Raw genomic sequence first — 216,935 nt, 5'->3', positions numbered from 1 at the left:
ATAAACGAGAGCAGCCTCCCTTCGACCACACGGCCCGGAAAAATCTCTACTGCCCCCGAAAAAAATAAAATAAAACGGAGGGCGAGAGCCAAAGAGGCGCTGGGACAGACGGGCACGGCGAGCAGCTGCAGGTCGCGGGAGTTATCGGGTCTGGCGTGTGCAGCTTCGCGCGTTTGTGCGTCGCACACGCTAAACTCAGCCGGCCTCGGCGCGGATTTGCTTCCTCTCCCCACCTCGCGCGCTGCCGTCCCTCCCCGAAGCACTACAATAAATCGGGCAGGGAAAAACGCGCCCTCGGATGACGTTAGCGCCGAAGCGGTTGATTTACTCAAGCACAGAAAGGCTTTTTACGGCTCTGTTGCTGGGGGCTCTCGGCCGGGTTCGCCGCTTGGCTTCAGCACCTCCCTAGAAACCGCGATAAATGGCTTTTTTTTTCCCTTCTCTGCGTTACTCAAGTACATTAAGAAGAAAAAAAAAAAATCCTTGAAACGTCCGGCAACGAAGGAAACGTTTTCACACCTAAGAACTACTTTTCCCCGTAATTAAACGGGAGGGAAAACAGCTCGTGGCGCAGTAGCGTTCGCTGGAGGTAAGCCCTGGCGGTGCCGCGCTTATGGCGCGGAGTGAGGAAGAATATAAGGAGACTCCTGTAACTCCAGCGGGGAGTTGGGTCTCCTGAGACCTGCGGCCTCTCAGCCCTCCCCGGGCACCAAGAGGGGAGCGGGCAGGAACTCTTCCCTTTTAGAGCACTGCCCCGGTTTCGGGTGCTTTCTGGGTCGTCTCACCCCGCCTCGGCAGAGCGCGGCCGCGGGAGGCGGTGGTGGGCTCAGCCATGCCCCCGGGGAAAGGAAAAGCGCAGGTAGGCGTTTTTCTCACCAAGCGATTCCCCGTTCCCCCTCCCCAGCCCAGCTGCCCCCCAAGAAATCCAGAGCACCCGGGCTTTCCTGTGATGCCAGTGACACAGATACTCCGTTAACGCGCCGGGAGGGGACCGGCGAGGCGGCACGGCTTGGATCTTCTGAAAGACGCCGTGCTGGGTATCCATAGCATCGCCTCCTCGCTAAGCCGCAGGCAGCGGTCGCGCGTCCCGAGGCCAGCTTCGCAATAGCAAAACGCCGTTCAAAATTTGCGTTTAGAGGCACCTTTGGCTGTTGAGTGAGGATTCAGGTTTTTGCTTTAAAATCACCGCCCTTTTGTAGCCAGACCCTTCCCGCTGCGCCATCGCAGCATCCCTCCGCCTGGGCAGCCTTGGCTCACGTATGGCTGGTTACGGGGATTTTATCGCCTCCCGTTCCCCTGCATGGAGGAAATCCTCCTGCTACGTCACCTCGCTTGTCCCTCTCAGGCTATTATTGCTCCTTCTTAAACAATTCAGAATATTATTCCCTTGCGTCACCTTAATTTCTAATAATTAGTATTCGGGACAATGCTAGAGAAGACGTCAGTTGTTAATGAATATTATAATAAGCACTAAATAATAATTTATTGCTTGAGAAATTGGTTTTGAAAGGCAGCCCGTTTCAGAAAAAACAAGGGGGAGCAGCTGTCAAGCCATTAAACCAGCCCAGCTAAAACCCAACTCGAGGCCCGAGTGAAACATTAACAGGGACGTTTACGCGGTGACGCCGCGCGAGGGAGCGGGCTGGGCTATTCCTGCGCCCGAGGTGGGAGCAAGCAATGTCATTAACCCAGCTCGACTGCTTGGGCGTTAATTAGGTGTCTCGATTGCCCCGTTTTATACCTACGGCTGCTTTCCCACCGCCGCCCGGCTCGCGCCGCTCGGTTGAGTATTTTTCCTTTCCCCTTCGGTGTGTCGCTGGCGGCGCGGTCGCATCTGTGGCTACAGCACTGAGGCACATCTGGGGCACGGGGTTTTTTTGGATCTTATCCTGCAAATCACTTACCCGATAACGCAACCAAACACCGTAGATGTGTTGCTTGCTGAGGCTTGACCTGGGCTGGCCCAGCCTGAGAGCAGGAGGGCGACGGCTCCCGCGCGGCGAATCCTGGCCCGAGCGATACGTCTCCAAAGGATGGTTTGAGCTGTCGAGCCCACTAACTTTGGCTTTGGAGCATGGGAACTGAGCTAGAAAAATCCAACTGGAAAAAAGTCGGGGTAAAAGTTTAAAGTCACGTTCAGCAGCTGCCTCGAACCTGCAGGAGCCAGTGATAAAGTAACTTCGTCCCCCTTTCCAACGCCAACGCGTCCCCCCCTTTCCAATGCCAAGCACAAATCCTGTCCCCCTGTCCGACACCAAATGAATCTGCCCTCCCTTTCCAATGCCAACCCCAGTGCCTCTGCCAGCAAGGCGCCCCTGCGACCAGAGCATCAGCTTCCCCCGGCACGACCCCCCCAGCGAAACCCGCCCGAGGACACCATGCCTTCGGGTTTCTTCTTCTCCCCTGCAGCGACGGTGTCCGACACCGCTGAGGACCCCGTAACCACCCGGAGCCTGCAAACACTTTCCAGTCCAGACCGAGCGGTAGCACAAAGCACTGCCGGGGCCGGACCCCGCGGTCCCTCGGCCCGCGAGCCTGCAGGCAGCAGCCGGTGTCTCCTTCGCTGGTGTCTTCCCTGGGAAGAGACGGTCCCTAGCTCATAAGGTTTTGGTCTCCTCGTTTCTGTGAAGCAAGAGGTGAATCAGCTCGTAGAAATGGGAAGCCCATCCCGGTTTGCTGAACGGAAGGGACTTTATACTGTGAAATGCAAGCAATGAGGCATTTCAGGTAACGCACAATACATCGTTTTTCTTGTATTCAGATATGGATTACAAAAAGACTTGGTTCCTCCTAGGTGGCAACAGAGTAACTTGCTCTGATTTATAGTAAAAGGCTGTAAAGGTGTTAAGAAAACAAAAAAAAAAGCCTGGTACATCCAGATGTATAGACACGAGTCTCTAAAAGCTGCTTGAGTCAATCTGTTGAAACCATTTTGTAATGCATCTCCTTTGAAATTCCTGCTCAGAGGGTGCTAAAAAGTTACGTACCAAGGTGGCATAGGGCTACTGGGCAAACTAACACGTGTCCAGAGCTAGAGCTGATGGCGCCTTGCCTAGCCACCCAAACTGGACCCAAATTGTTTGCTGTAATTAAGAAACCGCTATAAGAAACCAAGTGGGCAACTGGACTATTTAAAAATCTTAATAGATAAAGAGAAAAAAAAAAGCAAAACTTCCAGAAGAACAAATTTATTTTTCTTGCTTTCCGAGATTTGCTCCCTCAGCTTTGAATCCAGCCAGCAAGTAAGGTGAAAAGGTCTTAGGCAAAATAACAAAAGCTTCACCCCATTTTCCCATCAACAGCTTATTTTCTCTGTAAACATCTCTTGTTCATCTTTGTTCTCCAGCTCCAACTTAAAGTTCAGAGGTCGCAACAACACCCGGTCTCCAGGCCAGGGACCTGGACTCCCTAAATACCTGTAAATCACCAAACACAACGCTAAGTGCAACCTGTTACATGAAGAGCCAGGTTTAATGCAGATCCCAGAGAATTACCTTGGAGGACGTTGCGGCCCTTTCAACGTGCCCCGCTGAAGTGGGTGCTGCTGCGCGGGGAGAGGTGCAGCGCTGCCGCCCCGAGCCGCGGAGAGCCGCGGAGCTCCTGAGGGCCGCGCTGGGCGCCTCGCCTCCGCGCCCCACCGGGCAGCAGGGAGACGACTCTTCCCTGGAGCAGCTAAAAGCGATCAGAAAAGAAAGCCAAGGTCCTTGCAACGTCTGCTAGAGGCTTTACGGCTGCAGAACCGGGGGTGCGGCCAGGCAAGAAACCTTGCTGCTCTGCTCCTGGGCCTGGATGGGACTCGCTCATGGCAGCTGGGGACAACGTGTGGCAACAGCCCCTCCATGCTACACGTCTCTGTACAGCCATCCAGTTTAAAAACAGGGACCTTTGTCCTCCTAGGAATCTGCCACAGGGGCTGGTCCAGACCCAGCTGCTTCAGCAGCTGGGCACCGACCGCCCCCTTCCAGCTCGGGACAAAGCCCCGTGGCCTTTCCGAGCACAGGAACACACCCGTGGGAGATAAAACCCCCAGAAACGCTGAAGGCGCCCTGAATAATATCAGCTAAGGCCTGGGGGCAAAGCCAAGGAAGCTGTGTTCTAGGACATGCACGCTCACGGGGATAAACCACCGTATGCTCGGCCCATCCACAAACGGTTTTGGGGCTGCAGACAAGTCCTCCTCTGCTGGAAGCCTTGCCTGCCGGGAAAGCAAGCTGCTGCGGCCATCAGCGACGCGACGTCTAAGCGCGGCAGGCCCTTGACGCTCCCAGGACAGAGAAAAGCCCAACAGGAAGGGTACAATTTGGAAAGGAAGACACCAAGCACCTCTTCGGCACAGGTAGCAGAGAGCGTGCGAGAGGAACTCCACTCACGCCAAGCGTCATTTCTGTGGACTTTATTGTCATTTTCTTTTCGGTTCTGGAGTACAAAAGCATGCAAAAAATAGCCTCTCTATTAATGGTACATATTTACAGGGTAACGGCGCCGTGCCATTACGGTGCTTGAGCGCCTATACGTCATGCTCGAATCCTAGCAGAGTACGTACAGATGGAGAGATTCAACATCAAGTAGAACAGGAGACTTAAAATACAAACAGAACAGGCATATACATCACATACACAGCAGCAAAATTAGGGCCCGGCGGATCGGGGCAACATCCGGAAAAGTTGCAGCTTGTTTTTCCTTGAGTTTACACCTTCTCACACTCCGAGCGCCACCAAAGCCTTGCGGTTGCTGAGCGAGCGACTGTGCCGTGCCTCTGCCCGCAGCAGCTCGGGGCATAAACGACTTTCACGCAGGGGAAGGAAGGTTGACGCCCGTGGGAAACGCAACCACCAACTCCCCGGCTCCTTCCTTTCCCTCGCCCTGCAGAAAGCTGCATTTAGAGTAACGGGGGGCTGCTCTGGTGATAGGATAGCGCAGGTTAATTCGGGTCGGAAGGGCCCTCCCCAGCTAGGGCAAGGTCCCGCTCCAAGCGCCGGCTGCTGGAGGACGCTCTGGGCTGGAACAGAAATGGTTTCCACTGCTTCGTTCAGCAAGCGATACCGTAAACGTGCCCCAATAACATGGAGATGTTTGGTACCCAAACTATGTTTTATATATATATATATATGCATCTATTTTATATATATATATGCACACATACATATAAATATATATATATATATAGATCAACAAAGCAGCAGATGCTTTGCAGCGGTGCAAAGTTTGGTGTGAAACTGCCGCGTTGGCCGTGACCTCAGAGGATAACTCGTGCTCACGCAGCGCACCCTCTCCCACCCACGCGATTTGCTGCCGACTTTGCTGAAGGCCGGGGCTCGCCGCAGCCGCGGGGGACGAAAGGGCCCCCCCGGACCTGGGAGCGCGGAGGAAATCCCCGCCGAGAGCTGGAGCCACGCACGCATATTTGGCCCCGGGTGCTCGGTGCCACCTTGCCGCCGCTTGCTGCTGCCAGGCGGCACCAGCATCGAGCTCATCCGTGGGCAGGCCTGGCTTTGCTAGTCTGCCACCGACCCCCCCCCCCCCCCCCCCCCGCCCCGAGTCGATTTGCTGCATTGTTTCTAATCGGAGAATCGTTCACAGACGGCGCGGCAAAACCACCGGGCTGCAGGCGCCGTCCCGGCGCTCCTTCGGGACACCTCCCCGCTCCTCGAAGGTTTGCGGTGGCGACACGTTGCAATTAGCATCGCGCCCGGCCAACGAAACAGGCAAATTTATTCACGGTGCCGGCGGCGGGGACGGGCCCGGGGCCCGGTTGCGGCTCTCCCCGTGGCTGCTCAGAGCCGCCCCGGAGCGGCTCGGCGTCTGCTGCCGCCGCGCCAGCCGCCACGCTGCCTTCAGGCCAAGCGGAGTTAGTATCTCGGCCGGGACAGCGGCGGTTGCACCCAGCCCACGCACTCCAACCAAGCTCACCGCTTCCTCGGCCCAAACTCATCACTTCTGAGACCCAACGATCTCTCTAACCTCTGACTTGCAAGACGCAGCGAGTAAAACACCGACCAGACCGGCGGTGTTGGCCCCAGGTCAGCCAAAAAGACGCCTAACTGATGCCACCGCTGCTGTGAGAGGCAAGGGACAGGCCTGACTTGCCCGCTCTCAAAACGATGGTCAAGAAGGCTTTCCAGAGACAGCTTTGGCACTCCGTCTTTCAAAGCTCCGCACGTTATTTCGCTCTGCAGTTTGCCTCCTGTATCTCGAGGCAAAAACCCGAACCGGCCTCGCCGACGGTCACGCTCGCTGCTGCAGGCCGTCCCGGGTCGCTCGAACGAACGGCGAAGGCGACGCTGCGGGGCGACCTCCCGCCCTGACGCGGGGTCCCCCAGCAGCGCGGACACCGCGCGGCGGCGTCTCCCCACGGGCTGACGGCAGACAGGCTCCGGCACGCGCTCTCTGCGGACGTCCTCCTGCTGCACGCAGATGCGCCAGGGCCACCCGGGCTGCTGTTCTGCACCGAGGCGTTGCTAGAAAGCCGCGGCACCGCAGCAGATAGGGGACGCGCGCGCAGCTGGCCAGGGCAGCATTGCGAACGCCATGAATTAATACCCAGGCATCCGCTCACGCACTTTCATTAGTCACCAAACACCCGAAAAACTCATCTGCTTGCAAATGTGACGTTCGTGCTGCAGTATTCCTGCCCCAAACGCTAAAGACGCGCGCTACAGAATTACTCGGTACCAGGCAGGAGATTTTAACCCGAGGTAAAAAAAATCCTGCTTAAATTCCCAAACTGAAGACCTAAATCTATTTATGTGACTTGAGAAAGAGAGAAATCTACCTCCTGGAGATCAAGAGACGTGTGCTTTCTCCAAAAGGGAGATTTCTTGCAAGTTTTCTCAAACCGGGCACCCCCTAAATTGGGGGGGGACGCCACGAGCCGGTGGTCGGGGAGCTCCTCCCGAGCCGCCGAAGGCCCCGCGGGGTGGGCCGGGGTCGGGCTGCGCGGGACGGCCGCGCCGCGGGAACCGCTCGGCCGAGCGAGGACTTGGAGGGCAGCTGTACGGGGCAGAGCGACATGCAGACGTCCAGGCAAAGGCGCCGGCTCTCTCCAGCGGCTGAAAGGGCCGCCTGGCTGGCGGTGAAAACCGACTTTTTATTTTTAAACAAACACTCCTTTCTTAGCAGCAAGGCAGCGTTGCCCCGAGCTGCCCTAACACGCGCTAGCACAAGCGAGAATTTCATGTCAGTAGAGCAGATTTTGGCAGCGGTCGTACCGAGCCTGCGAATAGAGCTGAGCGTTTCTCTTGATGCCAGCGTGACTTCTGCCTTTCTCATCTGTGGACACTTCAAGATTGCTTTCTGTGATGCAGTTAGGACGGTTTCCTGAGCACTGAAGGAAAAAGGGAAAAATATATATATATATCCCCAAGGCTGGCAGATTTGCTGGAGAAACAAGGTACGACAAAATCTCTCCTTTCGTTCTGCAACTCTTTTTGTTTTCTCCATCTGTGGAAACAGATCTGAAAGTATTTCTTTTGGCACGGAGCGCGTTCTCTCTGCGTCGATTTTGGAAGAACGACACAAATAGCCATTCGCCCCCCTCCTATCTCCAGCCAAAATCAAGGACGCGCTCTAGCTATCATTAAAAAGCACATGCCATAAAGCTAATTCTCCCTTGCAAATCAGCATGTGATTGGTTTCATTAATTGAGGTCGAGATTTGCAAAGGCTCCCTAAAAGGAGGAGAGACCGAAACCCTATTGAAAATAGAAGTCCTTTGAGCAGGTTCATCCCTAATTTCAGCTACGACCGCTGGCACCGTGTGATTTACGGTTAACCCCAGACGGCGCTCTTCGCTGGCACCGAGGTTACAGGAGGAGGCTCCCGCGCTGTAAGGGAGGCGGGCCGCCAGCCGCATTAACCCCTTGAAATCAGAATAACCCCAACGGGTATATATACCCTATACTAAATTTGCAATAAATAAAACCACGTTTGCAACCTTCAGAAGAGCTCTTGGAGCACTGCCCAAATATCGTTTCGACCTCAGATGCCTGGTGCTGGGGGGGGGCTCAGCCTTCCTCCCCACCGGCCTCACCTCCTCGCCGCCGGCCGCTCGCCCCGGCCCCGATGGGCCCCCGACGCCGCGGTGCCCACGCAGCCGATCAGCCGCCAGCATCATTCCCCGCGCGCAGGGACCGCGGCGGGAAGCACGTTCCTCCAGCCCGGCCCCCTCCTCATGTTTAAAACCTCGGTCACATCTAAAACCAGGATATAATCCCTCTGCCTGACGCATTTAAAAATTAAAGGTCTCCTTAATAAGATGCATCGATTACACCACCAGCTCCCAAGCCACGAGGCTCGGCTCATACTTCCAGCGAGACACGGGGCAGAGCCCAGGCTGGCAACCTCGTCCAAGCCTCCCGCACCGCCGCGGGAGCCCGGAGACGCCCGCGGAGCAGGACAAGGAGGTGGCGGCGAGGGCAGCCGAAGGCACCGGCAGCAAAGCCGAGCTACAAAAACGCTGGGAACCGAACTAGATTAGAACAGATACAGTGGGAAAAGGAGTATACCCACTGCCACCGACGCTCCTCCTACACATCTGCCCTTGCACAAAAAATAAGGGGACTGGAAGTCCCAAGCCCTCCAGATTAACCTAAGAGAAGACAGTAAGATGGTTATGTAGGAACCAAGTTTAATCATGTCCTTTATTGACGTGCTATAAAATAAGGATTCAATCCCATTCCCTTTGGCTTCTCAGGGACATGCTCAGACCCCATAAAGCTTAAGGGAAAATATTGACATGTATTTTGACTGACTGGTATCACTGATTTTTACCGAGTGCAAGAGTCGCATTCCCAATTTACATACAGTCCATATAGTCATCAGTCGTTGTAAGGATTGTATGGGCCCTTTGAGCGCAATCTCTCACCTGTTGTCAAGATGTAGAGATGAAGCTTCTAATCCCAGGTTTAGAAGCAGTCTACAGATAAAATAGCAGCATCAGCAAGTGCAAAAAAAATTAACATCTTAAAATAAAATTAAAAATCAAAGCATTAAAAAACAAAACATCAAGTTTTGATTCAACCTCATTCGTGTTCTGTAGTTTTCCGAAGTCTAAAAACCCTCCACCAGCTTTCTCCATACTAGGGAGCTCTCCCAGTTTGAGCCGTTTCATCAGTAAACTGCAATTTACCAGCATCAGGTACCTCCTTTTCAAGGAGCTAAGAGATGAGCGAGGGAAAGGAAACCTTTTTTTAAACGAAATAAACCCCAAGCCTGCCACTTCTTTTCAGCGTTGAGTCCAGCATCCGGGCGCGCAGGACCGCGTCCAGCTGATGGGGTCGGATCCCGGCTTTTGGGGTCCAGCACGTTGCATCAGCAAACGTCTTCAGTGCACTAAGCCCCTGCGGCAACAGCGGATGGCAACGGTTGGCACCTCGGGGACGCTCGGAGGCTCACCGCGCTCTGCGGGGAGTATCGCCCATCATCTGTGCCATTTCACGATGCTGCCCTGAATAAAGCCGTCGATGCCAGCTGGCTTCACGCTGTGCACAACCGGTGATGAAAAGAGAAGGGGGGGGGGGAAAGAGAGAGAAAACCACAGAGAGCGACACAGTTAACTCCAAGGGGAAGATCCCGTCCTCGTTTAACCAACGGAAACGTTGCCATCGACTCCGCCACGGACAGGACCGCGTCCTGGTCCCTCGAAGCGCTCTACCCGGGCATTAGAGACAGCAGTCCCCCACCAACCGATAGGAGACCTGGCTCGGCCCTAATTTCTTCCTGATGCTTGAAAGAGCGAACACAAAAAGCAAGGAATAAAAAAAAAAAAAAGGTCTCTGGGGCAAACGACCCACGAGATGGCGTTGGGTTTGCCGCGTCGCAAGCGGGAACGCGTGCACCGGTCCGGACGCCCGGCTGCGAAGCCCGGGCTGAAGCGCAGCGGGGGGACAAGGCACGGCCGGAGGAGCACCCGGGCGGCCGCGCCGCTCGCTCTTCTCCCTGCTGCTGCTCCTTGCCCGTTTCCCCGGGGTCGGTCCGCTCTGTTTGGGCTTCGCAGGCCCCAGGCGACGAGGGCAGACACGCGCTAGACAACACCACGACGGTCACGACAGCAGCGGCACGGGAGCGGCCGGCCGGGGACGGCCCCGCGGCCTCAGGAAGCGGCTTCGTCCTCGCACACGTCCGGCAGCTCCGGGTCCCTGGCGCCGTCTCTGCTCCCGTCTTTTCTACAGCAACGAACGGAGGGAAAGAAAGAGATTACAGGGCACGCACGGCTGCTGCAAGGCTCTCAGAGACAGTCTCGCAGAGCAGCGGCAATGTTCCCCAGTTATCTAGCTTGCATTCGGGCAGCTCTGCTTTGCTTTGAATTTTTTTTTGGGGGGGAGTTTTTTCTAAACGCACTTTGAACAGCTCGAAACCGCAGCCGGTCCTCCAAAGGCCAGCCGCCATCTCTGCCGCATGCCCTTCGCGGCCACGCGTGCAGGAAAGGCGCCCGCGCCCCCGTTCTGACGGAGCGCTCCGGCTTTTATTAGGCGCTCCTCAACACCTGGATTTTGCCTGGACCCTTCTAGCCCACCGCTAAGCCTGCAGCAGGCGCGGCGGGAGGAAACGCCGCTCCTCCCCGCCAGAGGAGCATTCCTCCCCCCCCATCTTTTCCCTCTTTTTAAACACGTCCTCGACGGCACGCGAGTTTTCGAACGTGGAGCCTGCTCAGCTATTCGCAGGCGAAACGGTCCGCGGTTCGAGGAGCCCCCAAACGAACTACGTCCACCGAAACGTAAAAGAAGGGCTGACCGCTCTGCCGGCAGCAGCTCGGCTCCCGCTTCGACGCGCTGGCCTGGCCCCGGGCCCAAGCAGCGGGGCAGGCGAGGGCGGCCGCCCCCGCGGCACCCCCCCTCCGCGCCTTCAGCCTCCTCCCGCTGCTCCCGACTGGAGACATCAGCGCTGGAGCGTCGCCGCGCCAGCCAGGCGGAGACGGGACGGGGGCCCCCCCGCGCTCCCAGGCCGAGCCGAGACCTTCGGCTGCCGGGGTTTTCCCGCGCCGCCGCTCCAGCCGGCTGGTCCGGCAAAGCCGGGGGCTGGCAGAGCCGGCGGCCGGGCGCGGGGGCAGCCCGCGCGCTTCGAGCCCAGGTTTAGAGCCCCGGCTGGTACCCTCTGCCTTGCAACTACGCTAAAAGAGCGTTTACCGTTTTTCCCAAGAAAACAGAAAGGACCAAAAGCACGTCCGCGCGGCGACAAGCCTCGCCGCCGGCGCGGAGCGCGCGCCTCTTCCCGGGGCGCCTGCCAGCCCGGGTGCGGGACGCTCGGCTTCGTGCCCGTCCGTCCTCGCCTGCTTTAAGTGACTGATCACCCCGAGCAGGCTCCAGTAGGAGCAGCCTACCATCACAGCCGCTTCGCGTCTCCGCGGCGCTCGGAGGCCAGCAAGGAAGGAGCCTCACGGCACTTCTAGCCTAAAAACGGGGAGCGCGGGAGAGGAAAGGAAGGAGAGGACCTGCAGAGAGCCGAATCGCAGCACTCGCACGCACGCACCCTCTCCCGGGAGCTGGTTCATCCCTGAACTGCTCATTCAATACCAAAAAAACCTGTCCCCTTCGTCTTCACTGAGAAGGTAGGGAAAAGGGAGCAGTGCAAACGCCGAGAGCCCAAACGTGCTAAATCCCAGCCCTGCGCCCGGGCCGGGGCTGCGGGGGAGCCCAGGCGCGCCGGGGCAGCTCCGCACCTCCACCTCTCCCCACCTTCTGCGGCCGCACCAGGGGTTTCCCGGGGTGTTTCGTGACCACCCATTTTAATTCCTTGTAATCGGAGCCTGATCCATCAGGCCACCTCAGATGCCAAGGTCCCACTGCCTGCAGCAGGGCTGTGCGTTAGCTCCCAGAACAGGCGTTGAAAGAAAGAGGACGGAAACGCTCTACGAAAAATTGAGAGGCAGCTGTACCGGCTGCCAGTAAGAGCGCTGTGTCCACCCCGCCCCTGCTCCGCCGTCCTTCTCCTGCCTGTTCTGGAGAACCCCTGCACCACCTGCTTTGACTCCTCTGTCTGTCCCACAGGGATAAATCAGCTCCCGGCAAACCCCGCTCTCCAGCGGACTGGAGTGAGGAATGGAAAGATGCACAGTGAATCCCCAAACTCTCATCCGAGACCAGATCTCCCCAATTCGGGCAGAAGACAGTCTCCGAATGAAGCAGTAGATGCCGGGACTTAACACTGAGATTTGTTAAGCAGTTTGTAACAGTTCGTTATATGTTATTGCAGTATTTAACGGAATTAATTGGACAGATTGCTCCCTAGGAACATCTGCGCGACTTGCAACTGAACCGACACGTGCCCGTGGTTTGGGGAAGTCCTGAGCGAGGTGGCCGGTCAGGCGGAGCAGACGATTTTGGTCAGCTCAGAGCTGCCCCAGCGTGCCGTCCGAGGCCAGAAGCCAAGGAGCGGTTGGAGTGGAGATGGCCCTAGCTCTAGCTACTTCTTGTTCATTACCCCCAAATTTTAAAACTCAGCCCAAACTACTAAGTTCAAGTCTTGGCCTTTCTCCAATCCTGCAGCTATTCCTCCGCGAGCGTGGGACTGAACAGCTTTTCCTGCTAAAACCCGGCCGGCTTCTGTTACCCATCCCTCCCGAAAGCAGGCTGGCCCAAAGAGCGTTAAATAATAATAAAGTACACAAACGTTAGCACCACACACACACAATCACTGCTGTAAACTCGCTCCTAGAGGAAGGAAGGATGGACCTAAGGCGCTCAGCAGCACACAAATCACGGAGGCCAAGGAGAGGACACACACTGCTACAGCGCCCGGGGGAAACACAAACACCGAATTACCTTAAAGATGGATGCAAACATACGGATGTGTTTAAGAGGAATCTGTCCCTGAGAGCAAAACAATGAGACAAAGGAAGAAAATGATTGTGAAGATGCCGGCAGCAGGCAAACGAGTTGTATTTCTGCTTCTAACAAGCCTCGCGAGCCGAACGGAACGGCGGAGGGAGCATCGGCCGAGGTCGCGTGCAGCCCGCGGGAGAGACGAGGACGGGCACGGGCCGGGCTGGCACAAACCCGCTCCTGCGGCCACCGCGGCTGAAAGCTGCTGCTCGCGTCCAGTCCGCTGCTGACAGCCGTCAGGGCTTACCTGGGCCAGGTAATTTGGCTCCTTCGGGTGCCGGAGTCCGTGGCGTGGTCGCCAGTCGGACAACGAGGGTACCTACCCGCCCCGCGGGGACACGGCTCTTCCCGCCAGACACGCACGTCTCCCTTTGCAATGGAAACACGCGTGGCGTTTGGTTGGAGTTGTCTCTGTTCTGGCAATATCTAAGCGTTACCCACTTGAAATCTTCCTGGGACCGCAGAGACGGACACCGAGCGCCAGCAGTGTCCAAGGGAGCCTCTGGAGTGCAAACGTCCGCGTTCCACCCTACCCGCAGCCGTTGCGCAGATTTAAAGCCTTTCTTACTGAATTGCCCTGACCAAGCAAACGACCTCTCTCTCCCTCCTGGCTTGCTTGTTCCTCCCCTGCCTGGACAGTAAGGCCTTCGGGGCAGTGCCGGCTGCTCCGCTCTCTTTTGGGGAAGGGTGGAAGCAGGCGGAGGCTTTCTAAACCCCGAGCGATTCCCCTGGAACGGGAGCTGACAACCACATTTCATCAATAGCAACAGCAGCCATAACGGGAAAGTAAATTGGGTCTGTCAAAACACAGCAATTAATTTGATAGGTAGTACTCGCAGTAGATGAGAGTAATAAAATGTGGTGAAGCCAGGGCTGACTCAATTAGAAATCTGGAGCAGGCAGAGGAAATGTAGAAATGCTCCGAATAGAAAGCCAGCACTTAGCTGCAAACACTGAACAGCTGGGTTTAAAGAATACCCTGCTTTCTGCAACTGGGAAAATTAAAAGCGATTGGTTGCGCTGTTAATAGCAGTCCCAGTCTGCAGGATCTGCAAGACTCGGCGAATCCCTGCCTCTTCGGGGAGATCCTGCACAAAAGGCAGCGGCTGGAGGCGACCTTGCCCCAGCCCAGCGCTCCCCTGGCCAGCACGGCCCACGGGGCAGAGCGATGGCCGGCAGCACCTCCCCCGGCACGTAGGGATGCTCTTAGAGGAGAGGCAGGTGCTGCACAAACAAGAGCTGCTAAGAGGGAACATCTTTATTTTAGTTCCTTCTGATTTACTCTCTGGCAAACATGCCTACTGTTTCCATAGCTGGCTTTTTCACTTTTCAGCACTATCAAATAAAGCATTAAATAGCACCTAGGAGAGAACAACTACTTCTGGGTCTTAATAGTGCTTAAAAAACCCCTCTCTCTTTCCAGTGCAAATTTTAGAACTATTTCAAATCAGTGATGTCCTCCAAGGGAACAAAGGCTGCAATGAACCTGAAAGGCCTCCTGCTATTGCAAAGACTTCCGCCCATGCAGCTTCTGCACTAAGTATTTCCAAGAACAGAGCCTGGCAGGTTGTGGACAGGCAATGCAAGGAGCAGGCAGAAATTGAGAACAATTCAACCAAGTGGTTTCCAGCCGCCTCCTCCCAAAATCCCAGAGAGGGAGCTGGCTCCTTTCTCTTCCTATTTTCTTAAAGGACAGATCCATTTTAAGAAACATCAATTAGGCATGAAACGGCAAAAAGCAGACTCAGCTGTCAGAGGATTTCCTGCAAAATATATTCTCAGTACGGGCACAGCCAGAAGATGTTTGAAAAAGGAGCAAGTGGGGCTCCGGCAACGTTACGTGCAGCCTAATTAAATTGAACGTGAAACTGGAAAAGTTTTCTAATTGCTTTTCTTTTTCCTTCTACAGGAACACAAAAAGTCATTTTCCACCTATAAGTGGAAAGAGAAGCAATGTTACAAGAGCTGATTTACCACTCTCTGAAGACATTGCCACCAGGGAGGAGAAGCTCTGCAGGGGAGAGCTTGTGTTTTTGGGCTGGTGCCCTTGGTGTAACATCCCTTCGCACGACAGGCAGCATTGGCTCCATTTTGCTCCCAACACCATTCCTGCGTGCAGCCCAAAGTGCTCCGGCTCCGTGGACATAAACGGGCCCAGTCCTGATGTCCTCCAGGTTGACCTTGCAGTCTTTTAGTTTAAATGCCCTAGAACCAGGTCCTCATGAAGCAGGAGCTCACAGCGGCTCTTTTTTCCCTTCTCTCCTGGTGGGCAGCCACCAGCAGCTTAATATCTAGTTCAGTTTGCCCTTGTGGAAGTAGACATTGTAATCAAAAAATAACTCACAGAGCAACAAACAATCCCATTTCAACCTGGGAGAGAAAATCACTCAAAGAGCTCTGCCTTCCGGTATTAAGTGCACTGAAGCAAGATGCATGGGAAGTTTCACAAGTTTAAATCGCTTTCGTTAGATTTAACTAGTCTAGCATTTTTCAGAGTCTGAAATAATAAGCTACATTCCCTAAAAAAATATCCCTGCTGTAGTGCTTAATATATGAACTTTGTAGATGAGACCTAGCTTATGTATTTCTTTTGAACAGAGGGGTTTTAATACAGGTTCTCAAAAATCCAGTTGTGCATGAATTAATTTATGAGAAGTGTCCTGCTCCAGGCAGGAACCAGCCACAATGTGTCACAGTCAAGGACAAATTTTCTCACTGGCTGGTTAGTAGCGACTGATCAGCCAGAGCTTTCCTTCCACCTTCATCTGAGATACTTGAAACAGGTCCCTTTGGGAAACGAGCTCAAAGCACCAGAACAAGAGACCACCTTGAAATAACAATTCAGGCAGGGTTTGAAAAGGAGAAACCCTGGCGCGTTCAGAGTTGGCTCTCCTGGACAGTGCAAGGTGCACTCTGCTTTTTTTCTTCAGACTTGATAAAACGTTCCCCATCTTAGAGCAACGCAATGCACTGGCCAGGAATGGCAGTGAATTCATGGGCCTGGACATGTGTCAAATTAGTGACAGCTAATTAGAAGGGCAGTGGGCCAAGAGAAACTCAATGGAGACAAACTCCTTGTGTGAAGCTGGCAAAGGAGCTGCAACTGCAGTGCTCCTCAGACACATCCCCACAGCAGCACACGAGGTACGGGGTGTTTGCTGGAGCGCACATTGGCTGACATCTCACTTGCCTGCCTGGACTGAAAACTGCCACTTTTAGTTGCTGAAAAACCAAAATCGTGCAACTGTCAGGAGGAGTCGGAGCTGACACCCTTGCCTCTGCGTGCGTGCAAGGCTGCATCCTTGGGGTGCAAGGCACATGCAGTAAAGCATGCTCAAAAACCCCGAGGGAAGTATCTGGCCCCCAAACTAGGAAAAAAAATCACAGAGCTGAAAAATGCTTCAGCTAGCCAGCATCCCTCCACGCTACGCTCATGGGCACCTTCCTCCCTGGAGCAGAGGGTTGAAGGGGGACAAGCTGAAGGCAAAGTCATACCGGGTAGCAGGTCTTTGAACTCTCCCACTATAGCAGAGGCAGCTCAGGAGGAGAGAAGCCATTAACGTTTTTTACGTTAAGGTCATGGGCAAGCAGGCACGGCCTGGCCCATTGCAGGAAGGGTGTGTGTCACTAGCTATCCAGAGACCGCTAAAGGGACGGGTACCAAACTGTCCTCAAACTTTGCATGAGGAATGAACTCAAGTATTAATCAAATTCTCCTCATTATGTGACTTCTCCTTTAGGCTAGCAAAGCTCCTCCAGCTTTCTATGTTCTGCTGTTTTTTCTACATCCTCCCATTCTCATTTCTGGCAGGGTTCAACATCTCATCAAGTTGCTGAGGATCTGCACATTAACTGGCAAAGCCTTTACTGTAGTCTCTGGTACACAGTTGGGCCCTAAATCATTGTTATCTCTATTTGAGCTGAGCTCCTAAATCCCCACACACCAGTGAGAGGAAAAAAACTCCTCCACTTGCCCTGTCAAAGGTGTAGTGACACTGTTTAATACACCCTCCTGGGACCTGCTAGGCACGGTACTGCAATTTTGGGTGGAAGAGGGTGATTCTGGGGCAACATCACCTCATCTCTAGCTTATAAAACATGCAGACTGCTCATCTGATGCCTTTTCCATTGTCCGTAAAAAGGAGAGAAGAGTTAAACAATCCAACACATGCACAGGCTATGCTGTAATTAATCTTAAATTAGTTAACGAATCTTTGATCACAGTTTATGATAAACTTAACACATTAGAAGCCAGATCCAAGCTGAGGACCTTACATGTGTTTTGACCAAATTCAGCTTACAGAGAGAGCTGCATCTATAAAATCTGTCTTACTGCATTGTGTTTTAACCCTAGAGGATTTGAGGTAGGATTCAGCATCAGCATTTAATTTAGAAGCTTTGTCCTTAAACGCTAAGGAAAATATTTGCAAACGCTTTCCCTTATTCTTCCCATACACCTTTATTCCTTACATTTGGGCAGAGCCAGGCAAGGCTGTATATACCTACATCAGCAAGTTTCCTGGAGCAGACATGGACCTCTCCTCCCGTCTGGTCTGAACCTCAAATGGATTTCCAAAGGAGCGTTTTCTTAGCATGGCCTTCACTAGGATCTTTGAGGAACAAAAATAGACCAGTGAGGACAGCAGGACTGACATATCACCTCCTCGAAACCAGTTCAAAGGAGTCGAACAGCTCTTTAATAATTTAACAAGACGTTTAACAGCATTGCAGGTAAAGCGTGAACTAGAGACATCCCTGGAACAACTATTTGACTTGCAGGCAGGGTCAGCATCACTCCTGTGGGCAGTGCGCTCAGCCCCTGGGGGCAGGCTGGTCCTGGTAAGAGCTGGAGTGGGTGCTGCCGACAGCTGCCTGCCTCTCACAGTGGTCCAAGCCCCCGAGGAGGAGTCATCAGTGCCCTCCTGGGCCGTCTTCCACAGGGGCAGCATGGGAAGAGCCCCCCAGCTCCTGTGTGTTGGAAGTCAAAGGGCCTGCTATTGAGGGGAAAGGATGGGTTTTGCTCTCCCAGACTAGCTGTTGGGGCAAGAGTCTACGTTAACATCACACCACAAGAGCTGCACAAACGGGTGCTCTGCACCCAATATGAGGAACTCCGGCCCTTGGCACAAAAGGCACCCGCTTTGTAGTAATTCCCTCTAACAGCCCTGCAGCTGACTGCACACAAACTGCTGAGACAGGCTTGACCACCCACTGGTGGTCCCCAAGGCTAGCAGGCAAGGTCCAGCTACACAGTCCGCTGGCAGCTGCCCTCTCCCTGCCTCTCTGGCCAGGTCTCCTCCAGGTTTGGAGCCTACATTGTTAGCATCCAAATGAGCTGTCTTGCTCCTTTCAGTTAACACAGCTGCTTTGCAATCTCTAGGTTAATGAGACAAAATACATCTGGGATACTCCTGATGTGTTCTGGGATATCTGATACTGGACACTTCGGGTGTGCCACTGTACAGCTCTTACCAGAGCAGTCAGCCTTAGAAAGGACTGCTTGCATGGTCAGGCTGCTGCAGTACTCAAGGACAAAACATTCAACTAGGTTAAAAGGCCAAGTTTCTCATGCCCTAAGCTCACATGTACCTTCCAAACCTCCTTTGCCAATCAAGGGCTTCAGGGAAGTACCATACCTCTTGATAAGAGTAGAGGAAGGGGCTGAGGTTTACACGTACCACAGCTGGCAAACTTGGGATCGTCTTGACTGAGTTCTTCACCTCCTCCTCTGTCACCTCCACCACGGTGCAGTGCTCTTCTTCCAGTGGCAGGGGCTCCTCGCCACTCTTGGTTAGCCACGGATGCAGCTACATGGAGAAGGAGCAGAAAAAAAACTATAGGTCTCCCTTCTATAGCAGATAGCAGTGATGTTGGTAAAGAGAGGCTCCATATTTCACTTATAGCAGCACACCTCAACCAGCTCCCTCAGGAACTGCTGCAACCCGGCGCTTAGACAGGCAGCACGCTGTAAAGCAAGGTGCTGCAGGCACCCGTGGCCACTGGCCAGTTTCTTGGAGGGATCCAGCACCCTCTGAATCAAGTGTGAAATGCTTTGAAAGTCTGAGTCATCCATGGCCTTTCCCATGTGCTCTCCACCTTTCTTCTCTCATATACAGACACATTTCAACTCAGTTTATTCACACTCACTACCAGGAAGAATCATGATCATTTAAGCATCTGCATAAAAAAGGATTCAAACACACTGTGGGGCAGCAACAGGAGAAAGTGAGGAAGGGAGGCCACGTCTCCAGAGAGCAGGAAGCTCCTTGCTAAGAAATGAGGTTTCTAGCCCAAATTCTCCCAGCTCCTGCTCTGCACCTGAGCACGACCTTTGGAGCCTCCACCAGTAGCTCCTTCCTCCATCCTGAGATACGAGGAGCACTCAGAGAGGCAATTAATACTGCTCCTGCCTTCCAGTGCAGGAAGCAGGCAGCTTATTAGATGAGAGCTCACAGTTAATCAGTGCTGCTGCACAATGACATGCAAATGAGCACCAGGAGGCTCTTGGTGGTATAATCAGCTGCAGAGGGGAGCTGATGCCAGGATGGGGCTAAGCTCTCTATCACCCACACCCCTGGCCAGCTTGGCAAGGAGAACGTCCTCCAGCATTGCTGCAGAAAAAGCCTGCCTCACCTCCTGAGATCAGGAGTTTAATCTGGATGGATGCTCAGTGCCTACTGCCATTCAAATGAGTTTGATGCAGACGTCCAGAGCATTCTCCAAGGGCTTCCAAGCTCATTGCTGAGCTTCTTTATGGCACCTAATTAAGCTGCATTTTCCAAAGATCATTAATTGTGCTTAAATAACTCTTTTCAAAGGCAAAACTCCACATTCAGCCTTAAGGGAGACCATGACACTAAACCTACAGTATACCTAGGGTCTGCAAGCATTTCAGTTAAGGAGAGAAGAGTACTCTATCCAGCAGTATGATCGAAGCAGGAGGAGGAGGAGAAGGCACATCAGGCTCTCCTGTACTCTCTGGGGCTGGATTCCCCTGCCAGGGCGTTCGGTGGCCATGGCAGTCCTGCGGCTGTGCCACTGTTGGGTGGCCTGCCTGCACGCTGCTGCACAGCTGTGTTACATGGCCTGGGCCCCCAGCCACGGAAACCATCTCTAGCTGGGGTCTGTTATGTAAATGGGAAAGGAGAGGGCAAATGTTCCCCTATAAAAGTCCAGACCAGGCACACAGGCAGTATGGTTTTGTTTTGTTTTTTTTTTTTTAAAGAACAAAGTGCCTTCCCAAGTCATCACAGAAACCACTTCTTTCCATCTTCCCCTAGCTCTACTGCAAGCTTCCCCCTGCTCCTTGCCAAGGAGCTGCTTGGTCATCATCTTACATGGAGCAAGGACACAGGAAAGCTGTCCCTTTTCTCTGGCCTCTCACTGGATGACTTCCTTGGCTGCAAACATGAGAAATGCAGTGATCCAGGCCTTGGTCTTAGTGCAGTGCCAGACTTGGCACTAGGGACACATACTTTCAGCGTCCAACGTGAGTTCTCAAGCACATTGAGCATCTTTGACATAGCTGGGGATCAGATCCCACACTCTGCTTTGCTCTTCTCCCCAGGGGTTCCTATGGGGCCCACGTCTCCCATGAAGAGGGAAGCAAGAGCTGCAATCATACAACTCTGAAGTACTTCCCATCACTGGCTGTGGCCTCCTGGGCATGGGGGGAAGGGACCTCATATTTCTTCTCAAAGCCCAACCTCATATTTCTTCTCAAGCTCAGCAGCTTGAGTGGAAAACGGGCTGGTCTTGGCCTGGGATTGAGAGAAGAGTTTTGACAGGAGAACAGAAAGCCCGTGCGAAAGAAGACTGAAGCAAAGCCCTGCGAAGGCTTCTGCTCCATTAGGTCTATTTGTTTCTCCGTGTCACCCAACTAATGCTGATAGAAATAAACGTGATGCCCTGAGGCTGCTACCACACACCACCGGAGCAGGAACACACTTCCAGCCCTCTTACCACAGCTGTCACGCACAAATGGGCTGGGTCTTGCAGCCAGCAGTCCCCATAACAGTGTCTGTCCTCCAGGGGATTCACTGAGGATCAGCCTGACTTGGAGTAATCTTTATTTAAACAAGTCAGCAAAAAAGCCTTTGTCAATATTCCCCAAGCAAGCAGCAGCGTCAGAAGAGTTCATGTTGCAAAACGAGCATTCTCCCTCCTGGAGTCGGCTTGCTGGAGAAAGCTCCCAAAACAAGAACTAGAAACAGCTGTGCCTCACTAGAGGGTACCAAAGAAACAACAAAATCAGCCAAGACCATGACTATAGCATCAGTGTTCAATTTACCTTAATTTCAGGGACTGTTATCCTCGTTTCTGGATTTTTATCAAGCATACGTAGGATCAGTTCCTTAAGCTCTTCGCTTCTCTGGGGTCTGAGTATAGAAAAGAGCAGCATACAGTTAACCAGGGAATCATAAGTGATGAAGGCATGCATAACCCTTGCTGCGGTTAGTGACCTCCACTCAGGTCAGAAGATATCTTCTCTTGAAACCCGGCTTCAGAAAGGAAGGTCTAGTTGGCTTGGTGCCTTCTTAGGCATCATGGTCCCTGCTGAGGAGTTCCCTCCTCCTGGACTGCCTGCTAACAGCACCGCACTCTCCAAAGGCAAGGCAGGGGATCAGGCAGACAGGTCTAAGGACATATTTGAAGACAGTACATTTTATGGGAATCCCGGGGGACAGACTCTGTAACAACAAAGTCTTATTGAGGGCAGAACCTGCTCCGGGGGCTATAGATGTGATAAAAGAAGGGCATAACTTGATTTGCAGGATCTGTATCATAAGCAAGCATGTGCTGGAAAGAAATATCCCCTTTCAGCATTCAGGTTCCCACTTCGGCTTGCAGATTGCGTTAATCAAATTGTCTCTATGAACGCTGACGGCAGTCAGTTTGTTAACCCAGTGTTTGCTACCTGACAGCTCAGCCTCGGGATAACAAAAGGAGGCAACAACTTATTAAGAAAAAGAGAAGTGCTTCTGATTTTTTAAATGCTATTTCCAAGATAAAATAATAGAGTGCCCGAGCACAGAAGCCACCGTATTCACACAGAGCCCTCAGTCCTGCTGCCCCTCCTGAAGTCTGTCCTCCAAGCCCAAAGGCTTCAAGGATTTCTGCTGCTAATGATGAAGGCAAGATCTTTTCAAAAGCGCTTGATCTGTGTGTGCAAAGCACTACCAAAATAAAATGCCAACGTATGACAGAATCATGTTAGGCAGTTGAAAGTCTGTGTCACAAACGACTCTCAATGAGGTGCATACCCGCCCGGAGATGGGATCTGGCAGCAGACAATGTCATTCCCCAGCAGGGTTGGATTTCAGCACTAACAACTGATTCAAAACACTGATGAGAACCATGTGCTGTGCCCACCCCTGCTGGTCCCTCCCCAGGAACAGGGAGCAATAAACCATCACACAGCTAAATGAAGCTCATATTGCAGTAAGGGACATTTCTGTCTGATTAAATTAGAGCTGCTGTTTAATAATTTCTAAATACTTTATGTGAACCTGGTTGTGGGATGTTTTGACACAAGCAGTCACAGGGAAACGTTGCTCGCTCAGTGGGAAGGGGCAGAAAGTGGGCGCAGCTTAAAGCCTCTGAACACTTTCAGTTGTGCCAAGGGTCTACAGTACTGAATTTGGGCTGGGCAAAGGGAATGGCAGGTTGAGTCCTCAGAGACCTCCCACTGCCTCAGCTGCACTTCAGGGACATCATAGGCAGGAATGAGGAGAACCGCACTCTCTTGAGACGCGCTCTAGGCGCAGAGGAACAGCTATGGGGAGCTGCTGTGTCTTTGGCAGGTCAGAGTAAGCAGTCTCCTAAAGGAGGACCTCACTGAGATAAGGGTGAGGCGGTGTTTCCCAAAATACCTAACATCAGAGCTGTGCAAAAGCAGCAACAGTGGAACTTAAAATTAAAAAAAAAAAAAAAATACTATCACATAATATTTCTGGGAACCAAACCGATATCTAAGCAACACAGAATTAACCTCACAAGGGAAAAAACCCTGTAAGCAGGTTCACAAATTTTTAGGTGAGTTATAGCTAGGTAACAAATTGAATCACCCTGTCTCTGTTTTTCCTTCTCTCCCTTTTGCCCGGGTGCATGCGGTACCTGAAAACATGTTTCATCTGAAAAGTCTGCGCTATCTGGAACGTCTCAGTCGTGGATCTGCAGCAGCTTTCAGGGAAACACAAAGCATCGCCCAGCTCAGAATCAAGCTGGGAGGGCTGCCAACACCATAGAGCATCTTACTGGGTGCCCGCATGCAAAGTCAGAAAACAACATCCCGAGCTTCAGCCCTTCACCAGGAGATGAAGAGCTTCACGTAGAGCTTCTGGCTCTCCTGATGTGGGCCCGGGCAGAAAGCTTTCCCAGCGTGCTTTTTAGTCATGCCATAAGATCATCAGGGTGTGAGCTGCAGTTTTGGCTAACTCCATTTATTTCATGCCACGGCCAGGATTCACTGACATGAATGAGAGCTTCAGAGGGATAGTAAATATTTCTTGCAGCGTCTCTAAGGGAAGGTAAGGCAAGGCGACGTGAGTACAGGCCGCTCCATCTCTGTTCTAGAGGTTGTCAGGAAACAGGCAATGAGTTTCCATGGACTGTCTGCAAATAAGAGTATGTGCCTTTTGTAGCCATGGTAAAGTAAATTGAAACCAAAATATTCCTGACTACAGTGAGATGCTAATTCTGTGGGAGGTCGGGGTGGATCCAGTCCAGGGAGTTCCAACTTCATGTGTGTCTTTGTTGGTGCCTTTTCCTAATTAATAAATAGATGTAGTTTAGACAGCAATCAACACCCAGCAACTCTCTGCTTCTCAACAATCTAATTAGAGGTGCTGCTTTTTTTAGATTGAGAGAGTAGGTCACCAAGAAATCCAAATAAATCACGCAGCTCGAACTATTGCTGAAGGAAATGTCTGAATGAAGAAAAGATCCTTTGCACAACCCAGTTATCCCATTAAACATTAATAACTTTGTGCAGAGACAGATGGGAACAGTCACTTATGCGCTGACTGCTAACCCAAATATACAACGGCTGAGCGATGACAGGCGTTTTGCCAGGACCCAAGCAAGCAGAGACACGACTGCCAGGGAAACATAAACAATTTTTTTTGCTGCAGTTCTGTTAAAAGAAAGCCCTGCCCCGACCGCCCAGCAACCGGTGGGAATACAGCAGTTTGGCATGACCAGCCTCCACGCTCTGAAGCCTGGTTACCTGGAAAACCTCCCCAACAGCACAGGACTACCTTGCCAGAATTGCTCCATACCCATGACCGGGGCCCCGCGTCTGCCACCATCCTCGTGGCCCTACGTCCTGTGGAGCAGAGACGTGCCCCATCTCCCAGACATGGTCCTCAGCTCCACCAGCCCGAGCGGAGGCAGCTCCGCTGAAGCCGTCTGCGGTGGCTGCGCTTACAGTCGATGGAGATGTAATTAATGCAGCCAGCAGAGTCTGGGCCATGAGTCATCCCATCCAAAGCAGATGGATAAAATAGGACAGCCTAAGTACCCATTTCTCGTCACAGACTCTAGAGGAAGCCTGGGACTGCTGCGGCAGAGGCCCAGCCCTTCAGCGTAGGTGAAAAATTCAGTGAGCATTGCGCAAATAATTCATGTAATAGTGATCCAAACACTTATCTGGGGCTGCCTGACATCCCTGTCTCCCTCTCTATTACCAAACGTGCCTTTCATTAGAGTTTTAATTTTTTCATGCTTGTTTAAAATCAAATCAAATCTCTAGATTTTTCATTAGAATGAAGGATTAGGTCAAACAGGTCAAAAATTGTTTGCTTGGCTACTGTGCTGATTTGGGAAAGAAGGGAAAAAAAAAGCCCAGCTTTGGCTACTTCGTCTGAATGCAAAAAGGAGAAAAAAAATTATTGCCAGCAGAAAGGCACCAGAGGCCTGAAGGTGAAGGAAATGCCAAGGAGCATCCAATATGTTAAGAGAAAGACACGGTCTCACGGCGATACAGATGGAGCACAAATCGGGTAGAGCCATCCCCTGCCAGGCTCAGCTGCCAAGACCCGGCTGGTCCACCTGCACAGCCACGTGCTGGAGGCACGTCACGGGCTGGAGGACATGCTGTGATGACACGCTGTGATGACACAGCCCAGCAGTTCCCAGCACACAGCTCTTGCTGGGGATGGGGTCTGTCCTCGGCACGCCGGGGCCGCTTGGGAGCGACGAGCCGCTGCTTTATCCAGCCTCAGCTCTCAGGGCCGAGGGCAGGGTTTCTCAGATGGTGCCAGGCCCGACAGCACAAGAACAAATCAATGGCCAATGTGGGTTGCCTTTGCTGACCAAGGGGTTGGAGAAACAGCCTCTCAATATGAAATGGGAAACTATACGGTTGGGCTAAAAGCACAAAGACAAATAGCTTATGTTTTTTGGGAACTTGGAAGCAATGGAGGGGACCATGAAGAGTGGTAACAGCAGCCCAAGTTTGCCTGTATGCAGGATTAACCCACATTTTTCCTGAAAGTGCTGGAACAGCCAGAGGAGTGCAGATGCAGCAGTCTTTAGGCAGTGGTTATATCTCTTGGGGCAATATCCTCCTATTGGACATTTCACCCAGCTCCAAGGGAAGCCCATGGAAGAAGCACGCCCTTACTTAGACACTGAGATCTGTAAATCACATTGCTTTTACAAACTAACACAGTGAGCCAATTGGGGGGGTCAGGCACCAAAACCTCAACCAACCCCTGCTTCCAGCATCTCCAGCATCAGGTAGCTGAGGCAGAACTTGCTAGACCCATATTCACATCCCTCCACTTTCACCAAAGATGCCAAGCACAATATGCTCCCATCCCCATCTGCACAACGCGGACAGACACAGGAGCACCAGAGGCAGCTGGAATACTCCGACAGCAACATCGGCACAAAGCCCACGTGAAGGGCACAAAAAAAAGGCAAAACACCTCACCTGCGTTCACCTGTCCCTCTGTGGTGACCTATCGGTATTTATGCTGCTCAGTGATCAACACTGAAGACTAAACTTCATTTTACAGTAGCTCAGTAAAGTTTACTTACTCTTCGGGGAACTCCACGGGCTTGTTCTTGATCCTGTTATGAAGACCCAGAATGTATTCATCTATAAAAGGGCACTGTAAAACAAACCAAGGTTTTCCAGCTGTCAGAGAGCTCAACACTGGTTAGCATTTCTCATTCATTTAACTGAGGTGGTGCATTTGATGTGGAGATGTTAAAAAAAAAAAAAAAAACACAACACATCCAATCTCCTCCCACACATTGCAGGGCTGACAGACATTTAACTGAGCCATGTGAATACTGCAGGGGAAAAGAGAACAGTATATGGCAGGTCCTACAAACACCTGCATCGAAATGGAAGGAGCAGCTTCTTCCATTGTAGCGGGATGTGGGCTGCTGCCTGGCTCTGTCCCAGCCTGCCTGGCCCAGGGAAAGCATGAAACACAAAATAGGTACAAAATGTACAAGGTTTACTGTATAGAGAGTCAGGGGGAACAGAAGAACATATCCTTGGGCTTGGTTTTATATTTCCTCTTTCTTCCCTCCCAGGTTTACCCCCACAGGGAAGTAACACAAGGTTATACCAGAATTTGGGATTTGGCCTGAACAAGACTTTCTAGACACAGCTGAGAGCACATTTTCCATCCTGGCTTAGCTCAGTGATATCATGTTGGTGATGGGGACAGTTCTGCCTCTGCGTCTCTCCCAGGCACTTCTTACCCCTTAGCTAAATGCCTTGTGTGTGTGTGTGGTGCCACCTGCGGTAGTCCTGGCTTGGACAGGAGGTTCAGGTGAGGTACCAGCGTACAGAGACCGTATGTGCCTGCTGAACCACTCATTGTGAGACAACGGGCCTTCTGACCCCAGCTTGTATACATCTGCCCCAGGAGGGGCAAAAGCAATGACAGGACAAAGAGCTTGCTGGAGGCAACTCTGAACAGGCAGCTCTGCCCAAATGAACTGAATCTGGCCCAGCACAGCTCCGGCACACAGGGCTTTCCAAAATCTGGTTTGCTAAAGCCCTCTGCAGGGCTTGGGATCCAACCTATGCTTCTTTCCACACGCACCATCTGGCTTGTTTCTAAATATAGGCAACAGAGACACCCCTCCAACAAGCTGTTGTTGGTGCTGCTGATGCCCCTTTGGGCTGGTAGCACTAAAAGCTGGTCTGAGTGCAGAGGCCAACCCCAAAAACCATCCCTTGCACAAATCACACTATTGTCACTTTCCCACCCATGGGTTGATCTGGGAAAAGAGGAGCTTGCAGCAGGTGGTTCTCTTTTTCTAATATTTTCCTTTTTTTTTTGGAAAGGAGTGAGTCAAAAGGCAGGCGAGTAGACACTCCCATGCAAGGCTCCAGCGTCTGAAAGCAGCTTACCTTCCCGTAAACAAAGCAGTACAGAGTAATCCCCATGGCCCATACATCAAGTGCCTGAAAGAAAGCAAATGCAGGCAGTAAATTAGATGCAACTCCAGGATGGTCTAAATTAGCAAGATTTTCCTACTGACTCACAGAATGCTATTTGCAAGTATTTAATATTTTCCCTATTTAATTTTATTGTGCAGAGTCTCTCTGAAGCTGGGCTCCTAAAAGCATCCGCAGCACACCTGGGGAATGCAGACGGCGCTAGGCCAAGTGCTCCCAACGCCATCCCTGCTGCCAATGGAGGAGGGTACCAGCAAGCAGCCAATTCTCATGGGAGGTGACACCCTCCAAGCCTGCAGCGATGGAGGAGCTGGCCCTTGAGCACCGAATCAGAGCTTCAGTTTTAAATAAAAACCCTCATGTGCATAATGGTCCTGGGTTGGGCAAACCTCCAAGGAGGCAGGGGTGGTGCTGCCCCTTGTGCCTGGCCTGCAGGTCCCCGGAGATTGATCAGCTGTGAGCAAAGACCTACCTTTCCACTGAAACTTTTGCCAGTGTCCGAAATGGCCTCCGGTGCCATGAAAGCTGGCGTTCCTGCCGTGCTGGAAAGCTGGGCGTCATTCCCTTCAAACTGATTGCTGACTCCAAAATCAGCTATTTTGACGTGCCCGTCATCTCCTAAGAGCAAGTTGGAAGGCTTGATGTCCCGGTGAATGATCTTCTGGTAGTGCACTAAAGAAAAAAAGAAAAAAAGAAAAAGGAAAAAGAAAAGGAGCATGAGCATGGTCCGCAACGGCAGTGACCCACCCAGAGGAAACCCCTAGAAATCCTTCCAGGAGGATGCAAGGAGCAGTGTCAGCACATGCATCCCACCTTGATAGATTGGTGAATACAATGTGGAAAAAAGCCATTCCCTACAGCTCGTCCATTGTGGTGCCTCACTGGGGAGTACACCAGGGCACAACACTTCACTCAGAGAAAAATACAACCGTCACCAGTAATTACACAAAGAATGGGCAGGAACCCAGAAACAGCCCAACCTGTGGGACAGAGCAGAGCTGTTAGAGAGAGAAATCGTTCAAGTCTTGTAGATTGGCTTGGCCTCATCGGACCAGCTGAGTCACTGGGCAGCTGGTGGTATTAAAGGTTTGTGGGATCCAAATAGAGAAGTTAATTTTACATTGGCTTATTTTAAAACGGCAGTACCATAAAGCTAATCAAAATGGGTAGAACCACATGCAGAATGAAACAGGCCAGGAGAGACATTTAGGCAAAATAAGAGAAGTAGCAGATGAGTGCCAAGGCCAGACAACTGCTCAGAAATTGGCAGATATTTCCAACCTGAAAGATGCCTCTCTGGCCATCACTAGCTAGCTGACGCCACAGCTCCAAAAAAGGTAATCTCTTTCTAGCCTTGCCTGGCAAAAGGGCCTACAAATAGAGAAATGACCTTACCTTTCATGAGTTAACCCAAATTCCCCCACCACAAAGCTACACCAGCCACTTGGGCAGCTTTCACACGTGGAGCCGTGGCCAAACCTCTGCCATGGAGCCCTTTCAGAGCAAAGTCTGCTCCAACATGGGCCCTTCGCTCTGCGAGGCTGCAGCTAGGACCTCCCGCTCTGTCCTAACTCCATGGGGCCATCTCTGGGAACTGGCTGAATTGTTTGTACAGCAAAAACCAAAGAAACCCTTGGGAGAGCAAGAGCTCGGATGCACAGAGGCATAATGAAAACACTAAAAATCCTTTTCTTCTGCAAGCTATCTGGGAAGTAATAATGCATCGGCAAGAAAGCCATTTCAGGGCCACTGGGGGAAGCAGGAGGAGGAAGTTATAGGACAGTGGCTGACTTCTGGGTAACTTTGCCAACAAACTTAAGCTAAAAACATTAACTTTCAAAACATGACATGGCAGCAAAAGCTGAATTGTAACAATCCCAAGAGACTTTACTGAATGGGAGAGGAAATCCTCTTGCCTTCCCTGCCCGTCCCAGGAGAATATGACCACCCAGCCCTAATTATCATCTTCCCTTGTCCTACAAACAGAGCACGTTCCTTCGCATGCCTCCCCACAAGCACTTTGCATTATCTCCTAGGAAGCACACAGTGGGGTAGGGGAAAACGCTGGCCTAACCCCTTCCTGCTTCACAAACCTGGTCAACACAGTCACTGCCAGGTCACCACAGAAGTGGCGTGCCCCAAGGAGCACACCAGCCTGGGCTTTGCCCAGAAAGAGCAAACTTCATGTAAATGCTATTTTTAAGGTCAACTTTCCAGCATGCCATGCTCGGGGCAGGGCAGTTGCCCTTACAGATAGTTTCTGGGCAAGGACCTCTCCTTAGTTTAAGGCTCTGCTGGTGCATGCACATTAAAGAGAGCCCTAACCACATGCGGAGCTCTAGGATCACCTTCATATAACCCATCATGCAATCGCTGGTGGGAAAGAGGTTTCAAACGACCTGTTGTAAGTGGTCTGACACAGATAGCTTACTCACTACCATCACACATGTCTGCAGGTTAAGCAAGCTGATCCACTCCCGTGAGAGCTGATCTAGACACACAGCAGACAAAAGCGCACTGGAGAGCATCAGCTAAAAGCCTTGGCAGTTACAGCCTCTTCCAGATGTGCACAACCGCGCGGCCACGCTGCGATGTGAACCAGCTAACGCTGTAACAGCCTGGCTAGACAGCCAGGGTAAACACTGGAAGCCCTGCAGCAACAGAAATTATGCACAGACATCTGCTCCATGGCAAAGGTGGTGGCAAGCTGACATTTCATTATGGTAATAGAGGGAGAGCAAAAAGAGAGGTGGGGGGGACAAGTTTCCCTTCAGGAAACGATCAGCTCTCTGCATGAGGGCTGCTGGAGAACGTGCCTGATGCTATCGGGCTACGTTTCCCAACATTTCCCCCTCACCAATTACAGGTCACACAAATACGTGGGCCCTACAAATTCATCCCTGGAGTTGGGTCTGTGAAAACCAGAGGAGTTACACTAGAGAAGCAGGTATCCTGGGCTTTTTATTAATTCTTCTGTACAGGAAAGGAAAACACGATTCCCATCTCAAATGACTATTTATCTTTTAAAACATATTCCCTGCCTTTGCACAATCAAACAACAGCAGAGACGCAGCCAGGCTGCTCGCCCACGCTTGGTGCTTGCTCAGAGCCCATCTTCGCCTGGTGCCCAGCAGGTCCGGCCACCGTGGGGCGTTAGGCACAAGAGCAATATGAACGTTGAACAAAGAAATTGGAAACGCATCCATTGCAAAATCAAAGTAATCAAACCCCGGGGTCAGTGAACATTTGTGTCTCCCAGATCACAAAATCCACGTGCTTGACCTGAGCATTAGGACCAGTGACCACAGTCCTGACCTCGCTGGCTCAGAGGAGAAATTAGCACCAGTGCATCTGGGGCAAAAAAGCACTGGTTACTCTTTCAAAAAGGTTTGAAAGACTTATGCTGGCTGCAAATCCTCTCCCCTCTCCAGCATCTCTGGAGCAGAGGCAACCGCCAAGATGGCAGGAGGAGGGAGCACAAAAACAAGCAGCCACCGGCATGCACGAACGAGGCCCTCTTACAGCTACCCAGGCTGCAAGAGCGAGAGATCGCATTGGCCAAGCAGCAGCTCGGTGCGGAGCTGGCCCTGGGGATTTTGGATGCTTGCTCAGTGCCAGCTCGAGTGCTGGGTGCCTGCCAGCCTCCGGACAGACCCTCGCATCAGTGCTCCCCGCCAGTCCCCACGTGCAAGGAGGGCATCAACAGCCAAGAAACACCCGGGTCCCACGTAAACCTAACTGCCTTAATCCTTCACAGCGTTGAAACCAATGGCTAAAGCAGAGTGGTTGACTCAAGCTGCCTTGGCAGATTTCCAAGTAATTGTTCCACTTGTTGCTTTTGCCTGGAAGTGATTTGCCTCTTCCACACAGGGGTCAGCAGCTCGCTCTAACCGCTTTTGCGGTTTCTGGGCCAACAGACCTGATTCAGAAAATAAATCAGTCCTGCTTCATAATGAAAATGAAACACTGCACGATGTTACAGAGCTCTTCGGAGAAAGTCTGATCCTGGAGCGCTCAGTTAAATTCACTTTTATTAGAATAATCCTTCACCCCTGCAGAAGGGTAACAGCATTTCAGGCCTATTTGCATCTAAATAACAATCCCTGGGATTTCTAGAGCATCTCCTAGGCAAAGGTCCCAAAGTGCCTTAGAAATACCTCAGTCTCACAGGCACTCCAAGAAAGGTGCAGGCATGAGCTGAGGGTGCAGGTACAGTGTTTCCGGCACAGCTTGCTACACTGCAAAGCCTGAACTGACACATCCAAAGCTCGATTTCATATTAGTGGCACAGATGTAGCAGTTTGGGCATTCCCACACGAAAGGGAAGTTCTCAGAGCAGTGAGGACACGGGGCCTGCCGTGCTTCTGCTTTCATGCCTGTCCAGCAGGAGCAGAGAAAAGCACCTGCTGCCTCCCCAAAAGGTGCCTGTGACCTTGTAGCTGGTCATCACAGGAGAACTTGTCCCCGGGAGGGATTCCTGGAGAGCTTCACCTGCCAGATACTTGAGTTATTCATCCGTAGCTGGAATTTCATAGCTTTGCAATGGTCTCGGCCAGTCTGCGTCTGCTTCTCCTTTAACTGCATGAGCACCACCAACATAGCATGCCATCACCTGAGGAGACAGTGCACCAGCAATGCAGAGAGATGGTCATAGCTGTGGAGTCGCACTCTGCTGCCGGACCCCTCCAAACCTGCAACGCTCTTGGTGTTGCCCTTCCAAGAGATGAGCAGCCAGTTGGCACTTCCAAGGTCTCAGTGAAGCAAAATTTGCTCATTTAGGGCACCATTTTAGCACAGGCTGAACATCATCTCCCTGAAAAGCCAGCGGGCGATGTGGGAATGGTATTAAAGAAAAGCAGAGGCTTATGTGCCACTGCACTGCGGAATCAAGCTCAAACTAATCAGAGCTCAAAATTCAATAACTTCAAAATTAAAAACTCACAGAGATCCAGTACTACAAACATCACTGCTAATAAGCACATCGCCCCCGAGGGGCTCTTGGCATCCAGCAGGTCCCCAGCTGCTCAAGGAGGTGTGGGTGCAGGCTGAGGTCCTGGAGCACCCTCACTCTGAATGGCACCACGCCACGGGGATTGGAGATCCTGCAGCATTTCGCACAGCAAAGCTCAGGCAGGGACGGGTCTCAGTGGCTGCGATGCAGTAGACGAGGCTGGAGAAAGGGGCAGATCTGAGGGAGGACCTTGGCTGGGGGGTTCCCAGCAGTTCTGCACAGTACACGACCCTGCCTGGGGCCTCTGCAGGTCTCTCCCACCGCTCCGCTTCCCTGCTCCCTAAGGGCTAGGTAGCAAACTCCCGCCGAGCATACCATTTAGGCTGGTTCAGCCCCTTTGCTGACTTCAGTGGGACAAATCAGCTTTTCCCACAACTCATCTCACAACTGCTCCTGGTTTCCAGACACTTCTGGCTATTCAGAGACTAAGTGGGCTTTCCCTGCCACTCAGAAGCAGGCGTCTGGGAAGTGTCTGCCTAGATTAACAGCCGGGGAAGACCAAGGGGGAGCAGAGAGGAGTGCTGGGAGAAGAGAAATGAGATCATTCTCTGGCCCTTTTGGAAAAGGCTCCTCTCACTGCATTCCCTAAATGCTAGAGCTCCAGTAGGTTATTACCAGTGTGCTAAAACCCCCTTCTAAAATTATACGTGCAGCGCTTTGCAATGCCTTGCCACGCCATGCTATTTACTGAGGCTGACGCTGAATTATATCTGATCAAAAACAGAAACCCGTTCCCATTCAAAGGCAAAAGCAATCCATACAGCGCTACCGCAGAGTCTGCTTAGTATTACTCTCACGTTACCTCCGTAGCAGAGATGATTTAACATCCTCCCCAGGAAACCGCTGCACCACCAGCCAGCAGGCTGCTCTTTGGAACGAGCTCCTGCACTTGCTCGCGCTGCTCCACCGAGAGCGAGCCAGAGGAGACGGCTGCTGCAGGCTGAGCAAGAGCAACGCCTTCCTCCTTGCACTCCCCTGTGGCCTGGGGTTAGGCTAGGGGCTGGGGAAGGATCCTGAGATCCCTGGACAGGGATCAGGGTGCCCAAAGAGCAGTCAGCCTCCTGCCCGGGCCCTTCGGCGTGAGATGGGTGCAGTCTCTTGGCATTATGAGGTGCTTCGGGTGCCTCAGGGTGCACCAGAGAAAACCAGCCCAGAGCTCAGGACAAAGGCAGGTCATCCGAAAACTGGCTTGACCACTAGAGCTTTCAGAAGAGCCCAGTGAAGCCCTGGTGAGCCAGGTAGGGTCTAACTTGCTCACTGGTTTAAAGCAGAGATGTCCGGCCTCCCCAGCAGGGACACCACATTATGGAGTCACTAACAGGTCAACAGCTCCCTGTTGTGCACCTGCCCTCGGACTGGCCACGCGGTCCAGCCCGCACGAGCATCCCCCATTGTGTCACCCATCAAAGCCGGGGCATGCACCCCACCATCGGCTGGGGCACACAGCTCCCTCCACGGCTACGCACGTGCCAACGTTTAGGGGAACGCTGGGAAAAGGGAGAAAAGGGGTAGGCACAGCAGGCACTGCTAAAATAACCTCTGCCGCTTCCAGCATAAGGGCTTCCGTTAAAAAAAAGTTTTAAAAAGACAAAACAAATCGAACTGCTTGACATTTCTTAAAAGGCTCAACCACATCTGTCTGATCTGCTCCACCAGCTAATTACTCTCACCCTTAATGGACAGCACTGTATGCATGGTCCTCATCATGCATGTACCAGCAACACTCACCTCTATGTGAAAGCTTTTTTTTTTTTTTTTTTTAAATGCCTCAACAGCCAACTTAAGGGCCAACAGAGCTCCTCAGCAGGTGAGGAAACCCAAGCCAGTCCCTCTTCTCCTGGTGGTGCCATTTCCATCACCTGGCCTTGAGAGACCCCAGCCCCGGATAACAGCACCATCGATGGTCTTCAGAAGAGATGAGCCTGTTTTGACTTGGCTGTTGATTTATTTGCTTAACTCTCCTTTTAAGATAATGGAAATTATACTCTCATATCAATGGTTGAGTAGATTTAAGTCTTATCTCAAGAAAGCCAGCTTTGATCAGCACACCAGGCAGTTAGTTACTGCTCCCAGCTTAGTGTGCAGGAGCACCGCAGGCATCTGCGGAGACGGGCTGCTGAGAGCTGCGGGTGCACAGGGGGCTCCCAAGGGCCGTGGCTGCATGTCACAACCCTCCCTCCAACCCAGCCGCGCAGGCAGACAGGATGAACATTGTTCTGCAGAGGGGACCAGAAGAACTGCCACCTTTGCTTTCCCTAGACGTAGTCACAGGAGGGAAATTGTGCATTTTTCATGGAGAACACAGGAAAAAAATATTGTCTTCCTTTCAGCCACGCTGACAGAAATTATGCCTTACTTAGGCTTTACTAAATGAAGGTACTTGTGTCCCAATCCTCAGTCAGAGTGGGACACCCTGCTGGCACACCCCCTCTGCGTTTTGATGGAACAAGCTTCTCCCTCACACCTCTCCTGCAGCTCCCACGTACATCCCCCAACACTGGGGGAGAGTTTAAGGTTTCTGCTCCTTTTGTTGAGCCAAATGTCTGCTCGCAATAGGGAAAAAATTTCTCTTGCCAGCAGACAGCAGCCTAACATTGTAGAAGAAAATCCTCCCGTTACATGCTTCACCTGCTACCGGTTGCCACTGCTCAGCTGCCAAAGCACGCTGGCATGATGCCAAGCTCATCTTCCCAGCAAATCAATTTTCTGTTCAGTTATTAAATATTAGTCACCACTGAATCAATCCAGAAGGAAATTTTAGTGTCTTCAAGAAGTCAAATCCGTATTCAGGATGTCACCACATCCAAGATATCAGAAGTTAAACAGTAAGCAAAACACACCAGAATATCTGCCTTATTCCAGTAAACTTGTAGGCCTTTTTGAGGGAAGGGAATCATCAAATCCTGTAGTAAATCCTTTCAGCCAAGCTTAACATAGAAGAAAGCTTAACTCTGAAATACTGTGTGCCCTCATTGATAAGACTTGTGGGCTCCAGGACTGCTAGCTGTTTCTAATGGATGGTCAAAGGGACGGAAGGACACTTGCAACGACTGCACTGACAAGGACTCTGCAGCCTGGAGAAGACACCTTTGCAGGGAGAAGTGATGGAGGGTTGTTAAAATCGGGGAGGCATGGGGAGGGAGAAGAGGGAACGACTGCTCAGAGTCGCTCCTGGCATCAGTTGAAACCTGCAGGACCCTTTTCCCACAACATGCAAACAGGATGCAGCAGATGCAAAAGATATACACAAGTTTAAAAAGGGATTGGACAAATTAATGGAAAGGAGAGCAAAGGCTATTAAATACAAAGACAGAACCCTCTGGCACGGGAAGTGCCTGAGCCACTGCTGTCCGGGTGCGAGAACAAGCCGCGCAGCAGCAGCACTGTGCGCCTGCCTGGCCGGACGCTGCCGGCTGCCTCGGGAGACGGCCCTTCAGGCTGGTGCTGCTGCCTTGCTCCGTGGGAAAGCATCATATGCCACTGCCAGGTTTTAGGCGTCACCCTGGCCACCGCTGCTAACTCTTTTTCTGACGCTATATCTGCTTCCTGAAACATTTCCAGGGAGGACGACCGAGAGAGCAATGTCAGTCTTATCCACAGGGGGACTGTGAAGCTTAAAAAGCCTCAGAGAAGCTTAAATTCCCACTTCAATGCTACTTACAACCTATGCGCAAAAGCCTTCTTCCCCAGTTCACGCAGGTGTGTTCGATGCCCATAGCGTTGGAAGATTCACACAAGCAGAGGGAAAAGGTGCTTTCCTGCTCAGGGCCCATTTCACCAGGATGGGAATTACAGTTTGTACATGCTTAACGTCTTCTGAAGTTGTCCACACAGCAGAGCTGAGGTATTAAACTTACTAAAAATAGAAAGGCAATCAAAAGCAGCCAATAAAACCAGGTGGTAGCACGTCCTGCTCCCTGGACAAGGTGGGCTCTCCTGTCCGGGACATCTTTCCCAGCCTCCTTGTCGCTGTATCTAAGTTGGACTTTCTACTTGGCACAGAAAGTTTCTGCTGCCACCACCTTGGCGGCAGTGTCCCTCCAAATGCCTCTTGCAGGAGGTGCCCCCCCGGCAAGCGTCATGAGCAAGCGTCAAGCGAAGCCCAGTCACCATGGACACTAAGCAACCAGGGAGCGGGTGCCACCACCGCTAAAAGGTCAGCCCACATTCCCCATCTGTTTGGCTACAGCAGCTACTTCCCATTTCACACGTACCTTCTGCACAGAGGGCAGCACGCTGCCCTGGATTAACACCTTCCAGCCTCCTATTTCTAACTTCTAATTTAATAAAACTCAACCAGCAAGGATGCATTTATGGCTGTGACCACTGTGAGCTTAGAAGCAGCTGCACGGTTATCGAGTCTCCCAAATTACATAACAATTATGTATGCTTACATTAAAACTACCTTGCAATCTGCAGATTGCCTGGCAACACTTTTCCTTCAGCGTGCACAAACGGTGCACTTTTCCTCTATAATTACATAGTAATTGCCAGGCATTTACCCAGCAGTTCTGAGAGAACACCATTTTTAACTTTCATTTGCTAATAAAATAAGTGGTTACTCAATAGCCCAAAATAAAGCATCCTATTGTTCCTGTTGTTGTGAGTGCTAGGGCACCCTCTCATTTATTGCTCGGTTTCATTCCCCCTGCCTGGGACTACCTCCCTCCCTTTTTTTTCTTTTTTTTTTGGACTATCTTCAAACTAAAAGTTTCTTCTGAGCCAGAACTGTTAGGCAGGTGCCAGCGGCATCCAGCACAACTGAGCTTGGATCCCTTGGCTAAGGCACGCAGGGTCTGCTATAATATGAACACTAATGAGAATATAAAAAGCCACAGTTTTTGTGGCCTTCAGTCTACTGAAAAAAAAAAAAAGTCTTGCGCTTCCCATTCTTATTTGTACATACATTGCTCCTGACTTTCTGGGACGATCTGAAGGATTTTGGCAGCTTTCAGCACTGTCACAGATTTGCAAATATTGATTTCATTCCTACCCAGAGGCTGGTACTTCCCCACTGATTTTAGACCAAAAAAAAGCTAACATTGCAGTTCAATGTTGAGACAGACTACGGCGCTGCAAGCCACATCCCCTGTCTCGGCAAAGTCCATCGGGCCCAGCAGACTTGTTCTCCACGAGTGTTCAAAAGCGGGCAAACGTTTTCAGCAAAAGCCTGGCCAAACTGAGAGCTTGCTCCAGCTATGAGGAGCCGTGGAGCCGGTGGGACCGTCGGAGATTCAGCGAAATGAAGGCAGACATGGCCCAAGGCCCTCCGGCAGCACGACACGTCCCTTTGAGCAGGACACAGCTGCACGCTGGCTTTTTGAAAGCACATTTGAAACAATTTCCTCTGGTTTGGGAGAGAAACAGATATTGCCTACTGTTGAAACAACTGAAAGCTCCCATCTTGGGCTAAACAGGGATGGTGACCCCAGCTTGCTGTCTCCTAAACGTCCCTGTTTGTTGACCAGGGATGCCAGCTCTACATCAAGCATCCCTGTCCCTCCCCGCTCGCTGCCCTGCCTTCAGATTTGCCACCATAACTGCGTGCCTGGATATGTCAAAATAAGCCAGCTATAACTGATGTTTATAAATAAAGGTTACGGTACATAAGAGATGTTAAGCTGATCGAGGCTAGCTTTGCAGAATCAGGCAACGCACAGTCACCTCTCCTGTCCGAGCTGCGCAGCCACGGCCTCGCGGGTCACCTGGACAAGGAGCTGGAACAGCGCCGCGGACGTAAGAGGAGCTACACGCTTGGCTGCTCTCATCCATCTATCCGGTCTGGCACTCCATCTCTTGCCGGAGTCAATAGCTTTGGGAAAAGCATCAAGCTGAGCAGATGCAACACCCATAGTACACCCATTCCCTGCTTTAGACTGCCTGATGGGAAACTCTGCCTGTACATTCGTATTTAATAGTCCTCGATGCTCCTTTCTTCCACAGATTTGTCTAATCACTTCTGAGCTCATTTAGTTCTGGCATTCGCTATCTGCTCTGGTAATGAATGCCATAGTTTAATTACATGTTACACAAAAGAGTAATTCCTTCTGTTTTAAGGGTGCTACCTGATTATTTTGCTTGCTACCCCTCAGCTCTTGCGTTGTTAGAGTTGGAGAAGATCAGTTCCCTGTTCACCTTTTCCACGAGGCTCAGGATTTTAAAAGCCACTGTCATACCACTCCTTCCCATAATAATTTTCCAAATTGAAAAGTTTCAGTCTAATTCTTCTGTACAGAAGATACTCCAGCACCAACCTCATCATCTTTCTCTGGACTTTTTAGTTCTAAGGGGTGGTTTCTGGGACAGGAGAAGCAGAGTTGCATACAGGATTCAAGAAATTCCCTTCCTGCATCTAGAGAGCACACCACAGACTCAAACAAGAGCGTAATGACATTTTCTGTTTTAGCCTCTGTTCCGTTCCCAGTCGTTCCCCAAATCCTGTTAGCCTTGTTGACTGTCACTAAGCAATGAGCTGGCATTTTCAGGAGAACTATCCAGAACAAAGCCTGAGCGAGAATAGCTAATTTAGGGCTTGTCACGATGTATGTATTTTTGGTGTTGTTTCTCCCCCTTGTGCATTACCCTGCGTTCAGCAACATGGAATTGTACCTGCCATTTTATTATGCCACCACTCACTACCGTGGGATCTTTGTGTCAATCTTTGCAGTCAGTTCTAATGATGGCTATCCCAAATAATCAAATGTCATCAATCTCTCTCATTTTATTCCATTCTTCTTCTGGTCACTTAGGAATATATTGAGCAACGCAGGCCCCATTATGGATTCCTGATTAACTTGTGACCTTTCTCCATTGCAAACCCGTATTCTTACTTTTCTGATTGTCCATCTAGTTGCTAAACCACAAGAGGGGCACACTTCCAAAAAGGCTTTGTTTCTTTAACAGCTCCTGCTAACAGATCTAATCAAAAGCTGTTTGCAACCTAGGTATGCTGTAGGAACTGGGTCACCTTCTCTGTGTGTTTGCCGACTCCTCTGGAAAACCAGATGTGCGAGACATGAATCCCTTCTTCAAGGGTTGTAATGACTCTTCCTCCTCATATTCAGCCATCCTGCCACGGTCAATTCTTCAGCATACCAATGTCCAGTGAGACCAGTCAATGGTGAGAGCACCCATCACTAACCATCATGAGCGGCTGTCTACAGTGAGGGCAATCGAACCAAGCAGGTAGAGGCAAAAATACAGCTCACAAGCAGCTCATCTGCTACAACGCGTGCAGCTGGTACACAAGCTGCTACTGCATACCAGCCAACTCACAGCTACCTCTCTTGTACGAGACCATGTGACGGGGGCCCCCGGCAGCAGCCTGTGCATGAACTGACCCAGTGCTCCAGTGCAAGGAGCAGCACTGAGGGTAAAGGCAGGGGCCTTCTACTGGAAACAGGAAAGAGCCTCAGGCTAACATGCGTGAGCAACAGAGAACATGAGTCGTGCCTTCTGACCAGACGAAGATGCTGGTATGAGACTCAGGAGCGCTGGGGACGTGCAGTATGGTACAGCAGATGCAGCATGGGGTTAACACCAGCTAACAGTGTCACACCTCATCGAAGCACCAGGCCCTCTGCCCCATGCACTGCTACAGATGTGCCCCGTGCCCACCAGTGCCCAGCTGCACTGCACTTGCTATTTTCAGAGATCTTTCACATCAAAAAGCAAGTAATTGGCAACTTCATGGGCATCCTCCCATGCAGGCGCAAGTCATAACAGAAGCCCAGCCATAAAGACAAGGTTTGCAGATCTGCAATGAGTAAAGGGCACCATCTGACAGCCTCAGATGTCCCGCTGTGGAGAGCAGAGCTCACTGGATGCCAGCACACAGACAGCTCTGCCTTGTATCGTCAGCTCAAGGACCTCTCTCCTTCCTCTCCTGCTCCTCTTGGCAAAGGTGAGGCTGGGGCAAGCCAGGTTCACACCAGCAGGGATGTGTCAACTGCACTGGGGCCAAAAAATTCCCTGTTGCCATTTACAGACCTATTGTGAGCTCCCTGTACTGTTCAGGACAGGCGCTCAGCAAAGATTTTGGCCTCAGCCACATGGGAGCCAGGCGTGGGAAAAGACTTGTTAGAAACAACGATGCTAACGAAACAGCCCAAATGGGAGAGCTCTGTCACTGGCTTTGCAGGATGGAGCCCGGGAAGGCGCTCGCGTTGCCACCTCCCCGGGAGGGCGCAGCAGTGCCAGGCTCTTGCCATGCCACAGCCAAGTGATGATGACGATGAGCGATGCTGCAGAGGGAGCAGACGAGGACAGACATCCTCCCAGCACTGCTCCGCAGCTGGAGCCGACGATTTGTTCCTGCTGAAGCTACCTGACTCGGCCTGTGTCTGCAAATACCTGTTTCCCTGCCATTGCCTTCTAAGATACCCTCCAGAAAGAGTCAAAAAGGCAAGGAAAACAGCCAGCCGTTGTTTTCCTAATATCCTTCCCAAGGAATGCTTGCCACTGGCACCCACGATACAGCCTGGATAAACCTGAGCTGGAAGAGGCCACCAGCAGCTGCAAATGCTGTCACACATGGTTAGCGGGGACCCTCTGACAGCCCTCCAGCCTTGGGAGGCTTCCCGGTACTCACAGTACTCGATGCCCAAGACGATATCTCTGAAGTACAGCCGTGCCTGCTCCTCATCGAAGGGCTGCTCGCAGGGCACCTCCATGACAGGCCTGCAAGGAAAGAGGGAGAGTAAGCAAGTACTTTGCAGCATGGCAGCAACACTCATTCCCAGGGGAGTTTTGAGCTCCTCGAGTCATCCTGCACCATCATGGCCCCGTCTCTGAGGGCCAGGCTCCTGGAAGGACCCAGATCAAGCAACGCTTGATCAGATTCCTGAGCCAAGACCTGCCTTCCCGAGACCTCGCTCCCCTCCAGACCCTACCACAGCACCAGGGCTGTTCTGGGACGTCAGTGGGCTTTGCCCCCCGCTGCGCTCCTGTGGGACCCACCTCCAACAGCGCCAAGTGCTCAGGCCTCAGTCTCCAGGGGATGCAGTTCGTAGCAAGCCCCACTTCCCACTGATGGCACTGGGACCAGTGCGACCTCAGCTGCCCCGACAGCAGGGCTTCCCCCTGGACCGGAGCGGGGCCAGCTTTTCCAGACACAGCAGCACCTGGGCTAGCGGTGAGCTGGGCTAGCCCCCAGGTTAGCCTCTAAATGCCCTCTTCTGCCTGTGCCTGCTGACAGCTGAGGGCAGAGAGGCCATAGGGGCTAGTCAGCACGTCCTGTTCACAGGATGACGACATGCAGGAGCTAAGGACTGCACCGGAGCGGGGGTTAATCTTGCCTTCGATTTGGCAGCTTAGCCCTGACCTTGCATTTGGATATAGCTCAGTGGCTCAGGCTGGATTTAAGTGAGACACTGTCCTTGCAAGCTGAGCCCCGACCGAGAAGAGCACGTTGCCAAAACCAGGTGCTGCAGCCCCTCGACACCCAGGAGCAAACCCTCCCCGGTGTATTTCTCTCTCCTCTCTCGCTGAAATTTGAGAGAAGACTTTTGTTTCCCATTTGCATTTTTCTGCCACTGCCCTCCCTCCCTCTTCACACAGGTTTTCTACTGCTGAAACCAGGTGAGCAGCAGGACTGGCAGAACTGCTAATGGAGGCTAATTGCCTTCAGCTGGAGCAGGTAGGCTGCGTTCAGCCAAACAGTACAGTCCCTGGCCCCCGCTGATTACAGGGGCTTTTTCCTCCCCTCTCCTACAGGATAGCCATCAAGTCAGTCCCCAGGGAGATTGGGGAGCCCGTCATCAGCAGCCCGCTGAAGCTGCAGCCTGGAGCCCACTGAGATCTGCATCGTTGCAGGCTGTAACAGCGCAATGACAACCTCCACTGGGGGCTGTCTCCTCCGTGCTTGCCTGTAGACAGCAGTCTGTCCCGCTGTACACAGCGCACCTCCTTCTCACACAGCAGGCTAATGAGGAACACCAAAAATTTCAACACAAGAGATCCCAGGAGGGCTACTTACCCTTTCCTCAGGAGGTCAAACACTGCAAGAAAAGGAAATCAAAGCATGAATGAATCAGAGGAGAGAGAACTGGCCTTACAGCACTTTTAGCACCTACAAAAAAACATCCATTCCTAAACCTGCAAAATCAATCCCTCTCCACTTGCCTCTTTCCCTCCCCCGTGATAAAGACATCAGGAGACGCAAAATGAAAATATTCCTCTCTTTAGTAAAGACAAAAATCCCTGCCTCCCACCAGCTCCAAGCAAGGAGACAGCGGGTGCTAACTCACCAACTGCTCCCAGCGGCAGCCCTCGCCAACGTGAGGGCTGTCCAATTCGGTACATTCAGGAAGGAGGCTTGGTATGATACTTCTGCTAAATTGCTAATACTGAAAGAGTTGCTGGAAGAACACGTCGTGCCATTTCCGCTGGGTCAATCAGCGGCACAGCGGCATGGCTATCAAAGCAGTAAATGTTCCTCAGCAGGTGCTATCAGGGAGGATTTACTGACACGAGTTTGGGTTTGTGGAACACGTAGAGCTCCTGTGCATGATTAGGGGTTAGATGGGTTCATCCTGAGCCTGCGTTAGCAGCAATGTGTTGCTTTGCTCCTCCACAGAAGTTGGTGGTCTCTCACGCTGGGGTTTTAGGATACAGTGTTTGGCAGCAATGCGGGCTCCGCCACAGCAGCGTGTGCTGACAAGAACCACACTTGCGGAGTCTGTTGCAGGCCTGCCTCTGACTCGCTCTGCAAAAGCAAACGGTCACTGAACGTCACTCAGCCTCTGCTCAAGGGAAGACTAAAACACCTAGCAAGAGCACCCAGGGCCAGGTGGGCCTGGGTTGGGGTCCAGGCTCTGGAGGGGGTGTCCACATCCATGTCCCAGAGAAGTACAACATGCTCCTGCTAAAGATCCTGCCATCAGACGCGTACGTTGCAACCAGCATCGGTTTTAAAAGAAAGATCTGCCATCCAGGAGAAGGCTTCTTTCCTCGTGAATTAAGCAAGTCCTTGCACCTCCCAGGAAATCCTAGTGGAAACCCCTGAGCAGTGCTGAGCGCACACAGCTCCTCTTGCTGCAGAGGCAACTGCAGGCAGGAGCTTGGTTTTCCTGCGTCTCACTGCCTGAACGGTATCCCAGGCAGAGCGCAGAGAAGCAGAGGAGGCAGAGAGGGGACAGGGCACAGATGACGCAGCCACAGCCGGCCGCTCAGTGCCAGGCACCAGTGCCACCACCCCAGTACTCCCAATGAGACTGAGAGTTCTGCTACTGCTGCCATTTCTGGGACTGTTACCTTGTTCCACAGGGACAGCTCATGTTTCTCTTTTCTCCAGCTTTTTGAATTGCCTCATGTGTTTATTTGCATTCAATAACAGCATGCATTTCCTCATTTCTCTCAGCTGCCCTCCCCACCACACATGCTCCCACCTTGGCAGCTGCACTGCTCATGCTACTAGCACGCTGTCAGGGCTTTGGCTGAAAAGGAGAAGTGGCCTTTCAAAGGCAAAAGGATTCATTTGCAAGGCAGAGCCCCCTTTCGCAGGCAGCTTCCAAAGCATCCTATAACTATTGCATGAGAAGCAGCCTTTGAGCCCATCTCAACAGGAAACATTAGGGGGAGCAGAGAGGTAAGGGGGTTGGACATCCCCCTCCTCTGGCCCATCTCAGTGCTCTCAGGCCTGAATCTCCAAGGCTGTGCTCATATCTGGAGTTAGACCATGGCTGACGCTTCAAGGTTTGTGCAGGAGGAAGATGAGCTGGAACGGAAATTCCCCACCCTTTGTATGAATGTGCGAGTCAGCTGCAACCTCCAGGCTGGACACCCAGCAGTAGGTCTGGGCCAAGAGGCCCAAGGCAGGGGTGCAGCTGTCTTAGGTGGCCCCAAGGCTTAGGGAGGCAAGCGCAACTGGAGACATCACTGGGAGCACCTCTAGACTAGATGACTTTGAGTCACCACATGTATTCATACGAGGAGTCCAGCGATCAGCCTCATACCAGGAGGAGGACAAACCCTCCGGTACTGTTAGTATATGACTACTCACTTACCCATGTACAAGTTGTCCTCTGCAGGATCATCAAGGACCTTTAAGTGATAACAGAGATAGGGGGAGAGAGAGAGAACAGGAAGGAAAAGAGACATTTTTAATCAAATAACATTTTACAGCTCCCTGTACACTGTGTTGAGCTGCAGAGCATGAAGGATGACTTAGGCTAATATTGAGAGACTCCTGCAGAGAAGGAGGTTTTTGAAAGACAGATTTTCCTGTCTCCAGAAGGAGCTGGGCTTCTGCCTATATTTGGAGAAACTGCTTACAAATAACGGCACTTCTTGTCCTAGTCTGACCCCAGCCAATACTGAAAACAGCACTGCAGGCTAGTATCTGTGCACCTTCCCAGACCTTGTCTATGCAAAAGTTTCACTGATCAAAGCTTGCTGCCACCACCAGCACACCCAGCTGCTACCTTCTCACAGGTCCACCACCCCAAGGACCAGGACAAGTACATCAGTTTGTCGCATGTGATTTGTGTCCCTGCTTGGGGTCACCAGCCTCAACTCTGAATCACTGTTTTAAACCAATTTTGGCTGAAGCGGGGCAGTCGAGGAACGACAAACAAGATTTACTTCAGCGTAGCTTGAGGTGCAGAGATTCATGGACACACCTGGATCAACTCTACTTCTCACCCGCACACCCTCCTGCGCAGAGCAGGGGAAGAGTGACAGCCTCAGAGCAAACACTTGGGCCAGGATTTTTAAAGATCTCTAAGATCTGAGTCTTCCAACCCCTATCACCTTTTTTCCCCACTGGTACAGTACCTGACTGCTTCCCCTCCCCTCATTCACGCCCTTAGACACAGCCTTTGCCTCACCTCTATCAGTTTAACGATGTTGACGTGGTCCAGCTTCTTTAAGATGGCTATCTCCTGATAGACTCTGTCTAGCGGTGCCATTGGCTTTGGCTGCTCTCCAGAGGCTGCTCTTGACCCTCTAGGAGGAGGCCGACCTGCAATTGCAACAACATGGGGTGGGGGAGAGCTTGCTTCTCAGCAGCACCCAGCACGCAGGAACAGACGGCCACCAGCCAGGTGCTGAGCAAGCCCAGAGCCTGTGGTGCCTAACCCCCAGGTGCAGGGCCGAGCAGGGACAGAGGCACCCTGGAGATGGCACCCTAATCTTCTCTGTCCACATAGCACTTTTTAACATCTGACTGCTTGGGGATTTCACTAACTCCCAAACTGATAACATCAGTTATCAGTAACTCCAAGAAATGGGCAGCAGACTCAGACCCCCTGCAAGATGCCCCAGCCATTCTGGAAGATGTCATCACGTCCTCCCCATGCCAGTGTTCAAGGCTCCACCTTGAGCAGGGCTTTCCAAGCCCCCATCCAGGCCAGCTCCTGCTGGCTTCCAGTCTGACCATCTGCCACATCCCTTGGCCCTGCCAACGGAGCCAGGTGCCATTTGAGGGAGTAGAAATGCCCCCAGGAGGAGGGGGGTCTAACCTGCCTCGCTTCCAGCATTTAACTATGCTTCCTGGATGGTGGGCAGGAAAGAGCCAGCACTTCAAAGAGACTCAGAAAATCAAAGCCGGGAATCTAATTACCAAGTGCTTTGAATTTCCCTGTGTTCGTGCCTGTCCTTTCAATACCCACGGTGCTTTACCTCGCCCCCCAACTACACAGGCAGCTTCCAAATGAGGCCACGTGCTGCAGCCCTTACGCAGGCAACATTGCTATGGGGAGATTTGTCTGGCTGGAGGACAGCAGGCAGATCTCTAAGTATGAGATACCCACGCGGAAATCCATACTGCTTCAAGAGCTTCTTTTTGGAGAGGACTTTCATAGCCTGAAGGAAGAAGAAAAAAAAAAAAGTGTTAAAACTGAATGTGGGCTGAAGAATGCATTGCAGGCTGGGTGTCAGGGATCATCTCCGGTTTGCCCTTAACCTAGGGAAGAAGTCTTCTTGTTCATGATAGGTGCCACAGGCATAACAGACACACACACAACACCACAGACTTTCCTACAGGCAGTGCTAAGCACTCCTTTCATTCATCTCTTCACCAAAAAAATAAGCCTTTTTGATTTTTTTTAAAGTGGGCAAAGAAAGAGGAGCCCAAATCCTGCATTTGGGGCTGGGAGGTTCAGGGAAGAGATGGGTTCCTCCAGCTGACCTCTGCGGACCTGTTGCTTGGCTGATGCTCAGACCATGCCACAGGTTGGAGCAGCTTCAGGGCTGTTCCACCTTATGTTTTGCTTTGCCAAAGAAAGTAAAAGAGGTGGAGCATCGCAACCTTACTGCTAACGCTCTTTCTGCCCCGTAAAGCGTCTTTCATGCTGCCAGAGAGACCACATGACCTGCAACGCAAACCAGTACCATGCCCAAGACCATCAATGCGATGTTTTCAGGGCAGCATCAAAAGCTGAAGAGAGCTGAGGAGAGCAGCCTAGCACGGAGCACAGCTGCGGCATGAAGGGAAGCAGGTTCCTGCCCCTGGCTCCCTCCCTGCCTCCTGCACGGTCATATCCTGGTGGTGCCGTGAGCCCCAACAGCCAAGGCACAGGGTCAGGGTGATTTCTTTTGCCCTCCAACTAGCATTAACATAATAGCAAAAGGCAATCTGAATTTAATAAACAATCTCTGTGCCTCCATCTGCTCTGTGTGATAATAGCCTTTCTGAGGGCCACTCCAACGTCCCCGAGCAGCCCGGCACGTAAATATTTCATGAGCAACCAGCTCCTGGTACAATTTGCTTAGGAAAACAGTCTGCCCTCCCAGGGGTGGGGATAGTTGCTCTCTCCTTCCCCTGGAATGGGTCATTACTCCTGTTAATTAAACATCCTTACTTGCTATTCAAACCGCAGCAACCCCCATGAAATATTACTCAAGGACTTCTGCAAGATGCAGGCAAACACCAAGGCATTTTGCATTAACATCGCGGGGGCCGGCTCTGCTATCTGTTACTAATACATAGAGCAGGGACAGGTCACCGAAGCCATCTCATCAGGCTCCCTCTCCAGCTGCTTGCCCTGGCAGCAGGACTGCTGCGCACTCCCAGGATCCCACCACCCCACCCTCCTGCTCCAGCCAGGTTCACAGCTCCCCAGGATAACTGTTATTTTTGGTACCAATTCAGTGAAATCCTCTGGATTTGCACAGATGTAATTGAGAAGCAAACCTGGCTCGGCATGACACAACTCTCCGTTCTGCTTGACAGCTCCAGAGCCAACTGCTGAGAACGACGGTGTTGAGAGAGAAGACTCAGGAGCACTTAGCTTTCACTTAGCACAACGCTGTGCCCCATACGGACAGTCTGCTCCAAGGGGAACCAAGATGTGCACAACCACCTTCAAGAACAGCCAGGCCCAAGCCTGGAGGGCTTCCAACACTGCCCACTTATACCTCTCCACGCTGAAAATTTGAAAATTTGCTTTAGTTACAGCCAGCAGGGCAAGGCTCCCTCGCTCAGCTGTAGCTGCACACCATGGAGCAACGCAGGGGTGCTGCCACAAGCCTCTCCTTCCGGGCTCGCGGGCATCAGAGAGCCAAAGACGTGTCTCGTCACAGGCAGAGCTAATTACCCAGATCACATCTTTCGGAGAAAGAACCGTCTTGGAACTGTGCCGAGGGATCTTCCCATTGCACTGGCTGCGGTGCTTCAGCTTCCTCAGGAAAAGAGGGAGCCTGAGAGATTCCCTCTACGCTCGCCCTCGCGCCCACCTTCCTCACCTGCGGGCACGCGGACACGGTGTGCCGTTCTCCCTCGAGAGGCAACAGGGGATGCTGCCCTTTCCCTCGACGCACATACGTTATCCGCGCTTACCGCTTCCTTCCTGGCCGCCTGAAGCCACCGAAACCACAGGAAGTGGCTTCGTGACGACACCCAAGGGAAGGGGATCCCGGTTTATGGGAGAAGACGGATGCCTGGGACACAGCAGCTTTCACAGCAGCGAGTCCCTCAAGCTCATGTCCTCCTTCCAGTAACTACTGGAAGCGTCCCTTATTCCAAAACACCCATACATTTAGAATATCCTTTTACTTGCTAACAAAGGGACTTTGACCACGAGGGACCCAAAGCCAGGGAAGGGCAGAAAACCCGTGCGCAGTCCCACTCGCTGGGAACTCCCCCGGGAGCGGGCTATTGCTCAGCTAGGCGTGTAAGTTTCCCAGATAACAAAAACTGGATGGGACGCATCTCGCGCTTGGATTTGCTGGTTTTAAATGCGTTCAAGTGCCCCCTGAAGCTTTTTCTGCCACCGGGGCATTGGTGGCGGCACTCTGCCGTGTGGATTCTCCTAAAGCTTCTCCAGTAAGGTTTAGGCTTGCTGTTGCCACGTTTTCCACGCAGCAGCACTCCATCCAGCTGTCTCTTGTCATAAACTTGGAGGAACTTCTCCCCATCGTCAAGACTTGGTAGAAAGCAGCCCTCAGTGCAAAGGGTGTTAGGTGCAAACAAACAGGCAGCAGAGAGCAGAACCGTATAAATCTTGTTTCTCAGGAAACCAGATAAAAGAATGAAAAAAAAGCTTTGAAAAAAGCCCAAGCTTTGAAAAAACCTGCCGGCTCGGAGGCCGCAGAAGCGCCCTGCCGGAGGAGCCGCTCTCCCCCTGAGGTGGCTCTAAGGGTTTGTCTAGATTAGGGAAAGAAACGGAGATTAAGCGGGGATTAACGAACACACATCGGGCTAACCTGGACGTGAGCTTTCACTTCTGGCTTGGCTTTCACCGTTGCCCGTCCGCGGTGTTAACCGGCGCCCGGACCGGCAAGGCGGCCGCTCTCCCGCGTGGCCCGCCGGTGGCCCCACTTCCCTCCGCCCGAGGGCAGGCCGCAGCGGGGCTTCCAGGCGCCGTCCCGCCGGCGGACGCAGCGGGGGGCCGCGGCGCGGCCCCTTCCCAGCCAGGCCGGGCGGCCGGCTCCGCCGCCGGGGCGGGAGCGGCCTTCTCGGCAGACGGGCAACCACGGCCGCTTGCCTGCTGCCCCGGCTTCTCCTCGCTCCCCCCGCCCCAAGCCGCAGGGCAGGGAGGCGAACGCGCGCCGCCGGGGGGTCCGGCGGCAACCCCGGCCCCTCGCTGCTCGACCCCACCGCCTCGCTCCCCGGCCGAAGGCGTCTCGGAGTGCCGAACGGCGAAACGGGCCCACGGGGCGCCCCGAGGCGAGGGGGGACCTAGCTCTCCGGGGCGCGAGGCACTCACGTAGTGCTTGTCGTCGTCCTCGTTGTAGGCCAGCTTCACCACGCCGTAGGAGCCCTGGGAAGAGACGCAGGCCGCGGTCAGCTCGGCGGCTTCGCGGAAGAGAAAACCCACAAAAACATCCTTCCCCCCCCCCCCCCCCAGGCCATCGCCACCGGCCGCGAGGTCCCTCCTCCGGGACGGCGCGGGTGGCACGGCCGGGCAGCCCCGCCGGAGGCAGGGAGCCTTTGCGCAGGGTTCGTCCCGCCCGCAGGAGCTGCGCGTTAGCCCCTCGCCTACGTCCCCGCGTCTGCCCCGCGCGAGGAGAAGGTGCGGCCTCGGAGGGCTGGCCCCGCGTTTCGGCGCCTGCAGGCGGGTTACCTCCCGAAAAGAGGAAACGCGCCCCGCCAGCGACGTACCTTGCCTATTTCGCTCTGCAGCTTGTACTGGTTCAACTGCACGCAGTCCTGCGGAGCGAGGGGAGAGCGGAGTTAGAGCATCGCCAGGAGGAAACGACTGCAGCTTGAGTCGGTAGCGAGTCGAGGCAAAGCGCCAAACATAGACGTGCTAACCCTTATTTAAACTATTACCTGTTAAGCTCTAAGTACGGCATTTTTCTGCCAGCTCAGGACAAAGCAGCTGCAGGCTGACCCGCGGGTCTGGTTGCGCCGGTCTAACGGCAGAGACGCGTCGCCCCGATTCACCAGCTCCAGAGTCGGCCCCGACGGCAGCCCCCGGCCTTTTGGCATAGACAGAGCCGGGATTCAATACTAAGAGTATTAGCCCCACTCCGGGGGCTGCGGGCCAAGGCGCGAGGGCGGCAGGCGCACGGCCGCAGCGAGCTGCGACGCGCAGCCGGGGGCCTCCCGGGCGCAGGTCCTGCGACGGGCCGAGCGCCAGGCGGGACCGACGGCCGGGGCCCCGAGCGCCGCACGCAAGACGATGGAGAGGCCAGGTTCGTAAATCCGGATCCGCTTCCCTCAGTAGGCGACCAGGCTGCGCAACGAGCCTGCGCGCTCCCTTCCCGCTGCGCGGCGGCCAGGCAGGCATCGCATGCTGAACCTGCTCTTTGCTTTAGCGTTATGCTACGTGAAGAAAGCCGCAGCAAAATCACTGCTGCTTCATTTCACTTGGACCTGAGCCCTCCGCTTTCATTAATTAAGGAGAAAAAAAAATAAATAAATAAAAGCAAGCCCCAGATGCATCAGAAGCCCAGCGAGCCGCAGGCGGCGAGGACAGTGCACCGCCAACACCAACCCTGCCGCAGCTCCGCCGGCGCTGGGAGCAGCCGGGGACCTGCCTGGCTCGGCCACCGTGACGGGCTCCAGCGGGAGGACGCACCGCGAGGACGGCACGCGTCTCTCTGCAACGCGCATCTCCCAGCAAACGGCTCAGGTGCACGCGCTCCGATTCCTGCACAAGCTCACCCCAGCCTTTGATACCCGACATCAGTTTTGGGAGGAAGCCAGGGAAGCGCTTTTGCACGTGACGCCTGGTGAACGCGCGCAGCTCACTGCTGCGTGGCGCGTGGGGGCTAAAAGCGCAAATGGGTTAAAACACAACAGCGGCAAAAAGATTATTCATAGAAGAACAGCGTTTACACCAACCACAAAGGTGCAAAACCAGCTTCTGGCTTAGGAAATGATAAAGCCCAGCCTGCCACGTGCTGGGGGACATGCTCGACCAAGAGGTCGCTTCGTATTTGCCCCACTTCTATTCTTCTCCGAGCACCCCCTTTTGCTACCTGCTTGTTGTCAGCGGGGTTGGGCTTTGGCATCGTTTTGCCAAGTCCATGGGGCTGAATTCTGCGAATAAAAGGAGGAAAGTTGTGAGACATCGACTGGTAATACAGACTTGATTTCCAGAGCCAGTGGGCTGCCTCAGTGCTCTCTCACTTCACTGGGAACTGCTGGGTCTGAAGGTCAGGCCATCCTTTCACCAGCTTCCACCAAATGGATGATAAAAAGACAAAGAAGAGAACCATCTCCAGCACTAAAACGTCTCTGTGGCTCTGTTGGTCTTACGGAAAAGCAAACAAACCCTGCAGAGCGCATCTTACCCTGGCAGCACTCAACAAATTGAGGAGCGCTCCCACCTTGCCGGAGCTGAAGCTCTGCGTTTTCCCGAGCCTGCTCAGCGCAGACCCCGTTACGGTGCGGGGAGAGAAGGGCGCACCACCAGCTCGCAGCACCCAAGGGGGCTCACGAGCCGCAGTTCGAGGTGCGGGAACGACTCCCAAAACACTGAGAAGCTGGGATGCACCAGCTACCAGAAAGAACTAGGGTCGAATCTCCAAAACAGGAGCGTTTCGAGCTCTTCTGGAGCCCGAGTGGCGGCCCCCCCGGTGCCCTGCTCCCTGCGCCAGAGACTCCCAGGCTCCTCGCTCCTCGCCAAGTGATTCCCCCCAGCCCCACGACCCTTGCAGGACCCGGCGCAGGCGTCTGCAAACGGGATCCCTGCCCACCACAGCGGGCCTCCACCCAGACCCGGAGCACGGGAATCAATCACTGCAGCTAACCCTTCTCTTTTTGCAGGAAACCGCGATAAACCAGTCGGCCAGGTGGACGAAGCAGCACAGAGGAAAGGCGGCAGCTCCTTTCCCAATATCCACGGAGGCAGCGGGGACAGGAGGGGACAGATCTGCCAAGCCCTATCGCCACTGCACACCGGGCTGCTCCCTGTCCCGCCTTGCTCTTCCCATCCAGACCGAGACCCCGGCTCCTCTTCCAGGTGCTGGGGCTTCCGAGCCGAAAACCTCCTGCAAGGCCCCCAGTGGTCTCAGACCGGCCTCCTCCACCTGCGCTGCCCGCAGGCATCTTCTGTGTCCCCTGCCTGCTGTAGCGGGGGCTGCTAAGGAGAGAGAAAAATCCCAGCTGCAGCGCAGGATACCCAACGGTTCATCCCCAGAGATTTCTCTTCATCCCTTCCTCCGTATCGTATATAAAAACGAAAGCCCCGAGGCAAAGACACACGAAAGTCTCTGCAGAGCAGTAAAACCAGCTCTAAAAGGTCAGCACGACAGCCTGGAGCGCAAACATCCCGCTCGGAAGAAGCACGGGCAGCAGCCCCATCCTGCCGCGGGGACGGCGGTGCCCGGGAGGAGAACACCTAGGCACCAAAGCAAATCCCAGGTGGGCTGCAATTAACGGTCCCTGCTCACCCTTTCCCAAAAGAGGGGCTTCTTGGACACGCAGGCTCAGGTGCGGCGGACGCGGGAGCCTGCGCTGCACGCGGTCACTCAAGGACGGCCGCCGGGGTCTTTGCAGTCCCGGCAGCACGGCCTTTTTTCCTGCTTTGCTCCCGGTTTAGCAAACAGCATTTCTTTGCACGGCAGGAGAGGGCACAGCACCAAACTCGAGGGGATGAGGGAAGAGGGCAGCTCGCAGCCAGAGCCCAGGATGCAGACTCAGCCTCAGACAGGGCACGCTGTCCCCAACAGGGCTTTTTAAGCACAATATTTCTCCCCGGGACTGCCAAGCACTAGACTGGGCACTTTAGGAGCAAAGCTGATAGAAAACATCCAGATAGGTAGATGAGACTTTCCATAAATCCCAAAATACCACTGCAGGCAATAGCAACAGTGCCAGGACAGCTGAGAGGTGCCAAATGCATTCAATCCATTATTAAGAGCATTTTTAAGAGGGGTGTGAAAGCCTCAGTCTTTCACAGCATCCCCATTACAAGCAACGTTGCTGCGTTTCGGGGTATATTAGAGCCCCGGCACATGGGAGATGACTTTGACGCTTCCCTCCACCACCCACCACAAAACGCCTCCAACACAAGCGATCACAGTGAAGGAGAATAAAAGGAACAGGGGAATTTATGACTTCTCAAGCTTGCAAGCAATGGCTTGTCAGGAATACAAGGAATGACTTAAATCTTGATCTTGCTCCCAGCAAAGGAAGTTTTTTCCACTGCCCTGACAGGGAGAAAGAGCCAACTGTGAGTAACGTAGCCACAGAAGCATATGAACTCTGCCGCTAGCAAAGCGTATATCTTTCCAAAGGCAAAAATTAATCCATCAGCACTAAGCGCAACAGAAGGAAAGGCTGTGATGCAGCAAAAGACAACTGTAAAGCCCAAGACCAGCAAAACGTTTCGAGAAGAAAAAGCTAATCGAATTTTATAAAACAGGACTAGATTTTAATGCCTTATTTTTTGTTATCAAGAAAGCAAGTAAACATCTTAAATACGGCAAGATTCTAGTGTAATGAGCATGCACGTATATCAGCAACTATTCTTTGTTTCACCTTCAAACTGTGCAAATGTCACCAGGGGCACGGGGGTCTGGAAAGGTGCAGAGACCCTTTGGCTTCAAGCCCACAAAGTGCATACACGCAAGTTTAACTTCATGGTCAAGTGTGTCTTCAGATCTGTGGCATGAGGGGCATCGGGCTGCATCAGGAGCCCCAGGCAGCCTTGTGCAGCGCACAGCCCTGCTGGCTGTGCAAAATAGCAGAGAGCAAACAAGGAAAGGGGGGAAAAAAACTGCAATCCTCTCCGCAAAGGAGCGGGCAGCATGCAAGCGTAGGAGAACCCAGGTTAGGGACACAGGGGGACAAATCTCCTGTGCAAATGCTAAGTCAGCAGATTCACTTCCCCGCGCAGTAAATTCTGCGAATGAGGCAGGAACGGTTTCTGTCGCTGGCTGCTGTCCAGTTTCCACGGGCGCCTCTCCGGGCCCTGTGCAAACACAGCATCGTCCGCAGAGACGGGGAAACTCTGGGGAGAGCAGCCGAGAGGGGCACGAGCAAAGACAGCCGTTGGCGTGCGCCCGTCTGCTTTTCGGCAGGCTGGCATCCCTAAAGCGTGCTGCTAGCTGCTCCTCCTCGCACGCATTGTCCAGGGAGACACGCTGGCGTTTTTACCCTCCTCCTGCTGGAGCGCAGTCCTCCTGGTGGGACATAATCCACCCAGCTGGGCAAATCTGCTTAGAAAGCATTTATATCTAGAGTGATCGAGGAGGGCCTGGGCCTGTTCTGCGTGTCTGGGGCAGCGATACTTTTGAATGTTACCTTCGCATGGTGCCTCTTATCTCTGGCTAGAAAATTCCACCTTCTTCCAATGTTTTTTTTTCCAGGCTTTCCTTAATTAACGCACCAGGAGGTCTACGCAAGCCCTTCCATCCCTTCCAGGTCCAGCATGCTGCCAGGAGAAGAGCTGCTGCCCCACGATACTCACCCTTGCTTAGGTGAGAGCTTATCCCGCATCAAACCGCTCGCCTAAAAACATCCCTTCGAGTCCTTTCCCCTCTGCTGAATCTCAAACAAGAGATGTCAGGACACCAGCCTTTGGGGACAGTTTTTCCTTCCAACACCATCGTACTGCATTGCCAGGGAGGGCAGGGCACGGCCATAAGAAGGAAACGGATAAAATCCGGGATGGGGATGCCAAGGGCAGGCCCGAGGGAAGGTGATGCCAGGGCAAGGCTGCCCCACAGGCTCCAGGTCTACAGCGCAGCCTCAGTCAGGCCCGTTTTCTTTTTCAGATCTTAGTTTCCCCTACCTGATTCACATTGGCATTGCTCTCTGTTCAAACAGCTACAGGTGAAAAGCACGATGAGCTGAGATTTTGTGATGCTTCAAGCACTTGAATTCAACACAACAAAAATCAAACTAGACTCCATAGCCTTTTTATTTCCCTTTTTCTCTGCCCTCCTTGCAGAGAGACTGCATTTCACAGCCCAAGCAACCCCTGCCATGCATCACTGCAGACTTGTTACATTATTATTTGGTTCTCTGGCAGGAGAGTGGGATAATTATGCTATTGCTTTATCAGACAGAAGCACCTATCTCTGGGCTGAGTGTTTCTAAAAGATAACATTGTCGAATCCTCTCGATTTCATCGTGCAATGTATTTGCCGCTGCTGTTAAATGCGGAGTTGAGGACCTTAATGAGATCCTTCAATGAAAAGCTGTCCACAAATTAGACTGCCGGGTCCACTGCAGAGCACAGCAACTCTGCCAGCCTAGACATGAGATGCCCCGTTTCTCAGGGTGCATAAGGTGTTACTCAGAAGAAGCGGGGAGGAATATCCGTGCCACAGAAAACACAAAAACTGATCAGAAATTACAAAGCCATGGTATAATAAAGTCCAGATCCCAGGCCTAGCTCCATAAATCCACTGCTGATACCATTCTGCAATAGAAACCTTGAGGAACTGTGTCACCTCCCTATGACACCCAACTGGGGCACCAGGACTGGAAACGAGCTCTGGCTCCCTTAAGTAAGGCATTTCCAAAGTGTGTGTGTGTGTGTGTGTGTGTGTGTGTGTGTGTGTGTGTGTGTGTGTGTGTGTGTGTGTGTGTGTGTGTGTGTGTGTGTGTGTGTTGGGGGGGGCAGGTTTGAAAATCAGGCTGGCCACGTATATATTTATTGGAAGAATTCTGGCCCTTAAAGGGAGCCAGATTCACCAATCCAAAAATAAGCACGAGTCTTATCAATTTGGAGATACACTTTGAAGAACAAGATGTGAAAGAAAACTGGGAACTAAATGCCACTAATCAAGAAAGAGGTGGTTCAAAAATCAGCTCTAAAATAAATAAATGAAAATAGAAGGCATTAGGGGCAGCAAGGAATATAAATTTGGAGCCGTGGGCAGTAGAAAGTCACAGGAGAGAGGAGGACACACAGGGAGCTTGTAGAGGTAAGAAAAACAAACAGTTAAAAAAAATACAAAAACAAGTGCAAAATTAAAAGCCTAGTGGTACGGGTGGCTGCTGGCAGGAGCACTGGCCATCGCCATGCCCAACGACGAGTGAAATACCGAGGGTCGGCCCAACAGCGCAAGATCCCCCACCCCTAGCGTCGGCTCAGACAGGGACATTTCTTCCAGGTAATGATCACACAAGTCTCAAATTAGGGGGCTCTGCTACAAACGCAGCCCCTTTCCTTCCCCGCTGCAACTTTGGGCTTTCTCCTTCTCTCAACCCTAACCCTAGGCTGAGCCTCAGATGAGCTGAAAACACAACTTTTCTTTGAAGGAATGCTTTTCAAAGACAGCTTCTTTGATCTTTTCAGGAGAGCTCTGGTTTGAGCACCACTGAAGATCCCTAGAAAAAATGAGTGTGAGGGGGCTCCTCAGGCTGGAAAGGGAAGGACTCCCGCCAGCACCAGGCGGGAGACCTCGCTGCACGGCTGCCCTCGTCCCACTTGGTTTTTCCCTTGTGCATGGCAAGGGAATCAAGACTTCGTGAAGAAAACCAGGCGGCTCTGAGAGCCCTGAGGAGCATGAGACCTGGATCAGTCCAGCCCCAAGGCACTGCCTCTCCTAGCTGCAGACACTAGTCACTTCACATCAGCTGGGCAAACAAGCAAGAAGGGCCCCATGATAAAGATGTAGAAAGCAGGGAGCTGGAACAACATCACCGGTGATCCCAGAGGACAGAGAGACCATGCCGACAGCAGGGATGGAGGGATCGGGCTGCCAGGGAGTGCACGGACTCAGGAGAGAAGGGGAACACGCGGAAAACAAAGGACTATTCAGCCAGGAGAGCAGAGAAGAAAAAGTATAAAGTAGGTTAGTGTGCTGGCAGGTCTGGGGAGAAAGCCTGGAAAAAGATCTTTTATTCTCCTACCCACTCTCCAAATGATATTTTTCTTGGCTGCCTAAAGAGATTGGGGATTGCAGAATAAGAGACCAACACGGTTTTCAAAAGTGACATTTTAGCAAGCAGCACCTATACTCTTTCACAGGTGAAAGCCCTAACTTTGCAGGTGGGACAAGCTCCATCAAACATAGCAACAAGATCCCCAGTGTCAGAACATGCTCACGGACACCATCTCACCTTTCCCCCTCGTGCATGCGGACACCGGCGCATCACCTGTGCAGCAAAACAGAAGCTATTTGTAACTGAGGAAATTCGGACACGCAGCTGTGTCATCCGTCTTGGTTTCCGAGCGGTGCCACTGGCACGCGTACCACTGATAAGAGCATGAATGCTCATGAACTTCATTTTTCCAAAGACCGTCACTTACTCAGTGACTGCCAGCCGGAGTGACGGATGCGCTGCTGCTGGAGAGACACTGACTGATGGTCAGATAATGCAAGGAGAAAGGAGCAGTTTCAGAAGGGCTTTAAAAGATGAGGACTCGGACTCGAGTACAAATGGGTTGCTTGCCTAGAAAAGGTGCTTCAACGAGTCATTTGCAGAGAGATCTGGCACAGCCCCGTGACTGACGGGATGGATTTTGTCAGAGTGACTTACCAGCCTCCAGAAAACAGGGAAAACACAACAGCAGCTGCTGCTAAGTACACCATGACCGTATTCATCATCACAGGATTATTTTATCCCCTGTGGGACCAAAACTCTCACCATGGAGCCACCGTAACTCTTGCATACTTATTTATAAGATAAAGTAAGCCTTGTATTTTCGCAGTCCTTTTGCTATTTCTTACAGGATACCAACATTGGCCCTATGAGCCGTGATGAAAAAGCACCATTCTCAATCTCTCTCCTGCTGGGCAGGCACCACCTCCCACCGAGCACCATTCTTACCCAGCCTCTCCTCCTTCCTACCACAGCCATTCTCCATTAATATGAATGATGGTTTCCCACGAACACTGCTTTGGTAAGCACCTCTGCTGCAGTGGAGTAGGGCTCTAAAGAGGTATGGCAACCAAAATGCAACAGTGCACAAGAGCCTGCAGCAGGAGCAGGGGAGCAGAGGTGTCTGCATCCGTGTTTCGGGGCAAGCCTTTCCAGAGGCTCTCGAGTCTTGCATTTCCTTGCAGACTGGACCTTGCTACAATCACACGCTGCCGCAGCTACTGTGAAACAGATCCCGGACAAGCCCTGCTCCTGGCACAGTCGGAGCACTGCAGAGCCAGAGAAGCGGACACAAGTAATTTTCCAAAAATCAGCTCCTCTCTCTCCTTGTCTCTCTCATTAAAGCACACAGCTGCGGTCAAGGCAGCTATGATCTCTGTAGGTCGTTTTCTGCAGATCATCTCTATCAGTTGGGACTGCCACAACCGCGTCCCACAGCTAAAGGGACTTGCAAAAATTCCCAGAGGACAAGAGCTCACTTGCACAGCATCCTTTCTCTCACCTTTACAAGGGGGAAAAATACACACTTTTCAGGAGGGAAACACTAAGCCACACAGCTACTTGGGTCCAGGTCACCTGGACCCAGACTGGCGCAGGTCTAAATCCCAGTGATTTCAGTCCCTTACGACACTGGGCAGGATCCACGGTTGCTGCAGTGCCTGAATCCCACTAACATGACGATGCTCACAGTGATGCTCTGCTTAACAGCACCGGCAGAGCCCAGGTCAGCACCATGTCGCCCATCAGGTGGGTGAGCAGGAGCCAGGCGGGCACCACTCTGAACCCCCAGCTGAGCCGCAGCACCACGCAGAGCTGAACTCCTAGGGCCAACACCACTGCACCACCAGCTCGAGCCAAAGGCGCCTCCCGGCCCCGTAGAAAGAGCCCAGCCCTCGTCTTGCAGGAAGGGCCAGAGGCTTCCCAGGGCTCAGCGCCAGGAGGGGCTGCAGGCACCTTGCAGGGCAAGGCCAGGGGATGCACTTGGTCACCGCTGTCTCCACCACCCTCCTCCCCTGGGAGCCACCCCGAGGGATGGTCTAACTCCTTCTACAACACAGAAGGAGTGGCACACACAGACCCCCCCATACACCCTCCTCTGCCCCGTCCCAGGCCCCACAGGCAGAAACACAGGAGAGCTCGCATCACGGGTATGCACGTGGGCAGCTTTAGCTGGAAGAGCTGTGGTGGTGACAGCCTTCCTCCTCATCCTTCCCCAGGACGGACAGATGGGACGCATTTCCCCACAGTTGCACTTCTTCCCCGCTGGCAACTCAGGGAAACGCAGATCAGGGCCACATCCATGAACACGCTTGGCAACTAACAGCACGTGACAGCGCCGAAGCAGGTCTGAACCCAGGTCTGGTAGTGGGGCAGCAGCCCCAAGACAGGAACTCTTTCAGCCGTCCTGAAGAAACTCCTCTGAAGGGGGTGGGGAGTCAAGGACCTCAGTCACCGCTGCTTTTACAAACCCATACAAATGCTTTAAAGGAAGGGAAATAAAAAAGGCACTGACAAGAGCAGGAAACACCAGTGCATTAAGCTCTTTATAAAATTAAATCATGCTTTAATAATGGCAAAACACAATAGGAGATGCATAATCTCCAGAAGCTTAAATCCATAAAAAGCCAGCCGCAAAGCCACCATGGCTGATAAAACCCCGAAGGGCACATGCTGCAGGGACACAGAAAGCAAATCCACTTGTCCACAGCCCTTTCTCCAAACAGCCTTACACAGGCTATGCGTGTGCTACGGCTATACAAGAGGTCTAAGGAAACAGGGAGTCCCAGGCCCTTAACGGGCCGATGCCAGGCAGGCATGGGCTGAAGGAGCTGCAGGACCCAGGCTACACCCAGCAGAGGTTTCAGAGCTGGATGTAAAGGCATCCAGCTGCTCCAAGCTCATAATAAGCTTTTAAGAGCCTACTGTTTTCAGGAGTTTCCCCACCACCACCCTTAGAAAAACCTGTGCTTTCAGATTTACTAGCTTCAAAAGGCTGAAGGCTCCCACTACCAACAAAGACCTGCCTTACCTCAACATTGCAATTATAGCGGAGAACAAGCCTACCTCTGCATCCGAGATGGAGACCCGATTCGACTCTATCGTTGGTCGCCTCATTATACGTGGTGATGGCCCTGTGGCATATGGACCATAACCTGGAGCGTTGCTAGAAGCCAGATAACTTCCTGTTGGTCTTTCCTGAAGAGATAACTTCCTACTTGATAGGACAGGTCTAGTGGGAGGTCTCTTGGGAACATGCCTCCCCTGAGCATCTTCCGGCCCTTGGGAAGGCAGGCATTCATTCATTCCCACGTCACTGTTGACTCCATTTCTTTGGATGTCTTTCACGTTATCAGAAAAAACCATATCGTTTTCCTCAGTGGTGTCTTCACCATTTTGGTCACTTCTGTCTGGGCCAACAGCCACTTCTATGGCTGCCACCCGCTCTGCCAGCTCAGTCTGCGTGTCTTTGTATGTGTTTGTGCCTCCATCCACAGCATCGGTGGGAGAGTCCCCCATCACTGCGGACGGCTCCCACGGTCTCAGATGACACTGCAGCGAGCTGTGATACTAGCACTCACAGATGACACGTGGCTTGAAGGAAGCTCTCCATGGAATTTCTAAGAGGAAACACAAACAGATCACTGAGTGATGGCGTTGGCTTTGTACAAACGTAACCAAGGTGCTAGTCTAACTCCTTCTACAACACAGAAGGAAATGAAAGCAGGACACTGACAGGCTGTGAACAAGCTGCAAGCACCCAGAAGGAAAGGCAAAACCAACCTCCGAGCTAGATAGGAAACTTCTACAAGCGATAAGGATGAAGTTTTATCTGATAAGCAAGAAGTCACATGGATAAGAAGAACTTCTGCTTTCTGTAGCTAGACTGACAGTGAATCAGAGTTTACAGTAAAAGGGAGAAGTACAGTTTCTTAAAAAGAGGGAGGGTAAAAGGTCAAACTTTTGGCCTCTCTTGATCTCATTTATAGGGCATAACAGCTTCTGCTATGTATCCAAACCCAACACGTGTAACAAATCTACAGCCATTTAGGGCTCTGCAGTCATCTCTGTTGCCCTGCGCAATCCTGGAGAATATCATCACAATGGCCATAAAGCCAAGCCACAGCTCGTGCCTCACACACTGTCCATTAATTGCAATGTAGCCAACAGCACAGGCCAAATTTACAAGCAAATCTGTGGTTCCAGGGTCTCCCATGGTTGCAGCCTGTGTGCAAACACGCATTAACCTCGTGGTCCACCCCATTTTGAAAAAGCAGTGAAACCCAGAGTCCAACTGGACAGAAGATTTCGAGTTAATACAGATCTAAAGTGCCGTATGATAGTTTTAGCTATTTGCAACTAGCAAACGAATACTTTTAAGTTTAACAACGCCTAAGATAGGTCCAGAATGGGTTGAATAAAATAGCCCATGTAAAGCATGGCTTTTTAAATTAAGTGCATTTACTAAAGATTTAAAGCTAATTTTGGAACCACAGCAATGTAAGAATTAATTTATAAGAAGAGTTATACAGATAAAACAAATATTTGAAAAACACTTATTTGCTGGAAGATTGTTAAGAGACAAGTAAGCTGCTCAACGGCTGGAGGCATCAACCAGTCACGTCTGCTTGCACTGTGCCTCTTGGACGTCCCCCTTAATCTGGAGAGGCCAAGAATAGGAGTTTTCTGTTTTAGTTTATTCCAGTAGTTTCATTCAATGTCTAGTTCATTCCAAGCTAAGAAACCAGTTGGCTGCAGTAAAACTCATTTTCATCTGCCAATCTGTTGCCACTAACTAGGTGTAAGCACGCAAGCAACCTACTAATTTTGCAAACTTGAAGGACTTGGTGACCCAAGTGATTCAGTTCAACTCATAACAGCAACAAATGCTTCCTTGGTGGACTTCATCCTTTTAAATTCCTTTACATGAGGAAAAACTTCTTTACTGTGAGGGTGACAGAGCGCTGGAACAGGCTGCCAAGAGAGGCTGTGAAATCTCCTTACCTGGAGATATTCAAAACCTGCCTGGACGCGATCCTGGGAAATATGCTCTGGAGGACCCTGCTTGAGCAGGGGGGTTGGACTGGATGACCTCCACAGGTCCCTCCCAACCTCAACCAGTCTGGGATTCTGTGAAATGCTAAAAACAATTGGAAAAAAATTACTTTTTCCTTTAGTTATCCAGTATGTTTAAGGAGTTGTACTCTGTTAATGCAAAACAAAAATAAAAGCTAATGCATTTTATTGCATACCAAAAAAACCAAAACAATAACCATCCACTAAAAAAAGTATCGTTTGCTGTTTTCACTCATATAAAACAAATTAAAACCTTGTGTTTTTCAAAAGTCACGTAAATATTTAAATACACATGCATGAAGAGCGTGAAAGCTGCACTCAGTGGCAAATCTACACAGCATATAAGAATCAGCTTTTTCCTTGGAAAAGACCTACAAAACACAAAAATGCAACACGGAGCTAAAACTACCAATTTAAAACACTGCTTCCCACATGCTAATTCCAATCTTGATCAAAAACAGTGATTTAAATCGTCCCAGCGCGGTCCAAAACAGGAAAGGGTCACACACAACACGTGGCTGCCCTCCCGCAATCACCGCCGAAGCCCCAGTGCTGTGGGACACGGCGTCTAATCCCTCGACCCAGTTTCTTTGGGATACGGGGGAAACCTCGACGGCTTTAGCAAAAAACCCCCTGCACTACTTCCACCCAAATTCAACGCAGGCTTAACCCTGCGCCATCGCCACCTTCGGCTTTCCACGCGCACCTCCAACTGCCCCCCAGCAGCGCAGGGCCAAACTCGAGCAATCTTTGCCACCAGGCAGCACACCGGGGAAGGATCTGGACGGCAGGTTTAACCCTAGGTCGCAGGCCAGCCACGGAGGCTGCACTTTGCCTGCTAACTGTCACCGAAAGGCAACGTCCCCCTCCAGCGTGCTCTTCCCTGCAGGCTCGCTGCTCACCTCCTTCCTCCTTCTCCACTTCAGCATCATCTTCCCCCTTCTCCTGCCTTTTCCGCAGGCATGTTTTAAACCAAGTGACAGAAACGTCAATCACTCAAAACAGTAATGAAGTGCTGAGATCGGCTTTAAACGCATTTATTAAAAACTATATTTAAACCCTTCAATCCCAAACGTGCAAATCCCCGGCGGAGCAAGGATGCAGGCGGTGGGAGGGAAGCGCTCCCAGCGCGAAGGGATGGGGCGCGGGGTGGCCGCAGCGTGGGCTGCGCTTGCCCTGCAACCCCCAGCGCCGCCCGGCGAGAGCCTCCCCTCTGCTCTCCCAAACTCCAATCACCTACAAGTCACCTACGAGACCCGTTACTAGCGCGCCCAAGTGCTTTCGGCGATAACCCTGGCATCTTCATCCTGTGCATCTCCCTCAGCCTCGCTAGTCCCCATCCAGAAAACAAGGTGCCACCCGGGAAAACCGACCGCAGCCCGGAGCTGGCTCAGCAACGGTCCTGTCCTTCCAAACGTGTTCGCGTGACGTCTGTCCAGGCCTTGCTGCCTGCAACACGCTCCGGTGAGGTGCGCACAGGGGTTGCTCCCGACTCGGGAGCAGCCCCACCATCTCCAAAGCCACTCTACTCGCGGTCCTGAGCCTGCGGAGCAGATTTCCTGACCCCACACCTGCAAGGAATCCCGGAGGGAAGCTCGTGCACTGGGCTTTGGATCAAGGTCAGCGCCTCGGCTCCTTGGAGGCACAAACCAGCCTCTATCATCACTCCAGATTCCCAGGGGCTGTTTTGCATGGTGGTGAAAGCTCCAGGTCCACGTTTACTCTGCTGAGCGCTTGCCTTTAGCAGCCCCGGGGCCAGGCTGCAGCTCCCTGCAAGCACTCCAGCCTGCACGCTCACTTCAACCAGGTGAGTGATTGTAATCGAAGGGAGGAAGGGTATAAAATGATTTAACCATTTAACTTGCACAAGAGAGATGAGAAAAACATCTGATTGCATCCTCTGTTAAAGGTGAGCTTAGAGACAAAAGCCTGGCTTTGCTTTTCCTCCTATAGAGGAGCAAACCCAAGGTCCTTCTTTGCAGTGGCTTTAGCTTCTGACCAGTCCGGTTCACCTCGCTCCCTGGGGAGCATCAGTAGGAAAATACCCTTCCACCCCACCCCGACCAACCCAGGGCTGCAGTGAAGCCTGCAACTCCCCTGCCTGCTTCCTCCTTCCAGCTTCAACGATTTTCTCGCACGCGGGAGTGGGCAGAGGGACGTGTTTGCTCGTGTCCCTATGCAGCTGCCAGCCAAAGCCCACAAATCCTGCACCTGCAGCGAGCAGCTGGGTGCTGCAACGCCCACCCCTTCCCCTGCCAATAGAGGGGGAAGAAAGAAAGGAAAAAAAAAAAAAAAAGAAAAAGGGAAGCATTAGGAACAGCAGCCAACAGCATTGCAGCTGGCAACACTCCTGTTAGGTACATAGCTCCTTGCAGCCCAGAGCCAGCTCAGGATGCTCCCTGCGCTGGCACACGTTCAACCACAGCTCTAGCAACCTGCATTGCCTCCCCGGTTGCAATGCTGGAAAATAAGTCTGGAGGTAACTGCTAAACTTCAGATAAATGCCATAAACGAGGGGCTGAGAGGGGGTGTGGAAAAGAAGCAGCTCTGAGCAACTGCGGGGGGCAGAAAGGTCTTTCCCGCCAGGAGGGACTCCGGGATAAGCTTCCCATCACATCATCCAAGACACACACAGCCCACGCTACCGCTGAATCACAAGGGTTTTCATCTCTTTTTTGATGGCCTCCCTCCCGCCAACCTAGGATTATACTATTTCTTTCTTATTGGGTAGGGAAAATCAACAAAAGAATCATCTAGATACCAAAACCTCGCCTTTCTACAGGTATCGTCACAGACTAGCTACATAAGTAATTCACTAGATCAAAACAAATATGTTCCATCACAACAAACAGGGTGCAGCTAAAAGTATCCTTAAAAAAAAAATCCCGGCAGATCTGAAGAAAATAATTGTTTATCTGTTCATCAGGGATCATGGTGGGTTCTGCTGTTTTGAAGGGTTCCTGATCAATTAAACCCTCCAGAAGCATACCGAAAAGCAACGGTTTCTGAATAAGCAAATCAGTTATGCACAGGCTCAGCTTACTGTGTAGAAAACTCTGTACAAAAAGCAATTACTTATTTCTGCAAGAGAAAACCTATGGTAGATATGCACAATTTGCCAGGCTGTAACTAACTGCACCTTATTCTGATGGGAAATTGCAGAGAAACAAAGACACCGTAGCCACTTTCTGGTGCATCTATGGGCCTGATGCTCTCTCCACGGTCACCAGTCTGATCCCAAACACCACAAAACACCTGCCTTAGACCAGCAGATTATGCTACAGGCATGAACTAAAGCTGGAGACAAGCTTATACGAACAAAATTTACTTACACGCTTCTTATTCGCCGTTTTTCACATTCCTCTGCTGCAGGCAGACTGCCACTTAAGAGTGTTTTCCGCAACACATTTATCAAACGGCTGCACGTTTCCTGGACAGGCGCTGAACAGAGCACGGCACAAAACAGGCTTTTGAAAGGAATAAGACTCTGGAGAAAATCTCCGTATTGTATGTGGGAGCGGGAGGCGAGCAAACGTAATTAATTCTGCTGCTCGATAAAGTATTTCGATGCATTGTTTGAAAAATGAAAATTTGTAAATCTAGTTTACTGCCTTACCCTTCCATTCGGCCAACTAGAAACATTCTTAAGGAGGAGGTCAGGGAGGTTAGAAGACACTGGACCTGGGCACATTCCCGATTTTGCTACAGGCTACCCAAACAAATGACTTCATAGTCATTTGCTTGTCACAGTTCCCAGGTTAAGAGGAATAATACTCAGGCCACCTCGTTCTGCTTCCGCTCTCCATCTCCAAGAACGTATTTGCACTGTGTTTTGGAACTAAGCGTCTTTACAATAAAATAAATCACAATGAATAATCATTACAATAAGCATTTGCATGAAAAGCATCCAAGCAACCACCTTGCTCCTGCTCAGAGTTAGGAACTTACTTTACAAAATAACAAGCTTCCATTGCCTAAATCCAGCTATTTTAGGGCATCTCCAAGCTGAGCTCCCCCAAACCCGTGGCTGCTTTGGAAAACTCTCAGCACAATTTGAGCTGGCAGACGGCAGCCACCTACCACTGCTGAAAGCTCCTGCTGAGCACAGGGCAATACCGTGAGCGCTGCTCTCCCAATGCCCGCGGATCGCACCCACCGCTCAAGTCGAGGCGGCAGGGTCACCTGTCCCACACGTCACACCAAAGCTCAGCATAGGGCCACATCCATTAGGTGGCACCCAGACCCTACAGGCACGTTCACAGAAAGAGGCTCCAAAGACAGTTTTAGTCTGCTTCTTTAATGTATATTAGTGAGACCAGGAGTTGGACCAAGTTTTCTAAATAGTCCAGGTGCAGCCTGCCAACCACGGGGGTGGCATCTTCATCACGAGCGGCCTTGGATCAGGTAAGACACCCTGGCCAGCAACATCACCGTCCTGCATGGGGACACCAGCTGGGCAGACCCTTGCAGCTCCATCCAGCCCCATCTCCTATCATCCTCTGCTTGGGTGGTTCTTCCTTCAGATGCTGCCCCAAAGCAGTTGAGCAAAGATGAAGAATCTGTTCTGACTGCTGTCAACTGGAGCCAGAAATTCCCTTTACCGAGAAGGGCAGCAAGTCCAAGGTCGGGCTGCCAAGTCCTGAACAGCTCCTTGAGTGACATTTGAGACATTACGTGAGAGAGTCCCTTTCAGAGCCAGCGCTGTCTCCCTGCACCAAACAGCACAGAACGCAACTCTGTTGCCACCCCAGAGGCCCTTCTGCACTCGCTTCCCTGCAGCCAGATTTTCCCCACGCACTCAGCAGTAGCACAGCTCTGCTCCCCTAACCCGAGGGGACATTTGCTATCAAGCCTCCACAGACACCATCCTGATGCCACCAACATTTACACACGGGTGAAGCCCTTGCACAGAGCCCAACCAGCCTGTCCAGACACCTTCAGGCTCGAGAAACCGAAGGGGATGTTTCACCTCACACCCAGGCACTGGAGCAACACCTAGCCTGCCACAAGTCCAACGCGGTGTCAGATCTGAATGGCCAGCCGGTGACTTACGGTCCTCATGGCTGTAGCGAGAAACGGGGACAACAGTTTTTTCCTGCAGCAAAGCAGCTTTGGAGCACATTATCCCTTGCTGTAGCTCTGCCCACAGGTTGCCCACCGCCTATCTCCACCCCCAATGCCAATGTGAGGACTCGGGCCACGGAAAAGCTAATTTGCTTCTGGGCATCCATGAAAACTACCTCCTGATGTCCATCGGCTGAAAGGCAGCCAGAAGCGAGCAGTGAAGAGCCAGGAGGGGCTGCAGCTCTGCGCAGGCAAAAGGAAAGCAAACCTCGGCAGTGCTCAGGAGCTCATCGAGACAGAGGGACATCAGACAGGCTATTCGGACCGCGAGCTCGCCGGGCAAAGGATAATCGTTTTTGGTAGATGTTTCTGACTAGGACTGAGAGACGTTAACACAACCCAAATAATAAACAAAAATATAGTGTTTGTGCTTTTGCATACACCCCACACATTTGCTTTTTTGCTGCTGTGTTTTGCAAGGCTCTTGTTTCAGAGTGGAGACGATCATGTCTCACTCAGAAAGCACTTGATCCTGCTATAATAACTCTAATCTTTTTTCCTCATCTTTCCACAGCTCAAACTGCAAGCCTGACCTGTTGTACCACAGCTGAAAATTAGATCATAAAAGCAAGCTCTTTGATTACTTCTGCAAAGCTTCTAGAACAGCTTTAAAGGTAACTGGCAAATAACTAAGAGCCATATCTTTGCAATTCCAGTGCTGCACAAGGTATTTGGAGAGAGGGGTTCAAATACCTGCCCCTGCCAGATTTCTTGAATGACAACAAATATCTCCATGCCACAATTCATCTGAAAAATGCACCGTTTCTGCCTCCTTCTTTTAAGTCCTTAGGCGCCTTAACAAGACAGGGCGTTTCCATAAGGGAGTTTTGAGGCCAGCTGAGTCCCTGAGCCAAGACCTGGCGGAAGCTTGAGGAGCATCCTGAGGGCACATCCCTACGTGTTCGCCCTGTTCTTCCCTTCTTCCCCTCTTCCTCAAGTACCTGTTAGCAACCTTTGCTGAACACCTGGGGTTTGGACTGATGCAGGACAGCTGCTTTTGTGTTCCTGTGTATAAGGTATATATGCAGATGTGATTTAGTGGGAATGAGCTCAAGGGTGGGCTCCCGATGTTATTGTAGAAAAAATAAAAATACATGCACATAATAGACCGTTCAGATCATATAAGCACGGATGAGGGTAGTTAACAGCACGTTTTAAATATGTTTTGAAACTAGCCAGGATGCTGAACTCGACTTCAGTCTAACAGCCCACAGCATGACAGATAACTACCACCTTGTGCATAAAGTACTGAGTTTGGGAAGTTTTACAAAAGATTTCACAACTGCCTTATAGTTCATCACACCATGTTCTAATTATATGGTTAAATATATTTGCATAATCAGAGGCAATTACACTAATTGCATATATAAGCAATAATCAACCAAAAATTACTCTGAAGAAAAAGTTTCTACTTAAGGAAATTCCTATAACAAGAAAACATTGAGGAGTGCCAAATCTAAGTGCGAGCGATATTACCATTAAGCACTCCAGCTAACGTTGCTGAAACGGGAGCACTGCCAGAACGTTATTTGCCTGGGTGCAGTTCCGCCTTCAGATTTTAACCATGGCCTCAGCAGGGACAGCACTAACGAACCGCGGAGGAGTCTTGCCCATTTGTCCTCAAGCCCTGGTTACAAACTACCTTTGCACCGTGCACCGTGGCAGGTTTAGCTCACGTTTTATAGCAGATACACGTTCAGCTAGACTTCAGGTGCTGATGCTGGATTACAGCTGCTTCTGCTTAAATGATTTAAAGCTGTTTATCAGTGTATGAACATTTGAGATGGTTTTATCATGCAAGGAGGCCTGGGGAACAGTCAACAAGAGGGTATCACCTGCAGCGACACCAAGCGCTTGCACTCGCAGGAGATCACCCTGCACTGTCACGTCTAACCCATCACCACGACACCCCAGCAGCGACTCAACCCAGCACATCCCCAACTCCCAGCTCCTCACAGCCGTGTTGTCCCCAGCAGCAACCTGAGCTCCGATTAGAACAAATCCCATTTGCCCTTGGGACAAGGGACATCCAAGCCTCACAGGGGAAGGACCCCGGCTTCCTGCAGATGGCAGGACACCAACGATGAGCATGGTGGGCGCAGAATTGGGTCAGCGGAGGGGGCAGAGGCTCTTCAGGCTGAACCGGAGCAGGGAAGAAGAGGAGGAGGAAGATGAGGAAGCATCACAGCTACCATCGCTTGCTGCCTTGTGAGGCGGCACGACTCCCCGGAGAGGGGGCTGCAGCGGCAGGGAGCACAGCTTGCTGGGGGTGGTGTTTCAACAGTCGGCGAGGGGGCGCTTCAAAAAAATAACCGAGAGCACGTGAACTTTGAAAGGCTTAGGCTATTTTTAAAATATTAACGAGCAAGGCGGTAGCCAGACCCCATTGATTCACGAGCAAAATAACTTGCTGAGAGTTAGGGAGTCTTTAATACTTAGGGTCTTCATTCCAACAGTGATTTTTCAAATGTCTGCACCGCAGGAAGGTAAATGGCAGGTTAAAGCAAAAAAAAGCTTTTAAATTGTTCTAAGAGAAAGGGATTCATCTCGGATGAGCCCATCTTCTGCGGCAGTCCGTTACGATGCCTCAAAATTGTCCCGGAGAGGGATGCTGCAGCAAACAAGCTCAAACGAAGAATTTAAGAGCAGCTAAACAGCATCTCTGTTTCCAAAGGTGAGGGCAAACCCTCCACAACAGTAAAGCTCCCCCACCCCGATCCCACAGGGGCAAACTCGAGCCCCAGGGGCACCCAAATCAAATGCATCTCCAACACCACAATTGCCTTGCGGCCTTTGGGTAAACGCACCGTGAAACGGGACACATCTGCACCAAACCAGCCCAGGGCTCTAGCAAGCAGACTGCGGAAAAGCCCTTGCGCAGCACAGAAAGAAAGGAAGAGAAGAGAGATGCTGAGAACACACCAGGCTGCAGGAACGCGGCAGCACGTGCCCAGATTTGCATGAACAGATGCAGCACACAGCATCTGTCCTGTTTTTAGTGTGGGGCTTGTTTTCTAGCCTGCAGCAAAAGCTTGGGTGCCTGGCAGGCAGCTTTCCCCAACACTTGCCATGTTACGCCGTGACCCCGAGGAAGGAGGAACGAGCGCCCGAGATGCCTGGGGTTGCTCCCCGCCAGCAGTACGTGTTTTCTCCTGCATCAGGCGGTGCGGCTGGGAGCCAGCACTGCTTTGCAGGAGGGGCTAACACAGGTTAAACCACTTACCAGCATCCACAAGGACCACACACCATGTCACAGCTACACCCTTCTGCCACGCACCATCGGACAAGCGCCTCCCTGCTCCTTTGCAGGGCAAATCAGTGCCGGGCACAGCAGCCTCCACCCGGCTGCCCGTTGCAGAGTGCGTTGCAGTGCTGGTGGGAGCCGTCCCTCTCTGCAGCACGAGGAGGAGATCCTGCTCTCCCGCAGTCCCAGGCACCCTTTCCACTAGCACCTTCCCTGCCCTTCGCACCAGCGGACCTAAGGAGCAGGACTTGGGTTTCCCAGCGGTGCCAATTCCCTCTGGGAAGGAAACTGCAATTCTCAAAGTATTGTATGGCCACAGCAGTGGGCTTTCTTGCTGGACTACAAAATTTGTCACTTTGCTACCAGGAATTGCAATATCTGACCTCTTCTCCTGCACTCTCCAAAGGGTTAGGTTGGAGGGGGCCTCTGGAGAGCACCCAGTTCAACCCCTTGCTCACAGCAGGGTCTGCTACAGCAGGGCTATGCCCAGCTGGGTTTTAATATAACCAAGGACAGAGACTCCACAAGCTCTCTAGCTTCCAGTGTCCAGCCACCCTCATAGCGAGGAACTCCCCAGCAAAGACCCCTCTCCCTATGCCACCATGGGGGAGAGGGACAACTTGGGCAGAGCAGGGGACTCAGGTTTTCCTCTTACCAGGCTGAGCTTGCTCTTTTGGCCAGATTTCTTTTCAAGAGAAAAAGATGTGTAAACAAGGTGTTGTGCAAGTGCAGTAACCTCTTTGCCCGCAGGCTTTTGCCTCACCTTGATGGAGGCCAGCGGCAGGCAGCAGACGTGGCTGCAGCCCCTGGGTGGCTGGGGCAGCGCACGCCGGTGGGGACGAGGCTCCGCTGCTGCCTCCCTTCAGCCTTCCCCAAGTCTGTGCAAGCCTCAGATCTCTGAGGTCTCCTCCTCTAGCCAACCAGATCCCAAAGCTGCAGGGAGGAGGAAGAGGAAGCAAACCACCACCACCCTTCTCCAGCCAGGACAAGTTTGCAGAAGTCTGGATCTAAAAAACAGGTTAAGCGGCATTGCTTTCAGCACGCTGTATCCAAGGCGCTCAGCTTAGGAGTGAACCAAAGGGCTTCCCAATCGTGAACGCTGCCAGCTCAACCCCAGACCTGCAGCTCTTGACTCTCTTGAATTGCTGGGCCTGAATGTATTCTGCAGCAAGGCCCCACGAGCCTGAACAGCACCTGCAGCTGCAACAGATGCTGGGGAAATAATTTAGGGAGGAAGGAAGAAGCCACCCAAAAGCAGGCAGCATGGACCAGCTGCTTTTTCAGCAGCAGCGTCTCAGCCCACAGAGCATCAGCGCAGCATCCCATACCTTACCCAGCCTCACATCTCACTGCACAGACAAGGGCTGAAGTCAGCGTTATTTAAGAAGCAGCCCTGATAAACCCGACACGCCAGCAGACGCAACAAGTTCACGTTTATAAGCGTTAATCCTCAAGGTTTATCTGCCTCCCAGATAAGAAAAAAAGCTTTCAGTTGCCTTTGAGAGATCTGGAGGTATTTCGGGGAATATATCAAGTTGCTGAGCAATGTGAGCCAGCCGCAGTGAAAAGCCTTGCCAGCATTTTAAAAAACATTGTTTTCCAGCTGTTCTAAGATTGCCAATCTACAAGGAAAACGTACAGCACAGGAGCCAACAGGCTTTCTTCGTCCTAGGGCTTCAAGTATTACTGAAGATTTCCGTTCGAGCTGATCTCTGCAGAGAGTTTAACCAGGAAAGCGATCCCTACCCCCATCTAAGTGTCCAGGAGCTGAAGGTCTTCCACCCTGCAAACCTGTGTGATTTCTCCGATGCCTCAAGAGGCAAAGCATAGCCCAAGACAAAAGCACTGACAGCTATAAGGAAAGACGAACAGACTTCAAATTCAGAGCTTCAAAGTACTTGCTGTATTTTCACAAGGGTAACTCCCATCTTCTGACAATCCTCACATCTTGAAAAGCCCTAGGACTTCAAACAAAGGCCTCAGTTAACCCGCACAAAAATCAAAGGTGGCAGCAGAAAGGCTATCCATGCAGAGGGAGCGGGCTTGGGGGGGAATCTGAGACAGCCGAAATCCTGCTGGAGCTGCAACGGAGCAACCTGCCCCCACGATTACCCTGTGCACACGCACATAACCCACGCTGCTCGGACACAAAGGCTACTAGGCTTCTCGGTTCCTTTGAAGCCTTAAGCTTTAGCTCTTAAAGCCAAAACGTACTTTCAAAGCCCCAAGGTCAGCGCCTGGAGATCATCCGACGAGATACCGGGCCAAGGCTGCACCGGGGCTCCTTTGAGCGGCCGTGACGCTACTGCGGCGGTCTGGGCTGAGGATAATCTCGTGGTCAGGGCAGCGTTTGGCAGAGCACGGAAAAGGCTTCGCAGCACCAATGTAACAGAGGTTTCCAGGTGCAGCTTCGCTCAGAAAAGCGAGCGTGAAAACAGCACCCTGGGTACCCCATTTGCCCCCAGTGATTGGGTCCGGTGCATCTCCCTGTGAGCCCAGGGCTGAGAGCAGCCTCCAAGAGTTGAAGGGGCTGCTAGGAGGGAAGGGGAGGGGAGGGATGAAACACAAGCCATGCAGTTTAATAGCAAGCAGTGACATCTGGAAACATGGATGTGGGTTCCAGGCATCCTGAGCGTTGCTCGTGCAGCCTGCGCTGCTCCCTGCTCAGCAGCGGAACAGGGCAGGGAGGAAGAGAAAGTCTAAAGCCGACGGGCTCGGGCACTGCCACGCCAGCCAGGTCTGCACAACGTTCTCGCTGGCCCAGGGCATCGCTGGGAGATGAGTTACACAGCTCAAATATCTTTCCATGGTGGCCAGGAAAGGAAAAACCAAAGAACAAAACTGGTAAAAAAATGAGGGGGGTGGGGGGGATGGGGGAAAACAGCCAGCAAGCATGACCAAAAGCTCTGCTGGTCCCAGCACCTCCTAGGACGTAGCTCAGAGCACTTAGTCTGCGTGCAGCCCCCAGGGTTTGCTGCCCACTGGGTGTCTGCGCTGGAGGTGGTGGCTTCGCTCCAGCAAAACACTGAAGCGCATACTTCAACTGTGGGCCCACACCTTGGGCAGGGACATGCTGGAGTGTGAACAGCTCTGAAAGCTCAGCCCAGAAAACATGCAGAGAGATTCACATGAGTCTCCAGGTGCATGTTTATGTGTCTAAAAGAAGGGCTCAGCTATGTTGCCAGCTCAGGGCTTGTTCTCCAGGAGGGGAGGATGACGATGGTGCTTTGTTCCACATTTGTGGCCATTTCTGAGGACAGCAGGACTCATGTCATGGAAGAGCTGGAAGTGATCCTCATTACAACCATCCTCTCATATGGGGTCCACCTCTATCTGGTTTTCTTCCTTCCACCTGTGCAAGTCAGTCATGCAAGACATGACACAACGAATGGCCACCATGAGCTGCATGTCTCTAACAGGTCTCTAACACCATTATCAGGCTACCAGCCCTTCCCAGCAACACTCTGGAACGCCATGCACACACACACGGGACAGCAGAGGGCTACAGAAAGGCTCACACATGGGCCAGCAAGCACTCAGTCTGAACTGTCCAGAGCCCCTGCTCCTACCACATGCTGGAGATGCTGCACCACCACACTTGGATGCTGCTACTGCTCCATTCCCCTCCCACCCTCTCTTCCCTGCCCAGAGGTGCAGTGTCTGTCTGCAAGGGGTGCACGGGGGCACTGAGGGGGACAGCGCAGTGCAGGCAGCACTCTCCCATGCACATGTCAAGCTTTCCCAGTTCCTCAGTGATGTCCGAGAAGCATGCACACATTCATTTGGAAAGGGATGGCAGGAACACCCAGTATTATCAACCCAGTGCTTAACAGAAGTACAAGCCAACCTCAACAAGGCAACACAAGGAGGTAATTTTTCTAAATTCTCTGCAGATAAGCTCAACTAGATATTTTTGTGCTGTAACAAAGTCTAATGTTTGCTTTTATTATTACATATTACTATTATAGCCCATTTCCCTTTGAGGTTTAGTAACAAGCTTCCAAATTTATTAAGTTTTAAAACAGAGGTGAACACAAACTTCTTTTGCAATTAAAAGGCAATACCAGCTGAACAACTAACTGGGGCAGGTGATAAATTCTGCTTTCCTTGAACTCTGCAAGATCAGACTGCTGGTAGCATCCTCTAACTTAGACAACTACAGAGTCCTTAAAACCTACAAGCCTGTGAATCATTTTCTCATAGCCAGCAAAGAACATTAGGAAAACTGTTTGGGGCTTTCCTTTCACCAGTTCTGTTTAACAATAAAACCCCCTTGTTTGTTTATTCACACATGCCTGGGAACGATTAATAAGAGATCTCAAGGCATTGCAGTTTGGCAGGAATACCCAAAGAAAGTGTGTTATTCAGCTAAGCTTCTTCTCCAACAAGGGAGGAAGAACAAAACCTTCTTTTCACTGAAAGCCCTGAGAGTCAGGATCCCTCATTTCACCTCCCAGTGCACTTCCTCTGCCCAGCGCCTGCCCTGGCTTCTCGCCTTTCGCAAGGGAATACCCAGGGGCCTGGCTCCAACACAGCCCCTTTCCCCTTCCCTTGTCCAAAGGGGTTTGAGCCCCTCCAGTTCTTCAGTGACACAGAAGAAAAGCAGCAGCAATCACACTTCTGGCTGAAATTGTATTTGTTGCAGGATGACTGTAGAAGTTAGAAAGAAAAAGGGAAAAAATCCAGCTCATTTGCTATGTAGACCAATTCAAAACCTGCAGTAGTTTGTATAAAGTAATTTTTTGTTTCCCCTAGTTCTCTGATACTCTATTCACTTAAACATGTGTACATTCCTAACCATCAGGTTTCAAGCCAACTTCCTCAATACTTTGGTAATGGGAAAATGTAATTACAAATAAATTAAAGTCAAGAACAGCAGGGCTTTACTTGCACAGCAATCTTGAGAGCGTTTCAGGGGCCAGCTTCCATCTAAGGAGGCTTTTATGCACTCCTGGTGGCAGAGAAATCCTGATGCAAGAATCAGCTCAGACTTGCACCTAACCACAACAGACTCTCTCAAATAACCCGAGAGCAAAACTCAGGCAGCCTGATTTGGTAGCATGAGATCACCCTGCCTAACCAGGAAGCAAGGAACAAAATTAATGTCTCAGTGCTGCAGAACTCAGGCTAAGTTCCTGGGACACACCTGAGTTGCCAGATGGAGCTATTTCTTCTTCTGTCCCACAAACCATCCCATCATGTTTGTTCCAGTGGCTTTAACAGCATTATCTTCCCTCCCACATTCATTCCTTTTATAGATACTTTAAAAAATTAGCAGAGGTAGGAGGTGGAAATTTTAAGCTCATCACTACCCATGCCATTCTGGAAGCACCCAGAGAGCTGGGTTTCTTCCACAAGTGACTAAGAGGTGAGTCATATGATGAATAAGCACATTGGCTCCAGGCATCTCATTCAAATCCACCACCAACTCCAAATCACTTCGTTACCTAAATCACTTGTCCATCTTGCACATTAACAGAGCAGCCCTCAAAGGCCAGGAAGGGGCTCCTGGCTGGGACACTGGCGTAATTGCTGCTGCCGCCATTGCGCCGTGGTGGGCAGAGCACCGCTAACAAAGCCTGCTTAAACACTTACTGCGTTTAAATATCCCTCTGCTACTGAAGGGTCTGAGCACCCCACAAAACGAACCATGGGGCTCCTAATTTCTCCACGTCCAATTAGCGCAGCACAACACAAACCCACTCGCAAGTGGGAGTCACTTTACAGAAACAGCTTCAATTGGTCTGTGCTGCCAGAGGCCACTGCTGTAAACTGACAGCAGGACAAGCATTCTGGTACCGCGTTTCCAGAGTTTTTGCTGTGATTCAGATGCACACAATTTAGCTTTTCCAAAAGCTCCTTAATTATTCCCTTTGGCAACCTCGCATCCCCCACACTAAAGCTGGTGACCACTCTTCAGCCTCGCACAAGCAGAGGTCAGGGAACAGGACTCAGGGCTGGAGGCAGGCAGCCTCGACTCCACAGCTGCTCTCCCAGATTACAGCAGGGATTTTCCTTGGCTGCAACGTTAAGGCATCTCTGCCCATCTTTCTACACCTCCTTTGCTGCAAAAGCTACAGTTTCACCACTAAAGTAACTAACTGAAATGAGAAATGCCCCATCTCAGAGCTGAAGGAAGACGACCCAGAGAGCACCAACAAGGAACAGGTTGGCCTGTGATGAAGAAAGGCTCACACCCAAAGAAACAACCCAGACAACCTGGAATAGTTGCAACTCAGCCCAAATTACCACAAAGCCAAAACAACAGCTGCCAGAGCTGATAAGGATGGAGAAAAAGGCTGAAAGTCTCTACAGAGGCTCACAACTGCTGCCTGCAGGTGCAGGTGTCAGATCAGCAAAGGAGAAGCAGGTTTCAGCACCACTGCAGGAGACACTGAATGCTGCAGGTGGGTCTGCGCACACCTCCCGGGCTTGGGGGCTTCAGGACCAGCAGCTCTGACCCTGCTGCGTAACCCAAGCCCAGCCACTTGCAGGATAGTGTGTACATACTTATCCACACCATCACAAACTCGGGGTGCATACACAGAATTTAAGCAAACGACTCAGCTGCCACCAGCACTTCTTTGACTGCTCTCACCAGAGATCACAACAGATACACTACTAAAGTCTTCAGGAGGAAGGAAAGATGGACAGCCTTCAAGAAGCACAGCAGCTCTGCTGTGAGCCCACCTCACACTGCTGCAAACGCTTCCCCTCTCCCACTAAAGGCATCCTTCAAAAGAAAGGAGATAACTGCTCCGCACATCCATCTCCATCCAAGCCATTCCTGACAGTGCTGACACAGCAGCAAGGCTTCATTGGCCACCTCCAGCTACCCCAGCTATCATGCAAAGTGCACAACTGCTGGAGGATGGCAGAGCTGGCACATCTCCACCACACTTTGAACTTACACCTCTGGCAGTGGTGAAACATGGATCCCAAGACAGACAAATGCTCTCAGCAGGTACATAGCTGCACCTTGGGCAGAAAGGACCTTGCTTTTATCAGGGCCTGTTACTCCCTTCCTCTGCAAGGGCACTGCAGACATAAGGATGGCCTTGCCCCAAAAACACTCCCTCGCGTGTTTGGGTCTGACCCGTGAGCAAGGCAGGCTGCTGTCAACTTAACTGGTAACATGCTGGCACAGCTCCTTCCTGGCTGCCAGATTCAAAGGGGACAGCAGGAAGGAGAGAAACAGTAGGAAAACACCCAGGATAAAACTCTTCAGAAAGGTCCAGCTAGTAGGAGACCACAGTTGGGGACCAAAGGTTTCATCCTGCTCCACCTGGAAGTCACCAGTGAGTTTTCACAGACCCTCTGCTTGCAATAGCGTAAATCCTAGAGAGACAGCAGCACTGCACACGTACAGCTTGAGCCACGCAAAACCCCTCCATCTCCCCACCATAAGTGGGTCAGTAAAGTCAGTAAGAACAAAACCCCCAAAGGGCAAAGGTGTCTGTAACCACCACTGAGCCGACCTGCTGCTGACACCAGACCTGCTCCATGGAGCATTGCTAGCTGCTGTTTTTAATGACTTCCGAGGGCTCTAGTTGTTTAACTCAGACATTTCATGGCTGTTGAGGGAGCTCCACATTTTTTTTAATGCAAGCATTCATACCTGAAAAGCAATCATTGAGCACTTTTAAGAGGTGAAATTAAGAAGGGAAGATGCTTTTGCTATAAACAGTGGATCATTTCTCTAAGTGCATGCAGGCAATGTTTAGCATGGTTCATCCAGCTCTGCCACACCACATTTTGTGCCACCTTTAAATCCTGTTACCTTAATCATCTGCACCTTCACTTTAATTACCTGGCCTTCCCATATGGGTGCTCACTGTGTTCTCCATAAAGCCACAGTCAGCCAGAGCATTTGTGGCCTGCTCAGGAGATGTACTAGTTTAGCTAAAAATTTGTACTCTTTCCTCTGCTTCCTACTGCTAATTTCTCTCTTCCCCTTGCTGTATCTTGTCATTTAGACAAGAGGTTTGAGTCAGGGTCTGTCGCTGACTGTATCTCTGTACAGCACCAGCACAACAGGACCTTACCTTGGGTGATCCCACACTATGAGCTATAAACAGAAATGCAGAATCCTTCCTGTGCATGGTCTGGTCCAAAGCTCAGGGAAGATGTCTCTCTTCAATGGCACATGAACGAAAGCCATAATATCAGCATAAGCAGAAAAGAGCTATTTGCAAAGCTATTTGGGGAACAGTCATGCAAAAGCATGATCTTCCAGCAGAAGATCTTAGCACATGCCACCAAACCAAAAAGTGGCCATGTGTGCACCTATGTATGCATATATGTATTTATTGAGTGCTTTGGTGTGAGAAGCACTCTGATGCCATGGTGACAGATGCTCTTGCAAAACCTTAACATGATAAATAGATAAACCTGAAGCCAATTAGGAAAACAATACTTACTGCTTGTGCTTACACAATCTACAGCTACTATAAAAAGCACCAAAAAATTCTCTCTCATGGAAAAAGATCAAAACAAAACCCCAGATTCACTGTTAAACAGATTAATCACTCTTGGAAAGCTCATCAGGGACTGGGCTCAATCTCTGCTGTTGAGTTATAACATAAACCCTGTATATCAGTAACAAAAGAACAGCCTAAGTCCCAAGCTCTTGGTTTACTTTGCAGTGGGACGCTGCTCAGACTCCTCTCAGCATTTAATGTATATGTACTTAAGGGGACAGGAACCAGAAGAGTCTGGCTGAAATGTATAGCCCAGCCAAAACAAAACTCTTAATGGCCCCCTTTTACAGTGACAGGCCGCCAAGTCCCTCCACCTCGTCTGAGCAAGGCAGCACGAGGGAAGGACACCGGTGCCAGCATCACTTTGCCTGATCCTGCAGGGTCCCAGCACAGTGCTGAGCCAGGGCACCTGCACTGCCACCAGCCAGGCCCTTCCGCGTGCGGTCCCAGAGCAACACATGGAGAAAGGAGAGCTGGGGATGCAGGGACACCGCAGGCTGCAGCCAAAACTGGCCAAACTGCAGTAAGGTGCAGCCCCAACGCAGTTCTCCGCAGCTGTGGGGATGGGACGAGCCTCCTGTGAGCTGGGGGGAAGTTTGGTGGGCAAGGGACCAGCAGCATGCAAGGAGGCAAGTCTTCACAGGAGCATTGACAGGCAAGCGCAGAGCGAGAATGACAGTCTGATGAGAAATAACACCCTGTACTCCTCATTGGGTGTCAATCACACGTTCCCAAAAAATCCCCAGATTTGAGTTGAATATGATGCTGCCGCCTCTGCATTAGAAATTATTCATTCCATAAAAAGCATTTTCCTGCATCTCTTATGACTCTACTCTTCCTTTCCAAACCTCCTCACTCCTCTCCCCTTAAAGGGGATCATTTGATTAAGGATTTCTTTTCTAATTGCAACATTCTGCAAAGGCAGATCAGGTAACTTCAATTTTTAAGGACCATCTCTCTACATCACAGCTCAGATAACTTACTGGCTGGCTGACACAGGAGCAAATGGCCCACCTCAGGCCTGGATGACCACCACTGCTAATAAGGGGAAGGCAACTCTTCACATTGCAACTAAACAAAAGATCAACTCAGTTACATCATAAAACCACTGTCACTCGATCATTGTCATGTCATGTCCCTGAGTCAGCTGAAGAGCTCAGTCCCACCAAATGTCAGATCTCCCAGCACATCTAGCACATTAGTTTGCTTCTGCTGAAGGCAGAGGGAGTCCTACCACACACTCCAAGGGAATTTTATCCTAGGAGTCTCCCAGATGCGCAGATTAGGACTTTAAACAATTGTCTCCACACACACCCCATCCGCTTAAGTCTCGTCACAGCTAAACACCTGCTTTGAGCACAAACAGCTTAAGGCAGGACTGCTGGATGGGAGCTGGGCTTTGCTCAGTCCTGTGCTCTGGGGGGGGGGGGGGGGGTGGCGCTTCACAGTAATTAAGGTGGCTTTGCAGTCACACCCCAGGCATCAGGGCAGGGAGGGAGAAAGTGCTGCATGATCTCATTTGCATGGCTCAGGCAGGTAGGAGTTACCTCCTTTTCCCAAGCAATTACTCTAAACATCTCTGCTCCACTCCGGAGGAGGAACCACCATTGCAAAGAGAGGGCACATGGGTCCCACCAGCATCCCAGTGCTGGAAAGGCAAGTTTCACTCCTTGACTGCCATCACTTCATCACACCAAGTCAGACACAGCCTCCGCCCAGAACGGGGCCAGCAGCCCCTCACCCCGGTGCCAGGAGGGCTGAGCCTTCCCCAGGCGTCTGCCTGCTTGCAGATCCCACCAGCTTCCCGGGAAGCGCAGCGCTGTTGTTATCCGTTGCTCAAACCTCAACTTCCATAAATCACCGGCGGCACTTTCATCTCCTCTGCTGTTTACCACGTTGCTTGGGGGAGAGCGTGCAGGGCCACAGCACCAGTCTAAAGGTTTCAAACGCCAATTAATCAGCTACAACAATAATGTATATGATTCCAAGTGTTTGCTCGTTTCCTGAATGTCTCACCTAAATACCAAACCAGGAAAGTATGCTTTGAACAGCAACACTTGCAGCTTTTCCTTTCCCAGACAACTCTGTGCTATTTACTTAAAATAAACATTTCAGTAAAACAGGTTGAGAAGTAACAGGATTCTGAAAGTATTTTGAGTGCTCAAAACTGTTCTAAACACCCAGGGCTTAATTCAAGTGCTTGTGTGCCTACTTTACATTTTTATTTTATAGACAAGCTTTATACACCTGTTATATCCCTGCAGCCAGCCAGGCTACTGGGGAACAGCCTTCGCGGTCAACAGGGAGGCTGGCTGGTGCTGCCACGCTCTTCCCGGGGCAGAGCCTTGTAGGAGATCAGCGCCGAGATGAAAGTTCAGCTCTAAAAATACACCCCAGAGTGGGCTTTACAAAAGCACATGAGTTTTATTTTTAAGGTAGATGGAATTTCTAACTCAGGCTTTTGAAACCAGGAGTTGCGTTAAAAAATAGAAATAAGAGCATTTCTCCCCTTGAAAACAAAGCAAGAGTCATCAAAACAGCTGCAAAAGCCCCATGCTTTCAGCAGCCTCTGACATTTGCTGGAGAAGGGCTAGAAAAGGTCAGTATAACTTGGCTCCTAGCGAGGTTGAGATGAGCCTCAGGCCCTCAGCAGCGGCTGGCTAGTCCAAGAGCGGTTAATTCACAACACCGAGGGCTGACCGGAGCGAAACGCCCCAGCGCAGCCGCCAAGACACGTGCCCTGCTGACACCCTCGCAGGGAAGCTCCTGGAGACACAGTGCTGGGACCCCTCCATCGTGGCACAGGCACGCTCAGCAACTAGCACCGGGCCCATCCGGGCTGGGCTTTTGCCACTACATATTTAGTAAATAAGGCAGGTGCAAAAAACCTACCTTAATATTCCAGCTGGCACCTAATCCCGTAAACTCTCCCGGAGAGGTACTTTTCATTTCCAAAGAAAAGTGAGTTAATGTTCTTGCCAGGGCTGTTAATCAGAGCAGCAAAGCCTCTTTCCACCTCGCGGGGCCCAAGTGACCGTTTCCAAGGGATTAGCTGTTACCACATTTAGCTCCATAAAGGGTTTAGCTCCGCCACGCTCAGAGGCCCACGATGGAGACATTCACTTGCCAAAACCCCACGGGCTGACACCTCTGAGCACCTGCAGGGCTGCAGGAGGCATGAAGTGACAATTGTTCAGGCCAGGGAGGTTTTCCCACCCCCCAGAAGCCGACACTGGTACCCACAGCCACTTTTGGAAGGAGACACCCACTTACATATCCAGGCTCATCTCCAACCAGTGCCAGCTGCTTCCAGCCGACTAAAACCAATCATGTTTTAAACCTAGATTTTGTGCACCGCATTTCAAGTCCTAACTCGATTTCCCTCACTGCCTGCTCCAGCCTCTGGAGCAACAGCTCAGGTTTCCATCAGTGCCAAGGAGAAACACTCAAGTTTTGGGCCTGCTTCCTAAACTTGTCAACAGCAGAGGGAAGCTCATATTTTCCCCTCTTGCTCATTGAGGGAGAAGGCTGGGGTGTGGCTGGAAAGACTTATGAAGCCCCAAACACCCAAGGGCAGGAAATCCCATGCTGGTGCTGCCTTCCCTGCTCCCCCGCCGTCACATCAACTCTGCTGGCATCTCCCACCACGTTGGCCAAGGTTGTGCAGAAGCACTCGGTGGCTGCACCGTGCCACTGCAGCTGCCTGCAGCCCCACAGAGCACTCTTACAGCTGCAGTGTCAAGGGGCTGAATGAAAATTCATAAGAGGATCGCCTGGAGCAGGATCCACCAAGGAGCAGGACCTCACCAGGCGCTTGGAAGAAAGACAAAGGCAGCTTTTACAAAGAGAAGTAAGGGGTGAAATAAAGGAGAAATGAGACTGAAGGATGAAATTTTCCAGCATTTGGCATGCTCTAAAATTAGTGCTGTGATGGAGCTCATCAGCCAGCTTTTTTTTTTCCATCCTAAAGACACAAATTCCAATAAGCACGCTGCAGCACGAGAAGCGCTTGCTGGGCTAACGGCTAACTCCAACACGAGGAGGCAGGCAGCAACGCAAACGTGGAAACCAGCTACTCCACTCCTGCAGCTTCTCCCTCAGGGTCTTCCTCAAGGACCGCCTAGATGGGAGATCTGTGCTGCTTGACCACATCACAACCCTGTCCCTGGATGGGCACCACGGAGGCACCAGGCTAACACTTGCTGCTGGGCTCAAACATGCCCCGACCCTGCACGGGGCTGGCACGGATGGGTACAACACCAGGAGGAGAGCAGGGATGTCCCCAGTATATACCAGCAACACCTCGCTCACTGCTTGTACCTGCACCAATTCACACCCCTTGAGGACCGGGCCCATAAAATTCAGGCAGAAACGCAGGTTACATTTTTTTAATTGAAAAAGCAAGCAGCAAGTCACAGCACGCTTTGTGTCACAACTCTTAGCGGTTGCACTCCTCTTCCAAACACACACACGTGCCGGCTAAAGGTAACACACACGGGGCAGCTCGGGAGCACCTGGGACAACGCACACCACTGCTCGGGTGCCTTCGGAGAGGCCCCTGGGCCTGGCCGAGGTCAAAGATGGGAGCGCTGCTCTGATGCGCTCACCATGCTCTAAGTTTCAGAGCAAACCCCCCAATGGTGGAGGAGAGCCAGCAGCTTCTCTTGGCTCCAAAGCGTCAGAGATATTTCGGGTAGCCCAATATTCCCATGCAGAAAGGCAGAAAGTCACCTCCTCACTCCCCCAGCTGCCTCTCTTTAGACTCTTGCTAGCATGGATGTGACTCACTAGAGCTGGGTTTATATTAAACTCCTGAAACAGATTGTTTGGCTGTTATGTAAATCCTGTAAATGTTAAAATACTAGAATAAATCAGTCAAGCAGCTACCAGCTCTGCAGAGACATCTGAGCAAAATTTAAAAAAAAAAGGAGCATTGGTAAGGGACCAGGGGGGTGGGAAGGGGAAAGGAGAAAAAAGTCACAGCAGCCTCTCAGTGCAGGTGCCCGCGGTACCTCCAGAGATGCAGAGTTAAGCACTGGTTCTCCTACCACCATCCTGCCCAGCGGTGTACAGGCAAACGACCCAAACGCTCCCCTGCAAAAGCCAAGTTATGCTCTTTCACCCGCACAAAATGCAAGTCCTGTGACAGCAGGATGGCTTCCTTACCATGCCACATAAAACAGCAATGTGGCCACAGAGGCCAGTGTGACGGTACTGATGCTGCGGTGAGGACTGCAGCCATGATATGCTTTAAAATCCAACAGTGCAAGAGTCAGACATGAAGGTGCCAGGTCCTGCCTTGCTGCTGGGCAGGAGGTCCTGCCCTAGAAACCTGCCTGTTCCTGCAGAGCAGAGGGTATCTGCTGAGGCCAGAGAAGTCTTCTGCTAACACTGACATCAGCAAACCAGCACAGCAACAGATTTTAAAATTTGCAAACATAAGTATTTCTACCCGAAATCTGACTGCAGGATTTTAAACAGTCTACAGGCCAACAGATTAGTCAGAAAAATTTATCTGGCAAATAATCTGCAATAATAAGCAAAACCAGAGCACATCACCATCTGCTCACAGATATCTCCTAAGACAGAAATAAGGAGCCTTCTAATTAAAGTCTTCACTTTGTATCTAACTGCTGATAACCCAGCTACCATACCCTATGCAATCCTATACTTAAATTAGTCACAATAAAGGAAATGGGTAGAATTCAGGACCCCAAATCTTAGCATTCTAGCTAAAAGGACACACGTTAAGCTGTCACTTGACCAGGCCCCTTGGTTCAAGCCAAACCCGTGCTCGGTCTGGGAGGCTGCGTCAAGTCCAGCATTCCCAGTGGGCACCAAAGGGCGGTGAAAGCCAAAAGCTGCTGGAGCTGGCGGGTCCCTGCACACGCAAGCCCCCACGGGAATGGCACACTGCTGGGCACATCTGGGTGAGCACATCTGGGCAGACGTCCTGCCTGGCCTGCATGCAGACAGCGTGCTGCGTCCCCAGCTGCCCCAAAGACACCTCTGCAGAGCGGCAGTCACCGCACTGAAACGAAGCGGAAGAGATCTCCAAGCTCTGTTTAATTAAACAGTCTGGAAAAGTCTCTGCTTTTGTTAAACACTGCCTCAGAAGAGCAGAGCTGAGTAATCCACCAGTGGGGAAACGCACAGTCTTATAGCTAACCAGTATTATTATTATAGGCTTAATATCAAAATGCTTTTGTTCAGCCTGACATTAGACTGGAGTAAATGCTCCCGGCCTCAGCAAGACAGAGATACTCCTGATCTACATCGCCACGTGATGCTTGTGTGCGGAGCAGTCTCCTGCCTGGAGAGGCAGGTCACTCTGATTTGCAGCACTTTCCTGCAGCACAGGAAAACAGATCAGACTGACCGGCAGGACAGTGTGTGCATGTGCACACATGTGTGTGCATTTGTGCAACAGGATAGTGACCCCTCTGCAGGGCCAAGAGGCAACCGGGACCTTCTACAAAAGACAACTGGCAAGTGTGTCCTATGTTGTCTCCTGTCCCCATTGATGCCCATTACGGCACTGCAGCAAGGCCACTGAAATCAGGGGCATGCCTGCACCAGCTCCCATCTCAAACACCCCAACTATTATAAATAATTATTAACAATCTGAGACTTCTGAGAAACCATGAAATTTAAGTCTTTTAGAGCATTCAGCAAAGAAGAATCTCTCCCTCCTCAAATTGAAAAACAAAGCCTTTCTCTGCCTTTTATTTGCCAATTAAAGGCATTCATTGTATTCAGATCTCATTTTTGTGCATAATACTTTACACATCTGTTTGATTAAAAAAGAACCCAACAACTCAGCTTCATTAAGCTAATTAAATGCATTCAGCCATTGGTTAATATGCTGAAGCACTTCTCAATTATTCTTCCCTGTTATTATATCTCCTCCAAGGATTATATTTTCTCAGTTGCTACACTCTTTATTAGCCAGTGCCCAAATCCAGTTGAAATTACCGGATCTGTAACTCTGAGGACTCAGGAGTCTTCTTAGTGCTGAGATTCCTGTACTAAGCCACGGTCAGGCTGCCTACCTGCACCCTGAACCTCCAACACACTGGTCTCCAAGAACAGGAGAACCAACCGACCCTTGGATAGCCTCTCACATTCCCCTCCACCATAGCATCTTTCTCTATCACTACAGCCTACCCTCACCTGTTTCAACGAGAACTTGTAAGAACACATCTTGGAAGCCTTGATCACAACAAGACACAAGTCCAGCAGGACAAAGGCCCGAGAAGCTGATGGGTGGCAGAGTGAAAGATCGGGCTGACAGACAGGGACAGACAGATGCCTGGCTTGCCTTTCACACAGAGTCTGGTTTCAGGAGGAAACGAGGCTAAAAAAAACATGAATTTACTCCCTCTTGCTCTTTAAGAAAGCTCCAATTTACAAGGTTCTCATGCCCTGGCCCCAAACACCACCAGGATCTCCCATCTCAAGCAGCAGCAGCAAGGGATGCTGATGAAGCTTTGCATTCATACGCACTCCCAGCACTGCAAGGAAATGAGATCTGCAGTTTGATGCATGCTGCACAAAAACAGCCTATTTGTTCTAACATCACCAATCATTTCAGCAGGTGCCCCACTGCCAATTCCCCTCCTTTGCCTTTTCTTAGCATCCAGGATTTCAGACTCCTATGCACGCTCAGCTTGCTCCGTTTTCCAGACCAGAGACTGACAGTTCAATTTTCTCTCGTACTGCACATTCGTAGGGATTCTTAAGCGCCTGATATATGGGCTGAGCTCCTGCTGCAGACTTTTCCTGCTACGGGGGAAAAGCGTCTCTCCCCACCAGAAAGCCATTTCTCCTTAGGCACCTGCAGAAATGTAACCTCTCCCCTCTTTGGGGATGGTTCATCTTGCCCTACAGGCTTCAGCATTACAGGTCAGAAGAGATAGAGCAGGACTGCATAAACCTCACTTCTCTCAGAAACAGGTCTGGAGAAATCCCCACTTGTCTCCTAAGACTTGCCTGGATTACCTAAAGTTCTGAATACGGGGCCCTGCAGGATCTGCCCTGCTTTGTCCTGGGAGCCTGAACAGAGCAAGAAGGAAGAGCTCAGGGAGAAACTGGCCTTCTGTTTGCTCCTGTACCCCCAAGTCCAACCTCTATTTTTCAATTTAGAAAAGAGGCCAGAATTTGTTCTCCTGGTATAACTGCCAGTTACACTAGCAGGAAATCACTTGGTGGTAATTTAAATTGAAGGAGCAAGAAATTAAGAGGTTGATGTGGCAGCGATTTGACACAGGCTGACCTGGGGCCTGAGCAGAACCTCACCGGCACACTTCCTTGAGGCCCATCTGTTGTCCTCAGTTCACACTATAATTAGTTCTCCCTTTTTGATAGCCAGGCAAAGAGCCTAGACCAGCACTTGAAATTTTGGCCAGGTTATTACAACTGTTCAACAGCATGGCAACAGCACCAATTAATAGAGCGCTCACTGCCCCACTGCGCTTGGTGCTGTAAGACACATTAAAAGGCAAACTCTGGCTCCAAAAAGCTTACAATCAAAGCAGGCATTAGAAAGAGCTTAAAAAAGTGATCCCCAGAAGACCAGTGTAAGCAGGTGCTGAACCCCCCCAAAAAGTCTCCCCCAGCTGGTACCTGCATGACCAGACCTTGGCAATCAGTATTTGTAGGAGGTTCAGGGAGCAGCAGCAAGAGCAGCCTACGGGACGACAGAGGACTTCAGTATTTGAGGTGCAAATTTTCAGGAAGCTGATATAATACCAAGCATCTGGTCACTCAATAGGTGGGTTATCCTTTGAGATACTCAAATACAAAACTGGCCACTCAATAGGCAGATTATACTACCAGATTCAAAGTCAAAGCAGAAAAAAAGACGTCTTGCTCTTTCCCTAATTGTTCCCTTCTTTTGTCTGCCAGGTTTGGAGCCTTTCAAGTTCAAGGTTTCCAACACCTCCCTGTGTAAGGCATTTCTCACATGCTATTTTTAATGGAAGCAAGAGTCTCACCAAGGTACAGGTCTCCAGGTCTTAAAGACACCCAAACACTGTGCACTTCACAACAGCCTCAGAAAAGCTGAAGGCACCCAGCCACGCACATCAAGCCCTTCACTCAGCTTGGTGAAACCTGCCCATGAGGCACAACACAGTGAGAAAGCTCTGAAAAGCTGCAGACAAGTTGGGATGCGAAGCGCCCCGCTTCCCTTTGTAGATCCACAGCTTTTGCCAAATCTTTTTCTGGCTAGACTAAAAAGCTGATAGTCCTGCAACCCTTCGGAGAGGGGTGGGATGCAGGATGAGGCCTCAGTGCTGATAAGCTCCACTTCCCTGAACACACTGCCTGCCCCTGGGGAGATGAATGAGATCAAAGGGAGAGCACCAGGGCCAGGGCTGAGGTCCTGGGAAACACAATGCACGAGCTGCTCTTCTGTGTTTCCCCCCATCACCAGCAGCATTTCTTTATCATTGCCTTAAGGAGAAATGAAAATCACCAAGGACTAACGGAGGCTGTTCTTAACGTGCAGCCAAGGAGCAGGAGAGCTCTGCTACACACCCTGCCGGCCTCGCAGGGAGCAAGGGACAAGCGGGGCTGGAAAGAGCCTGCTCTAGTCGGACCCAACAGGCTCAAGAGCGGTGCTGGCTTTAGGTCAGCACTTACCCGGTCATGCTCTGTGCCTGACCCCTTGGGCCCCAGCTGCTCTACACAGGTCCTGGGCCCCATCTACTCCACCAACAGGGCGATGCTCTCGTCCCTCTGCTGGGAGCAATACTGCTCCCTGTGCACCTTCCCCATACTCCAGTACAGGGGAAGCGGTCAGGGCCCAGCAGGGGAGAAGCCCCATCCCACTCACCCACTCAGGAAGAGAAGCAGCCTCATCAGAACTGTCCTCTGTTAACCCCCAAAACCACTAACAAGGTTCCCTTTGGTCACATCTTCTTACAACTCTGACGAACAGTGTGACCTGGGCCACGACCTCTGCCAAAAAGAGCAGCAATAACAGCCTTCACAGCCTTATGGCCACTGTCAACTCGCATCTTCCAGGGGAAAAAACCCCAAAAATCCCCAAAAAGTCCTTCAGTAATTTCTTATTTGCATCAGCCAATTCACCAGCCAATGCAGAAGACAGGAGAAGGATGCTACTGCCGTAGAGACACGCAGTTCACAAACACGCGGCAGAAGGGACATCTCCTTTAGCTCGTTCTCCTCACTTCCAAGCTTTTTGCTCCCCTGAAGATGTCTGCAGCTCAAACACATTACAACAGAATGTTTGTTCTCCATTTGCCCCTTGGGCGTTTTGCTGACCCTACTGAGAACTATATTTAAATGTGCAATTTCCTGGCTAGGCTCATTTGCAGTCCTTCCCTCCCTTGGATGACTATGCAAGTCTGGCCCAGAATCCAATTAGCTACTACCACCCTTTAAATCAAAGAAATTAAAAAACTCTAACAAGAAAAATAAAGGATTTAAACATATAATAAGAATGATGTATTTAAAATACTAAGAACTCCCAAGCTCTCTCTGGGAGGTGGGCTTGAAAGGCTAGAAAAATTACAAGTTTCCAGTAGAGACACAAAATTGTAGTCAGAACAAGCAGTCTGACAGCAGAGAGAGATTCTGCCTCCCCTAATTATCAGCCGCTTGTCTGGTTTAACATACCGCAGAGACAGACACACAAGCTGCCCAGCACCAAGCACACGGGCAGCTGCTCCCCAGCATCTGCAAGGGGTGCTGGCAGGCCCCACCGCTTCCCACTCTGCACACAAAGGAGCAGTTGCAGTTTGTGTGGTTTTAACGCAGAATGGAGAAGCCCCCTTTCACCAATATCACCTTCACATGCCCAAGAAGGGTTATGGCTGCAGATTTCAGAGGAGCCTGAAGTGAAAGGACCCAGGGACCCTTTGGGCATCCTAGCCTTGTACACCTCAACCAAAAGGGTTTCTCTGGCTCTTCAGACTCAGGAGTAGCCCCAGGGCACCTGCAGGGACCTCTGGGCAGGTGGCTTCTGCTCAGCAGCCTCTGGTCTTGGCTTCTTGCCTGCTTCCAGGAGCTGCTCAGCTGAGTGCCATGAAACCTTTGCCTCTGGTGGGTCTCTACAGTTGTCCAGCATAAGCATGGAGCCAGGCAGGACAGGAAGAGCCAGATACTGAAGCTGGAAACCAGCAGGAGGGTGGGATGTGCCTGGGAGCCGGCCACCTGACTGCTTCAGCCAAGACACTGGGGTTTCCCATTGCCAGCATTTCTCAGCTTGGGAGACACAAGGGTTGCAGAGGGGTTTGAAGGAGGTCAAGAACTTTGAAAAATAGCATTTCCAGCAGAAATGCAGCTTCTCCAACGTAGGCAAGTAAGCAGTGTTTGGGATCATGCTGCCAGGTAAACTGCCCAGGCACGAGCAAGCTGCCTCCAGCTGCCAGGAGGAGCTGGTTCCTCCTGGACAGTAGACCCATCTGTGCCCACTCCTGACAAACGTGGGGGCTTCTTGCACCAGGCCTCATGCTCCCCAGGAATCAGATCGACCACCAGCTCAAGGAATTGCAGAGAGCCCACTGATGAACCAAAAACCTGTTTGGGAAAGCATGCCAGACAGCCCAGCCTCTTGGGAAGAGCTGGAAGGGGCTTCAGTCTCGGTCACAGGCTTCTTGCCAAGAGAGTCAGGCCAGAGCTGCAGGGGCTTCAGGTGACCCTGGGCTCCTGACAGCCTAGCAGACACCTCCAAAGAAGCTCAAACAAGGACAGTTCCACAGCGGGATAGGGACTCTCTGCAGGCAGCCAGCACTGCCAAAAAAAATGTATTAAAGGGCAACAATGAAATTCTCCACTGACTTCCCCCACTGCTCTGCCCAGGTGTAGCTGGAAGGGTGTGCTGCTGTCAGATCCTTTCGCAGAAAGCCATCTCCTGGGGTAATTGCTCCTCCTTGCTGATGAGCAACTCTGAGCTATCCTCTCCTCTTGCACACAACTACTCTGACAGCTTGCCAAGCTGCTCTGCAGAGCTCCCCAAAGCGCTAGGAGCCAGCCTGATGGTGAAGTGTCACCGCATTTCTAGGTTAATAGAAGCTAGGACACGGAAGGAAGGAGAGAAGGACAGTCACTGTCTTAGACAAAGAAGCTGCATTTCACAGCAGGGGAAATGTTTCAGGCAAGGAAGTATTTATTCCCATGCAAAAAATGTGGAATATTAGAGATGTCAGGTTTCTCTTTCACAAGGTCTCACTGGAATAAGACTCCTGGCAATTTGCAGAAGCCGCAACAGACCCTCAGTGAATCCAGGTGTTACTCACAGCAGAAAGGGAAAAGAGCCATTGGGCCTTGTGTCCCCAGAGTCTTTGCAGTTCACTGAAGCAGATCTGGTGGCTTATGGTTTCCACTGCTGTGGCATTTTAAACCTCAATTGCCACCCAAGACCCAGCCACGCTTGGTGCTGCACAGAGACAAGGAAGTTCCCAAAGTAAAGTTTCTACTCTTACCACAAGAAAGATCGAGGCAAGCAGACAGATGCCTGGAAAGGCATAGGGCAGACAGTATTGGCTCTGCTCATTTAGGCATGTGGCATCTGGGAGGGTGTGCCACAGAAGAACCAAAGGTGGGACATGCTCTTGTGCTGTTCCTTACGCACCTGGGGCTGACATTCTGGGTGCTGGGCTGCTAAACAACGGCATTTGGCTCCATGAGAACAGCAGTCTGAAAACTCAGAGCCTAATGAAAAGAGGCAAGTTTCATTCTGCAGTCTGACTTAAATCAATCTACCTGGCATTAAGGAATGGACTCCCAGCAACTGCTATGAATAAGTCATGCCTTTTACTATTGCTTCAAGCCAAATTACAAGCACTGCTCACATCAATACTGCATGACAAAGGAAAAAGCAGAAGCCTGATTAGAGTATGGAGACATGCAGGAAGAGATGCCTGATCTCTCTAATGTGCAAGTGCTCTGTAGTAACTTGGCCTGATTTTTGTCTGCTGAAAGCATTCAACCTCATGAATGTTACTACAAGACAAAGGCTAGCAAAGCCTCAATAGCACCTTTAAGTGGTTTTGGCTGACCTAAAGTCTGCAGGAAGAGCAGCTCAAGACGCTCTTGCTTCCTCAGTGCAGTGAGCACCAGAACAAGGCAGATGTGCTGGAAGCATTCCTCAGAAAGGGGACTCCACATTCAAGCAATGCCAGGAGAACTGCTCTCTCCCCAGGCCCAGCAGAGCCACGCTGCATCCCTATCCACCTGGCAAGGGTTCAAGTGACAAGCTGCAGTCAGACACCTCTCACTTCTCCAGCCTTGCCTCTCTGCCTGCAGATGAGGCACTGGCACAACAAGGCAGATGAACTCTCATCTTGGGTCCGTTTATACTCTACCCTGAGGGGCAGGGAGCCTCAGGAAGTGTTATCCTTTGCCAGCGATGTTCCCTGACAGCTGCAGAAGGGATCACTCCCAACTGCAGCATTAAAGCATCTGAGCAGCCACAGGTCAATAGTAAGAGGCCAGTGGATGAGTTATGTTCTCATACTGTTTTAATATGCCACTTGGGGCAAGCATACCATTAGCAACAAGAGGGTCCAAACCTTCATTTCCAGCATAATTAATATCATAACAGCACTAACTAGGCAGCATTACCAGAATCAGGTGTTAGAAAGTGCTAAAATTGAGACCTCACTCATCTACTTGCTTGGCTTATGTAGGTGTACAGTAACATTCTTCCATCACAGAAACTGCACAGTTTGTCTCATCCAAGTCCTGCCCTCCCTCATTCATCCCCAGCTTGCATCCATCCCAGGCTCCTAATAAGGAGGCAGCTCACACAGCTTCTGGCATCTTGTCCACAAACAGACAAGATCCCACATGCCAGGGTTGCACATGGGGAAGGGAGGGTCTAGTGGCAGACACGGCATGAAGCAACAGCTACAGATCCTCTTCCAGAGGGGTCCCTTTGAGCATCACAACTCCTCTCGGAGAGCCCACATCAAAGCATCATATCACAGATTAAGACCACCAGCTGCATCCAGCACATGAGGAGGTCCGGAGGCAGGAAGAGACACTCCAGTGATGTCTGCATGTTGCCAGCACCATGGTGAGGAAGCACAAAGGCAGGTGCCGGTGCAGAGCAACTTGCCCAAGGCAGGTGCAGCAGCAGAACAGCATGGGGGTGATAATGAGAGCCAGCTCCAACAGGTACACACAGGCATGCAGCACTCTGCAAAGCTGTGCCACCCCCCTCCCTGAGCTTTAGCCACTGCAGGTGTGACAACATGCACCTGGGCTTCATTAGGCTTGCCCAAGCCTATGTATGTAAGCAATCCTATCATCCCCAGTCCTTGTTTTTAGGACTGCTTTCCATTCCACAATATAGACACTCAAACACTGCCCAGAGGTGGGAAGGGAAAGGAGACAGACAGCCACACTAGTCTTTTCTTAACATGCCTGTAAGGGATCAACAGCAAAACAGCCTTTGAGTTTAAATGTTTTGGCCCTGTATTTGCATGATGCATTAGGAGACATTAGGAGACTGGTGCAACCTTTGCTGCATTCACAAGACAGCAAGGTACAACTGTGAATAGGCTCTGCAATGCAGGGATAGATAGGAAAAGAGCCGCCAAAGGGGGACAACAGCATCTCACTGCAGAGAATTGCTCCAGTGCAGTGCCAAACAGCCAAATGCAAGTACTAAAATCCAGGTCACAAGAGTATAATCTCATATTCCTGGGTAGGACAGATTTGCACCTCCAGTCACCAGCAGTTGCAAATCCAACAGTTAACATACCCTCAGGTGGTGTTATTCAGCCTGGGCTTCCACAGCACTTCATCCTTCCCTTTCCTACCTGTGCTGAGCCCCTCATGGCCTCCTCCTAGTTTACTACCCTTGCTAAGCAGTCAGTGGCTGGGTTGATCTGTAAATTGGAGGTAAAGCAGCTTAACAATACTAAGGAACTCTGTAGCAAAGGAAGCAGCTGAATTGCTCTTCCTTGTGCTAATTGCACAACCTTGTGCACTGGGTCACCCTTCTCCCATTCAGAGCCCTGTGGGGCCGCAGGAGGTGCTGCTGCTCAGCATGCTTAGAGCGCAGCAGAAGTCAGTGTAAAGCGAGAACACCAGAGCCAAGAATTTCTTCCTCTGCAGTTAAGAAAATGCTGTCTGCAGAGACAGGAATCTCACCCTGCGCAGCCCCCCCAGGCAGCAGCCTCCAGGGGAGCCAGGACATAACAGCCATCCAAACTGTGCCATTCATCTTTCGTCCTTGCAAGGTCACGCTACGTGGTGCAAGCGAGTGGAGGCTACTGCAGACAGGCAGTTGCAGAAGGCTGCAAGAAATTAAGTGCGAGGCAATGAATTTGGCAGTTGCCACTCAGCAGTGGGATTAGCAAGAAGGAAAACTGGGCTTCGATGGGGGTTTTTTTGCTGCTTGTCCAACAGGATACACAGTTGCTCTGCGGAGCGTAGCGTGGGAACAGGAGAAAGGGGAAGGATGCCTCCATCTCAGGGAGATGTTCGTGTGCTGCTCCAGCAGACAGCAGCACATCGCAGCCTGGCTGTTTACACTCGCACCAGCATAATTAGAGCAGCCACTGTTAACTAGCTAACAACTCCACTGTAAACTCTGAACAATACTGAAGAATTAATCACACAATACTTCGCAGCCTTCCCTGAACGCAGCCACCAGTTTGTAGGAAACGCTGAAGCCGCCCCAGAGACTAGCTAAATTAGTCCCACAGGCTTTCTGGCAAAAAGAACAACTCGGAGAGGTACTGATCCTAAAATAAGGCCTGCCCAGGGCAGCAACCCAACAGAAACAAGTCCTTGACAAACCGCACCTTTATCACGAGGCATGAGTCAGCTCGTGTGCCCGTTGCCATCAACAAATAAAACAGAGGGATTCATTCCCAGCCAGGTCCGCTCCCTAAACCTGCAGGTTTGGGGATGAGGACAGAGGCTCTCTGGTGCCATTTGTGACAAATATTTATACTTCTCCCTCTGTTTCTGTCCATATCACTTATGCCAAAGATAGAACTGAAGACTGCATTGGAGCAGAAGAGTTTCTGAAGACTTGACCCAGTAAGAAACATGAGGGGACTGAGCCCACAAATCCCTAAGCAAGTGAGACCTGCACGTTACGCAGAGCTTGGGGGCATCCACCATCATGAGCCATAACCTGTTTAAAATAATCACATTTATATAGGGTACAAGAAGAGAAAAAACTGGAAAAGCAGCACCTCAGCTGCTGGGCTCTATGAGAGCAGACCTCCCTTCGCACCCCAAGGGCCACAGCCTGCAGGACGGGCAGCGCCGGGCTGGGGCTGCCTCCCGGGGTCAGGGCAGCTCGATTTCTCAACGGTTCTGCAACATCCTCCCACAGCATCTGCAACCTGCTGGGTCACTGCAGGTGTCCCTAGCAGAGCACATTTCTCTGATCGAGGACACAATCCTCAAAATTGTCTCTTGTGGCTAACTGTACAAGTGGAAAACACCTGACTTCCCCAGAGAGCAGGAAACTTGAACATATGCTCCTACCTCACCCACCACCACAAACCAACAGCCAGACTTCTGCACATCCATGAAGTCACAGCAGTTTCTTCCCACCTTTAAGATAGTACCCTATCCCAGTTTATCATTTAGCAGGAGTATTCCTTCTCTTTTTAGGGCATTTCAGACTGTTCTTCCCAAGCATACCAAGTTTAACTGCTGCCTTAATTAAAGCACACGCTCAATTACATGGCATTATTTGATATCATTCATTTATCTGCTGTTCCTGAAGCCTTCATGCTTTATCTATCATAAACATTGCTAAGTACTAAGCTTCAGATGTGCCACGATGACTGAGTTAAGTCAACAATTGCTTCTGTACACTTCAATCATCCTCACTGCTTTTACAGCCAGATACCCACATGCATTGCTTTAACCGCATATTTGCTGGTGACTGGGTCACTCCCCTGCCTGCTGGGCACCTGCAGGTGCAAGCGACCGCCGGGACTACAGAATAAAGCACTGAAGATGAGAGGAGCAGAAGAGGAATATGAAGCCATGAAGAGAAAGACATAAGAGAAAGAATGTTGATGAGCACTACCGCATGCCTAGTTTTCCCCCAGATGTGTCTGCTTTCCTGCCTGCCAAAGCACAATCTGGCAACATTTTACCTTATACTGACTTTACGCTCAACTTGCGCCCTGACAGCTCAGACCTGGGTGTTGGCCAGGAGCCGCAGGGCTACTTGCCAGCTCACCAGAGCAGCATCCTCAGCAGAGAGCCAGGCTCAGCTGCCTGCCCTTCCCAACCACCAACTGCTGGCAGCAGCAGCAGGGCTAGGTAGTAGCAGGCATCTGCTAGAAGGTGTGCAGGAAGAAGTCAACCCCTCCGCCCTGCTGGCGATTTAGTGAGGGATGAAAAAGCAGGAGAGCTCCAAGAACAGTGCAATGATGCACAGAGCTGGAGCCCAGCAGCACAGCTGGCCTCTGCTACCGACCTGGAGCGGACTGCTTTCCCTCCCACCCTTCATCTATCTGCCTTGCCCAACACTGCACACACAGTACAGCACAGAGCCCTGAATCCAAAGGGGAGCTCACATCAGCAAAACCTGCCTCCTCCTCCTCCCTGGTTTTCAGGGCTTTGAGCCGTTGGACAGCTGCTGCCCACCGTTCACCTGCACTTTAGGGCTGTAGCAGGCACATTCTCTCCAGGCACCTTCCCAAGGCAGAGTAACTGCCTGCCTTGATTTCGGCTGGTACCAGACAAGCTGCCTTCCCCAGCTCCAGCACAGATGTTATCCTCCCACTGAGCTCCCCACCAGCACACATCCCTTCCCCTCTACTAGCTCATTATGCCATGATTCACAGCAGATTTATCCTCTCTGCACCTCAGCAAGGTAGAGAAGTGCTCTGGAGCCCCAAACCACCCTAACCCCCCAAACCTTCAGAGCCTCTCATAAGAGGCCCTAAAGCCTCTCATAAATGCAGCTCCTCCTTCTCCTGCTCCACCAGGGATGAGTCTGCAAAGGCTCTAAAGTCAGCACTGAAACTTCAGGGAAAACTTGGCCTTCAGACAAAACTCTTCCTTCCCTAATTCAGCAGGGGTTGGCACAAGCAGCTAGCTTAATACACCCTTCGGTAACTTCAAGCAACAAACACCAGTAAGTGGAAGAGATGCCATGCTCTGGCAGCCAGACCCTCGGCTGAAGCGCGGAGCGACATGCTCGGCACAGTGCTGCCTCTAATCTCAGCCAAGGTCTGAGCCGCATAAGCTCTTGCAGTGATTGCTACCCAAACAGCGCTTCTCCCTCTAACCTCCAGAGCGTCACCACACTGCTCTTTCAAACATCTCCTCTGCTGCTGCAGGGCCAGGAGCCCATGAGGACTGGAGGCTGCTCTCCAGCAAGGGAGCAAAGCCCACACAGGGGCTTAAAAGGATGTTTAAGAGCATCCACTGCAGGGCTGTCAAGGGAAGCATCAAGAGAAGACAACTAAGCAAGCTGGAAAACACTCTTCCGCCACCTGGGCCAGCACTGCAGCCAGAAATCTCCATGACCTGGGTCTCCCCAGGGCTGCAGGCTCCCCACTGCTTCCACTCCAGCCTCATGAGCTGGTACCATAGCTAAAGAAAGCGAAGACCACACACGCATGGACCCAGGCCTTGCCGCTCCCCACCCCGAAGCTCCCACCGCCGGCGCAGAGGCGCTCACCCATCAGCGTCCACGCCGACCGCAGCGCTCCTGCCAGCGCGCGGACAGGTGCCCGGGCCTCACCTCATCCTCGGCGACACATGCACGTGGAGGACTTCACCCCCGGGGCGCGCGCGGGGCTGGCCTACGTCTCACCCGCACGTCAAGCGGGACTTGAGGCCGGTCCCCAGCGCATCACAGAGCATTTAACGGGCACATGATGACGTTTTAGGAGCCTAGAGGGGGCAAACCGCCCCCCCTCCCCCCAAGGGGACGGGCGGGAGCCGAAGGGGGCCACGTCGGACGCCGGGACGAACCGCTCGGGGAGCGGCCCTGCGGGGAGCCACGGACCGCTACGGCAAACAGCGGGGCGGCAGTCCCCTCTAACACAACACCTGCCCCGCTCGGTGACGGCCGGCGCGCAACGCTGCCGCGGCCCAGCGCCGGTTTTCCTCGCCCGCGCCACGCCGGCCTTGGCGAGCTGCGCTTCACCCCCTCCCCTCCGCGCCCCGCGGGGCCGAGGGAAGCGGAGAGAGAGGAAAATGCCCAGCCGCTCCGTGCCAGCGCGGCCCCCGCCGCAGTTCCGCGCCCAGCCCAGCCGCCCGCTGCGCCCGCCGCTCACCTGCGCTCGGCGCCCCCCGGCCCCGGCTCGCCCAGGTTCGCGGCGCCCCGCGAAACTCCCCGGCCCTCGCCCTATCAGCGCTCCCCCGCCCCGCGCCGCGGCGGCCGCTCGCTCCCTATTGGCCGAGCGGAGAAAGGGGAGAGGCTTCCCTCCCCCGCCCGCAGCGTGTAAATAATCGCCCGCGCGCCCGCGCCCATTGGCTGACGCCGGCCGCCCCGCCCCTCCCGCGGCAATCCCCGCCCCTCCCGCGGCACGCCCCGCCCCTTCGGCGGCACGCCCCGCCCCGCCCCGGGGCGCCGCTGCCGGCGGGGTGCGGGCAGGGCCGGGGAGCGGGTAGGCGGGCGCCGCCGGCGGCTCTGCTGTAAAAACCCGGGGATTTATTTTCCACACTGAGTCAAGCTGGCGGCCCGGGGCCCCCGCAGCGGGGCGGCGGGGCCGGGGGCCGGGCAGGGGTTCAGGGGAGCGCCGCGCTGCGCCCGGTGGTCCTTGGGGAGCGGGAGCGCGGGGCCGGGCGGGGAGCGCGCCTCAGCGCCCGGGCAGCGGCGGCGGCGGGACGGGTTGGCCACGCGCGCCGGCCTGTCCGGGCGCGTTGCGGCGCCGAGGAGAAACGACGGCGGCGCGCCCGCGCCTCGGCCTGCCCCTGCTCGAGGAGCGCTGGGTCGTTCGTGACTCGGCCTCGGCGTTTCCTTTCCCCCAGCTCTCCTTCGGCCTCCTCGGAGCGGGCGCAGCCCCAGGCCGCGGGTTTCGCGCCGCTGTGAAGCGCGGCTCCCGCGAGATTCGGGCAGGACCCCGCTGCTGCGACCCTGTGCCGTGAGTCCGCGCCGGCCGCGTCGGGGTCCCGGCCGGGGAGCTCTGCGTCCGCCTGAGAGCAAGAGCTGGAGCAAATCCACGTGCGGACTCGGCCCGCTGCCGGCGGCGGCTGCTCCATCCCTCTGGGACAACCAGCTGACGGAGAAGTCCCGTACCTACTTCCAGGGGGGCGAATAATCCTCGGTGGGGAAACAATGATTTTTTTTTTAACTTTGCTTTCGTATCCCCAAATGCCTCAACATATTGATGCTGCAGCTTGTGGTTTACCATAAACTTTGTTTCCTGTCCAAAAAGAACTTGCTCAGTTGTCTTCACTGCGTCTGCTGAAGCATCCAACTGTACTTGAGGGGACACCAGTCATTCAAATACCAAAGTTTGCGGTAAGCTGTGCAGCTCTCCACGGATGACTAGGTTTATCCAGGTCAAACGCACTTTCAGTTTCACCATAAATATGCTTGCCCATTTTTCAGTCCGAAATATTTTGTTCTGAAAGGTTTTGAATTTCCACTTGAAACCTTGGAGACCTTATATATCCGCTGTTAATTTTCACGTCGGCTAATAAATAAAAACTAACGGATTGCGTTATTTGACCACAGCATTCTCCCTCCCTTCATTTGTTTTGGAAAGAAAAACAAAATAAAACCAAAAAACCCCCCACAAGCTAGTACTTGTGTGGTTCGAAACTTGATTAATAAAGAATTGTTATATTCAGAGAAGTGATCCCTAGAAAGGATCATTCTTTTAGCTCATCGGAGTGGAAATCCATTGGAGAAGATCCTCCAAGAACAGAAAACCCTGGAGCAGAGAGGGGCTCCTGGGTGAAGTGACTAGCAGTGTGGCATGAGCCAGGGGAAGATGACGGAGCCGGTCACATTTTAGAGTGACCAGCTTTTTCTCTTTTTCTAGTTATTGCTATCGGTGGTTTGAAAAGTATTTCGTTTCAGTGCATTTTATTTGTAGTCCTGCCAATGTTTCCGTGGTTTCATGTCTTTAAATATTATTGGGTCCAATTTTCCCTTAGATACAGGTACACGATTCCCTCTTGCTGCAGTCAGAGCAGAGAAACCAAAGCAAAAATATAAATGATGCATGGAGGGTCCATGGCTTCTGAAGGAGGAAGGTTGGGGCAGAGTTTCTCCGCCCCTAGGATAATCCACCAGCAGCTGGAAATATATTTTCTTTTCTTTTTCCATGCAGAAAGCCTTCCTGGCTGAAATGAGAAGGCAGGAAAGACTCTAGGGCTTGGTTTGGAACAGCAAAACCTGGCACAAAATGTTTCCAGCATCTCAAGCTGCCCAGGTTTTGTGTGACCTCACCCTTCCAGGCCACGTTCAGTCCCTGCTCAAGACAGTAGGGCTTCATCTGGGTAGAAATGGAGGCTCTGACTGTCTCCGTGATGGTCTTGAGCAGAAGGCACGTGAGGCCGTGTCTCAGGGCAGCCTCGCAGGGCAGTGCAGACCCTCTGCAAGCCGGGCGGTGCTGCAGGCTGCTGCAGAGACACCGGCTCACTCCCAGGGTCAGGATGGGCATGAGGACGCTCTCGTAGCAAATCTGGGTCCAGAGGTGGCCTGAGTATCTATCTGTTCATGGGGCTGTTTCACACTTTGCCCATCACCCGTGGGGCAGGCAGCCTGGTCGGCGAGGACAAGGTCTCGCTAGCTTCACATTAGCTCAAACGCAACGGCAAGGAGAAGTCACTCCCAACCCGCTGTGTGACTGAGCGTGCTGGGACCTGTGCTGTGGGCTGTGAAAGAGCTGGATGCCATTGCTGTCTTTGCTTTTTAATGCTGTCAGCAATGGCATCTCTCTTTTTTTCTCAGATTCCCCACCCCCCCTGCTCTGATGATCCCCAATTAGACGTTATCCTAAGACCCCTTTCCCTGACCCCAGCACCACCTCCTGCCCCAATGGTGTTCGCCCAGAGGTGCCCCTTTGCGCTGAGACAGGGTCTAACCCGGGGGGAAGAGGAGGCCAGCACGCTATCTGTCAGCCACGATGGGCTCTCCGGGAAAGTAAAAAGAGCTGGTGAGGAAAAGCAAAGCCTCCTCAGTTTGGATTTGGAGGTTCTCTTTGAGATGCCTAGGAGCTACTGGCTGTCTGGAGAGCGCTGAGGATTGTTCCTGAAGACCTGTTCCCTTTGATGCCAGCCAGTTTAAAGCGCTGGTGATATTTGAAACACAGGTTTAGCACCATCATCAGGGTCTGAAACCATCACCTCCAGCAAAGGCTGCTAGCGCTTGACCTAGTGTAAGGACCTGGCCAGCTAGTCTCAATCATAAGCTGCTATTTCTTCCAGGAAAAAAAAAAAAGAAAAAAAAAAAGGTGCCTCAGTTTCCCTTTCTGTAATACACAAGTAATTACCCTGCAAAGCACCCATGATCAGGGCAAGAAGAGTCCCAAATAGCATTTCTCTTGGCTGCGTAGACCATGATGGCTATAACAACGCTAACGTGAGGCGGTGGTGTTTCTGTTCAATAACGATTAGGCATGGTGGATTGCTAACGTTTCCTGTGAGCTCTCTGGGTGAAGCGAAAGAAATGAGAGGGTGTTTAAGGTGCCCTTGAGTTACAGCCACGAGAGGGAGACTCTGCATGGCCCCAGGCATTTCACAAGTGCGCCTTAGGTTAAAACAACAACAACAGCAACAACAACCAAAGAGTTAAGTTACAATTTCTGTTAAGAACAGCTGGGTCAAATCTCTTCGTGGTCCATTAAAGCTGAGCAGGATCCTTTTTTTTTTTGGTACTGGTAGACAGAGCTCTGTTAAGCAGAACGAGCCTGAATTAACCCTGCTAAAGAGCAGATCGGTTGACTTCACTGTTGCTATATTGGGAAGCCATTTGGGCACTTTTGACTTCTCCGCTTTCTAAAATAAGGCAATAAAGCAATTAGAAATAGATAACAGAAGGAGAGAGCACTTCATGAAAGAAAGCAAAAGAAACTAGCGTGGCATAATTAACACAGAGCTGGCAACAACGAGAACGAGCTGCACCACCCGCGCTGCCGCTGGGAGCGCGGCCGCCGGCTGGGCCGCAGCCGTCTAATGCCGTCACGGTGGAGAGGGGCCTTTCCCCGCACAGCGCAGCCTGGCCTGCGAGTGCACGTAAGGAAATAAAAGCGTCATTTCGAGCGGGGAGGATGTAAATGTTCCCGTCAGTCCTTCTCTGGGTGTCAGCTAGAGGATTTATCCAACCGAAAACATGCTCCCACATCAAAAGAGAGAGGGAATTAGTGTAACCAGCAAGGCAGATGCTTCGTTAGGGAAAAAAAAATCCAAGAATGCTCTAACTGAAGGACTGGCTTAAAAATAAAAGTGAGTCCCGTGCAAAAGAGAAAGAACGAGTGGTGTGAGAGATTGCACAGGAAAGACACCAGCTCTTTCTTCAAACTTATTCATTTTTAATTTGCGTTGTTATAGTGTCTGCAAGTGCCAGGTGGAAATCAGGTCTCGTTGTGCTGGGAACTGTGCACAAACATAATGATCTAATGTTGCCAGCTCTGCCGAGGTTGAAATATGATTCCTCATCTCTGCAGAGTCACTAGCCTGCAAATGATTGCAGAATAAATTATTCTGCAATTGCTCTTCCGAAATATCTGTGCCACTTGATTTCTTTCAGAGTAACCAAGCCTGAGGGGACGAAAAGATCTATTTATTTAAGGTCCAACCTGGTAACCCTCACAGACGACCATAAATCCGGAGCTGCCAAAGCATACAATAGCTAAGGTTGGATCTGTGCTGTTCAGAGGCAGGCTCCGCTCGCTACATTCGGATTCAAGTTTAGCAATTATCTGCTGGTGCCTCAGTTTCCCTTTCTGTAAAATATGAATAGTAACATGGGCTGCATTGCTCTCTCCCTCCATAAAACACCTGCGATCAGTGCAAGATCCTCTGTTAGCCCCACAACCCACCAATGCAAGGACCTGCTATTGCTGTTGGTAAAGATCAGGGGTTAGCTGGACAGTAAATATCCTTCCTGGGTGCGTTCTGGCTGAAAGGACTGAGGAGAGCGTTTAATTTGCCAAGGGTTACTCAGGATTTTCTCTATTAGTTAAAAACCATGTACAAGCCCAAAGTCAATTAAACAAGAAAAGGAGTTGTTAAAAAATCCCTCAAATGTCACAGCATAAATAGGAAGTAACGCGGCACACTGTTGTCGACGGGGTCTTTGCACGGTGACCAAATCCCTTTGGGTCTCCGCAGCGTTTTGGCTCGCTGCTCAGAAGCAGGAGAGCAGCGGGAGAGGCCGGGCACGTTCTACGGCTTGCAGCGCAGCCGCTTGCCGGCCGTGACGCGCGGGGGCCAAGGAACAGCAGGTCTTCCCCGGCCCTACGAGCAAGCGCAGGCGATGCTGACGTGGGGCACAGACTCGACGACGGCTTCCCGTGCCGGGGGCCGAACAAGCCGGCCCTTCTCCTTGCTCTCCTCCTTGCACCAGCTACGGCAGCCCCATCACAAGAAGAAGCCGTGGGAATTGCCGTGGGTTTTCCCTGCCCTTTTGGACCAGCAGGTGTTAAAATTAGACAGCTGCCGAGTCTCCTCCGGACAGCTATCGCTCTGCGTGGTGTCCACCTGAACGCCATGGCCCTGGGACAGGCTTGGGTGAGGAGCTCAGCTTTGGCTGGTTAAAGAACAGAAGTACGATATCTCTCTCTGCTGGTTGCAGAAATGGTCGGTGAATGAAAAGCAAAGCAAAGGATCCCAAAAGATTATGTATTTTGAAAAGCAAGCAAAGAAATAAAAATAAGCCCTTCCTGTGATTTTTTTTAAAGCAGTCTTGGGATTTTTAGAGATTCCCAGCACCGAGGTTTTGAATAACAACTGCAGGGGATCATTTTCAAATAGCATCTTTCCTAATTTTCCTATTCTGCCTTTTAATACCTCCTAGGAAGGAACGGGGGCTTTGCACTACAAGCGGCTTGAAAGATTAAGCAGACAGGAGCAATCCTCTGCTCTACCTGCAGCCTCGTCCTGGTTGAGACCGGAGCAGTTTAAACGGGGTGCAAAAGGTTACCCGAACGCTCTCGCTTTGCTGCCTCTAATCTTCGGCAGCTGCAGTTTTCCCAGGCGCACACGGATGCGCGCCGCGGTCTTCCAGTCCCCTCTGCTGGCTGCAGCCTGCCGAGCCGAGCCGGGCTGGGCCGCGGCTGCGCCCGGAGACGTCCCCAGGGCAGGCAGCCCTCCCTCTCCGTGGCCTCTGGCCCCGGGCACCGCAGGTCTCTTGTAGGCCAGCAGCAAGAGCAAGGGTGGGGAAAAAAAAAAGCTGGACGAGTCTTTGTAAAAAAGACTGCCTGCAAAAGCTGAGGCATCCCGCTGAGAGCTGATCACCGCCCTGCGGGGATGCGTGGCTTCAAGTGCGTTTCCCGGCCTCACAGCCGAACGTCACCTGCGTTGGTGCAGGGGACGTGCCTGTTTCCCTCGCGCGCCCGCAGCCGGGCACCTCCTGCAGGCTCTTAATTCACGCTCCCCACCGGAGTCGGCCGCGTTTCAGTGACGGGCAAAGCAATCCCTAGAGCTTCTTTCCAGGGCAGTTGCAATCCAATTTCAAAGTGGCAGTGGCAAAATTTCCTCCGGAGGGTGCAAAACGAGAAGCGGAGGAAGGGAGGTGAGAGGCGGAAGCGGCAGTGTGCAGGAACAGCTGGAGGTGCAGGCGAGCCGGTGCAGGGCCGGAGGGGCCGCGTCCCCGCGGGACGTACAGCCGCGCGCGCCCGCGGGCTTCGTTGGCGACGCACGACTGTACGGCGGCTTTGCACGCCTCCATGCCGAAGAGCGCGGCGTGCCCCGTGCCCAGGGCGCCACAAAGGGATGTAGTAGAAAAACTAAAAGTTTATTTATTTTTTTTTAATAAAATACACTCTTACAAAATAACCATTTTTCCCCGGGGTGTTGCGGCGGCACGGCTGCCCCATGAGCTGTGCCGGCACCCGGTGCAGCCGGCAGGCAGGAGACGGGCACATCCGGACGGCGAGCGGCCACGTTGCGCGGCGGCCCCGAGGGACGGCCGCCGTCCGCAGGTGCCTCCCTCTGCCGGGGCCGGCAGTCGGGCTCGGCGGACGGTTTTTGCCATCTCTCTTTCCACCTTTCCTCAATTCGGAGCCGCCCCGAGTGCCGCTGGAGGCCGCGACGCTCTCCCCGCTGCGGTGCCAGGCTGGCGGCGCGGGATCGCCGGCGGGACGGCCCCCGTGCTGCTGGAGGAGGACGATGGCCATGGTTTAGGAGAGGAGGAGGAAGAGGTTGCATGTTGGTCGGCTGGCGCGGATGCTGCCGAGACAGAAATGCTCATGGTCGCCTGCGGCGTCCTGCCCCGCCGCCCCCATGCTGCGCGGGGGCCGTCCATGTCCGAGCCCCGTAACCCCCAGCGGCGGCTGCGCGGGGCGAGGGCAGCACCGCTCACCTCTCACTGTGGGTTGTCCAGCTTCTTTTCCTTCTTATGTGACTTCGACTAGGGGTTAAACGAGAGAAAAATGTTGGTTTTTTTTTTTTTTTTAACAGACTGCCCCTTACTAATGCCAGTGAAAATGGCTGTGGAGGAGCCATTTCTAATCCACAGGGCATAAGTGCATTTTTGGATAAATCTGAGGGTCATGTCCATGCTCTGTAGGTAGCAGGGTCACGGGGATGGTCTCAGAAAGGGGGCTGTCTCCAGACTGCTAAAGCACTGGTCTACCTCTGCTTCCCGTAAAGCAGCGGAAGTTTTGCCAGGTCTTGGACTGCTGAGGGAATACAGAAGCTATCACAATTAATAACGGCTCACGTAGGCCTGTATAAGTTTGGAGAGGAGGTTCATGGGTTCCAGCCTCTGACAATCCCTAGGGAGGATAGCTCAGAGAAGGGGCCTGGTCGCTCCTCACTATAAGTGTTATATTCGTGGCGGCATCTTTACCCCTGCACGTACCCACACGCACACACAGGCAGGAGCCTCCAGCCCGCAGGCTGGGGAGGGCTGAACTGTTACTTACAGGCTCCTGTTCTGCGTATTTGAATTTCTTCTGCTTGTAATAGTCCCGTCCTTGGAGGAAATGCAGCAGCAGCAGGTCGCAGAGGACAGAGGCCTTAAATCAAAGCGAGACGGAAACCAAAGCATGGGTTGGGGCTGGTCTCGAGACCACCTGGGCCTTCTCATACCTTCCAGCCTCCTTCCAAAGGTCCCAGTTTGACCCCCAAACGGGGGCTGCATCTGCTTCAGACCCATGGTGCGGCCACTGCTTGAGAGCGTACAACCCGAGTGTCCATGTAAGACTGAAGGGAAGCGTGCCGGATTCAATACCGGGTGATTTAGGTCAACAGAATTTAATCGCTGCCACTTTAGGTACATCCAGAGCGCAGCACACTGGGTTCATGCCTCGTGGTCTTCAATGGTCATAACCAAACTGGATCCTGGCTTTCTGTCTGACATGAAACACTGCCCCTCACCTCCAAAAACCATCCAAAGCACCCCAATACTGGCTCTACCTTGGAAATTATCGGGGATACCTCGACATGGCTCTCCCATGAAAGCCTTCCCTTCACTCAAGCAAGACAGCGGCTCACGCTAGCAGACTTCACCTCAGCCTGTGATCGGCGGACACCTATTTCCCTGAGCCACACAAGGCAAGAGAGCAGCTCCCTTCTTCCTTTGCACATCCCTCGCGGCCTGAGCAGGAACCAGTATTGCGCTGTACGTGGGGACATGTCCCACTGACGTCACCCGCGAGGAGAATAATTTGAGTCTCCTTATAAGGGCTGGAAATAGCTGAACTTACCACTCCAAAAATACCAATTCCGGAGCCGATTGTGGTCATGGTTGGGATAATGTCAAATTTTCCTGCCTGAATAAATTCAGAGACAAGAGGTGATATGTCACAATCAGCTGAGGAAAAGAAAACGCTGCAATAGGTGTAGATGGGAGCTCAGCTAAAGAGCAGCTCACACCACAAAATTCATCACTGCACAGGGATAAACAGGAGCTGGGTGAGGGCTGGTTTTGAGTTCATTGGTCAAATAGGAAAAAGCAGAAATGTTTGGTTTCAGCTTGACCCCAACTGAGATTTTTTTGCTTCATATATTTTAATTAAAAAATATATACCTTTTAAACACTAGCCCAGTGGGAACAAGACAAAGAAAGCCTTCTGGGATATTAAAAAAAAAAAAGAAAAAAAAGCAGAAGTTCAGCTTTTGGAAACATCAGCATAAGGCTTCTACTTTCCGCGGTTCCTCCTCACCCACCGTGAGCTTGTCTGGGACAAAACCTCAGACCAAACTGCAGCTGTCACTCACGGCCCATAAAACAGGACTCTCCTCTGCATGCTCCCCGGTGGCTGCCGACGGCTGCCACGAGGGCGCAGGGAGACGTGCAAGGTGCTCACCAGCACCGGTGTTCCTAGCCCTGCCAGACGCAGACAGCACATACCCTGCCGCATACCCCATGGGAGAGCCTGAAGGTGCAGCAAGTGCCCGGCCGCCCTCACCTTGCCATTCACCAGGATGTCGAACCGGATCCCGAACACCTTGTACAGCGTCCTTTTGTCTGTCCCGTTCTCTTTGTAGTACTTGGCATATCTGTCCAATTGGACGAGCAGTGTTAGTGGCCTGCCGGGGCGTTCGATGGCCCTCCCGACCCCATGGTCTTGGGAGCACACCGGGTGCTCAGCAGGCGGAGCGGACCAGGACCCTGGCACCTGTAGTCCCAGCCCCCTCCATGCTCTCCAAGGACTCTGGGCTGTGGGCATGCCACCCTCCTGTGCCTCCATTCCCTGCCAGCACGCTGGAGCCCTGTTTCCTGCAGTGAGCGCTGTGGGATCCTGAAAGATGTCCCCTCCTTAGATAATCGGGGTCCCCTGACCTGAAGTTGAACCCCGGTGAAACGTTGCTGTCGTCGTTGTAGAGGCCATGGAACTGGTAGATGGGTTTGCAGTGCCGTACGGGCCAGTCAAGGTCACAGTTCCAGTCTATGGTGATGCCCACAACGCCTCCCTGCAGAGGAAAGAGGCGGTTTCGCCAGGTTGCCATGATGCTCACACCGCTCGGCTGGATTTTCACAGCTCTTACCCACAGGGAGAAGCTCTTCCACCCATGTATGCGGCCCTTGATGTCGTGAGGGGCCCCAGGGCTCTGTGGCACGCAGTCCCTACCGCTGCCCTCAGCCCTCCTGGGCAGCTCCAGCTTCGTACTCTGCTGGATATGTGGCTGAATTCCTGCCCTCTCGCTCGCTTCCCATGTCCAAAGCACGGCCCTGAGAAGCGGTCACCACTGCAGCCCCACCACGGTCCTTGCAGGACAGCCTTTCCCTTTTGCCCAAGAGATTCGCACGCTCTGCAGCTCCACCCTGCCAGCTTTTTGCCGCAGGCAAAAGCTTGTTAAGAAAATGATGAGAAATGACCATCAAACCATTAGTCTCACAGGGAAAGAAAGAGAGAGAAGGAGAAAGGCCCTTCCCCGCACACAGCAGTCCATCATGAGCTTGTTCTAGGTACTAACTACATCCCCAGAGGCTCTTATTTTTGCATCTTTAATATACGCGAGTCTCTGATTTAGTTTAATGCTTGACAAAGTTGGCTTAAGGCTGCTCACATATGGCACTGAGAAGCGTTGGGCAAAGTTTCAGTTTTGAGCCAGGAGGGACGCTGTGGAGTTTGCTCTGTGTGATGACCGATATTTGACTTTTCAGCTGAGGTTTCAGAACTCAAACAAATAGGATTTGGCCGTGCAGCTCTACTCATTAGTTATACAAATTAAAACAAACCAAATCTGGATTTACTGCCAGCAGGTCAAATCCTGTCAATCTTACAGGGGAGTTTCCCAGAAAGGCTTAAATATTAGGCCATGTCCAAGGAGATTCATAATTTTTAAGAGCTAATTCAGATATGGCCACACAAATCCTTGAGAAAACAGATCCCTCTCGTCTCAACAGCTCAGGGGCAATTCCTCCCTCGGCCCTGCTGGCCCCCTTCCCATGTCAGCAAGAAACATCAGTTGAAATTTAAGTACCTTAACAGCCAGGAGGGTAAAATTTTGCCCTGATTCCTTCACTATGTATCCCAGGTCAAACACGGGGCATAAGGAGTCTGTGACTTTGTGATAAGTGCATTTCTTCAGGTACTGCTTGGTGACGCTCTCAACTAAGTTACGCCTGTGAAGAAAGAGAGAGTGAGAAAGAGTCCGAATTACAGACCATCTAAATAATTTGGGTTGGAAAGGACCTCCGGAGGTCTCCAACCTAGCCCGTTGCTCAAAGCAGGATAACTTCACAGTTGGGTGAGGTTGTTCAGGCCTTGTCTTCTGACCCATGCTTGGGCCTTCTCTCGCGTGGACAGCAAGGCCTCCCTCTGTGCCAGCCTGTCTCCTCCGGGTGCGACAGCCTGCTCTTCCCTGGTTTCTCCTGCCTCACCAACGGCTTGAAACATACCTGAACCTCTTCCTGTGGAGGAGACCTCGCTGCTGAATTTTCCCTCCCCCAAGTGCTCTCTACTTCTGCTTTCGGCTTGCTATTTTGGCTGCTGCCCATGTCTGTGCATCCTGATTTCTTGCAGCCCCCTTTTTCCTCCCCCAAGTCTGCAAGCCCTCCTGTGGCCTCTGTCATCCTTCCCAGCTGCCTCACCAATTCATCCGTCAGCTTCTCCGTGGGATCTGCCAGGCAATGCTTCATATACAAATAGTTTTCATTTGGAACAGCTCATGGATAATGCATCTTAGAGCTTCAACATTTAGCAATTTTTTTTTTACTATCTCGCCCAGAAAGGATGAAAAGGAAAGGACAGTTTCTTGCCTGCCACCCCGCTCTGCCCTTTCGCCTAAAAATAGTCTTTCTGTGAAGCTTCCCTGACCCCGATGTAAGCCTTGTGCCTCAGTCAACCCCATCCCATCATTCACGCTCAGCAGTAAATTAATAGCAGCGATAAAAGGCAGGAAGTTTACCCACGACCCTAGTGGTTGAGTGCTCATCTGGGCCCCCTGCACAGCCAGGCCATCAAGTGCAGAAATTCGCAGCCCGCCTCCCCTGCTGGCCCCCACAAACCAAGCCTGCTCTTTCCCACTGTCGCATTGGGTATTTTACTACTATCTTTGGGGTGGAAGGGAGAATAAAAATGAGGGAGAAACTGTATTTTCATGTGCATCATATGAGGTAGCTCAAGGGAAGGTTATCCCAGAAACCCTCTTTCTTGTTGTTGCAGCTACCAGATAAGTTAGGATGGAAATATCTCAGTTCCTATTAGCTAATTTGATAACCAAAGCGGCAGTTAAACTAGTCCTGGGTTTGCTGATGAGGGACTGCATCTTCCTCATGAAGTGTCCAATTACACACGCCGTTTTCCTCCCAGAGCCACGGCTGGGGGAACTGAGCAGAAGCTGTCCCTCTCAAACCTCCCCTTACCTGGACACCTTGAACCTAGGGAAGGTGATGCTGTTCTTGATGAACAAGGTGAACTTTTCTGCTTCCAGCAGCAGGGCAGGGCTGAAAAACACAAGTGTTGACACATGTCCCTCACTCGGCTCTCTAGCCTCTAGGGAAGGGCCCTAGTTCAAGGTTCAGCAGAGATGCATCCAAACCGGGGCAGGCAGGACCCAGCAAAACTGGTGCTCTCATTCCTGCCCTTTCTAAGTACAAGATCCCCATGAGGTTCGGGGAAGGATAGAAGTGCCTGCCAGAGGACAAAGAAGGAGTTTAGTGGGGTTAAGAAGCCTCAAAATGCACAGGGAGGGGGCTTGAAGACTGCCAAAGGGCCCTGGGTGCTTTCCTGCATGTCAACAGGACCTTCCCTGGGCTCCCATGCAGACCCAGCACTGTCCCTACAGCCTCATGACAAGAAGTCAGGCAGAAACAGGATGTTTCATCTACCAGGAGCTTCTTCACAGTGGGCCAAGGAGGTCAGATATAGAGAACAACTCATGGGCAGAGAAAGAGGCACGGGCAGATTAATGAACAGAGCCCAGAACTGGTACGGGTCTGTATTGATGGTCCCAAATGGAGATACCCAGGGAGCTTCCATTCACCCGGCAATGGAAGGCACAGACCCGGGAAGGGAAGAGCCACCGGCGCCCAAGCTTGGCTGGGCCTGGGAAATGTGAGCAGTTTGCTACTTTAGGCAGTGTGACCATAAGATGCCACCAAACTCCAGTGCAGGAGGAGCAAGGACATCTGTGTTATGTCCATCCAGAGCTTTTGTAACAGGCAATGTCGGGATGCTCCAGCATTTTGTCTGCCCAGCCTTGGCTGGATGACATTGCTGCAAGGACAGAGGGCCTGGCTTTGCTCTGCCCTGCACTACGTGCTGCTGATGTCACCTCATGAGCATGAAACTGGGCTGGAAAACATGGGACGACAACAACATAACTTCTTACTTAGGGACATCATAGTCTACTTCAACGGGGCACCAGCCAAAGATCTCGCAGGTCTTCACAGAGCTGTTGAAATGCACACACTTGCCAGTCATGAGGCCTGCAGAGAAGAGAAACAGCTGCTCGCACCTCCTGGATACTGGGAAATCCCGGTGTAATATGGGTTGCCTTTTAATAGACCAAGTCTGGGCTTTATGGGATCTGGTTTGAGTCTTGGCCCTGCCACAGCCTCCTAAGGCACAAAGTACCCGGTGGTTTGGCACCCCTTTATAAGAAGGGTAATTAATTCTGACCTCTCAGTTTGGGGCAGGAGTTTCTCTCGCACCATCTTTGTACAAGGGAGCAAGTAGGCCTTTTTTTTTTCTTGCTAAAATACATCTCAGAAAATGCCTAGTCATTAGAAAGATACCCATTTTGTGGAAACGTTTTAGTCTGGATTAAACCCTTGCTGGAAAGGTGTTTTTCAGCTCGGGTATCTTTGGGAAGGGAAAAGCAAGGCCAGCCCAAGTGGGACCCACGTGTGGGATGCTGGAGGCTCCTCTCTCACCACCATCACCTGCCAACCCAAGGCCTCCAAAGCAGCGGGTGGCTGGCATCTGAGCCACAGGGACCCTGTGCCCTGCCAAGCCATGGGCTGGCCACCTACCTTGTCCCTGGCGGCTGTACTTCCCCCGGCTGCAGTCACTGTCCTGCTTGCAGAGCCCGGCATCCGGCAGCTGTGGGGGCAAGCAAGCAGGCACAGCTCAGCTTCGGCCCAGGGGTTCGATCAGGCTCTCCCTCCCACCCCATGACGCCAGTGAAAGCTCACCACAGGCACCCTGGGGAAAACGCTGCTCGGCTGCAGCCAGAGCCTTATCTGTAGGCAGCTTCCTGGGCGAAGGAGGCCACAATAACTAAGGAAGAAGTGGGAATTTTTTTTTAAGTCCTGGGCAGGTGCTTTTTTTCAGGCTGGACATGGCCTTGAGCCTGCTCTGTTCAATTGTCTCCAGAAAGGAAAAAGCAAAAGTGGATTCTGGCCATTTTCAGCAGAACAGACGCCACCTCATTGCGCTTGCAAGCCAATAACAACAGTATGGGGCCTGGCTCAGACCCTCTCTGAACTTCTTGATATGAGGAAAAGCAGCTCAGCCAACTCCTTCCTCCATGCCACCACCACATCCCAAGCCTAAGCATAAGAAGCTGAGACCTGCGATGGAAGTAACAGCATTTACCTCAGGGCAGGTTCCTTGCTTCTGTCCAGGGGTGATAATGAAGTTGGTCATCACCACAAAAGAGTTGTCGCCCTGCAGAGACAAACCCATCAAGCTCAGATCTGGCACTAGGGTTTCCTCTCTCACCCTCCTCCAGACACAACTCCAAAACCCGCTGGCGGGTGGCCCTGGGGAGCTGCCATGCCAGCAAGTAGCAGGAGATGCATTGCCACCAGCCCAGGCAGGAGGCCAATGAGGGTCTCCCCTCAAGATACCCATCACTGTGGTGCTCTGTGGCACTGAAAGCGGGCAGAAATTGGCCACAGACTCGACCTGCTTGGAGCCGTGAGGACACCTCCCTGGCACAGCCGCTGACCACACGCCTGTCCACAACGGCACGCGGGGGAACGCAGCAGCCGGGGGAAAGCCCAGCCGCCACGCGTCCTGCCTCCTTACCTGAGGTGGGAAGACATAATCAACCACGTCCCAGATGTGGGGGCCCAAGCGGCTCTCGTTGGTCAGCGTCAGCCCCTTGAGCTTCACCGACACCGAGCTGATGATGCTGTCCTGCGACTGGTAGCCCTTCTCGTAGAGGAAAACCCACCTAAGGCAAACAGAGGTGGCCAGGTGAACGCCGTGCACCACGTCCAGCAGCAACGAGGCTGGCAGGCGCTGCTGAGCGAGGGATGGGGGCAGGAGAGGACAACGGGAACATTGCCAAGCTCTGAGGCAGCTGATAACTCTGACACTCCACTTTTACCGCGGGGTTATTTATTTCATGGTCCGGGACATGCTCTCATGGCTGGGGTGTGCAGAGCGGCAGGTCCGTAGGCCGGCGGCAGGGCTGCAGCGCCCTGGACCCTGCGTGAGCCCTCCCAACCTGCTGCAGAAGCACGCTCCGAGAATTAGCTTAGCCCTGTAACGATGTCACCTCCCAACTTTCAAAGCAGGAAAATTAGGCTTAAAAAAATACAAGCCAGCTCATGTCCACAGCAGGCCCCGTCTTGCATTGGGACTATGCGGGTACCCCGCTGCCAGCCCAGCCCAGCCCGGCCCTGCGGCGGCCGCGCAGGATTTCTCGCCCATGCATGCGGTTGTTCGTTTGCTTCTGGCACCAATTAACCCAGAGCGTAAACAGCCTGCGGGGAATTAACTCCGACGACCGCAGAGAGACTGTAAACACGGGCGCCCGACCGCGGCCGGCGGGGAGTGATGCTGGGCGGTCCCTGCGCTAAAAAAAGGAGCAATCTGGTTTTCGTCCCCGCGGGCGTAGGTCCCGCTGGCTGCGGCGCCGAGGCGGCGCCCGGCTGGCGGGGTGGGGACGAGGGCGGCCGGGGAGGAACGGCAGCGGCGGCAGCGGCGGCGGACCAGGCGGGCACCGCGGGGACATCGTCGTCTGCCTGGCTGCGCTGCGCGCTCCCGCCTGCACCCGCAGCCGGCCGGCGAGGGGACCTGGGCCTCGATGAAGATCTCCGGACCGCTTCCTCCGCCAGCGCTCAGGAGCAGGAACTCGGGCGCCGCTGACGAATTCCTCTTTTTCACCCGAAACGAGCAGCCGGACTTCAGAGCACCTCAGCACCCTCCAGGCTGCTCCAGCGCAGCAGCGTCCCCAGCCCGTCCCGCCTTTCCGTGCCCCTCTTCCCGCCAGCGCAGCCCTTGCGTGCAACCATCGAGGGGAACGAAAGCCCGAAAGGCAACGCGCAGCCCGGGCAGCGGGCAGAGCGCTGCCTGGCCAGCGCCGATACTGCCCTTATCTCAGGATATATGCAAAAAATAAAAGCAAGCGGAGGAAGGAGGGAGGCGCTCCTGAGAGGGGAAGCTGCGTCTCTCCGGAGCACGGCAGCCCTCCCGCCTGCCTGCGCTGCCCGGCGCCCCGCGGCCGCCCCCGCGGCCCCCCGCGGCCGCCCGGCCCCGCCGCCGGGAGCGCACCCGCCAAGCTAGGAGCGTTGCAAATAAATCCGTATCTGCCGGCCGAGCGCGCTTTCGGAGGAGAGAGAGGAATCTCGAGCATCCCGGCTTGCTGCGGACGGGAAAACGCGCGCTGGGAGCGGCGGCCGGCCAGGGGGACGCCGGGGGCCGACCCGAGCAGCCTGGCCGGGTGGTGGCGGCCGCCGCCGTCCGCGCCGCCTGGCGCGCGCAGACCCCGCCAGGGCTCAGACGCGCAGGAGCTGCAGCCGCCCCTTCCCCCCGGCTGCCGCCCCCGCAACCTCTTGCCCTTCCCCACGGGGCTTTGTGTTTAATTTTTTTTTTATTATTTTTTTAAATTACTTTCCTCTCTGCCAGGCCCAGTTTTAGCTCGGTTGCTTAAGCCCTGTTTCCTTAGGAAATCAGGCTCTGAGCAACCGCCTCGGCCTATTTCGCCACGAGGCGGCCACGCGGCCTCGGCCCGCCTGGGTGGCCGGCCACCAGCTGGGCCGCCGGGAGCGGAGGGCAGGAAGCCCGCGGCCTCTCGGCCGCGCGACAGGGGCAGAGGGGCGGCAGGGAGTGGGGCCGGGCCGCGCGCTGCCCCCTCGCAGCCGGCCTTTCCCGGGCAGCATGAGCCAAACCCGGCACCGCTCGCCCCCGGGCCTGGATTGCTCCGCCTGGGGCCCCTCCGGAGGCGGCGGGGCGAGGGGGTAAGGGGACGTGGGGGTCCCCGGAGCGCCGTCGCCCCTCAGAGAGCCCCCGCGGGCGTCGCTGCCGGGGACGGAAAGGCCGAGGCGGGAGCGGCTCTCCCCGGCGGCCCGGCCTGGGCGCCCGAGGACGCGCCGCCTCGCGCCGCCGGCCCGCTCGCCCGCCACGCCGCCTTCTAAGAGCGGTCGGTCTTCGGCTGAGGCGTCACGCCGGAGCGAGGCCGCCGGGCTGCCCCGCGCCCCTCCTCGCCCCAGCCCGTTTACGGCCTCGCCGGGGGGCCGCTTGGGTCGCCCCAAGCGACGCGTCAGCCCCGGCCGCCTCTTCCTTCACGCGAAACACTAACAAAACCAGCAACGGGTTCTCGGGCCGCCGGCGCCGCTCGGGTCTGGACCGGGCTCGGCGAGGAGCCGTGCTCCCCTCGGCAGGAGCACGCGGCCGCCGCGGCGCCCGCCCGCCGGGGCCCCCCGCCACCTCCGGTGCTTTTTAACCTGCCGAATGGCAAAACATTAATTTAGGAGGGGACCCCCTCGCCCCCCCCGACAGGTGCCGAAGGCGGGCGGCGACGCTCACCCGATGATGTACGCCAGGACGATGAGCTGGATCAGCCGGAAGGTCAGTCCCACCTTCTTGTTCCTCACCAGCACCATCCGGGGGGTGTCGTACTCGAAGAGGAAGGAGGACACCTTCTCCATGCACTTCTGGCCCATGGCTGCGCTGGGGCGCGGGAGCCTCCCAGCCGGCGGCTGCCGAGGGCTGCGCTCGCCGCCGCTCGCTCCGCGTTTGCAGAGAGGAGGGGAGGAAGGAAAAAAAAACACAAGCAAGAAAGAAAGAAAAAAAAAGCTAGCGGCGTTGCTCCGCGCACATCTGGCCAGCTGGGCTTCCTCCTCTGCGCCGGGCTGGGGCTTCCTCTTCCTATAAGCGCTGGGCTGGGTGCAGCCGGCGCCCTACATGGCCCGGGGCTGGGCCGGGCTGGGGCCGCCCGCCGCAGGGCCCCGCGGCGCCCGGGCTGCGACCTGGGGACGGGCAGCGTCGCCCCGGGACCCCGGGGCGCAGCCGAGGGGCTGGCAGACTCGGGGGGGGCAAGAGGTAGACACGGGGTGGGGGTTCAAAAGTTGGACTCATAGTTGGGGCCGGATGTCTTTGTGAAGGTTCAGTCCGGGGGTTTTGGGGGGTTTTGGCTCGCGTGCAAGCGCTGAGGTGGTGGAAAGGGGACCGCCGGTGGTAACGCGCCGTCCCGGGGCTGCAGAGCGCCCGGCTCCGTGAGCACCCCGCGCCCGACGGCTCTGCTCGCCGCTCGGTCCCTCTAACCACCCGGTCCACCAGCTCGACCGGCCGGTCCCTCAGGCTCTTCCCGAATTTCCTGTTGCCCCGGGCTCCGCGGTTAGCGCTGGTGGTCCTGGGTGGCATGGCAAGCAGAGGAGACCTGAGCTCCCCTCGCTTGGCCCCGCAGCACCCCCTGCGCGGTCGATGGAAAACCCCAAAATCACCAACCTGACCCGTTGTACGGTGCCGGGCAGCCACCGGCTCACCCGAGCACCCGGCTTCGACGGCACGTTCGGGAATTTTCTTTGCGGGAGGAGAGGGGAGTATTGGGGCAGGGGGTTTCTGGTGGAAACGGAGGATGTTTTCCCCAAAAAGCCACCAGCCTGGCAGCTCCGGCGCTCCCGTGAGCACAGGCTGCGTCCCGCAAGCCGCTGCCCGGATCGGCGCGACACCCCGCAGCCTCCCGCGTGCTCGACGCCGGCCCTGACGGCAGCCCGGGGCCGCCGAGGCTCGGGAGCCTCCGCTCTGCCAACGTTTTCAGAAATATGGAAAAAGGGGCCAGGAAAAATGTTTCCTTCCTAGAACGTTTTTTTAACGTTACCACCTTTCGTGTTCAATTGCCCTTCGCTTAGGAGCATTTTGACCCATTGGCTCCCTATTTTGAAGGCCTGACAACCAAGGGAAGAGCGGAACAAATCGATTTGCTTTGCCGGGCAACGAGGAGCTGCTCAGAGCATCTCCGACAGCACCGGTGAAAACACAGAGAACCATTTATCCCGATCTTTCAGGCGTACCACGAACCTCGGGACTCAAAACCAGACCATCCCGCGTTACGAGCGACGCGATACCATCCAAACTCCCAGATCCTAAGCGACGTGCAAAGCTGTCCAACGGGGAGCCAAGAGCAAACACAAAACGCTGATGCTAATCACATAAGATTGAAGCCCGATACCGCTATTGAGTAGAGCAGACAAACCTTATAAGCTTAGATATCTGTCAGGAGAGAAGCAAATGACTTACTGTATGAAACGAAGCCTTTTAGGGAAGGCTGAACACCCTTGCCAAAGCCATGGGGATAATGAAAATAGGACAGCTAAATTTAACAGCAAAATGACTTGTAAAGAAATCACTTCTAACCTTCTCTCTGGTACTCGGAGTCAATAAAATGGTTATAGCATGGATTTAGTAAAAATAGTTTCCATCGGGAGATAATATGCATCTCCCAATTTAGTATCTCACGGAGCCACGTTGCAGCCCGCCGGCGGCCTCGCGCAGGGCCCTGGGCGCCTCTCCCACGCCTGCTCCTTCCCTGGGTTTGCCACCCGCTAAATTACTTTACAACAGGTAACTAAATAGCTTAGGGATTGCATTGCTAAGCTACCCGGCCTCGCAACAGCAGCTGCTCACCGCGGGCCGGGGCGCGTGCCGGGCCACCCCGGGGGCGGCGAGGACTCGCGTGCCGGCCGCCGCGGCTGCCTGGCCCCGCTCGGCACGATAACGCCCACGGGCTGATTGCAAAGCGCCTGCTGCCTGCCAGATGGTGCTGGCATGAAAGCGTGCAGTTTGGGCTGTTAAATTAAATGGTGTTTGCAGACGGTTTACCTGCCCGAACGACGCGGTGGCCTGCAGATGAGGCCGAAGGCGCAGGGCGAGCAGCCGCCTTCGCAATGGCCATCGCTGCTGCAGCGCCGGGTCGAGCCTCTCTCTGCCTTTTCAAGGGTCGGCCATGGACAATAAATATTTTACTGCAAAGGGGAAATTAAAAAAAAAAAAGTGTAAGATGTGTTTTACAAACACATCTGCGTAAGGCATTTACGCAGAGCGCTGTCCCAGGCCGGCTTCACCCGTGCTTGTGCAAACACGGGAGCTATAAGGGCGGGGATGGCTTTAACTCCGGTTCCTGAAGATACAGAACTTGGGAGATCCTGTTAATAAGCTTGTGGTCGTTGTCTCCAAATAGCTCTTGCTGCTGTTGGGAGGTGGAGGCCTCAGCAGCAAACCTGGGTGCTGGTTTGCTAAACATCCTCCTGTTTTGGGGCTGCGGTGCTGGACCCTGCAGTCGATCTCAGCCCGATGGAAAGTCGCGTTCAGCTCCGGTCAGGGCCAACGCTTTCTCCGAGCACTGGGAGGGCTGGTAACGGCCCCCAGGCTGTCCCTGACAGGCCTGCCGGGGCTTCGAGCAGGAAGCCAGACGGCAGCTAAAGCAGCTTCTTCCACTTATTTGCGAAATAGGTTCAACCTCTTCTTGGGTCTGCCGAGAGAAAAAAATTCAAAAAAATAATACTTTTGAGGGAGGTACTTTGAAGCGTGAGCACACCCCTGCTTTGAGCTGCAGCATGCAGCTAATGCTCCCTGCCCAAGGCCCTGGCCAGGAAGGAGCAGCTCTTGGGAGCTGCTGGGGCAGAAAAATAGGGAGCCTAAACCCCGTGCTGGACACGAGCCCACCTGCACCTGCGAAGGCAGAGCCACCTTAGGAGTAAAGGCTACAACATCTTTGCAGAGAGCCAAAAGCAGCAGGAGGCTCTCAGACGTTGCTTTTCCAAAAACTTCAAATCTATCTTGGAAAAACGATAACAAATGAAGCCAATTACACACTCCAGAGTCACCTTTGGCAGCGTCCATAACGGAGCTCCGAATCTCCACCCCAAAAGCCACAGCGCAATGGAAATGTTAGGGCAGGGGCAAGACCATGCTCGATTCAAACAACAGAGTCACGTTGCCCCAGGCTCAGGAGCAGGGCTGCGAACGGGCACCCAAGCAAGGTGGTGGCCATGCGGCTTCAGGCTCCCTCTACTGCGCGGTGTGACCATCATGGTCCCAGCGGTGACACCGCCACATGGTCTATCCACGGCCAACTCGGTCACCTTGGCCAAAGCAGTCGCCCTCGCTGCCCACCCTCCCCAGCCACAGATGCCCACCACGGCGAGCCTTTGGGGCACAGCGCACCGCCAGCAGCATGAAGGGAAAAAAAATTTGGCAGAGGAGAGCAAGCGAGGTCCTATGAAACAGCATGTTCAGTTTTATTTCCAATTTTAACTTGTTCTTGACCTCTCCTCACTCCTTCCCAGCAATGCTGCCCTCGCTCCGTCTCCGTCCTCTGCAACGCCCTAGCTCAGACGGATGTTTTTGGTGGTATTAACTCCACAGAAGTGGCATTTCAGTCCTTGGTTGCCACAGCAACACTTCTGACTAGAAATATCTTGGCAATGATTTAGCCAACTCCAAAGCAAACAAATTAAATGGGGATGCTGAGGATACCTAAGGGAGCCAGAAGTCCTGTTCCCATCCATATTGAGGGGAATGCAACACCCGCAGCCTTCGGCGTGGCCTGGAAAGTCGTACAAGAGAGGGTAGGCCATGGGGCATGATGGCCCTTTTTCATGAAATGCCCGTTTAGTGACTTGTGCCCTGAGGCGGAGCGCACGGCAGCGCAGGGGTGGCCTGGAGATAGGCACAGTGGTGGGAGGGGGGTTCGGTGCAGACGGCTGCGTGCTGAGGCAGCGGCACATCTTGAGGGCAGTAGGAGCCAGCAGCCGGGGTGGCTCAAGCAGCTGCCCTCTCACTCCCACGACGGGCATCGAGGGCAGGATACGTGACATACCCCGATGTGTGAGGTACGGACCCAGCTTACAGACCTTGTCTGTGTTTAGGAAGAGGGACCCAAGCAGTTCCCCCCCTTCTACACCCAGGATTCACCCAGTCACCCCACTTCAACCCCTGCCCAACACCCCCTGCTTTTGCAGCTAACCCTCAGCAGCACCAGCTCTCTGCAAGCCGGCCCGCAGCAGCCAGTCTGTGGGGTTTAGCCTCCATCCCCTCCTTGGCAAAACAGCATAAAACAGGGTAAAACAGGGCCTGCTTTTGCCAGGCTAGTGACCTAATAGGTTAGAAACACACAGTTTGTAAAAAACCTGTTTGGGTCCCATCACCCCTTGGTCAGCACCTCCCAGTCACAGCATCTAGCAAGGGAGCTCCAGGTTCACGTCCTAGGGTAGATGTGCCTTGAACGGATGTTATCAGGAATTCAAGCTCGTCCCAAAACACAACCTCCAGCTGTGGCAGGGTTTTCCACTCAAAACATTACAATCACTAGAGATCTGGGTGACCTGGAGATAGAAACATAGAGCCCCAAGTTTCTCTAGCAGCTTGCAAGGCCATAGGAGGCCAAAATGGCTTGGACTAGACCCTTTGCTGCGATTCTGAGGCAACTTTGATTCGAACGAGCTGACATCTCAGCCACCAAAGAAAAGTCTCCCACCATTGAAAGACTAAAAGGGAAGGATGCGCTTTTGAGATCATGGTGCATGCAGGACTTATTTCAAGCTACTCTCTCAGCTGGGGGAGATAAGGTAGGAGCTGTTATGGATAAAATCAAAATTAGCACTGTTATTCGTATTCTTGTGCCCTGAGAGTGAATTAGCTGGTTCTTTAAAAATTCCCAACTGTCACATCATGCCACTCCTTTCATTTCGCCTTTGTCGTCTGATGCCAAAGGCAGGCTCAGCTCCATTTCTAGTTTGGCTGCTATGAAAACCCACAAGAAATCCTGATCTGGTGAGTACAATTCCTTTTACGGCTGAAGAATGCCCTCAGGCACTCCATACAGCTCTTATGGGCTTCTGAATTTCCCCCAAATGCGCGACAAACAGGCAGGAGCGGGGCAAGAAAAGCAAAAAAAACCCAGAGCCATCCAGTAAAATTGCTTTATTTCTGTAATTTCATAAGTATAAAACAAATCAGCCCAATATTACGTGAACAGAGTGGATCATAGTTATGTGACCACAATGAGCCTTCTTACGTCTTCACAACACACCTGGCTATTTACAGTCAAAGGACACAATTTAGGAAGCAGTAATTGAGTGGAAAAATATCTCTCATATAATAAAATAGGAAACCTTGTTTCTTTCAATTCTACCCCTCAAATAATACCCTCCCCCCACGATATGATGATTTACCTTTCACTACAAAGCACAAACTCAGAGATTTCTAGATTTGGCTGTTCAGGCATCATATTAAAAAACAAAACAAAACAAAACAAAACAGTATGTTCCTCGATTCAAGCCATGACCCTAATAGCACCTGCTAACAGCTCAATGGTTTCCCTCTTCCTCGTCCTAAGCGCTCAGATCAAGCCCAGCGGCGTCCACACAGCCTGGACATGAGCCTGCTCTACAGATGCCTCCATCCCTCCAGGTTCACATAAGGACATCCAGGGTCATTTAACACCCTGTTCTTACCAAAAGTTGAATGGCACCAAAAGGAAAGGGTCCAAGGACCACAATCTACCCTGCATGCCTCCTTGCTCACTCCAGTCCTGCAAACCTAAACCCAAACTGTGCCCTTACAGATGCTGCTGCTGGATCTCCCAGGGAGTCTAGTTCTTTTCCTCTGGTCCCACAAAACCAGCTCTACCGACCTGCAAGGCCCCCCCACCCACCTCACACCCAGCAAAGGCTGGATACGCACCACTGAAAACAGGAACGCCGTAGGGTGCGGGTCAGAGCTCGCTCCTCCTGCTGGGCCACGCACAGCCAGGAAAGTGCCACTGGAGGGGGGAAAAAAAAAAAAAAAAAGCCCAGGTGGGAGTGAGTGGGGACGCGCTCTCAGAGGAGAGGCAACGAAGGGAACAGCCCTGGGGCGTTGGGCCGGCGTGGGTGGCGAGCTGTGGCCCGCTGGCAACGGGGTGGCGTGTGGCCTTTCTGGCAGGACCATGGACAGCGCCTAGTTCCACCAGTTGGGCAACTGGGGCCTGCAGGAGCCCCCCACCGTGGGGCAGAGCTCCCTAATGGAGCCAGGAGGTGAAGGGGAAGAAGCATCCCTTCAGTTTTTAAAATCGGGATCTCCAACCTCTTTTATTCAAGGTGGTGGCCACTCCAGATATGGACAAACAAAAGAAAAAAATATCACAACTAAAGTTAGGAGCTGATTTGGGGAACTCCTGTGTGTTACGATTTCAGGAGAACCATAAAACAACATGATTCTCCGGTCACTGAAACTCATGGAACAACTCCCACCAACAGAAACAGCCCATAGGCTGAACCCCAGGCACATTTATTTGAGGAGTGCTTGCAGAATGAGACCCTGACTTGTAAGCAGCACGCTTGACATACAAAAGAGGGACCAAAAATTGCTGCTGAGTGGTCCTATTTCTCCTCTGGCTACTTTTGCCACACACCATGCACACAGGTAGCAGAGATTCTAGTTTAAAACCTCATCCTTCATTTCTCACTGGCCTTCCAGATTCATTTCTGTTACAGGAATGAAGTTCCCCAAGCCCTCCAACAAAGTCTATGCTTCCAACTCCTGACTTCTCTAAAACCTAATGGTACCATCCAGTCTTGGTTGAGCAGAACACTGGAAACACATGTAAGACATCATAGCAGTGCCAAAGTCTCAAAGACACAAATGAAAAAACTCATAGCTTTAACATCAAGACCCTGAACCATATTTGGTCCATCAAAGAAATTACCTGATAGAAATAAAACATAAGATGCAGTACTTCTCAGTATCATTTTTGCTTCTCCTTCCCCTCAGTTGCTTCAAGTAACAGCTGCCTTTTTACATTTCTAACGTACCTCCCGATAGGATTATGTGCCACAGATGGAAGAGCTCATCCAACAATTGGCTGCAATGATATGATATCCTGAAACAGCACAAAAGAGTTTTCACAGCTGTTGCCCAATGCTCACACAGCTGGTGCTTGCTCAAGGGATGAGGGATCCTCGCCTCCTGCCTTTAATTTACTGGTGTAACCCAACATGTTGACTGGCCCCTGAGAAAGGAATTTAAAGTGCTCACGGATAACCCCACACTGCCATCCTGGCGCTTTCTCTGCGATGCACTATGCACGGTCACTTCCCTTTACCTAGGAAGATCTGTCAGAACAGCCCACGCACGGTAAAAGTGTTGCTGGAAAGACACTGAATTTGATTAAAGAACTCTGACAATGCCAGGCAGCAAAAATTAAATTAAAATAAAATAAAAATAAAGTGATTCTTAAGCTCTGTTATCACAAAGGCAAAGATCCTAGCAGCTTTCCCCCTAGGCTGCCTTTTGTAACAAGCTCTTGGGCGAAACAGCTACACCAGTGTCCATCTCCAGTCTATTGCACACAACCAAACGCTTCAGTAAGACATCGAGACCCAATCCAAAGCCAATGGTCTCTGGTCTTTAATCTCCAATTTCGCAGAAGAACATACTCTAGCATGTAAAAGCGCCCAGCATGCTGCTGGTGACATACACATAATAAATAACTACTCTATGAATTTATCCCGACCCTTCACCAAAGCATAAAAGAAAAATAATTAGGTCTAAGGATATTTTTCTACTTCATTAAAATATTTGAACTATAAGCCTCTGTAATCAAAAAGCGGAGTGAAACCTGTCTTTCCCAACCAATGAAAGGACAAGCAACTAAAGAACAGAAGGGAAAAAAAAAAAAGAGAGATGTGTCCCTACTATTAAGAAATACGGATGTGTAAAAATTGGTCCCTCTTAACAAAGGGATGCCTGTTCCAGGTATCCTTAGTGCAGGTTTCATGGACTCATTATCAATTTCTGAAAGTGACCTAGAGACTTGCAATAAAAAGGTAAATGCAAATTTGCTGCTGCTGGAAAGAACAAGCCTTTGGCTGAGACACAGCTCCGATCTCTTGCACTCGATGGCTTGGTATTTGGTAACTCAAAATTGTAACCAAATGCTTGCAGGAACAGAGCAACGTTGCCAGGGCTTTCAGTGGTGTGGCAGCTTTGCTAACAATAAAATAACAGAAACTTCATCTCTCTTAAAATAGCCTTTCTGTTAGAGGGTTCAGAAGGATGTTTGGTACAACCACCCCCATCTCTCTGGTGTCAAATGAGACTAAGTAAAATTACCAGCAGGAATTTAATAGCAAGTCAGAATTTAATGATTTCATCTCTCTGTGCATGTGCCTGAAACACACTTTTTTTTAAAAAAAAAAATCTCCTAACATTACAGAACAGGAATCACTATTCATTACTCGTTATTGAGACTTATCTACAAGAAACTCTTGCACACATGTACATAGCTGGGTAAAATTAAAAATCACACACCAGACCTTCAGCTCAGGGGAAGCAGTGCCGTTCTGGTGTGCCACTCGGCATAGGTGGACCTAAGGAGTCGCTGCTGCTGGGACCGACCAAGGCAGCAGCATCCCAGAGAGAGGCCACGAAGCAATCAAAGTGCCCAGCGGGATCCCGTGCCACAGAGCAACACTGAATGGGGCTAGGATGCTCTCAGTCAGGTCCAGCCTCCACCTGCGTTTCCTGGATTTGCAGCCTCCAGGAAACACAGAGGCAATTTCTTCTGAAGTCACTGGACTGGTACCGAGTACACGAGAGGCTGGATTCAGCCCTAGATTAAATTCCTACAGGTTATTTTCTTGCACAGAGAGCTGGAGATGATCTATACTAGAACAAGACGAAACCTACCCTTTGGGGAAAGGGCAATTGCACATATATGGCATTAATTTTACTGAAGCCTTATTTTGAAGGCTTAAGCAGTACCTGGGTCATTCCCTGGTCTTCTGCTCCAGGGCGTGTTTCATCCATGGTGAAAATAGCCTTTAAAGAGGAATTGGCTGCCCCACTGGATCACCATTCAAATCAACCAGACAAACGGTTTGAAAAATAAAACTTCTTCAAGACAAAGTATAATAATCTTTAAAAAAAAATCAGCAACAACCTTCCTGTAACCACAGAGTATCTATAAAGATTTTTTTAAAGAGCTCCATATTAAAATTCCTTGAATACATTATATATTAAATACAGTTACAACATTTCATGCAAGGTTTTCTGTACATTAAATCAGCTCAGTAGTATAACAATTCTGTACATTCCCATTGGTCTGGGGGCTCTACTCATCTTTTTCAATGCTGGTGATGGAGAAAAGAAAGGAAGGATGATTTTTGGCACATACTATACAGAAGATTAGCTTGCTAGCTCTTGCCCATACAAAAGAGAAACAGAAAAGCACTGGAAGCTTTTAGGAGGCAAAAGTAAAATGAAACCCCAGACAGGAAAGGAGCAAAATGCTATCCAAACAACGTGGCTTTAGTGGCATTGGCTACTCCAGGCTGGAATTTAAAAGAAAGGACAGGCATGGTGTCCAGCTACCTAAGTATTATCAGGGTGGGATCATAGGGAAAAAGGAGGAAAAGAGGAGGGAGCAATAGGAGAGCTAGGAAAGAAATCACCTAGAAACAGATTCTCAGCTGATGCTACTCAATGGAGAAAGGTCAATATACTGGATCCCAAAATCCATGCCTGACCACTTGCAGACTCCACTCTCACTTGCAGACTGTATAATTCCTGCTGTGGAAACATCCCAAGAAGTTAAAATACAGCTGGTGCCTTATAAAAAAGGATTCCATGAAAAACACTACTCCTGGAGAAGGACTATATTATGTACAAGCATACATTCATTCCCATCTTTAGGCAAATCGCTGATGCCAAGGATGTCTTGTGCAAGACAGTGTTGTCCTCCCAGATAGAGAACACAAACTAATGGACAGCTACTTCTAAAGGCTTAAGCCCTATACGCTACTCCTGCTAGGGAAATATTTTAAAAATTAACCTAGTAAAGGGAGCGTGACCAGGAACGAGCAGTAGACAGGAGGAATAAAGTTATTCGTTCTCAGGTTTTGTTTTCAATGGTTGGCTCTACAAGGAAGATGGCAACAGCTTAAATAGTGCAGGAGATCTAACAAGATGGTCTGTGGAGAAGAAAAGACAAGACTAAGTCACGCTTTGATGTCTGATGAGCCTGAGAAGGTACAGGGCTTTCCACAACAAGGAGAAAAACCAGAGAACAACGTGATAAATAGGGAGATCTTCAGCATCTGCCACACACACACATGCACGCACACGCAGTCTCTACATATAAATACACGTCCACAAGATCTACAACACTGGCAGTTATCCAGGATATAGGGCACCTAGCCTTGAAACTACCTTCAGACCTGCTGCCGAAGCACGTAGGCAACACAGCTACCCTAGCAGTGAGCCAAGTCCCTGTACGCAACGCTCTCGTGGACACTACCAAGGGTCAGTGGCCGTAATCTGCTACTGCCACGTGTCCCTCCTCATTTCCTCCCCTGCCCTTACACGGATCCTAGCCCTCCCGCAGTACTGAGAGCTGTCCTGGTGTTATCTCGCCCAGCTCAGGAGAGCATCCTCCCATCCACTTTCTGCACACATTCAATCTTATTTTAACATCAGACTCTCCCTCCTTGATCTCCCGTGAAGGAAGCCTTCACTGAGCTCACTTGTTAGGTGGAAAATGTGAAAAAAAAGTCTAACATTTTGCAAGAATAAATCCCCAAGGAACTGGGTTACAACAATGACTCAGTTACATATAGGTCCATCCCCAAACCATACTTTAGCTGTCCAGTAATTGCACTGTTATGTACAAGAAAAAGAAAGCTACGAAACAAAACAAAATCAGTATTTTTCTTTTCGACAATTCACCCGCATTTGTCGGATAGTCGGACACATGCATGTCCTGCTGGCTTCTAGTGATGGTCAAACATGCAAGACTTCAGTCCGAGTTACAAGCTAGGGTTCCTTTATTTAGGAGAGTGTCATTCATTTCTTGTCCTCTTCTCCTGAAACGAGAAAAAAAAAAAAGAGAAGAAAACATATTAGCTAGGGTTCAAAAGCAAACCAGCTCCCAATTTTTTTTGTCACATGAGGCCCTTCCTGCTTCACAAGCCTGGAAAGGACCTTGTACAGCATCCAGAAAGAGCCAGTCCCCTGGACAGCTCTCCAGCCAGAGCATTAGCTCTCCAGCTGCCAGCAGCTTGGATCGGACAAGGAAGGGGCTCCCACGCGAGGAAGAATGAGGCAGACGCAGTCTGCACGTTGCAGGAGAAGAGACGAGTCAGAGCGAGGGGTATGACAGAGCTATGCACGAGCAAGAGAAGGCGAATAGGCAGGGATCATTCACCGCTTCTGACAGAAGGATTCACGGGCACCCAACGAACAAGGAGGCGGATGCCTCAAAGCAAGGAGCATGACTCTCTGCTTTGGCTCTCAATACGGCGCGTACTTGGCTGGCGCAGCTCTTTGCTCCTGCTTCCCACCATCCTCCCCAAAGCGCGTGTCTCTGGCCGCAGCTGGCAGCGGGATGGGGTCTAGATGGACACGGAGCCTGTGGCTGCTCTTGGGTCCAGCTCTCCACACACTGGCTTAACTTCTGACAGAGCCATTTTACGACACTTTACGTACAGAATATATAGTTACATCCGTGTATATATACCTCCAGCGCAACTCGCAAGGAACAAGCTACATGCTATTTCCACAGCACTTCTTAGCCAAGGGCTCTGCAGATACCAACACATTTAGCTTCCTGATGCACTAGGGATTGCACTACCTTCATTTTGCTGCTCAGGCGTAGACGTCAAGTCTCCTGAGACGTCCAGTCTCTAAGCAAATTGCAACTTGTACAGGAGCAAATCAAAATTTTGTAGCTGCCGGTCCTCTGTTACAATCCCAAGGCTGCCCTTTTCCTTCCTCTCCACCCTGTTGATGAACGAACTAGAATACGTAATGTAATAGGCAAAATGTGGCCTATTACATTTTCTATTACGTTTTCTCCCAATATAGCAGGAGAAAACCCACTAATGTGTTTGTCTGCCCATGACGTTTATCCCTCTCTCTCTCTTCTCTCTCGCTATTTTTTTTTTTTAAATAAGGTGGCACTTTCCGAGATGGGTTAGAAAATCACTTATTATGAATATTTTGACCGCATTCCTTTATCGTTCATCTCTGCACACAGCACTACGCATCTTGAAGAGATGACCGCTGTTATTATGCTCTTGACAAATAAAGGTCTTATCTGAGGTTATGAACTATCCTCAACTTTAGTGCAGGCAATCCAGGTGCCTACACGCTTCCAGGGAAATAAATAAAAGGAGAGAGAGAGAAAATTCTTTCCCAACTTCTGCTAAAATTTCTTTTCAGCCCCTTTGTGTCCTGATTTAAAATGGCAGCTTCTGTCTGGATGAGTTAATCCTACTAGATTTGACCATTAAAAACTAACCGAAGCAAACCAGCTCCCTCCGCTCCTTGTAGCATCAGATCGAGGTATGAATTTTTGAGAAACTGAAGGAGATACAAGCAGAGTAATGCAAAGGCGCCACTGCTGCAGGCTTCAAAGTTTGAGGCAATGATGGAGCAGGAGGCACCTCCCCAGGATGGGCCTGAGCTCCTCAAACCTGATGGTACCTTTGGAGTTGCCGATCTCCCTTCATTATGGAGTTGTGCCCACACCTGGTCTGTGCAAATAGTCATCCCAGTGATGTACGGTGGGAGCCACCCAGTCAGGGACTGTCGGTGGGAACCTGGTCCTGCTGATCCCACGTGTCTACAGACCTCTGCAGCCCACTGCTCAGGCCTGGGCTGGGAAACGCACGTGTGCTTTTGCCGTGCTTGGCTGGTGAAACGTAGAGCATCTGCAGTTCCCAGCTCCCAGCATGGGGAGCACAGGCATTCCGTTTTCCCCACCGCCGGCCAGGAAGCACACCCTCACTCCATCCCCACAACCTCTACCAGCAACTTCAGAGCAAAAAAACCCCAAAACTAGTCTACTCTGAAGTACCACGAAGAGGGAAGAAATGCAGAAACGTTTTCACCCTCAAAAAGTCAGCTGAAATATCACAATTCAAACTCAGGAATACAACTTGGAAGAAATAAGGAGAACTTACAAGAAACCTAGAAGTTGCTTGGGTGTCTCAGGCAGCTAAACAGTCCCCGCCAGAGCAAGCGAGCAACAAAAAGGCAGTTATTTGGCTGGCCGCAGCACTTCCCCAGTCCACTGCGTTTCATAGTTGTGCAAACAGCTACATGGCCATGATGCACTGGCTGACGCTGGGACAGGAAGGGGGCACTTCTGCAGCACCAACACTGAACGTTTAACCACAGCCTTGGGCTCCTCAGCCTCTCCAGATACTTTTCAAAATACCACTCGCAGGCCTCTGAGCAAAAACACCTAAGCGCGCAGGCCTACAGGCCTTGCAGCGAGTCTGAGATTTCCAAGAGAACTGAATTCAGCCAACGGCCCAATGCCCACTTAATTTCAATAGGATCTTGACCCCTAAATCCCTCTGTGGGGCTGTCCTCTCTGCTCACCAATGACAGACTACAAGGAACTCCAAGGAACTATCTGCAGAAATAGCTTTTGGGGGTGGTCTCAATTCTCCCGAAGCCACTTTGATCCTGCCTCACAATATCAAATTTATCCAGGCTGTCACAGCCCTTAAACTCATGCAGATTTGCATCCAAACAACAAAAGCCCTCTTCCTGCAGGATCTGCTCTCCACCAGAAGAGTCAAGGCCTTGCAGGAGGTTTTCATTATTGCTTTTGACTCTTCTCTTACCGGGTTCCCACAAAAGCTGATGCCGGGGGAGTGCGGCCGCTCGCCTGCAGCGCTGATCGCTCCCTCGGCCAAGCTCTGGCAGCAGAGCAAGCTGCTGCAGTGCACGTGCCTCCAAAAAACAAGCACCGCTGCCGCAGCGCTCCTGGCAGCTTCAGCTGCGATGCCGGCTCCCAGGAGGAGACAGAAAGGGAAACTGGCCCGCATCCCTCGGGATCAGCACAGCGGCGGCACTGAGCGCTGCACCTCCCCTGGCCAGGCCTGCAGCATGAGGATGTTTTCTTCCTGCATTTCCCTCTGCTCTCCTGTTTCTAAAGCATAGCATACACGAGAGAAGAAAAAAAAAGCGCCAGCAGAGCTGTAAAGTCCCATCTGGAGAGATTCGCACGCTCAAAGGTGCAGCAATGCTCTCCTCGAGAGTATCCCACAGCTCAAACAAATGACTTGGCATCTCGGGAAGCATTCCTTCCCCTTCCGCGCACAGCTTGGCTAAGGTAGCCACCCGCAGAGATTACCCTACAAGGGCACACCACAGCCTCGCAAACGCGTTACCAGCTCTTCTGCTGCTCTCTGTCTCCTGGAAAGTGGAGTACTATTTTGTCCACACTGAAATTGCATTGCTACAACTGCTCACTTGCTTAGGAGGGCCTTTTACAGACTGCTGTTGTCTCAAGGTGCGGATGTACTGGGGAGATATGAGAGAGGAGGGCTCTTTTGCCAAGTGTTGCAGCTTTTTTATGATCAGAAATGGAAATGAGGATCTCTGTATCTGCGGCTGTCTCTGACTGACGTTGGGCTGAGGGATCTGGAGCCCTGGACCTACTCCCACTGAGCTGAAGTCACCATCCTGAGCTGCACCATCGGGCCATAAACCGTGGAGACGGGACCCCACGTGCTCGTCACTGCACTACCACATCTGCAAACTGCTCTTCACTTGGAGGATTTTCAAGTATAAAGATGAAATAAGATAAGAGGTCAAATTTCCCTCGGCGGTCGGGATGCTCACACAAAACGCACAATCTCTTGTTGAAATCGGCTCCTGCAGCAGAAGAGAGCAGAAAGCAGCGCTGCGCAGGCCGATGACGAGTAGCCAGCGCTAGAGGTTGGCTAAGGCTTATAAAATGAGTCGGCTGCAGCAGTGATCAAAGCGCATAACGACAGAGAACTGCATTAATATGAATATCAGTTCAAAACAGGGAAGCCTGGGACCAGGATTGCTAATCCCAAGCCAGGATTGCTGCTTACTCTATTGAAGGAATGTGAAAACACTAAGGTGGCAACACTGACAAACGGGACAAGTTTGCATCAAGATAGCAAAGACGAGAAGGACAACGAGAAGGTGCAGGGGGCCGACTGGAGGGCAGCAGGATGGCACTGATGGTGTACAGAGTGGAATGAGCACTGAGGATTAATCGCAGGGATTTGTCTGGATTTTCTACCTCTGGAAACCACTCAGAAAAGAGATTCTGCTTGCTTTTGGCACACCTCCCTGGAAGCTTTCCTTCTGCGTGCCCTGGGGCTAAGAAAGAGCAATATACTTACTTAGATGCATAGGGCATGGCAAATACTAAGAATATCAGGTCAAGAGGTCCTTGAGGGTGGTCAGCCACAAGAACAAAACCCTGGCAAGCCCGTCAGCATGTATCTGTCTGAGAAGGACTTTGTGGAGGCATTGGAGAACATCTGCAAGTTCCCACATTGAACATCTACGGGTGAGATCGTACAGCTCAACCGCGCGCTCTCATTTGCTGTCTCACACTTGCTTTGCTTCCCAAAACTGAGACAGCAGAAATCTCAGAGGGGCCAGAGATGGGTGAAGTCAGTCATAAACATGCAATAGATGCCAGATAAGAGCCTGGAAATGAACTGGGTAGAGGTATGTAAAATATTGAGACCAGAGTAAGAACTGAAGAGTCTCAGCTTCTACTTCAAGGACAAAGGGGAAAAAAAAAGAAAAAAAAAAGAAAAATCGATGGAAATACAACTTATCTAGATCTGATCAAAGGAAAAGCTTTTCCATGTGAAAACTGAGTCAGCAGAATGCACAGCTGTAAATTTGCAGCCATCACCTGAGGCCTAGGCTTTGGCCTGGAGAAACAGCTACTGCTAAACGACAAAAATGCGCTGAGTTTTCAGAAGTGTGGAAGCCCCCGGGCCACCTGTAGGGAGCAGAGCGGACAGCTGAGCTCTTCTGGAACACCTGGTCTGAAGACCAGGTTTTATGTTAATGACTCATAATGCTTTTTTATCTTCGTGACCTTTGCAGTGCGGTATTATGCATCTTGAGAGGAGGGAGCACACTGCCAGGCGCTTTCCTTATTTACAAAACTGGCAGACACAGAAACTGGCAGCGCTGTCCTGCAGCCACCAAGAAATCACAGAAAAAAAAGGCAGGATGGCACTTTGAGAGCCTCCTAGCAACCACCATCACCCAGCACAAACAGCTCCTCCAAGGTCACACCTCACCGGTCCTCCTCCACGACGCAACCTCCACCACCACCATCGCCCTATGCTTCACTGCGAGGAAGAAAGCGAAAGAGGGGCCAGAGATACCCTGATCACAGATACATTATCAGGTAGTTTTCAATGATACATTCCCCCAGACGCTGTCCAAGCAGGTCCCCACCACACACGACAAAAACTTTGGCAGCAGCACAGGAATACGGCATTCAAGGATGATGCACATAAGAAAGCCAACCCTGTTTGCTCTGGAGTCCTGCAGGTTTTCAACTGGTGCTCCCCGCTCCACGTGTTTCTTACTGTCCTCAGAATTCCTGGCAAAAAAATCACAATACCACATTTAAAAGTGGTTTTTGTTTTGTTTTGAAGTAAATCTGCCCAGAGGAATTGGGAAGATGCAGGGTTTTAATGTTTTCTTTCAAATGGGATGATTTAAGCGTGATTTTGCCCTGTAGCTGTGATTGAATAGCTGCATTGGAAACTCTTGCTGGATGAGACACAGAGCAACCAGTTAGCATGACCAGCACCAGCGCCATGACCGCGTGGATGGAGGTGGCTCAGGGAAATAGGCACATTGGTAGCATGGCAGGAGGGACCCAAAAGCGGGAAATACTGTGAGCTGGTACAATCATATTCAAAAGCATTGCACATATTCCAGAAACCCCACTGCGCTTGGAGCTGTACACACAGAGTGAAAGAAAAGCCCTTCTTCAAAGAACACTCAGTTTTCAGAGAGAAATGCAAAGTGCGGGAGAAAGAAAGACTCATCCCCACACCACAGATGGTGAAGGGAAGATCAGAGGCATGCATGGAACAGGACAGCTGAGAATTTAACTTGCTCGCCCAAATCCTAGCCCAGTGCCGTGCCCTGAGACTATCGCTACAGGCTTGTAATAATACAGTAAGCAGACCTGGGTGATGCAAAGCACCTGATCAGTCTGTTGAGAGATGCGTCGATTAAATAAAAATAAATAATTTCCATCCGCTCTGTAAAAACACGAGCTTGCCCATCTCTGTTTCTTGGTGGAGGGTTAGCTGAACAATTGCTGTGGTTATGACTCAGCTGACCACAGAAAGAAGAGCTGACGCGAGCACCCCCAGCTCACTGTTCCCCGGACAGACAGAGCAATGGGAAACATGGCCTGGCAGGGCTGTGCCGGCTTGCTCCAATTTCCCTTTTGCTGTTCACAGCCCTTTGCAATCGCACAGTTCTGCTCCAAGAGAAACTAAACCTCCATGGGTTCCCTGTTTGACATCTCCCTACGCAAGTTGTTGAGGGAGCCGGGGGCCTGCGAACGTCCCCAGAGCAGCGTCCTCCCTCGAGGACTCCCCAGTCCTCGGCACGGTGCTAGTACAATCTGCCAAGACCCCTCTTGCCAGGAGGCAGGAGACCTGCCTAACCAGACCTGCCTTTTGTCCTGAAATGCAAGAATGGATTCACACCATTTGCCTGTATGCTTCATAGGGTGAGTAAGCAAAAAGGAGAGGGTTTGCTAGGACACTGGTGGCCTACAAGGGGAGAAAGCAAGACCTGAGCAAGGTGACGGTGCGCAGCAGGGCCTGGAGGTCACCCAGGTTGCTCATCTCCCACCCCAGGCCCACTACTTCTCCTTCCCTGGGCAAGGACAGTCTTTCTCCTGCCTTTCTTCTTTCTGCTGTCACTGCCAGGGTGGGCGAACACACCCTGAAGAACGAGTGAAATCTATTTTTCTGTTGCTGCCCATACACTGAGGCCCAGAGCGCTGGAAAGGGCTAGCTCCTGCGGTGGGCACAGGGCCCTTGGGCACAGGGCCCTTGGCCACCCCCGGCCACCCCAGCCAAAACCTTCCACAAAGGCAAGGAAAACCTGAAGGTTTAACTCAGCACAAAGATAGTACCCGCAGCAATGTCTTTTGCAAGAAATGAAAGAAAAGATGATATAATATCTTTCAGAGGGCTGTCTAAACACACGCTGTGATTTACGGTGCAGAGCCCTGCCGCGCACAGGAGCCCCGGCCCTGCTATAAACAGGCTCGGCCTTGTCTGAGCTGCTTTTCTTCCTCTGTCTGCCACTGGGCTAAGCCCTAAGAGGTGCTGGCCAATGGAAACCCCCACTAGAAACAGCTTTTAAGGTCTTCGAGTGGTTCAGTCTTAAAATGGAGGTGGCAAACTTGACATAAGAATGGCCACAGCAGGGTGGAAATCCAGGGAAGTGGGAAGGAAGGATTCCTGTTAGCAACCAGTGTTTGCTCTGTTTTGCTTTAAAGAGGGGATTTGGTTCCCAGAGATTCAAGAAGAGCTGGATAAACAACCGTGGCAGATTTATCTATTGTTCCACCTTCTTGGGAATATTTCAAACAGATTTTAGTATCAACTGCTATGCCTGATGTGGCAACCGGGAAGGAAGGGAGTGCAAGGAGAAGTCTATCTTTCACAACATGCCACGCTGGAGAAAGCAGATGACCATGCAGGGCACAAACTCAATATGAGTACAGAAGGTGAATGAGGGGTCTCGAAGCCATCAAGCGACACCAAGCAAAGCGCCATAGAGCAAACACAGCATCGGTCAGCAGCTATTTTCTTGCAGACCATGCTCACCGTCTAGGTGGTTGCGGGAAAGGTACTTGAGTCCTTCATCGAGCAGGATAACAGGCAGGGAAATTTTCAGTACAACCACCCACTGTGGCCAGCTCAGGGGGGTTACTTGGAAGATGAGCTGCAAGGCAGAAAGGATTTGACATGTTAATAGGTAAGGATATAGATTTATTTTGTTTTAAAGATCAGGTTAACTTCTGTTGCATTGCCACATTGCTTGCCACAAGATTGAGGCAAAGGTCAGCCCAGGTACAAGGACTGAGGGTCCAGACAGGCCAAACAGCAGGATTTCTCTGAGGTCTGTCAACATCACAAGGTGGCTCCTGGCCAGGCGTCAAAAATGATGCCCCTCACCTCTCCTGTGCAGATGGGGAAAGTGAAGCACAGACCAGGGCTTTGCTCATGTTCACAGAGGAACTCAGCAGCAGAACAGGACACTCGCATCCTTAGACACAGCAACCGCTTCACCTCACTTACCCTCAGGCATCAGCCGAGGAACCCCAGCACTGGATTGCAGAGGGAGCCAGTGCCTTCAGAAGGGGCTGAGCCACCTTCTGGAGGTATCTACACCTCTTTGCCTTTATTGCCCATAAAGAGAGCTGCTAGCTTAGGGAAGCGCCTAGTTGGGGCAGGGTGAATCCCAGCCCCGCTTTCAGTGCAGGTCACAGGTCCTCAGCCACTCACTGGGAAGAACCATCCTGTCAGCATCCAGACCCAAAGGTGCCTGAGGAAGTTGCTCTTCCGAGGAACGAGCCCACCACGAGCCACGCAGGGAGGAAGGACAGAGCACTTACAGGCAGGGGCTTGACGTAGAGAATGAGGAAGTGCAGTGCCATGGACATGACAATCGCCCCCAGCAGCCAGATGTTGAGCCACGGAGGCATCCGTAGCAGCGACTGGTTCTCAGATACGCTGCAAAAGTGAGCGGACAGTCGTTAGCGCAAATAACCCCTCAGCTCCACAAGCCTGTCCAAGCTGGAAGGTTTCCACCCCTCTCCAGGATGCAGGGCTATACAATATAGCTCCCTTCTTCCACACTTCAAAGCTTCAGGCTTTGCCACAATTTGGATTTGAACATGCACTTCAATACAACCAGCCACGCATGGATTAGGACTGGATGTTAACACAGCAAAATTCTGCAAAAGGATGCAGATGTAGTCATTTCTCCACTGCCGTTAACAGTGACACATTGACTTGTGAGGAATTTATTTATGGTAAGCCAATGGTCCCCTGCAAGACCGTTCAGAATAGCTCTGCCGAGTCAAATCAAACACCCTCCTCAGCCTCCATCCATGCTCTAACACTGCCACTAACAGACGCTCAAAGAAACCCCCTGTGGAAGAGGTGAGGTGGAGAGCACACAGGACTACCCTACACCAACTGTACCTGTTCAGAGCATTGCACATTTCGATTGTCACCAGCACGGACAGAGCCATAGTGGTTGGATATCGAGACTCGAAGATTTCACAGTCGATTCCTTCAAAGATTGGATTGTCCTCTGTGCACCTCATAAAGTTCCTCTGTCAGCACAGGAAACTGTTCGTAAATACTTCACAGAACAACAGTACCATATAAAAAAGGCAGGAAGGAGGTGGAAAAGGTAGATTGCTTCGTGGGGGAACACAGTGAACCTCGCTCATTAGAGTTGCCATCAATATCCTATGGTTCAGAGCAGCTGATAAAACAGTATAAAGCAATTTACCGTTTATTTCAATTGCGGCTTTGCACAGTTATGTCTGGATAGTTGCTAGCAGATTTTTATGTGCAGTTAATTAGTTGTTTGAGTGAACTTGTATCTCCATCAGAAACAGATCTTCCATTGCGTAAGACATTAGTTACAGAGCTATGGCCAACCACGCTGGACGAGAAGGGAAGGAAGGATAAAATGAACCTGAAGATGAATGAATCCTTGGTGAAAGAGCTAACAAAGTTGGAGACAAGCCTAGATCTTATCTCCATATGGAGACCTCAGCCTCTGTCCAGGGCTCTGCAGCCCAGAAGCTGCAATCTCCTCCTGCCAACCCCTGGGGGCTGCCTCTCACCAAGGGCATGATGGGACGCTGTTTCTCATCGACCCACTCAGACCCTACGACAGTGCAACAACTGGTCCGTTTCAACTTGGCATCAGATACAGGAGTTACTTTCAGCTTCTTTGGACAAAGTCCCCCTGCCCGTGCTGGTTGCTGACAGAAGCAAGGATGGGAACATGGATCTGAGGGAGAAAATCTGCTATTTTTTTAAATTAGTCTTTTCCATCAGGAATTTGGGAATGTTACAATAACTGCAGAAGAAAGGAGAGAGAGAGGCAAAGGCCCCAGGACCCGATTCCAAGTTGCCAACTTACCAGCTGATGAAAGGAGACTTGTGGTCCTTCAGCATCATACAAGAACCACCAGGTTGCTGCCCCCACCGTTGCCAGGCCAACATACACTGCAGCCAAAGAGAGAGAAACCCTTACTGCAAGCACCACGGTCGCTGCATTACGACAGGACAAGGACCCGCAGCCCGTCCCCGTGACTGGATGGACATATCCAGCCCTGCTGGACATTACAGCACAGGCCAGGACTGCCAGCAGGCCCTGGGAGGAGCGCAAAGACCATGGCCAGCCAGGAAACACAGCATGGCATGCGCAAAGGCTCCCACCTCCAATGGCCAGGTAGCGGAAGAAGAGCCAGCCGCTGATGAGGGGCTCCTTGGGGTTGCGGGGCAGCTTGTCCATGATGTCGAGGTCAGGAGGGTTGAAGCCCAGCGCAGTGGCCGGCAGCCCGTCCGTCACCAGGTTCACCCAGAGCAGCTGCACTGGGATGAGCGCCTCGGGCAAGCCCAGAATAGCCGTCAGGAAGATGCTGCAGACAAAAGACCCAGAGATTCCTAAATTACTTGCCTTCCAGGGAGGCAGGGAAAAGTATCCGTATTGTCCAAAGGGACAGAGAGCAGGAACCTTGGTCCAGATACGCCAAACTGAATATTCACCCAGATTCCCGCAGCCAAACCCACAACCCCAGAGCCAGGAGTCTGAAATCCAAACCTGAATTTTGCAGTTACAATTTGTTTTGCCATTAAAATTTGTTTTGCAGTCAAAATCAACCTCTGAGCTAACCACCAACCCACCACAGCCACGTGGTTTCCCATTCCCAGGGAACATATCCCCACTGAAACACTTGCACAAAAGATTCCCAGGGGATCCCTGCTATCCCCAATGTTGTGCCCACATTGCCAAGAAGGGCTCTGATTTTCTGGGAGGGTCATTTCATGGGACTGATGGGTGGTCGGGACAGGCAGCGCAACACCACCTCGCTGTGTCTGTCCCAGAGGCTGCCCACAAGTTCTTGCACAGTGCACTGGTGTGACCCACGGGCAACAGCCTCTGCACAAATACCTGCATCCCTGGCATTCCCTGGCTGCGCTTAAATAAGAAATATGTTGGCTCTTGGAGGGGCAGACTTGTTTATAAAACTATGAAAGAAAAATCTCTCTGCCCCTGGGAAACAAGGTAGGACATCCAGCACAGAGTCCCCTGGTTTGGTACTCGGGGTCACAACTTCGGCCAACAGGCATCTTGTCCTGCCAAGGGGGAGGAGGACACAGCTGGGTCTCGGCACCCTAAAGGACACCTTTCCTGCTATTTTCCCACTTCCCTCAAGCCGGGGCTCAAAGGACACTGGAAGCTCTCACCAAACGACCTCTCCAACATTAGAGGAGATGAGATAGCGGATGAACTGCTTCATGTTGTTGTAAATGGCTCTGCCCTCCTCGACAGCAGACACGATGGTGGAGAAGTTGTCGTCGGAGAGCACCATCTCAGCAGCCGACTTCGCCACGGCTGTGCCGGACCCCATAGCAATGCCAATCTCTGCCTTCTTCAGGGCAGGCGCGTCGTTCACGCCATCGCCAGTCTGAATGAAGTGCAGGACGGGTATTAGAAGGACAGAATGAAACAGGCTGGGCAGAAAGACAAGCTTCAGGCATGAAAAAGCAGGCTTGGCCCTCTGAAACGCTTGCCCTCTCGCCAGGCTGGGACCAGTGTGGAACTCACCATTGCCGTGATCTCGTTGAAGGACTGGAGGTACTCAACGATCTTGGACTTGTGAGCAGGCTCCACACGGGCGAAGCAACGGGCTGAGCGGCAGGCCTGCCGCTGGGCCTCTGGTGAGAGGTCGTCAAACTCCCGGCCCGTGTAGGCCTTGTCAGCCACATCCTCGCTCTCTGAGAAGATCCCGATCCTCCGGCAGATGGCCACGGCCGTGCCTTTGTTGTCCCCAGTGATCATGATGACACGGATGCCGGCTTTGCGGCACATCTCGATGGACGAGGTCACCTCCTTGCGAGGGGGATCCAGCATCCCCACGCAGCCCACAAAGGTCAGGTTGTCCTGATGGTAAAAAGGGAGGACGCACGTTAATCTCCTCAAGCCTCCTTGGGGACAGAGGCTCCTCTTCCCACCTTTAAATCACCCCATGCACAGGGATCAAAGGACACTGGAGCATTTCCCTTGCAAGGGTCCAGGTCTCGTTCCCCAGTAAAATCACGGGGAAATTTCCTACTAGCTGCAACAAAGGAAGATGGCCCCTCACGTGCACCTTGCTGCTCCGTCTGACACAGTTTCCACTGTAACCTAGTCGAAGGGGGACACCATTGCTTATCTGCCCTATGCATCACACCTCAAATCTTTCTACTTTGCTTTCCTCATCCCTGTCCCCCCTGGTGGTCCCTGAACACCTCCTGTAACAGCAGAAAGCCCCAGGTTCAGCAGAGCTGTTCCGCACGCTGAAATCAAACCAAGAAGGCAAACGCTTAGTAGAGGGGGCCGTTCCCTTAGGAGCAGCCTGCTATGTGCAGCTCTGCAAGTGGGTTGGAAGAAGGAAGCTGAACTATTGGCCTGCTTGGATCCCCAGGAGAAACCAGAGAAAATGTGAGAACTCTGCTGGGGCAGTGGAAGTTGGTGGAAAACTCAATTTTGGGAAAAAGGAAAATTGCTGCAGCCTGTGAGCTGTGCTGCTGCAGGGGCAGCAATCATAGCAAGGGGATCACAGTTACACAGGGGAACAAGAACAAAACCAAAGACGACCCTACTGCTTGGAGTTCAGCTCCTCCTGGCAAACAGGGCCAGGATTTTCCCCAGGCCGCCTGCCCATCGCCTCTCAGATCTCCACTCTCCATCCCTGCAAGGTAGTGTGATAGCAAGAAAGAGCCTCCCAGTCCTACAGCAGTGGCCCCCACTGCCTGCCCCAAGGCTCCCCGTTTGCTCTCCGTTACCTCGTAGTGGATGAACTTGGTGGAGTCGTCCAGCTGCATGGACTCCTTCCGGACAGGGGCATCATGGGTGGCCAGTGCCAGGCAGCGCAGCGTGTCGATGCCCATGCCCCAGTCCCGGACTCGGGACAAGATCTTCTCCCGGATGGAGGAGGTCAGTGGGACCCTGCTGGTGCCCACGCGAACGTAGGTGCAGCGTTCGATCACGCTTTCTGGGGCGCCCTGGGGAAAAGGAGAGGAACCAGTCTCAGGGTGGCCCAACCATCCCAGGCCCCAAGCAGCTTCTTGCAAACAGGCTGAATTCCCAGAGTGCCCCAGAAACTGCCTTGCGAATCAGCCAGACCTCAGCCCTGGCCACGCTCTTGCAGATGGGCTTGGAGGCAAAGTGCAATGAAAGGTAAAAAGCCCTTTCAAATAGCTACAAGAATTAGAAACTGGAGGTTGACTGTCTTTTGTAAGCATTGAGAAAAGTGACTGCAGGAAGGCAGAAGGTTTGGGACAAGGAGAAGAAACTCTCCTCAAAGCTCCAGAGTGCACACGGTCTCCTTGCAAAGGCTGGTTGAGACAGTGAGCTCCACGCCCTCAGTTTGCGCTAGAATGGCACCCTCGACTGTGGCAACGCGCCGCCTGCCTGGCTGGGAGAGATGAACTTTCTTCAGGTCACCAGACAGAGGAATCTGGCTCAAGGGGGAAATCTGCCTCATGCCTCTAGACCTACATGCCTCCCCATTACTCCAGCAGCACCTATCCCATGCCAGGTCTGCAGGAAGTGAGGATAGTAGGTCTCCATCTCCTACCAGGGGAGGATGCTCGCAATGCCTATGTGATTTAGGAACACATACCCCATTGCCCTTTAATATCCCAGCATCGCACCCCAGCTCTTTTGACCCTACAAAGAACCCTCAGCGTTCCTCTAACATAGCACTGTCACAACAATACGTAACCCCACAGTTGTTCCTCTTAAAAAAGCCAGCTCCCACAGCTGACAGCCAAGCCTACAGCTCCAGGGGCATTCAGACAATCCTGACCTGACCAAGAAGACAGAGTTCATCCAGAAGATCTCCAAGTGGGAACAACAATATACAAATCTTCCCAGAGTCAGCAGGGAGAAATTCCTGCCACTTCTCCTCTGTTTCTTTCTCTTGGGAAGAAAATGCCTTTAAAATACTGTTTTATTTCTGGTTACAGCAGAAAGTTGAAAATAGCCCTCTGGGCATTACCAGAGTCAGAGGGTACAACCCACAGATGCAAGCCCCATGTTTTCTGCAGGGGCAGCTCTCCCTTGCCCCAGCGTCCTGCACCAGGAGATTCAACTCCTTTTCCTCCCTCTAAATGATCTACCTCCTTTTTCTATCGATACTGCAAAGACTCACCTCCTACCTGACTGCACCAGTTTACCTGCTGGCTCTTGGACCCCCCGGTCAGCTCATGGAGGAGACAAATGAACTGTCCACGGAGACTGGATCATGCCTGAGACCGACACGTGCTCCTGGAGGGAGGCATGGCTCCTCCTGTTTCCCAGCAGTGCTTTCTAATTGCATCATTTGCTCCTTGATCCAACTTAGCTCCACTCACAGGACCTCTACCTACACTCATACACACACAGAACTTTTTCTGGACGCAAGGAAACACCAGCCTCCAACAGCTGAAAATCCCCACTTTTCCACAAGCGGACCATCAACACCTTCTCCAGCACGATTCGGATCTCGCTGAGGTGTGCGCAAGGCTGGGGGTGAGGGAAGGAGGCTGTGATCCCCCCAAGGCTGGCAAGGAGGACCTTAATTCCTACCTTGACGAACATCTTGCTGCCAGCGGAGTTATGGCTGGTGCCGATGGGGGTGCAATACACAGACATGGACTTGCGGTCGCGGGAGAACTCCAGGGTGCACTCCTTCTTCATCAGCTGCTTGATCACCTGTAGGGAGAAGCAGAGGCACGGGGCTCAGCGGCCTCCATCAGGCAGCTGCTGCTGCTCAATGTTAGCTGACAGCCCTGATGAGTACACAAGCTGGGAGAGACTGGAGGGATGATGATGCATAGACACATCCACCCCTACGCAAACACAGTTGCAGACGCTGGTGTGCAGAGAGGGACACACACACACTCACACCTTCCTACACTCCGCCACACCAACCCAACCACAAACCAGGCTCGTCACATTTGCTACTATTAATAACCTAAGGAGCCAAGTATCTAGCAAGATAGTTGCTGGCCATTGTTAGACCTATCCCCACGACTGTAAAAGATTTACAAACAGTTCCTCTTCCACGTTAGCATCACGATGGCTGAGACTCCATCCCACAGAGGACACATCTCATCCCAGAAAAGTCATTTACCAAGCAGGGCATTCGGAGCCAATGTGAAGTATGTTCTTCAGAGGGGAGCTGAGATGTTAAATGACTATCTTGATTACTTGAGTCTCTTTGTGGTTAAAATGTTTATACAATTATTATTTTTTGTTGCTAGGAGGTTGGCATTTGTGATAAGGATACAAACAGGAAGGGCAGGAGCTCTGCTCAGCCAGCAGCAGCCTCGGAGTGCTCCCCAGCGGTGGATGCGTCCTGGGACAAGCAGCACTGCAAGCAGACCTGTCCTGGAAGGACAGGACGGCGCTGTGGCTGTAGGAGGGAAGCACGCAGGCTGCAGACACAAGGCAGTTGTTCAAAGAAAGCGAGCTGAGGCTGCAGCAGACGCAGAGAGGGCTCTTGCAGGAGCCGGCAGCAGGCGGCCGATTTTACCGAGATGTGCAAAAAGGGGTTGCCTTGTTTAATCATGCAAAAGGCAAGCTGACAGCAGATCCAATTGCTATCTACGGATACACTACGGTAAACAACATGGGGCTCTCTTAAGCAAATGGCAAAACCTAGCACAGGAGCAAACACAAACTCCACTGAATACATGTGGGCAGAAAGTTTTGTAACCATAAAAGTAATGAAGTTCTGCGTTTCTCAGTCACAGGAGGGCTGTGACAGCCTCACTCGATGGGCTCAGGCACGGGCTCTTCAGCAGCATCTCCTGGGACATGGCTGCACGGGTGCAGGGACCCATGAGGGTCCTGACCGTGATGGTCCTCATGGGGCCTGCCACGCTCAGAGGAACAGGAAGGACACCTGGATGCAGCCAGCTGCTCACTCACAGCACAGAAAACATCCAAAAATCCTGCTGGAGACACAGAGGAGCGTGGGAAGATCTGGCAGAGGATGACGTGAACCTTTCTGCAGCACAAAATCAAAGCCTGGAAAACAAGTAGCCACGGCACCAAGGCACACGGAGAGGAGTCCTCTAATTGTGTGTGCACCGCTGCTAACAGCCAGGTAATGGACAAAAGGAGCTGGAATTGCTCCTTGTGAGCCCGGGATAAACAAAGCTGATACCAACGATAGCAACAGAGAAGATTTGCATGGCTGGAAAGGCAAAGGCCAAGGGTCATGTACTAATTAGGGAGGAACGAGTAGGCAGAAAGGGACGGCAATCGGCACTCTGTCTTCACACGCCCTTCCAGGTCCCCAGCACGGTTCGTGCCGTGGCACAAACAGTATAAGGTACGTGTCCTCCATGCGCAAATAGAAGAGTAAAGCAAGCAGGCAAAGGTGATCAAACCCAACTCGGCTGCACCATCTGAGCGGAAAGATGGCAAAGCAACAGCCACGTGCAACAAAGCAGAGTCACAGGATCGATTAAAGGCTGGGAAAACTCCATTTTGCTTATTAGAAAGGATTCAGGGGATTTATTACAACCTGCTTGTACCTATCCAGGGAACAATTTCCACAGCAGAGGGCTCTTCCATCTAACAGGTAAAAAAATTTAAAAAAATCTAATGGCATGACACCAAAGCTGAGTAAACCCAAACCTGGAATAAAGTACATTTTAACCAGAAGGATAAGGAGACATTGAAGAGCCATAGTAGCAGTGAAGCAGCCATCACTGGATACTTTCAGATCAAAGGTAGGTATCTGTTTCCAAAAAGCAAGTCTAGCTCAAGCAGGAATTGTTCTGGAGAAGTTCTCAGTCTCATTCTTGTAGGTTGTCTGCTCAGATGATCCCAGAGGTGCTGTCTGGCTTAGAAGTCCACGAATCCGTCAGTGCAAACCGGAGGCAGCTACTGTACCGTTTGCTCCACAGAGCACATCCCTCTGAACCAGGGAACTGCCTTCTTGGGCAGATCAGTCCCTTATATCACTCATAGCTATTGCTCAGATAACAGCTGTCTTAAAGCTCTGCTCTCCCTCCCCGCACCAGACACCGGGCGAGCACCAGCCTCCCAGGCTACTCACCGCATTGCAGGCATTGGCTCGCTCCACCTTGGAGAGTTTGCTGGTGTCAGTGTTGAAGACGTTCATCTTCTCCACCAGGCATGTCAGGGCTGTTTCCGTGGCTTCTCCAACCTTCTCGTAGACTTTTTTTGACTGGAGAGCAGAAAGAAAGGAACGCTCGATTTCAACCGGCGGTGCAAATTTTAGAGTATGTCTCCTCTCTCCAGCTCCAAGGACGCTGTCCTTCACTGCAGCGTTCCCAGGAGTCCCCAAGCATTGTCCTCGCATCACGGGGGCCAGGCTGCAGCCGTGCCAGAGGACCGCGCGTTGGCCCCAAGGACGGACCCCCGACATAACAAACAGAGACCTCATCCCTCCCCGGGGACTTCGGCCAGGGCCACGCAGGGAAACGCTCAGCAGCAACGCTCTGCAGGGAGGACCCGGCACTGATGCGGGAGAGCTGCAAAACCTCGGCCACACAAGAGGCGGCCGTCGTGCTCTGCTGCCGCCTGGAAGCGCTTGCCGTCACGCGGGATGGCCGGGCCGGTGGCTTTGCTCACCTCATTGTAATCCAGCGAGGAGTCATTGCAGAGAGCGCAGATGGTGGCCAGCTCCACCAGGCCATCGTACTGCCCGCACTGAACGGGCTTCTCGTCCTTGAGGCTGGGGAGAGAAAGCGATCGCTCAGAGCCTTGAACATTACCAAATTACAAGCTAAAATAATATTTTGCATCTCCCTGAATACCTTTTGTACAATTCTGTGAAAAAAGGGAGGAAAATGGTTAAAAGCACATGGAGCAAATACATTCTTGGAGTGCCTTAGAGTAAAAGGGGGCTGCAGAGGAGCCTGTTGTGACTCAAAATGACGTCTCTTACAGGCTTCCCACCAACTTTGGCAGCCTTTGGATCGTGGTACCAGAAAGGAGGAGGAAGTCAGGCTGTTAAAAAGCTGATCATGAAAAGACGCACCAGAAAGGAAGCACAGAAAAATCGATTTAACGTTCACTCCCTCAAGGGCTTCAAATTGCTGCAGGTGTCCAGAGGAGCTGTGGGACCGGCAACCATGCCCTCTCTCCTCCCCCAAGAAGCTTCTCGGCACTCCAAAGAGCCCAGCAGCGCCCCAGGAAACATCTCAGGACAGCAGACAAATTTGACAACTGCATCACTGTGGCTACATCTAAGCAAGGGGCAAGCTGTACCTGGTGATGGGCAGCTCATAAATAGCAGCTCTTTGCTACGGAAAGGAGCACAAATGTCTCCGGAAACGTTAAGAGTGCCGGAGCTTGACAGGCTGAGGATGGGAAAGGGGTGAGGTCATGTCCTACAGCCAGGGAGCGCGGAGAGTTAAACCTTTATTTCATAGACAATGCAAACAGTGCATCCTAATTGGGACATCCAGGTTGAGGCATTTGTACATCACGTCTCGGTAAAGCAGTGTGAGGCTCGGGGCCTAGCGCGGACAGCACGGCCCCAACGCTGCCTGGCGGAGCCCGCATGGACAACCCAGCAGAGCAGCAGCAGCCACCCACTCTGCTGGACCACGGGGAGAGGAGCAAAACGGCCCGTGAACAGCTCGCGGCCGGCCTCCCGGCTCCCTGCGGCGGCACTCCTCCACAGTCCACGCTGCCACCGGCAATTTCCTCTACATCCCCCTGGCCGAAGCCAGCCAGGCCGGATGCTAATCGCTGATGAGTCCAGCAAGGAAGAAACGTGGCTATATGGGAGCTCTAGAGTTGACCTGACCCCTCTTACAACGACAAGCGCCAGGATCTCCCGACCGGCGATGCAAAGGTTACCTTCAGGACTGAATTTCTTAGCGCTCCCAACCTTAAGTAGCCAGGCACTACGGAAAGGAGTCAAACTCCACATAGACACGTGTCGGTCACAGCCGCGAACGCCCCAGTAAAGAACCGAACGTTGTTCCTCACCTGAACCTGCCTGCTGCCCGATGGCAGAAATGACAACAGGGGTTTTCAGGGGAAACAAAAAATTATTCTAACTCAAGGAGAGGTAACTGCAGCTTAGAGCCGTACAAACCCAGCCGCTTGCTGGAAAAATAATTTGTCAGGCATTTATTAGGATCAGTTTATTCCACTGCTGGTTCCCAATGGAAAGAACATTTTGGAGCCCTTGTTACAGCTCAGGAGCGGAAAGCAGGGAGCGGCCAAGAAAATCTGAAAAATCTGTTTGCATAGGGACAAAAAGCTGAGCTGTCTAGATACAGGACAGGAGAGTACCGCTGCCTCAGCCCCAGCGAACACCGCGCCGCCCCGAGCTCGCAAGGCGGTGGGGAGAGGGCTGGGGCAGGATGAAGGGAGCCTGCAGATGCTGGGGGGTGTCTTTCAGTGTCCCAAAAGGCTAGAAATCCTCGGGAAGGCTTTTGCAGCAAACCAACTCCCCAAGCCCCTCCGAGTGCTCAATCCCCTCCAGCTCCGGGCGGGAAGGAGCAGGATTTCTGTGTGCAAGGACTAAGCAAGCCCTCGCATCCCACTTTGATGCACCAGGTGAGAACGGCACTGAAACAAAAATCAGAAGCAACAGGAATCGCTGCAGGCCAGCGTGCAGTTTCCCTGCAGACAGGGGGAACTGAAGGACAACAGAGAGATTTCAGCTTCAGCGGTTAGCCCACATGAGCTCAGCTCCTCGATCCCTTTAGTTTAATTGAGGCACACTGATTAGTACCAGCTTATGACCTGGCTCGCTTTTTCATGGAAGTTTCTATCCAAGGATCAAATTGACTTTAAAAACATTCATGAATTAAGCCTGAGGCTGGGATGAATTATATTCACTCAACAGATGAGCAAAAGAGACCACGGTTAAGAACTTGCCTGTGATCATGAAGCAAAACAAGCTGGAACAGAGAGCGCTTTAACCACCAAGTCTTCCTGCCTGCCCTTTTCATCCCTCTGTTTCCGAGAGAGACTCCCAACACTCCGTGCTGGAGAGCACCGTCCCGCCGCCACCAGCGCCGGGGAGCGCAAAGCGGCAGGGAAGCTTTTTGCCCACGGAAAACCCTTCCCGGGTTTCACACGGGGCTCAGCGCGCAGGTTCCCGCGCAGCCAGCCCCGACCACCTCCATCGCCGCCCGGTTCCCGGCGGGTCAGGGAGCGCCCGAAGCCGGGCAGCGAGAGCGGCGCCGTGCTGCCGGCCCACTGGAGGATGCACGTGAGCGCGACGGCAGAGGCAGGATGGAGGCCGTGCCAAGCGCGGCCCTCCGCTGCATCAACGCATCGCCCCTTCGCTCCTCCGCAACGAGAGCTGCCCCGGGCGAGCGCTGATGCCAGCACAATCCTGCTGTCCCACTGGCGTCTTTCACAGGCACTTATAAGGATATAAGCAAGGAGTGCGATCTGCTGCACTTAACACCTCATCAGTGCATTTAGGAGCACGCTGGCAAGGAGGACCATGCTATGAATAGCGCTCGCAGAGCCGGAGAGAGGCGGTCAGCTAAGCCGTGCTGCCTCGGTCGGGGATGCTGGCCACCCTCTCCCTCCGGCAGCACTGATGGGTGCCCCGGGACCCGCTGGGTTAAGGCAGCCGGGTTGCTCCCGTTTCTGCGTGCCCCTAGGTGTGACCCCTCTTGGGATCATCAGTGAGATCTCGGTGGTGCAACTCATGCCGGCCAGGTAGGCAGGCGGGGCCGCAGGGCAGAGGCCGGCCGCAGGATGGGGCAGCGCGGACCGCGGGGCAGCACGGCACAGGTGGAAGGAAGCGGCGTTCAGGGGACACAGCCTGGAAGTAGCAGCACAGAAACCACGAGGTGCCCCATGCACAAGCTGACAGCACTGCAACTTCATCTCCTCCTGGGAAAAATAACATGGAAGTGCCCCAACATGCACAGCCCCCTGCCAGGACGGGCGCAGAGAGGGGCGAGCAGAGGGATGCCCAGCCTGACTCACGAACACGCTCAAAATAGGCTACGAAGGAGCTCGACAGAAGATGACCCAGAACCTCTTTGAGAAGTGACAACTAAAACCACTATAGGCACAACCACATCCAATTCTGGCACTTCTCCTTTCAGGAGAGATGGAATAAACACACACGGACCCAAAAAAAACCCCCAAAAAACAAAAAAAACCATGCATGCTTTATCATGCATTCGAGACAAGCCACTAGCTTCCACTTCGTCCTAGGCTGAGATTCAGCAAAGCCCTTACTTCCCCTGAAACACATCTAAAACGCATCGACCTCGACAGGGTTGCACCCCGGGCTGCACTGGCCTCCCCAGCAGAGGCAGCCACCAAGCCCGTCTTTGCTGAGGACCCTAGAGTTGGCGAGCACGTCCCGTGCCAGGGTTTGCAAACCTGGGCCAAGGACCTTCGCCTGGCCAGGCGATCCGGCTACCGGCCGAGCTGTCAGATCCGGCCGTCTGGCCGATGGCCCCTGGGACCTACACGCAAGTGGGAGCAACAGTGACCATCGGATACATAAAGGTCCAGACCTCAAAAGCGTGGAAAAAAGATTTGGAAGGAGCACGTACCGTGCCAAACCTCATTCAGCACTCAAGCATCGCCACGCTTGATGTTTCCATCGCACTGACCTCTCCAGTTCAAAAGTGGACTCGTTTTATCATGGTTGCTAGCGTGAGGTTCAGCGCGGCACCAAACCCACGCCACGCTCGGCCCTCGCACTGCTCTGCCTCCACCGCCCCACGCGCACCGGGGCCGGCAAGCTCCCCCACGGGTCTCACACACCTCCGAGCACTGAGAAACCCCGTTTTCCCGGGAAAGCAGAGGGCCGCGAGGGCACGGCCGAGGCGGAGGCCGCCCCGGGGGCACCGGTACTCACATCTGTCCCTCGGGGGCATAGGTGGAGCCCGTGATGCTGAACTCGTGCAGGCTGCACTGGGCGCCCTCGACCTTCTCCATAACGAACATCTGCAAGAAGGAGAGACGAGGACAGAGCGTTAGGCATCTTTTTGCCGCGGTGCCGGCCTGGGGACCTGCAAGCCGCCGTCGCCTCATTGGCAGAGCCGGTGCCCGGCGGAGGGCAACCGCCCCGGGGGGCCGGCAAGCGCCCGCGCCGTTCCCGGCAGCCCCCGAGCTCTCCCCTGCCGTTTCCACACTCGCCTCCTCTAGCTCTTTTTTTCCGTCGGAGAGGAGCAGCCCGCGGGCAGTTTCTAAGAAGCCGTCTGTGTTTTTCTTGGAGCGAGGGAGGAGGAGGTTAGGGTTTCTGGCATGGCGCACGCAGCCCGGCAGGGCCCAGAGCCACCGCAGGAAACAGCTGGCCGAGGAGCTCGTCGCGCCGCCCTGCCCTGGCCTTCGCTGCGAGCTCGCGGCCACCGGCTCGCGCGGACCAGGGCGCCGTGAGCGCGACAGCGCGGCTCAGAAAGCCCTGGGCAGCTGCAAAAGGCCCACGCGCTCTATTTTCAGGCGTTTCGGCCTTTCAAAACACCTTCCGGTTTCTGCCTCACCTCGTAGCAAGAACGACAGAGGGCGGGGGGGAAAAAAAATCGTTACAACGAAAAATCCCCTCCGTCAAACTGGCTCAGTCTCTCCTCCACTCCGACCCCCCGTCCAGGGCAGCCCCCGGCTTTCATCCCAGCAGCCGCCTCGGCCTCCCTTCCCCGGGGCCGGGGAGGCGGCTCGGCCACGGCGGGTCCTCCGTCAGCGCCGACCCGCTCGAGGCCGGGGCGCCTCTCCCCGCCGCGGCTCCAGCCACCGCCAACCCGACTCTTTTCTTTTTTTTTCCCCCAACTCCCCTCAGGGAAACCGGCGTCCGAGAAAGCCGCGCTGCCGCGGCGCGCTTACGGCAGGTGGCTTTAGGGATGTTTTGAAACGTGGCGTTTCGGCGGTGGGAGGCACCTTCCGCGGCCCTTCTCGAGCCGCCACCAGGCCCGCGAGGCAAGCGGGGACGACCCGGCCAACGGCGGGCCCGGCCCCGAGCGCCAAACCTCCGGCGCGGACCCCGGCGGCAGCCCCAGCTCCCCGCTCCCCAGGAAGGTCCCCCCGGAAGGCCGTGCTGTCCCGCCTCGAGATCGGATTTAAGGCTGGATTTTTGTTTGTTTTCGGGTGTTGTTATGCCACGACAGCCTGATCGGACGGAGACGCGCCGAGCGCCAGCTCGGTCCCTCGCCGGGGGGCGGCCGACCCGGCGCTGTCGCACCGCTGAGGGCGCGCGGCCCGCTGCTAAAGTCACGCGACGCAACGAAATAAAAAAATCATAAATAATTATAATGATCTAAAATAACAACAGACAATAACAAATAGTCTTCTGATGGCCGAAACCGTGCAAAACAGGCAGCGAGCCCCCAGGCGCTCCCCCGCGTCGCCGCCTCGCTCGGCTCCGTTTCCCAAGCGGCGTTTCGGGTCGGACGAGGCGGGGAGGGGAGGGGGCTCAGGCAGGAAGTTTTGCCCTGGATCCGACCTTCCCCAAAACTGGAAGCAGAGGCAGACGGAAAGCTCCCCCTGCCCCGCAAGGCTCGTCCGCCTCTTTTTGAGGGCTCTCAGCTCGGCCGCGAGAAAGCCGCCCCCATCACCAGGCAGGGCAAAGCGCTCCGGCGGGGCCGCGGCAGCCGGGGAAGCCACCTGCGGAAGGAGCGGGTGGGACTCCCTCTCCCTCGCCGGCGGGCGCCCGGGGCGCCTCACCCAGCTAAACTCAACCACAGGCAGGCGGAAACCCCCGCGGCAGGCGGGCAGCGGCCGGGGCGGGCGCCCGCCTGCGCTACGGCGGGGGCAACCCAGGCAGGCCGCGCCGCCGGCCTCACGCGAGCCCTCGGCTTGCGGATTTTTTTCTTTTTTCCTCTCCTTTTTCTCTCCTTTTCCCCCCTTTCTCCTCCCCTTTTTTTTCCCCTTCCCCCCCTTTTTTTCCCTTCCCCCCCTTTTTCCCCCCTTTTCCCCCCTTTTTTCTCCCTTCCCCCCTTTTTCCCCTCTCTCTCTCCCTTCTTCTCCCCCCCTTTCTCCCCTTCCCTCCCCTTTCTCCCCTTCCCTCCCTTTTCTCCCTTCTTCTCCCCCCCTTTCTCCCCTTCCCTCCCCTTTCTCCCTTCTTCTCCTCCCCTTTCTCCCTTTTTCCCCCTTCCCCCTTTTTCTCCCCCCTTCCCCCCCTTTTTCTCCCCCCTTTCCCCCCCTTTTTCTCCCCCCTTTCCCCCCCTTTTTCTCCCCCCTTTCCCCCCCTTTTTCTCCCCCCTTTCCCCCCCTTTTTCTCCCCCCTTTCCCCCCCTTTTTCTCCCCCCTTTCCCCCCCTTTTTCTCCCCCCTTTCCCCCCCTTTTTCTCCCCCCTTTTCTCCCTTCCTCCCCTTTTTCCCCCTCTTTTTCCCCCTTCCTCCCCTTTCCCCCCTTTTTCCTTTTTTTTCCCTTTTCTTTTTTTCACAGCCAAAGGATCCCCTTGGGGCAGCAGAGTGTAAAACTAGACAAGCGCACCGGCAAACGCCCTGGCCGGAGCGAAACCACTGACAGCGCCGACGGCCGGGGCGGGCAGCTGCCCTCGCCGCCCAGGAGCACCTGGCTCGCCGGGAGCCTTTCAAAGCCAACCGCTGGCCGGGACACGGGACGGTGCCCGTCCTCCTTCGGGCCACCGCGCTGCCGGCACGCGGCGGCAACCAGCCCGCCAACGCCTGGCCGGCAAACTGCCGACACGGAGGCACAACCGCGGCGCAGAGCGGAGCCCTGCGCCCCCGAAAACGCCGCCCGCCCTCTCGTTTAGGAAATATCCGACAGGAGCCCGGCGGGTCGGCGGCCTTTTCGCCCACCGCGGCGGTCCTCCTTTCCAAGCGCTCCAGGGCGCAGCGCGGTGAGCGCTTCTACAGCAGCGACTTTCTTATTAAAACTAACTGCTTCGGGGGCCCTTTTGTTTTTTCCATGCCTATTTAAAGGGGGGGAAAAAAAGAAATAAAAGGTGCTCCGTAACCCACAGCAACCCAGGGTTACCTCCAATTCCCTGCCCACCGCCCCCGGCTCGCGCAGAGCAGCAAAGCGGCAGCGCGGCGGGGGCCGCCGGCGGCACCGGGGAGGGATTTGCAGGGTTTTGGCGTGACATTGCGGCACGTTTCCAGGCTGCGAAGCGGGGGCAGCTTCGCAGGCAGGGGAACCAGTCCAGGGGAAATAGCTGTATCTTAATCGGGAAAGAGGTGAGGCAACGTTTCCTTTCCTTTAATAAAAAAAAAGAAAATAATAGCCATTAAAAAGAGACACCAACCCTCCCCTCGGCAGCGGCTTGAGCGGACGCCCTGGGGAGGCTCCGGCGCGGAGGCAGCCGGGGAAAGCTGCTCTGGGGGGGCCGCGCGTTTCCCGTGCGAGGCCCGAGGGCAAACACGGACTGCAGTGTCAAACAACGGAAACCCTGCTGGCACCGCACCAGGTTTCACTCTAGCAACATACCTCTGCCTTTAACCCTTTTCAGCCATACTGCTGTGCTGGGTTTCTCTTTTTTTTTTCTTCCTTCCTCTTAAACACAACAGAGATCTAAAGAGAAAGGTTGCTCCGCGCCTACTAAAAGCGCATCCTGCTCCCAAAGGGTTTGAGCTGTTCCCTCCTCCTGCACCTCCGATCTCGCTTCTACCGTGAAGCCAGACGACGCGGCTGTGTATTTTTAGAAAGCAAACGGCACGCAGAAACACCCGCCTCTCCTAAGCGGCTTGCACGGGGCGCCTGGCTGCAGGCTGGCTGCTGGGCAGGGAGATGCGGAAGATGTGCCTCCACATTTATGGGTTTTCTGTGCTATTGTAAAAAGGAGGACCAAAAAAAAAAAAAACCCTCATCAAACAGCAGATGTAACGGGATAGCTGTTTGGAAAGGTTGCATTTATCAGTCTTTTACCAATCAATCAACTCACAGACCAGCACCGCTTCCTTCTCCGCGCTGGGCACAGGCAACAGGCGGGATGACAGCCGGCAGCCTCAGGGTCAGCCAGCGGTGCTGGAGGCTCAGCCCTGGAGCAAGGGAAACCCCTGAGCAAGGAGGACTCCGATTAATAAGCGCCGATGTTTACTTTTGATAGACAAAACTGCTGAATCAAGCCACAGACTCCTGTAGATGAAAAAGCACCCAGCTCCCGGGAGGCTCTCCTAGGGCACGAGGAGGAGCTCACGGGTTGACCAGGATCTGCTGGAAGGACCCCAAACGGCTCCTCCCCTCCCATGGAGCAGCCCCTGCATCTCCTTTCGATCCCAACATCCAAACAGCATCCTTGGTCTCCTAGAAAATTAAGTAACGGTGCGTAATAGGGTGCCGTACACCAAGTTTTATGAGAGAGTAATTTAGACTGAATGTCAATCTCAGCAACAGTTGTTCAAAGGTGATGCGGTGAGCTTAATTCGGAGGTATTAACTTATTACATGGAGCCTACAAGTCTTCTTGCAAAAAAAAAAAAAAAAAGGAGGAAGCAACCTGCAAGGATGGAGCCGAAAGACTTCTCTCTCCTTTTCTCCGCTTGCTAAATAACGCTCCCGGCTGATGCAATCACGTAATGGCTTGGAGAAGGTTGCTTCTCACACAGTGCCCAGCGCCCCGGGCCTGGGGGAGGTGCTGGTTTTTCGGCTGCTCTGCCAACGTGCCCCACTAGTGACCCAGGAAAAACACGGGGTGATATCCCCATTTTGCAGTTTTACAATTAGCGTCCAAGGTGGAGGGGAGGAGCGCCTCGAAGCCCCCGGCCGCGAGACGGACAACGGGGGCCATCGGATTCGGGATCATGGATACCACGTTTCTGCAGAGCGGCGACCGCCTCCTTCCCGAGCCCGGCTGCCGAGGCAATCAAAAACAGCAGACTGACCGACAGCGCTGTTTCCTCGCCGCCTCCTTTCACTTCCCGTCCCGCGCGAGCTCACGTGAAAGCAGGTTTCCGAGGCGCAAAAACGCACTGACTCCTCGGAGCACCCGTGCGGCAAAGCCGCCCTTGGCGGGCTGCCCCGCGGCAGCTCGGCGAGACGGGAGCGACAGGACGCGGCGGTGCCGCCGTCCCCGGGCAGTCACCCCAAGCTCGGATCGCACAGGTCGACGACAAGGTGAGCAACGCAAACCGCAGGTCTAATCTGATTCACGACGTGGCTTTGTGGCTTTCGAGCATCGCGGCGGAGCCGTAATTTCCGACGGGCTGGAGGGAAGGCTGAAGCCTGGAGCAGCGGCGGCGGCGGGACCTGGCGAGCTCAGCCGGACGAGGGCCCCGGCACAAAGCGCTCCGACGCGCCCTTAGGGCCCGCGGATGCTTAGGGAAATGAAGTACCGCTTAGTCCTTCACTGACCCCACACAGGATTTAAAAGCATCCTGCTGAGCTGGGGAACAAGCCCACACTCGTCTTTCCACAGATGACGTCCAGAGCGAGCCAGGGGCAGGACGAGGCCGGGAGAAACCGCGGGAACCACGGCGGAGAGCGGGGCAGCAGCCAGGGCACAGACAGCGCTCGGCTGAGCGTGACCCTGCGCGGCGGCGCGGCCCGCTGCACACAGCTGGGAGGCTTTAAAAAGCGACTTGTAGGCTGTCGAGAGTCACTCTGCAGCCATAGAGACCTGGCCGAATCACCCATCGAGGCGTAAAAGGAAAACACGGTGCTGCAGTGCTTCCTCCTACCACCGTGGACAGGAGCCTTTGCACGACGTGGCTGAGCAGATACGTTGACCCGAATCAAAAGCGTGAATGAAGTAAACCGCACTGAGCCCACGAGCCGGACATGCTCAATCCGAGTTAAAGCAGCCCTAATTTGGCTTAACTAAATTCCCTTCCATGCTTAACAATTAAAACCACTTTAGGTATCCCACCCCGGCGTTCAACGGGATTTAACAAATCCGCTCTAACCGGCGTTGCTCTTCCCTGCGCAGGCAGAGGCGCAGCTAAATAAGGACGAGCAGGTGGGGAAAAGCACGGCTTCCTCATCCAGCAAAGTCTTCGGCGTGGCAGGAAAACGACAGCGCTGCCCGCTTTGCTGGGGAGGAGGCCCCAGGTAACGGGGAATTCGTACGTTTTTTCCAGGAATATCGATAGGCTTTGCACAGCTGCCACCCACTCAGCTGGCCCGTTTGGTGAAGGGAGCGCACACAGCAGAAGCGAGCGCCCGCGAGCGGGCCTGACCGCCCAGCACAAATATTTAACCGTTTACCGGTCTGCAAATCCAGGTATCCGTATCCCTCCATTACGCGGCCGGCTAACTCAGCACGGGAACTCCCGAGGGTTAAACATTAACAGCAGTTTCTTGTGTCCTGAAGCCAACGAGGCTTTACATAACGTGGTCTGAGAATCGGGATTCAGCCAACTGAATAAAATGGATATCGGAAGGAGGGGAGGGGAGAGGATAAATTGAATTAATACAACGCTGGATTTCCAGTTTTAACTCAGGCCAAGTTTGGGCCGAGTTCTAAGAAAACGATGGCCCATGCTGCAACGCTCTTGTTCGCCGCTGCCCTGCTCGCTCTCCGCCTTATCCCCTCTCCTTTTTGCCGTTTAGTTAATCTCACCTTTTCTGACGTGCTCCGACTGTGGTTGTTGATGGGACTTTTGCATTACCTTCAGTCAAAGAGCAGATCCTTTGGTGAGAAGTGGTTTGGAGAAGGCACTGTCACTTCCTACCTCTGTTTCAGAAGTTCCAAAAACTACAGAAAGCCCAAACGATGGACTAACCCGTTACTTGCTTCCCCAGCATCGGTGGGACGGAAAATAAGCAGTGCTCCCACGGTTTGGATCGGGAACACATGGGATTGCAGGCCCAGCTCCTAGCTCTGATCTCCTGGTTGGTACAAACCCACCAGAGCACACGACACTCATCTTGTCTTGAGATCCCTAAAGTGAAAACCCAAAACATTTCAGGGGGAGGAAGGAAGGAATCGGTGGTTGGCCTGGCATGAAAATCAGCCCAGAAAAACGTATCTCTGATATTAATACCAAAGTTCCTGGAAACGTCTTCTGCTGCCCTCATTATCTATTTGATAAGCAGGAGGCTCTTCTCCATTGGGCCGCAGACCTGGCGAGGCTGCATCTAATGCCGTTAGCCTCCCACACGCTCATTAAGCAGTTCAGCGCAGGCCACTCGCTCCACTGTATCACTAAGGAAACTAGAAGAACCGAGACAGAAGAGGAACCGCCTGCCAGATGCACCCCTGCAGCAGCGAGTCACGCAAACTCTACACGAGCTGGCCACGCTTGAACAGGTCCAGGGGGAGAAGAACGGCTGGCTTCCACCGCGGCTTGGAAGGGCTCATAGGAGCCTGCTGTGCATCGCCTCTTTGCGCAAGACACAGACAACTTGCTGAATGTTCCAGCAATGTCTCATTTTAAATCACTGCTAGGGCAGAAATATCCAACGTTTCCAGTCATTTCTAGTTTCTCCTCAGCAAATGAGGGGCCAAAGCCTGTGGCCTGCTTACAGTATGGTCACTACTTTGCACACTGCTACCCAAGTTTCGGAGGAAGAGGAAAGGTGGCCAGGTCTATTTTTCCCCTTGGTGACACATTTTCCAAGGTTCTTCTACAAAACCTAAGCGCCAAGACCATGAAAAAAGCTTTCCTGAGACTTGAGGATTAATGGGGAAATTGAGAAGTACTTGGATTGTCTGGTCTTTCCTAACAAATCATCTTCCCATACAGCCAAGCAGATCTGGGCAGCTTCACAGGGGGGCAAAGTGCTCTTTTAGACCACAAGCCTTTCAATCTCTTAGCCAACTTACCCTGGTGCTCCCTCTATAATCAGCATTTTTCAATCCAAACTCAGCTGCATGCACAGTGCCACAAGATTGCTGATTACAAACTTTCCGACAACCGAGTGCGGGTAAACAAATCGCGGTTTAACCAGGTCACATTAATTTGCTTCCAACCCCTGAATTTCTCAGTGGGTGCTCATTATATACAGCTGGACCAGAAAGTGGCACTGAACTTTCAGTTTCAGAAGTTAAGGCTTTATAACTTTGCATGGTTCAGAACTTCTCCCTGTCTTGGTCAAAACCAGGGAGAAAACAGACAAGAGAGCAGACTAGGTGCTGATCACGTTGGCTTCTCCAGGAGCTCTATCTTAATACTGATTCCCAGCAGGAAGAAATGTTCCCCAGCAAGAAAGTCCTGAAATATGCCTGCAAAACCATACCTCCAAACTGGTGTGTTTGTAAGAGGTAGTGAAAAAGCGAATTTCTAATTACAGACCATGCAAAGATAAGCAAACAAGCCATTCCTCAGCAGCAGTCAGGCAGAAAGGAACATCAGGGTTTCTTACAGATTCATCACCAAACAAAACATCTTTCACGCTCACCTTGAAATTCCTAATACCCACAATACAGGGGAAGAAAACAAGTTTTACCTTTGCAACACCCCGGTGGGAAGGCAAACACTGTTACTCTGGGACGCTGAGCTGGGGGGGCACCACGGTGTAGGGCGTACGGTGACTTACTGACAGCTACCTGGCAAGACCACGGCTGAGCTGGGACCGAACCCAAATCACTCCCGTGCTTGTCGGCCTCCAGAAGCAACTTTCCCGGCTCACCTAGAAATGCAAAATGCCCTGTGCTTTTACCCCAGCTGCAGCACTCACCCGGCAGACGGACATTTGGTTGGTGGTGAGGGTGCCCGTCTTATCGGAGCAGATGACGGAGGTACAGCCCAGGGTTTCCACCGACGGCAGGCTCCTCACGATCGCGTTCTTCTTGGCCATGCGGCGCGTGCCCAGCGCCAGGCAGGTTGTGATGACCGCGGGGAGGCCCTCGGGAATGGCAGCCACCGCCAGAGCCACCGAAATCTTGAAATAGTAGATGGCCCCCCGAAACCAGGAGCCGCCATGGACGGGGTCACTGAAGTGGCTGACGTTGATGACCCACACAGCTATGCAGACCAGGAAAATGACCTTGGATAGCTGCTGGCTGAACTCATCCAGCTTCTGCTGCAAGGGGGTCTTCTCGGGCTCAGTTTCAACCATCTGGTTTCTGATCTTCCCGATCTCTGTGTACACCCCTGTTGCAATGACAACTCCAACGGCCTTCCCAGCTGCAATGTTGGTACCCTAGGAGGGAAGAAAGGGGTCACGGGGGCAGAATGAGCGTACAGGCATGAAACCGCTAAGCCAGCGGTAGAAAACAGGTCACTTGTGAAAGGAGAGCATAGGCCTACGTTGAGAGTGAAAAATCAGACATTGTGACTCCTGGGTTCATTCCTGAGATCCATCATGGACCCATAGGCCTGCTTCTCTTCAGGCTTGACCCAGCAGCCTCCAGGTGGTAAGAGCTGAAATGACTCTCTTCCGCACTGGAGCTTTCCCCTCCTAACTCATGCACGGTCCCCAGCCCTGATTCTGCTGCTATCTGCAAAACCTGCTTGGCCTGTGTGTTAGACGTATCTCAACTTGTAACACATGAGAGCTCAGGCAAGTCTAAGAACACCTCAAGATAAATCGCTCAATGTGAGATCCTAGGCCCTTCACGCACACGCATATGATCCCAGTGGCTTGTAAGGCTCAGCAACACTCCACAAGCTCCAGTTTTGGTTACAGAGGAATGAGCTTCACTTCCAGACTCAAATTCCTTCAGAAGTAATGAGCGCTCACAATCAGAATGATTTATTTTTAATGACATGATCCTTCCTAACGTGAAGCAAAAGGCAAGGCTCAAATACATCAACTATTCAGAAACTCAAATGCAAACTTGGCAGCCTGCTTCTGTCTCTTGATCTGGTCTTGGAGGACAGTTTGTATTTCACACAGTTTAAGGCTCTGCTTGGGACTTTAAATAAATCCACCCTAAAACTAAACCACTGAGTCTCCTGTTTGGTCTCTCACCCCTCATGGACTTCAATTCTGTCCAAGAGGGGTATGAGCAAGAAGAAAAGTTGAACTTGCAAGATCTCCAGGCTCAGCCACAACCATTTACCCCATCTGTAACTCTCCCTATGAGACGAAAAACCAGTTAAGATCACCAAAGGTGTTTAAGGGAGCAACGTGCCAAAGCCCAAACGAAATGCAGTGGGAGCAGGTCCTCAAATTCCCTAGGGTGATCCTCACCACCACCCAGTGGTATTCAGTAAGTGAGCAGCCGTGGGGGCAGCACCCTCCACCAGCCCCACAGCGAGGATGCACTGCAAGAGGGCTTTTGCTAAGCTTCCCACATGCTACCAACACAAGCAAAACTGAAAGTTTCTGAACCCCACTAAATACCAAACCCTAAATTTCACCATTTTTAAATCTCACTAGGTCTCAACGCTCAGAGACAGGAGGACATAAGCACCTTTGCTACCCTAGAGAGCACCCACGGGCTCCAGTACGTCCGCTTTCCCCACGCTCACCACGAGAAGGGACGTACCCAGCGGGTGCAGCATTATCGACTGATGCTCCTGACCATCCCACCATCCCAGCTTCACCCCGAGAGGACACAAGCTGACGCTCCCACTTCCACGAGTGCTGTGCCCTCCCTTTTGGGGCCTTTTGTATGGCTTTGTCTCTTGTACCTGACACTGGTTAACAGGTTCAAAAGCCAGCAAGGGAGAGGGGTGGGAGAAACACATGGGTGCGCAGACTCATGACCACAGTCAGCTGCTCCATGAGAAGCCAGGCTAAGAATCCCCGCTTAAACCGCTGTGCCCATCGCGGAGCAGTCATTCCCTTTTATCACCCACCGCCCAGATACACTCCCTCCCTCCTGGCAATCAGGCTCTTTGTCTGGCGACTCTTTGGAAAAAACACACGAGAAGTGGCGACAGACGTAAGGGACTTACGGAGAAAAGCATGTTCTTCTTGTCCTGATTGACGGCCCGGGGGTCAGGGATGGGGTCAGTATGCTTAATCACCGACACAGACTCCCCTGCCAAGACAAGAGCAGGAAGATGAACCGGTCGTGTTTCCTGTCGAGGCTCCGTTCCACCAAACGCTTTTATTAGACTGGATCAGAGACTCTGTAGCTTTCAAAAACTGCACTTTGCCACAAAATCATCAAAACATTCATCACGGAGATGTCATAGCCGGTCCGAGGCACTTCGAAAATAATGGCTGCAGAAAAATGACTAGCTTAATTCTGTGACGATCACCAGAGCTAACGGCCCTTGAGCTGACAACATATCTGAACGGGATCAGGCCATATTCCCAAGCAAGGAAGGCAGCTAGCTGTTAGCACGGGCTTGCAAGCTCAAGGCTATGCCTCGGGAAGTTTATAGCATCCCCTTTCATCTCTCACTGCTTGACAAAAAACCCTCTCTTTGGTCCTAGAACTGAAACCACAAGAAACCTCTTCTGCATAAATATTCCTCCAAGCTGCACACACAAGAAGTTGCCATCCTACACAAAAGTGGGATCTTTAGGTCACTACAACAGGAAAGGTGCCTAAAGTCCTTCTCCTGAAGGTTTATATTTTGTTCTTCGCAGATTTGCTCTTTTGCTACATCTGCTCTCGTCCTTGGAGAAGAGATCTAAGTTAAAATAAAGCCACGTTTCAAGGAGACTGGGCTCCTTTCCCCGTGTTTTTAACATTTTTTTTCTGATTGTTTTTCCTTCCCTGCTGCCATCTCCTAACTTAATGAATTTCAAAAATCATGCAAAAGAGCTGAAATCCTGGAAGCCCTTTTTGCTGTCTCGTCCTTCATCGACCTTCTCAGCAGAGAAAAAAGGATCACTGCTGTCTCTCCCTGATAGCAGGGAGATACACTCTTTGAAACATTACAGGTTACCAGCTTTAAATGCTTTTTCAGTGCAAAAACAAAAAGCCCCAAATATTATCTCCCTTCGCTTACTGCATATGCAAAGCCTCGCACATTGGTGATCACGTTTTGATGGCCACACGGAGGAAGTGTGGGCAGGCACGGAGCATCCCTGCGCGAAACAACGTGTGTTGCACGAGGAAGTCCTGCGCCTTGTGTTTTGGGGATGGAGGCATAGCCACACGCACTCATCTTGCCTAGGGTCTGAGTTTCATATTAGGTGCTGGGACCTCCCAAATCCTAAACCTTGCTTTTCCACCAAGGCAAAGCACTTAGTCCAGTGTCAGCTCTGAAAGTTTGCTCCTGGCAGGAGACATGGGTAAAACCTTACCTTCAAAATCAGTGCCATGCTCCCCCGGCACATCTCCCCACACCACCCGTACCTGTGAGGATGGACTGGTCGACCCGCAGCGTCGTGGATCTGATTTCGATGATCCGGATGTCAGCTGGCACCTTGTCACCAACTACAAGGAAAAGAGCACACAAACGCCCACCAGGTTAAATCCACAGCATCCACACTCCCTGGCTCCAGGGCAATGGGAACACCGAGTTCCCAAGCACAGCAGCTCCGGAGGTGAGCCAAGCTCTGCCCCATGGCTTAAGACAGTTGCATCAGTGGTTTGCACCTCAATTCCTGGTCTCGTCCCTCTTTTTCTCTTTCGGCTGTCAGGTCTTAAGGGCAGGGACTGGATTTTGCTAGGTTATGTGAAATGCCCGGTCCCTAGGTGGAGCAGATGCAGCCCCAACCTGGCTGCATCATAGCACCCAGCCTGCTGGTACTGGGAGTCCAGCTCTTGGTAAATTCAGGACCCTGTCTCACTACTCCTTCTTTCTGGATTTAAAGCTTATTTTGTATGTCTCTAACTTACATGGCAAAAAAAAAAAAAAAGCTAGAAAGAGGTGCAATCAGTTGCAATTAGACAACGGATGGTGCAGTGATGGGACCTTGAGGAATTTCTAATTTTAATGGAATTACCTTAGATAAAAGCAGTCAGCTCATGGCATGGCAGATGCCTCCACCCGCTCCTGCAGACCTACTATGTGCTTGAAACATCCTCTCCATGTGCAAAACTCAGCTGAGAGGGAGCAGGTTGGGGGCGAACAGGGAACTCATCTGCGCCAAATAAATCCCACTGTAATTTGAAAGTTAGGGAAAGAGGAGCCCAGTCATCTCCCTCCCAAGCAAGAGACCGCTACCCCAGCTGAGGACGTCACTGCCAGCTAACCTCCCAGGACAGGCAGCAAGGCCCCACGTCTCTTCGCTTTCCAGGGACTCAACAGAAAAGGCAGTTCTCTTTCTCTTTGCTATTGCTGTTTATTTTCGGAGAGGAGCTGCTGCAGCTAGCCTTGCAGGAGCGCAGGCTGGGTTGTCCCAGCGAAACCTCCATGTGGCCTTGCCCGCTACATCGCGGCGCCTTTCCGTGCCACGTCCACATCTTCCTCTCCTCCGCAAAAACCTCGCGACGTCCCCGTTTGGGAGCAGCCCGGCAGAGCGCTAGGTGGCCCCAGGCCATCATACCACGAGCCCTGTCGAGCTGCTGCCCTTAACCCAGTGACCACTTAACAGCTTCGCGGGAAGCCGTTAATGCTTGAAGTTGTTTCGGGGCCAACAGAAGTCGGCGGGCTCCCCTGGCACCGCTCTGCCCTTACGGACAGAAGTGGCCTGGCCAACTTACAGCCATTGTTTGCTGACCACTGAGACATACGTACTTTCTTAAAAACTCTTTAAAGCTGCTTTTCCTGCTGAGTTTCTTTCTCCCGGCTCTTTGGCATGTAACTGCTCTTCCTCATGTTCTCTTATCGCCTGGATACAACCATGCTCAGGCACTTCGGAAATATTGAGGCTAACAGAGCCCTTGCTCACCGGCGAGTTACATCACATCACGCAACACGCCCAACTTGGCCACTAAACGCTCGCCTTAAACACTAGGCTTTAAAGCGCGCTTCCTCCAGAGACTCATAAAACCCTCCCGAGCTGCGAGCGAGGGTGGATTGGCGCAACTCCACTGCGCATCGGTTTATTCCAGCTGCAAATCTGATCGCTCTTGGACCTTGCGTGTAACGTCGACTGTCCGGCTAGACCTATGTGCTGCCACATCCGTTTCTGTGGGTCAGAGCTGGGGGATGCAAAATAACAGGGATGGCAGACTCCCCAAATCTGCTCCTCCTGCACAAATTCAGACTTTTGCAGCTGCTTGAGGGCCACAGAGCATCTTTAAAGGGGCAACGAGCTCTTCTTCCCTCGTGGGAAAGGGAGAAAGGATTTGCAAAGCATGAGCTGTTTCTAAGCCTGCAGATTAAAAATCTGTTGATAGCATCTAAAAAGACCATATCCGAGCCCAGCGCTATGGTGGTAGCAAGGCACTCAAGGGTAGATAGCTTGATAGCAGTCAAAGAGACTCACGTAGCATGGCTCAAACCTTGCTAGACCCACACAGGGCGTAGGACCGGGATCTGCTCAGAACCAGCCGGCGATGCCGCCTCCGGGCGAGGGCACCGGGGCGCCTGCCGCCCCCGGAGCACAGCTCCTCCAGCTCCCACACAAACCTTCTTCTCCCTCGGCTGCTCTCCACCAGGGATGCCATCGTCGTTAGATGGCTAGTGAATACGAGTTAATCATTACCCAGCCCAAAGCTGCAAGTTTCCACTGTGCTGAAAGCCAAGGGAAAGCAAGCAAAACAAGAGAAAACAATGTGCAACCGCAGCTGCCGGGACCCAGATGGCCCGGCCTGAGCAAAGGTGCAGGCGGGGTGGGAACACACTGGCACGAAGCCACCGCGGCCGGCGGGGAAAGCTCCTGGGGGAACCAGCCCTCCCTTTTATTTGCTTCGCAAAACAGCTAACGCCAAGCCGGCCTGACGTGCTTTGCTCTCCCCACAGCAGTGCAGGGGCAGCCGGGCTGCATGGGGACAGCTGGCCCCAAATTCGGCAGGACTTGGCGCGTCGCGCAGCACCTAATGAGGCTCCCTCTTCAATGCACTGCAAGTGTCTCTTGTGTCAGCTGGGGTCCTCCGGGTGCAACAGCTCAATTTAACCCCTTTGCAGCTGTCTGCCCACAGACTCACCTTCATCTCTTAAAATAAGCTTTAAGCTGCTGCAGATCGACCATCGATCCACCGCAGCGGGGGCGAGCACCAAGAGGCGCCCGGGCACAGCTCCCTCTCCAGCCTCGGCACCCTGCTCTGGACGAGTCTCCAAACACCCTTCACCTCCCCCTCGTGGCCGGGAAGCGGCTGGGAATGAGGCAGGAGACGCAGGACTTCTGCCGTCCCCATCGCCACGTTCAGCATGCAGTGCCCACTCCCCTCTCCAACGGGGAGTCACAACCCCGTCGAGACCCCAAAACCTCTCCCATCTCCATGCAGCCAAGCAGGGACAGCAATGGCTTAGCTAATCCCCTGAGCCAGAGAGATATTTGCACTGATTGCAGTTACGGACCAAATCAGCTCATTTAAATTAGACTGACAACTTTTAAAACCACCCCCATAACCATCACTCCACATTTAGTTTTCTGCTTTTCCAACTGTCCGTCCTGTAGAGCAAACCAGGAAAGCGCCCTCTGCTCTCCTGATGCTCTGTCTTCCTCGCCTCCAATGTATGTCTATACGCACACGTGTATGCATGCATAAAACACGTGCACGCAAATATGGGTATATAACAACACTGCCAAGGGCAGAGCGAGCTCCTGATCCAGAGGAAATCACCATCGCAGGACAGCGCAGCATTAAACACTGGACACAAACACTGTGACCACGGGTGAGAACGGGAGACGTAGCCTCACTTGCTAAGCAGAAGCAATCAGGCATCACCCACACGTGCGCTGGCACCCCGGCACTGTCCCGCTGGCCGAGGAAGCGTTATTTTCCACTTTCCATCAAATAGCTGCCCGCACCCTACCAAAACAGTGGGTTTTGGCAAATTTATTGCCTTTGCACATGCAAACGGAAGTCAGTCCCTCAAGCCTGTGCTGTCACCCCGACATCACTGGAGAGCGGCCGAGCACCACCCTCGCAGGGCTCCCCATCTTTCTCATTACGCAGCCTGGCACCATCCTTGCCAGTTGCTCTAATTTGCTAAGCCCATGATTTGCTAATTAATTTGCTAATAGGTTGCTAATTTACAAACCCACCCAGAGCACAGCTCAGCCCTTTCCTTCCCAGCTTTGAAGTTGACTGTGCCATTAAAAATAATAATCAGGTGGTGAAAGGTATACAAGGAGCACTGGATGGGGAAAAGGTGGCAGTACCTCCTAGCTTGGCAGGCAGCAGGGACGGGGAGGCTGCCGGCTGGTCCCCGTTAGCGGTATTGCTCTGGCACCTGCCTGTCCTGGGCAGGGAGGCACAAGCACGGTCTGCCCGGCCCCAAGGAGCCCTGCAGCCTGAACAGCCTCCAAACTGAATCCCCTCGGCTCTCGACAGCCAACTCTTATTTTTAGCGCGGCGGTGGGCTCTGCTCCCAGGCACGGCCGTGGCTCCCTGCTCAGTGCCAGGAGCCGGAACAGCCACGTCCCACGGGGACGGCCAAGCCACACGGCCCCGCGTCCTCTCCGTGCAGCTCTGGCATTTTTCTTTCCCTTTGCAGAAAGTCTCCGGGCCGTTTGGCGTGCAGCGGCCGCGCTCTACGCTCTGCGAGCGAGGCACGGACCCCCTTTTCCCCTCGGCCAGCCCAGCCTCGCAGGGCCACGGTGCCCGTGCAGAAAGGGAGCGTTGTCGAGAAGAGAAACTGCTCTGACTTGTTTTTCCAAAAGGAAGGTCCACAGCAAATCCACTTCGACGAACGAAGCCTTGAAAGAGGAGTCGCTGCTCACCGGCCAAGCCCTCTGTGCCCTCTTCCTCCCCATCCACCTATGCGGGGAATAAACTCTGCCACATCAATACACCTTTCAGCCTGGCCGTGGCCTTACATGCAGCTGTTTTACAGGCATCACAGGTCTGTTCCTGATCCCTAACAGCTTAGGCAAACCCCAGGGCCAGGTCACCAGCTGGAGTTCATCGTTGGAGCTCACGCTGGAGCAGTGCCAGGTTACCCAGCTGAGGACCTGGCTGGCGGAGCCTCTCCTTCATCCTCTGCACATTATTTTTATATGCATCTTCCAGATGAAGTCCAACTGGAAGACATAAATAACGGCAAGTTGGCGCCGTGCGCGAGGAATTGCAGCATATTTCCACTAGCAGGGCCACGAGGAGGAAAAGAGCAGATTAGCGTGAGGAATCTGGAGGCTTACCGCACAGTTTAACATACAAACAAAATCAGATCGTTGGCTCAATGAAACGCAGCGTTTCCGTAACTCCAGTGGGGCAGGTAGGAAAGCCTGACGCGTCCTTAATGTGAACGCGGTTCCCACACAGAAGTGGCCCAGATGCCATCGGCTACATTTTCTGAGAGGCCTTCTCCAGCAAGAGAAAGGGCCCACAAACCAAGCAACGCAACCCTGCAGTGAGTCCTAACAGACAGAGAGCCAGATCCTGCCCAGCTTTGTACCCACAGCCATGGGACACCTTGGTGCTGAGCCTGCTCCAGCTACTTCTCCTCCACCCTCATCCTGATAGCAGAAAGAGGACCAAAGCAACAGGAGTCAAAGGGCTCGTGGCAAAAGGCATGGGTTTCCCAAAGGTTTACAGGCAGTGGCCAGAAAAGGAGGTGGTGCTGGTGGTGGGAAAATGAAAGCACGTGGCTTTCAGGCCAAGGCAGAGGCGATACCTACCGCACCTGCTTCCCAGCGCCGTCCCTGCAGCTGGATGCGCTGGGGTGGGATGGGGGAACAAGCCGGATGGTGCAGCTAACGGCTGCAGATGGAAACAGCCCAATCCCAGATGCAAAAGCGCACGTCTCCTTGGTGCTTGCAAACCAACGCCTTCCGCTCCGCCTCTCCCGCCCCAGCCCTACTCACCGTCCATGAATAACAAACCCAAGTTACCAAGGATCCCAGCCCACACAGATGGAACAAGCTCCGTTTCCTAAGACATTAAAAACGCAGCTCATGTAAGGGCTCTGCTTGCATTGTCTGCACATTTGTAAGGCTGTATTGAGAGGCACCAGAGATGGCCTTTCATCTCAGTTTTGTTTGGGTGATGTGTGTGGGAGAGCAATTTAAAAAGAGAAGAATCTTTGTGGAAAATTAAGAGTTCTTCCTGCAAATAAGCTCTATGGGAAATGCGGGAGGAAATCTCCCCCCTGCCAGCAATCCTCCTGAGATAAAATAACTTGTGCCAGAAATATACTCTTTTTTCTGTTCTCTACCGAATACGTGCCCTAGATATGGGGTGAAGTTTCCACAGGTTGACGAGCCCTGACTTTGGCCAAAGCCGCTTCAGCTCTATCTGTTCCCCACCTGTTCTCCCTCTTCCCTTGAGCTGAGCTCTTGCTGTTGCTCCAGATGTGCTGAAGAACCATCCCGTTTCGGCTCGCACCGCAGTGCCAACCTGTCTGTAAGCCAAAAATCCCACCACAGGATGCCCACGGTCCCCTAGAGATCTCTGTAGAAATCACTGCACATCTTCGCCTTGTTGTACTAAGGCTTTGAACTAAGCTCATAGAAATGATAGCAAAGGCAGCAGGCATTTTCCCCAAGAGCACTTAGGCTCCAAGTGCCAACAGCGTCCCCACTGCTGCCAGGGCAGATACCCCTTTCCAGAAAGCCACGTGGAAAGGCGACATGCTTGACAAGACCGGAGACCCCACCGTCACAGCTACTCAGGTTAGCACGACGCCAAGCACTTGGGCCAACTGCTGTCCTGCACTGAATAGGGACAAACCTCCCTAAAAGGATGCTCAAAGCCAGTGGGAGTGAGCTGAGTTTTGCCATGCTGCCTGTTCACATCAAAGCCTTCATGAGGCAGGATCACGGGGGGCCCCACACGAGGGTCCTCGTGCCAGCTAGAGACTGGGTATTGGGAGATGTTTGATGCTGTCAGGTTTCCCTGCTCAACGTGGGACTAAGGTCTCAAGTCTGCAAAAGAGACACCAGCGGCTGCACCCGAGCAGTGGCCCCGCCGCCTCCAGCACGGAGGCACCCACCGATGCCCTTGCAGAGTCGAGGTGCAAAGCAGCTCTCATCCTTCCACGACAAGGAGAGACAGGGAGCCTAGCCTCGAACCCCTCGTGGCCACCGACAGCCCTCTCCTTTCCCCATCCCCGCACCCATCAACAGATTTTACCACGAATCTTCGGATGACAATGCTGTACCTGCCACCTCCACGATGTCCCCAGGAACAATATCGCGGGCGCGGATCCTCTGCACGCCGCTCCTGTCGGCACGGATCACCTTTCCCATTTCCGGCTCGTATTCTTTCAAGGCTTCGATAGCACTCTCTGCATTCCTCTCCTGAAAGCACAGAGAGGAGCAGAGCTGCAGGCAGCTGGACCGTTTTGACAGGGAGCAGCGAGCTGCAAAAGTGGGTGCTGAACGAAGAGATGGGATCTCCTAAATCCTAACCCCGGCTTGGACACCTATTTGCACCTTGGCTGGGGAAAGTGTTGCACCTCCCTCAGCTGCACGGTACCCACGTCCTCTCCAGTTTGTACACTTGTGGGTCCCAGGCAAATTTGGAAAATGTCTGACTGCTCCCTGGGGTTGCAGGCTGACAGATAATGATGACGCTGCACAGATGAAGGGTTAAATTTTATTTCCAACTGTGGGCTGTGTAAAAGCAGAGGGGAGACCTTGTCTGATGGTGAGAGCACAAGCGCAGGGGGAGAGGTCCTCGCTTCGAGTCTCAGCTCTGTCGGCTCCTGCTTTCCCATCTCTGAAGCGGAGGCAATACGTGAGAGGTGGTACTTCATTATTGAGTGCTGGGAAGTACTTTTCCACGAGAAGCGTTATGAACGTGTGAAGGCATGTTACTGTTTTGGAGTGACATTAAAACAGAACAACAGGCCCTTGACACCACACGGAATACGTGACCTTCGGGCCTGACTTCCTCCCTCTTAGCCTGGGAAGCGGGGTTTCCTACCCTGCCTTACTCTTCCTCAGCCAGCAACATCCTTTAGCACTGCTTCCAGCAATCCCACTTCAGATAAGCCTGCAGATAAACAAGTGGCCTTACAGTAAATATATACATGGGGAGAAGCATGTCTTGCCTGACGAGGAGAGTTCATACTCCCAAGACGCTCCAGGGAACAATGCAACAAGGCCAGTGAGAGTGGACGGCAGCGATGGCTGCGGTCTCGGGGGAACGGAGGGGGCAAAAAGCATCCCTTTGAAAATGCATTTGGCTACTGCCAAGAGATGAGCAGCGTTTAACTGGCTGGCAAATTATTGCAAGATGCTAAACTCCAAGCTACAGAAGTTGCCAAAGAAGGACTGAAGGAATGAGAAAATAGAGACTAAATAAATGTCATGAACGTCGTTCTATTATTCACAGTGGCACTTCAGCTCCTCTCAAAGCTGTGATTATTTGCAATAGTTTCTCTTCTACAAGAAATCCTGCGTGATCAGGGCTATCCTCTCCTGACTCCTTCCCCGCTCAGCGATGCCAAGCCCCGCTCCCAGCACTCCCGCAGGCTTCCCGTGTGCCGGCTCCAAGCTGATGCCAGCCCTTCTCCCTGCAATTTCCACAGCCACACAAAAACGCAACCCTTGAAAAACGAGCTTCCAATGGCAAGCACAGACCAGGCCTTCAGAGGAGCAGTTTCAGTGACATGGAGCAGAGGACCTCCAGGTCGGAGGGAGGAAGGGGAGGCCCCGCTTACCTGCCAGACCCCCACCACGGCATTCGCTATCAGGATCATGATAATGACAACGGGCTCCACGAAAGCTGTCGTGGTCTCCTCACCTTCTTCAAACCATGCCAGGATCTGATACAGACAAAAAGAGAAGGGCCACAGCATGGTTGAAACGACAAATGCTGATATTTAAGAATAAAGACTTAAACGAGAGCCAGTGAACAAGTGACATTTGAAGGAGAAAAGACAACCCAAGGTCACAGCTGGCCCAATGCCAGGCCAGATCCTAGCCCTCGCCCAGGGGCACCGTGATGGACCGGACACCTCTTCCCAGGCGTCTGGCCCAGCATTAACAATCAGCTCACAGGCAGCTCGTGGGCAGGGCAAACGGCAGCATTCACAAAGAGGACCGCTGTCCTCCAGAAAGGCATGTCAACCAAACACCCGCCAAACCCAGAAGTGACTCATATGGTCATAACTAGCAAATAACGAGCACGGCTGGAGCCATGCAAGACCTGAGTGACTACCTGCACTAGCAACAAATGCACATGCACCCGGAGCGCCTGCCAGCACGCAGGAGATTGTGGCAGCAAGCGGGGACGGCAAACGCAGGCCAGCGAGGAAGCGCGGTGAATCGGTGCAGTGCCGACGCCTGCTACGTGTACGAGGGAGTGCCCGGCGCGGCCCCTGCCCACTTCTCAAACAGACGCTGCCAACTCCATCCACCGTTGCGCCTCAGGAAACCCAGCAAGCTGCTATCGTTACTGACCACAGCCAAATCAACCTCTGATAAGCGTTTCCCAGGCAGAAGTTCAGAGCTGCAATAATGCAGAGCGCGGCACCCTCGAAGCAGGAGCCTGAGCGGGTGCAATTTTCTTCCCCCGTGGAAACGGTGCACATTTAACAGCTACTCGGGGCTCAGCACGGGAGGTAAACACTGGGTCTGCCTCCGACTCCCCTGGCCTGTGCGTCCAGCCCTCCACCGCGGGCACCATGCACATGCTTACCTTGCAAAGGGCAAGGGCACGGAGCTGCTCACAGCCAGTCTCACACCTTGCTGAACTATAAAGCAGCATTTTGGGCGAGTTTTTACCATCCTAAGCCAGCCCCTCTCCATCCCGCAAAGACCCAATACCATACTACAAGTGAAAAATATATATATACAAATATTTTCACTTCATTTAATGGCTTGTCAACCTACGTCCTGTGTCAATACGGCAACACCCTCCTTCCTCTGCAGCAGAGGCATGAAGCATTGCAGCAGAAGACCTTTGAAATTACTTCGTGTGCTATAGTGACACTGCACTGTTGATCTTTAGGGAGGGAGAAGAGGTGCCTCTGTTACAGCCGGGCTCACCCGTACCTGCAGAACAACAGTCAGAAGGCTCTGGTTTTGCACCAGCAGTTTTGAGATGCAAGGTCAGGACTAAAATCCAAGCGTCTACAATTTACTCATTCAATGCACTGATAACATGTTGCCTTCTTGCCCCAGACTGCCAGCTGGTACAAGACAGCTTTCTTCTAAATAACAGGAAGCAGTGAGTAGGACCAGCGAGGGGAGAGCTGTCAGATGGCTCTCACGTCTACGGCTGCTCACTGAGCAGATTACAACAGATCTGCAAGTTCACCAGCAAACGGGTGTTGCACGTTGTTTCAGGGATATATTTAAGCTCGCAAGGAACCAGCCTGCCTCCTTCCCTCTCCACAAACTGCAACTCGCCTGTTTATTTTTCCCATGGATTCTCTATCATCTGCCTCTTTCATACTAGTAGGAAGTCAGATTCAGGCACTAAAAGCTTTATTCAAAATGTTGTGACTGCGCGAGACAGGATCCAGAAATAAGTGTCACATTATCCTGTTGAATACGCGGTCGCTCTCGGCGCCTGCCGCTGCTGCGTGCCGCGCTCCTGCCCGCGGCGCGGGCCGGCGTCCTGCAGGCCCCCGTGAGCCCAGTCCTGCCCCGCAGCCGACTACACCGCCTTTGCCCCGTCTGCTTCCAGTGACACCGGCTTTTTCCTCATTACAGCGCCTGAGAAGCCGGGTGTTTCCGAGGCTGACAGCAATCAGGTGCGAGAGGAAAGCCCAGCTAAAACTCACCCCGCCACGGGTGTGATTAACAGCAATCCACCTATTCAAAATCTCACGGTGTTAAGGGAGGATTTTAGAAATCTCCAGGCAGGGAAGAGTCCCTAACGCCCAGTTAGCCACAGCAATTTCGCTGCAACGGCAGCTACAAGAGCAGGAGGGTGAGGAGCTCCCCCGTGGCCCCAGCAGCTCCCCAGAGACCACCGGTTCGGCTGGCAGAGGGGCACTCCGTCCTGCAGAGCCCCCGACTCCCCACCATGCTGGCGGGAGCTCCAACCGGCAGGTCGCTATTTACCTGTGCAGCTGAACTGCTCAGGGCTTCCCCGTGGAAGCACCAAAACTGAGCAAATGAAAACCAGCACAGCACAATTACCTGGCCTTTCCCTACTGCTGGTAGGGATGCACCAGCATCTCAGCTCACAGATGGAAGCACCCAGAGATGCTTTAATCACCAAAGAAACCAAAAGGCAAGGGATTCACTGCTTGGGAATTTAAAAGTTTCTACAGCAGCTTGGGGGGGAAACGTTTCTCTTATGTTTCCATAGGCAGAGCTGCCCACAATCTATATCAGCAGCAAAACTGAGCTAAAAGGCAACCTTCAGAGGGGAAGTCTTCCTACACTGATTTCATGGAGAAGAAAACAGTGCTGTGTAGGTATCTAGCCCCAAAAAAGGTTCCCGCCCTGGCACCACCGGCACTCAGCATCTCAGCTCGGCAAACACAAGTGCAATACTGGGGCACCGCGTAAGGATCAGATCAGTGAGCGGGGGAGCAAGGTGCCGCTGATAAAGAAGGGAAGGCCAGCATGGTTCCTAAGGCGCCGACAAGAAAACAGGAACAAATGGGCCAATATTCAGGTTGCTCGTTGCCATGCATAAAGACGGCTTTGCTAAACACGCGGACCTTTGAGTTGGTTGATGCCATATTAGCTCACAACACTATTAAGCGCGGAAGAGGTCGCTGGCAGTAACGGTGCATGCTAATAAAGCTTCGTGCTGCATATGATGCCAGCTGATTTTGCCTACACACCTCGGCTAAGCGAATCTGCTTTACACTTGCAGGAGGTGTTGCAAATGACTCACTGCTCCTCCTTGGGAAAGGCAAGCGTGAGATGAAAGGCTCGGAAGCATCTCCCCCCAAGAAGCCGGGGAAGAGTCCCGTTGAAGCTATACCACTTGAGAAGGTATACCCGTTCTATGATCGCCTCTCATTCCTTTTTTTTTTTTTTCCCCCTGTGCCAAAGGAAGATGGCAAATCCTTCAGGAAAACCTTTCGAAACCACTGGCTTCATTATGAATGAACACTGCCTGGTATTTACCCATTTCCAAAAGGCAAGCTCTGCTTTCTGCTCACGAACAGCAGAAACTCCCACAGCACGGGAAAACAACTCGTCCCAGCCTCCCGAGCAAGTCAGCAGCAGAGGCAACCAGGACCCCAGCTGTTTGCAGGACAGCATCAGGTGCAGGAAAAGCTGGACCCTACTGTAGGGAGCCCCCTTCCAGTGACACCCCAAGTTACAAAGAGCTCCAGGGGGGCCAGCGGCAGTCTGAGTAAGACTTCGTGACCTGCTGCATACAAGGAAAACCCGATCCCAAAGAGATCTCTCTGACTACCCAGGCGTAACATCACCTTTTCTGCTTGAGTGGCCCACCAAGAGGCATATTTTGTAAGCAAGCGTTTGCATTGCATTGCCTGCATTGCACCCAGCCATACCCCAAAATCCCCGAGCATCCCCCACAGTGAGAAGCTGGGGTCTGCGTCAGGACCTCCGAGGCCCCCCTCAGCTCACGTCCGTGCCGCCAGCCGGACTCGAACGGAGCAGGCTCGGCTCAGCGAACAGCAGGCAGGAGGCACCTCCCACACAGGAGGGCAAAACGCAGCAATTCTAGCTCAGCCAGAGGAAGAAAATTAAACAACATATTGGATTTCCATTTCTAATTTGAAATCTGAATGTCTCTGTGCAGCAATAAAAGGACTTTGCAAAACCTAGAGTTTAACCCATCAAGAGAGAGGCTTTACTTTTGGAAGGTTTTGGAAACACTTCCAGCCCCCTCTTTTCCTCAATACGCAGAGATGCATGATTTAGCTCTGTGCCCCTCCCTGCTGGTTAGATTCAAGCATAGATGAATACAGTACATGGAACTTTGGAGTTAGGTTTACGTATACAAGCCCCCCTCATCTCTCAAGGACTATCACAACTACCTTGAACAGATAGCTCTGCCACCACCCCATCCCTCTAACCACACTAGGCATGGCTCAAAAGCAAGCCTGCAGCATCTTTTTGCGGTTTATCTCCATTCTCAGCTGAACCCCTATAGCTAGACCATCCTCATTAAAAAAAAAAAAAAACAACGATCTTGTAATTTGCCCAATACCTGATCAGCCTTGCACTGTCCCTGGATGATGCTCCCTGCCTGTGCCAGACATGCTGACTGTGGGATCCAGGCTGGCCTCGCGGGGATCAGCGACAAACGGGTTTCACATCTGCAACGATCCCATGTTATAGCCCCGACTGCCACAGGGATCCAACTCAACTCCTCGTCCCACACAGCCAGCAGGAGCATGTCTCTGTACTGGTGCTGGCACCGCAAGGAGGATCAACCTGCCAGCACAAGAGCAATTTAACCATCATCCTATCTGTAAAACAAGTAGGCTACCAGGCTGGGAGAAAGCAAACCCTCATCTTTGGTTTTAGCCCCATGAGGGGCCATCTACTTTAGGCAGAGACTGGGCTACGCCTGCCGTGCATGAGTTGGAGCTCTAGACATGCATCAGGGCCCTATCAAAGCGAGATCCCATATTATTTCTACATGCAAATGCAGCGACTTCCACCCAACTCGCTACGGAAACTGCACTGAGATTCATAAGCGATTTTGGAAGCAGGATCTGAGCTACACAGAGGCTCAAAGGAAGATACTAAATACAGATCTTTGGACTTTCTCATGCTGCAACTTATTTCTTTCCAAAACTTCCAAGGGAAAAATACGGAGGGGCTAATTTTCCCTTTCTGTTTTATCCATCCACACAAGCTGATGCACAAGACATGTTTTACTGGATGAAAGACGGCATTGAAAAGAAATTAGCCAGAATTAAAATTAGAGAAAAGGCTTGCACATAGGCTGCTTAGATCCTAAATCAGTGGCTGGTCTGAAGTGAGACCCAAAGACATACATCCCCTGCAGATCTCCCCAGCACTGCTGTCTCCATCTACTTCAGCATCCTTTCTTTTCACATGCGAGGCTTCTTAAGGAGGCAGCTCTGTCCGCGCCGTGCACACGCACCTTGCCCATCTTGTTCTTCCTCCACACCCGTTCCAGAACATGACTGCACATTCCTTCTCAAAAATAAACACTTTCACTGATTTGCCCGTGTGCCAACTCACCATAACAACTCAGGTTCCTGGAACTGATGATATAAGGAGGTCAGACTTCCAGGCAGTGGAGTGGAGAGTATACATTATTTTGAGGTTAGCAATGCTTGCTCTCTTCTGCAGTTTCTCTTCCACGTTTTCTTTCCCCGGTCTTACAAGATTTCTATCGGTTACAGACTTTCACTGCTGCCCTATGAATTAGAATTCCTAGATTTTGTGCATTTAACGTGATAAACACTTTGGAGCAGGGACTTCATTTTCTTTGTTTAGGAGTGCTCGCCTGGGCAAATCTCAGCTGGGACTAGTCCAAATAAGCAGGCACTCATGGGTGCCTGGAAGGCTGACACTGGGAGGTCTGGGGCCTAGAACCAGGGTGCTCGATCCAAGAGGTTATACATCCCCTGCAAGGGATGAAAGGAAAGCATGACAAATTCAAGCTGGAGACAAGACATAAGCTTAGCAGCGAAAACAGCTAAGTATGGCAACAGCTTTCCAAAGACTACAGTGGGTTCTGTATCTCTGTCTATTTTTGCAGACTGGATGTTTTCTGAAGCATATGTTCTAACCTCACCCACAGCTATGGGGCTGCAAGAGAAAAAAATGATTCAGGGAAACCCTATCACTGATATATGTAGGAAGCTGCTTGAGATGGTCAAAATGGTTCCTTCTACCCTTAAAACATATGAATCTGTGCTGATGAGAAACCATGCGCTGAGTCATAGGGCAGGCCACTGGCAGAGCACTGCGCAGAGCCCACATGCTAGACCAGCTGCTTCCTTTTGCTCATGCAAACTCCCCATCTGTAAGAACTACCAGAAACACAAAACCAAGTAACGGTGACACACAATGAGGGACACACAATGGTAGCCTTCAGGACATAAAAGCCTGCAGCAAAGTGAAAACAAATAATCTGATCTTCATGCCCATGTCCAATCAGGCTAAGAGACACAGGCTCAAACCTACAACAAGGAAGCATCGGGTGAGAATTATGCAAATACTGTGAACTGCAAGGTTAGTGAAGGACTGGATTCATCTGCCTCAAGAGGCTCTGTCACTGGAGATCAACAGCTAAGAAAGACGTTAAGCTAGAAATGACGTGTGTACAGTTGATCCTTCTTTAGGACTGGAAGACATCTCCAGATCTTTCTCAGTTCATTTCTTCTGTGTCGTTAGGGCTCAGAGTAGAGCAGGAACTTATTAGCTGAATGAGTGGATGGGCACAGACCATCTTCCAACAGGACTGAGGACGCTGACAGAACCATCCAGCTGTGACTTTCTCAACAGCCTGACACGAATTTTTCAGCCAGGCTTATTTGAATCAAAGGAGCGATGCCTGCCAAGTTGTCATTAAATTGCAATGGAAGAATCTGGCAATGGCAAAGTTTCAAAGCATGTAGATGACTGTAGGTTTTCTAATTAAATTCATTTTACTGGGATTAGCTTTGAACATCTTTTCTGGGGCTCAGCTGACACTACCCTTGAGCCCTTTTCTGCCTGTCTCCATTACAGTCTTGGGAAAACATAAAGAAGCCCAAGAAGGATCAACATTACTGAAAAATCCTACAGCCTAATGTCAAAAGCACACACCATGATACTGTGAAATGCCCTACACAACCACAGCTGGTACAATTCCTTCATCCAACACTTTGATTCCTCTGGCTCCTTTTCTATTTGGCAATAAATAAACAAACAATAATAAAAAAAAACAAGGTCTATTTTATTGGGGCTGATAAAAATCCCATGCTTCATTTAGACACAGCATCTGTTAGGCCTCGATCTCATCCATTGCCTGGCTGGGCTGGGTGCTCTAGGACCTGAGCCTGCTCTTCCCTCCTTGCTTCACCACAGCTCCCAGCTGGCATCCGGTTTTGCCGCTGGGAGAAAGAGGGGAAAAAGGAAGGATCCCACAGCCCCGTGAAGCTGGCAGCACGCTCATTAACACCCATGCACGGCACTCCCCGCGCTGCCGGGCACTCCTCCGTTCGCTGGCATGGGTGCCATGAGCCTACACGTGTGCCCAGCCCATCATCGGCTCCTAGGCCACCCGGACTGGAAAGTGCCCCAAAAGGTGCCTGTCCCACCGCATGATCCCTCCTGCACCGGCCAGCACAGGCTGGCATTTCTCCGACACCCACGCAGGGAGTCTGTGGTACTCACAAATGAGAGAAAAGCTGCCATCAGAAGGATGCGGACAAGGAGATCTTCAAACTGCTCCAGCACCAGCTCCCACAGAGACTTTCCTGGTGGGAAAACATACAAACTCAAGCTCTGAGAGCGCTCAAAAACTGGAAAGCAGGCAACTTAGACTGCTCGGGCCACCAAGGCCAACGGGACGCCGTCCTACACTTGTGGTAGAGTTGTTGCCAGCATCCCGTTGGCCACAGACACAAACAAGGAGATCCAGGACCGTGGGACAGCACTGAAGCAAATGAACTTGAACGCTCACGTCCTGAATGAGCACTCACCATCGCCAGCTCTGCTCAAAGCGATGAGGGATTTTTCTTTCAAATATTAAACATCTTCGTTTTTTGGCGTTGGCCTGTTTTTACTAAATCTGTTTCTACTAAAGAGACCAAGTCCCCCATGTTCCTACTCACACCCGGTACCACCTGGCTGCCTTGTCTTCACAGGAACACTTTGCTCTCGGCCTAGCTATCTCCGCAGAGCTGAGCCCGCTGAGATTAAGACAAAAAAAAAAAAAAAACAGCAAACACTCCACCTCCCTCTAGCAGCCTCATCCTCGGCATTCACCACCCAGTCTCACCCAGAGTCCTCCAAGGAAGGAGCTTGCCAATGGCACAGACTTACCTTCTTCCGCTGGGAGCTCTGTGGGTTTTCATCGATATCCAAAGAACAGAACAGAAAGGAAAAAAAGAAAAAGGAGATTAATTAGCGATTTGGAAACGCATTAGCAAAAAGATTCAGCATTAGAAAGTGAACTCATTTGAGTAGTTTGGTTTGAATATGGTGCAAGAGCATAGGAACATGTGGCTTTCACACCATGTCATGCCCCAGCGACTCCGGAAAAAATGCCACTGGGCACCACGCTCCCCCCTGAGACTCGCACAACTGTCCAGAAACGCCAGATGTACCACGTTTGTCACCAACACGACAACTAACATGAGCCACCTCGACACGAGTCCGGTGGAGAGCTGGGCGTACTTCAGAGCCCAACGGAGACGTCGGCTCCGCAGTCCTCCTGGCCGCGCGGAGACGTCACCCTCTGCTCTGCCTCAAGTCCTCTTTGCAAAACGGCCTCTCTCCACCTCCCTCCAGCACAGCGAGGGGAAGGAGGGGGCTGGGTTGCAGAGAGAGAAAAAAAAAATGCACTTTTCTTCCAGTTTGGCAGTATTGGCAAAACTAAGCACCAGGCTCCTTATTACACTCATGAAATTTGGTTCATACCCGGCTACCCAAACCACTCGTGCCTCCTGCTGGACTCCTGCTCCACGAGGTGCCGGGAAAGCCATCGTGGGAAGGCCCAAATTCCTCCCCAATCCTTTCCCTGGAGCTTTCCCCCCCCGGCGCCTCGCGTTTTGGGGGCCCCGCGCTGCTGCGGTGGAGCGGCCACACTGCTGGGACCGCCGCAGGAGCCGGGGACGAAGGGCTGGGGTGGGAGCTCCCTACGCCGCCTTGCCCCCGAAAGCAGCCTAACGCAGAGCCGCGGCTCCAGCTACGGCGAGGGGCTCCCCGTCCCCGCGGCCCGGCCTGCCCCTACGGCAGCCGTTACCAAAAGGGTCTCTGGGGAAGCTTTCCCGCTGGCTTTCCCCGCCAGACTAACCGCCTGCCTGCGGGAGGCGAGGGTTAAAGGCCTTTGGGTGGTATGCTGAAAGCGCCCGGGGTGGCCTCTCTCGAGCCCAGTGGCAGGTGAGAACAAAAGCCTGAAGGCCAAGGGGGGAAAAAAATAAATAAATAAAGGAAAAAGAAAAAAGCGCCTAATTTGCCGCTGTCTAACAAAAGAGGAAATCCAGGATACGCGCTGCGCACCGGAGCTTTTCCGAAGAGGAACCGAACCACGGAGCTGCAGCAGGACAGCAGAAAGTCCTCGCCGGGCCGGGCCGGGGGCTACGGCCGCCCCAGGGGCCCCCCGCGCGGCCACCGGCCCTCGCCCCGAGGCCGCAGCCTTGCCGCCACGCGCCAAGGGAGCCGGCCGGCGGGTGACGGGCACCGCCGCGGGGTCCCGCCACGCTCCCGGGAGATCCCGGCCGGGAGGGACCCGGCAAAAGCGACCAGCTCCGCACACGCCGACAAGCGTCCGGTACCGACTCCCCGACGAGTTCTCCCGGGGCGGCTGCTCTCCGTCCCCTACGTACGCGCTTCACCGGCAGCGAAGCGAGCTGCTCTCCCAGCTCCGGGCGCCTGCTGGTCTCGGAGAGCCCAAATCCACCCCCGGGGGCGAGTTGGGGAGGCCCGAGCCCGACGCCGGCAGGCACGCCAGACGGCGAGGGAGGCCGCGCGGCGCGAAGGGCACCGAGAAACAGGAAGCGAAACCAACTCGCCTGCTTCCCACCGTCTGTTTTCGTGCAGAGAACTAAAAAACCCGCAGCGAACGAACCGGCGCGAACAAGGCGGCGGCAAGCCCCGGCTCCTCAGCGGCGGCGGGGACGCTCGCTGCGGGTTTTTTGTTTTCAACCCGCGTCCCATCAAACCTGCCGCCGTGAAGAGCGGACAGGCCGTTACGCAATGCCTGTAATTAGACTTTCAGAAACAAACAAAAAAAAAAACCCAAAAATCTTGGAGCGACTGCAACGTCTGAACGGTCCGTCAAAGTGGGGGAAAGTTGCTCTTCACTTTCCCAATCCCGCTTTCCCCCCTGCTCCGCTTCCTCTCCCCTGCCCAAAGGCCCGTCAAAACTAACAGGAGCAGAGGCCCGACGTGGCTGTTTCCAACCGGGCCACGTTTTAAGGGTACGATCTCACCAGGCGAGAGGCCGGGGAGCGCTCCAGCGGCGGCGGCGCCGCGTCCCGCGGGCCCGTCTCCGCTCGCGCCGCTCAGCCTGGAGAGCCTCAACGCCGCCGGCAGAGCCCGGCCTCCCTCCACCCGCGGAAAACACCGCTCGTACGGACTCAGTTGACGTTTTGGGGGGTCTAAGTCAATGGAAACCAAACAAAAAACACCCAAAACGGAGAACGTTCGAGCCTCCTCCTCTCCCTCCCGGCCCCTCGCCACAAGTAACAGGATTTGGCCTTCTCCAGATCACGGGCCTTCTTCCGAGGCAGTCCCGCGTGGCGTCGCCCCCGAGCCGCCGGGCTGCCCTGCCCGCACCGTGCCCTGCCCAGCGGCGGCGGGCCGGTCCGCGCGCTGCCCACGCGCCCACCATGGAGCGGGGCAAGCAGCCAGCAGAGATCCTACTCTATGCCCAGGCCGTAATGTCAAGATATTGCCATAAGACAAATGCAATAAAATAATAATAACCATGATACCAAGGGCAGAAAGCGATAGCGGTCACTCAAAGCATCCCAAACCGCAGCCAGCCAGCCCATGCCTTTTCAGCTCCCCAGCGGACCGCCTGGAGCCTGACCTGGCTCCCCGTGGCGCGGCGCCGGGGGAGCCCCTCGTGCATGGGTATCTGGAGTTTGTCCGCTCCTGAGCTACCTCCAAGCTTTGGAGAGCGGAGTCAGGAAACCACAGGCTCCCAAATCGGAAGAGGGGCGTCTCTTGCAACCCCTGGGTGCACCTACACCCCTTCCCGGCAGGGGGAAAAGCAACCTCCCTCGGCGTACAAAACGGGGCGCTCCAGGCTGCCGTGCTCGACGCCACCTGCCCCGGGGCACGCGGCGGCGGGAGCTCATGGCCGGCGCTCCCAGCCTTCACAGCAGCGCCGCAGCTACCAAGCCCGGCGCAAAAGGAGCGGCTCCGAGCGTTCGCGCAGCCCTTTCCGCGCCCGAAAGGCGGAGGAGCTGCTGCCGGGCTCTCCCGGCGGAGGCGTGAGTTCCCGACGCGTTCCTTCACGTCCGGCAGCGCTGCCCGACAGCTCCGCGGGGATTACCGAGGATTTGCCGCTCGCTAAGCTTGTCACCGCCTGACTTCTCCTGTCCTCGCCTTGCCAACGAGCAACAACCACGGCCGGTGCAAGACGCTGGTGCGCCCTGCGCCAAGAGCATCGTGCGGGCAGCCCCGGCAGCCCGGCCAGAGCTGGGGCTGCCTTTAGCCGGGGCTGTCAGAGCCCAACGTTAACAGTCGCCTCCTGCCAACGCAAACAGGCGGCCGGGCAGGGACGGGAGCCCTCGGGCTGCCTTCTGTAGCATGTAAGGGCACAAGAATCAGGTGATGAAAAGGCAAATAAATATGGGTCCCACCCAAGAGCAACATCCCGCGGCGCAGCAGAGCCCTGCGCTGGCGGCAGGGCCGGGCGCGGAGCTCAGCCCGCGGCCCGGCGGCTCCAGCGAGGCGTTGCTGGCAGGGGGAGGGCGGCACCACCGAGCCGAGGAGCAACCCCGGCAGCCGGCTGCGCAGCCCCGGCCTTCGAGGGCTAAGGCTGCTCCGCTCTCCTGCCCTAAGCAGACGGCATAAAAATCGGCTGCGGGGGCGTTGCGGGGGGGAGGGGGGGGGCGCTTGGAGAAAACGTTTCGAGTTTCTTCTGCTGTTGTGGGACCAAAGAGTCCCAGCCCTGGTGCACCCGGCTTTGCGCCCAGAGGTCTCCTGGCACACGAAGGTATCACACGCCGCTCCACCCGCGGGGAAACCGAGGCATCACTTGCTCCCCGTCTATCAGAGCCTGCGAACGCGCTGGGAAGCCAACGCCGGCCCACGCTCAGGCTCGGTGCGTGACCCACACCACCGAACGGTTTCCCCGAGGCAAGACAACGCTGCAACGCCATTTTCCCCTCTCTCCACCGACTGCGCGTGGAGCCCAGGGTAAGCAGGCTCCTGGCACCGGCAACCAAATTCGGGAGGGCAAACGCCCTCCTAGCGCTCCCCGCATCCCCGCGCGACCCGAACCCAGCGGCGCGCCAGCTCGCACACCTGGGCCCCGCTCCCTGCGACTTCCTTCGAGCCGTATTTCTGTGCTGTAAACAAACCTTTTTCTCCCTTAATTTCTTTTTCCATAGGTAGGGAAGGGGAAATGGATGGGTAAAACAAAGAACACATCCGCCCTCCCGACTCTGCTAACAGGAAGGGAAAAAGGCCCAAGAAAGCAGTGAGAAGAGCAAGAAAAAACCCAAAATATCCCAAGCGGGGACAGCAGCCCCCCTCCCATGACATAAAACAGGAATCCAGACAGACCTGCTCTGGGATCCTTCTACCGTACCGTCAGGATGCTGTACAAAATAAACTGTTATTTTAACCGGCCGCATTTCCCAATGACCGTTGCTGGGCTGGAAGAAACCCGTCGCAGGGAGAAGCCTGCTGTGCTTCAAGCTGCGGTGACAGCCGGCGGGGCCGCGGGCTTCGCCGCGCGCCCTTGCCGGATTTCAGAGCGGCGCAACGCTTCGCCGCGTCGCCTGAGAGCGAGTTGAACCCGTCGCCCGTTTGGCGCGGATCCAGCTTGCGGCCAGAGGAGCTGAGCCGCTCGTCACCTTCTGAGAGTGGGGAAAAACACGACGTTCGCAGAACAGCCCCGTGTATTTCAGCGAAACCTCGCATCGCCAACACTGAAACGCTGACGGCGTCAGCGTTTCACCACGTTTCACAGCGGGCGCAGTATAGTTACCTTCACGCCTTGGCTGCCTACTTCTTAATTAACCCACGCGGATTTGCTTTTACGTGTAACTAAGTCTGAATTTCCTGGATCTCCGCCTGGACGTTATTTTGCACCTTGCGTTTCACCGAGGCGGGACGCCGAGCGGCACCGCTTGCGGGGGGCAGCGAAAGCCGCTCCGCGAGCTCTCCCCGCTTCCGACAGCCCCACGTCGCACCCGACCCCCCGGCTGCGCGGCAGACGCGCCGGCTCGGCCTTTGGGGCTTTTTGAGCTAAGCTTATCGCAACTGGCTCAAGGAGCGGGAAGCAAAGTTCGTCCCTGAACACGCTGCCAGGGAAGCACCGCGCACCGCCGGCTCCGCCGCTGTCGCTCGCCCGCCGAAAAAAAAATCCTCGTGCCAGAGAATAAGCTACCACCCCCCCCGACGAAACGCTGCGGGAGACCCCCCCTCCGCCCCGTCTCAAGGCGGACAAGCCAAGACTTCGCCCCGGGTCGCCATAAGAGGACGCGCAGCCGGGGACGGCGTAGGCACCCGCTGCTCCGGCCGCGGCCAGGCCTTGCAAACAGAGGAGCGGACTGCCGCCCGCCGTGTCCCCCCCGCCCCCTCCAACAAATTCCCCTTTATCCCTCGAAACGTCCCATCCCCGAAACGTCACGCAGCGCAAGCCGAAGCCTTGGCGCAGGGCGGCTTGGCTCCGCCGGGCGAGCTCCCGGCCCGGGGGCACCGACCGCCGTCGTCGGAAAGGCCGGGCCAGCTTCGGCCGCGGGGCTCAGCCTGCCGGGCGGCAATCCGCCCGCAACCGTTCGTTTGGGTGCTTTTTTTTTTTTAAGGCCACAAAAATAAAAGAGCAGAAGATCCTGCCTAAAGGGAGCCGCCAGCCAGGCGCAGGGGTGCGTGGCAGGATGAAGCCCCTCTAACAACACAGGGGGAAAACTGGGGGGGGGGGGAACGACCCGCGTCAGCCGGGAAGGCTCCTCCGCGCCAGGACCGCGCGGTCGGGACGGGGGTCCGGCCCCGGCGCCGCCGCCCCTTCTGGCCGAGCAGGCAGCTGCCGGGGCCGGGGGGGGCCGGGGGGGGCCGGGGGGGGCCGGGGGGGGCCAGGCGCCCTTGCCCCGTCCCCCCTCGCGCCGCTCGGCCCCGGCGCGCGCTCGCGGCTCTCCGCCAGCCACCCAGCCCTGGCTTCGGTCCCCTCCCCGGGGTTTCCCTCCGTGCCAGACGCAGGGAATCCCTTTCGCAGGCAGCCGCGGCCAGGGCTGCCCACGCCAGGCGCCCTCCCCGGCCGCAGCCGCTGGCCTCGACTCGCCTTTTCCCTCTTCGGAAAGTCACAGTCCGCACCGCCGCGATAGCATAGCCCCTCGTCAACAAATTTCCTTGGCTTATTTTGGGAGTGGGAGGGATCGAGCGCGGTTTAGGAAACCCACGGCTCCCTCCTAGGACGTATTATTTGCGAAAAGTAAAAGACGAGTTTTGTTCTCTTCCCGAACCGGCGCAGTGGAAAGAATTTCCCACTAAATCTCCTGGGTGGAAAAGCTAAAAATCTGCATTTAAATAGTAACAGGTTTTGGAAAACAAGTAAAACCCACAGGAGCTTGAATAAAATAAGCTGAAGCTGGGATGTTGGGTTTGTTTTAAGTTTGGTTTTTAAATAAACACTCCCTGCCTAGCAGCAGCTGTCGGGGCAGGCGGCGGGCAGCGCACCTCGGCTTCGACATCAGCTCCAACCTCCCTTGCTCCTGTTCCCCCGGAAATCCCCAGGGAACAACCGGAGGAGCGAGGCCGCCGTTTGTCGACGGCGGAAACCCTCGGCGGAGGGCCCCGCGGCCAGGCCCCGCTCTGCCAGGCTCGCGCCCCCCGCGCGGGGACAGCCCTGGGCGCGCAGCGGGGACCAGCTCCAGCGCCGGGACCCACGCTTGGCCGCAGGGTTAAGGGTGCAACCCGGGCCCGTCAGCATCACCGCACGACCCAAATAACGTATCTCTACTAAGAGCCAAATAAAACGAGGGAGCAAGCCTCGCCGTGCTTTTAATGTTAAAAAAATTACGTGTTCTGCAGATTGGACTTCAAAATAGTTTTCTCCTCCTGCCCGCAGTGATTCATCTGATCCTCCCCAAAAGCTCCTTAGACTTAGCCTCCTCTCCCCACCTGCGCACGGAGGGAGGCAAGGCTTTCCCCAACCACCCTTTAGCACAAGCAGAGCCTCTTTCCACTGCCCTTCTCCAAGGGCTGCAGGGCAAGGTGGGGAAGAGTTGCTTCCTCATGCTCAGAAGCTTCTGCTTTCTTCTTGCTAACCCAGCATCGCCATAAACCCAAAGGGATGCTGAGTAATTTATGTATATCCCCTTCTCCCTGCCTGCTTTGGAGTTTGTTTTATTTTCTCCTTCATTGCCCTAACAATTATTTCTTCAGGTCTGCTCGTTGCGAAGCGGGCTGCCTCCTGGATCTCAGGCGAGATGCCCGAGATGCCCCCCGTAAACCACAAGCCACCGCGAGCATTCGGGCTACCGAGTTTGAGGAAAAGCACGACAATGTCCAGGCCATGGAAAGAGATCTCCTCAGTTTGTAAAACAGCCCAGCGTGACGGACTGCCACACTACACAAGTAGGTCACTCGCAGCGAGTCAAACGCTCAACTGCATAAACCTTAATAACATTTTCCTGGCAGCATCACGGAACAGTTTAGGAAACAAAACAAGTTGCACGGGCGGAGGAGCCAGGAGCCCTTCCAAAGCGCAGCGCCGTCAAGTCCGCTCGCCTTCCTATCGGCCTTGCTGGGGTCACTTAAAAAAAAAATTATCCACGTCCCTGCCAGGCTGTAAATGCCACGGGAAAGGGCATTTAGTGATGAAAAGCAAGCGGCACCTTCCAGTTGACTTTCATGCAAGGTTTTGGGACTAGCACAGTGGAAACATGTTAACTGTGATTCCTTAGAAAAGCGAAAGGCCATTCAGGCTAAAAAGGCAGCTTAAGGGAAAAAAAAAAAAAAGTTACGGAAAATGAGAATAGCATGCCACTCCGAGAGAGGTCAAAAAGCATTTGTGGTGCTCCCGAGCGGAGACGCTGGTGAGCCCCGGGACGTCCCCCTGCTCGGCTGGTGCCTGCGGCGGCGGACGCGGCTCTCCGAGGACAGGGAGCCCCAGCGCCGGCACGCGGGGACCAGCTCCCCTTCGCCTGGCGGGGGCAGCCCCCGGCCAACGCCGCTGGCTCCCGCAGCCCCCCCGCCCCGATGAGAGAGTCTTTCCACTGAGCCGAGCAGCTCCTGGATGCGGCCGTCAGGAACCGCTGAGGACATCGTGCTTGCTCAGCACGCAAAAACACAACGCTCAAAGCCTTTGCATCAGCCAAGCCTGGTGGAAACCACGCGTGGGCTCCCGGTCCCCGCGCCCGGCGGTGGCCTCGGCCAAGGAGCCCGCGGTGCATCCTGCTGCTGCCGGCCCACCGAGGAACGGGACATTGCGTTTAACCGTGGCTCCAGCTCAAAGAGCTGATGCCGAGCAGGGCCTCGGCGATGCTCCAGCAACGGCCCCGGCTCCGCCAGGCGCTCACCGGCAATGAGAAATACCCGACGGTAACATCCACGGCTCTAACAACCGGTTTATTCCTGATGCCCCAGCACCGCGTTCAGGGGCAAAAATTATCCAGCCCTCTCTGCTTTTGTTACTAACGCCGGCGAGCGGACTGCTTTGACACAAGCGGTTTGCTTCTCCATGTTTGTGTCCGACTTCTGCGCTTGCCAACGCCGAAGAAATGAATTATCAAGATATTACCGACAAACTGTTCTCGCGTGCGTTTGCTGCCACGCGCAGAGCGACCGGCTTCCTTCTTCCAAACGCCCAGGGTCACCTGCAAACGTTTGCCCGTGGCTGAGCTCGCAGCAAGGTGACAACATCCCCTCTCCAAAAAAAAAAAAAAAAAAACAGTATGGGGGGGGGTAGAAGACTTAAAAGATAACAGTTTTAAATCCAAACTGTGCTTTTTTCCCCCCTTCCCTGCCAAGATGAGAACGCCACGCGTTCTCCTCCAAAAGCTGGTATTAAACCACCGGTAACGGAGCCAGGGTTTACGACAGAACAACATAGCGGCTGCGAGGGCAAAACATGCTGGGACCACAGGGCTGATGGGATCACAAGGAAAACCTGAACTTCGAACCCTGCGCTAAAGAGAAAAAGAAAAGAAAAAGGGAAAAAAAAATACCCTGGCTGAAACTCTAGGCTGAATGGAGCCTCCTTGATCTTAAAAACGCAAGTAGGTTTAGGGGAGAGCTGGGATTTTTCCTCATTTGTTTGTTCGCGTTTCACCCCGGCTTGCGCTTCTCGCGAGGTTTTCCAGCTCCCGTACAGCGGCTGCGGGTGGGCGGATGTGCCCCCCGCTCCCGCTTTATTATGGCTAGAAGATTCCCCAGCATCGTTCAAGAGCTGGGAAACCTGCAAGTCTGAGCGTTCGCGTTTCAACCTGACTCCCATCTGCCGGCAAACTAAATTACGCTGATAAAAACACGCCCATGTAACCCGCAGCATGGCGCACCACGCAGCCCTGGCCTGCATGGGAGCTGACGAGCTGCTTTTAAGTTCAATTAATTTGAACCAAGATTTTATGATTATTATTTATTTATTGAAGAATTCCTTCCCCGGCTGACCTCCCTCCCTGCACACATATGCTTGCTTTTTCTGGTATCTGTTCTCAGAACACGGTCTATTTTCAGCGAGCCTCTTGGATGGCTTTTCATGGAAAATGAAATCTACACTGCGCTTAGATTGTATCAGAAGAAAAAAATCTCTCTGTGATAGAAAAGATCTGTTCTTCTGGATGCGGAAAAAAAAGCAAGCTGGACAATTAATACTTTTCGTGGCTAATCCTCTGGGGATCACACATCTCTGCGCAGCTGAAACGGTTTCCTTCCTGTAGCAAGATACTTTAAAGATTGTTGGCAACGTGAGTCTCATTTAGCCTTCGCCTGTAGTTCTTGTGTGTCCCATCCAACTTCTCCTGCTCCTACCTGCCGTGGAGCCCCCCAGGGCACAGGAATGTATGAGGACATATACACACACATAATACCTCTGTATATACATTTTAAAAGTTATACATATATATATATACACACATATATATACACATATACATATACATACACACACACACACACACATATATATATATAAAAATAAAGTGGAGGACAGAGGGTTACCAAGAAGCAGAAGAGCCCGGTGCCATGGTGCACTTAAAACACCAGGACCTTCCTCTGCATTAGCGATCACGCTCTCAGGGCTGTCTTCGTGAAAAGGAAGGTGGGAAGTTTGGGTGAAAACGCAAAAAAAGGGAAGGATAGTTTGAATTAGCCATTTTATAGACAAAAATTAGAATTGTATAGACAAAACAAGCCCCAGAGTAATACAGGAGCTGGCTTGACACTGTGCCCTGCACCCCATCTGCTCTGGGGTCACCTTGAGGACCTCTTTGGAGGAGAACAAATAAAAGCCGGTACCGTACATCTCCAAGACACTGCGCATGGCACGGGAGACGAGCAGCCACCTTAGGAATTTCTTCCTCGGCCCATCAGCTTGCAATCTGGGAGCGAGGCTTTGTCACATTTCCCATACTGGCAATAACATCCACAGATACACTTTATAAGCAAACCCCTTTCTTTAAATCCTACAAAGGCTAAAATTGCCCGCCCTGCCCTGGAGACGAGGTTCATGCTTACCTGTAGACAGAAAGAAGGTCCCTGACCTCACCAGCATTCAAAACCAGCACAGAAAAATCTTCCTCCTGCGAGAGGCAAACTACACGATCTCCTAGAGGGGAACCTTCTCATGCCCAGACAGGCAGGTTCAGGGACAAAACACATTTCTGGAGGACAGCTATCCAGACTTCTTGCCAATTCTTTAAAAAACCAGGACTAGGTTGTTTGCAGCTATGTTCTCGTACGGTGAAAGAGGCCATCATGAACTTTGATTGTCCAGAGTCCTACCCAGCACGTACATGGTACATGGATTAAATATCTAATATCCCCCAAGTCAGAAAGGCACGCACGGTGTCCTGCTCCGGAAAAATGAGGGGCATGGCCTCAGTCCTGCCCTAACCCACGGATAACACCAAAGCACCTCTCCGCCGCACGCCAGCGAAGAGCTCGGCCTGGACAACACGGACTTCCCAAGCGCGGAGGGTGGGGGAACGGAGGCGGCGCGGGCCGCCGCTTGCCTGCGCCGGCAGCCCGGCTCCGCAAGTGCTCCGCAGGCTTCCTGCCTCGCACCCCATGCGCCCGAGCCGGGGACTGGGGTATTTGGGGGTTTGGTTTTTTTCGGGTGTTCGGTTTTTTCTCCATGTTTTCCTTATTTTAGAGCCTCTGTTGACTTGGCGGTTGCAAAACAGCACAAAACGGACAGGCAGGTAGAGCCTACCGGCCAATTTGTGAGCGCGGGTCCGGTGCCGGGCGCCCCCCGCGCTGGAGAGGGACACGCGCCCGGCTCAGCCAGCGCTTCCCGCCGCGGCCGTCTCCTTGGGATTTTGCTACATCCTGACAGCCAGAAGGGACTGATTAACCATGCTGCAAATTAAGTTCCTCCTCGAGCATCTCTGCTTTCATCCCCTGAAGCTAAGGAAGTAGAAAAGAGAAATCTCCCCCGCCTACGCACCCCTCCTGAAAAACAACTGATTTTTATCAGCAACAAACACGAGAAAAACTCTTTCCAACCCAGAAAAAACAAGCGCTTGGGTAGAGCCGCAGACAGAGCAGGGACGGGGGTAAACCGAGGACCACCAAAGCAGCCTAAGGGCTCTTCCCCGCGCCAAGTCCCCAGCCGCGGCGCCCGCTCGGCGGGGTTTGCCACGGGCAGCCGGACAGCCCTGCCAAATTATTCTTTGAAATAAAAATATTTAAAATAATTTAAGAAGGGGGGTGGGGGACCCCCAGCGCGACGGGGCTGGCCGACGCGCTGCGCTGGAAGGGGCATTGCCAAGCTGGGACGAGAGGAGGAGGAGGAGGTGGTCCAGGGGCTTCTGCTTTAACGGGATCTGCTACGGCCGCTGCGGCGTTTCTACAAACGCCGGAGAGAAACGAAGCTTGCCTCCCCAACCAGCTCTGTTCTGCTCTGTCCCGCGTTAACTCGCGGCCGTAGCCCTTCCCGAGCTCCCCCCTTACACTGCATCGAAATATATATATATATATATATAGCCGCTAAATACCAGGAAACACCAGACGCAAAAATATCAGGCACAGGAACCCAGGGAGCCAGTGGACACACACGAGCGAGAAGAGGATTTCCTCTCCGTACCATTGCACCTCCAGCCCCAAACCTGCCGCGGCCAGAAAGCCACGGCGACCCGAACACGGCGGCCGCGCGGGGACGGCTCGGCCGCCCGACTCGACGCTCGCCGTCCTCCCGCGAGCGGCGGCCCGGTGGCCTTTGCTCTTTCCCAAGCTCCTGCACCTCTCGGCCACCGCCACCGCAAATCCAGAGAGCAGCACCCACCCGCCGGCTCCCGCTCGGCCAGAAACATCTTTTATTTCCTCCGTTTTGTTTCCTTTTCATAAAGGGATCTTTTGTTCACAGGAGCCCACGGTGACTTACCAGTGTTAGCGCATGAGGGGGGGAAAAAAATATCGGAGGGGTTTATCTGCTGCCGGAGCGCAGCTGAAACGCAGGACCTCCTTCAGGACACCCAGCGGCACGAACACAAGGACAACTAATCAACATCTAATCCCTGGGAGGATTTGGATAAGCAGAAACGCCAACATTAAGGCCTACTATGGGTCTAGTCTTCCAAAAGCAGGTGCCAGATTTCAAGTTTTAGGTGGCAGCAGCAACCCGCCGCCCAGCCATCGGTGCCGGCAGCCTCCGCGGGTTTAGGAAGTGCCCTAAAGAAGCATTTGGACACGTCGGACTGGGTGGCCCGTGGGCACGCATCCCTTCCCAGGAAAGCCGTGGGAGACCTCAAAACTGGGGGGTTTCCACAACTTTGGGCCTTGGTGCGAGAAGCACGTGCCGCTTGGCTTGCAGGGGCCCCGGCCAGAAGCGCCGCCGTCGACGAGCGCGGGACCGGCACGGCGGGCACCAGCTCTCGCTCCCAGCTCCGGGAGCCAGCGCAAAGCCAGCGAATATTAGTCATGGACAAGAAAGTAATTAGTGACAAGGGTTATTTCAACAGGTTAACAACTTTTCTTCGAAGAATGACACTCAGCCCCCAAATTTGGCCCCCCTCCGCTCCCGTGGGGACCGAGTTACCCACCAAACACCACCTTTAACCCTTAGAAAAGGGTTTAACCCCTGGGAAACAGCCCGTAAAGAGCCCAACCGATAGCATCAAGAGGACTAATAAGACTCCCGTCGAAGCGCTACTCATGCCGGACACGCTGGCCGCTGCTCAGGCGTCGGCAAACCCGGGAGGCAGGCGCACCAGGCGACGGCCCGCGGAAAGCGTGGCTTCAGCAGCAGGCCCCTAAATGGTTAAAGCGATAGGGTTCAACAGCCACGGAGGAGTCTCTCTCGCACGCGCTCACATCATGGAAATACTCGAGCAACCACAATTTTCTCTATTGCTTTTTGGCTCCAGCTATTCAACGTTTCCGCGCTTCTCTGCTACCTGTTTTATAGGGTGATAATTGGTACAGACAGCAATTTGCTGTAGCATTCTTCTTTTTTTTTTTCAATATAGGTTACTGTTATACATTCTACCTCCAATACTCGCAACGCTAAGATATAAAAAAAGACTATGAGTCATAACGCTGACCAAAAAGAAAAAAAAAAAAACACCAGAAAAAAAAACCCACACGAACAATAATAAATTCAGGTGGGGGAGGTAGGGGTTGGCGGTTTCTGAGTTTTGCTGAGTATTTTTCAGTATGGCACCGGGTTCAACTCGTGCCTGCTCGGCCCCGCACCGAAGCGCCAGCCCAAGCCGTGCCAGCCCACCCCCCAACTAGCCCTCCCAGTCCCTCCGGCACCAGCCGGGTCTCCTGCCCGAGGCACACGGGGGGCTGCCTCCACTGCCCGATCTGAGAACCGATGCAAAATCATGCTCTAATCCCGGGGGCAGGAGAAAAAAAAAAAAAAAAACACCTCTCTCCTGCCTCACCTTCTGATGTCCACTCTGTACAGACCACGAGCACCGGCGACTCTGCATCTCTGGGAACACGTCAGTGCCCCAGACCCTGGAGCACCAGGTTTCTCCCCAGACACCTTCAAAACCCCCTTCCTCTCAGGGCAGGTCTGCTAGCTAGTTTTTAAAACAACCCAATGTCAAATCATCCTGGGAGACCACGTAGTCTTCTTCACGCCACCTGCCACCACCTCTTACAGCGAGCAGAGCCACTCAGCCGTCCTCGAAAGGCGAGCTCCCCAACGGTCGCTGCGTGCCAGGGCCGCCCAAGCGTGCTAATGGGCTTATCTAGGAGAAAATAAAACCCAGCTCAGGCCAGGAGCGTGGCTGTACAGTCTAGGCACCCACGCACACTGCTTCAGACCTGCCAACCCAGAGCAGTTGACCGCTGCTTTTACTGCTCTAACGCCCCATAGCGTAAGGGCTGTCCTGTAGGACCACAGCATCGTCAATGCCTTCTCCACGCTCCAGGCAGAGACCTGGCACAGCCTCAGCAGCAGGAAGGGGCCCCAGGCACCTGCTCAGCCGCGGGGCAGACTTGGCCAGGTGGGCACCGTGGGCCGCGCTTCGGGGACAGATCAGCCCAAAACGCAGGTGGTGCCCGCCGGGGGCTGCCCCCTCCTCCCACAGGCAAGGAAGGACCGGTTGGCGAGAGGCACCTGCTACAACCTCTTCGGAGAACTTCTTAAAACATGCTCCAGCAACGTTTTGATGCTTGAGCGACTGCTGGGCTGCTCCTGAAGGTCTGCTAGGGCTAAGAAGTCACACGAGCCCCCAGGGCAGCTCAACTTCCCCAGCTGCTGCTTGTTTCCAGCAGAAGTGCGGTGCTTTCACACCTCCTCTCCACTTCTCTCCAAAGCACGCGAGCTCCCATTGACCTCAGCTGGGCTGAAAATGCACCCTCATCTCGGTGTTGCTACGGGCATGGAAGCACTACCAAAACACTAAACAGCTGGCTCATCATTTCCAAAAAAATAACCTTAAAAAACAATTTCAGAGGGGTATCAACTCCCTACCCGAGTCCACAAATCCTGCAGGTAAGAGAAAAACGAAGGTAGCATCTCCAGAGGTTTGAACACAAGCAAAACAGTGTCAAATAACCCCCGTTTTGGAGCGGGGGAAACGGAAGCATCTCAGGGCTTTATCTAGCCTCAAAAGCCCAGCCAACGCCACGGGTGGCGTTTCTGAAGCCTTTAAACCATCAGCGCAGAGCTCAGTGTTCGATGCTGGCGGAGCCGCGGGAAGCGGGCTGGGGTCTGCCCGGCCGGCCGAGGCGCCCGCCTCTCCCGCGCGCCATCCCTTTCGCAGGAGCCGATCAAGCGCCGAGGGCGCTTCCTGTTGCCAAAAACTAAAATTATTTTCGGTAGGAAAAAAAAAAAAACAGAAGGAACACCATGCTTAGGGTTACGGTTTTAACTCAAGGAAGGTGAAAAAAGGGGCAGGGATTAAAAATCTGCTTTTTTTTTGTTGTTGTTCCTATTGTCCAATTAAAGGAATCGTGTTTGGTCTCTCCACAAACGTGAAGGCGCTCAAGATGTTTTAATGCATCAGCATTTCTCCTGAGGGAACGAATTTTGAGGAGGAGAGGAAGGAGGAAAAAAAAAAGAAAGTAGCATGTTTGTGAATCAGACGGTTAAGCGTGTGTTTCGGGGGTGGAAAAGGTGGGCGATGCGCAGAGGAACAGAGAGCAGAGTTAGATGAGTCAGAAAACGCTGCTTTTCCTCTTCTTACTGGCATCTCAACTATTTCAGCATGAAATAGAAATTTCCCCCCCCCTTCTTCATTGCCAAGCAGGAGTCTGAACGTGACCTCGGCCGGTTAGCAGCCGCCTGCCATCAAGCAGGCGCTAAGTAAGACGCCGCGGTGATAGCGCGCGCGCGCCGGCGGATACGTAGCTTGAGACGCGCGCGCGGCCCCGGCGCCACGCCGTCAAAAGGACGGAAACAAAACAGCGGCGTTTTTGCCGCCGTTGGAGCGGCGCCCAGCCTGGCGCTCAGCCGCACCACCCTCGGCGGCGGGTCGTGCCGGAGCCGCGCCGTGCCGCGGGCTCGCTCCGGGCTCCAGCGCGTCTCCTGCCCGGCAGCCTCGGGCACCCACAGACCCGCGCGCCCGCGGCTGCCCCGGAGCTGACGGAGATGCTGGGAGTCACGTTGCAAAAAGAAAAGCCAACTTATCAACGCGCGCCGAGCTTCGGCTTCACTCAGGGCTAAAGCTGGGCTTAAAAAAAAAAAACACCAAAAAAATAATTCATTAATAACGGTGATGCTAGTTCTCGTTAGCCTCCTGCGCTTCATCGCGGGACCTCCAAGGACCAGGAGACGCAGCTTGGCAGACCACACCTGGAGAAGGTGACACCGGAGGAGCCCTCCAGCGAAACCGCGCTGAAAGGGAGGACCTCTTCAAAGCAGAAATCGCGGAAGGGCTTTTGCTTCAGCCTCCGAGAAGATCGTATGCAAAAAGAGATAAATGCCCCTGTGCTGCAAACGCCCGAGCGCTTGACTCGGCTGACATTCACAGTCCATTTCGGTTACCAAATGGAGGCAAATACAATTATGCATATGCATTAGCGCTGGCAATCTCATGCCCGAAATGCATGCTCATTTACACATGGAAATCTATTTAGCTTAGAGGAATTACAGCTATATTAAAAACAGAAAAATCATTTGACTGTCCGCTGGGCAATTCCCTTTTTTTTTTTTTTTTTTAAATGCAACTCCTCTGCAAAACCGAAACAATTTAAGGGTCACTTGGGCCCTTGTTTTTAAATACAGGCAGAAATGTTTGCATCCTCCTGTTCAGCCTACTATAAAATGACAGTTCTTTCTAACAGATGTGCATTTTATATATATATATATATATATATATATATATATATATATATATATTCTTTGTTAAGCTGTGATTTAAAAGCAACCTGTACAAGTCTGTGCCGGTGGATGGGAGGGGGGGAACACGGGAGCGCCTGGGCGCGTGGAAGGCTACCAAGCGTTTGTTAGCTCCAATTCACTTTGAGGATTCACGAGCCTTTTAAGAATCGCCACGGCGAGACCTGAACGGTCTGCCGTTCCTCCGCTTTCCTCGGCGGATGAAACGGCCACGCTGACAGCGCTGATGACAGATCTGGAACCCGAACAGGGTCTCTTCCGAACGGAGCAATATTCTCTTTTCGTCCAGGAACCTGTATCTTACAGTTCTGCTGCCAAGCCGCTAACTGGGGATGTTCAACAACCAGTGCCGCGCTCTGCTTCCTCCTGCAAACTTAAAACACGAGCACGGCAAGGGAAAAAAGCAATTTTATGCTCCAGAAGATCATACTCCCCCCGCCCCTACACTCAATACCTCTGAGCATAAACCACGTCAAGAGCCACCGCTTCTCACCGAACGTCGGAGCTCACTGCAGCTCGTCTTTGAAACGCGTCCGCACGTTTGGGGGGGGGGGGGGTGGAGAAAAACAAAAATCCAGAAAGCAGCTCTCTCCTGCATGTCAGGAGACAGTTTTTACGAAAGATTATGTATTTTAGATGGTGATTCATGACACAACCGGCAGTTTGATTTCAGGTGCAGAAGGAAATGAATGAACACAAAACAGGAGGGGGAGAAACTGAAACTAGCTGAAGTTGCAGGAGGTCTGCTCTCGCGCTCGGCGCGTCGCAAGATTCGACTTCTCTTCCCCCTTCTCTGCAAGCGGCTCCGCGTACGAGCTCGAGCAAGGCGCCGAGCCCTGCTGCACTTCCGCTCCTCCTGCGCGCGGCGGAGGTGGGGCACCAGGGCGTGCAAGGCCCAAGGCGGGCGCAAGCCTTTGAGGGTTGCCACTGCCATAAAGCAAACTTTTACAGCTAACTTAACGCAGCCATTTAACACCTATCACCCTCAAGTCTCGCACTTCGGGGCGCGCGGTGCAGCGCGAGGCTGTCGCTGGCTCCCCGGCTCCCTCGCCCGGGGAAAACGGCTTTGCTCCCTCCCTGCACCCACGGGCTCCGTGTGCCTACGTGGAAAAAAATTCCCTTTTTCCAGGTGCCCCGAGCTGCATGAGGTCCAGGCACCCCGGGGCGCCTGCCTGGCTCTCCCCCATCCCACCACCCCATGTCCTCCATCCAGCAACCGCTTGGGCTCTTCCTTTGCGGCCACGTGGTTTTTACTTCGGCCCCTTCCACGGTCAGGGTCACATCATCCAAAACAGAAGGGAGACACTCAAAGCGCCTCTCAAACCTGCCACGCAACCCTGACCCGCACCCGGGCCGCAGCTCTTCCAAGTCTGGCACCCAACGTTGCCTCTGCCCACCCTGCGTGGCCGCAGAGCGCCTCCCGACCGGAGGAGACAGCTCCTGCTACCTGCACCTTCTCGCTGTGCTTCAAAGAAGGCTCCTCGCCTAGCACCTATGTTTTCAAATTTTCAAACAAAACCAAAACACAAACTGTCCCATTCTGCATAACTGCAGACTACGCTGATCTGGTAACATCTCATCTGCTCTGCAAGAAAGCTGTAAATACTGCACAAAAATCTCAAAGAGTCAGAGTTCTTACAGGAGTTCGACCACGTTTTCCGCTGAGCGCTGCGCTGTCCTCCTTGCAGCCTCTCAACGCTCTTGCGCATCACTACGATTTATATTTCATGGAAAACAGAGCTCTGCTCTGAGGGCAAAAGCCACAGGATGTCCCAAAGTCAAAAGCTCTTGCAAATCAACGAGCTGCAAGAAATTAAACCTCTGACTGTATCTGAAGCAAAAGACGGCAACGTAGATCCTCTGTCCAAAGTCTAGCATACAGGCGCTGCTTAATGAAGGAGGGGGAAACCCCACGCACCTAATCGCCGCCGCTTACTCCCCTGCCCTTCACTTTGCACCCACGTCACGCTCTCGAGCCACCTTTCTCGAGGCAGAAAGCCCAGCGCTATTGAGCGGCCGCCGTGCCTGACTCAGACGATGATTCACTTGGACAAACAGGAGAATAAAGCCACCCTAAGGGCCGCGACGGCGATGCCTATACGCGATATACTGCTTCGGGGTACGGCGGGCAACCCTCGCGCTGCCGCGGGCCGGAGTCCCCGGGACGAGGGGGCGCACCGCGCGTTCGGCGCTCAGCCCCAGAGCCAGCGCTGGGCTCCGTACTAACGATACGGGCGTCCAGCCGGCCACCTCCAAAGGCACTTTAAATAGGGGAGAAACGCTCAGGTTTGTACGCCTTTTGCGGGGCGCGCAGCGTTGAAGGCTTCTGAACACGGCCCGAACCCAACTGACTCAGTGAACGGAGCTAAAACTGCCAGGTCACCCGAGTCCTGGTGGCAAGCGAGACGGCAAACACCAGGACCGCCGGGAGAGCCTTAACTCGTGCATCAGGGCTTATTTCTCATGGCTCATTTTAGGAGAAGGCGCATCCTTCAGATCCAATTTAACTTATTCCCTTCCTAATGGATAAAGATGCAGAAAGCAGCCCCAGGAGAAATCTCTTCAGATTTCCCTGAGCCTAAATCAGAAAGACCAAATGAAAAGGGGACAGAACTGGAAGCTACAGGACCAAGCACCGAGCCGAGAGTTTTTAAGCTCATCTCCTTGCAGAACTTAGAATCAGGTCTTACCCAAAAGCATTAGATCAAACTCACCCGAAAAACCTGGTATTACTTTACGCTGAGTTAACACCCTACCTAAAGGCACAATCTGGATCGAACTAGCTATTTCCCACAGTAGAGTAGGTCGCCCCAGCAAAACCCACCTGTGCTCACCAGCAGATTTGCTTAGCGGTTATAAAACAAAATTTTAAAGCTACCCTTATCAAAAATAAAAATGAAAAAAAAGAAAAAAGAAAAGCACACAGATGTTCAGAAACGGTTACCCAGGGTCAGGCTGGCTTGCAGTCAAACCCATGCACATCCCCTTCGGTGTATCGCCCGCTGCCACCCCTTTCCTCTTCCGCAGCAGCTCCGGCAGCAGCCCCAACGCCCAGCCAGGCGGGACCTGGCGCGGGGGGCTCGCGGCACCCCCAATTTCAGGGGATGCCGGAGGAAACCCCCCCCTCCTCATGCTGGCTACGGGGACTCGCTCGCATCCCTCCGTGCTGTCAGGGACACCACCGGGGGACCGTCACCCCCACGAACGGTGCCAGGCCATCGCTACCCCGAAATAATTAACCCCCTCATCAAGGCAGGCGAGGGTCACCTTGGCGGACGGATAATCAGGCAGCCCCCTACCCACCCCCGGCGCCCCCCGACCCCTCCACAGCCCCGGGGGGAAGGCAGGGCGCCCCTCGGGCCGCCCCGACGGCGGCTCCCGGCCCAGCTCAACCCCGACGGAGGGGTCCCAGACCCCGCCGCCCCCGGACCCCGCGGGAGCGCCCCGGCTCGGCCCCCCCAGCGCTTCCCGGCCCCTGGAAGGGGGGGGTCCCGGCCCTCCCCCGGCCCCGCCGGCGGGGTCCCGGCGCGCCCCGTCCCGCTCCCGGCGCACTAACCATTGGGGCCGTACTTCTCCCGGCTGCGGCGGACCTGCTCCGGGCTCAGCCCGCAGCTCTCGGCCACGCCGAAGCGGCGCAGCACGTCGAGCACCGGGAGGCTGTGCGCCGCCTCCATGCCCGGCGGGCCCGGCCGGGCGAGCCTGGCGGGCGGGGGGCGGCCGGCCCGGGGCGGGGAGGGGGGGGGGGGGCGCACACACAGGGGCACACGGGGCGCCGCTCGCACGGCGCTGCCTCGGCACCTCTCCGCCCGCCGCGGGAAGGGGCGCCCCGCCGCCGGGCCCGCCTCCTCCCGCCGGCACCGCCCTGCCCGCCGCTTCCCCCGCCTCCCCCGGGGCTGCCGCGGCCGCCCGCGGCACCCCCCCGCCCCGGGCCATGCCCCGCGCCCGGCGCCTCCCCCGCGGCGCCGCTGGGGAGGGGGCGCCGGGGCTCTGCGACGGCCGCGGGAGCCGCTCCGAGCCGCACCGGGACCCCCCACGCCGAGCCGGCCCCGGCCGCCCCGGCCCCGCCGCCCCCATTCACCAGGTACCTGCCGCCCGCCGATTGGCTCCGCCGAGCCCGCACGCACCTTCTGCCCCGCGCTGATTGGCCGCGGCGGCCTTCGAATCTGCATTCACTAGCCCGGGGGCGCCGCCCCGGGGGCTTCCCGCGCCCCCCGGCCCGGCCGCGCTGCCCCCCGCGCCGCCCTGCACCGGCTCCGGTTCGCTCCCCCCCCGCAAACTCCCTGCCTACAGCACAGGCTGACTCCGCTCTCCGAGTGCCTCTTATTTCCCCCTTCCCCCTTTTTTTTTGAATTATTTTGACCCGGGGCAAACTTCGTGGCAGTGATGCTGGGGGCCCGGGGAGGCCTCCCCCCGCAACGGGCAAACGTCCCCTGGGTTCTGGTGGGAGCCGCCGCACGTTCGGGTGCTGGAAGACGCCAAAAGGCCTTGCCGGCTCCCGGCCCGGCAGGCAGCGGCAAAGCGCCGGCTGCCACGCTGGGCGAGAGGGCTTTCTCCATCCCTTGCGCGCTCTTCCAGCTGTTGGGAAGGTCTTTCCCTTTCCGAGGCAGAGCCCCGCGAGGGGTTGCACAAGCGTTTGCTGACCTCAGGGGGAAATGATGGTGCAGCATTAATATAAGCCAATAAACTAAGCATTTGCAGGATCAGAGGCAACGTTTGATGGCCGTGGGAACCTTGGAAACAATAATCACCATGTAACGCTTGTTAAAACTGCCACCAGTGTGATATCTCCATTAGTGTGTTTTACCTGGAGGGTGGCAGCTGTGATGTGCTGCCTTTTTGTTGAGAAATAAAATGTCAACACAGTTAGAAACAGGAAGTAGCCAACGCACTTTGTACACAATAAAAACTGAGCAGCAGTGTCACGGCATGTGTTTAAAGTCAGCACAAAGGCACTTACACTTGAAATTCATTGTTGCAAACCAGCATTACATGGAGATGTGTAATGTGAAACACTCGGTGCGTCAGAAAATGACAGATCCAAATGCAGCGAGACGGCTTTCAGAGACGTGACAGGCAGTGAAAGAGAGCGCCAGTGCTAGATGTGGCAGAGCCACATGCACAGCTCTCTTAAACTCAGGGAATTTGGGGAACGGAGGTTTCTGATGTTGGAAGCTGCCCATAGCCTCCAGGCTCTGCGCCGTCCCATGCTGTAAGCGAGGTGACCCTGGGCAAGGAGCCACCACGGAGCAGGAAATAGGCAGTGAAAAGGTTGATATCCAGCATCTCCCAGGGGATTAGGCTCTAGCAATACGAGCTACCTGGATATAACAGAGACAGGAGCTGCTCTGGGTAGAGAGAAGAAGCTAAAGAAAAAGCAAAGTGTTATCACTTCCTAAAAAGCAAAACTTTCAATTGAAACTTCCAGCACTTCAGCTGGTCCTTTGGTGAGATCAGCAGTGAACATTTTGGTCTCTAATTAGCAAAGTGTCCTCCTTCCCCTGCCTCCTCAGAGAAGTATAGGACGTGAGTTGAGCTGACTTTTCCCCTTTCTTCTGTTTTGCATTAATTGTCAAATGACATGGGGAAAGGCATATGCAGTTGTCCTCCAGAAACGTGATCGGAAATTATGGTGGACTTGGAGAAGCCAAGCGAAGTGAAGCAGCTGGTTTCTCTGAATAGTTTTCTGTGCTCTCCGACCTCTCCAAACCACGTCAAAGTTTTACGCAGGATCTGTGAGGCCTTGGCCGTCGCTCTGCATCAGCAGTTAGTTAAGCAGTTTCATCTCTGCATTACATGGAGGTAGTTGCCAACTTCTCTGCATTTCCTTCAGATGTTAATAGTGAAAGGGAGAGCATTTGGGAGATAGCTGGATGGATGGAGAAAGCACACAGCCATCCCACACTGCCCCAGCACCTCTGCCACCTCTCAAGGATGCTCACAGGCCTGGTGTCCTGGGGGAAGCATGTTCCAGCTACTATTTAAGGCTCCTCTTCCCCATGACATAGGGCAGACGTCCATGTTTGAGCAACCGGGCCTCATTTACGGAGGCACTAATGTTTTTGCCCATCAATCCAGCACAGCTGGGTCAGCCTCAGTCCATCTCACTGCCATCCCACCTGATGGGACCACTCCGTGCCCCGCTTCTTTCTCTGCTCAAAAAGAGCAAGGGCCTCCGTTACACAACACAACTACTTTACCTCACTGTTTTGCAATACTTGCAATGTGCTATTTAAAAGACTCCTTGTAGCACTGAAAAGGCTGGGACATCTGTATAGCAGAGACCATCAGCAGCGATCGGAGGAGTTACCCTGATTTGGAAGAAGAGGAGACTTGCCTCAGAAATTCATCGTTGGAACATAGCTGAGACTAATCAGCTCACTCAGGCATCTGCAGACTTTTTCACAGTATGCACCAAACTTTGCTGTTCACTTAGTAGTTTTTATGTGACCTGGCTAAAAATCCCCCACGTGAATACCAAGTTCTTACTTTTCAGGTACTTCCAGTTTTTACACTGCATCTACTGTTGGAAGAAGTGTATGGCTGACTAAAATACTTTCACTGTGAATACGAATCACTCCGTAGCCAAGAGGACAAGGAACGTGCCGAAAGCAGAAATGGGTGGTGGAGCATGAATTGAAGTTCTGCCATTTGTTTTGGTTTCTAACCAAAACAGAGTCCAGCAGCAAGCTCAGGGACAGTAGCAGCGTATATCTCACTGAGGATCGCCGGCTGATTTATTTTTATATGTATCCATTTGTTTCCATGAGATGTTTTGCTGATCCCACAAGAATGGTGGTCCTGAAGGTAGGTATCTGCGCCTTTCTTTAGTTACTAATAGCTGATCACACCGGGAGGCAGGAACGCTCTCCTATAGACGATGTAACACAGGAATCCCAATCCTGGGAGATATTCGTCCGCAGGCATTTTTGCAGAAAGTGTGGTTCTTGGCAGTGCTTCCTGGCCTAACTTCAAGCGGAGGCATTATATTCACCTGCCTCTTGCCACCGTTTCAGCGGAAGGTGGCAGTCCTTCTTGGCGTTGCCTTCTGAGCTGCTTGGGCAATAGCCCTGCGCTCTGCCGTGAGCTGCCCTGAGGCCATCTGGCTTGCAGAGCTGAGCAGTTCCACAAGGTGCCTGAAGAGAATAAATGCAATCTATTATTATTAAAATATTACATGCCCTTGACGAGGTTCACAGAGGACTTAATACAATAGAGCATCCACAAAACTCAATAACTGCCCTCGAACAGCAGCATTAGAAGGGTAGAAGCTGCTGTCATACAGGACTCCGACGTCACCCAGGGCACAGCCTGGATGGGAGCCTGATTGGCAAACAGCTCCCCCCGTGTTCAGTTCAGCCCGCTCGTTCCCAGTGCTCCAGATCAAATTTTCTGCATGCTACAGCAGGCATCCTAGCAAGACAGTTCTCCATTTCCTCCCCGGCTCGACTGAGGGAAGCCCCAACATCACAGCCTCGCAAAGAGGCTTTCTCTTCCCAGCACCCTAGAAGGTGAGGGTATGATTTAATTCCCATTCTGCAGATGGGAAACAAAGAGGCAGTCAACAGATTTCCTTCGCGCTGGAGACTACAATGTGATTTTTCAGATCGTGTTGTGTGACCTACCGCTTACTATGGCCAAAGCCCAGCTTGCACAGACTTCAGTTACCACCGCCAGTGGTCAGCATGCCTGAGCCCAGAGTCACAGGCCAACATCCCAAAACACCGAGCACACAGTCACCCACGGCCTGGGAAACGGCTGTCCTGTGCTGCTTGACCAGCACACAGTAGGAGCTCTGGGCAAGAAGCAGCGCTAGAGGACAATTTTGCAGGGCAGCGCTCATCTCTAGTAACCGGGAGCTCCTCATTTCTTTTCCTGCCATCTCCTACCTCTCTACCACATTCTGCAAATGGAAAAGCGTAAGAAAAGTGTCAGTGGTTCAGACATGGGTCCACTCTGTGTGCGATCTGCAGCGGTGGCCGACCACAAGCTCGAATGCCTACCGCAGAGGAAGATGAGGGCAGGCATGTGTGACACTTCCCACGAACGCCCTCCCAGCATTTGACCATTTTTGGCCCACCGGACTCCCTGAGCCCACTGCAGGTTGTTGTTTAGTAACCTCTAATGGATCTCTTTTCTCAGCACTTGTCTCACCTCCCCTTAAACCCTTTGACCGTTCCCTTAGGCAAGGCGAGCCGTGAGTCTGCTATGCACTGCATGGAGACCCATCTTCTTTTGTTCCTGGCGCCTGCTAATTTCATATGACGGCCCTAGGCCTTGTACGGGAAGAGACAGTGACAGCAGATCTCCATCCATGTACTCCAGCCCATTCAGGATTTTGGATCCTCTGCCATATCCTTCCCTCCAAATCATCTCCTTTCCAGGCTGAGGATCCAAGTCTGGCCTAGGAGCTGTTTTAGACCATTGACCACGCTCCAGCATACTGGGAAGTCTTAGCCAGAGGGGACACTATTCTCAGATTTCGAGTCCTTGCCTCAAAGGCTTGTGGTAGCAGAGTGGCTCATGGAAACACATGTCAGATTTTTGTTTACCATAGAAAAATCCATATTTTTCCCCACTAATTCTAAACAATTCCAGAGTTTTGGCTGGGATTCACTAGGGTGTGCACCCTGAAGACAATGTGCCAGCTAAAGACTTAAGATTTGACAAAATTACAAGCAAATAGCGTTTACAAAGGGAAACCTCTGGCAGCCCTCGTAATAGGTAGCATCACCACCCCCACCTATAATTAAGCAATACATGAACATCATTAAGACCTTTGAGCAGTAAATTAGTCAGTCCAGCAGCGGCCAACATCATTTGGAGCGAAACCATCCTCAGTACAGTAATTGCGAATGAAGGGTCTTTGGCTTTTGGAGCAGGTACCACGTTAGCCCTCCTGGCCGCGACCTGGCAGGGAGCAGCCAGCCGCCCCTGTCGGAAATCGGGCTCCAGCCTCGGCAGCGCCCAGGAATGGGGGATTCCCTTCTGGAAGCCCCAGCCACGGACCTCACCGCCTTCAGACCGAACGGCAAACCTCCTTATTTGCCTTGGCTTCCAGACAGTAATCATTTTTGGAGGCAGAAAAACTTAAGAGAGTCATAAAAAAGAAAGAAAGGGTTTTGACCCCCCCCCGCCCCCGCCCCCACAACCTTATGAAGATCTCTTTTACCAGTTTGAGCAATGACTGCAGGACGGGGGGCACAACACGACCTAGCTAGTGCTAACGATTAGCCGAGGGCTATACAAGGTACGTTTTCCTCCACAAGGTCTTGATTTTGAGCTTGTTTATGCAGAAGTAAATTGGGACTAATTCTGCCAAACCCCATGGATTTACATTGCTAGGATCTTGGTTTAAGTGAGAAGAGAATCAGATGGATCGAGCTTGCTCCGGAGCCCTTCGGCGTCAGCAGAAAAGCTGCCAGCAAGCGCTGAACTGAAGCCACGGCCCTTGCCCCAAGGATTTTACAATCTGTGCAAGATTAATCTTTTGTCTCCACTTTGCTCCTCTGAGAGGGGGAAAAAATTATGTTTGCTGGAAACGCTCAAAGAGTAGCCAGTTTTCTGGTAGAGGCGATGGCTTCTGCCCCAGCTCAGCCGCGGAAAGCAGCAAGGGATATCATCCACGCTCGCCACGCTTGTGAGGGCTGTCCGCGGCAATTACGGCTTGAAGGACGGGCGAAAACGTAGAGGGCTTTCAGCCGACTGCATTTCGCGGCAACACGTTTTAGGGTCCGCAGCCGCACGCTCGCTCGGACCGAATTCCTTCTTCATTCGAAAGGGAGCTACAGGCGGGCGATAAACGCCAGCCCAGGCCCTCAGCTCGCAAATTTAACCCCCTTTTCAAGACCATCAGGCTTCATCGCCACCTCTGGCGCGCGCCTGCGGTCTGCCCGCGCTCGCCGGCCCGTGCCGGTCGCTCCTAGAAGAGGGGCTGTGAGCCGAGGGAGAACAACTTCAGAATTAACAGCCCAGAGCCGGGGAGGCTAACGCAACACAAGGAGATGCAAATCTCTCCTGTCGACAACCTAATTTTCACATTTATAGCACAAAGCGGGTTATATGCAGTCGCCCCTCGTACCGCTCGCGCCGGGGACTGAGCCCTCCTCACCCCGGCCATCGCCCCCGCCCCGGCCCTCCCTTTGGCTCTGGCGTTGTCGCATGCAGCGGCCTTATTTTATTAAATCATGTGTTAAGCACCCTTCGCTGGGGCCATCCCCTTCCCGGCGCGGCAGCCGCCCCCAGCTCGAGCGCGGCAAAGCCCCTTCCAGGAGGGAGAGTCACAAAGCGGGGTGGTTTTTTTTTTTTTTTCCTTTTTTTCCACAGCAGCTTTGATATTTGCTTTTCCTACAGAGGAAAAAAAAAAAAAAAAAACTTCTCCTTGAAATAACAGTTTGAGGCTCCTCTAAATGTTACGCACTGGCCGACCTTTCGGAGCCTGGCTTAGGGGTTTATTTTTAATCCCCCAGCCAGGACTCCAAGCAGCTCCGGGCCAGATCCTGCTCCCAGCAGCCGGGGCGCAAAGAGCACTGAAACGCATAGAAACGCGGCAGAGACGCTCACGGCGGCCAGGGATCTCCAGCTGGAGTCTCCTTGGCGGCAACACGCCGCGCGCAGGCTCGGCCCGTACGCTCCCGGCGCGTTGAAGCGGTGCGAGGGTGCCCTTCTCGCCGGCGTTTGGCTTCTCCGAGCAGCGCGCGCACACGCGCCTTTTTCGGGCAATATTTTACGGCGGTGGCTATAAAACTTTTGCCGGAGGTGCCCTCATTTTATTTACGGCTGCGTCTACCACCAAGCGAGGACGGGGCTTCGGTGCGGTGCACAGCGCCCCGAGAGGCTCGTGTCCCTGCAGAGCTGGGAGGGACCTCAGGGACCAGGAGATCCTGCTGCCACCGGAGGTGCTGGACCACGCAAAACCCTCCAGAGACGTGTTCAGCTCCGTCCTTGGAAGAGCCGGCAGCAAAAAGCTGCCGAGGGAAAAGCAGCTTTGAAACGGGCTGTCCAAGCAGATTTGAAAAGGGTCTCCTCCTGCAACAAAGCTCACGTTTGCTGTAGCGGTTGCAGCCGAAGCCGTCAGCCGCGCGCTCAGCGCCGCGGCGGGCAGCGGGGCGGCGAGCGGAGCTGCCCTGGGGCCGCGAATCCCGTCCCAGCGCGCGAGCCCGGCCGCCGAGGCTCCTCGCGAGCGTTGTCGCCTTCCTGGCGTCCTCCCTGACGCCAGCAGCCGCGCGCTCGGACGAAGCCAGACCTATATTGGGTGAATTGTTTCTTTCTTTTTTTTTTTTTTTTAACTGTTAATTCCGACTTCTTTCAAAGGTAGGAAAATACATTAATATCCATCCAAGGGGGAACACCGTGACGCTGCCGCTGATGCTTCAACGGTTTTTCCCTGATGCAAAACACCTCCTGGAAAAAAAAGGAGGGGAAAAAAAAAAAAAAAGCCTTTGTGGCGTTTCGTTCCCAGGGTTTTTGCTGGAGTTGAGGAAACAGCAAAAGCAAATCGGGCAGAAAGCAAAAGGCGGCTCCGAGACAGCACGGCGCGAGCACTGCGGCTCGCCCTGCGCATGCCCGGCGCTGGGCTCGGGGAAAGGAGCCCACCATTGCTTTTAAGGTGGTTAAGGGCTAAAACGTCACTCCGTGTTTCCCTCCAACAAAAGCACGAGCCCCAAATGGGGAAAAAAAAAAAAAAAGGTCTGTTTTTCGAGGCAGAAATGAATGATTCGCAAGGTGCCTCTGCCGCAGCCGGGGGGACTGCGTGGATGGGGCTATTTTCACCGGTGCTTCACCGGTGCCGGTTCCTTTTGAGGCTGCTCGCCGGGTTGGGAAGGGCTGCGAACGGGCAGACCGGGGATGCTGGAGCGCGGCGGGGGGCTACCTGTCCCCGGGGCCGCGCTCGCCTGCCGCTTCCCGCCCGACCGGGAAAGCAAAACCCGCGCGGAGACGCGAACCGCTTCGGCAGCCCGCCGCGGACAAACACTGACATCCGGCTTCGTCCGGCCTAAACTCCCCGTCCGTCCTTCTTCCCGGGCTGCCTTGCTGGCCCGGTCCGCCGTGGGGCTCCCGGGCAGCTGGCGGGAAGCATCTCGCGCGGGGGCTCAGCTGGGGTGTGGGCTGCCCCAACCGCTCCCGGCCCCGCCGACCAGGGGACACGCTCGGCCGGGAGGATCCCGCCGCGGGAATCGCCGTCCAGCCCCGGACATCGGCCGGGAGCAAATAAACCCGCGCTGAGCTTTCGGTGGCAGCGAGCGTCCCTTGTTGCTGCAGGCTCTTTGCTGTCTCCAAACCATCCGAAATGAGCCAAAACGGGAAGTTCAGTGGCGTATTTTCAACTGCAGGGCTTAGCGAAGTGACCTTTAGCCCCCGCGGGATCCCCGGCCGAGCGAGCACTGCTATTTTTAACCGTGTATCAGGGCCGGTGATGTCGGGTTTCCTTCCTCTTTCTTCTTCGTGCACGCCGAACAAAAGAAAACCAGATAAACCTCTAGCGAACCTCCACCTCGAGGCAGGGAAGCCCACGAGAAAGAAGGTTTAACGCAGCCAAGCCGCACTTCGCGGCACCTTCGGGATGGCAGGCTGAGACCGACGTGCAGAGCAGGTTTCTCTGTGAACCAAGAAAGATAGGCAATGATTTTATTGCAGCTTATTTACCCAAAAAATGCAACCTGGGGTAGAACAAAACCGCTGGTCGTTTGGGGTCAAGCCAGCAGAAACAGCCACTGCAGAAAAAAAAAAAAAGAAATTAAAAAGAAAAGGCAGCGTTATTTTTTTTTGAGAAGTGCAAGGATCTTGTTCCGACACTTTCTAAACAAAACATGGGGAATTTGTCATTTTGAAGTGACACAGAGGTAGCTATTATTTAATAAGTTTCTCAAACATCTCCTGCAAATCTGAGTCACCAGCCAGCTCCAGCCCCAGGACACCTTATGCTCCTGGTGCGGCGATACCACGAAACCCAGCCGCGGGCCTCGTCCCCTCCTGCCAAGCAGCGGGCAAGGTGGGACCCAAACCGTGTTGCTCTTGCCCAGAAAAATCCAAAATGCTCCGTGTTAAAAACCGTCAGGGAATGGGCTGTCAGGCGCTGGTGTAATGACTGTGTGTACAGCTGACGGCAGCGTCTGTGTTTTGCAGGTAGTCTGCAGAAAAGCGGAAACATGAGCTGGAGTGAGCTATATATGCATTTTATCTATATATAGCTTCCAGATATATCCAGGACGACCTACGCGCAACGTGAAAGAAATCGTTTGCCAAATACTTAACTTGGTTTCGCTGATTCTCCTCCCTGAAAATCTTACACTGATCAGAGGGCAAACGTACACCGTGCCAGGAACAGGTTTGGGTGCGATTGCTCGGGGACCGAGCCCGGGAACGCCGGTATCTGGTTTCGGCACTGCAGGGATTTCTGCGCGCCTTGAAGGCGGTCGCCTTCACGTGACCATTTCTCGGCCTCCTGCTTTGCAGCTTGAGGAGGTGGCGATGGTTTTCCCGAGGGCCCGAGCTGCCGTCTCAGAAGCGATGCCCCGAGCAGCCCGGGTCGGGAAGGCAGAGACCCTTCCAGGTCTTCGCACCTTTTGGGGGGCTTTCACTAAGCAGGGCTCGGGCTGCGCCTGTGCCTCTCTCAGCAACCAGAGCCTAGAAACGCAAAAAAGAAACAAAAAACAGTTGAAATTGTTGCCTTTGCATGACTGCAGGAATCGGGGCTTTAGGAATAAACCCGTTACTGAGACCGACGACAAAAGCGTGAGAAACGACCCTGGGTAATAAAGGGGACGCAAAGCAAAAGAGCTGCTGAAATACCATCCAAGTAAAGGTAGACATGATCTGAGGCTTGCGGAGAGGCTGACGGACTGTTTAATCCCCCCCGAGCGCGGGTGGCAGCCCCGGCACGGCCGCCCGCTCGTAAAACCCGGGCGCCCGCGAGCGCCCCGGCGGGAACCTCCGCGGCGAGCAAAGCCGCCGGGCCGCCGCCGCTGGGAGGAGGGCGATTTGAGCCCGAAGCGCGTCTCCCGAAGCCGCCTCTCCTCTCCCTTCGCAACGACACCAATAGGAAAAGAAACCCAACGGCATAAAAGCATCAGTCCCACGCCAAGGCGCTTGCGCTGCTAGAAAAACACCGTCGAGGGAAAACAGGCTCCTTTGGGTCTGGCTGGACGCAGGGCAGCCTGCTTGTGTTGGCCACTGGGGCTGGGAATGGTTTTTTTTTTTTCTCTTTGTTTTTTTTTTAATATCTGCAAATATTCATTATTTACCGAGCAAAACGAGCCCACTGCAAGTAGGGAAATAAATTCTGGGCTTTTCCTCGACTCCCTTCGTGGCAGCAAGGAGCAGCTAGCGATGGTGAGGTTCGGCCTCTGCTGCTGCGGTGGTCCAACCCCGCGACCATCCAGCAGCGCCACGAAACGACGACCGCCCCGTCCGCGTGCCTCCGCTGGTTTCGTTACACCTCCCCGCTACGGTTTTGCCACTCGCTCCCGGGCCTCGGCCGGCGGCGCCGGCTGCCTGCAGCGCCCGCGCCCGTCGAGGCCCCGCGGCCCGAAGGGTCGGGGACCGCGCTGCTGGGACGGGCCCCGCGCGTACCCGCCGGCTGCGGTGCCCTCGGAGCAATCGTGGCTTTGGCATGACTTTTTGGCCGCTGAGAAAGCCTCAGAGGGCTGGCCAACCCCGCCGGGCGAGGGGCCCGCGCGCCGCCTGCCGAGGCAGGGCCTGCCGCCCCGCGAAGCACACCGTCAAGGGCATCCTTGAATTGCACCGTGGCGAGTAGGAGGCTCCTCGCAGATGGCTTCGCTGCCAGAGGCGCTGCCAGCTCCGCCGTGTGTCATCCTTTCTGCTCAGCCTCGAGCGATGCAAACAGAGCCAACAAAGCCATTGTTGCTAGGTTTTCCAGGCTTTGGCCGCCCGGCCAGCTGGAGGGCTCTCGGGGCATTGACCACGAAGGATGATGTTATTTCAGATGAGCAGGAAGATGACTAAGTTCTCCAAAGAGGAGGCCTTCCAGCGCGTTAAACCCATTTTTTGCAATGGCTTAAATGTCGGTTAGCAGCAACGCTTGGGGCCTGCGGCGCTGCCGAGTACCTGCCTTCGGTCTGTGGTGGTGGCGAGAGGCCCCGAGCGACCCGCTTTGCTGGACTCAGCGCGCCCAGACCTGGGCTCTTCAGAGGCGCCTCGAGGCCGGTGTGCCAAACGCCCTCCAAAAAAAAAAAAGAACCAAAAAAATCACTATTTGCAAAATACCAGCTATCACTCTTCTGAACCCCTCCGCGAGCACCCCCGTTTTAGCACCCCAGACGGCCTTAGCGTTTAATTTCCTCTCCCCCCCCAGGAAAGCGCCCGAAGGCTGCTTGTCCGGAGGGCTCTGGCATGCCTCGAGTTTTTAAGGGCTCTGCACACGAGATGTTCGGTGGCCTCCGCTCCGGCTGGGGGGGGGGGGTTTGGGGGGGGGACAGCCTCGCCGTAAGCCGCACGCTGACGAAGCCGGGGGCCTGCCCGGCTTCCTGCTGGCGCCGCTTATCTCGCCGGGCCAGGCTGCCGCCCGCCGCGCCGCGGCATCGCGCCGCCGCCGTTCCCCGGGGGGGGCCCGCGGGCCGCCCGGGGCAGCGACGGCCGCAAACACCCCGCAGCGCCCGGCGGGTCTCGTCGGGCGCCCTGCCCTCCCGGCCCGCTGGCGTGCCGGCCCGCCGGGCCCCCGGTGAGGCCGGCGGGTAGGAAAGGCGCCCGGGCCGCTCCCGGTCCCGAAGCGGGCGCACAATGGAGCGGCGCGCTGCCAACTTTCCTTCTCGCGTCCCGGACGACGCCAGCAGCCGCCGCGCGGAAACCTCGGCCCGCTGCAAAGAAAACAGTTAACTAAAGGAGGCGGCGGGGGGGGGTAAAAAAATAAAAAGAAAGGGAAGAAAACACTGCTGCGGGAAAGCTCCTGCGGGCTTTGGCCGGGGGGAAAAAAAAAACCCTCACGAAACACCCGCCGCCCCCATCTCGCGAGCGGCGAACAGCTCGGGCAAGGCCCTCTCGTCCCCCCGGCGTCGGCCCCGGAGCCCCTTCCCGCGGGACCCCCCGGCCGCTGGGCACGACCAACAGCATCCCGGGGCCCGGCAGTTACCGCAGCGCTTTGGGTTATTTGCATCTGATTAAAACAAAGCGCTAGGAAAACCCAGGCTTTGCAGTTGCTCGTCGCGGCAGGGCCAGGGTGAGGTCTAGCAGGGCGAGCAGCGCAAGGAGGGGGCGCGCGGGGGGGGGGAAGAAAGGGACAGCCAAGACAAAAGCCCTTTTTTAAGATAAAATGCAGAGAGGGAAGGGGGTGGAGCAGGAGATGTGACCTGCAGGAGGCTGAACGGGAGCCAAAGCAAGCACGCAAAGCGCTCGGGACAACTTGCAGGGCTTGTTGGTCTTTGTCCCTTTTGCTTCGGCCTAGGATTTGTATATGGAAAAAACATGCCAGGCTATAACAACAACAGCCCCGCTCCATCTGGATAAATAGTTAACCAAGCAGTCAAAATAGCTGGTGCTACAAAACAGCTGCTGGGACGGGAGACACCGGGGAGAAGAGAAGCGTCACGGTAAAAACTGGATGGGAGGAAGGAAGCGCTCGAACGCGGGAACGTGGCGGGGAGAGGGGAGAAGGAGCAGCCCTCGCGCGGGTCCGATCCGGCCCCGCGACCCCGGCACGGCGGCTCCCGGCACCGCTGAAACCAGGGCTGCCGCGGGCGTCCCGCACCCGGGGGCCAGCGGGGCGCTCGGCGGGTCGGAGCAGCCTCAGCTCCGGGGTCCTCAAACTGCAGCAGCGTCCCGAAAAGCTCAACCACGTAGAAAACGTGCCGAGAGGGCTGGCAGCATCTCGCCTCCTCCAGCCGGGCGCCACGACGGCAGCCGACGGCCCCCGCCGGAGCGCGCGTGAGCCAGCCGGCACCGCGCGCCCGGCTCCAGGAGCTGGCTGGACGCTCAGGCTCCCTGCGAGAGGTCTTCAAAGGAGGGAACGTGCCCTTTTCCATCCCTATCAGCTGGGCAGAGCTTAACCACTACCTGAACCAGCTGCCTAAAGTTCAAGGCTCTGATTAGCCTCCCGCGACCCTAAATACCCGACGTGCGCATTAACGGAGCGGGCGGGCGCTGTGTCGTACGGCTCCGAGCACCGTCTCCGAAGAGCCGTGATCTGACCCCAGACCCAGCACAGGAACCGCAGCCCGTGTTGTAGGTGAGCCCAGGGCAGCTATCTCCATGGCCCGTCTCAAAGGGCTTTGGGCAGCCCTTCCCGCGGCCGCCCGCACCTGCGCTCTCCTCCCCGTTGGTGGGGTCTGACTGGTCCCCTAGAGCTGGCCGCCAGCCCTGGGTGCTCCCGGCCCCGGCACGGGGGTCTCCCCGGGTCTGGGCGATGCTCGGTGACGGCGGTTCGCTCTGCGCCCCACCAACCCAGCGAGGCCTCCCAAAATGACGTCCCGGTCTTCGGGCTGGTCCCGCGGCACCTGGCAGGCTGCAGCAGCCCGAAACCGGCACCGCAGACTTGGGACTGGGCACGTTTGTCCCCGACGGGGCCTCAAGGGCCACCTCCGAAGCACAAATCAGGCCGCCAAGAAGTTTCCGCAGGAACTGGGCAGCCCCGGCGGGCGGCTCAGGCTCCCTTCCCGGCGGCGCTGCCGAACAATGCGGCATTGTTCGCTGCGGGCCCGGGGCTCTCCCGCGACGTCCCCGGGGAGAGGGGGCTGCAGCGCTTCTGGCCACGCTCGTACGCGCAGCCCCTCGGGGCCGCCGCCGGAGCGGCAGAGCCGCAAACGGGACCCGCGCAGACTCGCTGCAAAAACCAGGCCTACACCGGCGCTCGGGCAAGGCGCCGTCTCAGCGGCCTTGAGCCGTTCTCCGGGAAAAAGCCTGCATTTTCCCACAGTTGAGATGACGCAGAAGTCATTTCACACAGCACCGCTACATTAACGTTTATTTTATTGACCTGGATAATTAAGAGCCTTCTCTGGGCCCACAGCCTTTCCCGGGACTTCTCCAGTCCTCACCTTTCATCTTGTTGTTCAGCGAAAAATAGCCAAGCGTTTTCCTAACGCGCCGGCAAAGCCGCGGCCGGCGCGGCTGCAGCTTGGCCCCGTTAGTCGGAGTCATGTTCCCAGCACTAACGACCTGAATCAGTCACTTGCTGCCAAACTCCCACCTTCTCCAATAAAGGAAAAAATAATTGCAGCTATTCACGCACCTTGAAGGACGGTGAATTGCTTGGCTGGGGGGGGGGGGACACACACATGCGCTCTCCCCCTCTGCACAGCTCATTTTAAGATTTTAGGCCAAAGTGTACAGGTAGGAAAAGATTTTCTTGTTAAATGACACTTCCATGACATGTAGCTCCTACCTGCAGCTTTCGTTTATCGATGATTTAGAGATTATTTCATAAATTACAGGAACGCTCAAGAGCAGCATATGTTCTGGATGTTTTTGAGCACATCAGTAGGAAGCGTTGCAGATGGCTACGCTCCCAAGAAAGGAGCAGGATAATTGCCTGATGGACGCTGAGGACTGATGGGGCGTTTGTGAGCACATTTATTAACCCTTCATGAATTATTATTGAGCAACCTTATGATGCAGCTCGAGAAAGGAGGACTAGAGACTGCACCGCCGCTTCAGTGATTCCGATTCGGAAAAGCCCCTAAAACGTCAACGCTCCCAAGGAAAATTCCGAAAAAAAAGTCATTCTGCTTTGGCCAAAACATTATATTCCTGCAAAACCGCTTTGTTTTCTTTGTGGCTTTGCAAAGTGTGGTAGTACAGTGTAATATATTAAAAAAAAAAAAAAGATTTCAAAACAAGAATAACTTTAAAATGAAAAAAGGCAAATACGCGCTGGGACAGAGCGAAAAGGGCTGCTCCAACGTTGTCCAGAGCTTCCTCCGCTCTTGTTTCCCCACCCAGCATGTTTTGCTTTAGTTTTTATGAGAAATCAACAGCTTTAGAAAGCTTTTGGATTTTCCAATGGAAAAGAGTTCGAGGGGAGCTTTTTCAACGAGTTCCGCCAATTAACTCTTGGCTCACACACCCTGCGGCTGTTACGAATTTTCCATCGCTGGAAACCTTAAACATCAGACCTGGATGTTTTCCCCGAAGATACGCTCTAACTCAGGGCGAGTCCACAGCGGCCGTCACACAGCGCATCAGCCCGGCACATGGCGACGGCGCCTTCGGCCCTTTCATCGCCCGAAAGCCAGGCGAGGGAGCGCGGCGGGTTTCTCCTGCAGAGCTCGGCGGCCGCTGCGGCTGCTGCTCAGCGGCACCAACCAGCTTGTTTCGGTCCGCCTGCTCCCTCCCGAAACGCGCGGCGCAACGGCCTGCTGCTGAGCCCGGCCGCCGCCGCTCAGCTGTTCCCACCGTTCCCGCGCCGCAGCCCCGCGCCGCTCTCCCCCGGGGAGCCGGCTGCCCAGATGTGCCTGCGCTCCAGATGTGCGCCCTCCCCCTCTCCCCCCCCCCCGGCAACTCGGCTCCAGCCCATCGGCGGGATCCCGCCCGCGGCTGGTTTCGTCCCAGCTGGCGGAGCCGGGGGAGCCGCGCGTCCCCCCCCCCCCCCCAGTATTTGGCAGGTTTCCGCGGAAGGAGCCGCTCGGCGGGCTCGCGGCGCTGCAGCCCGGGGCTGAGCCAGGCCAGGGCCTCGCCGCACCGCCGGCTCCCAGAGCGCAAAACCCAGCCGGGTTTCACGAAGGTCATTCAAGGACTTTGAGTTTTTTTGTTTTTTTCGTTTTTCCTTCCGGATAACGGTAACGCACGCGCTGTACACGTAATACCTCCAAAATACATTTTTAAGCTCATTAGGTATTTAGGAGCCGCTCCCGAAGCAGCGAGACAAGAAACCGCGATAACGCTCGCGTGAAATAAAGCGGCCGTTCGGGGGCAAAAACAGGGCCAAAGGCGGGGGACGCTGCGCCCTGGGCGCCCAGAAGGGCCAGCGCGGGGACGCCGGCGAACACGGCCGCTGCCAAGACGCGAGCTCCGCCGCGGGCTTCGGGGCCGGCGGCGCCGACGGAGCCCCCCGCCAAGGGGGCCAGGCCGCCGGGGCCGCTGGTCTGACGGGCTGTGGGATTAAGCCGACCGATTTCGCCCTCTCCGCGAGGCCCTCCGGGGGCTCCTCCGAGACGGCCCCCCCCCGGAGCGGGCAGGACGGCTTTAAGCCAGGAGGGGACACGGCGGGGGCAACCCAGGAACGGCAGGAGAAACGTCCCCGAAACAGGGGAGGGAACCACCCGGGGCAGGAGCAGCGCGAAGGGGAGGCGCCGGCCGGCGGTTCCCCTTCTTCTCCGGCTCCTGTAGCTCGATCCGGGCTGAAATCCGGCCCAAGGAGGGTTGGCGGTTCTCCTCCGAGGCGGAAAAGCCCTCCGAGGAAGGGAGGCAAGGCCCACCGCCCGCGCGGGCAGCGGCGTCGCGGCCCTGTCGGGTCCCGGCGAGCTGCAGGCCCTCGCGGCCCAGAAGCCATGTCGTGAGGCAGGCGGCTGCCAGCCGCGGCGCGAGACACCTCCCCGTCCCCACACAAAGCGCTGGCGGACACACGGGCGCCGCGGCCGAGCCACAGGGACGAAGGACCTTCGGGAGGGGCGGCTGCCCCGGCGTCCCCCGCCGTCGAGAAAGCGGGGCGGGCGCCAGGTCCGTCGGGGCGAGGCGAGGGGCAGCAGGAGCCGTCCCGGGGGAAGGCGAGGGGGGGAAACCTTCCTCCAAGGCGGCGCTCCGCAGCCCAGGAAAGACGGGCATCGCGAAGGGAGGAGGACGGGGCTGGGGCGGCCGAGGAGCTGGGACACGGCTGCTGCAAGCGCTGCTGCCGCGGCCGAGGCGCAGCCCGACGGCGCACGCGGCCTTTGCCGCTCGGAGAAACCACAGGGCTTCTTTTAGCCCCGGCAGCAGGTGCACCTCAAGCAGCCCTGGCCGCAGGCTGCCCGCTCGGCCAGCCGGACACCTCCCTTCAGCCCGGAGAGCCCGGCCCCGGCGGCTGCCGCCTGCAGACAGCAGCTGCGTGGGCGGCGAGCCGGGCCGGGGCCGTATGCCGCCTTCGTCGCCGTCGGGGAGCAGCGTTCCCGGCGGCCGCGGCAGGACGCCCTGTTCCCCGCCGCCAGCCCCGGCGCCCAGCTGCCCGGGCAGGACGCTGGAGGAAACGCGCCAGGCCATCCTCGCCCAGGGGGTACCAAGGAGCGTTGAGCGTTGAGCGTGGGGGGGGGGGAAGGCCTCAATTTTGAGGCAGCTGAGACATCTCCAGCAGCAGATAAGGTGCCCAAGATCAAACATCGCATAATGTATTTTGCGAGCGGAGAACAAAGGGAGAAAAAGGCGGTTCTGCAGAGCAGCGCAAGAAGGACAAGTGTTGAAGGCCAAGCTCTGGCCTTAAAAATCCAGCAGCGCATCTAATACTGATCCCAAGCAGCGTGAAATACTCTTTAAACATTAACACTCACAGCATGAAGTAGTAAAAATATAGAAAAACTAGGATAGTATAATTGTGCAGTAGAGCTGCTGCTCAGAGGAACATAAAAGCCATGGAGGGGGGGGATTTCTGTAAAACCATTGACATTTTTCATTAACGAGTTTTCAGTGGGTGGATTATGTAAAGGAGAAGGGTAAGAAATGCAGACATGACTTACTCTTAAGCAGGCGGATGAGACTAAAGGTCTCCTGACTCAACAGTTCTCCTGACTCAAGAATTTATCCTTTTTTTTCTGCCTTTGCAGGTTTTGCTGGATTACAAGAGCAAGCCATACCATTTGTGTACTTAATATTAACAGTGTGCTCTGCTTAGGCGCTAAGGCAACAAAACGCGTTTAAAGTCTGCCTTTACACACTTAAGCATGCACTCAACTATACACGCTTAAGCTTACACCCTAATTACACGTTTAATTTAATCTAAGCACTGTGATGAGCTGAGAGCCTGGCAAATATCTCTCTCCATACGTATATTGAAGTCCTCCTAGCACAGGAGTCACCAATATTGACTTCTTTTGGGAAAGAGAAAAATCGTTATAGGATGTTTTTGCTGATTAGAAAGAATAAAGTCGTAAGAAAAAGTATTTCCTGTGGTACCTCATGCATTAACATTGCATCTTTCACCCTAAAATTTAAACAGAGATTCAAGCACCGGCTGCTGCCTGGTGGTAACTGCGCTACTGCCCATACATGCAAAATGCCTCTAGAGCAACGTGCAGCAGCTTTTTAAACAGTACAAAAATAACACTATCAAGTAGTTTGAGGAAGTTGACTGTGTCTGGCTAAAAACGCATCAGAAAAGTATTTAAACAAAATAATTACCGACTCGGCCTTTACCCAGAGCATTAAAATGCACTACGCACCACTTTGCCCCTTCTCTTCTTTTTGCCTTTGTTTCACATCTCTCTGCATTCGTGATGCCACAGAAATGCTGTTGGGCAGGAGAGCAGCAGCAGCTCCTT

General features: G+C 53.4%; 3 protein-coding genes and 1 long non-coding RNA gene across 19 annotated transcripts; all 4 read right to left on the bottom strand.

Moving 5' to 3' along the window:
- Positions 1-5,517: 5,517 nt before the first annotated feature.
- On the bottom strand, positions 5,518-98,188 carry CAMKK1 (calcium/calmodulin dependent protein kinase kinase 1). 12 transcript variants are annotated; one of them, XR_011134783.1, is made up of 18 exons: positions 98,095-98,184; positions 59,993-60,546; positions 49,799-49,846; positions 49,404-49,457; positions 46,008-46,059; positions 45,084-45,217; positions 44,262-44,298; positions 42,233-42,254; positions 40,847-40,935; positions 27,718-27,917; positions 27,198-27,251; positions 25,862-25,935; positions 21,108-21,195; positions 18,496-18,624; positions 17,324-17,427; positions 12,758-12,805; positions 8,863-10,162; positions 5,518-7,324 (listed from the first exon to the last, which is right to left on the bottom strand). XR_011134783.1 is itself a non-coding variant. In XM_068909460.1 (17 exons), the coding sequence occupies exons 2-17, from the start codon at positions 60,443-60,445 to the stop codon at positions 10,090-10,092; spliced, it is 1,659 nt and encodes a 552-aa protein (XP_068765561.1). In that variant the 5' UTR covers positions 60,446-60,546; positions 98,095-98,184; the 3' UTR covers positions 8,609-10,089. The 12 variants fall into 12 exon arrangements, 11 of the variants coding, with proteins under 11 accessions (XP_068765561.1, XP_068765563.1, XP_068765562.1 ...); XM_068909460.1 differs by lacking the exon at positions 5,518-7,324 and having other exon boundaries at positions 8,609-10,162; XM_068909462.1 differs by lacking the exons at positions 5,518-7,324; positions 98,095-98,184 and adding an exon at positions 97,557-98,085 and having other exon boundaries at positions 8,609-10,162.
- Positions 98,189-104,708: 6,520 nt separating this feature from the next.
- Positions 104,709-115,934, bottom strand: P2RX1 (purinergic receptor P2X 1). The gene is made up of 13 exons (XM_068910228.1): positions 115,591-115,934; positions 112,864-113,011; positions 112,429-112,500; positions 111,864-111,933; positions 111,221-111,317; positions 110,253-110,333; positions 108,869-109,010; positions 107,724-107,854; positions 107,350-107,440; positions 106,645-106,710; positions 105,862-105,954; positions 105,297-105,344; positions 104,709-105,163 (listed from the first exon to the last, which is right to left on the bottom strand). The coding sequence occupies exons 1-12, from the start codon at positions 115,725-115,727 to the stop codon at positions 105,300-105,302; spliced, it is 1,173 nt and encodes a 390-aa protein (XP_068766329.1). The 5' UTR covers positions 115,728-115,934; the 3' UTR covers positions 104,709-105,163; positions 105,297-105,299.
- A 5,038-nt stretch (positions 115,935-120,972) lies between these two features.
- Positions 120,973-198,356, bottom strand: ATP2A3 (ATPase sarcoplasmic/endoplasmic reticulum Ca2+ transporting 3). Of its 4 annotated transcripts, none has more exons than XM_068909586.1 (22): positions 198,101-198,356; positions 177,732-177,749; positions 177,081-177,163; positions 169,496-169,600; positions 167,990-168,128; positions 161,188-161,268; positions 159,830-159,915; positions 157,662-158,126; positions 149,006-149,094; positions 144,778-144,880; positions 144,239-144,370; positions 141,754-141,879; positions 139,968-140,186; positions 138,748-139,083; positions 138,387-138,607; positions 137,355-137,557; positions 137,056-137,141; positions 136,098-136,231; positions 135,506-135,623; positions 134,715-134,832; positions 132,376-132,451; positions 120,973-126,908 (listed from the first exon to the last, which is right to left on the bottom strand). In XM_068909586.1, the coding sequence occupies exons 1-22, from the start codon at positions 198,216-198,218 to the stop codon at positions 126,842-126,844; spliced, it is 3,123 nt and encodes a 1,040-aa protein (XP_068765687.1). In that variant the 5' UTR covers positions 198,219-198,356; the 3' UTR covers positions 120,973-126,841. The 4 variants fall into 4 exon arrangements, with proteins under 4 accessions (XP_068765687.1, XP_068765691.1, XP_068765690.1 ...); XM_068909590.1 differs by lacking the exon at positions 198,101-198,356 and adding an exon at positions 174,936-175,324 and having other exon boundaries at positions 177,732-177,755; XM_068909589.1 differs by lacking the exon at positions 132,376-132,451.
- Positions 198,357-199,019: 663 nt separating this feature from the next.
- Positions 199,020-209,873, bottom strand: LOC138061238 (uncharacterized). 2 transcript variants are annotated; one of them, XR_011134935.1, is made up of 3 exons: positions 209,612-209,873; positions 202,167-208,167; positions 199,020-201,677 (listed from the first exon to the last, which is right to left on the bottom strand). It is a non-coding gene; the product is annotated as an uncharacterized lncRNA (long non-coding RNA). The 2 variants fall into 2 exon arrangements; XR_011134936.1 differs by having other exon boundaries at positions 199,021-202,444; positions 203,319-208,167.
- Positions 209,874-216,935: the final 7,062 nt, after the last annotated feature.

The sequence above is a fragment of the Struthio camelus genome, chromosome 16 (assembly GCF_040807025.1).
Source record: "Struthio camelus isolate bStrCam1 chromosome 16, bStrCam1.hap1, whole genome shotgun sequence".
NCBI lineage: Eukaryota > Metazoa > Chordata > Aves > Struthioniformes > Struthionidae > Struthio > Struthio camelus.
The sequence above is the reverse complement of the archived record's forward strand: the minus strand, read 5'-3'. Positions and strand labels throughout refer to the sequence as shown.

Bases quoted from the DNA above. Each gene is read 5' to 3' on its own strand.
- CAMKK1 (XM_068909460.1), bottom strand. From the start codon at position 60,445: ATGGGGGACTCTCCCACCGATGCTGTGGATGGAGGCACAAACACATAC. The intron at 21,196-25,861 runs GTAAGTAAACTT...TTCTATACTCAG, and splicing joins CCCGTGGAGTTCCCCGAAGA to ACCCCAGAGAAGCGAAGAGC. The intron at 17,428-18,495 runs GTACGTGTAAAC...TGTTCCTCAAAG, and splicing joins TCCCAAGTTTGCCAGCTGTG to ATCCTAGTGAAGGCCATGCT.
- ATP2A3 (XM_068909586.1), bottom strand. From the start codon at position 198,218: ATGGAGGCGGCGCACAGCCTCCCGGTGCTCGACGTGCTGCGCCGCTTC. The intron at 138,608-138,747 runs GTGAGTTCCACA...CACTTCATTCAG, and splicing joins TCAACGAGATCACGGCAATG to ACTGGCGATGGCGTGAACGA. The intron at 135,624-136,097 runs GTACAGTTGGTG...TCACTTTTGCAG, and splicing joins ATGTGCAATGCTCTGAACAG to CGTATCTGAGAACCAGTCGC.
- P2RX1 (XM_068910228.1), bottom strand. From the start codon at position 115,727: ATGGGCCAGAAGTGCATGGAGAAGGTGTCCTCCTTCCTCTTCGAGTAC. The intron at 112,501-112,863 runs GTAAGGAGGCAG...TTGTCTCTGCAG, and splicing joins ATTATGTCTTCCCACCTCAG to GGCGACAACTCTTTTGTGGT. The intron at 105,955-106,644 runs GTAAGTTCAGCT...CTTTGATTTAAG, and splicing joins GAATTGGTATTTTTGGAGTG to GCCTCTGTCCTCTGCGACCT.